The sequence below is a fragment of the Aethalodelphis obliquidens genome, unplaced genomic scaffold, assembly GCF_003676395.1.
Source record: "Aethalodelphis obliquidens isolate GAN/ISIS:26980383/991018 unplaced genomic scaffold, ASM367639v1 scaffold25, whole genome shotgun sequence".
Taxonomy (NCBI): Eukaryota; Metazoa; Chordata; class Mammalia; order Artiodactyla; family Delphinidae; genus Aethalodelphis; species Aethalodelphis obliquidens.
The window spans coordinates 16,650,517-16,938,874 of NW_020837969.1; the positions used below are offsets into that span (position 1 = coordinate 16,650,517).

At 38.0% G+C, this 288,358-nt stretch overlaps 4 protein-coding genes and 2 long non-coding RNA genes across 12 annotated transcripts in view; 4 read left to right on the plus strand and 2 right to left on the minus strand.

Annotated features, from left to right (window-relative positions):
* Window positions 1–28,640: 28,640 nt before the first annotated feature.
* LOC113628787 (uncharacterized) lies at window positions 28,641–132,705 on the minus strand. 3 transcript variants are annotated; one of them, XR_003436246.1, is made up of 3 exons: window positions 132,292–132,705; window positions 127,243–127,429; window positions 28,641–29,956 (listed from the first exon to the last, which is right to left on the minus strand). It is a non-coding gene; the product is annotated as an uncharacterized LOC113628787 (long non-coding RNA). The 3 variants fall into 3 exon arrangements; XR_003436245.1 differs by lacking the exon at window positions 28,641–29,956 and adding an exon at window positions 65,185–65,735; XR_003436247.1 differs by lacking the exon at window positions 28,641–29,956 and adding an exon at window positions 122,845–124,772.
* Window positions 102,933–116,539, plus strand: FRG1 (FSHD region gene 1). Its single transcript, XM_027122675.1, has 10 exons — window positions 102,933–103,059; window positions 103,168–103,245; window positions 105,271–105,341; window positions 109,601–109,726; window positions 110,523–110,580; window positions 110,923–111,037; window positions 112,477–112,581; window positions 114,595–114,686; window positions 115,189–115,299; window positions 116,437–116,539. The coding sequence occupies exons 2-10, from the start codon at window positions 103,184–103,186 to the stop codon at window positions 116,471–116,473; spliced, it is 777 nt and encodes a 258-aa protein (XP_026978476.1). The 5' UTR covers window positions 102,933–103,059; window positions 103,168–103,183; the 3' UTR covers window positions 116,474–116,539.
* Window positions 132,706–132,814: 109 nt separating the features above from the next.
* ASAH1 (N-acylsphingosine amidohydrolase 1) lies at window positions 132,815–179,273 on the plus strand. 2 transcript variants are annotated; one of them, XM_027122673.1, is made up of 14 exons: window positions 132,815–132,970; window positions 149,810–149,856; window positions 161,369–161,459; window positions 161,869–161,955; window positions 165,587–165,665; window positions 168,901–168,975; window positions 169,813–169,858; window positions 170,429–170,573; window positions 171,114–171,168; window positions 171,300–171,381; window positions 176,322–176,453; window positions 176,560–176,683; window positions 177,114–177,170; window positions 178,345–179,273. In XM_027122673.1, the coding sequence occupies exons 1-14, from the start codon at window positions 132,893–132,895 to the stop codon at window positions 178,432–178,434; spliced, it is 1,188 nt and encodes a 395-aa protein (XP_026978474.1). In that variant the 5' UTR covers window positions 132,815–132,892; the 3' UTR covers window positions 178,435–179,273. The 2 variants fall into 2 exon arrangements, with proteins under 2 accessions (XP_026978474.1, XP_026978475.1); XM_027122674.1 differs by lacking the exon at window positions 132,815–132,970 and adding an exon at window positions 137,842–137,860.
* Window positions 179,274–187,107: 7,834 nt separating this feature from the next.
* Window positions 187,108–190,684, plus strand: LOC113628788 (uncharacterized). Its single transcript, XR_003436248.1, has 2 exons — window positions 187,108–187,852; window positions 190,508–190,684. It is a non-coding gene; the product is annotated as an uncharacterized LOC113628788 (long non-coding RNA).
* A 4,495-nt stretch (window positions 190,685–195,179) lies between these two features.
* PCM1 (pericentriolar material 1) lies at window positions 195,180–283,719 on the minus strand. The gene is made up of 40 exons (XM_027122677.1): window positions 283,397–283,719; window positions 281,737–281,804; window positions 271,982–272,099; window positions 269,741–269,986; window positions 268,121–268,390; window positions 267,299–267,469; window positions 266,997–267,113; window positions 260,356–260,533; window positions 257,488–257,597; window positions 254,604–254,820; window positions 251,418–251,604; window positions 250,307–250,480; window positions 249,619–249,776; window positions 249,046–249,281; window positions 244,673–244,827; window positions 244,399–244,528; window positions 243,245–243,385; window positions 242,530–242,720; window positions 240,944–241,144; window positions 239,625–239,844; window positions 239,390–239,535; window positions 238,683–238,870; window positions 236,070–236,241; window positions 232,952–233,310; window positions 225,358–225,522; window positions 220,490–220,662; window positions 220,021–220,152; window positions 216,093–216,213; window positions 214,974–215,132; window positions 214,362–214,501; window positions 209,441–209,575; window positions 207,111–207,308; window positions 205,449–205,511; window positions 205,060–205,195; window positions 204,602–204,762; window positions 201,982–202,057; window positions 201,132–201,388; window positions 198,982–199,074; window positions 198,773–198,890; window positions 195,180–197,187 (listed from the first exon to the last, which is right to left on the minus strand). The coding sequence occupies exons 3-40, from the start codon at window positions 272,075–272,077 to the stop codon at window positions 197,162–197,164; spliced, it is 6,216 nt and encodes a 2,071-aa protein (XP_026978478.1). The 5' UTR covers window positions 272,078–272,099; window positions 281,737–281,804; window positions 283,397–283,719; the 3' UTR covers window positions 195,180–197,161.
* Window positions 283,720–283,932: 213 nt separating this feature from the next.
* FGL1 (fibrinogen like 1) overlaps window positions 283,933–288,358 on the plus strand; it is a 58,139-nt gene continuing 53,713 nt past the window's right edge. For 3 of the 4 annotated variants that reach the window (XM_027122679.1, XM_027122678.1, XM_027122680.1), the window contains exon 1: window positions 283,933–284,372. The gene's annotated coding sequence lies outside the window, so the exon portion shown is untranslated. The remainder of the gene's footprint in view (window positions 284,373–288,358) is intronic. The other variant, XM_027122681.1, reaches the window with a different exon arrangement.

A 288,358-nucleotide genomic window follows, 5' to 3' on the forward strand; every position in this document is an offset into this window, starting at 1 on the left:
AAAAAAAGAAAGAAAAGGGCTTCCCTGGTGCCACAGAGGTTGAGAGTCCACCTGCCAATGAGGGGACACGGGTTCGTGCCCCGGTCCGGGAAGATCCCACATGCCGCGGAGCGGCTGGGCCCGTGAGCCATGGCCGCTGAGCCTGCGCGTCTGGACCCTGTGCTCCGCAACAGGAGGGGCCACAACAGTGAGAGGCCCGCGTACCGCAAAAAAAAAAGAAAAAAGAAATTGGCTCAAATAAGAAAAGTCAAGCCACAGAGGGCAGAAACCTGGCTTGGAGCTACCTCAGCCCCTGCTGTCCAGAGTCTGCCTTCACCGTTTACCCTGCCCCTTCCTTCTGCTGGCTGGTCTCATCCCACTGAAGCCCTCTGGCTAAGTGAATAAGCTTATAGCTATGGGTTTTTAAAAACCCATCCAGCCTGTCCAAATCCCTCAGCTAAGCGCGATCCTGGCAACCCCCCACCCAACCCCAGTTATGACTAAACTTCTTAGGCACATTAATCTTCCTCCTCACTTGCAGATACTCATCACCCCTCCAAGAAGGAGACCCACAGCACCTTTTGATTTGTGAAGATGCTCCCGGAATTTCATACCACAGTTCTCTACCTTCAGCCCCTCTCTCCTCTTGGACAAGTGGTTAGCATTTAACATTTTAGGAACCTTATTTTATGCAAGCACTCCCACTCAGCCTACATTTTTGAGGATTCAAAGAAATATGCTAATTGCTTAACTGGTACACGTGAACTACTCCAAGCTACCAGTGACATACACTGTGGAGAAAGACCCCTCCTCAGAATCAGCATGCATAATCTTACACAAGACCTCAAGGAATCAGCACAGCGGTGTCCACCTTGTTCTGTTATGTGGGAACCCCACAGTGGGAGTTGCCTTTCAAATTTCATCTAGGATTTTCATCCTCAGCCAGATTTTCAACCATGGACATCAATTCATTAACCCCTCTGGCAGAATCTCTTTCCCATCCCTCAAGATCTGAACTGACATTTTATCAAAATATGAAGACAAAAACATGGGCCCAATCTAAATGATTCCTTCTTTGCCACACTATGAATTCATTCAATTCACTAAATGTGCAACTCTAAAATATTAGACAGAATGCTAGATATTCTATCAGCAGAACATTTGGACCTTAATTTTCTACCTGTTGAAGTGACTTATTACATAACACCCAGGTCCTACCACATAATTACAGGTCATGTCAATACCATTATTGATAGTCAGAACTCCTTCTTATAGTCAACTTGAGAAAAATATGTTTAGTAAGATGCATGAAAATCCCTAAACATACCTTATTAGAGCCAAGAAAGTCCTCATAGCCCAAGCTGATAAATGAGAAATGCTAGGCAAGTACTTGCAGAGAAAGGGAATCAAATGAGACTATATAATTAATAGCTGTGTTCTTCCAGCCCTGGAAAGTCACACAAGATTGCTTCTTCTTTTATCCTTCCCTAGACTTAAAATGACCACCTGCAACACTGTGAAATCAAGGGTCAGTAGTAGAAATCTAGTGCAAACCACAACAAATCAGCAGAAAGTTGTATGAAATAGAAAACTGGATGCTATTAACATTGAAAGGAGTGATCTCTGGGCTGTCTCCAGGAAGGACTCCCAGAACACCCCTGCAGAGATGGCCATCCAATTAGAAAACTGGGGAATGAGGAAGTAACTGATATTTGATACCTGTCAAAGCTGGCGACTCAACTCTCAAACAGCCTGCAGAAACACCCTCTCTCCATCTCTGGGCTTACCAGGAGGGTGACTACCTCCTTCTCATTTCTGCCTTACAAATCCTACTTGAGAGAATCTAATTGGTGATGCCAATTTGCATCTAGAGCCTCGGGCAGAAAGATGTCTGAGAAATGTAGCTTTGGGCTGTGCAGCCTCTGTAGTACAGGAAGGAGCAGTAGAAGGAAATGGGTGCTCAGCCTTAATCTATCACACAGACCTAAAAGCATCACTTTCCCCGGAGCCTCAAGTGTAGTCATACTCGACAAAGACTTCCTCCCTTATGCCGATCTGGACACTTCCCTGGCCATAAACACAACAAATATAATGGCTAATACTAACATGCACTTACTTTTACTATTATTATCCCCATTTTAAGTTGAGAAAACTAAGAAACAGAGAGGTAAAATCACGTGTCCAAGGTCACACAAGAAGAGGTGAGACAATCTGGCTCCCTAATCTGTGATCTTAATCTCTATACTATATAAATAGAAACCATAGGAAAACTTGCAGTCCAGACTGTCTAGAATGGAAGATGTATGAGGCTGATCTAGGATATTTACCCACAACCATGTGTCAGCTAATTCAGATGCTCTGATATCTCACTAAGCCCAGTACCTCAATCTCCTGCCAAGAGGAAACCTAGGAAGAGGGAGAAGTAAGGGCTTCCTGTCACTGTCCTCCCTCCTGGGTCCCAGAAAGTGTTGGATGCTAGAAGAAGATGGATCACTAAAAGACATCATCAAGACCTGGATGGGGAATTCCCTGGCAGTCCAGTGGTTAGGGCTGAGCACTTTCACTGCCATGGGCCTGGTTTCAGTCTCTGGTCGGGGAACTAAGATCCTGCAAGTAGCACGGTGCAGCAAAAAAAAAAAAAGACCTAGATGATCAGAATGGATGGATGGATAAAAGAAAACATAGGAACTGGAGCATCCATTTCTTAGGAGGTACGATCATCCACCACAGACAATCAGCCATCTGCTATAAATACGAGCATTTTCACTGAATGTTCAAGTCCTGCGTTTTGAAGCCTGGCCCTTTAGGTGGCTCCACCTCAGAGCATGATGGGTGGAGGAAGACTTGAGCTGCCCACATTAATGGAGCAGCAAGAGCTCCAGCATGCCAATAGAGAAAACGCCTCGCTTGTAGCTGACCTTGGACCTCAGCACCTTAGCCTGCCTCACAGCTGTACCAGCCTTGATCTCTGCCCATTGGTTAGCAAAGGTTCCAAGCCCTTGGGCTATGCTTTAAGATTCCCTCCATCCAGTATTCTTGCCTTTACACATTCTTCTTAGCTTAGCCCCACTATTGCTATCCCCCAACTTGACAACAGTCTACTTAATTTAATCTGTGTTAATCTTGCCCTCCTACACCTGCCACTACCCCTCAAGACAGGACATAGATACATACTATAGAGTTTTCTCTTTATTCACAACTTTCAGAGGGTTTGTTTCATGCAGCTTCCATAACTGCAAAGACAGGCATGCACATCCTTTTGTGAGCAAAGAAATAAAGTTCCCAGTCAAAATTTGGTCTCCAAGTGTTTGACTTGGTTTTACTCAAAAAATGTAATATTGGGCTTCCCTGGTGGCACAGTGGTTGAGAATCCACCTGACGATGCAGGGGACATGGGTTTGTGCCCCGGTCCGGGAAGATCCCACATGCCGCGGAGCGGCTGGGCCCGTGAGCCATGGCCATTGAGCCTGCGCGTCCAGAGCCTGTGCCCAGCAACGGGAGAAGCCACAACAGTAAGGCCCCTATACCGCAAAAAAAAAAAAAAAAAAAAGTAATATTACCATTTTGGAAAGAAATGTTAAGACTTTCCAAAGGCTCATTGGATATCAAATAGTCCTTATAAAACGGGCTATAGTGCAAATTAATCAAAATTATATATCTTTAATGTCCCTTAAAACTTCAACATTTCATATTTTTTAGGGACCTGATGAACCTTCAGAGCTAGAGTCAGGAGAAGGAGAAATAAGAAGGCAAAAGATGAAGGGGATAATGATTTGGGAAGGAGTGAAGAGGGCATTAGAAAAAGGCTAATTTATGGGGAGAGACAAATACGGACAGAGAATGGAACAACTGAATAGGGGAAATAAGAGGAAAACAGAAGAAGAGAGTATGAAGGAAGTAAAATTGCTGGCAGAGGGCAATAAGAAGAGAATAAGGAATAAGCACTTCCTCACCTCCAACACACACACAAACACACACACACACACACACACACACACTCATACACATTCTCACATTGCTCCTTTCCAAATTCGTTAATGTTTTTCGGCCAGTGAATCCACATCGGGCAAATCAATATGGTAGGAAAAACTCTAGAATCCAGAAAACCCAAATTCTAGTCCCTGTTCTGCAAATGACTAGTTGTGTGTGACTTTCAACAAGCTGCCTAATCTTTTTCCATTTAATCTCTATATAATGAGTGTAGATTTAAATATTTCCAGGCAGGAGAATACTGGGTCCCTGTGGACAAGAGAGCAAGAAGACACTAAAAGAGAAAAATGAGAACCAAGGTACAAGGCGTAAAGAAGTTTATTTAATTCATTCAAAACTCTCTGGCCTTGTAGGCAACTGAGGTGGAGCCCAGTGGCTAGGCCACTAGAGATGGAGTTAACATTTCTGTTTCCATTGAGAGCAGTCAGGCTGATGTCCCAGGTAGATCAATGTGGGAAGTGTACCTGTCACTCGCCTCCAAAAGAGGCCTTCAAATGAGTGACTGAGGAGGGTCCTGGATGCCCTCCTTTCCTCTAAAGTCATGTAAATAGCTTTCCCCAGTGTCCCTGCAGCCTCTTTTGCTGGCCCTCCATTCAGGTTCTAGCTGTTGCTAGCAGTTCCCTGCTATCATAGAGGTGATATTAGGTGATGATTGATGATGATTATAATTATGATAGTAATCATGACTAAAACAATGATGGAAATCAAAACCAATAACTGTAATAAGTAGGTGAGAAAAAGAAAAAGAAGGAGTAAAAAGAAAAAGAAGATGGGGAAAATATGAAAAACAGAAGAGTTACTCTGTTCCAGGAGCTGTGCTAGTTGCTTTGTTCCTTCTTTCCTTCCATAAATATTTATGGCATCCCTACCATCTACTATGTTTGTTTACAGTGCTTTCAAGGCAAGCATGCTTTCCCTCCTTCAGGGAGTTCACAGGGAGAATTACAAACACGTGTCCTAACATATCATGATAAATGCTGTGATAAGGAAACACAGGCTTACATAGATGCACAAGGCCCAAACACGAACGGTCTGGAAGTCCTCACATTTTTGTGTTATATGTATGAATTGATAGACAGGGACACAATTGTGGAGGCAGGATAACTATTTACAGATTATTGTTGGAGAACAAGGCAGGAAATGTTGATAGTACGGGCTTGGGAAGTAGAAGTGGGTAAAGAGGGGAGTGGAAGGATTGATAAGGCTTAGTGGTTAATTAGATGTGGAAGGCAAAGAGAAGACAAAATCAGAACAAATTATGGTCACCAGGGGGGAAGTGTTGGGGGTAGGAATAGTCAGGGAGTTTGGGATTGACATGTACATGCTGCTTTATTTAAAATGGAGAACCAGCAAGGACCTACTGTATAGCACAGGGAACTCTGCTCAATATTATGTAACAACCTAAGTGGGAAAAGAATTTGAAAAAGAACAGATACATGTATATGTATAAATGAATCACTTTGCTGTACACCTGAAACTAACACAGCATTGTTAATCAATTATACTCCAATATAAAATAAAAAGTTTAAAAATAAATAAATAAAACTGAGGCAGTAAGTCAAAGAAAAGGGGAATAGATGAGAACGACGTAGACTCGTGTATATCTGTGGTAATTCTACTAATTAGGGAATACCTTTTCAATTAAAACAAAACTTTTTAAAAAACTAAAGAAAAAAAAAAAGAACAAATTCCAAATCCATAGACTGGCCTACTGAGTGGATGGTGATTTCATTTACTGAGGTAGAGGATACAAGGAGCAGAACAGGTTTAGGATAAGGACTCCGACTTTAGACAGATGAGCTTTATATGTATGTATATATGTCACCTACCTGTAAATAACCAATGGGCTAGTGAATGTATAGGACTGCTGTAGTGAATCGAAAAGAGATGCTATTAAGGAAGCAGAGGATTTCTGATCAACACTGAGGGCTCCGATGAAGTTAGAGATCATAAGAGTGGCCCAAGCAGTGGCGCATACTATCTCTTCTAATCCTTTTTCAACCCTATGTTGTAGGTATCATTATCCTCATTTCTCAGAGGAGAAAAACAAGGCTTAGAAATGTTTAGTAATTTGCCTAAGTCCTCAACTCTTGCCTGGACTGACCTTCAAACATAAATCTCTCTGAGCCTAAAGCTTAGGCTCTGGCCGCCACACCACGGTATCCTCAGTAAAGTCTTAACTCTTGTCCCTTCCAAGGTAATTATTCTAAAGACACAAAAATAATGATAATGAAATGTGGATCCCCCTCTCAAGAAAATCAGTGTCTAGTGGGAGGAGAGAGACATATAAATAGCCTATATATAGCCAATTAAATGTGCTAAAAGTACAATATGATCAGTACAAATAAGGTATGTATAAAGTGCAGGAACAGAGAAGGGAGGCAGTCAGGGGAGAAGAGAGAAAACTAAAGCTAGGACGGAATATTTGAACTGAACTTAGAGAATGAATAGATCTCAGGAGGGCCTTGGATGATGATGATTTCTTCCCATATTTACAAATGAGGTGAAAAGGCTAAACCAATAAGCCCTTGCCAACCAAACACATGTCTTTCCACTGAAGTCCCCGACTGTTGACTGCCCATGTGGTCCAGATGGAGGCTGGCTTCAGCCCCTAACCCAGAATCCTGGCTGCTTTGCTCATTTTGAGCAACATGATGTGTCTGTGTCACAAGCCACACAGGTAATTTGCTAATGTCATTCTCTGACACTCCCTGTTTACAACACAGCTCTCTGTAAAAATGCTGTTCCCAGTAACACCATGTTTACATCAAAGGGACTTTTCCCCTGAACTTTCAACATCACCCTGTTAGAGTAACCATCTCTTGCTTCAAAATGAAGTTCCCCCATATTCCATGGAGATCTATTCGTTACATGTTAATGGTTGTCATTTATTACCCCCTTGTTCATTACTAAAATTAGGAATCACAAAGTAGTAAGAATCTGCTTGGAACATGCTAAAGAAATAAGTTCCACATTATTTCAAGATACCTCTTCCGGTTTTATCGCTCTCTTTTAGTGATCATTTTTACTTCTTATTTATAGAAAAAGAAGTCATCTTTGTGGAACTATGTTGACCAATAATTTATTCACATATGTCCATCATTTTAGGTTACAGGAGGAAAAAATGACTGATTTAGAAGGCTTTGTATTGTCAAATGCCATTGCTTTAGTGTTTTGATGATAGTTTTGCATCACAGTCAGATTAATTTCCTATAATGTTAACTTTATATTGCATTACTTCTTAAGTGGTTCCCTATTGCTACCATATCTCATCAAAATTCTTCCTTGATTTCCTTAATGGTAACATCCCTCAGTTGCTTCAAATTTGTTTCTACTACTCTCAACACAAACTCTCTGCTCCAACTGGTGGGATTTCTTAACTGAGCCCCATCTTTTCCACTTCACCCTAAACCTACACACACCTGCCACGCTCATTCCAGCTCTCAGCCTCCACTCCTTTATTCAACCAATATTTATTAACTTTCTGCTGTGAGCCAGGAAAAGTGGAGGACTGCCAGATATTTAAGACAAGGTCCATGCCTCTCATAGCTTATACCTCTAATAGGGGAGATGGGACACCTACATGAATAATTACCAGAGTATGATAGGTACTCTAACAAGGGCATATCCAAACCCCATTTCAAGGTCCAAGAAGAATAAACGTCTTGAATGCCCTTTACCTTCTCTGCCCCGAGGCAGTCCATTTTTAGTACCTGGCTCAAGTCCTACCTCATCCAAGAAGTTTCCCTAAACCACATCTGTCTCCAGTGATCTTTGTATTCTCCTAATTTATATTATACTCCTAATCTGCAATAAAGAAATCTAACTCTGAATGATACACTGTCTTATCCTATTCTTAGTACTTTCATGTGGGTTGGCCTCATCTCCCCAGTTATATCTTACACATCAAAGACAAGGATTACGTCTTCCCGTTTCTTTACTTAGCTTACTATACCTAGCATAGGGGGTAATTATTAAAGACATTTGTATTTCATCTAAGCTTAGAGCATAATGTACTCATGTCATACAGATCAGGTTTCAATCATTTCCAAAAGAGTAATATAAAAATTTAATAAACGGACTAAATAATTTTTTTAATAGGAAAAATTTCAGTTTGTAATGGAAAATATAGATCACATATGTCTAAAAAAAAAGAACCTTCAATTGATTTGCTCCTGATTTTTTTGAAATAATAATCCACTTCATTCATCCAACAGTATGCGGAGGATATACAATGGTCTAAGTACTGGTATTTCTTTCATCAGGTGAGTAAAATGGCCTGCTTTGAAGATGAAGAGCTTATGTTCCGGGAACTCTCCAAGAAGTACAAAATCTTGAATCTTGGCCCTCAAGGGTTTCCAAATGTCTAGAACCAGTGGATCACTGAGTTGGAGTCATAGTCAACAAGTCATTTTCAGAATTCCTAAGCTAAGAATATATATTTTGTCCTTTGTAGTTTTTTTCTCCTTTTGCTTACTAGGTCTTTGATATGATATGTAATGTGACTTCCCACTGGTCAGCTCCAATATGGACCACAGACAGTAGGATGGCTACAGAGAGCACAAAAAAAAATGTGGTTTACCCTACTGTGTCATTACTGCCCAACATTTTTCATGATTTTTCTCCAAAGAAACATAGGAATTAGTGGTTCTGAACTACTTATGCCCATAACATTTTATTCCAATTTGACCATATAAATAGTTTCTTGTGGCCACTGCATAAGGCAGCAGCCTCTCTGATAATTAAACATAGCATTTCCACCCACCTAGATCAAGGATTGACACCCAAAACACTGAGAGAGTTCACCAAAGACTCCCACCATGCTTCTCTATTTTCCTTTAGCCCTTTGAGGATTCACTGCTCTTAGAAGAAAGAAAATGATCTTCATTTTCCACTCAAGCCAAACTGCCAGACAACCCCCAAGAAAAATTTGCAGGGAGGAAAGGGATGGAGTACTGGAGAGAAGGAACATAAACCTCCTTCCATCTTATGAAATCCCAATGGTCTGTTGCTCAAGAGAACTTGAAATCTCAAAAGCAATTAGATAAAATATTAAAATGACATAATTCATTTATGAACAGACAGGTAAAATTTTACCCTAACACAGTCACAGAGAAAGCTGTTACTATTTAAACAAAATAAAGCAACCTGAAAATGTTTGGTTAATGAAGTTCATTATATGCTTGATACTCAAGTCAGTGAGCGCTGGGCGTATCTCCCAGGTCTGCACTATCATGTTAAGGGGTCAGATCTGCAGAGAAGTCTTGACAAAGAATTTCATTGACCTCACAATACATTTTACGTTTCTCCTCGGAAATGTTTAATGTCTGCAATTAGGAGTCAGCTGCCCCAGAGCTTCAGAACACTCTACAACTGCAGTCATCTGAAAGAAAACCATTCAGAAGAGAAAACTGGGACTTTACTGTCCTCTGCTGGATACCCAGACCAAGGACTATTTCTGTATTCTCGTCAGAGGATTGTTGAGAAGTGCTGTGAATTAGCTATATGTGGCTAGGGGCACTTTACTTAAAATAAGCAATCTTGAGCACATGAAACTTAATCCATGCCATGTACACATGATTCGAATGACAGACTGAATAATCCAGTACACATTCAGCCACATCTAACTAAATTATTATTAAAATCAAGAAATAAGTTTTTAAATATTTTAATTGTTCCTTTTAAGTAGTTTTATATATTTAAGAGAAAATTTTTGTCAATGTGAAAGATGCCTATTGACACTTACTTTTGATATTAAATAATTAACACCAACGTATGTCAAAAAAGATGGAGATGCCAGCATTCAGGTGAGAAGAGCCGACAGTTCCATTTCACAGGTCAGTAACATCATACAAACCATTAAAGATACTTACATATGTGTGTTGTTTGTACATTTGGATCTTGTTTTTGAAACTTTCTTTCCTTAATACTTTCTTTAAATGTTGCCTTTATGCATAAATTTCAATGGGACTGAATTATTTTGAAAATCATTTTGTGTCTGTGATCATGCTTATACAATGGCAGCACCTGGACACCTAAAATGCAGCTCTGTAATAATTAACTGATTAATTTAATGCAGCTCTGTGAAGATCTCATAGTTTCAAAAAAAATGCAAAATCACTGTGTCCAATTTCCAGTCATAATAGTGTCACTATAAGGACAAGCCACAGATTTCTGCTCTCATCTAAACGCAGTACATTTAAAAGATGAGGGAAACCACATTTATTGAGCCCCTTCCCTGCCAAAGCATTATCCCAAGTCACCTCACAACACATTAAGGTGCACATTGTTCTGTACAGTTTACAGCCGAGAGGACAGTCTCAAAACACACATACGGAAAGGGCTGTTGGCATTCACTCTCCCCACCGCCCCTCTCAAAACACACATACGGCTCTGGCTCTAGAGACATGATCTCACCTGCACCGTAGACTCTCTCAACATGACTTTTCTACACTAGGTGGAGAAAGGAAAGTCAAGGAGAAAACATCTGGAGCTTTACCCTTGATGCTGCCACTGACATACTCGTGACCTGGAATAATCACAACCTTTCCAAGCCTGAGTATCTACATCTGTGCAGTGGGAATACTATTCGTCCCACACCTTCCTCACTTCATAGTCATTCAAATGAATTGCTTTACTAGCAGGTTCCTGGTATTGTGAAGAACTTATTTCGATTAGTATTTTTTAAAGGCGTTGTTTAGGCAAAGAGCTGTCACTCTAGAAGTAGACAGAGCTAGGCACAAACCCAAGCTCTGCCTCTTGCCAGCTAAATAACCCTGCACAACTCTGAGCCCAAGATCCCCAGCTGCCAGACAGAAGAGTAAACACCCTCCTCCAGGGTTGTTCTGAGAATCAAATTAGGCTGTCCTAGGGTGAATGCTCAACAAATGTTTGTTAATTTCTATCTCCCCAGTTACCTTCAAACGGGATCAGTTCTTCGTCTACCTCAAGTATTTAAATCCAGCAGGGAAAAGGGACCAGATTTTTTTCAGGGTCCCTTCTAATCCTGTACTCTTAAAAACATTATCATGCAAATTTTTTCTAAGTGCTTAGGAAACAGGAGGAAATAAGTAAGAGGCCACTTCTATGATCCCAGCGTGATTACAGGTTCCGGAAGAAGCTTGAAGAGCACCTGGTCCACTCCCCTTACTTTAGATGTAAGAAACCTTGGCCCAGTGGACTCGCCCCAAGAAAGAGCCAGTTCTAGAATCCTAGCCCAGGAGGCTCTGAAAGACATAATGAGGTTGCTTTGGCCCAACCATAACTGATCTTCCTAGAGCACAACTGATGGACAGGCTGAGTTATATAAACTGGGGTCGGTAGGTTGAGCTACCCCTCAAATCTCAAAAGGTAGGATGAAAATCAGAGGCATCAGCTGATGAGGGAACTCCTGCAAATAAGCATCAGAAGAGGGACTTTTTTTTCAACCTGGGTAGAAATAAGCCTATAGTCTTAAATGCATTGTTTTAAATCTGCAGGATTTATATCTTGTGCTGGGAATGTGAATACATTACCAAAAGCTGCTGCTGAGCACATTAATGTAAACTAACTAAATAAATAAAACCATGAGGTCTAAAGGAGAGAGAAGAATTGCTTTTGGCACACTGTGAAAAAGATGATGTTTAACTGCAGAAATGCCCCATCTGTTGGCATATCCTTGGCTCTGCATCCCCCATCTTTGGAATCACATCATAAGTTGCCTTCTACCTCATTTTATTCTTTTCTGAATTCATTATAGCATTTTAAAAACCTTGCCTAAGATCTATAATGTAATATTACCACAATTTAGTCCTTGCCAACATTCAGCATCCTCAGCATCCCATCTCCTAGAACATATTACAAAGATATTGCACTATAAACGTAGTGGTCATTCAGCAATGAATACAAATAGCACCTTATTTGATCTAATTAGACTGGAATGGAGCTTTGATCTGTCTCCCAGGTTTAATAATAGGTGACCTATCATGTGTCAACTCTGCTTCCTTCCCTGCTTCCCAGCAAGCACCACTCCTCCCCCAGGTTTCACAGGTTTCCTCATTACTCTTTGTGGTGTGTTTGTTTGTTTTCTCGGGTGATAAGTCTAGAAGAATCCCTGCCTGGAGAATGCTTTGGGATTTGCTAGTGCTGGTTTCCTTACTTGCCAATGCCAGAGCAGCAGCAAGAGGCACTGCATTAGAAAACAGAAATTATTACCATGACACCTTTGGTGTCATACATGCATATACATATAATTATGAAGGAACATAAATTACTTTTCAAAAACTGACAGTATTTTTTGTAGCATCTTGTGTCCATGTGCTTTTGGAGCAAATGGTAACATAAGGTATGACTTTTTTTAGGAGTATTGACTTGTCGGTATAGCACTATACAAACCCAGCATTTTCAACTACCAACCAAACATATGTTAAAAAGAAATATTCCATCACAGAGAGCAATACATAAACACAAATCTACACTTTCCTTTTATCTACCTGAATCAGCATATATAGTAGGCATGTCTCTCCTTAAATTGTAAAACCAGAAGTCAGTCCTGCTGGAAAGGGTCATAGACAGCCAGGCAACATTCCTGTGTTATAACTTAGTGGCATGTGCATTTGTGCATTTGTCTGCATCAGACAAAGACTTGTTTTCAAGCTTCTGTTAATCCCTAAAAGTAGGAAAATATAGGTGTGCCGATCGAGGACTTTTATAAAAAGAGACTCACAATACCCCACTGTCCTTAAGACCCATTCAAAAAAACCACCTTAGAGAAGAGGCCCTTTTAATAAAAGAGTCACTCAACCCTTTGGATGGAATCCCAGGGAAGATCTTTCAAACATCAAATTTCACTGTATAGCAAATTTGCAAAATAAGAATACACTCACTTCTTGTATCCTCTTTGTAATACAGAGAAGCAAAGAAGTGGACTTTTGATTAGCCTTCAATATGAAAGAAAGCTTCTTTTTCCTTCACTTATTTTTTAAACCCACCAAACCCTATGTGTAGTAGAAATATAGAAATAGTCTGGGAAATAAATTCTAAGAAGCAGAATTATCTGAATCATTTAAAAATATTTTTCTAAAATTATGCATTTTCCCTCCCTAAAACTTAGATTGAATTAACAAGGCATGCTCTTTAAGGCTGGTTATACTCTCCTCTGCTGTTCCTGCAATTCAGGGGGTTAACACCAAGTGACTGATTATGCCTTGGGTTATCCAGCAAGGGCCCCAAGAGCTCCACCTAACAGGAGAGAAAAAATCTGAGAGATGAGCTGAAGCATGAGAACCAGACATCTCCCTGAGCTTTGTCTACAAAAACCAAGTTCTTTGCTTGAAATTGCAGTAGATATCATATTAACTGCTTACAATTTTATATTATCTCATAATAAATTATACTTTGAAAGATTTTTTAAATTTAGTTAGAGATGGACACATATAGTTATTGGCCTCCACTTATTCTCAGTCCGTTTTGCCTCTAAGACCTTTCACAGAATTCTTTGATATATAAAGATGTACAATACAATGAAGATGTATTTCATACTCAAGTCCAATGTAGGTCAGTGTGGGCTCTGCTCCACCTCATTGTTCAGGAAGCCAAGTGATGGACACTCTCACGTCTCCACACATGGTCCCACAGCCAGCCAAGGCAGGGCAAGAGCAAGCACGGAGGACTCAGCCTGAGCTTCAGCCCAGAATTCACACAAATGTCTGTACTTTTAGCCTTAATCAGTACAAATGGCATGATTCCAACTGAGCTAGAAGGGAAGCTGTGACATGTAAGTGACCACATGGATATTCCAAGGGCGTTAAGTGTCTCTGGCACACCTGGAATCCTTTCTCTGAAGGCCAGAAACTCACACTACACTCACTCAAAATCGGGCTTGCCTTATTTTGCTTTCAAAATTGTTCTACGGCCTTGGATCCTTCTTCTTCTCCTAAATTACCACTATCATCAGGGAAAGTTCTAGGGGGCCTAGAATTCTAGGCTTTCCTTTCCTCCCGTTTCATAATAAAAGAAAAAACATTAAAAAAAAAATCGGGCTTGGGACATTCCAGCTTTAAAGAGACAGCCTGCCATGAAAACGTTTCCTCCTTCTCCCTGCTTCCTGGCTTTAGAACAGAAAGCCATGGATCAAATTGATTCTTATTTTTCAAAGAAAAATAGAAAGTAATATTTGATTTCCTGTTAGAAAGGCACTGACGAGAATAGAAAGAGCTCTTGCTAAGAATAAACAGGATGGTCTGAATCTACCCTTTATTAGCCAAGATACTTAACTTTTCTGTGCTTTACTTAGTTCACCTTATCATGGGAATTGTCCTAAGTTACATCTTCCTTAAAGGAGGGTCCACGTCCTAACATATCTCATTACCTCTCATAACACCTGGCATAGCACCCTGCCCAGGAGTTGAGCTGATTTACAGCTACATCAGGAGTCGTGTTAAATGCTGGGTATATCACATATTCGCTCTCATCAGGGAGAAGAGACAACATCCGTCTGGCCCTAACTTTCATACAAAACTGCAAGTTGTAACCGTGTTTTTGACATTTGAGTTTCAGCATTTCTGATTCTGTCAAGTGAGCTTCTGGGTCAGGCAAACTCTTGCTTAGATTAGGGCATGAGGCTTTGATTAATGTGTTCATCTGAAAGCTTCCCCACATTAATACTCTCAGAGGATAACTTCGGTGTATTTGATCTTCTTCTTCTTGAAAAGGAGATAAGAGGTTCTATTCACTGCATTCACATATCTCTAAAAAGCTAAGCCAATCTTAATTTTCTTACCTAACCACATAGAACTTTCTCCACTTGACTTTTAGACCTTATTTAATCTGACCTTACCCTATTTCGCTAACCTCATGTGGACCAAGACTTGCAAAGGCTTATGTTAAGGGATAATGTGCTTTGCACTAAACATGCCTGTCCTCCCAAGGAAACAACTGCAGGAAGTTGTGAAGGTTTTAAAACATTGTGGACATTGCCCCACCCCCTCCCTTCCTAACCTTCAATCTGGACAGACTTGTGACTGCTTAGACCAAATGAGTATGGCAGAAGTGACTCTGGGCGACTCCCAAAAGTGGGTTATAAAAGATGATGCAACTTCTACTTGTATGCTAGAACATTCATGCTTGGAGTCCTGAGCCACTGTGCTTATGTCTATCCTAGAGCCATCAAGCTGTGAGGAAACCAAACCACATGGAAAGACCACATGCAGGTGCTTCAGTCAATAGCTCTAGTCTTTGCATCATCCTAGCCCAGGCACCAGACATGTGAATGAATGAGTCTTCAGGCGTTTCCATCCACCAGTTTTTTTAGTCTTTCTAGCTGAAGACCCAAATAGCATGGTGTAGAGGAAAGCCATCCTCACTGTACAATCTGAATGCTTGACCAACTAATGAACATAATAAAATGGTTATTTTAAGCCTCAAAATCTTGGGGTAAATAGTTACATGGGGCTAGTAACTGCAAGAAGTCTATGCCTATAGGCCCTATATTCATTTTCTAGAGCTGCTGTAATGAAATACCACAAACTGTGTGGTTTAAACAGCAAAAATTTGTCTCACGGTTTTGGAAGCTTAGAAGTCCAAGATCAAGGTGTCAGCAGGGTTGGTTCCTTCTGAGTGTCATGAAGGGAGGAGCTGTCCCACACCTCTCACCTTGGCTTATAGATGACTGCCTTCTCCCTGTTCCTTCATGCTGTTTTCCCTCTGTACCTATCTGTGACCAACTTTTCCCTTTACATAAGGACATTAGTCATATTGGATTAGGGCACACCTTGATGACCTCATTTTAACTTGATTCCCTCTTTAAAGATCCCTGTCTCCAAATACAGTTACACTCTAAGGCACTGGAGGTTAAGACTTTCAAATATGATGATGAATTATTGGGGGACACAATCCGACCCATGACAGGCCCAAAGGTTACATATATAGCATTGTATATGAAGGCATTTTCTTTCACTATCTCTGGGATAGTGAAAGGAATTGCCTTAAAAGATTGTGGAGTCAAGTTCCATCTTCTGAGTGTATAAAAATACTATGTATATGCATATATGACACACATATATATATCATATGTGTCATGACACATATGTGTATATGTGTGTATTGCAAAACATGGATGGACCTTGAGGGCATTATGTTAAGTGAAAGGCAAAGAAAGGCAAATACTGTCACTTATATGTGGAATCTAAAAAAGCCAAACTCATAGAAACAGAGAGTAGAATGGTTGTTACCAAGGGCTGGGGAGTAGGGGCAATGGGGAGATATTGGTCAAATGGTACAAACTTCCAGTTATAAGATAAATAAGTTCTGGGGATCTAATGTACAGCATGGTGACTATAGTTCACAGTACTGTATTGTATACTTGAAAGGTACTAGGAGAGTAGATCTTAAATGTTCTCACCACCAAAAAAAAAAAGTGGAATTATGTAAGATGATGGAGGTGTTAACTAACCCTATTGTGGAAATCATTTCATAATACATACATGCATCAAATCATCACATTGTACCCCTTAAACTAAACAATGTTACATGTCAATTATATCTCAGTAAAACTGGAAGGGAAAAAAGAAGTAATCAAGTTCACATCCTAGAAATGAAAAACACAGTAATAAAGATGAAGAATATGTTCTAGAGGCTCATGAATAGACACAAAATCCAGGAAAGAATCAGCAAAGTTAAAGATAGGTCAATAGAAATTACCTACTGAAACACAAAGCAAAAAAGGAATGAGGGAAGAAAAAGAACAGAGCAACCAGGAATTGTGAGATAATATCAAATGGTCTAATATGTGTATCGTTGGAATCCCAGAAGAAGAGAGAGAGAAAATAGGGCAGAAGAATTATTTGAAGAAATACTAGCCAAGAGTGTTACAAAATCAATGACCACCCCCTAAACCTCAGATCCAACAGCTCAGAGAACACTAAACAGAAATAAATAATAAAACATACACACACTTGTGTGCATGAACACATACACACCTGGCACCTCACATTCAAACTGCTGCAAACAAAACACAAATAGGAAATTCTGAAGGCAGCCAGAAAAAAAAAAGAGACACATTTCCATTGGGAGACAACTTTCCATGGGTCACATGTGTTTCTGAATATCTTGCAAAGTGAGGCACTAATTGCCCATTGTTCCAGACTACCCATACAAGATTGTGTATAAAACAGCCTTATGAGATAGAAATGGTGTCTCTTTCCAGAGCAAAAAGCAGGGTTGCTTACAGTCTTAGAAGATACAGTGTCTCTCTCCAGAATAAAAGGCAGATATGTTTACTGCTTATTAGAAAAGATTTGGGTCCCCTAAGTTTAGGGTTCCTCTCCTATAATGCAATGCATCTGGGATCATTTGCATCACCCTTTTAGGACATGGGGGCAAGGGGAACAGATGCAAATATGCTGGTGCTCATGCTGTTTTCTGTGCCATGAGTAAAAAAGTTCTTTGTTTCTCACTCGAAAGTCTCATATCTTCGGCCAGCTTCTATGAACCTGGAAAGACTAAGTTTTTAGCTTGCAAATAGAGTAAAATCCCAGACCCTTTACAGCTCTTTACAGTAAGAAAAGATTACAGTAGACTTCTCATCACAAAACATGCAACACAGAATACAATGGAGTGATATCTTGAAAGTGCTAAGAGAAAAAGCTGTCAACTGAGTGCTGTATTCCCTCTAAAGACATTTTTCAAAAAATGAAGGAGACTTACTTCACTCTGTATGACAGACTCTAGGTCCATCCACCTCACTACAAATAACTCAATTTCGTTTCTTTTTATGGCTGAGTAATAGTCCATTGTATATATGTGCCACATCTTCTTCATCCATTCATCTGATGATGGACACTTAGGTTGCTTCCATCTCCTGGCTATTGTAAATAGAGCTGCAATGAACATTTTGGTACACGACTCTTTTTGAATTATGGTTTTCTCAGGGTATATGCCCAGTAGTGGGATTGCTGGGCCATATGGTAGTTCTATTTGTAGTTTTTTGGGGGAAGGGTAAGCTGTGACAAAGTGAGAGAGTGGCATGGACATATACACACTACCAAACGTAAAATAAATAGCTAGTGGGAAGCAGCCGCATAGCACAGGGAGATCAGCTCGGTGCTTTGTGACCACCTAGAGGGGTAGGATAGGGAGGGTGGGAGGGAGGGAGATGCAAGAGGAGGAGATATGGGAACAAATGTATATGTATAACTGATTCACTTTGTTATAAAGCAGAAACTAACACACCATTGTAAAGCAATTATACTCCAATAAAGATGTTTAAAAAAATGAAGGAGAAATAAAAACTATCTCAGACAAACAAAAACTGAGAGAATTCATGCCAACAGATCTACACTACAAGAATAGTAAAAAGAGTTCTCTGGAAAGAAAGAAAATTATACCAGACAGAAATTTGGATTTATACAAAGCCATGAAGAGTGTTTGAAATGGAATAAACAAATCTTGGATACAAACACCTGCCCCAATCATCCCTAAATTTGTCATTTCCTTTTGGACACTAAGTAGCCAGTCACCTTAAGGGTGTAAGGGGAAAAGCTCAGTCCTACACCCAGGCTGGGGAGCACAGAAAATGTGCACTAGTGCTATTGAGGCCAACTGCATCACACAACTCTAAATGCCCTGACAATAGTGCATGGAAGATTCAGGCTGAAGTAATTCAAATCTGGAAGTGTTGATGAGTACATCAGTTCTTGAGGCTACAGCTGCTGCTAAAGGAATCTAGAGTCTATCCAAGGACTTCAGCAACATTCCTCTGGCTGAAACAATAGAATAAGAGAAAATTGCGAAAGAAAAAATTTCTGTGGGAGGGAAAATTCATCTCGGGAACCTCAAACGCTTCACAGAAACAAGAAATGGACTTCACAATGGGAGGAGTTTCACTTTGTTAACTTTTACAGGTGGCAGCAAACTTAGGAGTTTAATATATTCATTTGGACCACATGCCATTTGGATTCTGCTGATGTCTAGTGAGCTTGATTGAACAACATGGCTATGGCAGTCATGATTCGTGTTCACCAACATCTAGTTCTCTTCTTTCTGGGCACATGGAAGACTATACTTCCAAGATCCCTGTTACACACAGCCACATGAAAACTTCTAGCCAATGAAATGGGAGAAGTGATATGTATCCCTTTCAGGCTAAAGCCATGAAAAGCCTCTACACAACCCTTAGATTCTCTTTCTCTTCATCCAAGAACCTGGAGGTCTTATATGGACTTCATAGACAACAAGATTAAAGCAGTCTGAAGTGCTGAATCATCACACAGATGACAGCTGCCCTGGAAAGTTGCTCAGTCCCACAGAGGATTCATATAAATTTTTTGTGTGCCAAGTCACTGGGGAAAAAAAAATAAGACCAGAAATTAACAACTTTCTAAAGTTTTCTTTTACCTAAAATCTCTTCATATTTTCAGAATATCTTCTTAGATACAAAAGGAAAGAAAAATTAGAAGGCAAGGATCAAAAAATAAAAAGACCTTTTAGGGGAAATATTTTAAAATTTTTGTTCAGTTTTGGTTTTTTTCTTTTTTACTTCAAATATGTCAGCAAGCATGAGGCCATCTCTGGTTCTGATACAACTGGCGTTGATCATGTTCATGAGTGTAGTCATGATACCAGGACCAATCTGTGTATCCTCACTTATTCTCCCCGGTCAGAAGGACACAATAATGAAAAGCAAAGTCCCCAACGTGATGAAAATCTCTCCAATTCACAACCAGTTGAAAATGTTGTGGGCCCACTGCCAGATGGCATTCTTATGCTGTATCTTTTTCTCAGCACCCTAAATTAACCAGATGGAATTCCCTTTTAAGTGCCAACCTATTTAGTCTTTCAAAATGCAAAGGTTTTCTTTTTTTAGTTGGAGATCTGCCTCTCATCATAGAGATGGAACAATGCATTCTTGACTTCTCCTGAAAAGCACTTTCTGGATACAATAAGCTCAGAGGAAGGTAAAGACAGATCCCAGAGCGCTTGTGTCAGGCAGGGTATACCGACAATGCACATAGATCTAGGCAGACTTTCAGAGCACTGACTGTCACCTCATGAAACCCTCCATGGTAATAGCCAGGCCAGCCTCATAAGGAATTCTTCAGGGCAGAATAAGTCAACAGAGGAAGAGCTATTCTAAATGAATAATTGAATTAATTAAATCTATTGATAAAGAAAAGCTCCATGGTCCAGGAGTATATTTGGCACAGTGTTTCAAAAATGAAGATATACACATTCTTCTGGTGTATCTCAAATTCTGGTGTATTTGGGAAAATACAATGCTCAAAGACCGTATTAATTCTAAAATAGCCAAAGTTAAAAAGCAAGACAGAAGTATAATACTGTAAAACACTCATTCTCAAAAGATTAAGTGGTGTGAGAGAGGTTTTCATTTATTTATTTAAAAAACATTTATTGCACATCTATCATATGCCAGGTTTTGAACTGACCTAATTTATGCAGGTGGATTATATCTGGGGATACCAATATTTTGTTCTCCCTGCATTTTTCCCTCTTCCCAGTGTGGCAGAGTGGGTATTCTATAGAATGTGGGCTCTGGAATCAGGGTGCTGCTATACTTTTACCAGCTACGCGACTTTAACAAGTTACTTAATCTCTTCGTGTTTAAATTTCCTCATCTATAACATGAGGGAAAGAGGTAATCCATGTAAAGTATTTAGAACAGTGTCTATAGACAATAGGGGCTCAGTTTTACCCATCATGATTTGCTGTTACCCCAAATTCAAACTGGTAGCTCTTCCTTATTTCAGAAGTATATGGCAGAGGAGCAAGTATAAGTGTTAAACACAAGTTTAAGTGTTAAACACACACACACACACACACACACACACACACTCTGGGCCTTAGGCGATCAATAGCTCAGCAGACCAGTGGGGAGCCTCTGAGTGCTTAGCTTTCTGGTAGATCTGAACCTGTCCCAGGAGCAGCTGCTAACAAGGGTTCTATCCTTGATCAGTGTAGCAGCTCTAAATACCTCTAGGGCCACACCACCTGCTCCTGATTTTTGTCAACCTGCTCTCAGGAAACCCTCCCTCAAGGGTACACCTTGTCATTCATGCCATCTCTTCTCTAAGCAATCAGAACCAGGTCTCTGTCCTGCTCCTCCTTGGGTCAGGTTTCCCTATGTCATCAGTTGCTTGATGGCCTCAGCTACTTCTGGTGCAGAGAGGTCTTTGACTTATTCCATAAAAATCATAGCTTTGACCCATTTCCTATAATATCATTGCAAAGGACTAAATAGATCTCCCCAAAATTCATATGTCAAAACCCTAAACCCCAATGTCATTGTATTAGGAGGTAGGGTCTTTGGGAGCTGATTAGATCATGAGGGTAGAGCCCTCATGAATGGGATGAATGCCCTTAGAGACCTCTGAAAGATCCCTTGCCCCTTCTGCCACATGAGGACACAGCAAGAAGAGAACCGTCTATGAACCAGGAAGCAGACCTTTGCCACACTCTGGATCTGCTGGCATCTTGATCTTGGACTTCCCAGCCTCCAGAACCATGAGAAATTAAGGCTGTTTAAACCACTCAGTCTATAGTATTTTGTTATAGCAGCCCGAACAAATTAAGACAATCACTCTAGCTTCACTTCCCCTTAGAGGAAGTCTCTTCACCTTCCATTACTGTGCTAGAGCTGGCTTGCACTGGCTGGGGAGAGCAGATTGTGCTAATCTTTTCCAAACTCTATTCAGTCATGAGACGCTAGTAGCTTGAAAGTGGGCATATTTATTTACACCTCAGAAATTCAGCAAATGCTGCAAATCTGCACTTTTTATTTTTTGGAGAGCTAAGTTACCAGCATACCACTGTCTTTGCCTCAAACCTAGAGGCACAGAATTCCCCCATCTTCCCTGTCTCTGGAGGCCCTTAAGTGTAGACCATACCTGGGCCTCTTGCTTAGGTAAGAGGAAAGGTTGGATAATATCCTCCAAAATTGGTCTCTCATGTAATTTCAGTTCCTTCTCCACACTGCTTCCACAGTTATCTTTCTAAAATACAAATCTCATCTACTATGCAGTTTAAACTTTAATATGACATTCAAAGTCCTTCTACTCTGGCCCCAATTTTTCTGCTTTTATCTTAATATATATTTATGGTTTTATTTCCCTCCATTTTCTCCCAGATCCCAAATATCCTAGACCAGTTATTATTCCCCAAAGATATTCAGGCCCCCATGCCTCAATCTATAGTGTCTCAATCTAGCGTAGAATGTCCTTGACTAGCTTGAGTGTGACGTCTTCTCTGAAGTCTCCCTCATGACTGTGGGCAGAATGGCCCTTTTGTGTCTCTTCTCTCATGCCTCTATTAGAGCACTAGCTCTATGGATTTCAGATGGTTGTACTCATGTTTTAGCTTCCCTGCTAGATTTTGTGCTCCCCAAACAGGACAACTATGTGACTCATCTTTATCTGTACTAGACCAAGACAGTACCCAGCAATGCATTGTTGCTCAAAATACATTTTTTCATGAATTAATGAAGATCTAAAAGAGGAACTGAAGGACAAGACTAAGAACAAAAGTTCATCTTACTCTTCCCTTCCTGAATAATTCAGTCGTAAAGCCATTAGGTGGGGCTGAGCAAGAAAGGAGTCTCGGGCTTCCCTGGTGGCGCAGTGGTTGAGAGTCCGCCTGCCGATGCAGGGGACATGGGTTCGTGCCCCGGTCCGGGAAGATCCCACATGCCACGAAGCGGCTGAGCCCGTGAGCCATGGCCGCTGAGCCTGCGCGTCGGGAGCCTGTGCTCCGCAACGGGAGAGGCCACAACAGTGAGAAGCCCGCGTACTGCAAAAAAAAAAAAAAAGAAAGAAAGAAGTCTCTGCCACTGACAAGGAGGGTTGGGACGGAGCTGAAGTAGCACAAAGCAGGGTGCCAGAGTCTGAGCAGGAGGAAGGAGGGTATTCAAGAGGTGGGACAGGAGGGAAACCCAAGGTAGGTGTCAGCTCCCAAGGGGAGTGAAAACGGCATTCACACAGAGATGTGTTAAAAGACAAAAAGCCAACTTAAAGGTGCTCCCACTAGCAAAAGTGAAGAAAAAGTGAACATAAAATAAATGAGAGTAACAGATGATAACCAACTGAATAAAATAGTAAACCATTAATCCATCCTGACATATAAATACATTGACTGAAGTTTGATTAGGAACATGATAATTTGAAAGTCTCAAAGTACCTCCCCACAAAGTACTTGTTATTTACGAAGGAAAAATGAATAACTTTAGTGAAGACTGCTAGATAACAATCATAATCAAGAGATCAAACTAAACGTTACCAGTAATGGGACAAATTGAAATGTACCATCTGATATGATGCAATGAGAAGAACAGTATCACTTGTCTGATATTTCTGACAAAGATGCATACCTTAAATGTAATCATGGGGAAATATCAGATAAATCCACATTGATGGGAATTCTACAACATAACTGGCCTGTAATCTTCAAAAGTGTCAGGATGATAAAGGTCAAGGAAAGAATGAGAAACTTTTTCAGACTGAAGGAAACAAAAAATACATGACAACTAAGCATAAGATTCTGAACTGGATCCTTTTGCTATAAATAATAATATTGGGATAATTAACAAACTTGAATGGTGTCTTCAAATTATATGGTAGTAATGCATCAGTGTTAATTTTCTGATTTTGATAGTTATGTTGAGGACATATATAAAATGTTCTTATTTATAGGAAATATACTATGCAATATTCAAAAGTGATCAGGCATAATATCAGTAATTTGCTCTCAAAAGGATCAGGAAAAAGGTTCTTTGCATTATGCTTGTAAATTTTCTGTAAGTTTTAGAATGAAAACAATACAAATTGTGTATATATATAAATTCCTCCTTGACACTGATAATTAGCCATTGCTAAAGAACCAGCCAGCCACATTTGGTTCCATGTACACACTATTTCTACTAAGTATCAGAAATAAGACCTGTTGATTCTATTTCTTTTTATTTTAGTAGTTGTATATATCTTTTGCAAGGATATCATTGGCTGTAAAAGAATTAAATACACTTTTTATTTAATAAACATTGTATTTTTCTAAACTTCTGAGTGTTGAATGTTTTCCTAGAAAGAGAAGGAATTGTGTTTTGGTTTTGTTTCAGCGCTATTTTTTAATATTAATGTTAGCAGAAAAATATAATTTTTTAAACATCTGACTCTTTCTAGATCCACATTTGGTTTCTGTGTTTTTGTGAACAACTGATAAAACTAGTTTAGTCACTCTTGGCTTGTGGTATTTTGAAATCAAAATGGAATATATCAAAGAAGTCAACCACAAACATACACATTCACCCTCAGAGGAATCAACGTAGCTAAAAGGTTATCAGACATCATGCAGGGGCCGACTAAATTTACCAGCTCTTTTGCCCAGCCAGTCAAGTTCCTAGGAAGCAACATGGCCACCTCTGTTTTAACTGTTCTATTTCCTTGATTCTAAGATCATATGTTTTTCATATTTTAACATTTCTGAAATAAAGATTAATTTTGTGATCTATGTCAAAAGAAATTTGCCATTTGCAAGTTACTGCTGTAACTAGTGTTACAGTTTCTTATTGCCTATATGAATGTAGCCAAATCTCTTGGAAAAGATGGCAGAGTTTTCTGAGCTAGGAAAGGTTATTGTGAATCCATGAAAGATCTTCTCTCAGGCTCCAAACATCTACCTATCAGAAGTGTCAAGTTGTTTACCTTTCAGAGATTTATGAATCAAATAAGGAAAAAGTGAAACAACATATTTAGACATAGTATTCTTCAATGTGTCTCAAAGGTATAGTAGCCAGTAACTCTCCAAGTGCTAAGGAGGTCCAGAGCAGGAATGTGGGTTACAGGAAGCCATGTGTCATCATGATATTACACATCACTGCAGACACTAAAAATGATTCAGGAGAAACCCTAGACTCTGAATGCGACAAAGGTTTAGAATCAAACTTTAGGATATAAAATAAATTTGCATAAATAAATATATGCTATTGTCAGTTTTTTAAATTGTCTGCATTTAATATATTTTTAATCTATGAAAGCTGTTTATCTTATAAATGTTAGTGTCATAGGATTTTAAAATAATAAAAACACCAGTTCCATAAGACAATTTCTACTGATGCAGCGACTACGACTGCTGATAGTTCTTTGCTTTCAAAAGCTGAGTAATACAGACAAAAATTCAGAAATATGGAATCTAAATCTCTAATTTCTTTATAATTCTTGAATTAGGGACTTAAACCTTCACAGTTACAAGCTAGCTGAAACATTTTCTGGGAGGCAATGGGCCTGAGAACATGGGATTCTGCAAATAGCTTAGTGCAATCATATGATGCAATTTTGTTTCAGTTCACAATTACCATTTTACTTCCTGACTGTTCTTTTCCACTTGTGGCAGTACTAGGTAAGGTACAAGAGACCTAGGTAAGGTACAAGATCTAATAATGTTCTTGATACATAGCTGGCACTTAATAAATATTTACTGATTAAATGAATCAACAAATTCATTGAGTTCAGTCAATTCATCCACATAGGAAAAAAAATGTATATTGATGCCTAAGAAAGTCAATATTAGCTCTGCCCTACACTGCTTCTAACTTGAAAGATTTTCCAAGCCCCATTTGCTTTCTACTTATGTGACCTTTAAGTGTCTTACTAACTATGGGACTCCTTGAAGCTCTGAAAAAATGCCTCTCACAGATTATGTTGACCTACAAAAGAAGCTTTTCAGTTAGACAATTTTATTATTAAAATAACAAAACACCTGTCTGTTTTGAAGGCTCACCTATAAACCTATTCCTTTTTAGATTATATTTCATTATGCTGTTTTGATTAGAACTCTGTTTTACTACACCCTTGGGTGCCAGCATGAAGAGTTAGATTGAAACAAAATTCTGATTCATGGACTAATGAAAGTCTTGATACTTCATTTCCAACATGACCTTTATCTTCACTCCTGCATTCCTCATTCAAGGAGCTAAAGGTCGTACCTGGCTCGGGAAGTCTATATTCTCTCTTTCTTCCACCCTCTAGATGCCAATGTTTGTAAATGTACAGCAGATGGATATAAATAAATACTAACTGGACTCAAAAGGGGTAATCTTTGCCCTCTCAAACTTGACCCTCTCTTCTTCAACAGTGAAGGTGCCCAGTATCAGCAGACACTCATCACTTGCCAGTCACAGGCTTCTCTAGTTTTTACTTCCTCTCTGATAGGTGTGACAGACAATCGAATACAACAAGAGAGATTTTGATCTTTATTCACTCTTGCTGATAAAATTTGTACTAATCTGAAAAAAAAAATGGTTTTGGCCATGTGGACATGGTATACAAGTGCAAATTTCTTCTCTAAAAAAAAAAAAAAAAAAGACTGACCCAAGTCCACAGGGTGCTTTGAATGCAATCCTTGGATTAAAGAAATCCTGAGATCCATAGAGAACTCTTAGGTGTTTACCTGATAGTAGAATCATGAAGATCAACAAGCATTAAGAAACAATGAACCATCTAAGCACTATATTAAATTAAGAGGTGAAGAGAGCACAAGATGTGGAATCAGAAGTTCTGTTCCTGAATTTCAGCGCTGATTTCAGTTCAAGTGAACTGTGACTTTTGGCAAAACATTGACTTTATCCATAAAGTGGAGAAAATATAGTTAGACCTAATAATAATAGCAATAACATAATTATTATACTTATCTCACAGTATTATTTGGGAATTTAAAGAAGAAAATAATGTGTGTACAATAATTTTTAAATAAAAATTACTATATAAATGTTACTATTATCATGGTAACACTAAATAATAAATAAGAAGGCATCATGTTGGCCAACCCCACAAATACAGTGTTTCTTCTGAGAATTCTACATACCAGGAAGCTTTCCATGATACAATCCCCAGTGTCCCTATTGCAGGGTTATATTTCAGGGAATGTATATGGTCTAAGACACTCCCCTTAATAGCAAATTCATCATTCTAGGAGGTAGAGGCACGGAGTCCAATATAGTCATGTACAACACCATAATTAGGTAACTTGAAACTGACCTATATCTAGTGCCATTATTTTGCTGGGTTCTTTTAGAACTGTCCCTAATTCATTGTAAATTTTTAAACATGGGATGAAGATAATATGTACCACCCACAACTTCCGGGAAATGTAAACCAACAATATGTTTCATTGGCTATGAAGTCTGTTTGGATCACCTCCAAGGACCCAAAGGCAGATAAGCACACACAAGCCTGATCTACATAAATGAAGACTAAATATGAGGGTTACCTGGTGAAATTGTGAACTCCTAGTCCCTGGAAGTGTTCAATCAGAAACTAAATAACCCTCTGTAAGAAATATTACAGTCCCATTTTGGTAGATTGGCCTACATAATCTTTAAGGTTTTCAGAGTCAGTCTCTATGACTCAATGACTTAGCTGGTTTGGTTAGTTTGTGTAACTGTACACCGCAACTAATAAAGTGAATAACACTTATGTAAACTTAACTGAAAAATATTCCAAGATTCATCTTCTCAGACCACGTCTATTGACATTTCCATAATCTGAATACAGTTTCTGTGTAAATATTTCCAAAAGGCAATAATTTAAAAATTTTATATACAACATTAAAATATATATAGGATGCAATTATTCTCATCCATTGCTAACTGAAATACAGTGGAGATAAATTAGGAACCTTAAAAAGTAATCATCTGTTTTGGTTCAGTAACTTCAGTAATTCTTCATCTAGGAATTTATCTAAGAAATGATCAAAGATATACACAAAGGTTTATATATAAGGATACTTCTTTGTTTTGCACCAGAAACATTGTAAATCAACTATACGTCAATAAAATTTTTAAAATCATCTAGAAAATGAATTTTTAAAAAAGATAATCAGAGTTATTTATACTAGTTAAAATTTTTAAATAGCCTCCAGTTTATGTATATATTCACATGATGCCATATTCTGCAGTCCATTAAAAATCATATTTTATAAAACTTTATTAACCAAAGGAAATGCTTCTGATATATTAAATTTTAAAAACAAGTTTAAAATCAATATAGACCATGTGATCTCAAGTTTCTTTTATATAAATATATATAACAACATTTCATTTTTTTTCTTTGTGTATACACAAACACACATATACAAAGGCCAGAAGAAATATTTTGAAATCCCAATAGTGTTAGCTAGCTCTGGATAACAGAATCATTAATGATTTTTATTTTCTCACTCATGTTTTCTAGAATTTTCCAATTTTTCTACAATGAAATAATACTCTGTAGTCAGGAAAATAATAAATGATATTTTTATTTTAAAACCCTCCAGGAGCCTCTGCTCCGCAATGGGAGAGGCCACAACAGTGAGAGGCCCACGTACCGCAAAAAAAAAAAAAAAAAAAAAAAAAGCCCTCCAAATAAGTCCTGAATCCCACGCCATCATTCAATTCAAAAAACATGCTTTGAAGATTAATTTGGGCTAGTGTTTGGAAGTGTTCTTTTACCATACTAACAATTATCATCAGAATAAGGTAGGACTGATCGAGAGTAAAAAGAACTTTTATTATATACTTTGATTAACTACTTAAATATAATTATTTAAATTATAATTATATATATTATATATATGTTATTTATATAATGACTGAGTTGATTTGTTTAATTTATATACACTATTTAAACATTTATACTATGTGACTTAAAATAAGACACGTGATGTCTTGTTTCCCACTGTATTCCATGCCTTGCATATAACAGATCCTCAATACTTCTTAAGGAAAGAATGAAGAATGGGAAACAGGAAGATAGGAGTAAATGTGGTATTTTTTATTAAAATGGGCATAATTTCATCTTACACCATTTCTATGAAAAACTTAGATTCGACTTCTGTCATTTCAGCTTATGTCATGTTTTTCCAGAATATAACCCATAGGACAAGACATAAACAGAAACTGAAGTGGTTTTCCAAAGCCTCAGAATGGAGCAGTGACAGAAAAAGTTCATAGATATTGTCTCAAACACACCTTGGCTCTACCAGTTCTCCTTGAATAATCCTGTGTGAGATTTGGAAACAGAGGCTGTTTGCGGCATCCTGACTTTTCTCAGAACCACCTTGGGAAAAGGGAAGCACATCAGCAAGGATGTTGTTGAGCTGTTAGTTCTGAGGTCTCCTATTGGGGTGGCCCATTTCATCCTACAGCCTGGCTTCCTGCATCCCTCCTGCCATGTTCCTTGTCTCTGTGTGTCACTTGACCTGCAGTTGCTAATTACTGGTTACACAAGATTGGCAGTGTGTTCTAGAGAAACAAAATACCAAACTACACAGAGTTAGCAAATGTATGTGGAAAGCAAAAAAGTTTGTTTTCACCAAACAGAGTTTGGTTTAGGCAGTCCTTTGTTGAATAAACTCAGACAAATTTGTTTCAGACAATCATGTACAGAGTTGGAAGGTGTGGGGAAGTGAATCTCTGTTTTCAAAAGTCCCAGCATGTTCATAAAATTTGTTGAAAAAATTAATTAGGTGGGAACTTTTTTTATATAACAATAGAATGTCCCAAAGAAGTTCCATGACATTTCTGAAGAAATGCCCTGTATTGTGTCTCACTGTTTGGGACCAAGCTAAAAGACACCAGCCAACCTTAATGGAAGTAAAAGACTCGTTAGAGTGATGGTTTGGGGGGAAATATACACCAGGAGTCAACATATTCTGTCTTAGTATGGTTTACCTACATGATCTGAATACTTTCATTAAGAGGCAAGAAGCAACTTAGTATTTGGTTCTTTTTTTCAAGAAGGGGTGGTTTCTATCAGAGATGATAGTAGTTAATGGGATGAAGATAGCATAGAAAATGGGGAAAGCTGGCCTTCTGAATGCACCATTAAAAGTGAAAAGCCTCCGTGCTATATGCAACTGGTTTTAAAATCCTCATGACTGGAAGTCAGAAATGTTGGAAGTTAATATACCGTTCAGGGATGAAATGCACTTCTGATGTTCAGAGAGGATGTTTTCAAGGTGAAACCAAAGCCTATAAACAAATAAAAAAGCTACATCAGCTGTCTTAGAAATCTTATCTATATAAATTCTTTATTGCTTAAAATGACAGACAGAAAGCAAAACCACATGTTGCTTGCTTCACTGCCCGTTGTGGCAGCTTTTAAATCCCTGCCTTCCTAGGAAGTGACCTCATAAGAAAATCTTATAACACTGTCATGTGGGGAAATCCTCATAACATTCAGGTTAATGCGCTTATACTGGAGGAGAGGTCTCCAAGAACATTTAATAACCAGAAAGTCCTGAGGGGACTTGATGCTAGCTGGGTCATAGAAGGATTTCTCTCAGTGCACATCTGGGGCATTTTGTGGCATATTCTGTAACAGGCCACGTGGCTTAATAGTTAAAATATGGGACTGAAAGTTACAAGAGTTTGGGGATCAGATAGCAACTGAGCTATTGACCAATGAGCTGACCCTAGATGAGTCATGACCTTGTGGTACTTCAGTCAACTTAGCTGTAAAACTGGGCACAAAGGCCAGACTTCACCAAAACCAGATGTTGTTCTTCAGCTCTGTTCTTCAACTAAAATCCTTTTTTAATGTGGCTGTCAAGTCTCAATTTTTTTCATATATGGAGGGCAAAGGCGTTCTATAATCTACTTTCCCAGTAAGACTTGGACAAGTAAGGTGCAAGAATGGAAGCCTGACCCAGTCCACACCCTACTGCTCTCCTACCTGGCCAAGCTTATGTCTATCAAAGAAGTTACAACAGCTTATGCACTCAGGGTTTACAGTTCTAATTAGAATCATGTCTATATATCCCTAAGAAAGGTCCCTAGCTCACCACTTTTCTAAGTTGTGGGTCCATCACAGAGAGAGGTGAAAGACACCAGCTTCCTCCTCTTAAATACAACAGAACCCCTTTCAAATGACTCTTCTTTAATCCAACCCCCTCCATTAACCAATGCTCTCCATTTCCTCTGCAAAACGTGCTAAGCAATGCCACTCTGGCTAAGGAACACTAGTGTGCCAGCTCCCTTCTCCTCCCATCACAGGAGCTGTCTGGTTATCATGAGTCAGTTGAGTTTGTACCCAAACCCTTTATACTAGTTGCATTTTTAGCTACCTAAATTAAGGAACTATTATTGAAATTGGTAAAAAGTACAAAAAGAGAATTATTGTTTCTATAAAAAATGAAGGTGATTGCTTTGGAATAGCTCAGTAGAGATCAGTCACCTTTTTAAAATAGTCATCAAATTAGGTAAAGCTCCATAAGGAATCTGCCTTCAGGTTGCTCTGCAAGTACCTTCAAGTTCTCACTCCATTTTACAGAAATGGAAAATGACTTGTGGTGGTGCTTTCCAGAAGAAAGACAATACGGATTCCAATCAGCCAAACAACAATTAAAGAAAAGGCCTTGGACCTGTATCAGAAAATTGGCAAATGAATATATGTGTGTGTGTTTTTAAGTTAAAATAATATATGTGCATAACATTTATTTATATTCATAAATATATATAGGTATATAGACAGATATACACAAGCACATACACTTTACATATCAAGTGACTTTGACTGTATTAATTAATCAACAAGAGATCCATCTTAATCTTGTCGTATAAAATCACTTCTGAAATATTTTATTGTTCTCCTAACTACTGTTCTCCAAACCAGTGGAGGAGCAGGTCTGTGTTTTTTTCACTTCCCTTCCATTCAAGTGTCACAAACTGTCAAGGGTCCTTGCAGATCTCATCTGGACTATGGACTTAGCGTTTCATGCAGCAGAAGCACTCCCTTCTTCAGCCCTCACTGGAGCCAGATGGCACAGAGACTTTCCTTGGGGCCCTCAGCCAGGCAGAAGGCAGCCCTGCCATGGAGTGAAGCTTCACCTAATACAACAGCTCCCCTCCGTCAATACATACACTGCCCTGGCAAGTGAAAGCCAAGACCCAGTCACGCCAGATCCCTGCTGCGGGGAAGGAAGCCACAGCCCATTCCACCTGGACCCAAACCCCATAATCTCACCTTCACTGACTCAAAGCAATCAAAGGCCAACTGTCACATTCAAAACTGGGTGGTTGGCTCTCCTATTCCTGACAACTGGAACCATAGAGTTCATTAGAAAGTACTGTTGACTCCAAAATCCAAGAGTTATCCATCTGCACTCTCAACCAGAAATATAAGTAAACAAAGGAATCATGCATTTCACTAATCTCTTTGAAAACTGTTGACTCTTGGCTACTGGTGGGTAAATGCTCATTTTTTGTCAATAGTGGCAAAAAATGACAAACAATATTTTTGAACCACAAAACTCAGCCTGAACCATTGTTAGGAAGAAAAGGATTGTCTCCCAACTCTGGTGATTCTGTTGGAACTTCAAAGGCAGTTAAGCATGAGAAGTTAACAGTCTCCTCACAGGCGACCCAAGAGGAAGGAATATTCTGGACAACAACAAACAAGGAGGCACTTATGTGGTGAAACTACACAGTTCCTGGGCTTTTGCCACTGCTTTGTGAAGAAGCCCTACGGAAACAGAAAACAAGTAACTGCAGGAGTGCTCTCATCAGATACCATCATGCCCACTCCTGAGTGACATTAATGTACCGCACAAAATTTGGAACCAAAGAAAAAAAACACTTATTTGAAAAACACTGACATTTACAGGTAGTTACATTTTTAGCGGCTCTTTGAGCATTTGATCATATGCCAGCTGCCTTGAGCAGTTTGCTGCTTCATGGGAAATCTAGACCCAGGCAGCCAAAGGTATTGTAACATAAGCCACAGTAACATTGTCACTGAGAATAGCAGCAACATGGGGTGGTAGGAATAATCGTGCCTGAGAAACTCAAAATTCTCCTTGAAAACAGCTCATTTGTTTTTCTTTAGACATAGTCATTGACTCTTTCCTGCTTTTCTCAAGGTGCAACTTGAGCCCAGGTATTTCTCTTGACGTAAGATCATTTAACCAGAACCTGGAGCTTCCGCCCAGCAGACGTTGTTTCACCATATGAAGCCATAAAACGGACTTCAGTCCTGTGCTTTACAGGGAAGAACTGGGTTTGATAAATTTTGCTATGCTCCGTTTGAAACCAAGTACACCTTTTAAACTGTCTGGGAGTTTGATCTACTACAGATCTGAGCGGGTTAAACTCCTTTGGCCCATGGTTTTAAAAATATAATTAAAAAAAAAACTCTCCAGGACTGGAATCTAAATGTAAGAAATGTAAGGACACTGCATAAATTGTATAGAGAGCTTGAGGCCTCTGGATATCAAGTCTCAGCACAGTTTCCCTGTTTGCTGTCCACCAGGCTGAGACTCCGAATGCACTGAAGTGGCTCCCTCTGACATGGACTGCCATTACAGTAGGTGAGTCAATACACCTTTACAGTTCACCTTATCCCATGAAACCAATTCTGTATGGACCTCATTTGCACATCTGAAAACCTCCAGGGATTACTGGATAATAACGTATCATTGCACGCTGCATACACCAGCTGTATACAGTTGGGACATTTGATAAACTTCTCAGCCTTGGTTTTCTCTCTACAACAAAAGGGCTTTGGACTGTCAGTCTCTCAAACTTTACAATGAATAAGAATCACCTGGAGAGTTTGATATGCATGCAGATGCGGTAGATCTAGAATTAAGCCCAGATCTCACATGTTTAACAAATCCTTCAGGTGATCCTGACGCTGATGGGCTGTAAACCACACCTGTTGAAACAGAGATCAAGGTTCCCAGGAACATCTGGGTTCTAAGCATCCAACACACAAGCCAGTCTCTAGTAAATGGAGCAACTAGCCCTTAAGCTCAGGAAATATCTTCTTGCACCAGAGTAAATGGAGTTAAGCCGACAAATTTCCTGAAAAATCCTTTTTATCAGCAGTATCAATATGATTATGACATTTACTGAGCAAGCTAGGCACATCAGCAAATGCAGACTAAGAATGTCACATGGCACTACTGTTTAAATCTATGAAAATATAAAATACTTGGAGTCATTTATTTTAAAGTGTCAAATTTTCTTAAAACAATTTATGGTAAATACTTCATCCTTTATGTTTTATAAAATCCTTTCTGTAGAAAAGAAGATTATTATGGACCAACCTACCACAGCATTGCCTATTGCCAGTTACTGCATTTCTGTGCTATATTAAGTTGCCCTGGTTGGAGTTCTGTTGATTGCCTTGTGCTATATCCAGTAACAAATTATATGTATATTATAGGACAGCCAGACTGACGTGAGCTCAGAAGGCACCTGTATGAAACTTTTCAAAAGAACAGTAATAATTTTACTAGATGTGACAAACCTTATAAAAGTTAAGTAATGTCACACTTTTTAAGCATTTCATTTAATACAACTGAACACATGGAGGGCATTGAGGATGAGATTTAATTTTTTCCATATGTGGATTTAATACCACACAAAAGTTCCAGTCCCAGATTGCTAATTTTCCACCATGTGGTAGCCATTTAGTTGAATTTTTTAAAACACTTACCACATTACAGAGTAGGGTTTCAGAGGCAGCAGCTATAAGTAGGCTTAGGGTGCCTGGTGTCCCTCTGGCTTAGTCCCAGGTCTCATGAAGAAGCAGTAAATCTCGACAGTATTTTTATGACAGCGCTTGCTGGTTTTTACAGGAATGAAATGTGAGTTTGCAAAACCACATGCTAATGTACTTCTAAAAATAGATTTTATTATTGTGACTCCTTCCAATTCTGATCATTTTTAGCCACCTATGGAAGTAAAGGCCAGCCCTTTATAGAACATCTATGGATTACAAGGCTTTCAAAGAAATCCTTACCGGCAATTTGAAAAAGTAAGCTGAACAAAGCAGGCTTAACTGCTTGTTTTTGAAAAATGACATCAGGTCAAGCTAGAGGAAAAACACTTCCTAGGACCAATCAAAGCTTATCTTCTATAACCACAGACAGGGAAATTAGATCTTCTAGAGCAGGAAAGGCCAAGGGTCTCTCTACTCATTCATTTTTGTCTTATTCTAAAACAGCTTTGAGTAACTGAATCAACTTTGTGAAGAAATTCTTAGAAAGAGACAAAACACCATGGCAGGGTGTGTGGGTAAGTGAAGACACAAATCATGCACTACCAGCGGCACCATCTAATGTGACAAATGCACATGAAGGCACTATGAAAACTTGAAAGCTCCAGCCAAATGTTAGTAATTATTATTAACCCAGTGAGACTGACCAGAAACCTGGAACCACTAGTCAGAGCTTTACATCTGGATTCTGTGGTCAGAAACAAAGATACTGCATTGTACACCTATTTGATGATTCATGTCTATCTCGCCAAGAAGAAAAACTACCCTTTCAAAACCATCAACTCCTGGGGAAACATATTTTATCTCCTAGAACCAATTACAGTTAATTCTCCTGAGTTCAAACGGTTTGGGACCAAATCTATTTCACACATAACTGAATACTATGGACAACTTACCCAGGAAAACTCAAAATATATACATGGGACTCTCTGCGGAGCCTCATAACACAGTGTGGGCAACAGGCATAGCAGTCCAATCTTCAGGCTTTCAAAATTAGTGGGAACAGCTATAAGAGCAAATGGAGGCAGGGGGGTTCCCAGTAAGAAAACCTGCCTGTCAGGATTGTGGAATGATCTCTGCCCTCCCTCTGCCAAAGAGTATGTAATGAAATCTAAAATCATACACTTCTACTCAAGCAAAGAAAATGTAGCATTTTCATTTTCTATGACTGAACCTTTCTCTCAAACCTCTATCATACTAGGTTACCATGGGGGAATTGCAGAGAAATGCTTTCAACTTGTCATTTAATGGTGTCTCAATCTCTTACAGCTCAAATAGCAACTCTTAGCAACTGACTCTGTCTTTTGGGGGTAAATGTTCAGTCTTTCAGGTATCCATAGTGATGGCTCATGGAGAGCAGATATGCAGTTTAAGGAAGCAGATTTGGGTCTGCATGGGTCCTTTGTATCTCTGCTGATTTCTGCTGTAAAGCCACCAGCCTGTCATGCTCCCTGGTCCCTTAGCACGACTTTTTCTAAGATATGCCTGGAGAGGTTGTAACTTACATTGATGACCCCTGGAAGCAAGGCCCTGGCTATCAGCAGAGCGAGTGACCATCTACTTTCCCCGTATGGCAAGCAGGGACCCAAAGTGCTGACTCTAGCTCCCTCTGCCCAACTGTGCTGCTTTTACTCTGTGATAACAGCCCCATGTTATTAAGGGGTTGCCCTGCCCTCCAGTCTCCCTACCAAAGTTCCAAACAGTAAGCAAGATAAAAGTCCTTCTGCCTTTGGCTTTCCCCTCAACTTAGCTAATGACTCTTCTGTGAGATTTCACCCCAGGGCCGGGGAGCCACGATGCTTGTGCCTCACCTCCTGTTTATCCTCCCTCCCTCTCCCTTCACCTGCTGTGACTCCCGGGCCATGAGGTAGAGACTCTCCACTTTTCCTACAGCAGGAATTTCTCTGATGTCATATTCTGATTCTCTCTGCCCCATAGCTTAAAATAAAACTTTGTGATCTAGTCAAATCACAGATATGTTTATGGAAGCTAAAGAAACTTTAAAAGCTCATTTCTAACTCTCCAATCCCTGGCTTTGGGCTTATGGTAGACTCAGAAATACTATTTTGGATATCAAAAGTTAAAACGTTGCTTCTGTAACAATCTTAACACATGCTGAAGCAAATTAGTTCCTCTGAATGAAAAAGAAAAGCATAGTGATAGATTTCCACATACTATCCCCATTACAGGTAGAAAGCAGAAGATTACAAGAGAAAACACGGCAATCCACTTCATCCTCACACAGAAACACAGGGTACATTGGCAAATTCCTTCCCTCTATCACAGCTCCCTGACATAGGCAGATACACACACACACACACACACACGCGCGTGTGCACGCACACACACACACACACACACACATTCAACTGCTCTCAGCTACATTGTATAACTGCTCTTCAGAAATGGGAGATTCTATTACATATTCCATTCAATACCACTGTATCACTGATAACAAGGTTGTGGCATGGCGTCCCTATAACCAATTTCATGACACATCCCTCAGGCATACACTCAGTCCTGATTTGATTCTTATGGTCCCAATTTTTTTACATTCTAATTCTGAACTGTTACATTCCCATTAGTGTTGGACCTTAAGGTTTTTTTCATTCTTTTTTCATAACACACCAAATGCACTGAATCTCAGAATTTTCCAGACAAACAGCATAAAGACAAGCAAATAATTTCAACATGGAATGAAATTATAGGAGTTTATAGCCAAACCCCTGAGTATTTCTAAAATACCAATAAAGAATGCAGTCAAAAGCTTACCTGCACTCAGTAATATAGTTTGTATTCTTAGAATATAGCAAATTTATTAACTATATAACATTTTTCACTACAACTGCTAATAATAAAAGATTCTGGAGAGAAAAAATGAAATTTTTATCCTTAAGAACAGATTTGGGGGTTTAATTATCTAGATGATGCCCTCAAATATGTACCTCATTCTGATACAGTCACTTGAATTTATGGATAATTTTCGGTGTAAAGCAGAAAATTAGTCATTTGTCTTTTATAAAAGTAGATAGATGCCATATTGGCCATAGCTCAAATAAAATTTGGAGTGAAAGGCATTCTAAATCCAGTTTAACGCCATCAAAAATTACCCTCCTATCATACTAGTGCCCAGAGGTCTTTTAAAGGTATTAACCTTTCCCCACTAAAAGAAACCAGGGCTCCTTAAAGAAATGGTTGATTTCAAGGCTAGGGGAGGGTGGATACAAGATGAATATGGAATATCTTGTTATGCCAGAAAGTAAGAAAATGTTTTTTTAAAGTGGGAGTATCACAGGGACACTGGAGACTTCTGGACGATGCTCCCATAATCCTAATCTGGGATAATTTAAATACTAAAATAATTAAGGACAGTAATGAATTATAGACCATTGAAAACACAGAGTTAATGAGCACAAACAAATAAATAGATTATAAAAATCAGTGGGGAGGAAAAAGGACTCTTGCTTATAGAATGCTGAGTGTTGATGGATAAATGTGGAGGAAGTGGTGAATGTAGGAAATCATCATTTTGCAGCCATCATACTAAACTTTGGATTAGGCATGAGTCACCAACAGATGCCCAATCTCAGGGGGAATTTTCATGAGAAGAAGAATATTTGCATGGTCTCCCCAGATAGCTTATTAGTTGCAAATGTAGTGGGGGGAACATTACAGGGATAAATTGGAGAACACCTTAACCAGGTAATCAAAATTAATACCAACATTGAGGGGCAAGTGTACATTGTGTGCCTCTGGAGAAGGACACACATCACTTCTGGCCTGGAATGGAAACTTGAGGAGCCACTGGACACACCCCAAATGAGAAACATGCTCTTTTTTTAAAAGGGACTGTATTCTTCAAAATGTCAATGTCATAAAAGGCAAAAATAGGCTGTGGAAATGTTCCAGATTAAAGAAGACTAGAGACATGACAATGAGTTCCTAAATTGGATCATGTACTTCAGGGGAAAGGGGGGATAGGAAGGATATTATTGGGTCAATTGACAGAATCAGAATATGGATGGTAGATGATAAAATTATTGTAGCAATATTAAATATAGTAAAGTCTATAGCTACTGTATTTAAGAGAATATCCTTATTCTTTGGAAATATACACTCTCAAATTTACTCTCAAATTGCATTCATGCATTTATATTTATATATAAAAAAGCATGAGCCTTGATGGTATAAGACAAAAAAAGAGAAAAAAAAGATTTAAAATACACACACACACACACACACACACGCACACAGAAGAAAGGGTGGAGGATAAGAAAACAAATGAGAAAGCAACAGAACAAAATGTTAACAAGAGGTTAATCTGGATAAAGGGTAGACAGGTGTCCTATGTACTATTCTTATAATGTTTCTAAAACTTGAAACTATTGCTATTTTCAAATAAATAGTTTTAAAATCTTCTCTCCTTCCTTTATATATATTGCACACTTTTTTTGCTGTCTTTATCATGACCTACACTTTCCGAAAAAAAATCAGACTGTTCCATGCATAAATAAGATAGACTTCACAATGCTTTTAAATAATCTTTAACAAGAAATTTTTAAAAATTAAAGGGGGAAATTAAATTTTTGAAAAACAAACCACAAATTTATATATAAAGCATGAGCCTTGATTTGGTCCAGGAAAAGAAAAAAGCTAAAACATAATGTCAAAAAAGCTAAAATACAACATAAACGTAAAATGTAAAACATACAAAGAATTAATGGGTAAATAGCTCTTGGATAAAGCTTGTGTTTCTCTGCCACATGGATTAGAACATGAAAGCACTATTTTCCTGCTTAAATGATCAAGTTTCCTTTAGAGGTCTGTGACAAAATCTTTTGAGACTTTTTGAAATAAGTCAGCGTTCACTCATTGTCACTTTCACAACCAAAATCATTCTACGAGAACGGGGCAAGTGACTCTCCCTAACCTATAACCTCACCCTTGAGAGCCTTCCCGGCATCCTATCTCCCATTGACTAGCATCAGCCCAGCACACTCCAACTATCCATTTAAAATGCAAAAATCAGGCTTCCCTGGTGGCGCAGTGGTTGAGAGTCCGCCTGCCGATGCAGGGGACACGGGTTTGTGCCCCGGTCCAGGAAGATCCCACATGCTGCGGAGCAGCTGGGCCCGTGAGCCATGGCTGCTGAGCCTGTGCTCCGCAACGGGAGAGGCCACAACAGTGAGAGGCCTGCGTACCGCAAAAAAAAAAAATTTTTTTTTTTAAATTAAAAAAAATAAAATGCAAAAATCTACTTTACTACAGCATGAGGACTATGGAGGCATAAGCGTTCTGCAGGCAGGTAAAGTGCAGGTATACAGAATCCTTACCTGGTGATTGGTTCACTCTAACACTCGGGGTCATGCCCAACCTACAAGGACCTTTCTGGGAATAGAAGAAGGTACCCTTTGGGGTAGAAGCAATCCTGCAGCACCCTTCATGATTCTATAGGTTGCTGGGTTTAGCTGGGTGGGTTTTCCACCACATGTGATAGCAGCTGGGACTACAGTTCATCTGGGGCTTAAGGGTTGGAATATCTAAAGTATCCATATCCACTCATATGGGTGGCATTACTGCTCTGAGCAATACCAGAGCATTTTGATTCTCTTCTACGTGGCCTCTCCATGCAGCTTGGGCTTTAAACAACATGGCGAGTGCTTTCTAAGAGTGAAGGTTTCAAGAGCAAGTATTCCAAGAGGAAGGAAGTGGAAGCCTCTTAAGGCTTGGGCTTAAAAGTACCAGAATGCCATTTTCACCACATTCTGGCAGGTCAAAGCAGTCACAAGGCCAGCTTGGGTTCAAATAGAGGGGATCTTGTTTTGCCTTTTGATGTGAAGAGCAGCAAGCAGATGCAGAAAAGGAGGAATTTTGAGAACCGTCTCGGGAGATTGTCCTGATGCCTGCAAGTCCTGCTAATACCCATTTCTTCAGACACTCTGTCCTTTCTTGCTGGGTTCAGAGTGGAATCAGGTTGAGTCCAAAGTCTCCCACATTACCTGATCTTTAACTTTTTTTTTTTTTTTTTTGCAGTCCTGGCATTCTGCATCCGTAAGCCCTAAAGAAGAACCACGGTCTACTTATTCGCATTTAAATACATATTTTAAGAATATTTCTTTCCTGAAAACTGATCTTTGAATCCATCACCCTTATACATTTTAGTTGTCCAAGTGCCAATCTCGTCTTTTCCTTAAGGTCTTTACATCTGCCAGTCATTATAAATTAGCATGTCAAAAACTCACACTGGACTTCCCTGGTGGCACAGTGGTTAAGAATCCCCCTATCAATGCAGGGGACACAGGTTTAAGCCCTGGTCCGGGAAGATCCCACATGCTGCAGAGCAACTAAACCCGTGTGCCACAACTACTGAGCCTGCGCTCTAGAGCCCGCAAGCCACAACTACTGAGCCTGAGAGCCACAACTACTGAAGCCCGTGTGCCTAGAGCCCGTGCTCCACAACAAGAGAAGCCACTGAAATGAGAAGCAGGCGCACCACAACAAAGAGTAGCCCCTGCTTGTGGAGAAAGCCCACGCGCAGCAACGAAGACCCAACGCAGCCAAAAATAAATAAATTTATTTTAAAAAAACCTCACATTTATATGGCACAATATCACATCCATAACATACTTTGTGCCTGCAATGAAAGAGTTATACTTCAAAGGCAGACATCATTAGCAAATGGTGGAATTTCATTACACGGCTAAAACTACTTTCTGTCAGTAAAAATAAAACACGTTAATAATACTTCAGAGCTGGTCTTAACCTCATAAAATACAAAAGATAAGACAGAAAAGGAGGAAAAGATATTTCTAATCTGTGTTAAATCTATTCCCACTATGAGTAAATCACTTTCCTTTAGATTTACAAGAGTTTTCCCATAAATGCATGACACTGCCTTTGAGTAATCGCTGCCAAGTAAATAGCTCTAACTTTCTCCATTTTTTATTAGTGAGGACAAAATCCTCAGCAAATATATTCATTTGTAGATGGTAGTCGTTCTTAGCATAAGTCTGTGAGGACATAGCTTGGTACAAGATCAGAACTGAATGAATGTGGCAGGGACCCTATGGGCTGGGCCTGGTCTAGCTCCAGATGATGCACCAAGGAAAAAGAAAACCTCTTATGATGCAACCTTCTCTTCCGGTGAAAGCGATTATCCCCCAGTAGAGCCATGCCGGTCACCTAGAGTGCTCCGATGCCCAGAGAAAAATTTGATGTTATTTACTACTTTAAGCAATATCTGCTCTGGACACCAGACACAACAAGCTGTAAAAGGTGATTAAAAATTCCAGAGTTAAGAGGGTGATAGTAGGAATTCCCTGGCAGTCCAGTGGTTAGGACTCCATGCTTCCATTGCAGGGGGCACGGGTTCGATCCCTGGTCAGGGAACTAAGATCTTGCATGCTATGCAGTGTGGCCAAAAAAAAAAAAAATTTTTTTTTAATAAAAGAGGATGACAGCAACTACAAAAGGATTTTCTTATCTAGAGACAAAATGTAAAAAGAGTTACACATATACAGAGAGAGAGAAGTTAGAAGAAGACATTATTAGTAAAAGTATGACTAACATACTCTTAAAATAATTTTCAACAACGGAACTGGACATTATGTATATTGACAAGTACTCTATCTTGTTTAATCCTCGTATATCTCACTCTTTAAAATAAGTCTGACTTTGTGTACTAATATTATTTTTTAAGCATTTTCCTCAAGCAGCCCTGAGAGGATATCTGGGCAAGAATTATTAACTTCTTAGAATTAGGCCACTAAAATAAGTTTCTGTTGGAACTTCCCCTTAAAGGACCACATCTAAGCGATTTCAGCGAGAGAGAATTTACACATATACTGAATTTGCTTTTTCACTGTTTTATTGTACACTCAAAACCAAATGCAAAAAAATATCTTGGAACAAATTAAAATATATTTACCTCATGTGGACACTGGGAATTAGATTTAAGATTTAAGAAGAAAATAGTATCTTCTAAAATGAATATAATAATCATTGAAAAGTACAAGGTGTCATCACTACCAATAAAATCCTTCTGTGAAATAAAATGTCCTAACAGACATCAAGAAAGGATTAATTGCCCACTTCTGAGGGATAAGGAAAAAATTACATTTGGTGCTAAGATTAAATGAGGTACTTAATCATTTATTTTATTAAAAATGCTGGCATCACAGTCTGGATAATGTATTTTTACAGGGGGATAATGCACTTTTAATTTCTAAATTAATCTTTACAAAGAACTCAGAGCCCCCTGTGGTGTGTGACTTGGATTTCTACTAATGATATAAAGAACAGCTGGCACCAGCCAAATGCAGGCAAATAGAGAGAAGGAAAGGGATCTGAGGTTATCAGTACGATGCATCTACAGGGTGCCAAAATTGATTGATTTTGCTTGAGTCAAGGCAATCTGAACATATCAGCAGGATCCAGAAATGCTTTAAAATATGGTCTCACTGAAAAGATCCAGTTTTACCAGCAAGGTGGAAATGAATTCATCAAGCTTGTGTTGCTGCCTCCACACAGTAAGAAAACCGAGCCCACACTTAACATCACTTCATGGACTTAACTTTTGTGTTTCCAAGCCCGACTTCTATACACTCTATATAGGCATTTTGTATTTTACTTATCACTCCCTATTCTCTAAAAGCAGGGAAGCAACTTTGTGAAAAGTAGTAAAATTATGAGAATAAACTGGAAGAAATGTTTTGGATAAAATGTTGGTGACATTTAAAGCAAACTGCTCTGGTATAATTCAGCCCCATACCAGAGCCATCTCATAGATCACAGAGTAGATGGTCGGTGAAGTTGATGGGATACTGATTGCAGCAGGAAAATAAGAGGCTATAAAGCAAAAGATGATTAACATGAAATCGTTGAGTGAAGCAAAGTCTTAATAGACCAGAAGTTGTTAAATAAAACAGAGAGTGGGTAAAAGAACTGAGCTCTCAGATCACTTACAATGGAATTCCTTTTTATTATATATTAAAATCCTCCTGTGTGTTTTTACTTTCCTGTATATTATCAATCCATATTCACCCAGTGAAAAAACATCTGAAATTAACATGTGGTGAAAAGTAACCAAATCTGAGACACATCATCAATCAGAGAGAAGGCAACTCAGAAAGAAAGCAATGGCAATCAGGGTCTTAAAAACATATAAGTACTGTCAGAAAAATAAAACTTTTCTTTATTTCTTTCACAAAGCCCTACTTATGTTTCACTACTTATACCATGTGCAACTTTTTTTTAATAAATGTTGCTGCAATGCAGTTTTACAACTTGGTTTGTTGCTTAAATTATGTAGTGCTCAACAAACAGACATATTTCTAAAATATTCTTCAGGTAAACTTCCAGAGACAAGAAGTGTTTTCCGTCAAAGTCACTCTAGAAAAGAAACGCACACTCATTTCATCCATTCCTCCAGATACGCACACATACCACGATCACTACCACCACGATTCCTGCTAAGATATTATTACCAAAGAAGCTTCCTTTGCCCAGAAAACCAGGCATCCCTGAAGCATTAATGGTTTCATTCCATTAAAAAAGAGGACTGGACACGTGCATGTAAAAGTATGAGATTAGATCACTCCCTAACACTATACACATAATAAGCTCAAAATGGATTAAAGACCTAAATGTAAGGCCAGAAACTATCAAACTCTTAGAGGAAAATATAGGCAGAACACTCTATGACATAAATCACAGCAAGATCCTTTTTGACCCACCTCCTAGAGAAATGGAAATAAAAACAAAAACAAACAAATGGGACCTAATGAAACTTAAAAGCTTTTGCACAGCAAAGGAAACCATAAACAAGACCAAAAGACAACCCTCAGAATAGGTGAAAATATTTGCAAATGAAGCAACTGACAAAGGATTAATTTCGAAAATTTACAAGCAGCTCATGCAGCTCAATAACAAAAAAACAAACAACCCAATCCCCAAATGGGCAGAAGACCTAAATAGACATTTCTCCAAAGAAGATATACAGACTGCCAACAAACACATGAAAGAATGCTCAACATCATTAATCATTAGAGAAATGCAAATCAAAACTACAATGAGATATCATCTCACACCAGTCAGAATGGCCATCATCAAAAAATCTAGAAACAATAAATGCTGGAGAGGGTGTGGAGAAAAGGGAACACTCTTGCATTGCTGGTGGGAATGTGAATTGGTTCAGCCACTATGGAGAACTGTATGGAGGTTCCTTAAAAAACTACAAATAGAACTACCATATGACCCAGCAATCCCACTACTGGGCATATACCCTGAGAAAACCGAAATTCAAAAAGAGTCATGTACCAAAATGTTCATTGCAGCTCTATTTACAATAGCCCGGAGATGGAAACAACCTAAGTGCCCATCATCAGATGAATGGATAAAGAAGATGTGGCACATATATACAATGGAATATTACTCAGCCATAAAAAGAAACGAAATTGAGCTATTTGTAATGAGGTGGATAGACCTAGAGTCTGTCATACAGAGTGAAGTAAGTCAGAAAGAAAAAGACAAATACCGTATGCTAACACATATATATGGAATTTAAGGGAAAAAAAACGTCATGAAGAACCTAGGGGTAAGGCAGGAATAAAGACGCAGACCTCCTAGAGAACGGACTTGAGGTTATGGGGAGGGGGGAAGGGTGAGCTGTGACAGGGCGAGAGAGAGTCATGGACATATACACACTAACAAACGTAGTAAGGTAGATAGCTAGGGGGAAGCAGCCGCATGGCACAGGGATATTGGCTCGGTGCTTTGTGACAGCCTGGAGGGGTGGGATAGGGAGGTTGGGAGGGAGGGAGACGCAAGAGGGAAGAGATATGGGAACATATGTATATGTATAACTGATTCACTTTGTTATAAAGCAGAAACTAACACATCATTGTAAAGCAATTATACCCCAATAAAGATGTTAAAAAAAAAAAAAAAAAAGAGTCATGTACCAAAATGTTCATTGCAGCTCTATTTACAATAGCCCGGAGATGGAAACAACCTAAGTGTCCATCATCGGATGAATGGATAAAGAAGATGTGGCACATGTATACAACGCAATATTACTCAGCCATAAAAAGAAACGAAATTGAGCTATTTGTAACGAGGTGGATAGACCTAGAGTCTGTCATACAGAGTGAAGTAAGTCGGAAAGAGAAAGACAAATACCGTATGCTAACACATATATATGGAATTTAAGAAAAAAAAATGTCATGAAGAACCTAGGGGTAAGACAGGAATAAAGATACAGACCTACTAGAGAACGGACTTGAGGATATGGGGAGGGGGAAGGGTGAGCTGTGACAAAGCGAGAGAGAGGCATGGACATATATACACTACCAAATGTATGGTAGATAGCTAGTGGGAAGCAGTGGCATAGCACAGGGAGATCAGCTCGGTGCTTTGTGATCGCCTGGAGGGGTGGGTTAGGGAGGGTGGGAGGGAGGAAGACGCAAGAGGGAAGAGATATGGGGACATATGTATATGTATAACTGATTCACTTTGTTATAAAGCAGAAACTAACACACCATTGTAGAGCAATTATACCCCAATAAAGATGTTAAAAAAAAAAAAAAGAGGTAGCTTTTCTGACTCAAAGTGATTAGGGGAATAAGTCCAGAGCTCAGGGTGTCCAGTCAACCACTGAGGATCAGTGGATAAAGGGACAACCTTAGCTCTCTGTGTGCTGCCAGCTTTCAAAAGCAGAAATGCTGATCTTAAATGAATAAGTTCATGTCCTGGCTGATAGAAGGACTTTTTCCAGAAGACCTCAAGGGCCCTGCAGTACATTCAGATAAAAAGTAAAAACATGAAAACATTAAAACAAGGTTTGCATTGAGGCTCTTGCCTTGGTGGAGCTTCAACTGAACTACTGATAAAGGTAAAATAACCCTGGTAAAGCTTCTAGTCACTTCCACACTACACAAAATATCGATGACTGAGAACACTATTTGATATTAGCAAGATTTGCTGAAAAGACTAATTATACGAGGCAAGTAGATCTAAGCACTCAGTATAGTTGCCCCAAGGTTTCTCTTTTACCCATTTCATTTGAGTTTTCCCTTGGCCGCTGAGCCGGTGGTGTGCAAAAGCAAACTCAGTTTCACTCTTTGTACACAAGCCTCTCTGACTTAATTTAGGGCTGCTGGATATAGCAAATAAACATACAGAATGCCTAGATAAATTTGCATTTTAAAAAGCAAGCAATAATATTTAGTATATCTCATGCAATATTTGGTACATACGTAAAAATTTTTAAATTATTCATTGTTTACCTGAAATTCAAATTTAACTACGTTCCCATATTCTATCTGGCAACCTTACTCTATATGCCCTTACAATTTACATTTGTTATTTTAGAACTTACTCCATCATTAAAAGGTAATAAGAGAGCCGACAGGGATAGAAAAGCTGGAAAAGTCCCAATTTGTGAATGAGAAAATGTTCACCAAAGCCCTTTATCACTTTATAAAGTGTAATACCAGTAGTTCTCAATGGGTTGTGGCAGGGAAGAGAGAAGAACGAACTGGAATCATTGAGAAATATTTTCCCTAAGATTGAAACCACTACGCTGTATAAATATTATGTAGTACTTTCCTATTTTTGTTTTCGTCTTAGAGTCAGTGGTTATAAGCACAAGCACAGTGAGACTGACCTAAGTTTGAACCACAGCTCTATCACTTACCAGCTGTTTGATCCTAGACCAGATACTAAACCTCCCCTAAGCCTCCCCTTTTTCAAATTTAAAATTAAAGCGATGATACCCCCTCATATGGCAAGGGTAAGCATTAAAAGAGTTACATCCTCTTTTTAAAGCACTTTGGACATTACCTGACACACAGGAAGCCCTTCCTTGCTAATTGAATGTTATTATTCTTATCACATTGTGCAAATTGTTTTTACCATACCCATTAACCAAAGATAAAGCTCCCTGGCAATCACAGTCACAAAAGATCTTCTACCCTGGGTTATCTAGAACAGAGTTTGCTGGGGTGTAAGTGAGAAGAGCCAGCAGTCACTTGTCATCTGCAGAATATCTGGCTCTGCATGAACACTGAATATGAAAAAAGTCAGGAGACCAGGGAAAGTCAAGTTCCTCTCAGAGCCATTTCGCCTTCCTTATGCTGGCTCGTTTTAGAAGCTCTCTGGGCTGAATTCCTCCCCACTCCAATGGACAGAAGCAATGAGAGTCCATCTGGTTTCCGAGTATGGTTGTCCCTTGGTATCCATGGGGGATTGTTTCCAGAAACCCCTCGGATACCAAAATCCAAAGACGCTCAAGTCCCTTATATAAAATGGCACAGTATTTGCATATAACCTATGCAAATCCTCCCATATACTTTAAATCTCCTCTAGACTACTTATAATATCTAATATAATATAAACACTATGTAAATAGTTGTAAATACAATGTAAATGCTATATAAATAGTTGCCAGTGTGCGGCAAATTCAAGTTTTGCTTTTTGGAACTTTCTGGGATTTTCTTCCAAATATTTTCAATCCAAGGTTGGTTTGAATCCAAGGTTGGTTGAATCCACAGATATGGAATCCATGGATACAGAGGGCTGACTGTATAGAGCTTCTTCTATAATTCCATTCTAGAATTTGCTCTCTGTGGTCAGAAATACATATTTTAATATGACATTCCTGCAGATTCTAAAATAGTTCTCTGAAGTCTGGTTCTGTTCTTAGAAGTCAACATTCCTCACACCTGGTCTACTGGTTTCTTTCTTCCACATAAATATAACAACAGAATTGGCCAGAGACCCCTCTCTACCACAGCGAAGGAGCTGTCTGATTGTGGGGAGGAGTCCTTCCATTGCTCCCAGGCATTCAGTCTGTGTGGGCAAGCCTCTCTAATCACACACCCTGAAGGCTTACGTTGCATTTTTAGGCTTACTACCTTATTAGAGGAAATAGGACAGCTGCTTCCCTGCAAGAAATGATGGGAAAGCCCAATTTGTAAAATGTGCTCCTTTTCAAAGCCTGTGGCTTACAGGCAACAAGGAGTTAGCGGAAGCAATTTATAACACAATTTCAAACTCACCCGAAATCTGGAGTTTCTCTTAGGGATTTCTACCTTTCTAGCATGCGTGAAGAAGTGAAGCACTGCTTGTAAAAGTCTTTGTTTCCTATAGAGACAGCAGATGCCAGCACTGTTAGAAATGATAGAGGCTACAGATGCCTCACTCCCTGGTGCCCTGACACCACATGGATATTTTGCACCTGATCGGTTTTAAACCTTTAACAGAAACCTAGAAATATACCGCTGAATAACAGGCAGATAAGTGTACAGCCTCTTGAGTTTTCTTACAGAAAGAGAAAATGATTTCCTAGGACTCAGGATTCTGTTTTTTCAAAAGCACTCCCATCTGCCAAACCAATTAGCAGAGAACATTCCCATGTGGGCCAGATGCACATCCTTTGTTTGCATTACATTCCTAAGATGTTCTTTCAGACAACACGCTTTCCCCTTATGCTTAGGCTAAGAAGGAGATAAACAACTAGATGGTAGATAAGTCACACCAGGCCTAAATGGTACGTGCCCTGTCATCCTACGCATTCCCCTGGCAAATGCTAAGTCCCTAGGTCTTCCACTAGCCCCATATTCCACAGGGAAAAGGGGGATAACTAATGGTGACAGTAATTCTTATCCTCTCAGTTCTATCCTTTTGTCTGTCCTCGATGCGTCCAGCAGCCCTGTTCACATCTAGGGGTATAATCCATCACTCCAAAGTACACACAGTAGGAAATGGATAATAATAAATATATCAATTTATTAATTATCCATTTTTTAATTTTTATTATCTTCAAAAATCAAGATCAAAGCTTTTTAATACAAAAATGATTTCAGAATGCTGAGAAGTCAGCCAACAAATGCTGAGTTTCTAGTGTTTTCCAGGCACAATCCTAGCAGTAGGTGTGATCTGCAAGCAAGATGATCAGAGTTCCTGCTCATAGCCCAGATGTCTGAATTTTCAGAGTGCGCAGATGTTTAAACAAATTAATCAATTTTCAGATAATTAAGATCCAAAAATGCTTAGTATTTTAGAATATTTTGTTACTTCCTTTCATTTAAGGTAGCATGCCTTTTATATCAATACTGAAATTTAAGAGGACACTTTCTCACCAGCAATGAGTCATCAGCCATCTTAAATGCTAGATATTTATGAGATATTCTAGTGATAGAAAATTCCTGAAATTGGCTATGAAAATAATCAGAAGTGACATGAGCAATAGTCCCTAACCTCTCTGATCAGAAATATAGGTCTGGTTTGAAAAAGGGAGGGAGAAGGGAGATGGTAAAATCTCCAGAAAGAAGGCACCCATCTAGGACCGCCTCGTTACAAATACAGACAGGAGTGCTGTGACGCACACTGTGGGGCCAGGCTCAAAATAGAGATTTTAGGCATGGCACAGACACCTAACATAGGTAGGTAACGATTATCACATGGCTGCCAGGTCTTTGGGCTCTACATCTAATAGTAGTAAAGAAAAATACTCTTCCAAAGATGACATTGTCTAGAAGGTAGATACTTCAGAGCCTCCTCATAGCTGAAGCCTTCAGAGCAAATGAGTTTACCAGCCTATAACACTCTAGCTAACTCAAAGCAAGGAGGCTTCATCCAGGTCTATCAGTAATGGACAACCTGCACCAGGATATCAAAATACAGTGAGCTGGATCACCATACTTAGCCTAGGAGGGAAAATATGGAACCTAGGACCTCAAAGATTAACTTTGATTTTTATCCCCCATTAACAACACTCATTTTTTTCAGGAAATATTTAAGCCCCTAGCATGCGCCAGACTGGGCGCTGGGAATGCAACATCCAAGAAGACACAAGTGTTCCGGGTCCCTGCCCTGCTTGGTGCACCAAGAATAAAGGGAAGGCTGGAGTGGAGAAGTATGACAAATTGTAACTCGGTAGACCCAATCAGTCAGAAAAATAGTTGTTCAATATTGAGCCTGCCTTAAACACTTGCACAGTGGGTAGCGGCTAGATTCATCCATCATTGCTCACATATTACTGAGTGCCTACTAGGTGCCATGTCCTAGGTAATATGATCTGAGGGGCAGCAAGAAGGTCTCCTTGGGTAGCCTGAAACCAGTTAGCTTGCAAATCCCCTGCCCAGCCCCAGCTGCAGGAAGGCCTCTTGCTGCATTTCCCCGCCGTTGGTCTCCATTAGCCACATCTAGCCACACGCCCACCAGCATTCATAGACCCAGCCACCTGCAAATCAGAAAAAATGCTGTTCTCACTCAGTCCCCCTAAAGCAATCTAAAACCATATGCATTCATCTCCAGCATCTGCCGCAAACAAACTGCTAAGTAGGCAGCACGGATTGTCCTTCTTTATGTTCTCCTTCCTCTACCAGCCTGCTCGGGGTACCTCGCTCCTCCCAAGCTGGCTGCCCGGGGCCCTGCGTGTCCGCAGCCCATGCTCTCGCCTTTTTTACTTTTAAGTTCTTTCCCTCACTCATTTCCTTTCTTTCTTCTATTCCCTCAGAAACCTGGCCATAGTAAGAGCTAGTTCATTTAGATGAGATTAAGGAATTATGCTTGGCTTCTTCAGGTCACAAAGTTGCATTTGTCACATGCATTCTCAGCAAGCAAACCTTACACAGGGTTCCATTGGTGTTGCCCATTTTTGCACATCACAGGAAATAAGAATTTTGTATGAGAACTAGAAGAGAAAATATGTGTGGGGCAGAGGCAGTAAGGTTATTGGTTAGGGGCACCCATTCTAGAAGCAGGCAACTGGGGCCAGGATCTCTGCTGACTAGTTTTGCCTATTTATCCTCTCTGGGCTCAGTTTCTCCTCTGGGAACCATAACACCTAACTCAGAGGGTTGCTATAAATATTAAATGTGCTGATATATATGAGAAATTTAAAACAATGTCTGGTACACAGTAAGAATGCAATAAATGTCAGCTATCATGTTACTATCAGCAAGAATGGTGCTATAATTTGTGGGACCTGGTACAAAATGAAAATGCAGTATCCTTGTTCAAAAATTATTAAGAATTTCAAGACCTCGACAGCAGACCTTTAAATCAAGTGCAGGACCCTTCTGAGCATAGGGTCCTAGGTAAGTGTACAGGGCAGATGCACACTAAGTCAGACCTGACTTAAGTCTAGGTCTAAGGCAAAACCACATTCCTGACCCTTGATCTAGGAACTGTTTTGGGTGATTATTGTGAAAAAGCCTTGGAAACTCATCCTTTGTTTGCCTCTGGGAGAGGGGACACAAGCAAGAAAAAGAGCCAGCACATCAAAAATACAAATAAAGGGCTTCCCTAGTGGCGCAGTGGTTGAGAGTCCGCCTGCCGATGCAGGGAACACGGGTTCGTGTCCCGGTCCTGGAGGATCCCACATGCCGCGGAGCGGCTGGGCCCGTGAGCCATGGCCGCTGGGCCTGCGTGTCCGGAGCTTGTGCTCCGCAGTGGGAGAGGCCACAACAGTGAGAGGCCCTCGTACCGCAAAAAAAAAAAACAAATAAAACATACCAAAAACAAATTTCAAAGATTTTGTAAGTGGCAATCACTTGAACAACTTTGTGATGGTAGATCTGGGGCAAAAAATACTGTCTTCTGATATCTCACTAAAGTTGTTCTTCAGTGGCAAAATCTTACAATAAATCCATGTTGGTCACTCACTATAAACTCCTGCAAACGAAAGCTTTTGCTAAATAAAAGGAACACTGGAACAACAAAGTACGTTGTAAGAAGTTTGGATTTCTACTGAGATTTAAATTCATTTGCTTTTAAAGCCATATCCTTTACTGTTTAATTTTGCAGTTTAAATTGCCTGTCAAACCATAAGAAAATAGAGCCCGTACCCAGAGCTGAATAGGCCAGTTTTACTTTCACATGCAATTATAGTTTTTTAATCTTTTTCACCAGTTCATTCTTAACATCTTCTTATTTTATCACTTGTAATCAATTCTTTGCAATTTACTATACAAATGTTATCAAATGACTTCCATTTATTTTAAAGATCTAAATTCTGATGAAATAAGACTATACGATCAATGCAGATAGCATCCTTTACCCACTCTCAGATCCCCGGCTGTAAATCATGATATGACACTATCTATCTGGAGGCCGAATCACCATTACTAGTCCACCTTGTTTAGTACCAGATCAAAAAATCTTCATAAATCATATTCCCTTTTCCTTTTTCTTCCACTTCACATTTCAGTGAAAACACATTCATTTTCCAAACTCATCATTTCCAGCAGTGTTCATTCTCAACCTTAATTTCCTGGCCCATCCATTCATTCAGATACCTTTGTCTGAATACATTGCATTAGGGCCAGAAATTTTTTAAGAGCTCTTCTTATCTGCTATATAACCTCTGAGAAAAGGTTAATATATCCTTATATATTCTGAAGTTCCAAATCTTTCCCTATTCCAGGAGTTTAAAGTCATATTAAGGTAACTTCAAATCATTTGAACTATGGCTCTCTGCTATGCTCCTTAACTCTCTCCTATTTTAGTTGACAATGATAGTGTTATATTAATTTGTGGGCCCCAGAAATAAAAGTGGCATACTTAAAATTTTTTTTAATATACCTTTTTACAATTTCCAAAAGCACACTTTTAAAAGCTTACTTCTGGGGACTTCCCTGGTGGCGCAGTGGTTAAGAATCCACCTGCCAATGCAGGGGACACAGGTTCAAGCCCTGGTCTGGAAAGTCCCACATGCCACGGAGCAACTGAGCCCGTACGCCACAACTACTGAGGAGCCCACGTGCCCTGGAGCCCACGTTCTGCAACAAAGAGAAGCCACCGCAATGAGAAGCCCGCACACCACAACGAAGAGTAGCCCCCGCTCACCACAACTAGAGAAAGCCTGCACACAGCAATGAAGACCCAACGCAGCCATAAATAAATAAATTAATTAATTAATTAAATAAAAATTTATAAAATAAAAAAAATTTTTAAAACCTACTTCTGGGAGAAACTTATTTAAAATTTTAATTTTGAAACAAACTTTTATACAATGAGTTCAGAAGTTTAATGTCCCATGGTCTTCGAAAATCCTCTTAGGAAGGTATTTTTCTGAATAGACTATTTTAACTAATAATAGGAGGAACACACACACACATTTAACCTCCTGGGCGCTATTCTCTTGGATGGTAAAAGAAATAATAATTAGGAGATGGTTTTTAAATCTTCCCATGTGCACTTCGATTTCCTTGATTTATCCACATAACTTTGAATGGTTTTGACAGAACAGGACTCTGGGGTCCATAAGAAGTGAGACCGACCCCTTACTTACACACAACTCCCCCACTTCCCTTTCATGCAGTGGTATCACAATGGCTGTGAGAGGGTTCATATCCTTGGATTCGAAGCCACAACCAAGAACAAAGTGAATGGTGCCCACAGCCATGCAGTGACAAACACAAGACGTGGAGGAGTGCTGGCCACATGAGTAACTGAGGAATGGCGACCCACAAAATCGCCTCGCTTCCCCAAATACACAACAAGGACCCTTGAGAAGAGGAGAAAAGATTGTTTGGGGATTAGAGCTGTTGTCTGAACATCCCCACCACACTCCAGACTCGCTGAGAACGAGGACCATGTCTTACTCACCTGCAGTTCCTTCGTAGTGCTGGGCACTACAGCTGCATCCCATAACTTAAGATGCAGTTGATTAGCCCATCTTGTAGAAATGGGAGCTAGCTGACAGCAGTGCCAGGTGAAATGAGACCCTGAAGAGGAAGGTTCTGTTGGCAGGGAAAGATGTGGAAGACAGGTCTGGGTGGGAATGATAGGGGGAGATTGCTGGGGTATGAGAGATAGGTACAGGCGACATGGGAAAGAGAGTAAAGAAGCAGGGTCATTAGAAAGGCACCAAAACCTAATTTCTCCTGCTTTACAGTTTTTACCAGGTATCTCCCTAGGCAGACTCATAGTAACCAAGTTAGAAAGAGACCTGGTTGCTTCCAGCGTTACGAACAGCCATGAAATGTGGAGCATTAAAAGTAAAGAGTCCCAGCCATGGGGGTATTTAACCATCATATATGGGAAGTGTTGGAACATTTTCTGGTGGGGAATCCTTTTTAGTTCAGAACTGACCTTGACCTCTGAACTTCTCACTGTAATCAACAACCCATAGAGCTGCAGCAGACGCTGTCAGAGGATGATTAGAGAGGAGACCAAGTGGACAGCCTTGTTCAACGTATTTTCAAGATAAAATAGTCAGCTGGTATTTTGTATGATACAGTAAATGAAATCATCCTCCTTAGAAATATTTGATAAAATATGTGATATCTTTATGCTGAACAAAAGAAGCCAGACAAATGTGTACATATTGTATGATTACATGCATATGAAGTTTGAGAATAAGCAAAGCTAACCTATAGTGACAGAAAGTAAATCAGTGGTTGCCTGGGGCTGGGAGATGACTGGGGAGGGAGACTGACTGACAAAGGGCAAGAGGGAACTTTGGGGGCGACATAAATGTTCTACATGTTGGTTAGGTCACGTGCACTATCAAAACACATCAAAACTACCTCTAAAATATATACATTTTATTGTATATAAATTACATCTCCACTAAGTTGATAAAAAGAAACTGTCTTTATTTAAATATAAACTTTGAGAACTTTCAGAAAACCATAAAATCTCTACAATTAGTATTCAACACTGGGATACACATAGGCAACCAATCTTACATAGCTCAACCCAGCACAAACAGAAGGTCATCCTGTAACACATAATCTAGATAACAAACTCTCTTTATCAGTTCTGGATCTGATTTTCATGAATTACAAAAAAAAAGAGGGATTCAAAGTTAGCACCATATCCATAATGTAAGTATATTTAGTTGGTTTATTATGAATTTGTTTGTTTCCTGTGTTTAAAAAAGTGTATGTAGTTCTCCTTATGTATGTTAAGTTCATTCATTCTGTCTCAACCAATCCTTCGATTGCCTTTTAAGGTCTGCAGTAAGAACTCCTATTATGAATATCTAGACCAGGTGAACTCACCTAATAATGGCAATAAAGCTCTGGCAGCCAGGCTGGTAGATCTGACCAGCAATACCCCTTAAAGACTGACAGCTCAAGAGGTCTTGCTCCTGTTGGAGGATGATGTACTTGACTTCTAGGACAAACCCAAAGTATCCTAAACCAAAAAGCACTAACAGGACCCACCTGTCTCTGGGTAGAAAAATGTTTTTGTTGTGTTTGTCTTTTTATTTTAAATGGGTCAATTTTTTCCAAGCTATAGGCCACTTTTCAATGAGCATAGGGTACAAGACATCTTTCAGATATAGCACAGTTCAGTGCAAAAGCATTGAGCTGACTGATCATTGGGGAGACTTGGGTTCTAATGCTGGTTCACCTTTAACTAGAGGCATTGCTTCAGGCAAAAAAGGAACCTCCTTAGGCCTCATCTCTTAGATGAGGGGAAAGGGATGGACAAAACATAAGGAAAGATCCCTTCTAACTCTAAAAACCTATGATTCTATATGTCAAAGTCAGCAAAGGATTCCAGACATCACCTGGCCTTCTAAATTTCCTACAGATACAGAAGGGAACCAGACCTGTTCAGGTCATATATGGACTCACAACAAGGGACTCCATATTTCTGAATCTCATTTGACAACCACATCAAGCAGGACATCTCTAGAGAAAAAGATACAACACAAACCACACCTGCTTATCTGGAAGGAGTTCTTCTGAATGGGTACTTCCTGCTACCATATACATGGCTACCACAACCATTAGTAAACTTTTGACATACCAGCTAAAGGTAGATACACACCTCTACTGTCTTTCAATAGCATATTTTCAAGGTGCAACCCAAACCATTATCATCATTTCTATATTAAAAGCAATAATCAAGTTTGTTCAATATAAATTCAGGCCTTAATAACATTTCTAGAATTTGAAGAACATGTAACACTATTAAACCCATATGTCCCCAGGTTTAAGGGCTGGAATAGATCAAGGGGGGATTTCAGCAAAGTGGCATTTCCATATGTGGTTCTCCTATGTGTTTGCTTACTTTTTCCAACAGCCTCAAAATTTACTTACTAACTGAGGCCAGCTAGGGCAGATTGTTCTTTAATGGAGTAGCTGGGGCCGACCATGGTAGTTGTCCCTTCAGTTGTATTTTCTCAGAATTCCTTGGGTCCTAGGGCCACAATTATTTGTGATACATTTCGATTTATAGAATTGTGCCTTCCATAATTTACCTGTCTCAGGGCACAAGTACAGAGAAAACACTCAAGAAATATACATCATTTAAAAGGTGAGTTCACAGCCTGCTGTGAGGGTCAGTAAGCTGGCCTTCTGCCAAACCAAGGCAGGTGAAGAATTCCATCATGTGGGCCTCAAGAGCCACATTCTAAGAAGAACTTTGAGAATTATTATACAGAAACTCCTCAGTGATCTTAAATATTACCTATAATTAAGCACAAATTGACAAGTTTATAAGAATTTTTTAGAGAAAGCACATGTTTTATACTATCTTCACTGAGTAGTTTCTGCTATCTTGGTATGTACAGAGTACTGAGTTTGGACACTGAACCAACTTAGTTTAAATATCTAAATGGTATCTATTCTAAGCAACCAGTGAAAAATACTAATTATACTAATATATGGCATTTCAAATATATTTCAAAATATGACTCTGAGTGAATGCTCAGAGTGGTTGCTCTTTTACTATAATGACATTTATAATTAACCTGTTAGAATAGCTACATAAGTAAAAATGATTGAAACAATTCACCTAATACTCTGGCCCTAATAAAAAAAAATTTGAAAAATGGATGTTTTTCTCTTTGTGCCCACCCATCTAATTGTAAGCTTTAAAATGTGCTTTCATTCATTCAAAAATATTTGTTGCATACCCGTCACTATGCTGGTAGCTAGGGAAACAGAGAAGATTAAAACAGATACAGTTGCTGCCTAATGGAGCATACAGTCTAGTGGGGAAGACAGACATTAAAAAAACAATCATACAAATAACATACATAGTCTAGTCACAATCCATGATAAATGCTAGGAAGCGGGGACATGCACGAGAAGGTATAACTAAGGGACCTAATTCATGTGGCTGATGGAGGAAAAATATTATAGAGGGGGTCTTCGAGGAGTGACATTTCACCAGACATGAATGATGAGTAGAAGTTATCCAAGCAGAACATAGGAGAAAGAGTTTCCTAGGCAGAGAGATCAGCATGTACAAAACCCCTGAGTCAGACAAGAGCTTGGCTTATTCAAGGAACCATAACAGGCCAGTGAAAGCAGCAGAGGCAACGTGAAGCTGGAAAAAGTAAAGCAAGAAAGCTCAAAAAGGCATAACAGACCATACTGAGACTCTTTTATTTTACACTAATTACACGAGGAAGAGTTGTTCGTTCTGCAACGTCAAACAGCTTGTTACCAGGCCTCACTTCTGAAAACACTTGTTTTCAGTTTTCTCCGGTCTGCTCTACTAGTTTTCACTTATTCATCTGTTTACCAGTGTTAGTCTCCTAGGGTGACCAGTACTACCATAAAGTGGGTGGCTTAAAAAAAAAGAAATTATTTCTCTCACTGTTCTGGAGGCCAGAAGTCTGAAATCAAGTTTATCACATGGTTGCTTCCTACCTAGAGGCTCATAGGGAGAAACTATTCTAAGTCCCTCTTCCAGCTTCCTGTGGCTGCCAGCAATCCTTGGCACTCCCTGGCTTGTGGCAGCAAAACTCCAAGCACCACATGGCTTCTCCCTGTGTGTCTGACTCTGTCTTCAAATTTCCCTTTTACTGAAGATACCAATCCAAGGATTAGGGCCCACACTAATCCAGTATGATCTCATTTTACCTTGATACACCTGCAAAGACCCTATTTCCAAATAAGGTCACAGTCACAGATACTACCAGGAAGGTTCAGCACACAACAGGAAGCTACTGAGGAATTTTACCAAGGAAGTGACATGATCGTTTTGCATTTTTAACATCACATTGCCTATTAGGTACAGAATGGATTGGAAAGAGGCTAAAGCAGAAGGGGGAAACCAGTTAAGAGGGTATTGTGTGTTCCATTTTTAATAATATAGTAGAATAAATGTTCTGGAAAATTCTCATATAAAACATATAGAAATACTAAAGAATATTTTTAAACTATTTTAAATATATAATTAGCTAGAAATAATAATATAATTAACTTTAAAGGGGGTAGAACTTTTCAAAGGCAGAAACTAAAATGAGGACTTCAGTCCAGAGTGGCAAGCTGTCACTGCAGCAGGGGTACAATCAGGTATTTTCAACAACGTCTGGATCTGGAAGCTTGAGCTATATGGTTTATAGGAGACAGTAGGCAAAGCAGGATATCAACCCAAAGGAGTAGTTAAAATTAAGATCTACAAACAAAGCCAGGGTCCACACAGTCAATTCAAAAAGTATGTTCAGGGCTTCCCTGGTGGCGCAGAGGTTGAGAGTCTGCCTGCCGATGCAGGGGACACAGGTTCGTGCCCCGGTCTGGGAAGATCCCACATGCCGCGGAGCGGCTGGGCCTGTGAGCCATGGCCGCTGAGCCTGCGCGTCCGGAGCCTGTGCTCCGCAATGGGAGAGGCCACAACAGTGAGAGGCCCACATAACGCAAAAAAAAAAAAAAAAAAAAAAAAAAATATGTTCACCAACTGACAAAAAGAGATGACAAATAAAAATGTCATTCTTGGCCTAGACTCAGGGTGAATAAAAATAAATAGAAGTTTTCCATGACAATAACCACAGGGTTGACATACTCCAAAACTGGGTTTTAAATGATACTAGCTAGTAGGCCCAAGGAAGCTCAAACAAGAAACTATTTTAAGTAGCCCTGGGTTGGTTATACCTTGGAATGCCCAAGCGACACAAATTCTCTGCAGAAGGATGCACCATCAACATAAACTTTACAAGATTCTTGCACGTAAAGCCCAGGCATTTAAACATGAGCTCAATCCAAAACATGAAAACCTGTATTTAAGAGTTAGCAGAAACAATCAACAGTACAATTAAACTACCAAAGACTTCATATACTAGGAATATGGGATATAAAATAAGTATTTTTAATTATTCAAAAAATAAATTGAAATCACAAACTAGGAATAAAATGCTATTTTTAAAAAACAGGATAATTTGAAAAAGAACCAAAAAAACCTCTCAAATGAAAAATGCAATCACTAAACAATTACAAACAATTACACAGACTTGAGGAAATAATGAGTTCCAGAATAAAGTTCAGAGACATAATGAAATGCAGAATAAAGAGTAACATGCTAAGGTTTAACGAAGTTCTATTTATGATCCAGAAGGGGAGAAGAGAGAAAATAAGGAAAGTTGAATATTCCGAAGTAGAATAGATAAAAAATTAAAAAAAAAAAGAAATCCACATCTAGACACATAGTGAAACTGCATCTAATTTAGTATTTTTAGTGTGTTTCCATCATGATTTATTTGAATATTCAGTTAGGACTTCGCTTTTCTACATAAAAACCATAAAGTGTTTTCCTGTGTCATTAACTATCGTGGGGCATTGGGAGGGGATTCTATTCTAGTAGTTCAGATAACAAAGAGATGACAATGATCTGGATTGGGAGGATAGGAGGTAGGATTAAAATAAATGAAGACAGAATTGTTTAGAGACAAAACTGACAAAATAAAGTGATGAATTGGATGTGTACTTTAAAATAACTTTCAAGTTACACTGACATACATTATATTTTGACAAACATAAAGGTCTCATAATGTTATGATAAATCAAGCAAAGAACACAAGCACAATAACACCTTCACTGGAAGTACGTGAAAATTTCTTACAAAGTCATAACTTGAAATTTCGAGTTCATGTGCCAGCATATTTACCTAAAGAGTCAAAAGAGTAGGTTTATGGGAATTATATTTTCTAATAATTTTACCCAGCAGTATAAATGTATATGTTCCCTTCTGAGAAAAGAAACAAAAGGCTTTAAAATAATAGAAAAGAAAAAGTCTTGGCCCTTAGCCAGAGACTCCTATGGTATAATTCCATCTTCACGACATACCAGTGAAATCTATTAAAAATCCAAAACTGAAGCAAACTCAACTCCTCATTCTGCTTTAATAATTGTGTTCTGAGGGCCTTTGCTACATACTTGAAACATACTATATTTTCAAACCTAACTGACTGATTTATGAAGACACACACATGTGTTTTCTGCTTCACAAAAGCAACCAAAAGCACATTTGGATATTATTAAACTGAAAAGATAAAATATTGCACAGTTCTGACAAATTAATTTTAAAATGTTTCTTTAAGATAAACAGTGTATCAACTATATCTTAAATGTCATCACTTTGGATGATCAACTAAGCAGATTTACAGACAACTGCATGGCTAAAAAGGAATTATTTTGGTCTGTCTGTCAAAAGCTATTATGTCCAAAGACATGGGCATCATCTCCATCCACCCTGCAAGCAGTGGAACCCCCAGTGATAACAAGGAAGATATATTCCACATCATGCATAATTCTTCAAAGTATTTTCTCATCTTAAGATCGGCTCAAAAGGGACCTGTTACAGGGGGAAATAAAATCCTAGCGGTCTCACGAAAGAAAGAACTGTCAGCATTCCATCCTTCAGACTGTAAATCAGAGCTGTTACACAAGTCACATGCTGATCTTATCAGAAACCTGCTTTCTTAGCTTTTCTTTACACATTCCAATCTATCTTCACATACTTTGAGTTTTTTGTGATGAAGTAAGAACTCTAAAATATAATCATTGGTTGCTGGTTTATACTTTATTAACCAGGTCTATGGCATGCATTTGATAAGTCTGAGAAAGGCTTCCACACCTGGCCGGCACCCAGCGCAGCTAGTCATGTGATCCTGGGAACAGCCCCTCTGCTGACTGGCATTTCTCTACAAGGTTGATGCAGCCACCCTGAGGCCTTTCAAATTCTCAACTATGGCCCCTTGAAGAGCTGCAGAGTTTGGTAACCTAGGCCACAGAGTTCTGCTCCCTCAGGTACCGAGCCTGGAAGGAGGAGAGGCAAGTTTTTCTTAGGATAAAAGAGGACCAAGACATCAGTGCAACTCACTGATAACATTTTTCTCCCCATGTGAAGGTTATTGGAAATCAACCTCCAACAAACCCACATCCCACAGTTTTTCTTGAGGATTCATTCATTCATTCCACAAATATTTACTGAGGGTCTACTATGTACCAAGCACTATTCTAGCTGTCAGGATAGAACGTTGAACAAAAGAGGCAAAAATCTCTTTCCTCATGGAACCTATATCCCACATTTTGGAAGGCCTCCACTGCCAAAAGGGATTTATTCCTGCTTCTTCAGCATCCAAAGAGGCACTGCTGCACCCTTTAAAATAGATAGACCCAGGAGAGAAAATTGGAGCTCCTGATTATAAGTAATAACTAATAAAAAGGCTATAGCAGCTGAAATGTTACATTCCTTCTCCAAAGCTGATTTTCTTTTTCCTTTTGGCCATGCCTAGTGGCTTGCAGGCCCTCAGCAGTGAAAGCTCAGAGTCCTAACCACTGGACCGCCAGGGAATTCCTGGAATTTCTTTAGTCTTCATAAACATATAGCTGTACTTTTCTTAGAAGAACAGAAAGTATATCAGAGGATGAATAATTTGAACCACTTGAAGCTAAGTGTAAACAATCTGGTACTTAAACTATTCTGTTTCTTAAGAGAAGTTACCTGTGTTCATTACCTTGGGGGGAAAAAAAATGTGTCACAGATGTTGGGAAAGTATTGTATTAGTAACAGAAAACCACAGTAATGTGAGGAATCATTCTAGAAAGACTTTAAATCCTCTCTCACCTTCTAGCACATGGGAGGCCTAGGGATCTTTAATAATATCTTGGAGGAGAATGGATAATATCTCTTAGCACATTGACTCTCCCAGGAACTCGAGATAAAAGCACGATGCTGAGGCCCCATCTTTCAGCAGTTTCTACTCACTTGTAGGAAAACAGTGCTTCCTTTCTTGTGTAAAGAATAAGCCTTGTATCCACTATGACTGAATTAATCTTGACATCTGATGAGGAATGAAGGCTACAGAGGCAAATTTGAAAGAAACAGTATTTTATTTTATAAGTTTAATTGAGTATAAGCCTTATATTCATGCTAGCTGAATCCAAAAATAAGGTTACTCAACCCAAATGTATATAGCAAGGGAGGATCCATTTTTAGTTTTTCCCTAATTATAAGGCTCACCAGGAGAATAATAATAGGAAGAATTCTGTCATGGAACTGGATCCCACAAAACCTAGATATAAAGAAACGTAAAAATTGAAAAATACAATTATTCCAATTCTCCTTTTGTTGAATTCCCTTCTCTTTTTTAACACACCTAGCTGTCTACATTATGTATTCTCACCCTCTAAAAGCGAGCCTTCCTTTTGTGATACGTGTAACTCAAATATTTGTTAGGAATTTTTTTCTACATATGCGTTGTTTTATATTGATATAATGTTTATTTTTATAGTCTGTAGATCTCAGTAGGTCATTAAATTAAAATTTTAGATGACTCGAGATGGAAAAGAAGTCATTCTTCAACAGGTAAGCAAGCAGATTAAAATAACTTTGCATCCTTGATCAAAGATATCGACATTCAGAAACAAGGCCGATCGGGGAAGCAACGTGGATATTCAGTAACTTGATCACAACCCACAATTTGTGGGCCCAGAGCGGAGCCTTTGAGTAATTCACAGGGCCCTATGTAATGGAGCTTTAATTCCTGTTTACACAGAGTCTACAGGTTCATTCTCAAGCACAACCCTTAACACCCGGAGAATTCCCTGATTTCTTGACCTTGGAATAGAACTGCAACTGAACTATAGGGAACAGAGCATTTACTTGGACACCCTCAAAGGAGAAATAGGAGAACATTACCTTCCTAGGGTAAAGGACTCAAGAAGCACTTCTCGACTCTCTGTGAACACGGAACTCTCCCCGGAATGTTCAGAGCAAGCGTCCTCCCAAATTCTTTTTTTTTTTTTTTTGCAGTACACGGGCCTCTCACTGCTGTGGCCTCTCCCGTTGTGGAGCACAGGCTCCGATGCGCAGGCTCAGCGGCCATGGCTCATGGGCCCAGCCGCCCCGCTGCATGTGGGATCTTCCCGGACCGGGGCACAAACCCGTGTCCCCTGCATCGGCAGGGGGACTCTTAACCACTGCGCCACCAGGGAAGCCCCTCCCAAATTCTTTATCAACTCATCCCAGGAGTTTGAGGATGCCTTCTTCTCAGTGTGCACAAGGGTTTCTCACACTCAGCAGCTCTGGCCCACAAGGATCCAGTTTCACACACACCTGCTAGGTATTCCATTCTAGATACACAGTCCAGGATGCAGTAATCACCAATCTCTCAATAATATAGGTCAAGAGTAGCAGGTCTGTCAATTAAAAATTAAGTATAGGGAGTATATGAAATATATGGAATGGGATTATCTCATGGGGTTGAAAATATATCCAATACTATTTTTTTATTCCTTCATCACTGGAATATAGAAAGGTATCAGCAAATATGTCTTGGTTGATTGGTTTATTCCCAGTGTATCAAACCACATTATGCATAAGATTTGCCCACAGAGTCATAAAACTGGCCCCATGATAAACATACTCACGTAAATGAGTGTCCTAAAGGCTTACCCCTTTGAGCTCTAAACATTTCTTGTTTGTTTCAGAGCCAATAAATAAACCACACAAGAAAAGCAAATGCATTGCTTTACAGTTACCCCTCGTTTTTGACCCAAGAGAATATGATTCAATCTCATTTACCATTTTATCTACCAGACTTAACTTGATAGATTTTGACTATTTCACTCTCCTCAAAAAACAAACACTCCTTCCCCGATGATATCCAAATTAATGTGTCATAGAGTCCAAAGGCATTTTCAAAAGGAAAGTTCAGAGAATGCTTTGACTAAGAGAACAGTTGGACTAAGTATGTGGCCTCCCAAGGTCACACAAACACAGACATCCAAATGGCAAACGATGACCTGGAAAGGTAAAATTAGTGTTTTTATTACTTGACTTACTGCTTGATTTTATATGTATAGGTTACATTCCGGATGTGTAGGAAAAGAACTCATCTTTTACAGATTGTAAAACAGTGAGTACAGATTCTGCTCTCTAAATAACTGTGTAATTATATCACAGTGCCTACTATTTAACTGTTTTCATTTAAATTCTCACATATCAAAATGCAGCACGTCATTTAAAAATTCACCAAAAGTGAATCCTTATGCAATATTCCCAAATTGCTTATATTACTCTGAAACTTTTAAACTAAACCTCCTTCCAGGAAATTGTTAGGGCTTCCCTGGTGGCGCAGTGGTTGAGGGTCCGCCTGCCGATGCAGGGGACATCGGTTAGTGCCCCAGTCTGGGAAGATCCCACATGCCGCGGAGCGGCTGGGCTCATGAGCCATGGCCGCTGAGCCTGCGCGTCCGGAGCCTGTGCTACTCAACGGGAGAGGCCACAACAGTGAGAGGCCCGCGTACCGCAAAAATAAATAAATAAATAAATTGTTAGATCAAGATTATCATTCTTCTTATAAGCAAATTAGTTAGCTAAAATTTCCAGAAATGGTTTTCTTTTACAACTATATCCTTACACACTAATTTTTAAAGGAATTTGCTCTGATTTATTTTTTCAGAAGCAAAATCATCATGATATAATACTAAAACCAGACAGATTTCACTGTAAGTCTTTTTTTACTTGAAATGTTTATTGAGATAATCATGGAGTCACATCCAGTTATAAGAAATAATAGAGAGAGATGCTCTGTATACTTTTCCCAGTTTGTTCCAATGGTAACATTTTGCAAAACTACAGTACAATACCACAACCAGTAAACTGACGTTGTACAATCCAATAATCTTATTCAGATTCCCCCAGTTGTATTTGTCCTCATTTGTGTGGGTGGGTGTGTTTATTAAGTTTGGTACAATTTTATCACCAGAGTAGGTTTCTATATCTACCACCACAGTCAATGTACTGGACAGTTCCATTGCCGCAAGAATCCCTTGTAATTTATTATTTTTCACTTGGCATGCAGCTACACTGTGGTAAATGAAAGACACCAAAGTCTTGCCTGGTTTTCATGTATTCAGGTTTCACCCAAATGTGATCTTTCACAATAGCTTTCCATTTTTCAAATTCATTTTTCATAATCTGCCATCTCAAAAGGATCCAGATTACAGCTGCAATTTGTTTAAATCAAGCCTTATTTTCAGCAGCACATCACTGTCAGAAGAGAGAGAACAGGAACATTTTTAAGATGGCAGAAACCATCATAGTCCCAAGGCTGATAAATGTTAGAGTCCCCAGCAAAGTGGATAACCAGAGCCCACATGCTCCTTTGCTTTTGGCCCTGTTGCTGTCTCCCTCTCTCTACTTCTATAATCTGTGTTATTCTATTCTCACCCTTGCTTATTTTTTAAGGAGATACTGACAACTAAAGGAAGTAACAGAAAGGAAAATTTTCTATTTTGAACTCCTAATATCGGAAGAATTTGAAGTCAAGACCAGAAGTTGATACAGAGTAGAAGACACAGGTAATCCAAAAGAGCAGAAGACAGGAGGATAGAGAAAGTGCAATGTTATAAATAGCCATTCAAGTAATTCCACCTTCATGGAGCCAGGAAGGTTCTGGCACAGCAGCAAATTTTAAAATAGAGAACATGGGGAAAACAGAACAGAACTGAATAGGTATGGAAAATAGAATTTAAGAACATAAGGACGTTCGTGTGTTGGCGCCCATAGCTAAGATTCTCAAGCTTACAATTGCAGAGGGCTCCGCTTTTACAGGCAAAGCTGAGTCCAGAGAGGGGGCTGCTCTGTCTCTGTACTGAGGGCATTTCTACAAGTTTCAAGGACAGGATAGCCATGTCAGGACAGTTGCACTACCTCGTTTATCTCAGCCAGTGCCCTTACTGGAAGGTAAAGCCATCTTTGAGGATTTCATAATAAATTCTACTGCTGATTTACCAAAAGCACCCATCTAAATTTAGGGTACTTTCTGAAGTTCACTGGAGAGATATACCTATTTCCCTGGTAGGGAAGGGGCTGGCTGGTTCCGCCAGAGACCCCCTGACTTGGACCTCACACAGGATACAATCGTGGGGCAGCTCCTACCCCTCAGTCATTAGACATCACCCAAGTGAAGTTTGCCCTGTGATGTAGTCATGCTTCATTGCAGTTTCAACTAATTCTACCCTTTGGCATCTCCTTAATTCTACTCACCAACTAAAGGAAAGTCTACTAAGTACCTATGGTTGTGCTGTGAAGAGTAATCAGTGAATAATATTCAATAGTATTCTTTCTACAGCTTCCTACTGCATTGCATTTATGCATGTTCTTATCACATTTTTATGAGAATTATATAGTATAGCATATGGGTTTTCAATAGCATTGCTAAAAACTTCCCATATCTCTTCCTCCTTTGGCCTTACAAATTCTTTTTATTTTAACTAATACAACTAAATTATTAGTCAATGCTAACTAACCCAAGTAAATATGTATTCTATGTTGATTCATCCAACTTTTTAATTCCAGTTCCACTGGAACTGCTAACAGTTCCAAACTTGAGATGTGTCTGTTTTCAGTTAGTTCTAAAGAAGGTAGGTGCTCCCTCAATGGGCTTCTACAGCACCTTGAACTTCCTGGGTAAGAGCATCGTACTGAAATGGTCTTTCCGCTTGTCAGCTAACCTCAGTATAACACGTCCACAAAGTAATGAATATGTCCCTCTTATTCATCATTGCCATCCCAGCATCTGGGGTGGATATTCGGGTATTCAGTTGTTAAATGAATGACCATAGGTCATTTTCTGTTTGCCCTTTCTGCATGTTGTCTGTTCAGATTGCTGACACCAGTATAACTTGAACACAAAATTATCCCCACTGATCTGTTGCAAAGGAACTCAACCATGCCTTAACACACTTTGACCCTTTTCAATATCTTTTCCCAGCTGCTGTTTTCTACTCCTTGAAAGCATAACAAATCAAAGGACTTCTCTTTTTCAGTAAATTCTGAAAAATAATCATCTTACAAATCATGCCAGGTGAATCTCATTAAGCTCTTTTGCTGCAGTTAATACTAATTCATAAAAGAAAATGTCCTAAATCCTGACTTTAACAATGACGAAAGTTCAGGGACTCATCTAATTCAACTCACAAAATTGGGCTACATTCCTTTTGCCATGAGCACAGTGAAAGGGATTCAACTGACTGAAAGAAAACAAAAGGAAAGGTTAAGTAATTGCATATTAAATTTGTTTTGGGGTGGGGGGAGAATTTCTAATGCTATAACACAGGGATTTTTTTTTGAACTGACTTTCCCCATCTTTATTAATGACTTTGGGGAGGAGAAGCAAACAGCATCTTAATAACCTCTGCAAGCAAATCACAACATCCATCTGTGCAGTGTTGTTAACATTCAGAGCTGAGAAATGAAACCAAGTAATACAGTCAGATTAGAAATGGAGGCAGGCAATAAAAATAAGATCCAGCCTATAAGGTAATATCTCTGTGGGGAAAGTTATAAAACACCTTTCCGTAATGGAAGGAAGGTCCTTGTAAAAGTATAATAGTAGAAGAGACATAGAACTGTTATAAGAAACTAAAACAGGATTTACTATGAGTGATGACAGCTGAAAAAAGAACAGTGACTGAGGTGTGGGTGGTACTAACACAGGTATCTTGTCCCACTGAGAAGTGATATGGTTGTCTCAAAAAGGACCTCGTGAATCAGCACCGCAGTGTTATGCCTAGTTCTCAGGACTTCTGGTGAGAAAAATACAGAAAATTAAAGTAAATTTAGAAAACAGAAAATAGTAAGAATTAAACACCTCAATGAATAATTTATATGAAAAGATTTGAAAGGTCAGATCTGTGTGGTTTGCCTAAATAATGACTTTGGAGAGATACAACTATCTACAGATGTCTATAGAGAGTAAATATTTAAGAAAACATAAAATTACTTAGAAAGCTACAGAAAACTAATGACAATAAAGAGATAGAATGATGAAACTGAGGGGAAAAATTTATGATGTCTTTACTTGGATGTGGTACTAGTCTTTCAACAGACATCAAGCAAACTCCACCATGGCCAAATCTAAAGTTTTTCATTATGTGATTTGGGGATATTTTATGGTACAAAATAAAATCATAGATTCTTTGTTTTTCATTAATATCTGAGGGCACATTTTCCCCATCCTTTCTTCTTGGGCTAAACACCTGTGTTACCCAATGTGTGTTGAAAATGTGTGGAAAATATTTAAACCTCCGTTCATACTCTTAAAATGGAATATTCAACACTTCTGCACAAATATTTGTCAGTTGGGACTTACTCAAGTGTTGATGCCAAGGTTGGCGTTGATATTATTACAATCACCTTCCAACAAGCCAGGCGGTTACTCTGTCATATGTAGAATTTACTGTACAGAACAAAGAACACTCAGGCTAGGGGTACAGGTGCTATTTTCCAGGGGTTTTCTTTGAATTCTGTTTTACCCTAACTTTTGGGCCCAAAGCCACACAATGTACAATATGCCCTAATCTTTAACCATTTGTATACACTAACAATATAACTAAAATAGATTCTAATGAAACCAGGTTTAATTTGTAAGTTAAAATCTCATTTTGTACCTAATACAAGTTTAGGACCCAGTCCCCACCCTCAAGAAATTTGTAGTCTTCTTAGAAAGAGTGGATATGTACGTAAAAAACAACTCTCCAATACAAGGTAGAAAACAATCATCAAATAAATGGGACAGAGACACAGTAAGTGTCATTAAGAGTCAAGACACAGAGAGACTTGGGGGTATGAAGCTAGCCCAAATATTGAGGGAAAACTTTCAGAAAGGATTTGGGCTCCCTATCATTTGTTTGGGTTTTTTTCCCACAAATAAATATTCAGCACCTAGCCTACTGAAACAACCTTTAAAATAGTTTAACTGTACCTGTTGAATACACACATTCATGCGTGCAGTACTTAACCTGTATGCCTACCATATACCAAGTACTATCTTTAAAACCGGAGATACAGCAGAAAACAAAATTAAAGCCCCTGATCTCATGGGGTTTACATAAGGGAGAGGGGGAGCAACCAGTAAAGAAATTTTTAAATGTGTATATAAAATATGTCAGGTTGTAAGAGGTGCTATGAAGAAGAATAAAGTAAAATAAGGGACTAGAGAATGGTGGGGGGACCATTTTAAATGAAGTGGTCAGAAAAGACTCCTCTAATGATAGGGTAATGTTAAGCTGAGGTTTGGATAAAGAGAGGAAGTGAGTCATGGTGATATTTGGTGGAAGAGCTTCCCGGGCAAAGGGTGTCACAAGTGCAAAGGCCCTGAGGCAGAAGAAGCAACCCTGCCTGACACCTTCGAGGATTACCGTGGAAGAGGGGAACATGTGGGACTTGAGAACAGGAAAGTGTCAGGGAACAAGATGATTTAAGGCCTTGTTCACTGTGGTGAGATAGTGGCTTTTACTTTGATCTGAAAAACGATTGTGAGGTTTTAAGCAGATGAAAACATGACCTGTCTCATGTTTTTAAAGGCTTACTCTGGCTGCTCAGTGAAGAATAAAATGCAGCGGACAAGAGTGAATAAATCAGAAATGAGTTAAGAAGCTGTTTCAATAATCTAGGAAAATGATTACAAAGTGAACTAGAGTGAACTCAATAGATGTGGTGAGAAAAGGTGAGATTCTGAATATAGTTCAACAGTGTTTGCTGGTTGGGGTGTAAGAAACAAAGAGGAGTCAGGGTGAACCTTCTGACCTAGTAACTGGTACAGTGGAGCTGCCACTTACTGAGATCGGGAAGACTGAGGACAGAGCAGGGGTGGGGGCCGAAGAATGGGAGTGAGGGAGCAAGAATTCTCCTGTGTTTGTGCGGTTTGAGTTGTCTATTACTATTCCAAGCGGCAAGAATTAGCAGGCAGTTAGAGATACGAGCCTGGAGTTCAGGGTGCAGCTGGAACTAGAGATTCATATTTGTGCAGCTTTAGCACGTAGATGGCATTTAATGCCATTGGGCTTCACCAGGGATGAGCGTAGACAGAAAGAGGGCTAAGGATTGAGACCTGGGATGCTCTTGTGTTAAAAAATGAAGGTTTCTTTTACATTTTGAATCTATAAGAATTATGATACAATAGTCAAATGCTGAAACTCTGCTCAGTTCATAATAAAACAAAATTCCTATTTATCAGGTCACCAAATGGCACTTAAAGTTCAGAATTTTAGCGGGGATCACAAAACTTCTAAGAAAGGTTAAAGTCTAAACTCAGATCACTGGCCAAGACTCTGCCTTCCTTGATCCTCCCATTAGGGAATAACCACATCAATAATAACAAAAAATATATTTATGGATCACAAGGTAATGTCATAATATACTCAAAAACAGATCCATTTCGTCTACTGTACCATTGTCATGGACCTATAGCAACAAAACAGTTTGATTAGAAATACACTGTCACTCTCAAGCCAACAGCAGTTTATAGATTCAAGACAAGGACCGAGATCCAAGGAGGCTAAAAAATAATTGAGAACAAGTAGATATGAAGCTTACAAGTAACACAATCAACCAGAATCAGGCAGATAAGCCAGAGGCAGTACAAGTGGCAGGTGAAGCCAGGTAGGAAGACCAAAAACCAGGAGTGTACAAATACCAGAGAACACAACAGATGGGAGGTCCACACAGTTGAGACACCAGTCAGGTATCAGTCAATCAACTGAAGTTTAAACAAGAGGGAGGTAGCCGAGGGGTAGAGGGAAAGGCATGGAGGTCTGCAACAGGAGACAGGAGGGTGCAGGTTATTTGATTACTTTGGAGAATGAGGTGTTGAGAAAATAAGTGGAAGCCAGAACATGGAAGACTATCTAAACATATTAAAGAGTTGGCGCTTGATTCTGTATGTGTTGGGGACCCATGCAAGGTTTCTTAGTGAGGAAATGATGACATCATCACATCACATTTCAGAAAGAATATAAATTCGGGAGGGGTGGGAGGAATTTCTTAAAAATGATAAGGGTCTAAACTCACAGTGGCTGTGGAAATGGAAATAAAGTGGACAAGAGATTTTTAGAAGGCAGAATAAACAGAAACTAGAAGGGGGAATATAGGAGGGGGTGGAGGGTAAGGAGACTCACAGCTTTCTGACCTGAACAAGGTGGAAATAACAGAGACTACAGGAGTAAAAGAAATAGTCCCAGGGGTTGGGGGCGGTGGGGTAGAAGGATATATTAGGTTCCATTTTGAACAGGAGGAGGAGGAGCAAATTCAAGTAATTCATTTTGATTGTTTAAGCCAAAAAAAAGAAAAAATTGAAGCTAAACATTATAGAAGTGTCAAGAATGTTTTATGATGTTGAAGTATAGAAAGCAGGCCCAAGAAAGCAAAACATTTCACGTTTCTCTTCTGGTAAAAAAAAAGAAGAAGAATTTTTCTGTTAAGGTTTATGATAACATATTGTTTCAATTAATCAAAGGTAGGCAGCATGAATTTGGATAAAACTAAAAATACAAAAAAATTAGTTACCTCTCTGGAAAAGGTAAGTCAGTATTTCCTATGGTCTTAAATCATCCTTCAAAATGATGGGACAAATGTGATCCTATTTATTTATCTAGCCTTTTCCTTGATAAATTAAAAATTTATACAAAAATCTTAATACATCTCAAGGACACTAATACACTCCATTGCTAATCTACACTATACTAAAAGTATAAATCAAGGGAATTTAAAAACCAGACATGGTGTTCTAAAGGGAAAGATTATTCCAAAATTCTTCTGCATGCTTTAGACTAATTTCACAATTAAAATCCCTGTACTTTCTAAAATCACCCAACATTTAATAAACCATATCTATAATAATAACAATATTAGAACTTAGTTTATAAAGCACTTTCATTACCTCCCTATATTTAAGAGAACTCTACAACTGGCTCAGTATATTTATGCATATTAGAAAACAACAGTTTTGGAAGACTGCATTTATTAATGCAAATCACAAAGTTTATTTCTGACCCCTGCTATAGGTTTAAGCCCGGGAATTGGTATTGGTTATCATTTGGTCTGTAAATAAATTGCAGAAGGCAGACCATCCCCCCTGGAAGCATTAGGGTAGCAAGGCTCCAGTGCCAGAGGTGAGGCTGTAATTTAGTTCAATCATGCATGTGTTATGAGAACTCTGACAAGTTTCAGCTCATCAGAGTAAGCTTGGCAACACAAAGAAATTCTGTGAAAAAATATTGCACAAAAAGAATCGATCCTCTCTTCTTATCCTGAGATATAAAATGTGAGTTTTGTATCTCTAAAAAGCAAATGAAATAGAAATTCCGAACAAGTACCAAAGTAGGACATGTGACTAACAAAATGCCTCTCATATCTGCCTTATAAAATCCTACTCATTCTTCAGGACTAACTCAATTAGCACCTTCTCCTTGATACCAGCTCTGTTCCTCTCACCCGATACACTTGCTGACTGTGTCCTCTTGCCCAGAACACGAGGTACTGTCTCTGAGGTATTTACCCTTACATGGTAACTGAGTACCTATGGTCAGGGACTTTCCAATTCATTTGTGACTCCCACTACAATTGTCCTGCATCAGACACACAGAAGACACTCACATTGGTTGAACACTTTGAAACCTTGGAATGCTACACAGTCGTTCCAATAAGGGTAATCATTTTTAATAACATTTTGGAAGTTCTTTTGCTGCTGACTTTTTTGATGCCTTAATATTTCCCGTGATAGCAGGTCTTGCCCTTCCAGGTTAGATCTTATTTTATTTTATTTTAGAAACTGTCAAAAGTCATACAAAATCAGGCTTATATCTCTGAACATTCTTTCTTCTTTCCCCCTTGATGCTAAGGAATGGCCTCTTCTTCCCAGGCCAGCTGCTCCAAAAATAAATGTGTTGGATGAACGAACAAGTGAATAAGTGAAGTAAATCGGATATGAAATTGTATAAGGGTTTATTTATTCAAATATGAGGGATATGGGACTTCCCTGGCTGCCCAGTGGTTAAGACTCTGAGCTTCCAATGCAGGGGGCACAGGTCCAATCCCTGGTCAGGGAACTAAGATCCCACATGCCACATGGTACGGCCAAAAAATTTAAAAAATAAATAAATAAAATAAAATTAATGAGATATTTTTTTAAATGAGGGATATGATTGCCAAACTGCTATAACTAGGCTCTGTCCTGACCTTGGCAACCTACAGCTTTGACAATGAAGAGGAAAGAGCCCTGGGTCCCTACCTGCCCCACGTGTACTAAGACTTTTCCATTTGCCCAAAGAAGATGCCCTTGCAGATGAGAAATAATGGTACAGAGACCTGATCATAAATGTAGGAGGAACTTTGTCCATGAATTTGACTGGGACAGAAGAGATTAAACTGGACTCTGGACTTAAAGCTACTAGACTCTCGACAAGGCGATAACTACCATCCATCTCTTATATCTGTCACGACCTTAGGCTCCAAATAACTCAGCACTAATAATGCCTTGACCAGAGATCCCAGGGACTGCCTAAGGAGCCTGCAGAGCATCATTTCCCACTCTCCTGACCTGCCTCACTTTCCTCCTAGGACTTGCAGGGGCCTCCAGCATCACAGATACCATTCCCTAGTTTCCTAACACCCAAGTCTAGCTCCTCATTTCCTAGCAAGCACCAAGCTTGATTGTGTACCTAACCTCTCAGAAGTCAGACCTCAGCATAAGCCTTGCTGGAAAATCAGGGGCAGTTAAAGAGAAGGAGGGAAAGAAGGCACTGTACTGGATTTACACACATGACCACATTTAATCCACATACCAACCCTATAAGGTATGTGTTGTTGTACCCAGAAAATGGAGACTCAAAGAGCTTAAATAATTTGTCTGAAACTTCACAGCTCTACTGAGAACAGAGCCTGGATTCTGAACAGTTAAATGTAGCTTAAACCAGTAAGACTGACTTCATCACAAGTCTTATCACTAGCTCTGAAGACCAATCCAATAGAAGAATCTTCAAAATGCTTTATCAGCAATGGTAGCATCCAGGGTTACTACCTGGGACTCATTTGAGTTTCTTCTCTATACATAAAGTCAGAGTGAGGAAAAAGAATCTAAAGAGGAAGGGGCGGGAAGGGGTGGGGGGTAGGGGCCAATAGGGCTAAGGCTTACACAAGTGAACCCTAACAGATAATTTGGGGATTTTTCTTCCTTTTTTCCAGATAAATCCAATAAAGTTGTCTATATCTACTATCTAAAATCAATTTGAAATGTGTTCCCCCTCCCACCTTAGTGACTTTATAGACAGCACATAATTCAACTTTAGTTCCTATACCAAAGTTATTTCTTTCAATATTTTTGTAGTATCATTCAAAGCAAGTTTTTTACGTTATCCTTGGCAACCACAAGCAGAATGTTAACAATGCTCAACATATTAGCTCTATTAGAGAGAAAACACCATGAAACTCTAAAGACCTTGATTATTGAGGCAATGAAAAATTCATGCCCTGCTCTGCAAAGCTTTGGCAGTGGTAGTGAGACAACGTCAATGTGTACCAATGAAGTTTCCAATCTTCTGTTTCAGATAAATGGTTTTCATTTTACTGTTTGCTTGTATTTGATAAGGTTATTGGATTGATTCAAGTTGTTCACAGTGCCTTGAAGGCAAAGGATGTTATAGCATCCAGTGTCCTCACAGCTCACTAATGCTTTTCTAAGGAAGGTTCTTGTCATAATACCTGAGAGGGCAACAGAAAATACTCTGCTTCTCATCATATATTAACTTTGCTCCGGAATAAGTAAATGTAACTACCAGAAATGCCCAATGAGGATTTCATGTTGATGCTTATGTGTGTACGCTAACCAGTAGGTAGACCACAGGAAGATCCATGGTTCCAAGCATCAGACCACAGCAGGACAAGTATCAAAATATCTATTTTCAATATGGAGCTGAGAATGCTAATAAGAATTCTATTTTCTCCATAAGTATTGTTATGGTTTCAATGTTTGTGCCCCCCCAAAAAATTCATATGTTGAAAACATAATCCCTAATGTGACGTAATAGTACTTTGAGGTGGGGCCTTTTGGAGACGATTAGGTGGAGCCCTCATGAATGTAATCAGTGTCCTTACGAAAGAGGCCCCAGACAGATCTCTCACCTCTTCCACCACGGGAGGTTACAGTGAGATGGCCATCTCTGAGGAAGCAGGCCCTCACCAGACAGTCTGCCAGCACCATGATCCTGCACTTCCCAGCCTCCAGAATTATGAGAAATAAATATGTACCATTTATAAGCCACCCAGTTTATGGTATTTTTGTTAAAGTAGCCTAAACAGATTAAAACAAGCATGAAGAAAACTATCTTGACGTCTTAAAATACAGATCATTGGAAAGTAAATCCCTCTACCCTTCACATAAACAAACTGAAATTTTTGAAGTAAAACTTACCTCTTGTACTATGCAAACAGAGTAAAAGGATTAGAGAACAAATGAGGAGGAAAATGGTTTCTTTCCTTCAGGAGCTTATAATCTAGAGTCAGAAGCTAATACAAAATGTTTGAGAATATTCCAAAGAAAGAGCAAAAACAAACATGAGAGAACAGATGAGAAACCAGAACTTGGGCAAATATTTCAACGTAGACAAAGCAGTTCTGACTTGGGAGATCTCTGGAGCTTTTCAACATCCTCTAGAAGTTCTACCACTTGGTTCTCCATCACTGGAGAACCCCCCCATGTCATGTTAGTTTCTTTTCCCAAAGTCCTCCACCTAATTCATTTAAACAAATATCTCTATGTGTACATGTGTGTGTGCGTGCGTGTGTGTATAAAATGCTCACTAGGAGTTAGGCACTGTTATAAGCAATGAAAATGCAACAATGACATAAAACAAAAATATTTACCCTCATTCAGATTATAGTCTAGTGGGTGAAGGCAGATGACCAACAAAATAAACATGTAAAATATATAATATCCTAGCAGGTGATAATGTGTACAGAGAAAAATTAATCAGGGAAGAGAGATTAGGAGTGCTGAGAGAGAATAGGTACAAAGTCAAATAGGATGCTCAAGGAAGGTACAGTGGCAGAATAATGGTCCCCAAACATATCCATGTCCTTATACAGCAAAAGGGCTTTGCAGATGTGATTAAGTAAAGAATCATGAGATGAGAAGATTATCATGTGTTATCCAGGTGGGCTCAATGTAATCGCAAGGGTTCTTAAAAGGGAAAGAGGCAGGTCACAGAGTCAGAGGCAGTGGATGTGAAGATAGAGGTTGGAGTGATACAACCGTTGCCTGGAAGGGGGTCACAGGACACAGAATGCGAGCATCCCCTAGAAGTTGGAAAAGGTAAGGAAATAGATTCTTGCTGAGAGAGAATGTATGTTCTTTTAAACCACTGAATTTGTACTAATTGATTACAGCAGTAATAAGAAACTAACATAGATGATCTCACTGAGAAGGTGACATTTGAGCAAAGACTTGAAGGAGGTAAGGAACCAGGTCTACAGATATCTGGGGGAAGGGTGCTCCAGGAAAAAAGGCAAACAGCGGGCAAGGGCCTGATTGGAAACAGGGCTCTCCACATGGAGAAGCAGAGCAATGCTGGGAGTCAGGCGAATAGGATGAGGCAGGTCAGAGAGTGGGGTGGGTCAGCTCATTTAGGGCTTTATTGGCCACTGAAGGCACTTTGGCTTATTCTGAGTGAGACACGGAGTGTAGGAGGGGCTAGGAATACTTACAGGAATTCTGAATGTTTACAAAAAGAATAAAAGTGGTGTGCTGGTAAACCATTTGTAGCATTTGCTAATTTCCATGGTGTAAATACTCCCACCATGGTTGATTTCAAGCTACCAGGTGTTTAACAACCAGCTCACAAAATTCCTGAATATTTAATTATCCACCTGGGCAGGGCATCATGCACGTGATCCCCACTTGACAGTCCCACACTACCTGCCACTTGGACCAAGCAGTTTATGAGTCACCTGGTGGCAAAATATATAAGAAAGGCCTCAATAAGAATCAGTGAGAGATTAGGAACCAAGATGGCGGAGTAGAAGGACATGCTCTCACTCTCTCTCGCGAGAACACCAGAATAACAACTAGCTGCGGGACAATCATCAACAGGAAGACACTGGATACCCACCAAAAAAGATACCGCACATCCGAAGACAAAGGAGAAGCCACAATGAGATGGTAGGAGGGGCGCAATCACAGTAAAATCAAATTCCATAACAGCTGGGTAGATGACTCACAGACTGGGGAACACTTATACCACAGAAGCCCACCCACTGGAGTGAAGGTTCTGAGCCCCACGTCAGGCTTCCCAATGTGGGGGTCCGGCAATGGGAGGAGGAATTCCTAGAGAATCAGACTTTCAAGGCTAATGGGATTTGATTGCAGGATTTCAGCAGGACTGGGGGAAACAGAGACTCCACTCTTGGAGGGAACACACAAAGCAGTGTGCACATTGGGACCCAGGGGAAGGAGCAGTGACCCCAGGGGAGACTTAACCAGACCTACCTGCTAGTGTTGGAGGGTCTTCTGCAGAGGCGGGGGGTGGCTGTGGCTCACCATGGGGACAAGGACACAGGCAGCAGAAGCTCTGGGAAGAACTCCTTGGCGTGATCCCTCCCAGAGGCCACCATTAGCCTCACCAAAGAGCCCAGGTAGGCTCCAGTGTTGGGTTACCTCAGGCCAAACAACCAAAAGGGAGGGAACCCAGCCCCACCCATCAGCAGTCAAGCAGATTAAAGTTTTACTGAGGTCTGCCCACCAGAGCAACAGTCAGCCCTATCCACCACCAGTCCCTACCATCAGGAAACTTGCACAAGCCTCTTAGATAGCATCATCCACCAGAGGGCAGACAGCAGAAGCAAGAAGAACTACAATCCTGCAGCCTGTGGGAAAAAAAACATATTCACAGAAAGATAGACAAGATGAAAAGGCAGAGGGCTATGTACCAGATGAAGGAACAACATAAAACCCCAGAAAAACAACTAAATGAAGTGGAGATAGGCAACCTTACAGAAAAAGAATTCAGAATAATGATAGTGAACATGATCCAGGACCTCGGAAAAACAAAGGAGGCAAAGATGGAGAAGATGCAAGAAATGTTTAACAAAGACCTAGAAGAATTAAAGAAAAATGAACAGAGATGAATAATACACTAACTGAAATGAAAACTACACTAGAAGGAATCAACAGCAGAATAACTGAGGCAGAAGAATGGATAAGTGACCTGGAAGACAGAATGATGGAATTCACAGCTGTGGAAAAAAATAAAGAAAAAAGAAGGAAAAGAAATGAAGACAGCCTAAGAGACCTCTGGGACAACATTAAACACAACAACATTTGCATTATAGGAGTCCCAGAAGGAGAAGAGAGAGAGAAAAGACCTGAGAAAAAATTTGAAGAGATTATAGTTGAAAACTTCCCTAACATGGGAAAGGAAATAGCCACCCAAGTCCAAGAAGCACAGAGAGTCCCATACAGGATAAATCCAAGGAGAAACACGCCGAGACACACAGTAATCAAATTGGCCAAATTAAAGACAAAGAAAAATTATTGAAAGCGGCAAGGGAAAAACGACAAATGACATACAAGGGAACTCCCATAAGGTTAACAGCTGATTTCGCAGCAGAAACTCTACAAGCCAGAAGGGAGTGAGTGGCATGATATACTTAAAGTGATGAAAGGGAAGAACCTACAACCAAGATTACTCTACCCGGCAAGGATCTCTTTCAGATTCGATGGAGAAATCAAAAGCTTTATAGACAAGCAAAAGCTAAGAGAATTCAGCACCACCAAACCAGGTCTACAGCAAATGCTAAAGGAACTTCTCTAAGTGGGAAACACAAGAGAAGAAAAGGACCTACAAAAACAAACCCATAGCAATTAAGAAAATGGTCACAGGAACATACCTATCAATAACTACCTTAAATGTGAATGGATTAAATGCTCCCACCAAAAGACGCAGGCTCACTAAATGGATACAAAACAAGACCCATATATATGCTGTCTACAAGAGATCCACTTCAGACCTAGGGACACATACAGACTGAAAGTGAGGGGACGGAAAAAGATATTCCATGCAAATGGAAATCAAAAGAAAGCTGGAGTAGCTATACTCATATCAGATAAAATAGACTTTAAAATAAAGGATGTTACAAGAGATAAGGAAGGACACTACATAATGATCAAGGGATCAATCCAAGAAGAAGATATAACAATTATAAATATATATACACCCAACATAGGACCACCTCAATACATAAGGCAACAGCTAACAGCTATAAAAGAGGAAATCGACAGTAACACAGTAATACTGGGGGACTTGAACACCTCACTTACACCAATGGACAGATCATCCAAAATGAAAATAAATAAGGAAAGAGAAGCTTTAAATGACACAATAGACCACATAGATTTAATTGATATTTATAGGACATTCCATCCAAAAACAGCAGATTACACTTTTTTCTCAAGTGAGCACAGAACATTCCCCAGGATAGATCACATCGTGGGTCACAAATCAATCCTCAGTAAACTTAAGAAAATTGAAATCATATCAAGCATGTTTTCTGACCACAACGCTATGAGATTAGAAATCAATTACAGGGAAAAAAATGTACAAAACACAAACACATGGAGGCTAAACGATACGTTACTAAATAACCAAGAGATCACTGAAGAAATCAAAGAGGAAATCAAAAAATACCTAGAGACAAATGACAATGAAAACACGATGATCCAAAACCTATGGGATGCAGAAAAATCTGTTCTAAGAGGGAAGCTTCTAGCTATACAAGCCTACCTCAAGAAACAAGAAAAATCTCAAAAAAACAATCTAACCTTGCACCTAAAGGAACTAGAGAAAGAAGAACAAACAAACCCAAAGTTAGCAGAAGGAAAGAAATCATAAAGATCACAGCAGAAATAAATTAAATAGAAACAAAGAAAACAATAGCAAGGATCAATACAACTAAAAGCTGGTTCTTTGAGAAGATAAACAAAATTGATAAACCATTAGCCAGACTCATCAAGAAAAAGAGGAAGAGAATTCAAATCAATAAAATTAGAAATGAAAAAGGACAAGTTACAGCAGATACCGCAGAAATACAAAGCATCCTAAGAGACTACTACAAGCAACTCTAGGCCAATAAAATGGACAACCTGGAAGAAAAGGACAAATGCTTAGAAAGATATAACCTTCTAAGACTGAACCAGAAAGAAACAGAAAATATGAACAGACCAATCACAAGCAATGAAATTGAAACTGTGATTAAAAATCTTCCAACAAACAAAAGCCCAGGACCAGATGGCTTCACAGGTGAATTCTATCAAACATTTAGAGAAGAGCTAACACCCATCCTTCTCAAACTCTTCCAAAAAACTGCAGAGGAAGGAACACTGCCAAACTCATTCTATGAGGCCACCATCACCCTGATACCAAAACCAGACAGAGGTACTACAAAAAAAGAAAATTACAGACCAATATCACGGACGAATATAGATGCAAAAATCCTGAACAAAATACTAGCAAACAGAATCTGACAACACATTAAAAGGATCATACACCATGATCAAATGGGATTTATCCCAGGGATGCAAGGATTCTTCAATATACGCAAATCAATCAATGTGATACACCATATTAACAAATAGAAGAATAAAAACCATATGATCATCTCAATAGATGCAGAAAAAGCTTTTGACAAAATTCAACACCCATTTATGATAAAAACTCTCCAGAAAGTGGGCATAGAGGGAACCTACCTCAACATAATAAAGGCCATATGCGACAAACCCACAGCAAACACCATTCTCAATGGTGAAAAACTGAAAGCATTTCCTCTAAGATCAGGAACAAGACAAGGATGTCCACTCTCACCACTATGATTCAACATAGTTTTGGAAGTCCTAGCCACGGCAATCAGAGAAGTAAAAGATATAAAATGAATACAAATACTGTATTTGTATTTACAAATACAAATACAAATACTGTTTGCAGATGACATGATACTATACATAGAGTATCCTAATGATGCCACCAGAAAAATACTAGGGCTAATCAATGAATTTGGTAAAGTTGCAGGACACAAAATTAATGCACAGAAATCTCTTGCATTCCTATACACTAATGAAAAATCTGAAAGAGAGATTAAGGAAACAGTCCCATTTACCACTGCAACAAAAAGGATAAAATACCTAGGAATAAACCTACCTCGGGAGACAAAAGACCTGTATGCAGAAAACTATAAGACACTGATGAAAGAAATTAAAGATGATACCAACAGATGGAGAGATATACCATGTTCTTGGATTGGAAGAATCAATATTATGAAAATGACTATACTACCCAAAGCAATCTACAGATTCAGTGCAATCCCTATCAAATTACCAATGGGATTTTCTATGGAACTAGAACAAAAAAAATCTTAAAATTTCTTTGGAGACACAAAAGACCCCACATAGCCAAAGAAGTCTTGAGGGAAGAAAACGGAGCTGGAGGAATCAGACTCCCTGACTTCAGACTATACTACTAAGTTACAGTAATCAAGACAATATGGTACTGGCACAAAAACAGAAATATAGATCAATGGAACAAGATAGAAAGCCCAGAGATAAACCCACAAACCTATGGTCAACTAATCTATGACAAAGGAGGCAAGGATATGCAATGGAGAAAAGGCAGTCTCTTCAATAAGTGGTGCTAGGAAAACTGGACTGCTACATGTAAAAGAATGAAATTAGAACACTCCCTAACACCATATACAAAAAAAAACTCAAAATGGATTAGAGACCTAAATGTAAGACCAGACACTATAAAACTCTTAGAGGAAAACATAGGAAGACTACTCTTTGACATAAATCACAGCAAGGTCTTTTTTGATCCACCTCCTAGAGTAATGGAAATAAAAACAAAAATAAACACACGGGGCGTAATGAAACTTCAAAGCTTCTGCACAGCAAAGGAAACCATAAACAGGGCGAAAAGACAACCCTCAGAATGGGAGAAAATATTTGCAAACGAATCAACGGACAAAGGATTAATCTCCTTAATATATAAACAGCTCATGCAGCTCAACATTAAAAAAACAAACAACCCAATCCATAAATGGGCAGAAGACCTAAATAGACATTTCTCCAAAGAGGACATACAGATGGCCAAGAAGCACATGAAAAGCTGCTCAACATCATTAATTATTAGAGAAATGCAAATCAAAACTACAATGAGGTATCATCTCACACCAGTTAGAATGGGCATCCTCAGAAAATGTACAAACCACAAATACTGGAAAGGGTGTGGAGAAAAGGGAACCCTCTTACACTGTTGGTGGGAATGTAAATTGATCCAGCCACTATGGAGAACAGTATGGAGGTTCCTTACAAAACTAAAAATAGAATTACCATATGACCCAGCAATCCCACTACTGGGCATATACCCAGAGAAAACCATCATTCAAAAAGACACATGCACCCCAATGTTCATTGCAGCACTATTTACAATATCCAGGTCATGGAAGCAACCTAAATGCCCATCGACAGACGAATGGATAAAGAAGATGTGGTACATACATACAATGGAATATCACTCAGCCATAAAAAGGAACAAAATTGGGTCATTTGTAGAGATGTGGATGCATCTAGAGACTGTCATACAGAGTGAAGTAAGTCAGAAAGAGAAAAACAAATATCGTATGTTAGCGCATATATGTGGAACCTAGAAAAATGGTACAGATGAACTGGTTTGCAGAGCAGAAGTTGAGACACAGATGTAGAGAACAAACGTATGGACACCAAGGGGGGAAAGCGGCGTGGGGCGGGGGTGGTGGTGGTGGGATGAATTGGGAGATTGGGATTGACATGTACACACTGATGTGTATAAAATTGATGACTAATAAGAACCTGCTGTATAAAAAAATAAAGTAAAATTCAAAAATTAAAAAAGAAACTGAATGGGTGATGGAGGTCAGAATAGTATTTACCCTTAGAAGAGGGGTGAGATTGTCTAGAAAGAAGCGCAAGCAGGCTTCTGGGGTTCTGGTTACAAAAGTGTATTTATTTTGTGAAAATTCATTGAGTGTTACTTTAAATCTGTGTACTTTTCCATATTTAACAACTCTTACATTTTTAAAACATGAATGGACTGGATTACAATCTTTGATCCTCCAGGTAATAGCTACACTTCAGGTTCCCCATCTTTAAAAAAAGTGAAAAACAATAATACCTATTTTGTCTGATTATTGTGGCAATTAATAGAGAAAAAAGAGTTAAGCATTCAACATGCCAGGCCTAGTTTAAACACTTAATAATTTTATTAACAATAATAATAATCGATTATCTGGAGAGTTACCTTTTTTACAGCAACTGTTAAGATATGATTGTTATTATTAGCAATAACAATAGCATGAGTACATTTAAGAAATCAAAATTATTAAGACAGAGCAAAAATATCTACATACTAGATCTTCACTAATGTTTAGAATTACATAGTAACCAAGAGATGCCACTTTAATTTTCTGACAGCAGAAACCGCCCCCTCTGCCCATCCCTTTAAAAAAAAAAAAAAAAGAATCAGTGAGAAGATACCCAAGTTTGACAAATGCAAGATTTTGGAATCTAATTTCTCTTTACCTGCTCTGCCTCATATTAAACGATGAGTTAAAAAGAAGCACTCTTACTTTCTTATCAGAATGTTGCCATTAAACAAACAGAAGACATACTGAACTATATTCAGTCTTGCCTATTTTTCACAGAAACAGTATCAGAGGCCAGCTTCATAAAAGGAGCTATTGGGTAAAAAAAATAAAAAGTTTTAATATACATTGGATCAAACAGAGGGGAAAAAGTAGATGGAGAGGAAAGAAGAAGGCAGGCTTGGCCAAGCCAGTAAATGAAGCTAGACTTAGGAGGCACCAGGAGAAAAAGTAACTCTGCCATGGAAGTATTCAATCTTAGAGTTTTAAGAGAGCAGAGAGACTGTTTAGTCCAACATGATATTTCACACTAGAGGAAAGTGAAATGTATATCCAGAAGCAAGATCCAAATTCAAGATGGCTTGAATAGACATCATATCTGTATTATGTCCTAGGAAAAACATGATCATAGGGACATTTCTGTTATAGAGAAGAGCATTCCACATTCTTTCTCTGGTGTAAGAAGCCAGTATGGAACTAATCAAGATTCCTGAATTAATGTAATTTAATGCAACTCAGCACCCTCACTTAAACCATGCTCCTTCATTAAAGTGAGTGGAAGGTAGATGACTGAAGTGGAGGGTGGTTAAGCATCCGGACCCCAGGGGAAGCTGCAGGGGGCAAAGGGGAGAAACAGAATAGTAGAGGTGGAGAAAGGATGTGAAGCCGTCAATTTCCCTCACTGCTCCTGGCCGCTGGAGTTATGAGCCTGAGATCTTCACTGGGCCTCAGAGTAGCTTCTGGCTCTATTCATTACTCTTTCCCCATCCCCAGCTTTAGCAAAAATAAAGACATTTTTGACATACAAATGCCTGACTGAATGGTGGGATTTTAGGGATCCTCCACTCTCCAGGGAGTCATATGGGTTAATAGCCAATAATCCTGGAGATTATTTGGTATCCTACAGCAAATTTTGATTTTCTCTTAATGCCTAGCTGAGGTAGGTAGAGGGTTGAAGTGAGAAGAGGAAGAAACAGAGCTGGCTTTGATGCGTGGAGCTCTTCAGAAGCAATCAGGCATAAACTGGAAACCAAGAGGGATTTTGGAACAGCTCTGAAAGGACAGCTTGAAAGCAGAAGAAGGTACCTGGGGGACACTGATGCCCAAGACTCAGCTGATAGTGGAGCCCAAGCAATGTGTTAAATTTTATTGTGATAAATATAAATAGCATAAAATTTATCATTTTAACCATTTGTAAGTGAATATTTCGGTGGCATTAAGTGCATTCAAAATGCTTTGCAACCATCACCACTATCCATCTCCAGAACTCTTTCATCGTGCCAAATAGAGACCCTGTACCCATTAAACAATAACTTCCCATTCCCACGTTCCCCCAGTCCCTGGTAACCTTTATTCTACTTTCTGTCTCTATGAATTTACCTATTCTAGGCACCTCATGTAAGTGGAATCATACAATATTTGTCTTTTTGTGTCTGGCTTACTTCACTTAGCATACGTTTTCGTATCCATGTTGTAGCAAGAATCAGAATTTCATTTGTTTTTATGGCTGAATAATATTCCATTATGTGTATATACCACCTTTTGTTTATTCATTTATCCATAAATGGACTTTTAGGTTATTTCCACCTTTTGGAATTTGTGAATAATGCAGTTATGAACATGGATGTACAAGTATCTCTTTGAGTCCCTGCTTTCAGTTATTCTGGATATATACCAATCTATAAGTGGAATCACTGGCTCATATGGTAATTCTGTTTAAATTTTTGAGGAATTGGCATAATGTTTTCCACATCAGCTGTACCGCTTTACATTCCCACCAGCCATTCATAAGGGTTCCAATTTCGCCACATCCTTGCCAACACTTTTTTTTTGTTTATAAACTTATTTTATTTATTTATTTTTGGCTGCATTGGGTCTTCATTGTTGCATGAGGGCTTTCTCTAGTTGCTGTGAGCGGGGGCTACTCTTCGTTGCAGTGCATGGGCTTCCCATTGTGGTGGCTTCTCTTGCTGTGAAGCACGGGCTCTAGGCACATGGGCTTCAGTAGTTGTGGCACACAGGCTCCATAGTTGTGGCTCGCGGGCTCTAGAGCGCAGGCTCAGTAGCTGTGGCGCACGGGCTTAGTTGCTCCGCGGCATGTGGGATCTTCCCGGTCCAGGGCATGAACCCATGTCCCCTGCACTGGCAGGCAGACTCTTAACCACTGTGCCACGAGGGAAGTCCTCCAACACTTGTTATTTTCCATTTTCTAACAGCCATCCTAATGAGTGTACAATGTGTTTTTTTAATGCCACTCCTATGATTTTAATGTGTAATGGTGGGGTGAGGGGAAAGCATGCATCTGGGGCTCAATTTTTCATTTGGGTAAAATGGAATAAATAAACCTCATCTCAACGGATGGATGTGATGATTAAATGAGTACCCCATAGAAGGTAATCAACAAATCAACAAATGTTGGTCTCTCTCTCATTCCCTTAGATTTCCACTAAACTTCCTCCTTCAATGTCCAGAAAAACTCTGTGAAGTTTTAAACTATGTAGATTTGACATAGGGCTGATTTTAACTTCTGCTTTGCTTTACCTATAAATCATGGAACAGATGTCAAATGTGTCCTCCATTACCTCTAAATAGCACTACACCTGCGCCCAGCTTTCCTCTGAAATTAAGTACTCATCAGCTCTATTAAACAAACAAGGAGCAGCTGTAATGCTCGAGGATCTGTGGGATTATACTTTAAAATGACAGCTCTGCCAACACTTTGTTGAATAACTCCAACAAATTGTCTAGTTAAATTAATAAAATACTTTGGCACCATAAAATCCTGAAATACATGTTTGACACCTTAGAAATATTTTCAGAGATAAGTAACAAAGGTGTTTATTTTTAATCAGTGTTTTCTTCCATCTCAGTCACAAACCATGGCTTAGTTCATTGGTTGAACACTCATTGCATGTCCTTTGTAAAGTGCTGCAGATCTGCAATAATGTTATTTTGGGGCTCCTGACAGAATCTATAGAAGGCCCCAGGAACCACAAACCAATCAGTCAACAATGCAATGCCTAAAGTATCTGCATCAAAACACTGAACAATTGCCTTGCAACAAAGCTGGAACCAAACTACCTTAAAGAAAAGGTGTTCTAGCCAGATTTTCTACAATACACAACCATGGATCAATGAAATATTGGAAAACCCAAAGTGATTATGACTCACTGCTGTGCATTTATCCTGTGGTGTCATAACATGGCAAATCAACACAAAACAACTACATAAAGGGATTTTCAGAGTGGACTCAAAAATCTGTTAAAGCAAACAAAATTTCTTGCAATTTTCTGTTTGCTCAGATCAAATCAGAACTATTCACAGATTTCACATGCTCCTCTGCATAATCCAAAACTTTTGAAAGGTCAGCCTTAGGTAAAATTCTAAAGTGAACAGCTTCTGATTGACAGGCTTCAGCTCCCCAGCCTTCCTGCCTGGTATCTCACTTCCTCTCCCTTCTGGGTGTCACAGATGTAGTGAGTGAATCCATTACTTGGCCCTATTTATATTGGCCATTTGGGAAAGGTCTCTCTAAAGAACTAACAATTAGGCTGAGATCTACAGCCGAGCTTCTCACACTTTAATGTGCACATGAGTCACCTGGGGACTTGGTTAAAGTGTGGATTCTGATTCATTAGGTCTAGGGTGGGGTCTGAGTCCTAACAAGCTCTCAGGGAAGCCCGTGCCACTGGTCTTGGACACCAGTTAGTGTAGTAAGGATACAAGTGAATGCTAGCCAAAGGGAGAGTGAGTACATCCCAGCCCAGGCAGCCTTGACCAGGCCAGCTCACGGATCTGAGAAAAGAGCAAAGTGACTAAGACAGATGAGTACTGGCATGAAAGGTGAGGCCAAAAAGGTAGACGAGAGCAAGGTCAATGTGTTAGGGGCCTACTAGGTACAAGGCACTGGGCTAGGCTCTGGGTAAACAGAAATAAATAAGGCAAGCTTAGTCCCTGCATCCTTAGAGCTTGCAGTCTAGCAGAATTACCTTGTAGGTGGGAAACCATTAAAATTTGTAAACAGAGGAGAAATGTGATCCAATTGAAATCTTTAAGGGAACTCTCTGGATGCTCTGTAGAGAATGAATTAGAGGGACACGAAGTTGGAAAGAGGAGTTTTGTTTACACACCAGGTGAGAGATATTGATGGGGATGGAAGGAGATTGCTTTTAGGACATGTTTTTGAAGTAGAATAACAGGACTTGATTGCAAGTGGTTCTAACAGAGGTGTGGCAAAAAGAAGGAAGCATCAAGGATTACTCCTCATTTCTGGGAGAAGAAAGCAGGCAAATGGAGGTGACTTCTATGAAGAACAAGAAGGTTGGATAAGAAATAAACTAACAGGAAGGAATAGATTTAGGAAGAGGCATAAATTTGGGGATAGAACTCAAAAGTTCTGAGTTCTGATTTTAGGTATGCCTGTGAAAATCCAAGTGGAAACTTCAAAAAAACAGTTGGACATGATGTTTTGGCACTTAGCAGGAGAGGTCTGTAGTACAGATTTACATTTGAGAGTCATAAGCATTTAAATGATATTTAAAGTACAGGAATTATTAAAACCTTATTTAAAGTCTGTATCAAGTGAGAAGAGGACCCAGAACCAAGCCCTGAGGAACTCTAGCATTTAGCGTTTGGAGGTAAGGAAGAAGGAGATGGAGAGGAGGATCTGAGCCAAAGAAAGGGGAAGAAAATCACCCAAGTATAGAATCAAAGGAGCCCCCAAAAAAGTGAGATTCAGAGGAAGAGGTTTACTCTACTGAATATTCCTGATAACGCACTGGACTTAAAAATAGGAAGGCTACTGTTAGAAGAGGACTATATTTTAAAGTTTGATTTTGATTTTATAGTTGTCTTTATTTTCAAAAGAAAATTATTTTTTGTACTGAGAAGTGAAAGCACTGTCAGTTCTAAATCTATTCGTGAGGGGAGTAAGAAGATGGGAAAGACAGGGGGTGCAGTGTGTATAAAATGAATGGATTCTGTAATTGGTAAATAAAACTGTTATTCCTAGAAAAATAAAAAAGAAGGTTGTTGGTAACTGTTACGGTCTCAGTTGTGTTCACCCAAAATGTATATATTGAAGTCCTAACCCCAATACCTCAGACTGTGAATGTATTTGGAGATAGGGCCTTTTAAAAGGTAATTACGGTTAAGTGAGGTCACGCAGGTAGACCCTAATCAATATGACTGGTGTCCTTATAAGAAGAGGAGATTAGGACAAAAATAGAGGGTTGGCCACATGAGGACACCGAGAGAAGGTGCCAAGGACAGAGGCCTCAGAAGAAACCAAATCTGCCAACACTTTGATCTTGGATTTCCAGCCTCCAGAGCTGTGAGAAAATAAACTTCTGTTGTTTACACCACCCAGTCTATGGTATTTTGTTATGGCTGCCCTAGCAAACTACTACAGTGACCTTAGCAAAAGTAGTTTAACGGACTTAATGAACGTGAAAACCAGCTGGCCTAGATAAAGAGTGAAAGGAAAGTGAGGAAGAGGAGATAGTGAATGTGGAATATTCCAGAGGAAAATTTGGCCATGAAGGGAGAGAAGAGAGGGCTTGGTAGCTAGAAAGGCATACAGAGTCAAGGGAAGGGAGCTCTCTAAGATGGAAGATAATATCTTCCATATGAATGAAAGATTTATATACTTTTGTCTTTATGTTTATTCTGCGTGTAATATTGATCCCATTTTTTTCACTTTTTATTTGATGTTGGAGTATAGCCGATTAACAGTGCTGTGATAGTTTCAGGTACACAGCAAAGCGACTCGGCCATACATATACATGTATCCATTCTCTTCCAGACTCCCCTCCCATCCAGGCTGCCACATAACATTGAGCAGAGTTCCCTGTGCTATACAGTAGGTCCTTGCTGGTTTTCCTTTTAAATATACCAGTGTGTACATGTCAGTCCCAAACTCCCTAACTATCCCTTCCCTCCACCCTTCCCCCCCTGGTAACCATAAGTTCATTCTCTATGATTTATATTTAAATGCTGACAGAAAACATCAAGGAGGAGAAAGACTGAAGATGCAGATGAGAAATGGAAAAGTGATAAACAACAGAATCCCTGAAAGCCAAGGAAAGAAGAGACCCAGGGATCCTGTAGAAATTCCGTAGAGGGTTCTTTTACCAGAAGAGAGACTTCCTCTAGGGTCATAGGATTGCAGAAACTTATAAATTACAGATAATATCGTACCTAATTGTAAAGCTTTATGATTTTCAATAAACCTGGCTACCCATGATCTAATACAGTCACCCTGTGAATTAAGTGGGGCAGACCAGTTATCTACATTTACACATGAAGAAAGGAGCCGCAAGAGGAAGTGTTTCGCTTGAGGTCACACAGCGGGTTAGTCCCACTGTCAGCTTTAGGTCACAGGGCTCCTGACACTATTTCACACTGGAAATGTAGACTGAATTAGATAGATACAATGACAGTTACTATACTTTTAAATCTTGAAAATTAGAAGATTCTTAGTAAGATTTTTATTCATTAACAAAGTACAAATCAGGGAGTCAGCACCTCAAAATGTTCTGTTACACAAATCACCAGATACAAGGAGAGGTTCCCTTTTCTGCTTATTTGCAAGAATGAAATAGCTCTGGGTCAAATAGAGAAAACTCAAATAGAGGAAGGTTATTTGAAGAGATGAAATTAAACCTAGCACAATAGGTGAATGAAGTTCTAATTAAGTGAAAGATGATGAAGTTCAAAATGAAAGGATTTTACTTTCAGGAATCTGAGATTTGGCAGGGGGGAGTGGGGTAAACCTAAAGACACAAAATCAGAAGCCTTCTGGGGCAGGGAGAGAATATGAGAAACATCAATTAGAAAAGCTTTTCAAATTCAAACAGACTATTAAAACTAGCAAATCCCTAGGACTAAACTCCAATTGGGAAAAACTCTGAAGGAAATATCTCCCACTCCCATGAGATATCAAACATGATTTAGGTAAAAAGCTTTTAGTTTTATGGCTGGGGAGGTAGCAGTAAAGAAAATGAACTTCCTGCCAGTGATTCTTTTTCAAGCCCTGCCAATTCCTGTATCTGGAGAAACGATAAAGAATGTCCAGCCTCATGTTATAAGAGCCGCCGCAGATCTCCAGCTTACCTGCATTCAAGCATCAGAACATCCTAAGTCTGTTTCTAGCCCAGGCTGGAATTGAGAGGAACAGGACCCTTGGCTGTCATTCACCCTCAACTACACTATCTGTATGTCAGCATAACAGGGCCATCAGCAGTAGGTGTCAGAGAGATACAGATTGCTGGAGTAAACAGCTGATGAAAAGCAGAACATTTTCTCTTTGGCAGCAGTACCAATACCATGAAGCACGTCTCTTTTGGAGCTTTCCAAACTACTTCAAAGCAAGTTTTCTGGCATGGATTAAGAAATCCAGGCCAGTTGCCCCCGAGGGCAGAGCCACCAGCCAAGATGTTGATGAGGGAAGGCAGCTCAGGACCCATGCTCAGGCCATGGAGCAGTCCTTCTCAGAGCTCTGTTAGCTCCAGCAAACCCGAGCAACACCTGAAGAAAGCAGAGTTGAGTTCTGGGATCTTTGGCCAATCCAAAGGTGCCCAGTTCCCTAGATGACCAGTGCCACCCTCCCCCAGACCCCGCCTGCTCCCTGACGGGTTCACTAAAGATTTCCAAGCTCAATTCTGCCTTCTTCAAATTGAACCAAGGCCTGTTTTAGGTTGAACAAAACTCTGGGACCTTAGTATGAGATCTGAGTTGGCTTTTTATCTCTCTCTCAGTCCTTTATTTTGTTTTTTTTTTTTTAGTATTTTAGAAATTTTCCTTAATTTAACCTAAAAGAGAGACTTATGACATTTGAACTAATATGGAAAAGCCAACAGGACAGAGAATTTGGAGACAGTCTTTCAGAGCCCCACAAGGTATTGGGTTGGCCAAAATGTTCATTCGGGTTTTCCGTAAGCTGTTGCAGAAACTTTTGGCCAACCCAATACATGAAGTTTATCAACATAACTCTCCCCTGTCCCTCTCCCCAGGTTCCAAATCTGCACTTTTAGCCACAAAGTTTAAAGTGGCAGCTCCTCCCTGTGAAACCTACAGCTGAGGATTAATTCCTGAAGACTAATGACTTTGAGGAACCAAAGAACTCACTAGTGAAGAGACAGCATAAACGTGGTGGTTCAGAATTAGACTTGCTGCAAATCTCAGCACCATCTCTTCCTAGCTGTGTGATTCTTAGTCTCTCTGACTCTCAGTTTTATCATCTCTAAAATGGGACTAATAACATGTATATCAGAGTATTGTTGTGAGGGTTGAATGTGAAGATATTCAAAATTATTTAATATGTCCAATGTTTAACATAGTGCTAAGCATACAACAGGTACTCAATAAATATTAATAGCCTTCCCAATTCACATCTCCAAATAGTGGAATTTCTGATTGAGACAAGAGATAGTTCCCAGCAGTCCTATGGGAGGCAGTCAAATTTATTGCTAACCAATCAGGAAGTTTGCCTCAGACCAAAACATCACTTTTATGCAAGCCTAGAACTTGGTGAATAAGGGAGAAAACAATCAATGTCCCTAAGAAGACACTAAAGGATTTACCCCATAACATAATTCTCTCACTATACTTGTTCGCTGAATCTCCATTTAGATTTCAGTTCCACACGGTAATACAATTTGCCATAATGGAAGTGATGAGGATGGTATTTGGCCAAGGAACAAATCTCCACATGATGTCCCTAAGATAGATACATATGTACAGAAAACAAAGCACAGGAAAATAACACTTTATTGCTACCTGGAGATTTTCCCCAAACACAGAGAGAGGTCTACTGAGCTGACCTTAAAGCTGGAAGGACTCTGTTACTAACTTGGTCTGGTGCCAAAGCAAGCCAGAGACCCCTCCCGCCTACTTCTCCCAAAGCCCAGGCCCAAGTCTTAGATCTGGACACTCTCTTATGAGAAACGGACAGAACACCTGTCGGAGAGGAGGATGAGGAAAGCAGCCAGAGAGAGTGTAGTCCCAAGGAAGCCAGGGGAGCTTGCTTAGGTTTTGTTTGAGTTTTTCTTGTTTGTTTTTGGTTGTGCGTTCAGTGAAAGAGAGCGGATATCCTCTACTGCCAAAGGATTAGAATGCAGACTTGTCTTATGCAGCATTTGGGGGAGCAAAGGGGGCCCCCAAAAAAGAAATGACTAGACTTTCTCCCAAAAGGAGTAGTCGCAAGCTAAGTTAGCTCTCCACCTTGCTCATAAATCTGAACCTAGAGTTAGGAAAGTTCTACCTCTAGCTGTGGCTCATAAAAGATCCTTGAATTTGACCAACTACAGAAGTCCATCTTCATGGAGATGAAGTAAAAGGGAAGGTATAATAGAAGCTGTGGGCTTTCTGTCCTCCACAGGCCAACAGAAATGTCTCTACTTCTTACAGAGCTGGTGCACAGAGAGCGTCAAGTGATGCTTACCCACTGAAAATACCACAGAACTGTTCCTTATCTCACCACGAATATTAAAGATTTCAAAGAATTTTTTGTCTGTATTATGGTACCCTATTCACAGATCAATAAAGCTCCTACCCAGAAAGAAGTGAGATTTCAAAAGAAAGAATGTTAGCATTCTCTGGGTCTTAAAAAGCATTGTAGGAGAACGGTAAATAGGTCCTGGAATCAAATAGACTTAGATTCACATTCCAGCTATACCATTTATTAATTGTGTGACCTTGGGCAAGTCTCTCAAATTTAGTTCCTCATGGGCTTCCCTGGTGGCGCAGTGGTTGAGAGTCCGCCTGCCGGTGCAGGGGACAGGGGTTCATGCCCCGGTCCGGGAAGATTCCACATGCCGCGGAGCGGCTGGGCCCGTGAGCCATGGCTGCTGAGCCTGCGTGTCCGGAGCCTGTGCTCCGCAATGGGAGAGGCCACAACTGAGAGGCCCGCGTACCACAAAAAAAAAAAAAAAAAAAAAAAAATTTAGTTCCTCAGCACAATTAGAACAGTAAGAGTAGCCAATAATAGGGTTTTGTGTGGATTTGTTCATAAATTCTACTGTATGATTTCAAAGCACATGCTTTTACCTACAATATTATAAAGCCTCCTATGATAAGTAGATAAGTAGAAGTCTCATGTATGCAACTCTTTAAAAATTCTGTAAATATAATGGATTAAGAAAGAATAAATCTTTAGATGAAATAGTAAAGTATGGTTTGTTTTTAAGAAATCCAGACTGACAGTTTGGACAAAAATCAAGTCATAATTTTACGTCTCTTTTAGGGACTAGATTTTATTAGCTAAGGTGCTATGGACTACATACTTGTGTCCTCCCCAAATTCATATGTGAAAGCCCTAACCTACAATGGGATGATATTAGGAGATTGGGTTTTAGAAAGGTAATTTAGTTTTGGTGAGGTCATGAGGGTGAGGAACTCATAATGGGATTAATGTTCTTATAAGAAGAGAAAGAGAGCTCTCTCTGCCATATGAGGATACGAGAAGCTAGCCATTGGCAGATCAGGAAGAGGTCCTGACCAGACATGAGATCTGCCTTAATTTTGGACTTCCCTGCCTCTAGAACTGAGAGAAATAAATGTTTTTTTGTTTATGATAATAGGTTATGCAGCTCAAGCAGACTAAGACATAAGAATTCTCTTTTTTAAAAAATCCAGTTTAATTGCAGTCACCTACCATCCTGAGATGCTGTCTCCTCTCTCCTCCCTTGAAATATAAGCTCTAGGGCTACAGCTCCAAGGAGCCAGACCTCCAACCCAAATCTGAAGAGTTTGTCCCTGCTCCTGAAGGATGTTTCTGTCAAACTTAGACTATCAAAGAATGTTTACTAAGTAGAATGAAACATCTCCATGCTGCTCGCCAGCCAACATCTGCAGAGCACACCTCTGTGGGTTCTGTTGGACCGCTGAGACTACTTAATCCTGCCCATCAGACTGAGGTCTTGGATTCAGCTGGGAAGTCTAGATTCTGGTATCAACTTTGCCCTCAGAATGCACATTAATGCCCTGCTTAGCTTTGAGCACTGAACAGTGAACATTTGGCCATTACCTCTGGCCAGTGGCCTCTGTCCCTGTTTCAATGCCCGTCAGCCTGACTCCCAGTCAGCCTTGGCCTTCACCAAATATCAGGCCTGCTGGGTCCACCTATGACTCCATCAAAGTCAGAACATGATCTGCTGGCTCCCGGTCCAGGGTCTTCCCTCAACTCCATCAGTATATATATTAAACAACCAGGCTTGCTTTATTTTCATTTTCTCATTTTGCCACTTCTTAGAATTCTCTTTTTTGAGAATCCTGACCCCCAACATTCCGTAATCCTCTTGAAAGGGACACAGCAAATATGCTGCATGCACAGTGCAAACAGAGGCTGATTTCATTTTTCCATCATCTAAAAAGCACTTTAGGTAATTTCTAAACCAGCAGTAAAATCTATTTATAAAGAATGCTGATTTGTTTTCTGTACTTTCCAACATAGCGGTTCAATTTATTTCCTTACCATAAAAGGAACCATTACTTTTTTAAGACAGAGTTAGTACATTTTCGAAATGTTTTAATTTCAAAAAAGAAAAAAAAACCAACTTGAAAATCAGAGTGTAAATAGCTTTCTTAAAATGGCCCCATTTCAGACCCAGTTTGCTGATTAATGATTTCGCTGTGCTTCAAGGCAGATGATTTCACAGTCATTGGGTGTATAATATAATGATGTTTTTAAGAAGCCGTTAATATCACTAAAAATATAATTATTATAAATGAAATTATAAGGAAAAAAGAGAAATCTTCACTCTAACAATGCCAAATTTTAGACTAACTCATAAATTATGTTTCTATAAGAAAAACCCTACACGTTTCTTCTATGGGACAAACCTAATTGCACCCTGAAAACTTAATAATTATGGAATAGGAACGACAGTAATTTTTTGAGTACCTTGTGTTCTTGGGAGCAGCTGCCTTGTGTTATTAGAAGGGAAACAGCAGCACCTTGTGGACACATAAGAAAGTAGACACATTTTGTTCAAGTAGCATCAGGTTGTATTAAAAGTATCATTTTTTTAGGTTTCTGTAGTCCTTCCTACATGAGGAATAGTGTCATATTTGTATTTTAAGGACAGCACAGCATTGCTTATAGAGATTTATAAATGATCTCAAAGTGTATTCAGGGAGACACATCATCTAAATACACCTTCAAGGGCACTTTCTAAATTCCAAATTGGGGTGTGGGAAAAAATGAGACAGAAAGCTTCTTTGAATGCACCAAAAACTTAGAAGATGGACAAAATAAGTCTTTAATCAAGCAGTATCAATGATGTCCATTCACACAATTCCTAATTTCTGGCAATACTGTAATCTGAAAAGTAAATTCTAACAAGAGTGTAAAGGAAAATGAAAGGAAAGAAGAGCACAACCTTCATTTCCACACTCCCTAACCCCGCTCTCCCTGCCAGTCAACAAAACCCTCCACAAAGTCTGCTTTCTCATCTGAACTTACCCTCTACTCTGTGCTCACGTGGTCCAGGGGACGCTGGGAGGCCCTGAGTCCCTTTCAGGAAGCCTGCAAGGTCAAAACCCTTTCTGTGACAGTACTTAGGTGTTACTTGCCTCTCCCACCCCCATCTTCTCCCCAGTGTACACTGGAGTCTCCCATAAGCTGCCCGGTATGTGATATCACAAGAAATTGAATGTGGAAGCAGATAGGAGAACCAAAATCTCTTCTGTTAAGCCAGACACTAAAGATATATATGCAAAAATATAAAACAATGCCACTCTTCTCATCAATTTTAATAAAATGTTATTTATGTTAACACGTAATAGGTCTATTTTCTAATAATTTTTAAAATTTCTCAGTTTTAATTTTTAGTATGGTAAATATAGATAGATATAATCCATATTTTAAAAAACTTCTATAGGGTCCTCAATAATTTTTAAGAATGTAAACTTTTTGACACCAAAAAGTTTGAGACCTGACACTTTAAAGCACATACTCTCTGAAGTAGCTTCCACCTACTCCATTTCTTAAGGACAATACTTGACTGATCATCTCCCATCCCCCTCACCCAAGCTGTGTTGCAAAATCCAGAAACTATTTCTCTACTCCAGGCCTCCCTCATATGGGGAAGTGCTCCATATTGTGGGAATTATTTATTAACTTCTCTACAAAGAGCACCCTTCAATGTCATCAACCTATTTGAAACCACTTTCTTCATACCCTCTCTCTCTAAGACATGTATTTTAAATGTTCCTTCTCTCCAGCACAAGTAAACAGGGCTCTGCTTAGTAATGTGTCAACAGAAAAAAAGAAAAAACAAGATGCTTTGAGGCTTTGATAAGTGAGAAAATAATGATAGAATGTGGTAGAATGTCATATATCTCCTGTCCTGTCATCTTGTACTCTATATATCTTCTGTGTATATTAGCCAATGTTACACGTTGAAGGGGTAAATCCATAGAGTATAGTCCAGAATGTCCCAGCTTAGGTCCTTAGAAGATGTGCTCATGATAGCCTACATAACACTCTTGAAATGTTAAATATTTCTACTGAAAATGATTAAAGACTTAAATATAAGACCTGAAAACATAAAACTCCTAAACAAAAACATAGAGAAAAAGTTCCTCAACATTGGTCATGGAAATAATTTTTTGGATGTGACACCAAAGGCACAAGCAACAAAAGCAAAATAAACAAGTGGGACTACAACAGACCAAAAAGCTTCTGCACAGCAAAGGAAACAATCAAAAACTTAAAAAGGCAATCTACAGGGTGGGAGAAAATATTTGCAAATCATATATGTGATAAGGGATTAATATCCAAAACATATAAGAAATTAATTCATTAGGAAAAAACCTATTAAAAATGGACAAAGGAACGGAATAGATATTTTTCCAAAGGCCAACAGGTATATGAAAAGACACTCAATGTCACTGATCATCAGGGAAATGCAAATCAAAACCACAATGAAATATCACCTCACACCTGTTAGAATGACTATTAGCAGGAAGACGAGATAATAAGTACTGGCAAAGATGTGGAGAAAAGGGAACCCTTACACACTGTTGGTAGGAATGTAAATTGGAGCAGCCACTGTAGAAAATAGCATGGAGGTTCCTTAAAAAAGTGAAAATAGGACTTCCATATGACCCAGTAATCCCACTTCTGGGTATATATCCAAAGGAAAGGAAATCGGTATCTCGAAGAGATATCTGCACTTCCATGTACGATGCAGCATTATTCACAATAGCAAAGATGGAAACAACCTAAATGTCTGTCTATGAATGAATGGATAAATAAGATGTGGTATATATATGTGTCTGTCTGTGTGTGTGTGTGTGTGTGTGTGTGTGTGTGTGTGTACTGTCTCATAGAAACAGAGAGTAGAACAGTCGATGTTTTCATGTCAGATCTATATGTTTTGCCTCCATTTTCTTTTAGTCCAAACAACAGAACACAATTTTAGTAGTTAGTGAAATTAGTCTGGACCCACTGCTCTCATACTGCAATCACTGTTAAACCTAATCTTTTGCCACAAAAACACTGGAGAAGAATGTACCATATGCACTTGTCAAAATAAATTGTTTTACCTTGCTTTTAAAAACTCAAGGTAAAACAATTCCTTCCAGAAAAATTAAGAAATAAAAACTTGGAAATGTAAAATATGTTGTTAAGTCTTTGCACAAGGATGCTAATAGAGCATAAACATCAGTTTTTCAAATTTTCATTTCAAATGAAAATTTTTAAGAAGGGGAGGGTTAGTAATTTGTTAAAAACTTCCCATTTAAATTAACTCAAGTAAATATAAGGATTTTCCTTCATTTAAAGCCCTTTTTACAAGAACACTTTAAAGCATAATTGGTTTCTCCCCTAAATCTAATCCCAAGCCACCATTTACAACTGAACATCAAAGATTTCAGAAACGATTTTGAAGCTCTTGCACCTTACTAAGTGCTATTTGCAGCCTCAGACTTCTATCATTTTGGACTTTACTTTTGCACAGCAATAAACACACGTCTCCCATTATTCTCTACCTCCATACACTTCTCTTTTCATTTAATATCTAATTTTTCTCATAGTATTCTTACCCATCTTTAAGTATACAAATGACAAAAGATACAGTATAGTACAATACATATAGTATGTGTATAAACATTGTATCTAGTTATAAAAATTTTCCTTTTAAAAACTAAATATTTAATTTTCAGAAAAGATAGAAGTTTGGGGAACAACCTTCTCCAGCTGCCAGTCATGAAAACATAAATTCTAGGTCAGTGTTTCCCAAATTTGCCTGACCACTAAGAATCATTTGTGACACTTACCAAAAACACATATTCCTGGGTCCCATCAATGATCTTCTTGAATAAAAATCTCTAGATAAGGGGCCTGGGGGTAAGTGTTTCTAAAAAATATCTTCAGTGATTCTTTTTTTTTTGTCCGCACCGCGCAGCTCGTGGGATCTTAGCTCCCCGACCAGCGATCAAACTCGGGCCCACAGCAGTGAAAGCACCAAGTCCTAACCACTGAACCACTAGGGAATTCCCTGCAATGATTCTTAAGGTCAGTAAAGCTTGGAAAATTGCACAAGGATCCCTCTCATTGAATAACCTTGAAAACTTGGCAATGTTAATGGAAAATATGTTAACAGAATTTCCAATTTCTCCCTTTGCTAAAAACATGTTTACTCACACCTCCTCAATTCATCAAGATCCTAGAGGACTTATGTGACTCCTGAAACACACAGAAACCTGGAGGAGTTGAAAATAAAATCAATTAAAAAAAAAAGCGGCTGTTTAACTTCAAAACAGAGGGTGGAACTAGAAGGGAGAGTCATGAATTTATCTCTATTCCAGTACAAAGCATCGTCTTAGATTCTACAAACTAGGCTGGATACTAATCTACTAAACCATTTGTCATGGTTTTGCTTTGAGTTAGGTTTGAATTGGGCCCATCTTGATTCTGTGGTGCCACCAGGAATCAAGAGTTTAATATTGTCAAAGATTCTTTAATATTCAAACTGGTTTCCATTTTTTTTCTATGTCACAAAGAGCTATGGCTTGAGTGGGAGAATCCTGGCATCACTTACACAACCCATCATACCCACTGCTGCAGAATAAGTGTCCTGGAATACCACTTTGTTCATCTCACCCCACTACTATTTAATCACTCTAAAGTGCTTACTGATTTCATGCAAATTCTTCAGCCAAGGGACTTCCCTGGTGGTGCAGTGGTTGAGAGTCCGCCTGCCGATGCAGGGGACACGGGTTCGTGCCCCGGTCTGGGAAGATCCCACGTGCCACGGCACGGCTGGGCCCGTGAGCCATGGCCGCTGAGCCTACACGTCCGGAGCCTGTGCTCCGCAACAGGAGAGGCCACAGCAGTGGGAGGCCCGCGTACTGCAAAAAAAAAAAAAAAAAATTCTTCAGCCAAACAATGACCCCAAGGACTTCCCTGGTGGCACGGTGGTTAAGAATCCGCCTGCCAATGCAGGGCACACGGGTTCAAGCTCTGGTCTGGGAAGATCCCACATGCTGCGGAACACCTAAGCCTGTGCGCCACAACTATTGAGCCTGCGCTCTAGAGCCCGCGAGCCACAACTACGGAGCCCACGCGCCACAACTGCTGAAGCCCACACGCCTAGAGACCGTGCTCTGCAACAAGAGAAGCCACCGCAATGAGAAGCCGGTGCACCGCAAGGAAGAGTAGCCCCTGCTCGCCACAACTAGAGAAAGCCCACGCGTAGCAATATAACCCAAAGCAGCCAAAAATAAATAAATTTATGAAAATAAAATTTTAAATAAGTTAAAAAAAATGACCCCAACTTGCCTTCTCAATCCTAGTTCCCACCACTCTAATCTACATGCCCTGTGCTCCAAACAACAGGGCTGCCCACTGCTCCGTACACAAGCCCTTTACTCTTCTATCTCCATGCCTTTGCTAATACTGCTGCCACTATCTGACATGCCTATCCTCCCCCATCTCCAGCTATCAAAACCCTACCCATTGTTCAAGACCCTTCTCAGATGCCACTTTGACTATTAATCTTCTCCTGATCCCTAGAGCAAGACAGAAGCACAAACTCCTATAACATGTCACCACCACATCCTGCTACAACGTTTTGTTTATATCTTTCTCAGGACACTTTGATATCTAATAATAATAGCTAACATTTATGATGTACTATTTATCAGGAACTTTTAAAAGTATTTTCCTATATCAACTCTCTTAATATTCATCATAACCCTAGGAGGTATCATCCCATTTTATAGCTGAAAAAACACAGTTATGTGGAGGTTAAATGACTATGTCATCTAACTTATGAAGACAGCAAGGTTTTTCCACCCAAGCAGTCTGTCTCCAGAAGCTACACTCTTAATTATGTGTTATACTGCCTCTCACTGCACATTATTTATTTAGATGAAGGCCCTTAAGATCAGGCCCTGAGTCTAAGCATCTTTTGTATTCTCCTATCACCAAGCAGTGTCTTTGCAGAGACAGCTGATAAATAAATAAGGAATTAGCTTCCAATGGCCTGCTATTCCTTACCCATCCAATATGTCTACTTGTGTTTTTCTATCACAACCCATCCTATCTAGTCAAGTCACACTCTGTTCCACTCTCTTCATTATCCCACACCAGGATTTAGACTCTTACTATTTTAACTGACATTTAGGCAAGGTCTACTGTGAAGCAGGCATTGGGTACAGGTGTAGGTGAAACAAGGATAAATAAGCCATGGCTCCTGCGTTTAAAAAGCACAGTATTAAACTACAGAGTGAGAAACGAAGACTGTTTGGGGAAATAGAGGAAGTCATTCAAAGTGGCTTTTTGGAGAAAATGAAGCCTGAGTTTGTCTTAAAGGCTGAAAAAAAAGGGTCGCATGAAGAGGGTGGGTAAGAGTCTAAAGCAGCATTCTAGGCAGCAGAAGCAAACGCAGAGCTCTCCAACATTTCCAATAATTTTGTGTGACTGGAATTAAGGTGGCAGGGGTTCAGTGGTGGGTAAAGAGGTCACGATCACCAGTTTACTAAGTGACGCTAGGATTTTCCCTCCAGAAAGCAACAGGCTTCCCTTTAATAGATTTTAGGTAGGGGAATAATGATCAGCGATTTATTTAGAGAGATCACTCAGCACTACAGAGGACGGTTTGGAAGGTGGAGAAAATGGAATCAGGGAGGTGGATTATCAAACTGATGAGATCGGAACAGGTGATTGAAGTTGTGAAAGCCTCTCAAGACCCCCCCTATATGGAAAGACCTCTCTGATTACATTAGTTTCCACGGTCACCCTCCCACTCTACCTCCGCCCAAATTCCTGCAGCACTAGTGAAATCTTCGGCCCAAATGTTGCACTTAATTGTCTTTTATTTTACTCCCTATTTGTTTCCTGTACATTACTCGAGACTCCCTAATTAAAACGGTACAATAAACGTTTACGTAATTGAGATGGCTCGTGACGTCGTCCAAGGCCAGGTAACGCGTTCTGTGTTACCTAGCGCCCCCGCCGCCCCGCTCCCACATGCTGGCTCAGCCCTCGGCCGCGGGGCGCAGTCAGGACCCGTCTGCTGTGCAGAGTCCGGAGGGTTGACGGAGTCATTTATTTCACCCTCTGATCTAACTATCGCCTCCTCCCGAGACCTAGCAGGCGGCTCTCTCCAGAGTGGCTCAAGACGCCGAGCAGGGCTGTGAGACCCGCCACATTCACCAGAGGGCGCGTCTCCCCAGTTTCCTCGCTTAGAAAGGCCCTAAGGTTCCCGTTCTCAGGACGGAGCAAATGAACGTTGGTATATTTAGGCCCTCTGCGGTCGCCGTAGCCCCAGCCTGTCAACAGGAAGTAGAATTCTATTTGGGGCTCATTATTCGGGAGAGAAAGGCCAGGGATTCGGGGGAAACACGCCCACTCCGCTGCTGCGTAAGTTCTCAGGGAGTTTGGACTCCATCCCCACTCTTGTGCCTCCCTCGCCTGCTTCTGCCCCGGTTAACGTATCTTGCCCTGAGCCAGCTCCCTGTCTTAATACAGAAGCGTCACCGCGACCATGGCCGAATACTCCTACGTGAAGCCCACCAAACTCGTGCTCAAGGGAACCAAGGCCAAGAGGTAAACCGCGAGTTTGTGCGGGAGAATCTGCCCCTCTTTTCCGACAACCCTCCGCTCTCCTCTCCCTGCGGCTAGGCTGTGGAAGCCGCCGGGAGCTGTCATTCAGGCTCCCAGCCCTTGGGCCTGGCCTCCTGCCGAGATGGACTCAGTTCCCGGCGCGGGTGCGGAGACGCACCGCCAGAGTCTCGCCCTAGCTGGGCGGACCGATAGCCGAGGAGCCACAAGTTCGGGTCTCTTGATGAGCCCCCCCGACCTCCAGATCTATGCTTGGTGGGTCTGTATTAGTGTGATAGTGTAGGTTATAACAGTAGCTTTCTTTATTAGGAATAATTATTTTCAACATTGTCTCCCTCCCACCTAGAAAAAATTAGCTTTTAATGCAATATGTAGATGTGGATTTTGAAAAGGATATGGGTTTGAACCTGGACTCCACTAAATACTAATTTTGTGATTTGTGGCAGGTACGTTAATATCTTTGAGCTTCCATTTATTCGTTTATTGGGAGAGATTAATGATACTCTAAAAGGATTATTATGAGGATTAAGTGAGATAATATGTACAGTAAGTAACTAGAGCCAAATACAAGGAAGAAGTTATAGTGGTGATTTATGAGTATTAGATTTTTAGGAAAAGATATCTGCCCACTCATACCTCCACCTCGTTTTTAACTGCTATATTTGCTCGGAGTTGATTATTCACAAAAATGTTGAGCATTTCATCCTGGTCTGATAGAGTTTTAGGTACGTTTATGAGAGATAGAAAGAAAGTGTCAAGGAGCAAACTGAAGCCACTGCACTTGAGAACTCTGCCTAGGGGTCTGGCATCAAGAATTTATCCTGAATACATGTGAAACTGTTACTGTCTGAATTCATAGAAGGGAGGGGAGAGTTAGCTTCTGAAAGCTTATTTTGTGATGAAAATACAAACAAGTGTGTCTTATAATCATTATAACTATCAATATAATTAACACATACATAGCACTTCCTATGTGCCAAGAACTGTTCTAAGTACTACATGTTAACTTTTTTTTAAAGTCACTCTGGGTTTTCTTTTAATTATTGAGATATAATACATATACTATAAAATTCACCCTTTTAAAGTAGAATTCAGTGCCTTTTAGGATATTCACAAGGTTCACCACTGTCAAGTTGCTGAACATTTTCATCATCTCAAAAAGAAACCCCACAATCATTAGCAGTCACTCCCCATTCTGCTCATCCCCTAATCCCAGGCAACCACTAATCCACTTGTCTGTATCAGTTTGCCTCTTCTAAATATTTCATATAAATGGAATCATACAATATGTGGCCTTTTGTACCTGGCTTCTTTTCCTTAGGATAACATTCTCAAGGTTCATCTATGTTATATTAGTACTCATTCCTTTTATGGCTGAGTAATATTCCATTGTATGGATACAACACATTTTGTTTATCCATTCATCAGTTCATGGACGTTTGGGTTTCCACTTTTTGGCACTTGTGAATGATGCTGCTATGAATATTCTTAATACAAGTTTCTGTGCAGACATATGTCTTCTTTTCTCTTGGGTGTATACCTAGGAGTAGAATTGTTAAGTCCTATGGTAACTCTGCGTTTAACTTTTTGAGAACTCCAAACTCTTTTCTAAAGTGGCTGCACCATTTTACATTTTCATGAGCAATGTATGAAGATACGCATTTTCTTAATCCTCACAACAGCCTTAAGAGTTGGCTTAAATTATTATCCTCACTGTGTAGGTGGGGAAACTGACTTATTTTCCAAAAATCACAGAGCTAAGAAATGACAGAATCAGGCTTTTAAAAGGCAGTCTGGCTCCAGAGTCTGTTCTCTTGACTGTAACACAGTATGTACAGGATCAGAAGTGACTTCTCAGGATTAGAAGTAAGAGGGCATATAAATGTATATCGTTGTAAATCAATAATTTATATATCAATGTACATCTTAAAAGAGTCTTCTAAGATTCCATCATATGACAGTATGCAAATCAATATATTTAAACTCATCTATATAAATTATCTCCTATAGTAAGAAGAAAAAGAGTAAAGAGAAGAAGAGAAAAAGAGAAGAAGATGAAGAAATTCAACTTGATATTGTTGGTGAGTCAGTTTTGTATACCTTATTCTGAGAAAAGTTAACATTGGTTGAGATCCCTTTAAAACTATTTTCCTAGTAGGGATAAGTAGTAAAAAGGAAGTAGAAGGAATTTATGACCGACTCATATTTGTCTTAAAGTGCTCAAATATTACTTATAGTTATAGATTGCTTTTATGCTCTAGCACAGTAGATGTCACTGCTGAGGCCTTTTCTTCATCATCAGGACAAAGCACAGGAGAGAGGAAACATGGTTCTCTGAATCATTACACTGCTTAATAACCCAGAGATTCTGATGTATCATTTTAAAAAAGGCCTAATATAGATAAATATTATTTTTTATTTTATTTTATTTTTTGTGGTACACGGGCCTCTCACTGTTGTGGCCTCTCCCGTTGCGGAGCACAGGCTCTGGACGCGCAGGCTCAGCGGCCATGGCTCACGGGCCCAGCCGCTCTGCGGCACGTGGGAACCTCCTGGACCGGGGCACAAACCCGTGTCCCCTGCATCGGCAGGCGGACTCTCAACCACTGCGCCACCAGGGAAGCCCAATAAATATTATTTAACCAAATACATTTTACAAATTATTTTCTCTTTCTCTCTTTTTTTTTCATATTGATATCCAGTTGTCCCAGCATCACTGATAAATAGACTTTCCTTTCACCATTAAAGTGCTTTGGTATCTTTGTCAAGAATCAATTGACTTTATATGTGTTAAGTGTATTTCTGGACTCTGTTCCATCGATTTGTCTACTGTTCTAGTGATATATTTGTCTTGATTACTGTCATTTCATAAAGTCTTGAAATTAGGTTGTGTGAATCTCCCAACTTTATACTTCTTCTTTATACTTCTATACTTCTTTATACTCTTCTAGATCCTTTGCGTTTCCATATAAATTTTACAATTTATTATTTTCTACCATAAATCCTGTTGGATTTTCTGGGAGAATTATATTGAATCTAGGTCATTTGGGGAGAATCAACATTAAGTGTACTTGGTCAAAATGGCACAGAACATGTAAAATACAAATAATTTAAAATCATTAACTATTACATTTTTAAGAAAGTTTTAATGATCATAGGATGCTGATAATGATTCTAGGTAAAGCATTTTTTTTTTTTTTTACTGAAAACAATTATCGCTATAAGTCAGAAATAAATTATGTAAAGCTCTCACTAAATTATTTTAATTGTGGTAAAATATACATAACAAAATTTATCGCTTTAGCCATTTTTAAGTGTACAATTCAATGTCATTAAGTGCATTCACATTGTTATACAGCCATCACCACCATCCGTCTCCAGAATTTTTTTCAGCTTGCAAAACTGAAACTTTGCACCCATTAAATTATAAATGCCCATTCCTTACTCCCCCCTAGTCCCTGGCAACCTCCATTCTATTTTCTCTCTCTTTGTTTTCTGTCTCTATGAATTCAACTACTCTAAGTACATCAGAAGGGTGGAATCATACAATATTTGTCCTTTTATGACTGTCTTACTTTGCATAATGTCTTCAGGGTTCATCCATGTTGTAGCATGTGTCAGAATTGCCTTCCTTTTTAAGGCTGAATAATATTCCTTTGTATGTATATACCACATTTGTTTATCCATTCATCTATCAATGAAAACATGGGTTGCTTCTACCTTTTGCCTGTGAACATGGTTGTATAGCTATCTCTTCAAGACTCTGCTTTCATTTCTTCTTGGTATAGACCCAGAAATGGAATTGCTGGATCATATACAGTAATTCTATTTGAAATTTTGTGAGAAACCACCATACCATCACATTCCCACCAGCAGTGCACAAGAGTTCCAGTTTCTCCACATCCTCATGAACACTTGTTATTTTCTGTTTTTTTTGATAATAGCCATCCTAATGGGTATGAAGTGGTATCCCATTATGGTTTTGGTTTGCATTTTCCTAATGATTAGTAATGTTGAGCATCTTTTCATGTGGTTATTGGCCATCTGCATATCTTCTTTGGAGAAATGCCTATTCAAGTCCTTTGCCCATCATTTGAATTGGGTTGCTTTTCTTGTGGTTGCTGAGTTTTAAGAGTTCTCTACATATCCTGGATATTTATTCCTTATCAAATACGTGATGTACAAATATTTTCTGGTTGTCTTTTTACTCTATTGATAGTGTCCTTTAATGCACAAAAATTTTTCATTTTGATGAAGTCCAGTTTGTCTGTTTATTCTTTTGTTGTTTGTACCTTTGATGTCATATCCAAGAAATCATTGCCAAATCCAGTGTCATGAGGCTTCTCCCATATGCTTTCTTCTTAGAGTTTTATCTTGATAGTTTCAGCTCTTACATGTAGGTCTTTGATGCATTTTGAGTTAGTATGTGTATATTATATTAGGTAAGGTCCAGCTTCATTTAAGCTAAACTTTTACTAATTTTTTATTAGTTATGAGAAGCCTGACCTGTTTAGCTGAATAGATAATTTTGTACAGTGTGATTAACTCAATTTTAAAAATGTTTTATTATGGAAAATTTTCAAACTAATACATAAGTAGAGAAAAGAATGTAATGAATCTTCCATGAATATAGTGAATCACTGAGCTTTAGTGATAATCAATATTTTAACAGTCTTGTTTGATTTACACACATGCCCACTGTGAGATAATCTCTCATACATTTTTCTGGAGAATTTTAAAATAAATAACAGATACTAAGTCATTATAAATGTGCATTTCTTACAAGATCAGTCTCTCTCTCTCTTTTCTTCCTTCTGTTTTGCTCTTTCTTTTAATACATAACACTATCTCATTATCAGACCCAACAAAAATTGGATACAATTTAGGTTTGTACTCAACAGTGAAAAGCTTTTCCTCTAAGATCAGAAACAAGACAAGGATGCCCACACTTGCCACTTTTATTCAAGATAGTATTGGAAGTCCTACAGAGCAATTAGGCAAGAAAAAGAAATCCAAATCAGAAACGAAGAAGTAAAAATGTCATTATTTGCAGATGACAGGATATTATATATAGAAAACCCTAAAGACTCCACCAAAAAACTGTTAGAACTGATCAACGAATTCAGTAAAGTTGCAGAATACAAAATGAATATACAAAAATTTGTTGCATTTACTATACATTAATAATGAACTATCAGAAAGTGAAATTCACAGTCCCATTTACAACTGCATCAAAAAGAATAAAATACCTAGGAATAAATTAACAAAGGAGGTGAAAGACCTATACACTGAAAACTATAAGACATTAATGACAGAAATTGAAGAAGACATGTAGAAAAGATATTCCATGGTCATGGATTGGAAGAATTAATATTGTTAAAATGTCTAAACTAACCCCAAAGCAATCTACAGATTCAGTGAAATTCCTATCAAAATTCCAGTGGCATTTTTCACAGAAGTAGAACAAACAGTCCTAAAATTTATATGTACCACAAAAGACCCCAAATAATCAAAGCGATATAGAGAAAGAAGAACAAGGCTGGTGGTATCACACTTCCTGATTTCAAAGTATATTATAAAGCTAAAGTAATCAAAACAGTATGGTACTGACATAAAAACAAACACATAGATCAATGGAGCCAGATAGAGAGCCCAGAAATAAACCCATGCATATTCCAGGAATATACAATGAGGAAAGGACAGTCTTTTCAATAAATGATGTTGGGAAAACTGGACTGCTATCTTGTACCATACACAAAAATTAACTCAAAATGAATTAAATGTTTAAATGTAAGACCTGAAACCATAAAAGTCCTAGAAGGAAAATATACGTAATAAGCTCCCTGACCTCAGTCTTAGCAATTGTAATTATAATCTGGAGGGATACATAAGAAACAGGTTGCAGTAGTCATTGCCTGTGGAAACCAGTCGTGGATGACTGGAGGCTGATATGAGAGAGTCTGTTCTCTATATATCATTTTGTACCTTCATGTGTACTGCTATTTTACATTTTAAAAGAACCTAATCTTGACAGTGGTGGTAGTAACCTAGATCTACATACCTGCATAGAAACATACAAGTGAGTGTGTGTAAAAGTGATGAAATCTGAATAAATTTCATGGATTGTATCAGTTTTATGGATTTGGTTTTGATACTGACTATAGTTATGCAAGATGTTAGCCATTGGGAGAAAGTGATTAAAAGGTATATGAGATCTCCCTGTATTATTCTTACAACTACAAAATAAAAATTTTAAATATGTTATAATGACAACAGCAACAAGTAAGAACCTTCTGTCAAATCCAGAATATAAATTTAAATTACTGATTTTATTTTTTAGGAATCTGGTGGACAGTAACAAACTTTGGTGAAATTTCAGGAACCATAGCGATTGAAATGGATAAAGGAACCTACATACATGCACTTGACAATGGACTTTTTACACTGGGAGCGCCACATAAAGAAGGTTTGTGTCTGGTAGAAGCAATGGAAGGGAAAAGGCTACAGTATATATTTTATAACATTCACTCACTTAGGCCAAATTCTAACAAATCTCGAATATATTCCAAAGGAATGAATCCATTGATTTGACTCTTCCATTTTTTTTCCTTCTTCACTATTTACCAGTTATTGGCAACTCCCTCTTTCCAGTATAAGCATTTGAAAACATTCTGTATAGTTCCAGAAGAGTATCCATGGGAATCAAAAACAATATGAATAATTGAAATAATAAGTAGAAAGAAAAAGAAAACCTGGTTGAGTCAAAGGTTTGAATTCCTTTATTCTTTAGACCTTTTGCCAAAACTAATCTGGAGCATTAAATAACTTAATAATTTAAAGTTTTCTCATTCCTTTTAGCCCATGGGAAGAAGCACTAATGAGATACGAAGAAATTAGAAGATTAAAAGGCAGTAGCTTTTTGTCTGAATGGCCATCCCTTGAATAACTTAAAGCATGTAGCTTTTTAAATATTAATTGCTTATTTGTCTATGTGCTAACTGCATTTTAAAATACAAAGAGATAGTATCTTGGAAGTGACTAAATAAGCATCATGCTGACCTATCTTGTTAAGTATGTAAAACTAAACATGAGTTATATAGAAGATAAAGTAACTCTTGGTACTATGAATACTGTATTATAATTACATCATAATATAATATTCTTATGTTTGTTTTTAAAAGAGCTACTTCTTTCAAGCTAAAGAGTATCTTTATATTTATAAGAAATGTCAAATTTATTTCAAATTGTTTTTTCTCCTGTAGTTGATGAGGGTCCTAGTCCTCCAGAGCAGTTTACAGCTGTCAAATTGTCTGATTCCAGGTAAGCTTGAGTTGAACTATAATTAATACATTGTAATACAATATGATACATTGTAATGGAATATTATATATCGATTAAAAGTAGTGTTTTTGAAGAATAATGAATTTGGAAAATGTTTGCTATATAAGGTATTATATAATACTTGTATTAAGAAAGTAGAATATTAAATTGTATACATAGAACTACATTGTCCAGTACGGTAGCCACTAGCCACACATGGCTTTTGAACATTTGGACTATGGTTAGTCTTGAATTTTTATACACACACATACTATTTTTATGTTCCATATTTAATTTCCTTTCTCTCCGTTTTTAACATTGATCTATTTTATTGATCTGAAGAATTGCCCTGAAATCTGGCTACGGAAAATACCTAGGTATAAATTCAGATGGACTTGTTGTTGGGCGTTCAGATGCAATTGGACCAAGAGAACAATGGGAACCAGTCTTTCAAGATGTAAGTACTCTTATTGTTTATAAAAGTTCCTTGTCAGTGAATGGGAAAGTCTCTAACATTCATTGAGAACATATGTTCAAAAAAACCAAAAAAAGTAGACTGCAATAATGCATTAAATTTTTTAAAACCAACATGAATTCATAACCTTAAAAAGAGCTAAAAAAATAGTGCAACACAGGGGAAAAAAAATCAACAAAGTGAAAAGACAAGCTATGGATTGGGAAAAGTATTTGCAAACCATATATCTGACAAGGTGTTAATGTCCAAATTATATAAGAAACTCATTCAATAGCAAAAGAAAGAAAAATTTAAAAATGGGCAAAGAAACTGAATAGATATTTTTCATTATATCAACAGAAAACACCAACATAGGGAGGGTGGGAGGGAGGGAGACGCAAGAGGGAAGAGATATGGGAACATATTTATATGTATAACTGATTCACTTTGTTATAAAGCAGAAACTAACACACCATTGTAAAGCAATTATACCCCAATAAAGATGTTAAAAAAAAACAAACAAACAAACAAACAAAAAAAAACACCAACATATGATAAGGCCAGGATGATAAGTCAGATACTACCAGCTATACAGAATTTGAGGGATGTTCATTTCACTTTATTTTTGGGAAAAACACTAAGTTTTAAAATTTTAAATTTAAATGAAAGAAAGACTTAAAAGTCCCTGATGTAACAAGTAAAACTTTGTTACAAAAAGGTACTCAGCAGAAAGATCAGCAGCACATATTTAAATCACCTTAGACTATACAGCCACATCCAAGCTTACCAAAAGTCATCCAGGTGACAGAAAACCGAGCCCTTACCACCTCAAATAAGAAATTAAGTCAAATCCATGTTATTAGCACTTTTGTAACTGGATATGATAGAAGATTTAATTCTTCCTACACCCAGAAGTCCCTCAGACGTTGATTCTTAAAGTTCTGAGCAATAAATTCAAAGGCATCGAAGGCTAGCTTTTATGAGATATATTTTCTCTGCATTTTTTTTTATTTTATTGAAGTATAGTTGATTATACTTCAATCAACTATGATATGTTTTTATATTTTCTAATTATGGAGAAAAATTTAAAACACTACTATTATAATTTTTTTTGTCTTTAAAGCTAACTTTTTAAAACACTAAATCAGTTATATCCTCAATAAATCTCTGAGGCCAAGGGAAATAATTCTATTCCATACAGTTAGAATTTAGTCCTACTAATAGAATATACTAAAAATATTTAATGTGGTTATCTTTGAGTAGTAAGATTATAGGTGATTTTGGTTTTCTTTTCTGTATGTTTTTTCATTTTTCCAAGTTTTCTTCACATTATTTTTCCTGATTACTTTTAGACATGGGAAAAATTCAATTTAGTCTCAAGACTTAAGAATTTTTTTCACAGGTATTCTCATAACTTATTTCTTATTATTTTGTTCATTTAGGGGAAAATGGCTTTACTGGCCTCAAATAGCTGCTTTATTAGATGCAATGAAGCAGGTGATATAGAAGCAAAAAGTAAAACGGCAGGAGAAGAAGAAATGATAAAGGTAATCATGAGACTTTTCTATAGACTAATACATGTCACATGTATGATGTGACTGCTTCTCTTTAAAATGTTGTAATCTGATCCAGATTCGCTGTGTGTAATGCATTAGTGAGGGCCAGAGTGGAAGGCTTAAAGAAACGAGGGAAAAAAGCCTTTTGTAAGGTGGCTTTAATCCTTATAAATAAAGCATAAAAATCCATGTTACATTTTCTCCACTATCAGCATAATTTAAACACATCTATCAAGTATCTGCATATGTTTTCTTTTAAATTCTGTGTCATATATTTGATTTTATTTTTAAAATGTTCTCGATTTTCATAATCCTCAGTTTTACAGTCTTACAGTATTGTTTTTACCTTGAAAAATATCACTAATCTTTTTAAACAAGAATATTAATACCAGTAACTCTTCATTTCATTATTTGGAGTTGACTGATGGAGAAAAAAATACCATTCTAGACAGCTCAGGAATTAGAAGTTTCGGTCTATGTTCCATAGTTTTCTCAAAAGTCATTTTCACTGCCAAAATCTCAAAAAATTTAAATCTAAAACCTAGATATTCTTGTTATATTTTAAAAAGTATTAGTCATAATATTTTTCAATTATATAAACAAAACTACAGCAAGTAGCTGCAGGTACTCTGCTGAGTGAGGCTTTACAGAGGAGGAAACAACCTTTGACCTTCCCTACATCCTCACTGTTTTGATCAGTCACTTCATGAAGTCACACAGATAAAGTGGAGACAGGATGTGTACCCAGGCCCAACTGACTCTAGAAATTACGTTCCACATCACACTGCTTCTCAGGAAGCAGTCATTAGAAAAATGCTGGTGGATTTCTGACTCACCTATTTTTAATTTTATTTATATTTAATATTATTGTATCGTGCTTGAATTGTTTTTCATCTGGATTACATTATAAAAGTATGATTATTAAAGACAAGCAGTACAAATGTATGTGCAGTACTTTGCACATCTACAGAAATAAAAAAACACTGTGTTATATTTATCAATAATTACAACCGTTTTTATATGAAGTACCTGTCAGATTTCCCTGGGTCTGTCTGGTTAGTCAGGTACCTGAAAGCTCTGAGCAATGATAATCCAGGACTCTTTCCACCTTGCCTTTTACATTGCAGGCTCTGCTAGTCCGTGTCAGCATCCACCTTTATAGCCTAGCCTTATCTACCAGAACACATTCCCTCCTGCTGAAAGCAGTATTGTGTCACAGACCTGGCCCAGAATTACCCCAGGTCTTCTAGGACTCCTCCAGCCAAAACTGTCACACACATATTATTTGCACATGCCTATTGCTCACCAGTTTCTAAGCAATCTTGGAATTATGCTCTAAGGCACAGAGATCCCTTTCCAATGTGGGTCCTTTGGGTTGCAAATTGCCAGTTTCATGGCCCTGAATTCTGTCCTCTTCTTACCCCCCTCAGTTGATCCTAATTGCTGTATCTGTATCAATTAATTTATGGAATGTGATAGTAAGTATCTGTCAAAACTGATGAAAGTATAAGGAGGATTTAAAAGGGATAGATTCCAATTAGATGAAAACAAATTGTGTTATGTTAAAAGTTTTAATGTGTTGGTAATATCTTATGCATAGTAAAATAGCTACTATCTTAAACTTTCAGTGTTATAAAATGAACACTAAATTGCAGGATAATTTGATCCTACTGTATTTACTTTTGCAGCCAAATTTAAATTAGTTAAATTATTGCCTAATTGGCTTAGTGGGATCTGATCTGTAAAATGCTTTTCAAATAAGTTTCTCTTCAGTGTTTCTGATGTAAGGGCTCTAAAGAAACGTATAATAGCAATTATTTAGATAAATTATATATATAAATAAAAACACATATCTAGAATCTGTCTTTTCTGAATCTAATTGCTAAGTTAACTGTTTTCTTCTTTTGCATAAGAAATCACCTAGAATGTTCTTCTGTAATAAGTAAGGTGGAGCAGGGGGAAGATAAATGTGTAACCTGTTGGGTTCTCATCTCCAATATCCAGATTAGATCCTGTGCTGAAAGAGAAACTAAGAAAAAAGATGATATTCCAGAAGAAGACAAAGGAAATGTTAAACAGTGTGAAATCAATTATGTGTACGTATATTTTTTCCTTTTAGAACTGTAGATTTGGCAGTGAGATGCGTCTCAAGGCACCTAAAATAAAATAACCTGAAGGACAAGCAGAGACAACATAATGTAGACTCTAGGACAGAGCACTAAACCGAATGCTTCTCTTAAGGCTTCAATTTTGGAATTATCATCCTGCTAGCTTTCAATGCTCAAATCACTTGAGTTAATTTATTCCCCCTACTCTATAGAGTGTCTGTCATTGTCAGTACATAATGCCAACCAAATGCTTCCAGGACACAGGAGACTCCAGCCAATATTCCAAATCTTGAATTTGTAGAGCTGTCCAAACAACTGCCTCTTTGATGGTGGGGTACTAAAGTCATTTTTGTTGTTGAAAAGTTGTATATTATTTAAGAAAAAGTTTTTTTTAAATAAACAAAAAACTTTAAAATATATTTTAAGCTTATCAGTAAACATGTATAATCAAAGTTTGAGATATTTTTCAAGAAAGATATTTTCTTAACAGAAAGAAATTCCAGAGCTTCCAAGACCACAAACTTAAAATAAGTAAAGAAGACAGTAAAATTCTTAAAAAGGCCCGGAAAGATGGATTTTTGCATGAAACACTTCTGGACAGGTAGGCATATTTTTAATCATTTCCAACTATTTTCAGTGGCCAATAGAAGTAGTGTATATAAACCCATGTTCTTTTTTAATTACTGTAATTTTCAAATTTTTGTCTTTATTTTTAATTTTTGAATGTGGTGGTATTACCTTAAAAGGACATCATAAGTCTGGGAAAAGATCACCAAGAAAGAATATCTGGAAATAGCCAGATTCCAAGTGCTTATATATTTTATTGCAAGAAATTCAGGTCTGACTGAAACTGTTTCATAAATTTATTTACCATCAACTTTTTATAACTATCAGAACCAGGGCTAGAAAGAAGTTCTTTGACTAATTTCAAAATTCAGTGAGTTCTGTTAAAGTAGTGCAGCTTTCCAAAAATGAGATAAAAATCAGTTTAAAAATTTCTAAGTATAAAATTGAATAACAAAATTGAAGCACTTTTATTAAGTTGAATTCAGATGTGTGCAGGATATTTATCATAGCACATTATTAATATTTATTTATTAGTATTCCTATTTAGGTAAGTAGTGTCCTAGATTTACAACATTTAAAAAATGCTTACGGCTTCCCTGGTGGCGCAGTGGTTGAGAGTCCGCCTGCCGATGCAGGGGACACGGGTTCGTGCCCCGGTCCGGGAGGATCCCACATGCTGCGGAGCGGCTGGGCCCGTGAGCCATGGCCGCTGGGCCTGCATGTCCGGAGCCTGTGCTCCGCAACGGGAGAGGCCACAACAGTGAGAGGCCCATGTATCACAAAAAAAAGAAAAAAAAAGAGTAAGGCCTGTGTCCTCTAACTTTTATCACTTATGAAAATACAACATTGCCACCTTGTTAAATAGAAGCTTAGAGCATGCTTAAATTCAGAGGCAATTAAAATCGCTGTTATGGATTTAAAAAGCCCTCAAGCAACATGAGTTAAAGATCAGGAAAAGATTTTTTTTGTAAGAATAAAATCCATGTAGTATGAAACATAAAATTGAAAAGTAAAATTTTAATTAAACTATTTTAATATAGGCAGTGTGGTAATATAATAACCAAAATTGAGAGCACAATTTCTGAGCATGAGTTTATGTTTAGTAGCAGTTGGCTATATATGACATGTTTCTACATAGATTAATTTTTATTATTTGTTTTTGTTTAAACAGGAGAGCCAAATTGAAAGCTGATAGATATTGCAAATGACCAGGATTTTTGTTTCTGTCTTCTTTTTTTCTGAATAAAAAAATCAGTGGAAGTGTTTTAACAGAATTATTGGGCTGTTATGGAATTAACTGCTGAACCAGTTGCTAGATTTAACCAAGACTAATCAAGTTTAATTGAGATTCTCCATGGATGTACTTTTTTAGTCAACTGCAGTGTTTCACATGGAAATGAAACTTAGAGTACACACTTAAAGTACCACAGAATTCTCTTCTTTTCTGGATTTCCTGTCATAAAGCATGAAGTGCTACTCTGTGAAACTGATGCTTCTTGTGCAGCTTGTGGAAGCTGTCTTATTGCTTTACAGTCTTACTTTGCATTACTCAGTACAATAGATGCCTAATCAGTACCTTTAAAAGGAAATTAGAAACTCCCAATCCAATCAGTCAGCAAGGCTTTGATTCTACATCTTAAATGTTGCCCAAATCACACACAAGCCAAACAAATATCAGGACAAGGGGACTGCACAGAGAGAAAGAAATCGGGTATTAAGCAGTGGGATGGGAACAGGAAACATTTTACAAAAGAGCGAGTAGGTTCAGAACAGAGGCTAAGAGTAAAATTGGGGAAATTCCCTACTTAGGACAGTTTAACCACAATGGATATGTATTTATATAATGCTTTCATCCTCACCTGTGGATGGGATGGGAGCTATTAAAGAGGCTCAGACACTAAGCATTGCTGAGGTCTGCTATGCTGAGACAGTTTTATTCCTAGCCTGTCTCTTTCTGAGTTCCTGAAAACAGTATTCAGGAGCCTGTGCTCCGCAATGGGAGAGGCCACAACAGTGAGAGGCCCGCGTACCACAAAAAAAAAAAAGAATCGCCTAGGGTACCTGTAGATTTCCAAGACCCATCCTTAGAGGTACAGGCTTAGCATATCTAGGATTAGTCCCCAAAACTGACATTTAACAAGCACTCCAGGTAACTCGGAAGCAAGTGATCTGAACCACACTTTGAGAAACACTACCCTCAAGAGACTGAAGTCTTATTTCCAACGGTAGCCTGGTACCAAAGACCATCTGCCGGCCAACTGATTTCCCTGGAACAAACATTCTGTCTGCCTGAATTTTTGAACGTAGTATATTCCTGTACTCCTTGTCACCATGCTCACCCTCATGTTCACCCAGTTCTTGCCCCCATTTGAGAGAGCAGGACTAATTACAGGTCCTGGCAACTGGAGGATACAGATTAAAAATAGGCATCGCCTGCCCTCATGGAGTTTATACACTAGTGAAGGAGGACAACAAATGAATAAAAATTGCAGGTAATAGGTGAGTGTTCCTTCCCTGTTTCCAGCATTGCACTTTATAGAACCCCCATTATGCAATGAAGTTAGTCTGGGAGAGTGGCAGAGATCAAGAATGAATGTTTCTACATATAGTCATGTGGTGCACATTCTTCCATCTTGTGCATGAGCCGTTATCGTGAGGAATTTTGGTTAAGGCACTATCAAAATCAAGATACATTCTGATCAAACATTCCCCTGATTTACTAGTTTAGTAACCTTATCAAAAGGAAGGTTATATACAATAAAAGCACAAACAAAAAGCTCCCCACACGCAATTTTGACTGCTCACGCATTTTCAGATTAGATCATTTTGATTTTTCTATCTTCAAGTTCACTGACTTTCTCTTATCTCTAAACTGCTATTAAACCCAACTGATGATTTTTTAATCTCAGACACTATTTTTCACTTCTAGAATCCATTTGATCTTGTGGTTATTGCTACTGTTGTTACAATTTCTTTTTCTCTGCTGAAATTTCTTATCCATTCATTAAAAGTCTTTTTTTGGTGTTTTTGTTGTTAGGCAGAATTATAATAGCTACCTTAAAAATCCTTGTCTTCTAATTCCAACATCTGGGTCATCTCAGGATGTCACCACTGATTGCCTTTTCTTTTTAGTATGTTTCTTCATATGTCTGATATAATTAGACTGTATCCTGGACATTGTGAATAATACATTATAGAAACTGTGGATTCTGTTTTGTCCTTCTGAAGAATCTTTGTTGTTTAGTAGGCAGTTAATATGGTTGACCTCAAGCTCCAAATTCTATCTCCCCACAGTGGGCTACAGCTGAAATATCCTTTCAGTTCTTTCAGTTTTAGCTGGGCTGCTTGAAGTCTGCCCCAAAGATTTGGAGTTCTGAGATCAGTGAGAGATTTAGGCAGTATGGCTACTCTCTGTGGCTTTCTTCTTTTTTCAGGATTTCCTCCTCACTTTCTAGACTCTGGTTACTTGAACTCTGTCCTCAGATTCCTCAACTACTAATACTAAAAGTTTCTATATGAGTTTTAATGGCACTGCCTGGGGCCTGCCCTAAGTTGAAAAAATGTTGAAAATATGATTCCCTTCTTACTAGAATTAACTCCCCTCAAGTTTCTGCGTACTTTTGGTCACTCTCCATTACCTTTAGATAATTTTTAATATTTTGTCCAAAGTTTAATTTTTGCGTGTGTGAGAGGGTTAGTCTAGTCAAGCTACTCCACCATGACATGCTCAAACTCTTACTTTTTCCTTGCCCTCTTCCCAAATTAAGGACCTGTCTGGACTTTCCTAGATACAGATACAAAACTCACCAACATCCTACAGAAATAAGTTAATAAATCATTAAAATCAATGAATACATTCATACATCTTAAAATAGGCCTGAATTCCTAAAATGGACTCAGCATACCAGATGACCCAGTACCCACCCAAATGCTACGGAGTTCCTGGGTCAGCTCTAGTGTAGAGCTAATCAGGGCATGGGTTCAACTCCTTATTGTAGGAATTATATTTACTCAGTTATTCTAAACTCTTATAACACAGAAGAATATATTAAAATATGCTAGCTTAACATCATATTTTATTAACCAAATTATTATGACATGATAGCTTTCATAACGGGTAAAAAACATCAAAAATTACTTTTCAAGATATTGTTCTTTTATGGTATTATTATCATCAATATTAGCCTAAGGAGATTAATGCAGGTAACCTCTGTGATAATTTTTTCAAGCTCACTGATCTTGAAATCCATTTCATTTAATTGAAAGATTAGAAACAAAATGAGAAAAAGAACAATTTCATACCTTTACTTCCCTTTTCCTCACCCACCTATTAATTTAAAGGCTTTTTTTTAATGCATATTTTATTAAGTGAACTGGATGGTGTTAAGGCAGGTTTTGCTTTATGACATTTCCTGTGTACTTTACCCCAGGAAAATCTCTGGCACTATTTGATGTATTTCTGTTTAATTTTTTGCCACTGGGCTACTTAAAACATTACAGAGGCTTATTTTCCAAGATGGAGAAAAAACAAGCCTTCTTTCCATTTGGCCTTGTGTTTCAACCCTGCCTTTGTATTTCATTAAAAAAAAAACAGATTTTCTTTTCAGACTGCACAGCAAGGACTTATAAATTAAAATCTGCAGGTGTTCTTACAGTGTTCTGCAAACCTAATGAGGTTCTGCAATCCTGTTAGTGCTGCTAGTAGAGAAAAAGGGGCATAGCACTACTTATTAGTGTTTATTTTTCCATCATGCTATTTCCTAATTCTGGTCCTTAGATACTAAGTGGAATCGTAAGGAAGAGAACAAAGAAAACAGAGCATGTCTCTTTACTCCTTTAGAAAGGTGTAAACGTAAATATAAATAGACTCCAAGGTAAGGAATCAAGTCATGACTTCTAACCTTAGTTCCCTAACCACACCACCTGACAAAATTAAGTTGTATAGTTGTAGTCATTCACATGGGGGGAAAATAGGCAATGTCTTCTCATGTCTTATTTTTTCTTTATTATCCCTTATGCTTGTGTAAGTACTATTCCCTGTTTGTTTTTTCTTTATCCTGCTAAATATAATCCCCCAAGGCTTTTTGTTTGTTTGTTTTGTTTGTTTTTTTACCTGATACCAGAAAAAAACCAGGGAAAACTTAAAATTAAGATAATAGTTTAGCAGGCCACCAGCATTCATACAGTCTGATGCTACCTGTGCATGCAAAATGGCTTTCTAAAGTGTGGTGACTTGTTTGGAAATCGCCAGTGGACCTCAGACCAATCTAGGCTGTCGTGCAGCTCCTCAGCCCTAAATCCTAGTATAGATCAGCTTTAAAGCAGAGCAGCAGGAATTGTTTAAATATATCCCTTCCTACTGTTGTTCAGGAAAATAATTTTTCCCCAAATTCCTACAGATACAGAACCTTCTTGTATGCTCCCTTGTTTTTCATTTTTAGCCCAAAAATCCTCTCTAGAAGCCCTTCTGTACATCCATCACTGCCTCTTCAACCTCTCCCACCTCTCCACCTATGATTACCAACTCTTCTTTTTCCATGTTCCTTTTACTGCCATAGCCTCATTTCACACCAGTGTGCCCTTTCCATAATGTAGAAAAATGGACGAAAACTTAAGCATTTAGCAGAAGGTAAACAAAAATTTCTAATAGACAAATTTCCTCTTGACTCTCCCATGAAAATGCCCCTTCTGACTTTTTCCACGCTGAATTCAGCTCTCATCCCAGTGCACCCAGTTAGAGAATCATATACTAGAGCCCAAGTACCAGTTTTGAAGCTTCTCATTACCCCTCCCCATCAACTCAGGCCTTGTAGCACATACCATCCACACCCATTACCAATGCAGTTCTACACTGCTGTACATCAGGGTCCTCGACCCACACGGAACCTAGTTCCCGGTCTTTCTCTTCACTGAGCCTCCCATCCTCTGTTTCACTGACTTCAGCATTGACACTCTCACGACGATTCATTCCAAAGATTCTGTCGACTCAGCTCAGCTGATCTTTTGCTCCACCTTAAATTATCTACAGACCAGCAAGGTTAAACACTGCTTCTGCTACACCTTCATCCTGCATTGGAAATCCTTATCTCTAACTCTGAACGACACTCCAGGAGCATGACTGTTCATTCTTTTACCAAGTACACTTTTCATTTTTAAAAGTTTTGAAATATACCTTCTCAGTTCCAAGCCCTCTCTTACTATTAGATTTAATTTTCTTGCAGTTAGTGTTTTATTTCTAAACCTAATAAATGATTTGCTTTTTAATACATTATTTTATAGTTACTGAATTCATAGAATATAAAGTATCATTTTTCAATCCAATACTAATATTTTCTTACAACAAAGAAACATATAACAAATATATTACCTCTAAGAAATTCCACATCTTGCCCAATTCCAACTGTAATCAGGACCCTCAGTTTTCTCTTTAATATTAGAAAATTACTAATCAATTCACCATGTGTAAATAAGAAGTGAATAAAAAGTCATTTTATAGGTCTAAGAACACATTTACTATTTTTCCTTCTGCTTTCTGCCTCCCCCCACTATTCTAATGCATACCCAGGAGTTGGGGGGGTATGGTGCTAATAGACCTACCATTAACTACACAGAGTCACAAAATAATAAGTACTAAACGCACTGACTTCTTTCTTCTTTCTTGGGATTTCTCATCTCACTCATATCAAACCCAGGAGAAGTGGGGTAGTTTCACCATGATTTTACAAAACCAGGGCTTGCATTTTCAGTAATATAGCAGATTAGACACCATGAATGGCACTCCTTATTAAAACAACTAATACACTGGGTGAAATATTTTAAATATCTTTTAAAACACCACTCATCCACACAAAAGAAAGGAAGCTACAGATATCAAACAAAGGGAAAACAGTAACCCACAGAGATGAATGAGGACCAAACCTCACTCTCACCTGGAAGTTTCTTCCAAATCCTGGAGACTGAGCTTTTGCTTTGACAAGTGTCCAAGATATGGGAGGTAGGAGCCTGGACTCACCCAGGAGGGAATCTATGACTATAAAGGGCTATGCCTTCAAGGGTAACAGTGCATGAGAAATAAATCTTATTGCACAGAGGTGGGTGACAAAGTTTTTCTTTTGTTTGGCACTGAGTAGAAGGAAAGGAAAAAAATAAAAATACACAGAGAAACAAAGAACCATTCATGAGAATCAGGAGAAGCAAAAACAAAAATTAATCATCAAATGTATAATATTAAATAACTATACTTGACATGTTTAAAAAAATAAAACTTATTTCTGGGATATAAGCAGGAAATAAGAGATTATGGGACTTCCCTGGTGGCGCAGTGGTTGAGAATCTGCCTGCCAATGCAGGGACACAAGTTCGATCCCTGGTCCGGGAAGAACCCACATACTGCGGAGCAACTAAGCCCGTACGCCACAACTACTGAGGCTGCGCTCTACAGCCCACGAGCCATAACTACTGAGCCCCCATGCCACGGCTACTGAAGCCCATGTGCCTAGAGCCCATGCTCCACAACAAGAGAAACCACCACAACGAGAAGCCCATGCAGTGCAACGAAGAGTAGCCCCTGCTCGCCACAACTAGAGAAAGCCTGTGTGCAGCAACAAAGACCCAACACAGCCAAAAAATAAATTAATTTTAAAAAAACCCTCATTAAAAAAGTTTATAAAAAGACTAAGAAGATTTGAAACAAGAACTTAATAAAAATAAGAACTTAAAAAAATTAAAAACATAATTAAAAATTCAGTGGATGGATTAAACATCAGATTAAACAAAAGCAAAGAAAAAAATAATGAGCCAGAATATAACTGAGTAATTGATCCCAAATACGGCTCACAGAGACAAGGAGATAGAATATACAATGAAATAAAGATCGAGAGACACAGAACATGATGAGAATGTCTAATATATGCCTACTTCAGGTACAAAAAGGAGGTAATAAAAAGAATGAGAAAGAGATAATAGACATAACAACTGAGAACTTTTCAGACATCAGATCTTGGCATACCAGTGAATCCCAAACATGATAAATAAAGATACACACCTAAACACATTACGGTGAAAATACAGAATTACAGAGAAAAAAGTTTCATCTTAAAAGCAGCTGGAAAGAAAAGAGTGATCACTCCAAAACTTCAGCAATTCAGCTGATGGCTAGCTTCTCACTAGCAGATATGAAGCCAGAAAACAGCAGAGGAGTATTTTCCATGAGCTGAGAGAAAAAAATTGTCAACCTAGAATACTATAATCTATGAAACTATCTTTCAAGAATAAGAGAAAAGCACTAAAGCAGAATAAAGACACTGTCAACATAAAAATTGAGAGCATTTATCATCATTAGATGGCCATTAAGAGAAGTCTAGGTAGAACAAAAATGATCCCAGAAGGAAGGTCAGAGGTATAATAAGAAATGTGAAGCAAATATACTGAAGATAATAATGAGTAAAGTATTTATAAGATATGAAAAACAATTGTGAATGAATCAAAAAAAAAAGATAGCCAAAAAATTTTTAAATAGGCAAAAGACACAAACAGATATGACATGGATTGAATGTTTATGTTCCCCCAAAATTCATATGTTGAAACCTAATTGCCAATGTGATGGTATTCGTAGGTGAGGTTATAGAGAAAAGACGGTGGTCTATGAACCAGGTAGCAGGCCCAGACCAGATAGCAAATGTGCCAGCACCTTGATCTTGCACTTTTCAGCCTCTAGAACTGCAAGAAACAAATTTCTGTTGTTTATAAGCCACCAAGTCTATGGTAGTTTGTAATAACAGCCCAAGCCACTCAAGATAAAGCCCATAAATACATGAGAAAATATTTAACCTTATCAACAATGGTATATAGGTAGGTAATCTTTAACACTTGGCTCTCCAAAGGGGAAAGCCCTGATTTGTAATGTTTGCTGATTTCCATGGGGTAAATATCATATGATGAATCAAACGACCAACATGATGTCACTGAACACAATCACACTGTGATGTCACTGGCTCATGAGAGCCCACCCCAACACTGCAAAATAAAACTACAGTGAGACAGCATTTGCAGCCACCAGACTAGTAAAAATTTAAAAGTCAGTCAATACCAGAGTTGGCAAATATATGAAACACTAGGAACTCTAATCCACTGTTTGTGGTAGTAAATAGGGTTAATCGCTTTGGCTGAATATATGCATATCCTACAACTCACAGATACCACTCCTTCAGATCTTTGTATTTTAGGTACAGAAGCAATATTAACATCCAGGATTAGATTTGGTCTTTTCCTACATGATCCTGATAAAATGAAGTATAGGATTATGGTTGGTTTGGTTGTGCTTCTTGTATCTTTAATCGAACAACAACAACAAGATCCCTAAAACTTTATTTTAGAGCCTGAAGAATAGAAAGAAAGCTTATCTCTGAGACATTCTGAGATAAAAGCCAAGGTGTCTTACCCTAGGTCCTTGACCCAGTCCTTTTTCTAGAACTCACACTTCTTCCAAAGCCCATCACAAATTGGAGACTTGAGAGAGAAAGAGAGAGAGAAAATGAAAGAAATGTGATTGAGGGAAGAGAAGGGAAGGATAGGCTTGTAGAACCCCAGTTAGCACTTGAATGCATTCCCCACAAAGTATTGTTACTTACAGAAGTTAGGATCCTGAGCTCTGTAAGTAATAAGTCACTTAATCATCATATATGTATTCTACACCACCATTATGTCAGGAATTGTGCTGGATATTGCAGATACCATGATAACAACATACACATGACCCCTGTCTTGAAAGGGTTTATAGATTAAGGAAGGCAGACTTTAAACAAATAGTAATTAATCAAATAACTATGTGTGCAAAGGACAAGGAAAAGTACAGGATATCTGAGAATTGATTAACAGGGTATCAAAACTTGGTTTGGAAAGATGTAAGTCAGGGAAGCCTTTGCTAAGGAAGATATAACTTAAGCAGAACTCTCAGGAGTTATATGTGTGAAGGCGGCGTGAGAAAGAATATTCCATGCATAGAAAGCCAGTGAGTAGGTACACTAAGGTGGGAAAAAGCATAGTATTTTGGAAAAATTGCATTAAGGGAATGAGCGAGCAGGTGTGATAAGCAATAATTCCTTCCAGAGAGGAAGTCAGAAGCAATCCAGCTTCTAAGCAGAGCCTTCTGAGCTATGGTTGAGAATGCGGGACTTGACTGTAAGAGTAATGGGAAATCACTGAAAGATATTAAGTGGGGAAGTGAGAACATGTGTGAAGAAGAAAAGACATCTGAAGACCAGGCTCTGGGGCACCCCACATAAAAAGGTCAGTTGATGAGTAGAAACCAACAGAGGATATTGAAGACGTGTCCAGTGAGGAATATAAGAATCAAAGAAGAGTGTTATTCCAGAAGCAAAATCAAGTAAGTGTTCCAATGTCTAAGATATGACAATGGAATTGGGCATTTGAGGTAAAATACAGAACATTGCAAGGGAAGAGGTCAAGAAACCGAGAAAAACCAGAATGTTGGAAAAATTGTCTTTGTGGAAATTGCAATCACTGAGAATACTGACAGGTATCAAATTTAAAAGAGTGGCAGTGAGCCAGATGTGAAAAATCTTCAAGGGGTGAGGAAAAGCAGGAGCCATCAGAGGTCTACAGATGACCTAGTATGATGGCACCAGCTTCCAAGTCAAGCCAAATGACTGTGAATGTTTTGGGTGTCGGTAACATCAGGTAGGCCATATGAAAGTATCGGTAGTCAACTACTTATTAACCTACAAAAACGGCAGTCTCATATGGTTCAACCCAATATAACTGAATATATAAAACATACATTTGAATTGCAGTTGGCCTCATAAGTTGATATATATTTATGTTCGTGGTATTTTTCAGTTGTAAACTCCCTTTGATTAGGAATTCCTATTTTACTGCATGTGTGTCTTTCATGGCACCTAGTGGTCTGCTTGGTACTTTTAGTAGGTCATTTAGTACTTTTAATATATATATATTACTATAATTGCTACTGCTGACGTATGTTGTCATTTCAGGATAATAATCATTCTCCTCACCTTTCCTGTTTGGGAAATGATTGAGAAATATACACAGGCATTGGGTGGCAATAAACATCAGCTTTACTGCTGATTAAGCTGGAAAAGAGAAAACAACTTGGACCTGAGGCCAAGATGGGATGCCAACTCCTTCTCCTCTGGAATGAATTTATGCACTCAGTCATTTGACAAATGCAAACTGCTTCCCAGGGGCACAGCCAATTTCTAACATGACAGGGAGTAAACTGAGGGCAGAGTAGGCCAGGTTGGGGGGCAGCAGATGCAAGTACATACAAAAGGCTCCATTTTTTTTTTTACTACCTTCTCTCAATGTCTCCCAGAGCCACCCTTTCATGATGCTTTCTTCAAAGTCTTCACAGCCATGACATTAACATAGTATTTTAAAAATTTGTTGGATAGGTGCCAATTTTGGAAGATGTAGTCAAAGACAGCAATTACTTCCCCCTCCACTCTTGTCATCCAGGACTTACCACTGTGGGCACACAGATCTGAGTGAGAGAGCTAGAGAAGTCAGGCCACACATGTGCAGTGACCCATCCAGCTATTTACCAATTAGGTAAGTCACTCTTCCCCTAGGGAAACATGAATTAAAGGTATTGGGGAGAAAGGTGGAAATTTTCTCCCCCAAGACATCTGATGGTTTTTTTTTTAACATCTGACAGTTTTGTAAGGCCTAAAGCTTATACAATTTGGATGGTCCTCTTTAAAGACAAGAATACAAAATTACAAGTGTAAAATTGGGTAGAAGGTTTGGAAGATGCCTGAGCAAGTGAAGGTCCTGAAACTTAAGTGTTATAGCTTTAAAAATTCTCCTCTGCTCTTCAGAAGGTAGACATATCTATTTTTATGTGTGCATCCCCTAGGATGCTATCAGATACAACAATTCAACTTGCAAGCAAACCAACTTGAACTGGCTTCAATAATAAAGAAGAGTAGTGGCTTACCATAATTAAGAGTCCAGTTGTTGGACAGGCTCTGTGTTTGGTCATCTATCAGCTTAATGTCATAATGACCCAGTTTCTTTCCTTCTCTCCTCTGTGCTGTCCACAGTACCTATTCATCCTTAGGCAGCTCCCTTCAAGTTTACAGCATGAATGCCAGCAGCAATGGAGACTAATAGCTTACTCTTTCCTGGTAAAAGAGAAAGGACAATTGCCTCAATCATAGAGCAAAAACCCTGAGATTCAAACCATGGCCTACTGAATTCAAGAGTCCGAGTGACTAAGGCCGAAGCCAAGCATGGTGGCAAGAGGACTAGGGTAACCTTAAACATCAGGCCAACCCGGGCCCACCTCCAGAGATGAGGCTAAGGATGGGGACATGGTTCATCCAAATCGCATGTCTGCTGTATAATGGAGGAGTGGAACTGAGGTTGGCAAAACATCCACAATATTAAACCAGAGGGTAGAGCATGGAATTAGTTAAATCTATTGATATTTTACAAAATAGTCATTTGATTTACATTTCCCCTTCCATCTTCATTTTTCTCTCCCACAAGACAAAGCCCCAGGGCAGGGATCATTTGTTCGCTAGTTACCCAGCACCTAGAGTAAGTACTCAGAGTTTACTGAGGGAAAAGTGCATTTACCACAAACTTATGAGAAACAACTGGTGGGAAGCATTAAATAGGTAATTATAATGGTTTATGTAAAATGGAACTATGCAGGAATATGAAGTCAGAACAAGAAAATAAGATTTAGAGATTATTGAATTTGAACTGAATTGACGAATAATTTTCAGGTCAGAACTATATGTCTTATCAAAGAAAGTAGAAATAGACAAAAGGATTTTTTTGTAAAGTGTCTCTTCAGATTCTTACATGTCTGCGGTACCAGGGGTTCAGTAAGACATCAAAAATGATTAACAAAGTAACAGAAAGATAAGTGCAAAATAAAGGATAATTAAGATAACCTTTTGATTTTTTTTTTTTTTTTTTTTTTTTTTGCAGTACGCAGGCCTCTCACTGCTGTGGCCTCTCCCGCTGTGGAGCACAGGCTCCAGATGCGCAGGCCCAGCGGCCATGGCTCACAGGCCCAGCCGCTCAGCGGCATGTGGGATCCTCCCAGACCGGGGCATGAACCCGTGTCCCCTGCATCGGCAGCCGGACTCTCAACCACTGTGCCACCAGGGAAGCCCAACCTTTTGATTTTGACATTACATGGGGGGCAATTAGATTAAATGTGAGCAATTAATTTATAGTTTTGTAATGGAATAAAATATCATTATACCTTGAGCCAAAGGTAATAATTTGACATATTTTTCTTTATAAAAGTAAAACATAAAGCAAGTAATCTTGCTTAGTGTGATAAATAAAGCTCCTGGAGGAAAAGAATCATGTAACAGTTTTGCAAGATTTCTGATTTTCCATCTATTTCATCTTTCATTCTCTAGATTCCTTCCTGAAAATATGGATAAAAATCAAAGCTTTGAAACTCAGATTACATTTTAGATATACTAAGTCTTTTCTTCTTAATTAAACAATTCATTGGTAAATACTTCTGGTAAAATTTTTTTAATTTATTATTTTTAAAATTTTTTATTTATTTTTTTGGCCGCACCGCGTGGCTTGCAAGATCTTAGTTCCCTGACCAAGGATTGAACCCAGGTCCCCTGTAGTGAGAGCTCAGGAGTCCTCACCACTGGACTGCCAGGGAATTCCCTAAAATGTTTTTTTTTTTTTTTAAACTGGAACGTTATTTCCATATTTCTTTCTTTTTTAGTGCAAACCTTTGAACATTCAGTTTTATTAAATCAAGTCATACCTGTTCTAGGTAATGTGTTATGTGCAGTAGATTTCATTAAGGGTTGGGTGATTAGACTGCAATGATTTTAAATCACCTCAGGAACCCAGGAATGTTAGGTAGGAGATTAGAAAAGGTCCACAGCTTGCCAAGAACTTCAGCTATTCTGATAAACAATTCGATTCTGATGCTGACTCTTGCACATTAAATATGTTATCCAAGTCTTACACCTGATGCTTGCTGTGAAGATAGTATTTGAACCACCCTTCCTGCCGACATAATCATTCCTTTGTACACTTAAATACCATTTCCATGAATATGTCAGTGTGCCATAAACCATAGCAAAGTTTCCTATAGCCACATGCTTTGCCTTGGCCTTCCGTACATTTCTAGTACTGAAGAATCGAGTAGATTAAGAAAAATGATGTAGGTGTAAGAAAAAAATGCATAGGGCTTCCCTGGTGGCGCAGTGGTTGAGGATCCGCCTGCCGATGCAGGGGACACGGGTTCATGCCCTGGTCCGGGAGGATCCCACGTGCCGCGGAGCGGCTGGGCCCGTGAGCCATGGCCGCTGAGCCTGCGCGACCAGAGCCTGTGCTCCTCTGTGGGAGAGGCCACAGCAGTGAGAGGCCCGCGTACCGGGAAAAAAAAAAAAAAGCATAAAATGGTATAATTTTAGGGAAGTAGGTTTAAATTTTAATTTGCCTGAAAATAGAATCAATGGTATATAATAGTGCTTTGAAAGTTAAATGCAAAGTTATATGAAAATTAGAATTTTTCATGCCTAAGAATATCATGCTAATTGACGTAAATTTTCTGTATAAAGATTCTGATTTTGCCAGACCATCTAACCAGCAATTAATATCCTCTTACAGGGAAAAAATGTGTTTGGTGACATGTTTAAAGTGCCCTCGGTAGTATTTAAGATGAATGATCTTCAAGGATGTGGAGAAAAGGAAACCCTCATACGCTGTTGGTGGGAATGTAAATTGCTGAAGCCACTGTGGAAAAGAGTATGGAGGTTTCTCCAAAAACTAAGAATAGAACTACTATATAATCTAGCAATTCCACTCCTGGCTATATACCCCAAAAAAAACAAAAACACTAATTTGAAAAGATACATGCACCCCTATGTTTATAGCAGCATTATTTATAATGGCCAAGGTATGGAAGCAATCTAAGTATCCATCAAGATGAACAGATAAAGAAGTAGTGGCATATATATACAATGGAATACTACTCAGCCATAAAATAGAAGGAAATTTTGCCATTTGTAGTAATATGGATGGATTTTGAGGGCATAATGCTAAGTGAAATAATACAGAGAAATATATATACTGTATAGTATCACTTAATGTGGAGTCTAAAAAATAAAACAAACTAGGGAATAAAACAAAAAACAAGCAGACTCAAAGATATAGAGAACAAACTAGTGGTTACCAGCTGGGGAGAAGGGAAAGGGGAGAGGCAATAATGGGATTATATGAAATCATGTGCATGAAACTTTTGAAAACTGTAAAGCACGGGCTTCCCCGGTGGCACAGTGGTTGAGACTCCACCTGCCGATGCAGGGGACACGGGTTTGTGCCCCGGTCCGGGAAGATCCCACATACCGCGGAGCGACTTGGGCCTGTGAGCCATGGCCGCTGAGCCTGTGCGTCCGGAGCCTGTGCTCCGCAATGGGAGAGGCCACAACAGTGAGAGGCCCGTGTACAGCAAAAAAAAAAAAAAAACAACTGTAAAGCACCATAGAATTTAAAGAATCTTTCATTCAATAAAAAAAATGTTTTTAAAGATGAATGATCTTCAAACCAAATAGCTACTTATACAAAAGATGGGAATCCTCTACTTCTTTTTTCTTTTTTTTCAGACTTATTTTAAGGTCCAAGATAATTCAACCTATTTACACATTTGCACAGAGAAGCCCAGGTCTTTACAATAGCTCCTTATACCCTATATAATCTGCCCTACCCCCCTTACCTCTCAGACTTCTACTTTTTTTACCCCCTCTTCCTTCTGCTCTACACACACTGACTTCCTCGCTGTAGCCAAACATGCCAGGCACATTCTCACTGTCAACCCTTTGCCCCAGCTGCTCCCTCTGCCTGGAATACTCTTCCCTAGGCATCCACAAAACTAACTTCTTCACCTCCTTCAAATCTCTGCTCAAACATTACTTTCTCAATAATGCTTGTCCTGTTCATCTTACTTAACATTGTGACTCTCCCTACTCTTGATCCCCCTTACTCTGCTTTTTCTCTATAACATTTATTACCTTCCAACATCCTATATAAATTTTCTCGGGTATGATGTTTATTGTCCATTTCTCATCTAGAATGTAAGCCTCATGAGGGAGGAACCTCCTGTCTTTTTTGTTCCCTGCTTATTCCCAATGTTTGGAAAAATGATTAGCACATTGTAGGTGGACAGTAAATATTTTTCAATTAATGAACATTTCTATGATCTGCTTGCTCACTTTTCAATCAGGAACCACTGATATGTTTCAAAATCATGTGATATGTTTCAAAAGTCAAACTTCCTCCTCAGAGACAGGAACCCTGTCATTTACCAAAAACCAACCAAACAAACAAAAAACCCTAGGAAAACAGCCTTCAAACATCAATTCTCGTTTCCCAATATCCAGCAAAAGGATTGTTTGGTTTTTCTAACCAAGTAATACAAATGGGTAAAATTGCAATTTCAAACACACACAAGAAAAAAAAGAATATATGAAGATTTTAGTGATAGTATTCTGAGTTTTACTAAAGCATTTTAAAAAAAAAAAGCTAGTTGGATTTCAAAGAGGCTCAATCAGAAAGTAGAACCCAGAGGGTAGGATTTCCTGTTGGACTTCTAAGTAACTCATCCTACTAGGGCGACGGCGTCCATACAAGGGACGAATGCCAAGCAAATACATCTGTAAAGCTGTTTTTCAGGTGCGAAAGCCTACCCTCCTCCCAGGTTCACCCCCGGCTCTGCCAACCAGAAGCGTTTCATCAGTTAAGTGAAAACACACAGCTGCTTCCCATCAGTGAAGGAAGGTTCGCGGCTCTACCTGGACATTCCACCTGTTGTCTAAGTGCAAGGAACTGAAGCCTAAATTCTGTGCCTTGTCAGCTCGGCTGCTAAAGTCTAAATGGGTAATTCACAGTCTTTACTATCCGTGAGAATTAATTATCCCCCCTCCCGGGTATCCCCCCGCCTCGACACCTGTTCGGGGACCCCACTGTCAGGACGAAAAACCTCACTCACTTCGGCCCTGCCCTCCTTAGAGCGCAAAGACGGGTCGCGTTCGCGTGCTACGCCGCGTTTAGAGACTCTCGTGGCTTGCGCCCGTTTCCTGGGCTTTTGGTATCGAGCTGCCCGAAGGCGGACTTCGCCCTGGGCTGTTTGCGGACGCTGCACGGCCGCACCGGGCCGGGAAAGGAGTCGGAGAAGGTGCCCAGCCCCAAGCCCAGAGGTGGGCGCGGCCCTTCGTGAGGCAACTCGTTGGCTATAAGTTCCTCAGACGCACCCGCCGGCGCGAAGCTGGGGCTGGAGCTCGGGCTCGGCGCAACCATTGCTCGCGGAGCAGTGGGGGGGTGGAGGGGACCGACAAACAGCACGGTCCTAACGCAAGCGCTGACCCCCATCCTGTGGGTTCGTTCTTCCTCTCGGAAGGCTCCCTTGTCCTGCCGTGCCACCGAAAAGCCCGGCCCTCTCCATCTCCTGCGCGTCCGTCTCCCCCCGCCTCGCGTGGTGCGGTCCAGCCCGCGGGTCACGCGGCGGCGGGGGCGTGGTCTGCTCTGAGCTCAGGTGGTACCTTGTGCGGCCTCTTCTGGCGTCATTTGTAGCGGCGTTCACAGCAGGAGCGATGCTGGGTTGGAGTCGCCTAACCTTCGTCTTACTGAGCGTGACCGTCACCGGCTCGGTGGCGCAGCACGTGCCACCGGTGGGTGAGCTGGCGGCGAGGGCGCGGAGAGGGGCGCGCGGGAGCACGGGGAAGTGGGGTGCCCAGGGGCGGGGCCGGCGGGGCTTGAGGGACACCTAGTCCCAGCAGCATCTTTACAGGGGTCGGTGTTTTCCTGAGCAGAGGTGTGGGTGCAGAGCGGGCTGGGGAATTTCACCCCGGGTCGATTCGGTACAAGCTGGAACAAGGAAACCTTTTGGGGAAATCCTGATCTCTGCGGATTGGTGATTATGGTTTGCATACCCTCACGTTTGATGGATTGCATCTGTTCTACCAGTACCAGCCTCGAGCATCCAGAACTGTAAGAGAAAAAGTTCCAGTTGATTTGTGTACATGAGTAAGTGACGAACTTCCTGAGGACTTTGGCATCCTCTGCCTGGTGACGAGGTGCTGAAGGAAAAGTATTAGCTAAGGATCCTGAGGGCCCTGGGAAAGGGCGAGGCATCCCCAGTCAGGGCAATGGGAGCAGCCCAGGCCAACCTAGATGTGGACGCCTGGTCTTTATATCCGAGTCAAGTGAACACTGGGCCTGTGGCTATTTCCCCTTGAGGGAAGTAGCAGGAACACAGACTTGATAACTACAAGAGACAATGAGGGACCAGTTTCACTCTTACTTTGCAAGGGAGGAAGTTGATTCCGAGAAAATGTCTAGAAGCATGACTGAACTCAGGCTTCTGGACATCTGGTCTCGTGGTCTTGCATAATTCTCTTCTTTAAAAGCAATAAGACTGCATTTTTCTTATCAACAGATCAGATAAATAGGAACTTGGGTGCATGTGACCTAAGACTAGGTGAGGATGTTTTTGAATAGTTTAGGTAGAACATTGACCTTGGGAGCAAGATGTGCATTCTCCTCTTTTATTTTATTTCTCTACGGAGAAAAGCTTTAAGAGTAAGATCATGGTGAGATATTACTCAGCCATTCAAAACTGATACAAGATAAAGCAAGTAAAAGTAGAATACAAAATAGTATACACAGCGATTTCAGTAACAGAAAAATACACAGTATATACATGTGGGTGAGGACTGGAAGGGTATAAGGAAAAATAAAATTAGTCTGCTTTAGTGTGGGTAGGGAGTTAATTTACTTTAAAGTGGTTGGGATTATGGGAATTTTTAAAGAATTTTATACTTTGACACTGTCAATGCTTTCAGCCAAAGACCCCAGGAAACACACCTGTAGTTGAAGAAATTGGGTTTATTATTTTGCAGTGAGTGAGAATGCATGCCATGGGCAACCGTGGGGCCTCTCAGTAAAAGGGCATTAGGAAAAACCTGTTTTATAATTTGGACTTTGTGTGTTTCAGGGGCAGGTCTAAGGAATCGGGGGTTTGCTCTAGATTGGTTGCTTTTAGAAAGTGAGGCAACACTATGGGTAAAGAAGAAACAGTTATTTGTTTAGCAAGAGAAGGAGGTGTTTGGTGTTTAGCGTGTTACATGTACCTTTGTTTTTGTCTGTGCTTAGAGTCATGAAGTGGCCTTGCTTTGTCTCATTTGATCATGTCTCAGATTAACCTTCACTGAGGTGGGTATTCTGTGAGTTGTGTCTAACAAGAGAAGAGAAACGGCCTGGCTTTTGAGTGTCAGAGCAGCAAGTTAATACTGAGAGGTCTAGTTGTGGACCTCAGAACAGTTTCATATATCAATATCTGCCTTTTATTTTCGTTGTCAGTACTTTATTTTTTCAAGCAAAAGTACTTTAAAAGGTATTTGTAGAACAGGAAAAATCAACAGCCCCTCCATGAATTTCATAGTTCTTATCTGGAACAGTGGTTGTCAAATTCTAGTCTGGCCTCTGGTGTCAATTTGGGAAGCTGCTTCCACAAGTCTTTAATGAAATGAGAAAAATGAGGCCTTGAAATTATTAATTTAGAATGTTAGCTTTTATTCTGATTATGACCTTCCAATTTTTGTTGTTAAAATGTTCTTTTATGTGTGTGAGTTGTTTTGTTTGTTTTAACATCTTCACTTTGTAGAACAAAAACTGGGACTCCTCTCAGTTTTTTAACTGATCTGGAAAACCTGGGGGCCACTGGCTGACAGGATTTTGGGAACTTCACAGAAATTCAGTGACCTCATCCTTTGACAAGAATAAGCATTTTTTTTTCATTTTGAATTGTTCTGTGATAAACTGTAGCCACACATAGTAACAAAATATATTTCAAAACTACTTTTGATAAATATGATAGTGGGAACTGGCTTTAAATTACAAACAAAAATCATTGGATTTGGAATGTCTGTGGATTTTGTTTTGTTTTGTTTTTGAGGCGCTTCAGACTATGGCATATTTTAAGGTCTTCTTGAGTTATTTGATTCTATTAAGAGATGGTGGTGACAAGCTATCCCACTTCTGGGTATTTATCCAAAGAAAATGAAAACACTAATTTGAAAAGATATCTGCACCGCCATGTTCATTGCAGCATTATTTACAAGAGCCAAGACGTGGAAACAACATAAGTGCCCATTAATGGATGAATGGATAAAGAAGATGTGATTCTCACTCTCACACACACACACACCCACCACACACAATGGAATACTAGTCAGCCATGAAAAAAGATGAAATCTCGCCATATGTAACAACGTGTATGGATATTGAAAGTATTATGCTGGGTGAAATAAATCAGATGGAGAAAGACAGATACCGTATCTGTCTAATAAATGAACAAACCAAACAAAAACAAACACGTAGATACAGAGAACAGCAGCGTAGTGGTTATCAGAGGGAAAGGGGCAGAGGGAGGGTGAAATGAGTAAAGGGGATCAATTGTATCGTGATGGATGGAAACTAAAATTTTGGTGGTAAGCACTCTGTAGTGTATACAGAAGTAGAAATATAATGTATACTGGAAACTTATGTTATAAACCAATATTATGTCAATAAAAAATAAATTTAAAAAATATTTTAAAAAGAGAGATGGTGGTGACAGAAGTGGTGCAAGAAAATCTGGAGAGGGAGATGGAGATGACATCATCCAGGGCTCTGTAGACCTTGATAAGGATTTTGGAATTCATCCTAAAAACAATGGGAAGCTGTTGACTGGTTTTAAAAAAGATGTGATAAATTTCTCACTTTCAAAAGATCAATTTGGATTGGAAGGGAGCAAGGGTGGATATAAGGAGACTAGTCCAATAGCACAACCCTCCTGACTTACAGGACGGTTGTGCTATTGGAAAAGGAAAGAAGTGGATGGTTCCAGAGAAGATTCGGAGGTAGAATGAGAAGAAGGAGGGGTTGGATGGGGATGAGGGACTGGCACCTTTCTGAAGTGCTCAGCTGGGAGAATAGTGGCATCACTACAGGAATATGAGGAGGGAAGAATGAAGATCATTTTTCACTCTGGTTATGTCGAATTTCAGATGGCACCAAGACATCCAGCAGACCTTTGGGACTGGAGCTCAGAAGAGGATATTGGAAGTCGTAGGCATGTTATTTTGAAGCCCACTGGAGTGAACAATGAGCAGATAGAAGAGAAGAAGAGGCTTAGTGAAAGGCTCAGGGGACATGCATGTGTCAGGTCAGGAAGAACTGGCAAAATTAAAGCAGCAGCCAGAACTGGAGAGCAAGTGTTAGGGACGCTCAGGGGAGAGAGGGACAGGCCACCTGTGTTGAATGCCATTGAGATGTCTAGTATCTGTTGTACTTGGCACCTAGAGGTCATTGGTCACCTTGGCCAGAGCATGTTGGGAGCAGAAAATAGATTGTAGTAGCCTATGGAGTCATCAGAAGGAAAGGAATCAGAGTAGGCGAGATGGCTGTTCTCAGTAATAAATCTAAGCAGATCCCTAAAATGTGTGAAAATTAAACACACTGGCTCAGTAGTGACTTACTGAATCGAACTTATTTTTATGCATCAGCTTTTCAAGTGAGTGATAACGTTGTTGACATTAGCCACTGAATCAGGTTTTAGCAATGATTTTTACAACGTTTTCCCAAATCACTTAAACCCCGTCTGGCCTGGCCAGTTTTACTGTACTGCATTTGTTTTCCACCCAGTACTTTAAAGGAAGGAATACACAGATACCATATGTTTGCTTAGTCAACAAATACTGCACGCCTACTCTGGGCCTGACTGTTACAGATGCTGGGAACAGGTCAGTGAACAAGATAGAGAGGTCTTTGCCCTTATGGAGAGTTTGTTCACATTCCTTTTACCTAAATATTCTCAATTTAATAGGGTACCATTCCATCAAAGGTCAGAAAACAAGTGAAAAACTTTGCATGCTCATTTGAATTTGTTATATATGCAAGAAAACATGCCTTTTCTTATTCAAGTGTGTCTTGAATATGTGTCTGCTCTGTCTTACATAGAGAACACTTTAAGAAACAAATCTTATTTAGAAAATAGTTGTCGGTGAATTAAAGAACTGAATTGAAATTGTCTTGTTGGACTTCCCTGGTGGCGCAGTGATTAAGAATCCACCTGCCAATGCAGGGGACACGGGTTCAGGCCTTGATCCGGGAAGATCCCACGTGCCGCGGAGCAACTAAGCCCGTGCGCCACAACTACTGAGCCTGCACTCTGGAGCCTGCGAGCCATAACTACTGAGCCCCCGTGCCACAACTGCGGAGCCTGCGCTGTAGAGCCCGCGTGCCACAACTACTGAAGCTCACGCGCCTAGAGCCTGTGCTCTGCAACAAGATAAGCCACTGCAATGAGAAGCCCATGCACTGCAACGAAGAGTAGCCCCCGTGCAGAGCAACAAAGACCCAATGCAGCCATAAATAAATAAAGGAATAAAGAAAGAAAAGAAGGAAGGAAACAAAAGAAGGAAAAGGAAAGAAAGGAAGAAAGAAAGAAGGAAGGACAGGGAGGAAGGAAGGAAGAAAGAAAGTTGTCTTGCTGAAATTGTTCAGCTTCTTTTCCGATGGTAAGAACACTGGTGTGAGCTATATAATTAAATTACTTTTCACTGCCTTTTTCTGGTTATGTGAATAAGACAAGCACATGAGGGCTTTCTGAACTCTTTTGTACAGTCTTAGAAGCATACATTTCATTGAGGTTCTCATTCCGGAGGACTCAAATATTTTAGGGAGCTGGATGAATTATCTCATTTCTTTTAGGCATGGAGCGTTCAGGTTGCTAATGGAATAATTTTCACTTTATATTTTATTTTCCTAAATACAGTTTTGTCAAGTAGCTCTGTAGTTAGTTTTTTTTTTTAGTGAGTGGGGAGGACGTAAAGAATGATTAATTTTGAAGACGTTCAAGTTCTTATCAAATAACTAGAATAATTAGAGAATTCGCTGATTCAGGAAGTATTAACAAAACATTTTACAGAGATTTTCACCACTTTCTTTGGCTTTAGGAAGCAAAAATGAGAGAGCACACACGTGAAAGATGGAGATTTTAAGTTGGTTGTATTTTTTCACCCTTTGACAAGGTAGCACAGTATACCAAGCAGACTACCTAATATCGCTCCCTTTCATCTATTTACATTCTATACCTATCATCTGTTTAAATTTTTACTTACCTTGATAAGGTTGTCTATTATTAAAACCATGTATAGTTAAATTTGGAGATAGTAAGAAACTTTAAATAACAAGTGAGCTCACTGTGATTTTATTTCAGGTCTGTACATAGATTTTTGAAGCTGTCTTTCCCTGTTGAGGTCTCCCTTGAAAGTAAGGATGTACCTGTCTCCACTCTACCCCAAATCTAATCTTTTTGTTTAAAATGACTGTTGTTAGAGGCTATTATGCTTAGTGAAATAAGTCAAAGACAAATACCATATGTTATCGCTTATACAAGGGATCTAAAAAATAAAACAAACAAAAGAATATAGCAAAACAGAAACAGACTCACAGATATGGAGAACAAACTAGTGGTTACAAGTGGAGAGGGGGAAGGGGGAGAGGCAAATAAGGAGTAGGGGATTAAGAGATACAAACTACTATATATAAAATAAATAAGCTACAAGGATATATTGTACACTCCAGGGAATATAGTGAATATTTTATAATAACTTTAAATGGAGTATAAGCTATAAAAATTTGAATCACTATGCTGTATACCTGAAACTAATAAAATACTGTAAATCAACTCTACTTCAATAAAAAAATTTTAAAAACCAAAAAAAATGACTTCAGTACCTTATGAACACCTGAAGTACCCTGATCTTATGGCTGCTAGCTTTAAAAATTACAATCACATTTACCCTTTTACAGCCAATTTCTATGCAGATTTCATGTCTTTGTATTTCATGTTTATTTATTGCTGTCAGCATTATCATAGTAAAATGTCTTATCAATCTCAGACTCTTGCATATATGATTAGCTTGCTCTGTTACCTCTGGGGCAGTTGAACTCTCCTAATATTTGATAGAGCACTTGTAACTTCCCTCACAGTCGTAAGAAATATGCCTTGTAGTTTAATTTTATATTGGCTTTGGAACCCAGGTCATGCAGATAAAATTACTAGGGAAAGACGAGCATCATTACATTTCATTTACTCACTGAGTTGATTCTAGTGATCATCAAAAGCCCTGAAGGGAATGCAGATTGTTCCCTATTAGGAATTAAATTGAGGTTTTCTTGTTATCTCTGTGGGAAGCTATGAGAAAGATCAGGGGGAGCCTGAACTGGGGCTCTGTCACCCGTTGTGTAACCTTGTCACTAATGGAGCTGGGCCTTGCATCCAGAACATGACCCCATGACCCTAAAGTTCCTGAAAACTTGAACTTCAGTGAAAAGGGCATAAATTAGATTTTTGTGAATCAAATCACATTTTAAACTCACCAAAAGCGCTGATATTTAGAAGAATCTTATAGTGAATAAGTTAGAATGAAGTAAGAGTTGTATTTCTAAAGTTAATACTTGCCCTTCTTATTAAGTGCTGTTCGGAAAATTCGTAGTTTTAAATCAAGATGTTCTTAAGTAGAGTGTTGCTTTTTGGTGTCCATTTCCAATTTCACTAAGCAAGGACTAGTGAATTTAGAATCCCTGCCCTCCAATGCAGTCATATGTTGTTATCTTAAAATAATTTTAGATACTGACAGCTAAAAATACTTAAAATCAGGGTTTGCCTGGTGGCGCAGTGGTTAAGAATCCGCCTGCCAACACAGGGGACACGGGTTTGAGCCCTGGTATGGGAAGATCCCACATGCCGCGGAGCAACTAAGCCCGTGCGCCACAACTACTGAGGCTGCACTCTAGAGCCCATGAGCCTCAACTACTGAGCCCGTGTGCCACAACTACTGAAGCCTGTGCTCCGCAACAAGAGGAGCCACCGCAATGAGAAGTCCGCGCACTGCAACAAAGAGTAGCCCCCGCTCCCTGCAACTAGAGAAAGCCCGCATGCATCAACGAAGATCCAACACAGCCAAAAATAAATAAATAAAATAAATTTTTTTTTTTTTTTTTGCGTTACGCGGGCCTCTCACTGTTGTGGCCTCTCCCGTTGCAGAGCACAGGCTCCGGACGCACAGGCCCAGCGGCCATGGCTCACGGGCCCAGCCGCTCCATGGCATATGGGATCTTCGCGGACCAGGGCGCGAACCTGCATCCCCTGCACCAGCAGGCGGACTCTCAACCACTGCGCCACCAGGGAAGCCCAAATAAGTAAATTTTTTTAAAAAAACTTAAAATCATGTCAGGGAATCACTCTGAAAATCCTCAACATAATGTAAATAAAATGTACATGTAAATGCAGTAAATGCAGTTTTTTAATTTGATATTGTAAAATGTGTATCAAAGTGTACATAGTTAAAGAAAATCAAATAATATAGAGAGGCTTATGATTAAAAAAACCCAGCCGTCTCCCTGCTTATTCTTTCTACCCCATCCCCCTTCTCTGGAAGCAAACACTTTTTTGTTGTTTTTGTTGTTAATTGTTGTCGTGTTTTTCGAAGTATAGTTGATTTACAATATTGCGTTAGTTTCAGGTGTACAGCAAAGTGATTAAGTTATATATATTTTTTCAAATTATTTTCCATTATAGGTTATTACAAATACTGCATATGGTTCCCTGTGCTATACAGTAAATCCTTGTTGCTTATCTATTTTACATATAGTAGTACGTATCTGTTAATCCCATACTCCTAACTTATCCCTCCCTACCTCCCTCCCTTTCCCCTTTTGTAACCATAAGTTTGTTTTCTATGTCTGTGAGTCTATTTCTGTTTTGTAAGTAGATTCATTTGTATTGATATTATTTTTTATATTCTATATATAAGTGATATCACATGATACTTTGTCTTTCCGATTTACTTCACTTAGTATGATCATCTCTAGGACCATCTATGTTGCTGCAAATGGCAATATTTCATTCCTTTTTATGGCTGAGTAGTATTCCATTGTGTATATATCACTTCTTTATCCATGCATCTGTTGATGGACACTTAAGTTGCTTCCATGTCTTGACTATTGTAAATGTGCTCCTGTGAACATTGATTGAGGTGCATGTATCTTTTCGAATTAGAGTTTTCATCTCGGAAGCAGACACTTTTAACTGTTCGTACTCAAGTGATGTTCAGCAAGATACCACCTCTACTGTCCTACTAGTTATTTGCAGCTCAGTCTGTTTTGATTAATTGGTGCCCATGCCAAATTGGGTGCCGAAAGATCCAAATATCACCCCTGGTTAGCTTTATGAATACTGCTACTGATAATGTGTTTATGCTGAATTTGTCAGAATCCACTTGAGGCATTGTCTGCTCTCATACGTATCCATCTCAATGATGGATAAAAATTTAGTTTACTTTCAACAATCTTCCCTGAACCTTTCTTTTTTCTTTTTTTAAGTGTTACTGAGATGTAATTCACACCATACAAATCACCCACTAAAAGTGTACAACTTAATGGCTTCAGTATATTCACAGAGTTGTACAACCATCACTACAATCAATTTTAGAACATTTTCATCACCCCCAAGAAACCCCTCACCACTTAGCCTTAACCCTGAAACCTACTTCTCAGTCTTAGGCAGCCACTAATCTACTTTTTGTCTCTATAGATTTACCTATTCTGGACATTTTCTATAAAGTGGATCATACAATACATGTGACTGGCTTCTTTCACATATCATAATGTTTACAAGGTTCATTCACGTTGTAGCATCAGTACAGTAAATGTGCATTCCTTTTTATGACTGAGTAATATTCCACTTATGGATATACCATATTTTGTTCATTCATCACTTAATGGACACTTAGGTTGTTTCTGCTTTTGGCTATTATGAATAATGCTACTGTGAACATTTATGTACAGTGTTTTTGTGTGAACACATGTTTTCATGTCTCTTAGGTTTATACCTAGGAGAGTAGTTTGCTGGGTCACATCATAACTCTGTGTTTAACTCTTTGAGGAACTGCCAGACTGTTTTCCAAAGCAGCTGCTCTATTTTATATTCCCACTGGCAGTACATGAGGGTTCCAGTTTCTCTACATCCATGCCAACACTTGTTTTATTATTATAACTGCCAGCCTATTGGGTGTGAAGTGGTATCTCATTGTGCTGGTTTTTTTTTTTTTTTTTTGCTGTACGCGGGCCTCTCACTGTTGTGGCCTCTCCCGTTGTGGAGCACAGGCTCCGGACACGCAGGCTCAGCAGCATGTGGGATCCTCCCAGACCAGGGCATGAACCCACGTCCCCTGCATCGGCAGGTGGACTCTCAACCACTGCGCCACCAGGGAAGCCCTCATTGTGCTTTTGATTTGCATTTCCCTATTGGCAAATGATGTTGAGCATCTTTTCATTTGCTTATTGAGTTATATTTTATGTGGAGAAATGTCTGTTCAGATCCTTTACCCATTTATTAATTGAGTTGTCTTTTTATTACTGAGTTGTAAGATTTTTATATATTCTAGACAAATCTTTTACCAAATACATGCTTTGTAATCGGCATAAATGTAAGGGTTTATTTCTGCACTCTCAGTTCTATTCCATTGATTTATATCTTTATGCTGGTAGTGCACTATCTTAATTACTGTAGCTTTGATAGTATGTTTTAGAATCAGGAAGTGTCAGTCCTCTAACTTTGTTATTATTTTTTAAGAACGTTTTGGATGTTCTGCGTCCCTTGAATTTCAATGTGAATTTTAGGATCACTTGTCTATTTCTGCAAAGAAGCCATCTAGGACTTTGATAGGTATTGCATTGAATCTGTAGATCAATTTAGGGAGCATTGCCATCTTAACAATATTAAGTCTTCCAATCTATGAACAATGTATATCTTTCCATTTATTTAGGTCTTTAATTTTTTTCTACAGTGTTTTGTAGTTTTCAGTGTACAAGTCTTACACATCTTTGGTTAAATTTATTCCTAAGTATTCTGTTCTTTCTGATGCTGTTGTAAGTGGAGTAGTTTCTTAGTTTCATTTCAGTTTGCACATTGTTACTGTATAGAAATACATTTGATTGTTGTACATTCATCTTGTATCCTGCAACCTTGCCTAACTTGTTTATTATTTTTAAAAAGTTTTTAATGGATTCCTTAGGGTTTTCTGTAGAAGATAGTTGTCATCTGAAAATGAGACAGTTTTACTTCTTTTCCAATTTGGTTGCCTTTTATTTCATTTTCTTGTCTAATTGCCATGGCTCAATACTTAAGCACAATATTGAAGTAGGGCAAGTGGACTCCTTGACCCCTCTACCTTTTTCTCCCTTTTCTTCTTCAGTTCTATGTGCTTTCAGTCTTGTTTAGTAAACATTGGTAACATAATTGTAACTGTAATTGAGTCATCTATGCTTCGTATGTCTCCTTTCAAAGAATGAAGATGGTAAACAATGTTTAAAGAAGTGTGACTTGAAAACATTGGTCATTGCTCAGTGTGCTGTGATTACATGTCCTTCTCTATAATTCTAAAGCTAACGGCACTAAAATATATATATTTTATATATATATAAAATATATATATTCAAATATATTTTCTACCAAATACTCATATTCATGCCAAATGCTCATATTCATTTTAATTTGCTTCATTTTAATTTGCTTCATATTTATATTATGCCTTGTACAAATTTTTTCATTGGAGTTTCTAATTTCTTTCCCTTTTTCTCATTAGAAGAAGAAAACAAACCTATGCCATCATCACTGTATCCTGTATATTTTTCAACTTCTGACATATCTTCTCAATATTCTGTCTATTCTTCTTGAAACCTACTGAATTCCACTTCTAGTTGAGACCATTTTCTTTTTATTTGGACCATTCTTTTCCAAGACTGTAGCTTCCCCCTATAGTTTCTGGTTGTTTTTCTTTTTTCTTACACTGTGTGCCTCTTATCATATTCTCAAATTCTTCCAGCCTTTCAACTATACAGTTTATTCTGTAGAGTCCCACTTTTTAGGGCACCTGTCTCCTTGATATAATGTTGCACTATTGCTTTCTAGGTCTGTTGACTAGCTGTCACCTTAAGGGCTCCCTTTACCACTCTATGTTAAGTTGGAGCCATTCTTTTCTGGATCCTGTCCCATCTTTCTCTTGGTTTATGCCAGTGTTTTGCTAGAGTACATCTTGAAGTAATTTAAGAAAGAATGTATGGGAGGTGAACTTTCTGAGTCCTTGCAGTGACTTAATAGTAAAGACTTTAAATAAACTCAAAATTGATCGATACCTTTACCAGCTATAAAATTCTAGTTTTAAATCAACTTCCTGCCAAGTTTGGACGCATCACTCTCTTCTAGCATTTATATAGCTGTTGAGAAGTTTGGTGGAAGTGTGATTCTTATTCTTTTGTAGGAAACCCACTTCCCCTGGCCCAAACGTGGTGCTAGAAGCTTTTATGTTTTTCTCTTTATCCTTTATGTTTTGAAATAACTCAGTGATGTGTCTGACTGAAAGTCCTTGTATTCAGTCATTATTTCAAATAATCAGTAGGTCTTTTCATTTTCAGGACTCATCTCCTTTCAGCTGTGGGAAATTTTCCTATATTATTTCTTTCATAATTTTCTCCTCTTTATTGTCTCTGCTCTCTTTCTGGAAATCCAGTTAATCAGATGTTGGGCCCCATGCACTGATTCTCTAATTCTCTTATTTTTTTTTTTCCTCCTGTGTTTTCTATATAATTTTTCCCCTGTATTCTGGGAGAGATTTCCTCGCCTTTATTTTCCTATCCTTTTTATTTCAGTAGTTACGTTTTTTATTGAAGTATAACTGATGTACAATATTATTTAAGTTACAGGTGTACAATATAGTGACTTACAATTTTTAAAGGTTATACTCCATTTATAGTTATTATAAAATACTAGCTGTAGTCCTCATGTTGTACAGTATATCCTTGTAGCTTATTTTATACCTAATAGTTGGTACCTCTTAATTTCTTACCCCTCCCTATATTGCCCCTCCCCGCTTCCCTCTCTCCACTGGTAACCACTAGTTTATTCTCTATATCTGTGTCTGCTTGTCTTTCGTCATATTCAATAGTTTGTTGTACTTTTTAGATTCCAGATATAAGTGAGATCATACAGTATTTGTCTTTCTTTGTCTGACTTATTTCACTAAGCAGAAGGCCCTCCAGGTCCATCCATGTTGCTGCAAATGGCAAAATTTCTTTCCTTTTGTGGTTGAGTAGTATTCCATTATGTTTATTTACCTTCTTTATCCATTCATCTATTGATGGATGAGCAGTCATGGGTTTTTTTGCGGTACACAGGCCTCTCACTGTTGTGGCCTCTCCCGTTGCGGAGTACAGGCTCCGGACGCACAGGCTCAGCAGCCATGGCTCACGGGCCCAGCCGCTCTGCGGCATGTGGGATCCTCTCAGACCGGGGCACGAACCCGTGTCCCCTGCATCGGCAGGCGGACTCTCAACCACTGCGCCACCAGGGAAGCCCAGCAGTTATGTTTTTAATTACCTGGTTGAACTTATTTTTTATAACATCTTGTTTTTGTTTTATAGATATAACAGCATATTGAATTTCTCTTGAGGTTACTGTTAGAGTATTGAATCCGATATTAATTTATATTATTTTGTTTTATATTTTCCTCTGTTCCTTAAAGTATTGGAATATTTTGGAGCTAGTTTTTTTTTTGTTTCTTTTTTTTTTTTTTTTTTTTTTGGCGGTACGTGGGCCTCTCACTGTTGTGGCCTCTCCCGTTGCGGAGCACAGGCTCCGGACATGCAGGCTCAGCGGCCATGGCTCATGGGCCCAGCCGCTCCACGGCATGTGGGATCTTCCCGGACCGGGGCACAAACCCGTGTCCCCTGCATCGGCAGGCGGACTCTCAACCACTGCACCACCAGGGAAGCCCAGTTTTCTTTGTATTTTTCTAAATGTTAGAATAGGAGGCCTTTACTCTCAGGCAGGAGTCGTTAAACTTCTCCTGCACAGGGCCAGATAGTAAATCTTTTAGGCTTTGTGGGCCAAGAGGCAAAATCAAGGATGTTATATAGATATTTATATGACAAGAGAGAAGACAAATTCCCACAAAATTCTTATTGATGAAAATGTTTTAATAACAAGTTAGTACACTTTTTGTAATAGAGGTCTGCTAATGCGAAGAATTGAATTCTTGTGGGTTGGGCATTTGATTTTTGGGACTTAGGGTTAGTGTCCCAAAGTGATTGCAAATGTTTCTATGTTATTTCTGATCTGTAATGAGATTTTACATATTTCATCTTTGAAAATGTCTTTTTGTATAGATATATGGTAGGATGAATAATGGCTTCCCAAGGATGTCCATGTCCTAGTTCCTAGAACCTGTGAACATGTTATTTTTTATGGCAAAAGGAACTTGGCAAATGTGATTTAGTAAAGAATCTTGAGATGGGGATGTTGTACTGGATTATCCAAGGGGGCCGATATAATCACAGACATCTTTATAACAGGGAGGCAGGAGGCCAAAGAAGAGAGAAGATGCTATACTGCTGACTTTGCAGATGGAGGAAGGGAGGCACAAACCAACGAATGTAGGTGATGCCTAGAAGCTGGAAAAGTCAAGGAAACAGATTCTGCCTTGGAGACCCAGGGGAAACTCAGCTGTGCAGAACCATTTTAGACTTCCAACCTTCAGAGCTGTAACATAATAAATTTGTGTTGTTTTAAGCATTAAGTTTGCAGTAATTTGTTACAGCAGCAATAGGAAACTAATACAACTAAGTGCCACCGAAGTCTAATATCAGTCCACGAGCGTATGATTTTAATTGAGTCGCGGTATGTCCGAGAGATTTTTAGTTACTTCTCGGCATTTAGGTAGTAGGTGGAGGAGTTTTGACTGATGAAACAAAGTGGACAAAGCTGTTTTGAGGAAAGGAGATCCCAGAGAGGTTCCTGGCTCAGAATAGCATTTATTCTGGAGAGTAAGAATAATAGATGAGGATGAAAAGAGTTTAGTTGAGGGGCCAGCAAACAGAAAATAACCCCCATCCCAACCTCTGCACAGAGAACTGCATATAACATTATAGCTAAGCAAAAGACTAAACCCACACACTCTCTTCCCCTCTTCTCTCTTTTTTTCACACATACATACCACCTCAAAGGGTTTTCCTTGACAGAAACTGAAGAGATCATCTGGCAAGAGCAAGGGCAACTTGTATGGGTGTTAGTACCCTGAGTGGTGGTTGGCAAACTACAGCCTGGCACCTGTTTTTTTAAAGTCTGCGAGTGAGGGATGGTTTTTACGTCTTTTAAAAGTTGGGGGGAAATTCAGAAGAAGATTAATATTTTGTAACATGTCAAAATTTTGTAAAATTTACACGTCAGGGTCCATAAACTGAGTTGTATTGGAGCACAGCTACACTTGTTCGTTTGCATTTTGTCTGGCTGCTTCAGCACTACAGCAGTTGGGTTGTTGCAGCAGAGCCTGAATGCAGTGTGCTCGTAGCTTTCACTGCTGCTCTGCACACTTCAGATGACACTTATGCAATTGTAACTCAGCTGCATTTTAAGTGCCGCATGTATCAATGCACCAGGTTATTTTTAATCTTTAAGAAAATTACTAGTCTAAACCTATCACGTCAAAACAAGAAAAGAAGAGAAAAGTGGACTTCAGACTTGCTTTCAGGCCAAGCGGAGTAGGGATTATCTTGTTAATTAGCTGGCAAAGCATTGTGTTTATTACACAGTGACGCTAGAGTTGTGCTAAAAGAATACAGTGTATGTTGACATTACGAGACCGAGCAGTCATCACAGTATTCCCAACTCCTAGGGAAAAAAGTGGTTAGAAAAACAAGATCTAGAGTATCTCATCACAGCAGAATTTATTTACACATTTTACAAAGTAAAATGAGGCTGCAGCCAAAGTAAGTCTCCAAGTAGCTTATTTGTTAGCAAAGCAAGAAAAGCCATTTGCCAAAGATGAGTTGATGAAATCACATTTGCTTGTAGAAGTTGAAGAAATGTGTCCTGAGAAAATTTGTTTCACACTATAAGCTTTTAGCCGAGAACGGTTGCCTGGGACTTTGGCAGCAACATCAACATCAATTAAAGAACAAGGCAAATGATTCCTAGTTGTTTTTCTTGACTCTTGATACTGATCAGTTATCAATATTTATTAGAGCATCCGATGCCAAGTTTGAGACTAAAGAATTAGTCTCTATGAATAGTCTGCATAAAACAACGACAGGCAGGGACGTTTTCAAAGAAGTTGAGAATTGAGTAATTCAGAAAGACCTGAAGTGGAATCTGCCATGATGTGTAACAGTTGACAGTGGTAAAAATTTGTGTGGAGCAAAAAAAAGCTTAGTTGGACAAATGTACAAAACTTCTGAAAATGCAAGATGTTTAAAGCTTGTGGTTATTAAATATATTGTTGATTGGCAGGTACTTTGTGGACAATACTTAAATCGATCATTCTGTTATTATTCAACCATGAAGTTCTTTTGCTCTCATAGATTTTCACTTGAGTGAATTTTGTAAGAAATAGATGCTGAATATCCTGACTGCCCCTACCACTTAACAGTTAGATAGGTTGGCAGCAGTGAAGTTTTACTACAACTTTTGAGCTCAAGGTTGAGACTGAAATTTTTCTGAATAAGAAGAACCACCCTCAGTCACTATTATCGAACACTGAATGGCTTTGGAAATTAGCTTTTGCTAATTTGATACTGAATTATCAAATTGATATTATTTAATATCTAATTTTTGTATTCTAATAATTTAGAAACAGAATTTAAATGCTAATTAAATTATCGTTTGATAATTTAAGTTTACACTTGATGCTGTTACTTAATGAGGTCCACCTAAAATTACAAGGCAAAACAGTACTTATATGGGAAACATACTGTAGTATTTTGACAACAATGAGTGTTTGCATCTCAGGTCATGTCAAGCTACCTTATGTACTTCCCATACAATCAAAAGTTAAAACAGGATGTGAGATCTCATTCCCACACAAATTTGCTGCAGATATATTTTCTGAGCTCAAACTACAGTTCTAGTAGTTTCCTTCCCTACTTCGCCTCCCTCTTATTGTGGATTTATACTTCTTAAAAAAAATTTTTTTGTCTTTTACAATATTGGGTCTCCAGCAGAAAGGAGACATGAACTAGTAATAAAAGAATGATAAATCACTGTGGGGTATCTCAGTTCCCCCACCATGGATTGGATCCGAGCCACAGCAGTGAACACCCAGAACCCTAACCACTGGGCCACCAGGGAACTCGGTCCATCTACGTTCTTATATTTTCTCTTTGCTCAATATATTTGCAGTAGAAAAGGGAAATTACAATACCTGGCAAATAGTGCAAATTGCATTGAGTGAAAATGCACTTAGGTTTGAGATTCTAGAAGTTGTCAGGGGAGGAAAAGACTTCTAAGAGGCACTGAAATGGTCTAAAGTGGCAGATCATACTTAATTTTGTCTTCACAAGCTTCAGCTGTTTTTGCAGATTGCCTATTCAGTTTGTTTTTCTGAAACTTAATTGTCTTTGTTTTTTAGTGGACAGAAGACTGCAGAAAATCAACCTATCCTCCCTCTGGACCAACGTGAGTAAACATCAGATGATCAAGACTCACTCTGACCTTCGTGGAGACTTTTCTCCATGTGATGATCTCATAATAATAATGACAGTGAATAAAAACTTAAGTCATGTCTTCTTTTATCCTGAGACAAATTTTTCTTCCCTCAGGTTTGTGTATTATGCATTTGGCTAAGACTTTGAACAAATATGAAAATACCCCATGATGAAAATGTCCATTTCTAGCCTTTTGAAATCATAGGAGAAAAAAAACGATTTCCATTCTCCACTAAATTCTTCTATCTACCCCTGAGTATTTTTCTCATCATGACAAATGCAGAGGTGATTTTCTGTGGTGCCTGAGTATAAACTACTGGATCATACTGAAACAAAAAAGTGTAGGGTCTCACGTGAAACATTAAAAAAATTAACCCTGGCATGATAATCAAAGCTATTGAGGACAAAACAGGATTGGAAAACATAGGGATGGGCCAATATCGTGTTTTAGTGTGTTTACATTAATATTTTTAGTTTAGGGTTTTGACCTTTTCATATCCTATGTGGCTAAATAAGCCTGTGGGAAAGACATAAAAACAGCTCACTGGCTCAGAGGGTAAAGAATGTGAAAAAGAAGGAAGAGGTGTGTCGGGAAGGGTAACGTACTATCCCTGCTCTTCCCTCTCGCTAAAAGCTTGCTGCAGGGAAGGGAAGGCAGAGTACGTACAACTTTAACCAGTAATATCAAGATGACATTTCAGTTTTTATGGCACTTCAGGTATATATATATTGTGCTACACTTGTCTGGATTATGTTTTCTAAATAGCCTCTGTCCTAGATACAGTGAAACCATAATAAACTAAATTCTTTGTAGTTACTCGCCTTTCTGTAGAAAGAAGCAAATATTTGGCAGGAAGTATTTAGAAGTTACCAGTTTCTATGTTGCTATGAAGCCAGTGCACACTCCAGCCCTCTAGCATGGCTCGGTCTCTGAGGCTCTTCCTTTTCATCACCGCTGGCATTGTATTGATCTGCAGTGCCTTATTGATTGTGACTGTCTCTTGGCTGCTCTCTCTGCCCCAGTTCATCGAACATTTACTGAGTACCTGCCACATTTAAGGCTTTTCTGTCCCTACTCCCTTTTATGTGCAGGTGTCAGTGAACTGACTGCCCTGCACACTGTCCCTGCTTGGGCATTTAACTGGTTCCACGTTAGCGTGTGTGTGTGTGTGCGTGCACGCACATACACACATATGCAAATAAACATTTTTCTTATATTTACACATCTACATAATATAAATATGTTTGCCCTGGTGTTTCTGCTGGATTCCTTCCTACCTCACTGGCTTGTTCGCAAGACGAAAGTCCTTAGCTCCGCTCTGATCTTTGTTCTCTATGAATTACAAATGGATGTTGAGGACTCGGAGAGAAGTGTGGTATTCATATACCTTTGAATGACAACACATCCTCCTGTACCTTTTTTTTAAATTTTTAAAAATGTTTGGCTGTGTTGGGTCTTCATTGCGGCACGTGGGCTTTCTCTAGTTGCAGTGAGCAGGGGCTACTTTTCGTTGTGGTGCACAGGCTTCTCATTGCAGTAGCTTCTCTTGTTGCAGAGCACGGGCTCTAGGCGAGCGGGCTTCAGTAGTTGCATCTCGCAAGCTCGGTAGTTGTGACGCACGGGCTTAGTTGCTCCATGGCATGTGGGATCTTCCCAGACCAGGGATCGAACCCATGTCCCCTGTGTTGGCAGGCAGATTCTTAACCACTGTGCCACCGGGAAGTCCCTCCTGTACCTTTAAGACCATCCTTTTTAATCAAGTGCACAGATTCTGGATGTATGCATTGGCAGTTGTGAGGGAGGAGAGAAATACCTGTTTATCCAGCCTGACCAGTCAAATCAGTGCTGGAGGTCAAGGGACTGACAACAAGGGCATTCCTGTATCCAACTGAATCCCATTATCATTTCTTTTCTACTGCTCACTGGTGCTAGCATCTGCTGTCTTATTTGTGTATCTGTGTGTGTTGTGTCACTTGGACTAGTTGCCAAACAACCAGGTGGGTTCAGTCAATGATTAATGTTGCTTATGATGACCAGGGCACAGGAAATGCTAAGTTTCAAAAATAATTTCATGATGTTTATTGTTCACAGTAAAGGAGGAAAATATTCTATAGTGATCACTACTGATTAAATACCAATGCAGTGAGGCTACTGAAATAAGATGGCGGAGTAGAAGGATGTGCTCTCACTCCCTCTTGTGAGAACACCAGAATAACAACTAGCTGCTGGACGGTCATCAACAGGAAGACACTGGAATTCACCAAAAAAGACACCCCACATCCAAAGACAAAGGAGAAGCCACAATAAGACAGTAGGAGGGGCGCAATCACAATAAAATCAAATCCCATAACTGCTGGGTGGGTGACTCACAGACTGGAGAACACTTATACCACAGAAGTCCACCCACTGGAGTGAAGATTCTGAGCCCCACGTCAGGCTTCCCCACCTGGGGGTCCGGCAACAGGAGGAGGAATTCCTAGAGAATCAGATTTTGAAGGCTAATGGGATTTCACTGCAGGACTTCGACAGGACTAGGGAAAACAGAAACTTCACTCTTGGAAGGCACACACAAAGTGTGTGGATAGGGACCCAGGGGAAGGAGCAGTGACCCCAGGGGAGACTTAACCAGACCTACCTGCTAGTGTTGGAGGGTCTTCTGCAGAGGCGGGAGGTGGCTGTGGCTCACTGTGGGGACAAGGACACTGGCAGCTGAAGTTCTGGGAAGAACACCTTGGCGTGAGCCCTCCCAGAGTCCACCGTTAGCCCCACCAAAGAGCCCAGGTAGGTTTCAGTGTTGGGTTGCCTCAGGCCAAACAACCAACAGGGAGGGAACCCAGCCCCACCCATCAGCAGTCAAGCACATTAAAGTTTTACTGAGCTCTGCCGACCAGAGCAACAGTCAGCTCTACCCACCACCAGTCCCTCCCATCAGGAAACTTGCACAAGCCTCTTAGATAGCATCATCCACCACAGGGCAGACAGCAGAAGCAAGAAAAACTACAGTCCTGCAGCCTGTGGAACAAAAACCACATTCACAGATAGACAAGATGAAAAGGCAGAGGACTATGTACCAGATGAAGGAACAACATAAAACCCCAGAAAAACAACTAAATGAAGTGGAGATAGGCAACCGTCCAGAAAAAGAATTCAGAATAATGATAGTGAAGACAATCCAGGACCTCAGAAAAAGAATAAAGGCAAAGATTGAGAAGGTGCAAGAAATGTTTAACAAAGATCTAGAAGAATTAAAGAACAAACAAACAGAGATGAACAATACAATAACTAAAATGAAAAATACACTAGAAGGAAACAGCAGCAGAATAACTGAGGCAGAAGAATGGATAAGTGATCTGGAAGACAGAATGGTAGAATTAACTGCCACTGAGGAGAATAAAGAAAAAAGAATAAAGACAGCTTAAGAGACTTCTGGGACAACATTAAACACAACATTCGCATTATAGGGGGCACAGACAGAGAAGAGAGAGAGAAAGGACCTGAGAAAATATTTGAAGAGATTATAGTTTAAAACTTCGCTAACATGGGAAAGGAAATAGCCACCCAAGTCCAGGAAGCGCAGTGAGTCCCATACAGGATAAACCCAAGGAGAAACATGCCGAGACACATAGTAATCAAATTGGCCAAAATTAAAGACAAAGAAAAATTATTGAAAGCAGCAAGGGAAAAATGACAAATAACATAGAAGGGAACTCCCATAAGGTTAACAGCTGAATTCTCAGCAGAAATTCACAAGCCAGAAGGGAGTGGCATGATACACCTAAAGTGATGAAAGGGAAGAACCTACAGCCAAGATTACTCTACCTGGCAAGGATCTCATTCAGATTCGATGGAGAAATCAAAAGCTTTACAGACAAGCAAAAGCTAAGAGAATTCAGCACCACCAAACCAGCTCTACAACAAATGCTAAGGGAACTTCGCTAAGTGGAAAACACAAGAGAAGCAAAGAACCTACAAAAACAAACCCAAAACAATTAAGAAAATGGTCATAGGAACATACATATCGATAATTACCTTAAACGTGAATGGATTAAATGCTCCAACCAAAAGACACAGGCTCGCTAAATGGATACAAAAACATGACCCATCTATATGCTGTCTACAAGAGATCCACTTCAGACCTAGGGACAAATACAGACTGAAAGTGAGGGGATGGAAAAAGATACTCCATGCAAATGGAAATCAAAAGAAAGCTGAAGTAGCTTTCAGCTACTCATATCAAATAAAATAGACTTTAAAATAAAGAATGTGGGCTTCCCTGGTGGCGCAGTGGTTGAGAGTCCGCCTGCCGATGCAGGGGACACAGGTTCGTGCCCCGGTCCGGGAAGATCCCACATGCTGCGGAGTGGCTGCGCCCGTGAGCCATGGCTGCTGAGCCTGCGTGTCTAGAGCCTGTGCTCCGCAACGGGAGAGGCCACAAGTGTGAGAGGCCCACATACCCAAAATAAAGAAAGAAAGAAAGAAAGAAAGAATGTTACAAGAGACAAGGAAGGACACTACGTAATGATCAAGGGATCAATCCAAGAAGAAGATATAGCAATTATAAATACATATGCACCCAACATAGGAGCACCTCAATACATAAGGCAACTGCTAATAGCTATAAAAGAGGAAATTGACAGTAACACAATAATAGTGGGGGATGTTAACACCTCACTTACACCAATGGACAGATCATCCAAAATGAAAATAAATAAGGAAAGAGAAGCTTTAAATGACACAATAGACCAGGCAGATTTAATTGATATTTATAGGACATTCCATCCGAAAACAGCAGATTACACTTTCTTCTCAAGTGCATACAGAACATTCTCCAGGATAGATCATATCTTGGGTCACAAATCAAGCCTTAGTAAAATGTAAGAAAATTGAAATCATATCAAGCACCTTTCTGACCTCAACACTATGAGATTAGAAGTCAATTACAGGGAAAAATACATAAAAAACACAAACACATGGAGGCTAAACAATATGTTACTAAATAACCAAGAGATCACTGAAGAAATCAAAGAGGAAATCAAAAAATACCTAGAGACAAATGACAATGAAAACACAACGATCAAAACCTGTGGGATGCAGCAAAAGCAGTTCTAAGAGGGAAGTTTATAGCTGTACAAGCCTACCTCAAGAAACAAGAAAAATCTCAAACAATCTAACCTTGCACCTAAAGGAACTAGAGAAAGATGAACAAACAAAACCCAAAGTGAGCAGAAGGAAAGAAATCATAAAGATCAGAGCAGAAATAAATTAAATAGAAACAAAGAAAACAATAGCAAATATCAATAAAACTAAAAGCTGGTTCTCTGAAAAGATAAACAAAATTGATAAACCATTAGCCAGACTCATCAAGAAAAAGAGGGAGAGGACTCAAATCAATAAAATTAGAAATGGAAAAGGAGAAGTTACAACAGACACCGCAGAAATACAAAGCATCCTAAGAGACTACTACAGGCAACTCTCTGCCAATAAAATGGACAACCTGGAAGAAATGGACAAATTCTTAGAAAGGCATAACATTCCTTGCCAGACTTAACCAGGAAGAAATAGAAAATATGAACAGACCAATCACAAGTAATGAAATTGAAACTGTGATTAAAAATCTTCCAACAAACAAAAGTCCAGGAACAGATGGTTTCACAGGTGAAATCTGTCAAACATTTAGAGAAGAGCTAACACCCATCCTTCTCAAACTCTTCCAAAAAATTGCAGAGGAAGGAACACTGCCAAACTCATTCTATGAGGCCACCATCACCCTGATACCAAAACCAGACAAAGATACTACAAAAAAAGAAAATTACAGACCAATATCACTGATGAATGTAGATGCAAAAATCCTCAGCAAAATACTAGCAAACAGAATCTAACAACACATTAAAAGGATCATACACCATGATGAAGTGGGATTTATCCCACGGATGCAAGGATTCTTCAATACACGCAAATCAATCAATGTGATACACCATATTAACAAATGGAAGAATAAAAACCATATGATCATCTCAATAGATGCAGAAAAAGCTTTTGACAAAATTCAACACCCATGTATGATAAAAACTCTCCAGAAAGTGGGCATAGAGGGAACCTACCTCACCATAATAAAGGCCAGATACGACGAACCCACAGCAAACATCATTCTCAATGGTGAAAAACTGAAATGAAAGCATTTCCTCTAAGATCAGGAACGAGACAAAGATGTCCACTCTCACCACTGTTATTCAACATAGTTTTGGAAGTCCTAGCCATGGCAATCAGAGGAGAAAAAGAAATACAAGGAATACAAATTGGAAAAGAAGAAGTAAAACTGTCACTGTTTGCAGATGACATTATACTGTACATAGAGAATCCTAAGAATGCCACCAGAAAACTAGTAGAGCTAATCAATGAATTTGATAAAGTTGCAGGATACAAAATCAGTGCACAGAAATCTCTTGCATTCCAATACACTAATGATGAAAAATCTGAAAGAGAGATTAAGGAAACATTCCTATTTACCATTGCAACAAAAAGAATAAAATACCTAGGAATAAACCTACCTCGGGAGACAAAAGACCTGTATGCAGAAAACTATAAGTCACTGATGAAAGAAATTAAAGATGATACCAACAGATAGATATACCATGTTCTTGGATTGGAAGAATCAGTATTGTGAAAATGACCAAACTATCCAAAGCAATCTACAGATTCAGTGCAATCCCTATCAAATTACCAATGGCATTTTTTAACAGAACTAGAAGAAAAAAATCTTAAAATTTGTTTCAAGACACAAAAGACCCCGAATAGCCAAAGCAGTCTTGAGGGAAAACAACAGAGCTGGAGGAATCAGACTCCCTGACTTCAGACTATACTACAAAGCTACAGTAATCAAGACAATATGGTACTGGCACAAAAACAGAAACATAGATCAATGGAACAAGATAGAAAGCCCAGAGGTGAACCCACGCACCTATGGTCAACTAATCTGTGACAAAGGAGCCAAGGATATACAATGGAGAAAAGACAGTCTCTTCAATAAGTGGTGCTGGGAAAACTGGACTGCTACATGAAAAAGAATGAAATTAGAACACTCCCTAACACCATGCACAAAAATAAACTCAAAATGGATTAAAGACCTCAATGTAAGACCAGGCACTATAAAACTCTTAGAGGAAAACATAGGAAGGACACTTTTTGACATAAATCACAGCAAGATCTGTTTTGATCCACCTCCTAGAGTAATGGAAATAAAAACAAAACTAGGGCTTCCCTGGTAGCGCAGTGGTTGAAAGTCTGCCTGCCAATGCAGGGGACGCAGGTTCGTGTCCCGGTCTGGGAAGATCCCACATGCCACGGAGTGGCTGGGCCCATGAGCCATGGCTGCTGAGCCTGCGCGTCCGGAGCCTGTGCTCCACAGCGGGGGAGTCCACAATAGTGAGAGGCCTGCGTACCTCAAAAGATAAATAAATAATAAATAAAACAATAAACAAATGGGACCTGATGAAACTTCAAAGGTTTTGCACAGCAAAGGAAACCATAGACAAGACAAAAAGAAAACCCTCAGAATGGGAGAAAATATTTGCAAAGGAATCATCGGACAAAGGATTAATCTCCAAAATATATAAACAGCTCATGCAGCTCAATATTAAAGAAACAGGTAACCCAATGCAAAAATGGGCAGAAGACCTGAATAGATATTTCTCCAAAGAAGACATACAGAAGGCCAAGAAGCACATGAGAAGCTGCTCAACATCACTCATTATTAGAGAAATGCAAATCAAAACAACAATGAGTTATCACTTCACACCAGTTAGAATGGGCATCATCAGAAAATCTACAAACAACAAATGCTGGAGAGGGTATGGAGAAAAGGGACCCCTCTTGCACTGTTGGTGGGAATGTAAATTGATACAGCCACTATGGAGAACAGTATGGAGGTTCCTTAAAAAACTGAAAATAGGGCTTCCCTGGTGGCGCAGTGGTTGAGAGTCCGCCTGCCGATGCAAGGGACACGGGTTCGTGCCCCAGTCCGGGAAGATCCCACATGCCACGGAGCAGCTGGGCCCGTGAGCCATGGGCGCTGAGCCTGTGTATCCGGAGCCTATGCTCCACAACAGGGGAGGCCACAACAGTGATAGGCCTGCGTACCGCAAAAAAAAAAAACTAAATATAGAATTACCATATGATCCAGCAATCCCACTACTGGGCATATTCCCAGAGAACACCATAATTTTAAAAAGACAAATGCACCCCAGTGTTCATTTCAGCACTGTTTACAATATCCAGGTCATGGAAGCAACCTAAATGCCCATTGACAGACAAGTGGATAAAGAAGTTGTGGTATATATATACAATGGAGTATTACTCCGCCATAAAAAGGAACGAAATTGGGTCATTTGTTGAGACGTGGATGGATCTAGAGACTGTCATACAGAGGAAAATAAGTCAGAAAGAGAAAAACAAATATTGTATATTAATGCATGTATGTGGAACCTAGAAAAACGGTACAGATGAACCGGTTTGCAGGGCGGAAGTTGAGACACAGATGTAGAGAACAAACATATGGACACCAAGGGGGGAAAGCCGTGGGGGGCTGGGGATGGTGGTGTGATGAATTGGGAGATTGCGATTGACATGTATCCGCTGATGTATAAAATCTATGACTAATAAGAACCTGCTGTATAAAAAAAAAAGTAAAATTCAAAAAAAAAAAAAAAATACCAATGCTATGGAACTTCCCTGGCAGTCCAGTGGTTAAGAATGCGAGCTCCCGCTGCAGGGGGCACAGGTTCAGTTCCTGGTTGGGGAACTAATAAGATCCCACGTGCTGCACGGCACAGCCTAAATAGATAAATAAATACCGATGCTGCTAAGTATTTTTTGCATATTTCATGTAATCTTCACTGCTCTCGTAAGGTAAATACTCTTTATTTCTCTAGGAAATTGAGGTGCAGATGTTAAATACTGAAATACTTTAGAAAAGTGTTGAATGAGAAGTGAAACATGGGATTATAGTTAGCCAAAATCATAGTAAGCTTTAGCTATTAAAATAATTTTCTGAATCAGATTAATAACAGTTTTGTCAAAGAATTCTGATGAGTGGAGATTTTACTGTAGAGAGGCTTCTGGGGTCTTCCCACTCCCACTTAATCATAATCCTCTGCTGTAATGAGTTTGTCCTCTCCATTTTTACTTTGGAATCCTATACTGAAAAAGAATCAGGAGTTCATCGCAGATATAGGGACGTGTCTTGGGTTTTGTTGGAAGTTACGCGGGGAGAAGCAGCTGATTGGAGTTCACAGGTAGAACACGTGTCTTATGACGGTGCCACCAACATGCCTGCGTCCGGCGGGCTGCTGATTTACCATTGCTACTAGACGAGGAAATCCAAATGCGTGCTGGCGGAGAGGCGAGGGAGTTGTAGCCCCTGCCATAACAGGAGGAACAGTCATTATTTTACTGAATTGTGGGACAGAATTTCACGTGTGAAATTATGGTTAGAAGCTGAATTCATTTGTTTTTATATAAAGATTTTTTCTGGGATTTAAGTGTTACAGTATTTAATATAGATATCAGCTACTAAGGAAATGGGAGGTTGAAAGTGCTTTGAGAAAAACAAAATTCAATCTTGTGATTTGGTTTAGATGTATGTTTCCAGAATTGCCTGTGCTTTCCTTTTCTGTCTAAATCACAACGTGAGTGGCTTCAGGTTAACAGTTTCATAGAACCGTATACATACGCCCAGGCCCCAAGCTCAGAAACGTGAATCAAGTAATTATTCATGACTCTAAAAGTATAAATAGGACTGCAATTCTTGACTTTTAGGAACTAACTCATACTCCCTTAACCCATCCCCACTGTACACATAAGTCTGGATTTATGTCTGTATATTTAAGAGCCTGGTAACATTGTAGCACCCACCAGACCCCACCTTCTGCTTCTCTGAGGCAGGGCAGTAAGGGAGCAAATGCTGGCTATTTTTAGGCCACTTTAAGCTGATGAGACACTGACTGGCACACCCTTAGAGGCTATTTCAGTTCAGTAGCAAGTGCCAGAAGATAATGTTTCTGTGGCGGCAGAGAATAGTTGTAGAGTTCATCCATCAGGAATACGGCCCAAGTCCACTGGTACGGGAGTGGGTGTTGCTATATCCTCATAGTAGAAATTGCTGTGTGTAAACTGAGGAGTAGGACTTTGAGGAATGGGTATGATCAAACAGTGCTTGGGCTTGGACTTACTACAGAAGACTGAGTGTTGTAGTTTTTCTTATGTCAGGGTTTCCGAAAGCAAGCTCATCACACGAGATGAATTGTGCCGAAACACAGCAGTAGAGGGCTGCCGCTGGCTCAGGCAAAACAGCGCCGTCTGTCCTGCTGTGGTAGCTTTTATTTAAGTATTATCTATGTTTACATTTTAAGACTTGTTTTCTTAACATTCCAGAAATGTCAAAGCAGCAACATATGCTTTTATTGATTATACAAGCAATAATGGGCTTTCTTGAAAACATGCCGTGCTTCGTCCTTGAGCGCAAAAGCAGCACAAGGACATTGCCTTGTGTTCCCACCATTCTGATTATACTGAAGTAGCACAAGGACATTTCCTTGCGTTCCCACCATTCTGATTATACTGAGGACATCTCATGGATCAGTGCCCAAAGCACTCAATGCTTATTCGCAGGCCTCTGGTTTGCCGGGGTTGGGGTGGGGGGCTCAAAACATCCAGGACTGTTTACAGTTCTGGCTTACTCACATGCCCCCGGTTTGCCGGGGGTGGGGGGGGGCTCAAAGCAATCAGGACTGTTTGCAGTTCTGGCTTATTCGCCGGTCCCCAGTTTGCTGGGGGGGGGGTGGGGGGCTCGTGGGTCACATCTCCTTTCCATGTCCTCAGTTATTCCACTACAACTGAGAAGAGAGGAAAGAGAGGAAGTACAGTAGGAAGAGTAGCATGACCGAGGGAATGGTAAAGTTTCTTGAACCCAGTCATGGGAAGCTCATACACTGTGTTGCCAGTCATGGGGCTTAAAAAGTGACCTTACTGAAGCCAGCGCTGGAGTCAGTGGTTTGACAGTAGTGTTAAGACCGTCTAAGAGGGAATTCTGAGACTGGGAAACCAACTGGGGAAGTGCCCAGAGCCTAGACTAAATCTTCGTAGAGATTTAGGAGGGAAAAAAGGGCAGATATTTTCTAGCAGTGATATTCAGCTTACGTATAGCTCTTGAGCCAAAGTTGATTATTTTGCCTATCACCACAACACATTAACCTTCTAGAACATATAATTCTATTCTAGGATTTCTAAAATGTCTTGTGATTGTATATACAACATAGGGCAGAAGCGCTGGGTGGGAAATGAGCTTTTTCTACGAGTTTTGGTTTGAGTACCAGTTTCTCTATTGTTATTAAGAATATGTCTCTAACATATCCATATAGATGTAACTGTCTGACGATCATCAAAAAACTGCTTTTAACATTTCAAGATGATACACCTCTCATTACAGCTATGGGGGTCCGGTTCCGTGGTACACTATAAATCTCGATTTACCACCGTACAAAAGATGGCATGAATTGATGGTTGACAAGGCACCAGCGGTATGCTATGATTCTTAAATCTTTTGTTTCTGACTTTACTGGATATAATTGCATTGGAAAGAACACGTCATGATATTATGTACCAAGTATTTTAAGAATCTGCTTTCCATGGTTCTCTGCCATTTACAATAAATGATAGTAGAGGAAAGATGTCATTTCTCTATAGCGTCTTGCTCTTTTTACTAGCCTTTGCCTTTGTTTCTTTAGCTCATATCATATGCATCATCTAAATGGTTAATCAAATGTCATGTTAAAGATGTGTTTACATATATGTTTTTAAATAGTACTCCTCTATTTAGCTGCATATGGGTAAGTCAAAAGGTCTAGATCTGTTTTCATTATACCAGTATTAATCTTAAATGTCAACACTTCTTTATGTGTCTTATCAACTTTTAAATTTATTTTTCAGCTAAAAGTTATAGTGAATTCCCTGAAAAATATGATAAATGCATTTGAGCCAAGTGGAAAAATTGTGCAGTTAGTGGATCAAAAGTTGGTAAGAAATATTATTTCCTACAGTAAATGTTAAACACACACAGGTACACATATACACACACGAGTTCAGCAAAGGCTCTGTTATTTATTTAAAGGCATAATTTGGACAAGTGTGCTTTTTATTCCAGACTACTGTCAAAACTTCAGAGGGACTTAAAATTCTGGGGCTTGGTAATATTACAGTAATAGGACATAAAATAGCATGGCAAATTTTGGCAGTTAGCTGCTCTTTAATGTTTTCTAAAAGTATGAACTGTTTTACAGAGCATTGGGCAAATATCCGTGTTTCATCTGGGAGTACAGCATTTCCTTCTGTTATGTGTACTTAGGTTTGCAAGTTCACTATTGAAAATTTGGGTTTTTCTTAAGTACTTTGCCTGAGCATGTCAAGACACTGAGCGATGTTCTAGATATGACCAAATGACACGCTCAGCCCAGCCCTGCCCCTCAGTAGCTGTGACCATTGAAACGCACTTGGGTTGTGTGTTTCGTGTCTTTGTGCGTTCACCAGACCATTTCATTTCTTGGTCCTGCAGGAAGATTCCATTTCTCAGACCCTTTATTTATTTAGATGAAACCAGTAGAAAATCTAGGGCCTGGGCCCTAGAGCCCCCAGAGAGATCCTCCTCACCCTCTTTCAGTCTTTGCTTTGGGGAAAGGATTGGGGAGGAAACCAAGGCCCTAGGGCAGCTGTTTTAACCTCAATAGTGATGACATGTGGGATTGGATAATACTTTGTCGTGGGCACTGTCTGTGCATTGTAGGGTGTTGAGCAGCGTCCTTGGCCTCGACTCACTGGATGCCAGTAGCACCCCTTCAGTTGTGACAACCAAAAATGTCTCTGGACTTCACCAGATCTTCCCGGGGGGAAAGCCATCCCCAGTTGAGAATCATTGTCCTAGAGGCTGGACGTTCCGGGCATACCATCCCTATGACACTTGTACCTGCCAGCCACCAAACCTGTTATTCCTCATGTTTGTGCTCTCAGAGCCTTTGATTAAGGCTATCCTTTATGTTCATACTCACCAGACTTCCCCAAAATACAAATGTTGGCAGAAGCAGTAGCAGAAGAGGCCCCCAGATGCCCCAGGTGCCCTAATCCCCCTAACCTGCGTGTCAGCAGGGAGGGCAGCATGCAGAAGGTTTAAGTGCCCAGACTTCGCAATCAGACATTAAGGGTTTTGTTTGTTCTTTAAACATTGGATTTTAAGGTTAGATCAGTCACACACTAGCTGTGTGTCCTTCGACAAGTTTCTTAACATATGCAACTTCAGATTTCTCTCCAGGGAGAATTTACTAATAATACATATTTCATATGGTGGTTGTGAGGATTAAACGACTTACTGTATGTAAAGCCCGGTGCTTGCATGTAAAAAATGGTAAACAACTGTTCAGTAAGTCATTTTCGTTTGTTAAATTGGCAGGAGTGTTCCACTTGTGCAATGCTTTGAATTCCTAGGCAAAAAAATGATTTGCCTAGTTAGATAACATTACATATAATTACCAAGTTAGTGAAAAATGAGACTTGCAAATCTTAAACACATTATCTTAGCAAGAGGCTGTAAGCTTAATTCTTTATCTAATTGTTAGTGAATAGTTGCAGTTGAGAATAAAAGTATATATGAATGGGTAAAGAGGATGTGGCATATATATACATACAATGGAATAATAGCCATAAAAAAGAATGAAATCCTGCCATTTGTGACAACATGGAAAGACCTAGACGGTATTATGCTAAGTGAAATAAGTCAGAGGAGGACAGATACTGTATGTTGTCACTTACATGTGGAATTTAAAAAACTGAACGAACGTTAAGAAAACAGAAACAGAGTCATACATACAGAGAATAAACAGGTAGTTGCCAGAGGGGAGAGGGGTTGGGGGGAGGAGAGGAACAGGTGAGGGAGATTAAGAGGTACAAACTTAAAGTTACAAAATAAAAGAGTCATGGGTATAAAATGCACAGTGTGGGGAATATAATTAATAATAATAATTTAACGTCTTTTTATGGTGACAGATATAACTAGACTTGATCATTTTTAAATGTATAGAATATTGAATCGCCGTGTTGTGTACTGGGAACTAACATAGTGTTGTAGGTCAATTATACTTCAAAAGCAAAGTAACTCATAGAAAAAGAGATCAGATTTGGGAAGGTGGATTGGATGAAGGTGGTCAAAAGGTACAAACTTCAGTTACAAGATAAATAAGTACTAGAGATGTAATGTACAGCATGATGATTGTAATTAACGCTGCTGTGTGTTACATATGAAAGTTGTTAAAGGAGAAAATCCCGAGTTCTCATCACAAGAAAAAAATTTCTTTTTTTTTAAATTTTATATTTATTTGAGATGATGGATGTTTACTGAATTTATTTTGGTAATCACTAAATGACATATATAAATCAGACCATGCAAAAGAAGTATGTATGTCCACCATTGAATTTGCTCATGTGTCCGTTGTTTGCTAACAGGATGTGGTAATGCATCTCAGCCTAAGATTGGCTGTTAACCTTACAAATGTTTTGTGAATCACTAGAATACAGATTTGTTGCTATGAGTGTGGGAAGGGAATAGTACATTAGTACCCCTCATCCTTGGGAGATACATTCCAAGACCCCCAGTGGATGCCTGAAACTGTAGATAGTACTGAACCCTATGTGTACTTTGTTTTTTTCCTATAAGTACATACCTATAAGTTTAATTTTTAACTTAGGCACAGTAGGAGATTAACAACAACTAATAATAAAATAGAACAATTATAACAGTACAGTGTAATAAAAGTCACGTGAATGTGCTCTCTCTCTCAAGCTATCATACTGTCCTGTACTCACCCTTCTTCTTTGTGACGATGTGAGATGATTAAATGCTTACATGATGAGATGAAGTAAGGTGAATGAAGTGGGCATTGTGACGTACCATCAGGCTACTAGTGACCTGACGTTACTTCAGAAGCAGGAGCATCTGCTTCTGGTGATCCTGGATCATCAAGCCATGACAAAGCTGATGGTTGAATGTCAGGAGCAGACAGTGTCAGTGGTTGGGGACCCCAGGTGGGACAGGGTAGGATGGCAGGAGATTTCATCGTGCTACTCAGAATGGCATGCAGTTTAGTACTCATGAATTGTTTACTTCTGGGATCTTCCATTTAATATTTTTGGGCTGTGGTTGACCATGGGTAACAAACCTCAGACAGCAAAACCACGGTCAAGGAAGGACAGCAGTAATGAGGGTGTGATGTTAATGGCTAGAGGGCAAGTTTGAGCAGAGATGAGGAATGCTTGTTGTGATGTTCCTGTGTTGTGAGCCATGTTAGGACATCCAAGTGGAATTATTCTAGTTCATCTCTCTAGAGAATAGGGTGAACTATAAGGCAGGAAAAAACAATCTGAGAATCATAGGTCTCTGCCTAGTACTTGAGATGAGTTTATGGGGTACACAAGCAAGAGTTATAGGGGCCCAATATTGAGTATTACATAGAATCTTTTAGAAATACATGATGTGAAAGTGCTTTCAAAAGTAAGCTTTGATCATCTATTATGGCAGCAATAGCTAGTACAAATTATATGTAAAAGAACCAAATCTCAAAGCCACACTTTAGGCTGAATGACTGTTAGTGTATTTGTTTTTCAGCCTGGTCTACTTGGCAACTTTCCCGGGCCTTTCGAGGAGGAAATGAAGGGGATTGCAGCAGTTACTGAAATACCTTTAGGTAAAGTTCACCTGGCAGCTTTTTTTTTTTTTTGCGGTACGCGGGCCTCTCACTGCTGTGGCCTCTCCCGTTGCGGAGCACAGGCTCCGGACGCACAGGCTCAGCGGCCATGGCTCACGGGCCCAGCCGCTCCGCGGCATGTGGGATCTTCCCGGACCGGGGCGCGAACCCGTGTCCCCTGCATCGGCAGGCGGACTTTCAACCACTGCGCCACCAGGGAAGCCGCCACTTGGCAGCTTTTAAAACATTGAATAAAGTACTTAAAATTTTTTTTATTGAGGTATGGTATACATACAGTAAAGTGCACAGATATTAAGTATACAGCGCAATCGAGGTTTTTAAATGCATACATGCGTGTAATCACAGCTCAGAACAAGATGCAGAAATAAATTCCAGCAATCCAGCATGCTCCATCCTGCACTTTCGCACAGTTCTGAGTCCCCTGTTAACCACTGTTCTGACTTCACTGTAGATTAATTTTGCCTCTTGAACGTCTTACAAACAGAGCCGAACAGTATGAACTGTTGTCTGGTTTCTTGCACTTATCATTATAGGTAGTAGGCTATTGTATGAATAGGATATTTTTTGTTTCCAGATTTGGGATATTAAGAATAAAGCAGTTATGAACACTCTTGTACATGTCCTTTGATGGGCATACGCACTCATTTCTCTGCGATATGTCCTGGGTCGTAGGGTAGCTATATGTTTAGCCTTGTACACTCTGCCAGCCAGTTTTCCAAAGTGATTGTACCCATTGACAGTCAACCTGGTACAAGAGTTTTCGTTTTCTCCACTTGCTAATTCTCCACGTGATAGTCTCAGTCTTTTATTTGGTCCACTTTGTCGAGTGTGTTATATTCGCCCATTATTGTTTAATTTGCATTTCCCTGATGACTAATGAGATTGAACAGTTTTTTGACCTTTTCCTTTCTTCCTTGCTTTCTTCTTCCCTTCCTCCCTCCCTCCCTCCTTCCTTCCTTCATTGTGCTTGTTAAATCTAATGCCCATTTTTATTGGTTTGAAGGAATTCTTTATATGTATACTGATACAGGTCCTTTGTCAGATATATGTATGCCAAACCTTCTCCCACACTGTAGCTTGCATTTATTTTCTTATTGGTGTCTTTTGATGAACAGAAATTCTTAATTTTAATGCAGTCCAATTTTTCAATTTTTTGATGGGTAGTGCTTTTTATGCCCATTTAAGTGATCTTTGCCTACCCCCAAACATATTCTTCTGTGTTTTCTTCTGTATGTTTTTGTTTACTTTTTTCATATAGGCCCATTGTGTATCTTGAATTAACTTTTTGCATATGATATGAATTATGGATCAAGGTTCAAGTTTTCTCCAATTGACAATACCGTTTATTAAAAAGACTCTCATTCCCTCAGTAAATTGCAGTGGTGCCTTTGATATAAATCACATGATTGCGTGTATCTGATTCTATTTGGGGACTTTCCACCTAGTTTCATTTGTCTGTTTGTCTTTTCTTACACCAATACTATGCTACTGCAATTACTAAAGCTTTATAGTAAGTCTTAATATCAGGTACTGTAAGTTTTCTAACTTTCTTTTTTTCTTTAAAATTCTCTTAGGTAGTCTAGACCCTTTGCATTTCCACATAAATTTTAGAATCAACTTGACAAAAGAACCTACTGATATTTTCAGTGGGATTATAATCCTGAGTTTTCCAAGCCACAAACTTGGTATATGAGATTTCAGCATTTATTTAGGTTATTGATTTCTCTGAGCAGTATTTTTTTATTTTCAGGGAAGAGGTCTTGCATATCATTCATTCATCAAATCCTTTGTTATATCATTTATCATATTCTTCATATTCATCATATCCTTAAATTAAGTATTGATGTTTTTGGAAGCTGTTTTTAAATTTTCCATTTCCAATTTATAGCACTTAATTTAATGAAAAAGACTTTTTCTGTCGCCCCAAAAGTTTTATTTTTAAGCCATCAAATCAATAGAGTTGTTATTTTAAGTAAACTCTATATACCTTGGTTTTACAAGAGATGACTGAGAATTTCTAAAAATCAATAGTATTTATCAACAAAAGTGGCTAGATTTTTTTTGTTTTTGCTTCTTTAAAAAGATAATTAACATACTAGAAATATGTTTTTTCAGTCTATATGAGAAATGTCTTTAATTCCTTTATTATGTAAAGGACTCTAGCAAATGAATACCACGTATAACTCAAGAGAAAAATGGATTGAGAAGATTAACAGATGAGTCATAATAAAATAAGAGTGGAATTTCACCAAAATAGAAATCAAATGGAAATAAAATAAACATTAGGGTGGGAAAAAAACATATTAAGCTTAACATGTTAACATGAAATGGAACAGAGAAAAAGTGTGTTGTATACCTTCAAATTAAAAGCTGAGTGGTATTATTATTGTACAGGTTAGGAAAAATGTTCAAAAATTAAAAATGTTTTACAATGGAATTTCTTGATAAGCTCAGCACTTATTTTACTGTCTCTTTTCTCACCTTAGAAATATTAGTCACACTCTAAAAACCTGAGCAAAATACATTTTCAGCATCCAACCAAGACCCAGATGTATTAAATTATCATATTTGAGCCCTCCAAAGAAAACTAAAATGAAGCATATTGTCGAAAACTATGGACATTATGTTGCCGTATAATTCCAACATGTCCAGATGTTCAGCTTGTCCAATAGTTGCTTCTCTGGGGACTCATTTTATCTTGAATCTGCAGAAAGTACAGGCTACTGAGACACCTGCACCCAACCAGCCATTCAGACTCACTCAGACTGTCTGCGGACACTTACGTATGCCCAGGCAGAAACTCACACGGCGATGATATTTCAACCTTTTCTTTCTTTTTTTTTTTTTTACATCTTTTTTGGAGTATAATTGCTTTACAATGGTGTGTTAGTTTCTGCTTTATAACAAAGTGAATCAGTTATACATATACACATGTTCCCATATCTCCTCCCTCTTGCGTCTCCCTCCCTCCCACCCTCCCCTTCCCACCCCTCCAGGCGGTCACAAAGCAGAGCTGGTCTCCCTGTGCTTTGCGGCTGCTTCCCACTAGCTATCTACCCTACGTTTGGTAGTGATATATGTCCATGCCTCTCTCTCGCTTTGTCACAGCTTACCCTTCCCCCTCCCCATATCTCAACCTTTTCTTAAAAAAAGAATTTTCTAACAATGTCATAGTTCTATATATTGACCAAAAGTTTCCTGTCTTTTCTCATAGGAGAGATTATTTCATTCAATATTTTCTATGAATTTTTTACCATTTGTACTTCAATAATAACAGAAGACAAAGAAGGTAAATAAATGTGTGCTGAGGGAAGGTGGGTGGTACAAGGTACAAAGTAGAAGAAAAATCTTTAACTAAATGAAATTAGAACTTGTAAAATACAGGCTTGCTATGTAAATACCATGTGCATGTTGCATATGGTTTTATAGATCTTGGTAAGTTTTTGAAAGTGAATTGAAAGCTGTTCTTATTTTAAGACCACTGTAATGCCTATTAAAGTTTAATTCAGGTATGCAAAACTCTTGGAAGAAGTGTTTCAGGATTATAAACATTCTTACTATTCTTCATAGTCTACTTATACCCCTATTTATGATTTGATATAAGTACTCACAGGGGCAGGACAGACTTTCTCCCATCATTTTCCAGCCAAGGGACCCTGTGCTCACTTTTCCATGTTTTTCCTGACAAGTGCCCAGTGTACAAGGCACAGGATGATTTACCCTGATTCACTCTTAGTTTTGACCTGTTCTCTGGGTATAGCTGTAGGTGACAATCCCTGAAGGGAAGCATGTTGGTAAGTTGCATTAGATGAGGCTGAGATAGCTGTGTCTGAGTAGGACTGTGTCATAGTGAACCACAAAATGACCACCTACCCTTGTCCCATATTCCAGTCTCAGTTCTCTGGAACCCTGTGCTCTCAGGTATTGGGGGGGAATCTGGCCAGTGTGACAGGGACAGCAGTTTGATCTTGTTACAGCCTATGATATCAGATGCTGCTTAATTCTTATTGTTGGATTGAACAGTTGGGAATATCACTTAAACAAAATTAAGTGTCCAGCTTTGGTTTAGAATCAGTCATACTGTCATAATTGCTGTTACATGTCTCTTCTGCTTACTTTGAATTAGGTCATCTACTACATGCCCGAAACATGGATTTTGGAGTATTTCTTGGGTAAGTAAAACATGTGGTGTGTCTCAGTCCCTGAGAAGAGTAGGTTGTATTACACTGATGAAAAGTAAGTCCCAAGTCATTCCCAGAATATGACCAGAAGTAGAGATCCTAGATTCCGTAGTTTTGAGACCAGGTGGGCACACTCTTATTCATTTATTTGAGAGTTTGTAGCTGAGGTGCACCCAGTGGACAGAAATCTGGAGCATGCTTGAAGGCCCTAGATGCACGTCTAGTTTATTGCTTAGAAGGAAGAGTAGCATTCTATTTCATGTGTCTTCTTGACCTTTCTGAAAAAAATATAACAGGGCTTTGTAATTAGAGACCTAAATACTAACCTGGGGTTTGCTAATATAGGCTGTGCCATGTTGGGGGAGTTACTTAACTTCTCTGAGCCTCAGTTTTATCATGTGGAAAATGGAGGCTAAAACTACCCATACTGAAAAATCCTTGTGAGGATTGATCATTAGGGATTAGGTAGATAAAGCACATGGTATAATGCCTGACCATCATTATCATATTCATCATTATTATCATTGTTATCAAATGTCAACTGAAATTTGTCTTTTGTAGGTGGAATGTAAACAATAATACCTGGGTCGTAACTGAGGAACTAAAACCTTTAACAGTGAATTTGGACTTCCAAAGAAACAATAAAACTGTCTTCAAGGCGGCAGGCTTTGCTGGCTATGTGGGCATGTTAACAGGATTCAAACCAGTAAGGAATCTGTTGTTACATAATTTTACAGGTAGCTGTCTGTGAAAGGTGGAGTCTAAGGAAATGAGGACCTAAAAAGAATATGAAGCCCCAGTTCATCGCATTGTACTTGTTGTTACCTTCCTTCTTAGGTTTGAGCTCACATGGTAGAGTAGAGTAGGAAGCGGGGGTTTCAGAGCCTTTTGTGGAGATAAAGCATGTGGTGGGTCTCAAGGGCTGGGAGTGTAAATCTGGATCTGGCCATGGGTCTGCCCCTTAAGCAAGTTAGTCATTAAGTCTCTGCACTTAAGTTTCCTGGTCAGAAAATTGTGGCCAACAGCATCCCACCTACTTATCTCACGCAGTATATGTGAAAAATGCTTTGAACTTCTAAAAAAGCTCTGTTAATAGAAGGTGAGAGTATCATGGTTTTGATTTTTCTCCCCCCACCCCGGCTCAATTTCCCAATCCAGGACCTGATATAACAGTGTAAAATAGCACAGTGAGGGGGCCTTAAACAGGATGGCTGAGGTTTCTGACATTGCTTGGTTTTCTTTTCAGGGACTACTTAGTCTTACGCTTAATGAACGTTTCAGTACAAATGGCGGTTTTATGGGTGAGTAGAGAGTTCTTAAATAAAATGGGAATTTCATAGCTGTTTTAAGAGGAGGGCTAGACTGTGCCTTCTGGTTAATAGTTTAATGTCTTCTAGGACCTGTGACACTGTGTGTGTTTGATCTCTTCCAGGTGTCATAGAATGGATTTTGGGAAAGAAAGATGCCAAGTGGATAGGGTTTATCATTAGATCAGTTCTGGAAAATAGCACAAGGTAATCTGTTTGGTTGCTTTATTATCAGATTTAATATTTATTATTTTTTTCTTGAGATACAGTTGACATACTAGTTTAAGATGTACTACAAGATGTTTAGATATTTGTATATATGGCATAATGATTACCACAATAAGTCTAGTTAACATCCATCACCTCACATAGTTACACATTTCTTTTTCCTTTTTTTTTTTCTTTTCTTTTTTTATTTTTTTGCGGTGTGCGGGCCTCTCACCGCTGTGGCCTCTCCCGTTGCGGAGCACAGGCTCCGGACACGCAGGCTCAGCGGCCATGGCTCACGGGCCTAGCCGCTCCGCGGCATGTGGGATCTTCCCGGACCAGGGCATGAACCCATGTCCCCTGCATCGGCAGGTGGACTCTCAACCACTGCGCCACCAGGGAAGCCCTCTTTTTCCTTTTGATGAGAACTTTTAAGATTTCCTTTCTTTGCAACTTTCAAATATGCAGTACAGTATTATTAACTGTATACACTATGATATACATTACATCCCCAGGACTTATACTTATTTTATAACTGGAAGTTTGTACCTTTTTGACACTTCACCCGTTTTGCCCACCTGTCACCACCCACCCCCAGTCAACCACCAGTTTGTTCTCTGTATCTATGAATTCCTTTGTTTGTTTTTTGATTCCACTTATAAGTGTGATCACATGGTATTTGTCTTTCTCTGTCTGATTTATTTCATTTAGCAAAATGCTCTCAAGGTCCATCCATGTTGTCACAGATGGCAAGATTTCATTCTTTTTTTTTGGCTAAGTAATACTCTTGTATATGTACCACATCTTCTTTATCCATTCGTCCTTAGATGGACACTTAGGTTGTTTCCATAACTTGGCTTATTGTAAATAGTGCTGTGGTAAATGTGGGGCTGCAGACATCTTTCTGAGTTCATGTTTTCATGTGCTTCAGATAAACACTTGGAAGTGGGATTGGTGGTGGTGGTAATGGTGGTTTTAGCTTTTTGAGGAACCTCCATACTGGTGGTTTCATAGTGGCTGCACCAATTTACATTCCCACAAACAGTGCACAAGGGTTCCCTTTTCTCCACACCCTGGCCAACACTTGTTACCGCTTGTCTCTTTGATAATAGCCAGTCTGACATGTGAGATGATAGCTTATCGTGGCTTTGACTTGCATTTCCCACCTTCTCATGCACCTGTTGGCCATCTTTGGAAAAATGTCTATTCGGATTCTCTGTCCATTTTTTAACCAGGTTGTCTTTTTTTTTTGCTATTGAGTGGTATGAGTTCCAGATATATTATGGATATTAACCCCTCCTCAGATAAATGATTTGCAAATATTTTCTCCCATTCACTAGGTTGCCTTTTCATTTTGTTGATGGTTTTATTTGTTTAGAAGCTTTTTAGTTTGAGGTATTCCCACTTGTTTATTTTTGTCTTTGTTGCCTTTGTTTTGGTGTCAAATCCAAAAACTCATTGCCAAGACCAGTGTCAGGGAGCTTATTGCCTGTGTTGTCCTTTAGGAGTTTTATGATTTCAGGTCTTAGATTTAAGTCTTTAATCCATATTGATTTTTGTGTATGGTGTAAGATAGTGGTTTGGTTTCATTCTTTTGCATGTAGCTGTGCAGTTTCCCAAACACCATTTATTGAAGAGACTGTCCTTCTCCAATGTATATTCTTGGTTCTTTTTTCATAACTTAATTATGGGCTCTCTATTCTGTTCCATTGATCTATGTGTCTGTTTTTATGTCAGTACCATTGTTTTGATTACTATAGCTTTGTAATACAGTGTGGAATATAGTTATTCTTCTTTTTCAAGATTGCTTTGGCTATTCAGGGCCTTTTGTGATTCCACACAAATTTTAGGATTGTTCTATTTCTGTGAAAAATGCCTTTGGAATTTTGATAGGGATTGCAGTGAATCTGTAGCTTGTTTTGGGGTAGTTTGGACATTTTAACATTAATTCTTCCAGTCCATGACAGTGGAATATCTTTCTGTTTGTGTCTTCTTCTGCTTCTTTCAACAGTATCTTATAGTTCTCAGTGTACAGGTCTTTCACCTCCTTGGTTAAATTTATTCCCATGTATTTTATTCTTCTTTATAGAGATTTATATATATGTATATAAATTTATTTTTTTTATTTTGGGCTGCATTGGGTCTTCGTTGCTGTGTGTGGGCTTTCTCTAGTTGCGGTGAGCGGGCTTCTCATTGCAGTGGCTTCTCTTGTTGCGGAGCACAGGCTCTAGGCACGGGCTTCAGTAGTTGTGGCTCGTGGACTCAGTAGTTGTGGCTCGTGGGCTCTAGAGAGCAGGCTCAGTAGTTGTAGTTGTGACATATGGGCTTAGTTGCTCCGCGGCACGTGGGATCTTCCCAGATCAGGGATCGAACCCGTGTTCCCTGCATTGGCAGGTGGATTCTTAACCACTGTGCCACCAGGGAAGCCCTATTTTATTCTTTTTAATGTAATTGTAAATGGGATTGTTTTCTTAATTTCTCTTTCTGATAGTTCGTTATTAGTGTATGGAACCACAACTGATTTTTGTATACTGATTTTGTGTCCTGCAACTTTACTGAATTTATTATTCCTAACAGTTTTTTTGGCAGAGTCTTTAGGGATTTCTATATAGAGTATTATGTCATCTGCAGATAGTGACAATTTCAGTTCTTCCTTTCTGATTTGGATACCTTTTATTTCTTTTTCTTGCCTGATTACTCTGGCTAATACTGCCAATACTGTATTGAATAAAAAGGGCAAGAGTGGGCAACTTGGTCTTGTTCCTAATCTTAGAGAAAAAGCTTTTAGCTTTTCACTGCTGAGTATGATGTTAACTGTGGGCTTGTCATATATGGCCTTTATTATGTTGAGGTATGTTTCCTTTATACCCACTTTTTTGAGATGTTGAATAAATGGATGTTGAATTTTGTCAAATGCTTTTTCTGCATTTATTAAGATCATATTTTTATCCTTCATTTTGTTAATGGGTGTATCAAATTGATTTGTGGATGTTGAACCATCATTGCATCATGCTGTATGATCCTTTTAATATAGTTTATTTTAAATTACTCATATTAAAATATTTCCCAGCTTTATCTTCCACTGAGGAACTATTTCAGAATTTCTTAGGTGAACCTTTGACACTCATGGAATTCTTCATGTTTTGTGTGTGTATGTTTATAGCAAGAAAATGAAATGATTTATTTAAAAAGTTCTGGGGATAGTGCCCCTATGAAGGGCATCTATGAATTTTTCTTGGTGTAAAAAAAAATCCCCACCCATACAGAAAATAAAAATTTGTATAATAAAATCTTCATTTAGATCATAGTACCCCAATGCACATATGGTCACCTTATCTTTGATAAAGGAGGCAAGAATATACAGTGGAGAAAAGACAGCCTCTTCAGTAAGTGGTGCTGGGAAAACTGGACAGCTACATGTAAAAGAATGAAATTAGAACACTCCCTAACACCATACACAAAAATAAACTCAATATGGGTTAAAGACCTAAATGTAAGGCCAGACACTATAAAACTCTTCGAGGAAAACATAGGCAGAATACTCTATGACATAAATCACAGCAAGATCCTTTTTGACCCACCTCCTAGAGAAATGGAAATAAAAACAAAAATAAACAAATGGGACCTAATGAAACTTCAAAGCTTTTACACAGCAAAGGAAACCATAAACAAGATGAAAAGACAACCCTCAGAATGGGAGAAAATATTTGCAAACGAAGCAACTGACAAAGGGTTAATCTCCAAAATATACAAGCAGCTCATGCAGCTCAGTATCAAAAAAACAAACAACCCAAGCCAAAAATGGGCAGAAGACCTAAATAGACATTTCTCCAAAGAAGATATACAGATTGCCAACAAACACATGAAAGGATGCTCAACATCACTAATCATTAGAGAAATGCAAATCAAAACTACAATGAGGTATCACCTCACACCAGTCAGAATGGCCATCATCAAAAAATCTACAAACAATAAAATACTGGAGAGGGTGTGGAGAAAAGTGGGAACCCTCCACTGTTGGTGGGAATGTAAATTGGTGCAGCCACTATGGGGAACAGTGTGGAGGTTCCTTAAAAAACTAAAAATAGAACTGCCATATGACCCAGCAATACCACTGGGCATATACCCTGAGAAAACCGTAATTCAAAGAGTCATGTACCACAATGTTCATTGCAGCACTATTTACAATAGCCAGGACTTGGAAGCAACTTAAGTGTCCATCAAGAGATGAATGGATGAAGAAGATGTGGCACATATATACAATGGAATATTACTCAGCCATACAAAGAAACAAAGTTATTTGTAGTGAGGTGGATGGCTCTAGAGTGTCATACAGAGTGAAGTAAGTCAGAAAGAGAATAATAAATACCATATGCTAACATATATATATGGAATCTAAATTTTTTTTTAAATGGTGCTGACAAACCTAGGGGCAGGACAGCAATAAAGACGCAGACATAGAGAATGGACTTGAGGACACGGGGAGGGGGAAGGGTAAGCTGGGACGAAGTGAGAGAGAGTGGCATGGACATATATACATACCAAATGTAAAATAGCTAGTGGGAAGCAGCTGCATAGCACAGGGAGATCAGCTCGGTGCTTTGTTACCACTTATTTTATATATATATATATATATATATATATAAATTTATATTATTTTTCCTAGTTCTATTGTTGAGTGAAAGGTATAGACTATAAGGGTGAAAGGTGATCTCTTGAGACCGTTTTTTTTTTTGTCCTTCAGGTTAGAGGGAACATTTCAGATCTCAGTGTTTCACCACATAGGAGTCAGCGATTGTTTCTTCCTGAGCCATTGTTCACTATCCTTTTTAAAAAAAGGTGTTCCTCAGATATTTGTTTCCCTTTAGTTTCCACAGCTAAAAAATTCCCATTCCAAGTCGACTAAAAATGTTTCCTTTGTTTCAAATGTTTCTGTATAGTTATGAAGAAGCCAAGACTATATTGACCAAAACCAAAGTATTGGCCCCAGCATACTTTATCCTGGGAGGCAACAAGTCTGGGGAGGGTTGTGTGATTACACGAGACAGAGAACAGTCTTTGGATATATATGAGTAAGTACATTTGTTAAAGCAAAATAAGCAGACAGTAAAGCATAGACTGACATGTGTACAGGTTTAAGGTATGAAACCTAGGAGGAATCTCTGTTTTTGTATCTAGACTCGACCCCAAGCAGGGTATATGGTATGTGGTGCAAACAAATTATGACCGTTGGAAAAATCCCTTCTTCCTTGATAATCGCAGAACACCTGCAAAGATGTGTCTAAACCAGACAACCCAAGAGGTACGTTCACAGTGTCATATACAGAAAGAAATGGTGACTATTAAAGGTTATGTCCATTCTGGCATTTTTCATTGGCCTTTGAAGAATTTATAAACCTCCCATTAGTCATTGTCTCTGGACAGTCCCAACTGAGTTTCTGTTTTGTTTTTAATGTAAAGAGCAAAATTTTGCCGTACTTTTTCGTTTCTTAGTTAATGCCGGACACCACTCTGTGGAGTTGAATGGCAAGAATTCAAGAGGGGAGGAAGAGAAAGAAAGAAAATGTGATATATTAGAATCATCACCTGTAACAGTGACCCCAAGGGAAATTCTTTTATGGAGGAGCAGGGAGGTTGATTGAACAATGTCTTGGTCTGATGACCCACTTGTGTGGATAAGGCTGCCAACATCTGTATTTAATGTACTGAAAACAACTATTTTTGTGTTTTAGAATATCTCATTTGCAACCATGTACGATGTCCTGTCAACAAAACCTGTCCTCAACAAGGTATTTTTTTAAATAATTAATTAATTAATTTGCTTTTAGGAAAAGAATTTGATCCCATGTTTTATCTTTCCCTGTTGTCTTGGATTAATCAGAGCTAGAATCCCAAGTCATGTTCAGCTTAAGGCTGCTTTTTAAAATGTTTTTGTGACCAAAGCCGTAACTCTTGGAATGTGACAAAGAAGTTGGTCACTGCAGCTTGATAATGCAGTTTGGTCAGAGTGTTATTTCCAGCTTTTCTTACATGGCATTTGGACTGAGTCTAGCATGTCAGTCTTGACTTCTCCGTCTGTGGGGAACCGAATGTTGTATGCTGCACCTGATACTTGACAAAGTCTGAAGTATCTTTTCAGACAACTTGCTTTCTTAGTGGATTAGGGTTTCTCTTAAACGTTATTACATCCTTTTATCTTATCCCTACTCTATAGCTAAAATATGCAAAAGTGTCCTAATCATCCAATTTGCCAGTAGCCCCTTCTTGTGTATTTCTGATCCTCTGATTTTCCCCATTTGTTCCTTCTCTTCTTTTCCTTGGTCCTTTTCCTAAACCCTCCCTGAAATCAGTGTGCCTCCGTCACCTCTGCCAGAACAAACTGTCCTCTTCGTTAGCATGTGACTGAGAACCTGGCCCTGAGGGAAGCCTTCCTTATGCCCACTGACCCTGCCATACTTCTCATTTTGCCCACTCCATCTTCGTGTGAGCTCACGGTTGGGTTACTTACACATTCTGTGTGAGCTGGGTGTGTGCCTTCTGCATGTCTGCAGAGTTTCCCTCACTGCGTGAGAAATGCTTTCAGGATAAGGATAGCCAAAGCTAAACTGTTTATACTCCATAGTACACCATTCGTCTTTGTAAATTATGCATTGAGGAGGGTTAAGTGAGCCTGAAAGCTTTGGTGGTGAAGCAGTATACTGCTCAGAATTAAGACCTTGTAAAGAACTGAAGATTCTCTCCCACGCCTGTTTATATCATGACCTATTTTAGTTGTTATTGACTTATTAATTTTTGGGATCTTTATATTATATGATACTTATTTTGTATCTTTTCACATATATATTACATATTAATTATTTAATGTTAAGAAACTTCATAAGCAATTCCACAAGAAATGCTAATATGAGGCAGGTCATCTTAGAATTGAAAACATCCTCAAAGTAAAAATAACTTTTCTTTCAGCTGACGGTATACACAGCCTTGATAGACGTTACCAAAGGTCAATTTGAAACATACCTGCGGGACTGCCCAGACCCCTGTATAGGTTGGTGAGCACACACCTGGCCTATAGGGTGCGACCTGTATGACATCAAGATGGGAGCTCACACGGGGCTGAGAAGTACAGCTGTCTGATCTCCTTCAGAAGACTGAGACTGAGGACGGGTTCTCTGAGGTGTGAGCTTGTCCTGCTTGGTATGTTTACAATTCACAGGCTGTTTTTGCCGTAATGGTTGATTTTTCTTCTATACAAATTAACTCCTTTTAGTGAAGTACAACAATCATCCAGAACTTACTGTGGTTCATTTCAGTCTGATTCATTTGAGGATGGGGATGGGTAATTACAACTATTGCGGGACCCACCCCCATGGAATAAAGCAAGATTCTCTGTGAGCACAGAATCCTGTACATCTGTGTAATAGTTAAATAGTCCATATTATTCAGTTTTTCACTTTTATTTACATATTTGTATGTTTTTGTCTTTTCTTCCTGGCTCTTACTATTAAAATTAATATACCATTGTTTTTGCTGTCTGTGACAGCAGTGTATTTCACTAATTTTGATTGGAGGGGGATGAGACAGGCATTCAGCTGTATGTTTCTCTTCATGGGCAGCACATGGGCTTTTGACTGAACAGAAGTATTTTCTGGGGTTCTTGAAGTAACAGCTTTGCAAGGCAGTCTTTTATACTCAGCATTGAAGTGTTTGCTTTTTCATAACTAACCTACCACCCACTAACCCCAGGAAGTTATTAAATAAATTTCAAAAACAATCCTGGGTTCTATGAATCAATAGTAAATAAGCAGGTCAAAGACTAGTGGAAAATGGGAGGTGAACTGTTAAACTCTCCTAGGTATCATTCATTTAATAAATAGATTTTTAGTTTTTCCTGATCAATATGTATTTTTTTAACTAAGTATAGTTACTAAAAATGTTTTTCAGAAATCTATGAGAAGTGCTGATAGGACTTGTTAACCTTTCAGACCTTCAGTTTTGAAATGTATGACAGTTGGGCAAGACTGTAGCTACTCCATTTCTGTATAATGTCAGCTGTATTCGTGACATTCAGTAAACAGTCATTGGAAGAAGTGTCAGTCAGCAGTCATGTGGGCTGAGTGTGTACCTCACGTGTTGGTTTGAGGGTGGGGATATGGAGAAATCTGAGCTGAATATAATATTTGAATTAACATTACAAGGGTTATGGAAGTGGGTTATTCAACTTAAGACTAAATGGTCACAGTCTTACATGACTAACCCTAACTCAGTGCTATCAACCGAGTGTGTGTCCAGAGGCAGCTTCTCCCCGACAGGTGGTGTGACTGCAGTGATGCTAGTATTATCTTAGTGAAGCAAGGAGAATTACAAGAGGATTTGTGTTGAAAACAAGATTCGATTAATTTTTTAAAAAATATTTTGTAATGTACACGTTTCATAACTTTTTAATAGAAAGTGTCATGAATTTTTCATGAAGTCCCTTGTCCCCTCCAGTTTACCTCAGTGTGTCTTAAAACACTGTCATTTTCTATGTGTGCCATGGCACGCGAAAAGGTTGGAAAGCACCATCACAGAGCTCTGGGTGGAAAGTGAACCCGGAGGCCTTTCATCGCAGCTGCGTGCCCTGGGACAAGCCACCACGCCTTCCTACACCCTCAGGTCTGCCTTTGTCAAGTGAGGGTTTAACCCCAGTTTTCTCCAGGGTTTTCTTCTAGCTTTATGAATCCAGATTTAAAATGCATCTCAGGTTAGGAGGCAGTTAGGTAGCAGCCGACCGCCAGGTGCTGTTGGAGACGTCAGAACCGTCGTAGTTTTCTTTATTCACAAACATGCATGGGTGAATCTAATCAAAAGTTTTCTTAATAAGTATTTCAAAATAATGACGACACACTAATTTGCAGAAAGCATGTGCATTGTTAAAGCAGTCATGGGCAGCTAGCTCGGATGCCTCCAAATAGCCTGTCAGTTGGAAGTGGACGTTATTTTTATACACAGATAACATCTGTATAATACATATGTATATCTTACACACTGACAGTAAATTTGTTTCATTTTGAAAACATGTAGCACCTGAGTTCAATGCCAACCCTATTTCAGTCTCAGGAAAACATAATCAATTCAAGTTATGCTCTATAGTAGCCCACTGGGCTAAACAAACAATTTCAACTCCCACATACAGATATGAGACTGGGGTGAGAGCATTATTTCAAAATATGATAAGAGATGGGTGTTCTAACACATCAACTTGCAAGACCATGCATACCCATGTATGTGTGGGTGAGTGAAATCTCATTACCCCCAGGAGCAATGACCAAGGAGAAAAAACTTGATGTTAATAACAGTTTCTGTTATTCACATACTCAGGTACAATGAACCATTATCGCCAAATGGAATAAGTAAGACTTTCCATCTTAGTTACTGAAAATAAATATTTCCTTGTGTACCTAACACCTAATGACTGGCTTGCCCTGTCATTATCAGTAGAGAATTAAGTTTATCGTCTTGACTGTAGAAAATAGATTTTCAGTATTATGTGTTTTATCCTGTTAATTTACAGTTGCTAGATGGAATAAGGGAATCTGTAACAAATCAGTATGTACTGAACAATACCGTTGTCTTAGAAGCCAGGTAAAAATTTATATTTTTCAAATCATTTTCACGTTGAAAATCTGCCATGGCCAAAATAATCTGATATTGAAAATATTTTTCTGTAATCTCCTTAAGCTCTCAATATGCCAAGAGCTAATATGATGGATTTTTAAAAGATCGTTAAGTTCTTTTTAGGAGAAGAGATTAGAGCTATTTTTTTTTCTTTTTTTAAAATCATAGAATTGATGATAGGCTATCCAGCTAGATCCTAGATTTCAAGAGTTGAGTACAAGTGCTTTTAACTTTTTTTTTTCAACTAAGCTACTTAAAACAGTGACAAATTCAGCACTAAAAACACAGAGAAGAGCTAATAAAATTTTCAAGTTGTTTATTAGAATTTTAATCAAAGCGATTATCCTTTGGTGTATCATTTTGTGTAAAATACTTTGAAATAACCAGTTGCAGCTTTGCCAAGTTAGTTAGAAAACAGAAGTGTAACTTTTACTGAAGAATTTTTTATAATTTTTTTGACAATTCCATTAGTTTTCCTACAGAGCAACTTTTTTGCCCTTCTAAGTAAAACAAATTTAAAACTTTTAGCACTGAGCAGCAGTATTTTAGAGTTAATATTTTAGAGTTTAGCATAGAAAAACAGGAAGGTGCAATTTTTTTTATCAAGTGACATTTATGACATTGATTTAGAAGGAATGTTTTTTTCATGTTCTGCTTTAGATACTGCCACAAGGTTTACTTAACAGTAATTTTAAAATTTTATTAATAAAGTTATGTAACCTAGGTATAGGTGTGTGGGTTTATACCTACTATACTAGGTATAGTAAAATAAAGGATTTTGTCTGTGTACAGAGAATACCACATTAAATTTGTGTCAGACCTACTTTTTATCAGTTACACCTCTAAGCTACTTGATGGCTTCTGTACAGAAGCCAGTGGGCTACGTTATTTTAATATTTTTTTGAATATACAAACAATATAGTAATTTATTCCTTTTGGTTAGAAAAAATTTTTTTTTAATGAAAAGAAACAGAAGTCTCTTTATTTCACTCTAATTCCACTCCTCTCCTGGGAGGTAACCCCTCACACATACTCTGTGCTATGTCCTATGCTTATTTTTGTTTTTCGTTTAGCAGTATTAATCTCCTTCCATGTCACTATCAATTTTCATCATACTTTTAAAATGCTTTGTAGGATTCTAAAATACATTTTGTGGACATTTAGTTTTTCATAGTTTTGCAATTGTAAGTAATGCTACACTGAACATATTTCGAGTATGTGAAAGTTTACAGAGCAGATAATAAAGATGTGTTTAGGTGCACAGTTACTTTGTACGCTACTACCGAAGCGCCTGCCAGAATGCTGGAATCTTTATACACTTCCACCAACAGTGGGGAGAACGCCTTTTCCCAAGACAGTAATTGTTGTCAAATGACATCGGTGAACACATTTGTAAGAGTGAGTACAGTTACTCTATTTCCATTGCCAGATTCATTTTCAGAGAATCCCTGGGGCATCCTGTAAAGACATTCCTGGGGAGACGGGGTCAGGTGGGCTACAACTCCAATTTGGCAAAGGGTCCACTATGAGTACTGATAACAGGTGCCTGTGTCAGGGCAACTGAAAAAAAGGAGAAGGAAAACCAGATGGAGGACCCTCTAAACCTGGAAAATCTGATCTGAAAGGGTGGGAAGAAATCTAGGAATTGTGACTCTTGGCCCTGTGTTCCAAGACAGTATTTTCCACCTAGACAGAATCAACAGCTTGTAACTGAAGCACTTCACATTGAAGTCAACAAGTTCAACACTGAGTGGTGTATCCAGGGCTCTACAATTACCATTTCGTAAATCAAGTCATTCTGGAAATACCAACTTACGTAACATTCAACCCTTCTGGCTACTGAGTCACTGAATTCCAGAAGCCTTTGGGGACAACAACTTATCCAGCACTGGAATAAGAAAAAGATTCTATTCTGTCCTTCCACAGTGTCTGCCCAGAGATGGATAGAACCAGGCTGGAGTGATCCTTGGCCTTATTCATAAAGGCAATACTTAAGTGGTGCTCTGCTTGCAAGGCTTTCAAGGTACTGCTTTTGTCATGATTACATTTTATCCTAAGTACAAACAGGTCTGGCTCCCTTTTCTATATCCTTCTTACTTCCTGCAGCTCGACAAAGAAATGAACTGAGCGAACATTCATTCAGTAGGTGCACGTACAGTTCAGGAGAAAAGGGATAGTATTTTTAACAAGTGGAACTGGAACAACTGGATACTAATCAGAAAATAAAGGAACATTGATCCATATCTCCATATACAAAAATTAATTCAAAATGATAATCAGTGACCTAAATGTAAAAATCTAAAGCTATAAAACCTCTAGGAGAAAACAAGAAAAATCTATGTGACCTTGGGTTATGGAAAAATTTCTTAGATATGATACTACATGCATGATGCATAAGAGAAAATAGTAAATCAGCTTCCATCAAAACTGAGAACTTCTTTAATAAGCACTGAAAAAAGAATAGAAAGCCTCAGGAAAGATTTGCAGATCACTGATCTAATAAAAGACTTTAGAATATATAAACAACTCTTACAACTCAAAAATAAGAAATCCAACAACCCAATTTTAAAAATAGGCACAATATCTGAAGACACTTCAAAGACAACATATGGACGGCAAGTGTGTACATGAGATGTTCCAGATCATTAGTTATTAGGGATGCGCAAGTCAAACCATAATGAGATACCACTACACACGTATTAGAATGTCTAAAAATTACAAAGACTGATGATACCAAGTGTTGGCTGGGACGTGGAGCAAGTGAAGTGGAAGCCTCAGTGTGTAATGGAGGAGTCATGAAAAATGGTACAGCTACACTGGGAAATCCAAACCGGAAACAATCCAGTGTGCATCAACAGATTAACGGATAAACAATGGTGTTATTGATAGGGACAGAGTAAAGGGACAAATTAGGTAATTAAAGAGTGAATCCCACTAGGGTCTGTAAGTAAAGAAAAAAGTATGGGAGACCCCTGTAAGTTAATGATCACTCAAGAAAGCAGGGTTGCTTAGCAACAAAACCATGCAATAGAAGCATGAGACATGCCCCAAAACAATAAAACAATGGTGGCAAGAAACCCACATCCATCCACCATACAGTGAGCTCAGTAAGTTAAATGATGCCTAGCACATGCTCTTCTGCGCACACTAAAAACAAAATATGAGGAAAAGGTGACATTATACCAAAACCTAAGATGATTTGCCATATTTAAGTACATGTTAATATCTTTTTGCTTGGCTTGACCAGGCAGGGACAGGAAGACCCCCCCCCGCGAAACGTGGAGGAGGAGCTGATGATGGAAGCCTGACGTCTACTCGGGAGTGAGGAAAAAGGGGGTCTTTTCTCTCTCCCCACTTTTCCTTTGATTATAAAGCCGTAGCCCACTAAGGTCTCAGAGCCTGGCACCCTCTTGCCCGCCTGCCTGTAAGCCTCACAAGCGTCCTATTCTAGTAGGTCACTTCTTATGTATCACTTTGCCTTCGCTGAATTTTTCACTGAGACATAAAGAACCGGAGCTCCTCGGAGCCCCCCGAAACACCACCTAGCAGTCTCAGTATGTCCATACAATGTAACATTGTTCAGCAATTCAAAGGAATGAACTATGGATACATGCTACAACATGAATCTCAAAATAATATGCTGAGTAAAGAAAGCCAAAGACATACGCTGTACAGCTGCATTTATATAAATTTCTAGAAAATGCAAGCTAATCAATAGTGACAGCAAATCAGTGGTTACCTGGAGATGAGGTGAAGTAGGGCAGAGGTGAGACGGAAGGATTCCCAAGAGGCCTCAGGAAGCTTTGGGGGATGATGGGTACGTTTATTATCTTGACTGTGGTAAGGGTATCACGGGTGTATACCTATGTAAAAACTTAGCAAATTGTATAGAGTTCACAATAATCACTCAAATAAGGTTGTTAAAAATATACCTGGGAGCACATTCAACAACATAGGTGGTCTGCTAGGTACTGGGGATACCATGTTGGGCAAAAAAGAAAAGGCAAGGTCTCTGTCTTTGTAGACACTAAAGACATTAAACAAAGAATCCTCCCTCCCATTTCCTTCCTCAGCTTCCCCTCCTTGCCACACACTCCCTCTCTGGTGACTACTGTGTCACAGGAGGAGGAGGTTAACATCAAAGAGGATTTATTCGATCACTGCTTCAGGCAAGGGCTGCTAGAGTTAGTGATCCTAGAGTTTGAAGCCAGACTTGGGCGCTATTTAGAAGAGGACAGAATTCTCTTGTCTCTGTACAGATTGTTACATGCATTTTGTGCTCTTAAAAAAGCCTATTAGCTCTCCTCAGGAAGAGCCAGCACTGGGTTAAAAAAAATGGCTCAAAAATAAACCCACACACCTACAGCCAATTAATCTTCAACAAAAGAGGCATGAATATACAATGGAGAAAAGACGGTCTCTTCGGCACCTAGTGTTGGGAAAGCTGGACAGTGAAATTAGAACACTCCCTCACACAATATATAGAAATAAACAAACTCAAAATGGTTTAAAGACCTAAATATAAGACATTACACCATAAAACTCCTAGAAGAGAACATAGGCAAAACACTCCCAGACATAAATAGTAGCAATATTTTCTCAGATCCGTTCCCAAGGCAAAAAAAGTAAAACCAAAAATAAACAAATGGGACCTAATCAAACATAAAAGCTTTTGCACAGCAAAGGAAATCGTAAAACGAAAAGACAACCTATGGACTGGGAGAAAATATTTGCAAATGATGTGACCAACAAGCGCTTAATTTCCAAAATACACAAACAGCTCATACAACTCAATATCCAAAAAATAAAAGGGGTAGAAGAACCTAAATACACGTTTCTCCGAAGACATATAGATGGCCAACAGGGGCACATGAAAAGATGCAAACATCGCTAATTATCAGAGAAATGCAAATCAAAGCTACAATGAGGTAACACCTCACACTGGTCAGAATGACCATTATCAAAAAGCCTACAAATAATAAATTCTGGAGAGGGTGTGGAGATAAAGGGAACCCTCCTGGACTGTTGGCAGGAATGTAAATTGGTGCAGCCACTATGGGGAACAGTACGGAGGTTCCTTAAAAAACTAAAAATAGAGCTACCATATGACCCAGCAGTCCCACTCCTGGGCTTAAATCCAGAAAAGAGGAAAACTCTCATTTGAAAGCTACATGCAACCCAATGTTCATAGCAGCACTATTTACAATAGCCAAGACATGGAAACAACCCGAATGCTCATTAATAGATGACTGGTTTAAGAAGATGTACACACACACGCTATGGAATGTTACTCAGCCATAAAAATGAAATATTGCCATCTGCTGCAACATGGATGGACTAGAGAATATCATAATAAGTGAAGTAAGTCAGAGAAAGACAAATATTTTATCACTTATATGTAGAATCTAAAAAAATAATACAAATGAATCTATATACAAAACAGAAACAGACTCACAGACATAGAAAACAAACTGTGGTTACCAAAGGGGAAGATGGGGGGAGGGATAAATGAGTATGGGATTAAGAAACTACTATATATAAAATAAATGAGCAACAAGGATTTACTGCATAGCACAGAGAACTATATTCAGTATCTTGTAATAACCTATAATGAAAAATAATCTGAAAAATATATATATATAACTGAATCACTTTGCTGTACACCTGAAACTAACACAATATTGTAAATCAACTACACGTCAATTAAAAAAAAAAGTTCTCAGAACAATGAAGGATGCAGAGTGTACTGAACAGTACCCACACGTATGCTTTCTTTTCTTTATCCTTTCCTTTTAATTGTATTTAAAGTGCTAGGGAAGGGTAATGATAAGGATAGAGAAATAAATTTGACATGACGTTTTATGGTGACAGATGTGGATTTTAAAACATTTCAGTGAAAAACAACAGTCAGGAGGTATTGGCATCTATTGTAATACTAAACACCTTCAGTAATTGTATAGATCACAAAGACTTCAAATTAATCTCCTCTACCCAAACTTCTCGGTATAATTTTCCTTGATGGGTCTGATGCTTTGCTGAATTCATGGTGTTTTTCATACAAACAATATTCTTACTTGGCAGAGATGGCCTTCAAAGGGCTTGACCAATCACTGACGTCTCATTTAAACCTTGCTGTCAATACACACAATGTCACAAGAGTTGGTGCAAGATGTATATAAGTATACTCCCCACTGCACCCACCCCTCCACCAAAAAAAATGAAGAAATTAACTCTGCAAAATAGCAAATAGAAAACAGCCTTGTTTTTGCTGAAAAAACGTAACGTGATGTTTGTGGTCTAATACTATGATGACACTGTACTTGTTCTCTGACCTCCTATTTGATCAGCATATTCCCCACAGACAAGAGAGGCTCACACTCATACTGCTCTTCCTTCTTTGCCCTACTCAGCCACTCCCTGCAATAATAGGAAGATGCCAATGCAAGCAAGGTTCCATTTTCCTTTAAGGTTAGAAACTATCGATAAGGTTGGCCCTATCCTTTGTTCTTCCCACATCTTGGATCCTCAGTGACAATATTTACTGAACACTAGGGATGTTTGGCTTTCTATTTGGAGAGGTAGGTAGAGTGGAATCCACTTGCTCTGAAGAAGAGTTAACATTAAGTTGTTTTTGTCTCCCACAGGGAGGTTAATTTAGCCACCAGGCAGTAAACAGTGGTGGTGATTTAACAATTACCTCTTTTCTAGAACAACAATTTCAAAGAATCAACCTAGCCACTTCCCTTTTCACAAATCGGTGACAATGAAATCAGCAATGCAAGAATACTGCCGATAGCCAAAGTCCTGCAAATAATAGGTGAGCTGAGTTATTACACAAGTAGTAAATGTTGTAGACAGGTAGTTACACTGCAAAGTTGACAAATACTATCAAACCAAATTTCTGTATAGAGCCAAAAGACAACCTAAATGAATGGAAAGCTATACACGGTTCATGGATTGGAAAACTCAATACTGTTTACATTTTTATTTCCTCAAATTGATCTATTTATTCAATGTTAATTCCAATAAAAATCCCAGCAGCTTTTTTGTTTGTGAAAACTAAGAAGACAGTTCTAAAACTGTAAATGCAAGATTATGGACACAGAATAGTCAAAAGTTCTTGAGAAAGAAGAACAAACTTAGAGGTCTTATGTTGCCTATTTTCAAGACTTTGTATAAAGCTACAGTAACGACATGGACGTAAGACTACATATATAAATGAGTGGGAAAGAGATTCCACATACAGATCCACACACACATGGCCAACTGATTTCCATGAAGGTGACAAGATAATTTAATAGAGAAGGATAGTCTTTTTAACAAATGGTGCAGGCTGGATTTCTATATGGGAGGAAAATAAATCTGATCCTTACCTCACATCATACAAAAAAATTACTCAAAATGGAGAATATACCTACGTGTAAAAGCTAAAACTATAAAACGTCTAGAAGAAAATAGGAAAAAAACCTCAATGACTTAGGCATAGGCAAATTATTTCTTAGGACACAAAGTACCAAGCATTAAAAAAAATGACATAACATAATTAACAGCTTCTTTGAAAGAGAAAAATGAAAATGCAAACCACAGACTGGGAGGAAATATTTATAATAAATATATAAGACAAAGGACTAGTATCCAGAATATAAAAAGAATTCTTACAACTTAGTAAGTTGTTTATCTTTAGGATACATCTCTAGAAATTGAACTGCTCTGTCAAAGGATATACATATCATGAAAAACTTCGGTGCATATTGCCAAACTACGGTACCAATTTTCATGGACCATTTAGTAGAAAAATGGGGGGCGGGGGGAGAATCCTCTTCTCACAAACCTTTAGTAGATACTTTTAAATTTGAGTAAAAACCTGGTCTTTCTGAAAGGCTTTCCAATGATTAAAATCTGCTGTCATATCACATCACTGAATTCACTGCATTTTAAATAATTCCATATTCATTTTGATCATATCAATCAATGCATATGACTTACCTATTAGCAGATTTGAAAAAGAATAACTAGGTATATATTTGCATTTTCTTCAGCTGGAACTCTTCCGTCTGAAATACACTACTATAGGAGTATTACACTGTTCTTTTCAAAACTGTTGAAGTGGAGAGAATCTGTCATAATTAAATGAGATAGCCAATCCTACTTAGTAAAATGTAAGAACTTAAACCTCTCTTTGGAGTACTAAAAGAATTTAATCATTTACTCATAGACAGTGAACACCTTCTATATGCCAAGAACTGCTCTAAAGGTTAGTTATATTGCAGTGGACAAAGCAGAGAAAAATTCCTGCCCTTATAGAGCTTACCCTTCAATTGGGAGTAAAGAGGAAACAGACAATAAGACAAGTTAGTAATACAGTGTTGATAAGTAATAGGTAAAGAAATAAAACGTGGCAAGGGAATAAGAATGATTCGTGGAGGTTGTAATTTTAAGTTGGACACACATAGATCTCACTAAATGTGTGCCATAAAGATATCTGAGAAAAGCATTCTAGGTTGAGGGAACAGCAAATGCAAAGGTCCAGCAGTGGGAGGAGTGAATAATGGGGAAAATAAGAAATGAGGTAGAGGTAGAGAACCGGTCCCATAGAGTCTTGTAAAGACTATTTTGCTCTTAACTGGAGTGAAATAGAAAGCTACCGACATCTGAACAGAATCACTCTGGCTACTGTGATGAGTTTCAGTTATAGAAAGCCAAGGAAGGAAGAGATAGGGGCATTAAGAAACTACCATAATAATCCAGTCAAGAGATAAGGGTGGCTTGAATAAAGAGGGTAGTAGAAGAGGTAGTGAGAATTATTAGATTCTAGTTACATTTTAAAGGTAGAGCTGACTAATTTGGATGTGGGAGAAGAGCTACAGATAATTTCAGGGTTTCTGTCTTGAGAAAGTAGAAGGATGGAAGTGCCATTTATTAGATGGGAAAACGGCAGAAAAATTAGATTTGGAACAATCAAGAACTCAGTTTTGGACACATCAAGTTCAGAAAACCTACTAGACATTCAAAAGAACTTAGACTTTGAGAGGGGAGGGAGGTTGTACTGACATATAAACTTGGAAGCAGGCAAGTTATAAATGATGTTTCAAGTTATGAGGTTAGATGAGATCACCAAGGTTTTACAAAGTATAATTGAGAGATCTAAAGATTAAGTCTTAGGGAATGCCTACATTTATTATAAGAACTTCTTTGTACTTCCATATGAATTTCATAAATCTCACCATACAGAAATTCTAGAATGTCAAAGATGGAAGGCTTTAATTTAAAACATCATTTCGTTGTTTACATTTAAGGTTGGGGATGGGGCTGTATAACATCTGACTTTGGTTTTACGAAGCCTAGAGGGAGTAGGAAGAAAAATTGTTACTCTGTAGTAGCACCTTTCTCCCATCCTGTGGAGTTTGTTTCGGGGAACATGCCCAGGAAGATCTCTATTAAGTAACAACAAGAAAGTATACATTTTTTTCAGGCTGTGCCACCATGCCAAGGGAAGGGGCCAGAGCCTCACAAATCATGAAATGACTGACAAAAGCTGGGGTCACATGGATCCTTGTAATTTAATCCCAATTTTCTTACAAAATAAACTATACGTTTTCAACACTGTCTTGTTCACTGTGATTTTAATAAACACTGATAATTATTTGTACAATTGCTTATTAATTTCCATTTTTATTTATTTTCATAAATCTTCCTTTGAGGGACTTCTCTGGTGGTGCAGTGGTTAAGAATCCACCTGCCAATGCAGGGGACATGGGTTCAAGCCCTGGTCCAGGAAGATCCCACATGCCGCGGAGCAAAATAAGCCCGTGGGCCACAACTACTGAAGCCCACGCACCTAAATCCTGTGCTCCGCAACAAGAGAAGCCACCGCAATGAGAAGCAAGTGCACCACAACGAAGAGTAGCCCCTGCTTGCCACAACTAGAGAAAGCCCATGCACAGCAAAGAAGACCCAACGCAGCCCAAAAAATAAAATAAATTTATTAGAAAAAAAAATCTTCCTTTGAAAGATGTAAACAGTTACCATTTGATAAAATGTAAATACTAAGAGCATCCTTGGATCCAGGATAATTCATTTTGCAGACAGAAAAATGAGGAATAGAGTGGGCTAAAAACATCAGTATGTTTTTGTGCATCATATGTTTCCAAAAGTCATAGTAATACTATCTCTTTATTGCTTTATAATACTTGTCCAAATATTGTCTGTGAAAGAATTTTAAGCTAAAGAACATAGGACTCCAATGTATTAAAATGACTGCTAATACTGATAGAAGAAAAAAGTTGAACTATACAATGTTATATGAAGCTGAGCTTTTAAGTCCTGACAATCCCTTGGAAGGTACAGAGATTTTCTACATGAAATTCTAAGACTAACCACTGAAACAATCAGAGAATAAGTTTCAAAATCACATGAAACAAGAAATGGAATATTTGTGTATCTCTTTGGTTAGAAAATATTTACATCTTGAAATATACCTTGTTTTTCTAGCTATTATCAGAAATTATACTCAAATGTAATAGAATTCAATGACGGATAACAAGCATTATAGAAATTAACCTATTAAACACCTGTATAACCTAAACTTGGCAATTGGTGGTGGTGGAATATAAAGAAAGATAGGGAGGAGAAAAAGGCAATCATATGTGACATAATCCAAATAAACTTGAAAATTATAATCCCAAAAGCTATTTAAAATAGCCAAAGCAATCTTAAGAAAAAAAGAACAGAGCTGGAGGTATCACACTCTCTGACTTCAGACTATACTACAAAGCTACAGTAACCAAAAGCATTGGATACTGGCACAAAAACAGACACATAAACCTACGCACTTATGATCAATTAATCTATGACAAAGGCGGCAAGAATATATAATGGGGAAAAGACAGTCTCTTCAATAAGTGGTGCTGGGAAAACTGGACAGGTACATGTAAAAGAATGAAATTAGAACATTTTTTCATGCCATATACAAAAATAAACTGAAAATGGTTTATAAGACCACAAACCATAAAACTCCTAGAAGAAAACACAGGCTGTACACTCTTTGACATCAGTCTCCAAAAAGATTTTTTTGGGGGGATATATCTCCTCAAGCAAGGGAAACAAAAGCAAAAATAAACAAATGGAAGTACATCAAACTAAAAAGTTTTTGCACAGCGAAGGAAATTATCAACAAAGCGAAAAGGCTGCCTACTGAATGGGAGAAGATACTTGCAAATGATTTATCTGATAAGGGGTTAATATCCAAAACATACAAAGAACTCATACAACTCAACATAAAAAACAAACAAACAACCCGATTAAAAAATGGGCAGAGGACCTGAATAGACATTTTTCCAAAGAAGACATACAGATGGCCAACAGGCACATGAAAAGATGCTCAACATCATTAATCATCAGGGAAATGCAAATCTAAACCACAATGAGACATCACCTCACACCTGTCAGAACGGCTATTGTCTTTTAGTGCTGTTGAGTGTGTGGAGAGAAGGGAAGCCTTGTGCACTGTTGGTGGGAATAATTGGTGCAGCCACTATGGAAAATAGTAAGGAAATTCCTCAAAAAAACTAAAAATGGAACTACATATGAACCAGCAGTTCCACTTCTGGGTACATATCCAAAGAAAACAAAAACAGTAATTCAAAAAGATACATGCACATCAATGTTCACTGCAGCATTATTTACAATTGCCAAGATATGGAGACACCCTAAGTGTTCATCAATAGATAAATGGATAAAGAAAATGTGGTATATATATACATATACACCCACACACACAAGATGGAATATTACACTCAGCCATAAAAAAAGAATGAAATTTTGCCATCTGCAACAACATGGACGAACCTGGGGTTCACTTACGCCTAGTGAAATAAGTCAGACAAAGACAAATACTGAATGTTATCACTTATACCTGGAATCTAAAATATAAAACAGACAATATAACAAAACAGAAACAGTCTCATAGCTATACAGAACAACCTAATGGTTACCAGAGGGGACAGGGAAAGGGGGGGGGGGGAAGTCAGGGGTAGGGAATAAACAGGTACAAACTACTATGTATGAAATAAATAAGCTACAAGGATATATTGTACAGCACAGGGAATATAGCCAATATTTTATAATAACCTTAAATGGAGTATAATCTATAAAAATATTGAATCACTATCTTGTACACTTGAAAATGATATAATACTGTAAACCAAATACACTTCACTAAAGAACAAAGTCCAAAAAGCTATTGGAAATACTAACTTTGTAGCATAAACTCCATTACTCTACCTATGTCTTAAACATTTTTGGGGGATTTGGGGATACTAAGAGAGTGAGGAAATGGAAAGAAGAGTAAATAAAACTAAATAGAAGGAGGATAACTAGAATGGTGGAAGTGACACTGTGGGAAAACTGCACCTCTAAAATCCATTATGGAAGGCTCTTTAGACTTTGCCTCTTTACCTAAAGAGGGAAGAACTACAAAAAGAGTATACAGCCAGGACATGTCAGAAAAAAATGTTTGTTAGCCAAAGAACACATGGAAGCAATTATGGGTTCTTAATATGTAAGTCTAGTTTTTAAAACTCTGTCAGAACACTGAAAAGTAGGCAAAAAACCTCACTACTGAGTTGTGTAAGTTTGAGGAGAATCTTAGCCCTTCTTTTCCTGGACCTTTCTTTTCTCCAACATGAATACACACATGATACCTTACATTTATATATAGTACCTGTCATCAAGGCATTTCCATGAACACTACTTCATTTGATAAGAGTAACCCATGCCTGTGCCCCTTCTAGGAAGATATTGAGTATCAACTGTGAGGCAACAGGAGATGGAGCAGTGGAGACACTAAATGTACACAGACACAGTCTCACTGAAAGCAAGGTTAACACCAATGCTGAGTGCTACTACTGTGAACTGGTATAGCACTTTATATTTTTCAAAGCCTTTTCATGATGTCATTTGATTAAGAGAATGGCCTTAAAAAGGCAACTATAACTCTGGGGGATACAGTTCATTAAAGGTGAAGATTTCTAATTAATATTTCTAATTAACAATTCTAATTAATATTTCTGATTAATATTCTTAATATTTATAACTATATTATTTATTTTAAATTAATCACATGTGATTTGCTAGACCTATATATGGGGGATAACTAATTACATGTAGGAAAAGTCATAATGCAAGAAATATATTAAGTAGGTGGGAGAACAGAACTGTTATACAGAAACATTATGCTGTGATTAGTTTTCAAAATAACCAAATCAACAGCTTTCTATAAATTGCTGGCCTAAAGGATATTCTGTTGTGGATATTTCTGAGTCTGGGCAGATGAAATGAACTGATAAGATAATTAAAACTCTGTTTATATATGAATCACAGTCATTTGTAGGCATAGAATTTTCCTCTGTTCCTTGTTCCTTAATGGAAAGTGGGTCAGCCAGAGACACTACTTAATATGAGGAAAAAACTAGACATGTAAAGACAGTGAACATTAAAGTAACAATTAGAATTGTGCAGAAAGAACAAGAAATGCTGGCCCTTCCAAGCAAGGTGACTGAGCAATTACACGTGTATACTGAAACAAGCGAAATCCAGAGGCAATTATTTCTTTGACAGATAAAGAACGAGTTTTTTATATTAAAGAAAGTTGAGCAAGAAACATGCCAATCTAATTCTGAATAAATATGAGAATGTTCTGTATGTAGTATATAAGACAGATGTAACTAAAAAATAGAAGAGCATGGCCACTATAAGAAAAATGTCTCAAGTTTAATAAATCTTCTCTCTGGTTGGTTGATATGTCATTATTTTTCATATCTTGATTTTTTTAAAAACTGAAGTATAGTTGATTTACAATGTTGTTTTAGTTTCTGGTGTATAGCAAAGTGATTCAGTTATACATATATATATACATATATATTCTTTTTCATATTCTTTCGCATTATAGTTTATTACAGGATACTGAATATAGTTCCCTGTGCTATACAGTAGGACCTTGTTATTTTTCTATTTTATATATAGTAGTTTGTATTGAGGGTTTTTTTTTTTTAACACATTTCAAATAGTCAAATAAGCCACAATTCTGGAATAAATTCTAAAGCGTAAATGAGTATGTCAATTTAAATGAAAATGCAATTCAGGGCTGTATGCAGGATATACATTTATTAACAGTGAAAAAGCATTTACCCAAAGTGAATGTTACAAAATACAAAGAGTACCTGCTGCACAGTCTGGCGAGCTCACTCTTTTAGGCATTATTTCAACCTGCGAGGTTTCTCTCTCACTCATTTTGACCTTTTCTTCCTCTTTTATCTCTAACCAAATTTTTAACTTAAAAATGAAGACAAACAGTAATATTCAATGCCTAACCCTTTAGCAACAGTTACCAGGGAAAAACATATTAAACAAGTTATCTGCTCTCAAGTCCTAGGTATTTTAAAACTAAATTATCTACTATAATAGAAAAAAACAGACCATATTACAACAGCTATAACATAAGTCAAATAAGCAAGTTTGATAAGGTTCACAGATACTACAGTAATAACTAAGGTATAAGTACAATGCTTCCACTGTATCGATCTTTAAAATGCATGCAGAGAGAGAGACAGTCTTAATATGTAAGGCTTGGCTTGAGTATCAAAATGAAGTTTCTGTACAGAGTCTCGAAAACAAATACAGAACTTAAGTATACATATAATGTAACTTATGTTTCAATTTCCCTGAAGTCAAGCCAATTGAATAAGAATTCCTGTTTCTGGGATGATAGTTTTCTGAGTAAGTTTTACTAATTCAGAAAGTTGGAGATATATGTCTCACATAATTTAAGTTATGGAGCAATACAGTCAATGCCCTCATAGGGAAATCCTCATTTAATACTCCCTGACTGGACATTATACTTTTACACTGAGGTATCAGGCAAGAATTTCAAAGGAATACCAACCAAATTCTTTTCTTATGGGATACTTCAGTTAATTGTTGACAAATTTAAAAGACTATTTGGAACAATTCTTCATATTTTATTCAAGAAAGAATCTGTAAAGATGACTTAATTGTTAACTGGCTATGTGAAGCCTTACTGGGTATGTGGCAAGTCTGGGATCTAAAGCTACACCACCTTTAAAAGCTGATTTACTTCATGACAAAGAGGTCATGTAGATTTCCGTTACTCAAAACTTCCTCTGCGAACCTGCTTCTCTCTCACTGCATACAGAAGCAACTGCTATGCTTTGGCTAAACTATCATCTCAAAAGGCAAGGTTGTCCGAAGGCATATAGAACTTTAATGTGCTGGTACATAAATTTAGTTCTATTAATCTCTACTTTAAAGATCTTGGTTTTCCTTTTAAAATTAATCACAATGTTACTTTACTTGGCTGTGCAGAAATACTCTCTAATTATAGAAAACTTTTTTTTTTTACTTTTAGACTGAGGCAACACAGATATGAATTGAAATTCTAGAAAATATTTATCTAATAGATAATTATGTAAGTTCTACGTATTAAGGACAAGTGTTCTAAACTTATTATCCAATTTGAATAGAATATTAATATATATTCTACAATAACCTGGAAACCTTTATAACCTGCCCTATTCTTGCACAGGAATAAGACATGCAAGTATCTAAAAGAACATTAGACCCAATAGCAGCAACACTGGCATTATTTGGAAGCCTGGCCTAAAGGCTGGGCTTTACAATAAATAGTATATTTCTCTAACTCTTGACCATTGCTCTTTGAATAGCCTACTTATACAGAACAGTGACTTGCTGTATAGAATTCAACATAATTTCCAAAAAAGATAGTTTACAGGTTAAGTCCAAACTTTATTTAAAACTACATTTTAAATTTAACGTTACCAAACATCACAATGGGGAAAAAAAATCAAGACCAAACAAAATGACAGAAAGAAAAAGAAAAAAAACCCACAGTGTATCAAGGCTTGAATCTGTCCAGAATTCAGTTTTTGATGTTTTAAACTGCCATGGGCAGAAATTAGCACACCTACCAAAAATGCAGTGTCAAACTAATTTACATTTTTTACAGATCAAAACAGATGTTTATTTAGTGCCATTTCCATATATGCATTGACTATGTAAAGAGAGAGTTAGATGAGCCTCTGAAGACATCTCATGTACTTTGGGCTCCCACTGTTTCTGAAAAACAGAATCATAGTTAATGCCTTATAAATTACTTACTAAGTTAAGACCTTATAGAATTTAGTTTAATACTGCTCTCTTCCATTAAAACTTTCACTTCTAATATGAAGTTATTACAAAAGAAACTTAGTTTGCTACAATAATTCCCTGATAACACACAGCAAGAGTTTAAAAGGCACAGGTAAGGGTTTCCATTTTAAGACGGCAGACTAAGCAGATACTTCCTCTCTCTCCAAAAGAAAGCCCCACTAGAAAAAAAAAGATATAAAAATGAATAAACCCAGACCAACAGAAGAAGACTGGCTGTGAGAGAACAGAGGATGGCGAACCACAAGTTCCCAGGATGCTCAAAGGAGACGGAGGCACAGAGAAGAGGGGAGGAAGCTGCAGCCTAGACACACTAGGACAGGCGGCAGTGCAGAGGGTACCAACTGAGTCCTAACAGGCAGAAATGGGCTGAAGAGTGAGGAATTAACTGAAGGTTTGACATTTGGTTTGCACTTCTCTTCACCCTATTTCTTAAAAAAAAAACAAAAAATCTTATATGAGTTTAATCAACTGATGAATTGATGAACAAAAAGAAATCTTTGAACTTGATGCAAGAAATGTGCTCCTCTGAGTGGCCCTTGGGTTGTGCTATTAGACCCATAAAGAAGGAAATCTGGGAGTATCACTTGGCTCTGCAACAAACCATATTTATATAGAATCATCTTCAGGAAATTATAGAAGATTCAATTATTATAGTTACAAAAACAGAATGTAAGTGTGTTTACTTTAATAATGTTAATAACGTAAGAATATGAGTAAAACTGAACAGAGAAGGCAGAAGGAAAAGGGGAGGAGCAAGTAGTTGGGTAATGACCAAAGTTGATGGAACTAGAAAATGTATATATTTATAAGAACAAAGGTAACAGGAAAACCAAAAATATAAACACTGAAAGAAGAAGAGGTAGGTCTAAATACTTTCCGTTTGGGAGACAGGAAAATTATCTAATTTTTAAAATTAAGAAAAATTATAAGAATAGTATTCAGAGATCTAGAGGGTCTCCTTCAAAAGAACTGAAAACCAATAATTAAAAGAAACGGGCTCTTGCCAATCATCACTAACTGCTTTATACCTTTCTTTCTTAAGCCATGTGCATATATTACTTTGTTAAAACTAAAAACAGGGGCTTCCCTGGTGGCGCAGTGGTTGGGAGTCCGCCTGCCGATGCAGGGGACACGGGTTCGTGCCCCGATCCGGGAGGATCCCACATGCCGCGAAGCGGCTGGGCCCGTGAGCCATGGCCGCTGAGCCTGCGTGTCCAGAGCCTGTGCTCCGCGGCAGGAGAGGCCACAACAGTGAGAGGCCCGCATACCGCAAAAAAAACCCAAAAAAACCCTAAAAACAGAAAAAAATTATCTGATAATACTATTTTATAAATTGGGCAGCTGAACGAATTTTTATAGAACTACGCTTCCTTTCTAATGTTTATCTTAGATATTCCAGGTACTAGTAGCACATTTAAAAAACAAAACAAAATGACAGTATCAAGATTCAGTAGCTTTTCAATATGATATGGTTAAAAATGATAACTCTTACCAGGTTCTTTTAGTGTCTGAGAATTCCCAGCTAGTTCTTCAGTCTGCATTTCACGTAATATTTCACCAGATAAATGGTTTTTCTGTTCTTCTTCTACCATTTTCTTCCTTAGATCTGCCTTTAGAATGAAAATTAAAAATACAAAATCATTTTTCACCTTAACAATATTTGTTATATAAAGACAACTTTAATTAAAGAGAGCAAAATACCTCTGAATATATTGTCAGTTTAAGTGGTAAATCTTCAACTTTCACAAAGTCTTCTTCATCAGATTTTTGACTTATGTTACCAGATTCTGCTTCCTATAAGATTAACAAATTATATTTAATGACGGCAATCCACTCTATCTCTGGATCTAAACGAAAGTAATCCATGCCAGGAGATAAAGCGGATTCTTACATATGTATATATGTCAGTAATTCTATCATATATGCTTTTCTTCTATATTCAGCTCAGTGAATAGAACAGAAATCTAGAGTTCATGAGAAGAGCTACACACTTGCAACTATGGGCACATAGTCAAGCTTTTCTGTCCCCATTTTATAAAACAAAGAGCCAGTTCACACAGGTTAGAGGAAAAATAGTAATAGTAATACTGAGGGCTAAAATAATTAGAACTACTCTTATTACTTGATATGTTTATAGAATGCATCAGAACTGTATCCAGCAGAATATAAGTAAACATTTACAGTCTGTCTTCCTTCCTTCCTTCCTTCCTTTTTTCTTTCTCTCCCTCTTCCTGTCCCTCTCCCTCTCCCTCTCTCTCTTTCTGGCTGTCTTGGGTCTTCATTGCTGCGCGCAGGCTTTCTCTAGTTGCGGCGAGTGGGGGCTTCGTTGCGGTGTGCAGGCTTCTCATTGTGGTGGCTTCTCTTGTTGCAGAGCATGGGCTCTAGGTGCATGGGCTCAGTAGTTGTGGCTCGTGGGTACTAGAGCACAGGCTCAGTAGTTGTGGCACATAGGCTTAGTTGCTCCGCAGCCTGTGGGATCTTCCCAGACCAGGGCTTGAACCCGTGTACCCTGCATGGGCAGGCGGATTCTTAACCACTGTGCCACCAGCGAAGCCCCTACAGACTTTCAGTATCAACTCCAGAGGTTCAAACAGAAAGATGAGGTATGAACTTAGTAACTCACAAAAGTTACTAAAAAACACCTCACACTGTTTTCCTGAAAACTGAAGTCTTTTATTCTCCTAGTTCTTTGATTTTTAATAGTATCATCATTCTACCAATTACCCAGTAGAAACCTTAGGTTTTTCTTTTTCTTGAAACATTTCTCACCCATGTCTCTCTATTCAGCTCATTTTGTATTTATATGATAATGGAGGCTCCTAACACAGCTTCCTTGACAACACTTCTTACATAGTCATCGGATTCATCTTCAAAAACAGTGACTTTGACCATTTCACTTTCTTGCACAAAGACCTTCAGTAGTGTTCCCTGCCTAAAATTCAAATTCAAGACCCTCTAAGATCTAATTTCAAGTTAATTTTGATTGAATGCCTCCTACAGTAATTCTATGCACTCATCAAATGATAACAAGAACAAATCTAGTAACTTTCAGTTTTAAATGCAAAATTTTACAGGTAGTGAAGCAAATAAAACAATTAAGAGAGTACTCTTTCTACGAATGTTTTGAAGTATTATAAGCCCCCTTGCTGAGAAGCTGTGAAATCATAAGTATATCTTTGGACAGAAAACTGATGTTAATTAAAAAATATGTGAAACACATTCTTTAGACCTAAAGGTACATTATTACAAATCCCTTCATTTTTACTAACAAGAAAAAGTAAAGTATATATAACATATACAGCCCAAGGATCCACCAAAAAAAACCTATTTGCTATAAAATTAAATTGAAACAAACATCCAGAGTAAAACTAAACTCAGCTACTTACATCATAAATGCAGATTTGCTAGCTTACTTTTCTGTCATTCCCTATACAGAGCTAGGGACTCTAGTGCTGTCAAACTGCTTTATTTCCCATCCCAAATGTAAACTTTCAGGGTTATCAAAGATTATGAAGTGTTCCAAACCGTTGAGAAGTCAAGCGTGGATGGCGTAAGAGATGATTCACATATCACTACCCCTTTAGATCTGAACTTGAACTCCCTCAAGGTTTCCATATAAAACTCATCTCTTTGCTTCTCAAAACTATGAAAAGTGGAATTTTAGGTTTTGAGATGGTCATCTTAATTCACTATCACTCTTCTGTTCAAGTTTAAAATAAATCTGAGTAAGAAATAAAAATGTTCCGACAGTTTCTAAACCTAAACACAAAGCAGAGTTGTGTTTATATACTAGAAATGTTAACCTGAAAATGAAAAAATATGCACAGAAATGAAATGCAAATGATACATACATAGTCATTCACTAACACTGGAGATTCAGTATCAGGACTTCCAGCCAAAGAGCTTTCAGGAGTTTCCTGGGCAGATTTAACTTCTTTGACTCTAGGCACCAAGGTTTCGATTTCAGTTAAAGGTAAGGGCAAAGCGTTAGGCTGATTAGATGAATCGATGGTAGGAAGAGCGTCCTTTTGGACAGTGCTGTTTAAAGGTTGCTCATTTTCCAAGATATTGAGGTAACACGGCTTCACAGGAGTGCTATCTTGGTCATCTGTCATCAAAAGAAAGTCTTAACATTAGTGTAATACAACTGTCATTAAATTTACTATTATACCAAATAAAGACTAAACAGTATAAATGAGAGTAATCAAGACATTTAAGACCCAAAAGAAAAGGCAACTAGAAATTAACCTTATCAATGGTTCCCAAATTTATTTGACCAGATTCATCTGGGGATGCTTTAAATATTAGATACCTGAAATGCACCTGATTTCTAATGAAATAGGATTTTCAGGAGTCAGGCCCAGGAATGGGTATTTTTTAATTTAATTTAATTTTTTAAATTTAATTTTTAAAATTTAACTTAATTTTTAAAAATCCCCCACATTGGTATCTAAAGATACATTCCTTACAAAATTTTTTTCTGTGTTTAAATATTTGTCAACTATTCTTTAACAGCTGTTTGCAGAAACAAAGCCCTTGTGTTTTCTACAAAGGATTTATGGAGGAAAAAAAGACATACATCAGGTCCAAAACACCTTTGAACTTCTAATGGAAGTTCAAAGAATTTAGATTTTTTTGTTTTTAAGCACATAAAGGGCACTTCAGATAATCTTAACATTGAAACTTATTTAGATTTCTTACCTTTACTAGTAGTGGGTTCTTGTTCCGATGGGACATTTTTGCTTTCCGCTGATTTTTCAAAATCATGCTGTGGAACCTGGAAGGAAGAAGTGATGTCTTAATAGTAGGGCCTAAATATATGGTCACTATACAGGAGATGCTTGGTAAGTGTGGTATTTCCACCCTGAGACCTCAGACAGGGGAATTTTAAAACACCTCCTAAAAGTGTTTCAGGGAGGAGGCGGTGGCTGCAGTTCCAAGGCAGCTCAGTACAAGGGCTCCTCTTCTTAGCCTCACAGTAACACAAGGAACTGAATGTTATGGACTCCACTAGTTTTTATTGTTTTTTTTCAGACCAGACTCTATCTTAAACTAAAAGACACCTATTTATATGCAGATGTTAAGTGAAAGGAAGAGGAAATGACGAGGAGGAGAGAAAGATGAACAGAGCTAAGTGCCTTCTGCAGGAGGACAGAAAACTGAAGACTCACCTCATAACTGGGTGTACCAGATTCTAGGAAGGAAGGAGTACAGTAGTGGGGTGGGAGCTGGTGACAAGGGGACGGTGCTGGTGGTTGTTTGAAGCTGTTTAAGAAATATGTGGACGTTTAGATTCCCTCTCCCAGGCTCAACAGAAAATGCGAGATTATGTTTTGGAGAAAATGAACTAGTGAGCCTCAGACCAGGGGCCACCAGGAAAGGGGTAGGCTGCAGAAAGCACAAGTGAAGACAGGATAAAGTGTCACACTGAAACAGAAAGATCTAGTGCAAGTCTGTATAGAGGTGGGACCCTCAGCCCTAATCCTACACCTAACTGCAGAACACCAACAGCCAAGGAGGCAGAAGGATACCGGAGGACCCTCCCTACTTTGGAGAAACTAAACCACCCCAGAGAAAAGACCAATAGGAATTAACATTTGAGATTTTCTGTCAAAAAGCTATACACTCGGCTACCCTATGGTGAAGCCCAAAAGAACCCCAACTGGCTTTTTGATGTATTATTCTTTAATATAAGCACCAAAGGTACAGTGGATATTTAAAGAAAGTCTCTAGGTGGGTAAGAGAAAATATTGCTTCGATGAGGTAATAGGGTGCTATAAAAAAGTAACAATCAGGAAAAAAGTACTTAGAAATTAAAAATGTAACAGTTGAAATAAAAATAATTTCACATAGGTATTAAGGTCAAAGAAATCTCCCAAAAAGTAAAAGAGAAAGAGCAATGAGACAATAAAAGAGAGGAAAAAATTAGATCAACCCATGAGAGCTAATAACGTTTGATAACATTTATTCCAGAAGAAAAGAAGAGAAAATGGTAAGGAAGAAATAAAGGAAATAAAAGAAAATTGACCAAACCTGAAGAACATGCTATATTGAAAAGACAACTGAGTACCTAGTGTAGTGAATGAAAAAAGACCTGCAACGATGTATATCACTGTAAAGTTTCAGAACTCTGGTGGGGGGATGGAGGGAAAGCTTCTAGAGCTAGAAAGAAAAAAAGATATATACAAAGAATCAGAATAAAGAAAGGCAATGGCAACACTGAAAACTAGAAGACAAGGACAGTGCCTTCAAAGACCTGAGGGAAAATGATTTTCAACACTGAAGCATTAAGTTTTCTTAGACAATATAAAGTCTCAAAATATTCTTTGCACTCTTTCTTAGAGAGCTACTGGAGGATGTGCTCCACCAAAATGAGGTAATAAACCAAGGAAGAGAAAGGCAAGATTTGATTCCAGAAACTGAGATCTAATAGAGAACAACAAAGGGCATTCCCAGGCTGGTAGCTATTTAAAGGTCTAAAGAAGAGCCAAACCCAGAATGGAGCAGGAAAGGAGAATGCTCCAGGAAGGACAAAACTGACTAATTGGTTCATGTTGAAAATTCTACTGAGAGGTTTATAAAACTATTGATGGGCATAGCAAAGACTTGGGTTTGTGATGAAAGAAAAGAGAGTAAATAAAAATATTGAGACAATTATTAAATTCAGGTGAAAAAATGTATAAGACTTAGCAATAAATAATATTTGCTTAGCTCAACAGTCAGTAATATTTACATATTTTGGTTAAATCTAAATATTTGGTTAAATACAGATTTAACCAAAAGGTATAATTAAATGAGGTGGACAGGATTAATATAATTAAATGAGGAGCCGTAAGTGACCTAAAAATCTTCACCTGCTATAACAGAAGTCAGTAGGTAATGCCTAATACATAAATGAATAAATGCACACACATATTATTCAGATGTAAGGAGGTAAACAGCAGAAGAAATCATAAAAAATTTTGCCTCTGGGGCAGGATGAGGTGAAGGTAGGAAAGGAAATGATTTTATTTTGTTACATACCACTTCCACGTATAACTAGAAAAAAATAAAACTTAAAAATCCAGATCTTCTGAAGTAATCACATAGTTTTTTAGGACTTGTTATCAAAAAAACATTTTTTTTGAAGTGCTTTAAATGTAAACATTGCTAAATACAAAAATAATAATAGTGTTTAGGATTTCAGTAAGAATATTAAAGTAGTTTGTATTCATGAAAATGAGAATGGTGAAGTTGTAAATTTTAACATCTGTAAAAAGAATCAGCTTTTTAGTAGTTACAGTAAGACTGGTGGAGGGTGTGTTAGTCTGCACTGGAATACCTGATCGTCGTGTTCATTTTCTTCTGTAGTTTCAGTGTTAGCCTGCAGTGAAGTCTGGACATCTACAGGTCCCTCTTCAAATTCTTCTATTTCTTCATCTTCATTCTCATCTTCTCCACTTCCATAATTAGTCAAAGCCTGAGTTTCAGCTTTGGACAAATCTAAGTTGATTAATAACACAATTTTTAGTAAAATTTCAGCTCTTAATAATAGCTACCATTTATTGCATTCCTGCATTGCTCAAGTGCTTTACATACAGTATCTGAAATCTTCAAAACAGTAAGTACTAGAAAACTGTGGTGTAGAAAGGACAGGTAATTTAGTCAGGGTCACACGGAAATTCAAATTCAGAGTTGTTTGACACCTAATTCTATAATCATTCCACTCCACCAAACTGTTTCAATAAGCGATCTATGAAGAACTAATGTATAAACCTAGTCTAGAGCCTTCAGACTTACTAATAGACACTGGACATTCTTCACTTTCTTCATCTTCCTCTTGATCAGAGACATCAGAGCTCACATTTTTGGGACCGTCACCATCATAAACCTCAGATGTTTGAGCCTGTGTAACTGTTTCAGTCTCATCCTTGTCCTAGCCACAAATAAATTTGAGTAATTAATTCCTTAAAGTACATTTTTCAAAGGTATATAGTACGTCTATCATAAAAATTAATAATAGTTATTATCTAATAAAAATATAAAGAATCATTTTAAATTTAGTTGTTTTTAGAAGAAAAGTTTGTCAGAAGAAAGGATATTTTATGATATACTCTGCTCTCAAACATTAAGGTAAAAGCTACTTAAGTTATTTAATCTTTTGTTTCAAAAGAATTATTAGCACATACTTTGTCTTCATCATCAATTTCTCCAGCAGGTGAGCCATGATCTCCTTCAAGAATCCTTTTGGCCTAAAAGCAAATCAATTAAGCAGAACTTAGGGGTAACCATTCATCATTACACTTAAGTACGCAGTAAACCTTAACAAATGCTGCACTTTTTAACCATCATCCAAAGAGTTGAGTGTTTTCTTAGAAATGTAAATTCAACTCTTTCATTTAAATCTTTTAAACGAACAAAACAAAAAGCAACACTGTCTACCGGACATCTCCTTGGATGTGTAAGAAATATCAAGAACTTACTAAATCCAAAACAAAAATTTTGATTCCTTTCCTTCCAAAACCCCATCTTCCTTCAGTCTTCCCAATCTCAGTAAATGGCCCTTCATCCACCCAAATGCACAAGCCAGAAAACTAGGAACCAGCCTGTACTTTACTTTTATTATCCACACTGAAACTATCAGAATGCGTTATTGACTCAATCATCCAAAGGTACCTGTTGTTACACACTCAAAGATAAGACACATAATTTCTTACCTGGACTATTGCAACAGCCTTACAACTGGTCTCTCTGCTTCCATCTCTACTCTTCTACAATTCCTAATCAGTATCATATCCAGACAAATCTTAAACTGAGATTATGTCACTCCTCTATTCCAAACTTTCCCATGAGTTTCCACCATGCTTACAACAAAATAAAATATAAGGTCCCTACCACCGTTTCTAAGGTTCCATAACTTGGTCCTACCTACCTCTGTGTACCTCATCTCCTACATGCTCGTCTCATTTCAAGTGTTCCTGCCTCCCTGGCCTTCTCTCTGTTCTCCAAAACACTCAATCCTGCCTTAAGAGTCTTTCTTTACACTTAACAGTTCTCTCTGCCTGGAATGCTCTTCCCTTTCATCTTCATTATAAACTCCTCTTGTCCCTCCATGGCTTACCTCCCTTTTCATCCCCTGAAGGAGCCTCGTGATTCCGCCATCTAAAGCAACCCTTCCTATCACTGTTTTATAGTATCATCCTCTTTTATTTTTTTCAAGCTCTAAGCAATGACTGAAATGATGTGAAACTTATTTATGTCTACAATAAAAACATTATGAAAAGTGTGAAAAAGATGGCTTGACTTTATCCACTTTAGGTTTCAGAAAGAAGGGTTATCTGTTTCTGTTTTGGGTCTTGACCTGCTTTCCCTCTCATGATTAGAGTCAAGAAAAGGGTGCTTGTCTAGGGAAAAAGCCTCCTGGTATGCCTTAAGTTGAGGGGAAAAAAACATCCAATTACATATGTGATCAAGACTAATTTAACAGGGTATAAGCAGCTACAGGGATATACAACCAAAGTCCTAACTAATAACAAGCATAAGTATTGGCTGCGGTGATAAATACTCCTGGGGCATCTACTGGGATTGGCAATAACCACTGCAGGCAGCTGGCCAAGGGCCGGATCCCAGCCCTCCTCTTTCTTCTGGAAACCTGCATAAGTGGCAATAACGTGAAGTGGCTATCTGATAATTCCGGCCACCTGTTCCTGCCTGCATTCCTGATTAACTCATATTACTAAAAAACCTACTTTTGCTGAGGTCAAGTATGATTTTAATTACTCATAATGATCAAGAGCTATATTTATATGCTAATTATAACTACTCCTAAAATCAAAATGCATGTAATTTACCTCTTTTGCATAAGACTGTATCACTCCAGCTGCTTCGATTTTCCTTTTGCATCTCTGTTTAACAGTTATACTATTATTATCCAAATCTTGCATGAGTTTAAAGAAAGCCAATTCATTAAATAACACTTCAGATATCTCTACAAGAAGATCTTCTCCACAATCTTTCAGTTTTCTACCAGCAAATTTTGCCAGTGAATCCTGTTCAAAGATAAACCAAATAGCTTTAAAGATTACAGTAAACTTCAACTGTGGGTAAAGCAATACAAACAACAAGTTTAAATTATAATACCAATGAAAAAACAATATTATTACTTTTTAGTATTGAAAAACTTAAAACTAATGACTAAGACAGGCTAAGAAAAGATATATTAATATTACTAAAAACATGACTAAGTGGGAATCTTGCTAGTTCTGCTTACAGAGTATACAAAAGAACATATGGTCATCCTAGCTTTAGTCCCTATGTAATATAACTGCCAGCCACAAATATATAAGATAAGGGATTCCTAATCTCAGAAGAGGTCCCACACAGTGCCAGAGGATACACATATAAACCACAGTGAAAAGCTGAAGTGCCATGAGAGAAGAAAATACCATTAGAATACTTTTCAAGTTTTCCCCTTTATGTAAGGCAGCCAATCATTCTAATTTAAATGTTCTCTTCAAAATCAGTCTAAAAGTAAACTTTAGTTCTATTTAAGTTGAAATATAGCATCATCAAATGAACAAGTCTGCTATATTCTACACCGTTTTTACAAAACCACTTTTATTTTTCTTTCTTCCTAAAAATATGGACTATGCTATTTAGAAAACAGGCAAACAACTATAATGCTCAGTGCCCCCTCCCTCCCAAAAAACTACCTTATCTAGCACAGTGATGGAGAGAAGTACAAACCCTGGGTCCTTCATGAAAAAAAATTCATTGAATAGGTTTTGTAAGAGAAAAAGTAGAAGACAGTAATTTAATCTCTACCTCAAGAAGAATTTTCAACTCTGGGCAAGATTTAATGTAAACTAACTTTTATTCTTCATGTAGGTCTCCTTGTGAAAAAAATTAGGAATACGAAGAAAAGCAGTCAGATTTTCTTAGACTTAGGGAAAAAAAACCTTACGTGCAAATTAATATATGGAATCTTCCCACAATTATAACGGTAGACAGAACTGAGGAAGGGCTACATGGATCCTGATTAACAAAAACGTTTAAAGTATCAACAGTTTCTCTTTCAACCTGACTCTAAAATGGAGTTTTTTCTTTCTGTAGGAATAAGTTACCTAGTTAAATTTATAAAAATACATTTACCTAAAAATTATCCTAAACATTTTTAAACAATGCGTAACACCACAGATGTCTTACATTCCTTATGTGTTAGTACAACTAGATTAAATAGAGCCAGGACACTTTAGGATCTATTACTATAGATTTATATAGATTATATAGATTTATATAGATTATTATAGATTTCCTGAAATTTATACTTCAGTCTTATTAAAAACAAAATGAAAAATTATAGTGATGGAAAAGCACATCAACCTAGGGTTTTTAAAAATTTGATGGACAAAGTGAAAATACTATCTCTAAAACAAATTTAAATTAAACACAGAATAGGAAGCAAGGAAAAATTTTACAGGAAAATTCTGTAATACAGATGAAAAGAAAAACATATTTTCTAGTTTGGAGCAATAATACACATCACTGAACTATTTCAATGGGAAAACATACTGGTGAATTTAACTGTCAAGATGTTTATTATATGGAGTAATTATGGTATCCCTACTCATTAACACAGGAGTTCTCATCCTTGGCACTGTTAACATTCCACAAAGTGCTACTACCAGCCCCTCCCTGCCTGTTGGTCTGAGGACACTGCTAAATGTCTCCCGGGAGGCAAAATTGCCCCCAGTTACAAACCACTAACCGTCGAATAATTTAAAGTTACTGTTACAGCCTAAGAAGTCTCTACAATCAAAAGCTAGCTTCCGGCTTCTACAATTTCCCAGATTGGTAAAAAAAATTATTTTAGAAAATATCATGGAATACTTTTTAAACAATTCAAACTTGAAATGCTCTTACTGGGTAGAAGAAAAATCAAAACAAAATTTTATTAGAGTTGGGACAGGCCTTAGAGATGATAAAGTTAAATGAAGACACAGGCCCTAATCCAACTTTTTTTAACTAAGTAAGCAATAACCTAAGAAGTATTAAAATGTCATCCCAAATGGATGCTAGAATGAATATCTACTTGAATAAACTGTGTAATGCCAGAAAATGGCAGAAAAAAAAATCCTAACCGCATGGTACTTATTGAAGTCATACAAGTACAAACTCTTACCTGTAATATACTTCCAAGTTGTTTATGAAAGAACTTTACAAACTCTTTGCTCTCATCGTTTTGCTGGGTAAGAGTCAAAACCATGCGTCTTACTGAGGTTAGAAGTTGAGAAGAGCATACTTCATCCATGTGCTCCTGAGAAAAGTCCTAGTTGGTTAGGATATAACTTATCTTGCTTAAAAAATATTAATCCACATAATGACATTGTATTTTTTTTGCATAAGCTCTTCAGCTTTTAGATGCACACTTGGAAACTTCGTTCATAAGAATAGCCAAGCTCCCGCGTACAAACATTAAAAGGTTTGCAAATTTTGATTCACTATAGCAGATAATAGCCAGTAAAAGAAACTGGCTGATTCAACATTTTCCATCACTTCCTTTCTGTACTTTAAGGAACTACTCATGCCATGGTTTCCATATTGCCTGTATTCCTATTTGCAGTTCAGTTCATTTCAACTACTCTCACCACCACACTTCACCTTCCACCCAACTTCCTCTGTGTTATCTTCTAACTTCTCTAAGCCTTGGCACTGCTGACATCCTGTGCATTGTAGGATATTTAGCAGCCCTCTGGCCTCTACCCACTAGAAGCTAATGGCACCCTCCACTCTCCCAAGTTCTGACAACTAAAAAACATACCCAGACATCACAAAATGTTATTAGGGTCAAAATCACAGCCAGTTGAGAACTACTGTCCTTTCTTAACAAGCCCCTTTGGGCAACTCTCTTCATCACCTTAATCTTCCTTTAGAAGCATGTGCAATCTACATAATAATCCAAACCAGAGTTAACTTTCTGAGGTGAGTCCATAAAACATCCTTATCAAGTAACCTCAAGGTTCTGATCCTCTTTCTGCCACTAAACTCATTTGGGCAGGTCCTCTAACCTTGACTCAGGTTAAGTTTGTGAGGTTTTTTTCCCCTCCATTAAATGTGTGGCCAAAGGTGGCCAAACTAGATGATATCTAAGATCCCTTAAATCTAAGGATTGAAGCTCATTTTTAAAAAATTCATGTGTCAAGGCAGGCAATTAAAAAAAAAAGACAACAGTCCCTGTCTTCAAGGAATCAAATACCACTGCAGGAGTCAGATCATGAGCACATCAATCACTACAAGCTATGCACCGTCCAGTAGGTGATACTTTTAAACTGCAGGGACTGTTTCTTACTCATCACCTAGCACAGTTGCTAGCTCACGGGAGATACTCATTACTTGCTGAATAAATAAGGATCATAAAAGAAGCACACACTAGGTGCCCTAAGGAGCTGTGGTAGCACATCAGAGCTCTGAAGAAAGGTCAGTCAGGCAGAAAAGAGTGACAGCATTTTATATTTTCAATGATGACTAGTTGCACAAAGGGCTGATATATGAAAAAGAAATGGCAGGTATAGGAAATGTTGAGTAGTTTGAAATGAGTATTTATCTAGATGGAAAGCAGTGAGAGAGAAAGCTGGGAAACTAAACCATATGCAGTGGTGAAATCTCTCGACTTCAAAGATATGAATTAAGGTTATGCTATTGGAGAGAAGGAAGTAAAACTAACTGCTCTCAGGGGCAAAATCAATTTTTTCAAACATCAATTTCTGACTCACAGGTGATAGAGGATAAGAGAAAGTTAGGAAGTCTAGCTTAGGTGACTGGGTGTAAGGCTGACACTAACAAAGAAGTTCTATAATCTTACCCAAAAAGTCAAGATTTGAAGTGAAATGAGACATCATAAAGTAGTTAAAATCAGACCATTAGTCCTACTCATTTTGTTGGCCTCAGAAATTGTCTGAAATGCTAAATTTAGTAGGGGATCCTTATGAAAGGATATAACTTAATCAGACACAAAATTGTAAATGCAATAAAATTTCCTGAGATGGTCGCATTCCCTACACATAAAGCTAAATCATTTATATTTTTTAACACTTAGAAAATAACTGTACATATCAAATAAATATCACTACCAATATACCTAATTTAACCAAAAAGCCATGTTTAAAAGTATTTACTGAATTACAATAAAACAAAAACCTAAAAGAAAAAAGGCAATGCTTTGTTGTCTATGCCTAAGATAGAAGCAAGCAATACCTGAACAGTTTGTCAATTTACTTTAGGGAATGGTTTCAAACTCTTAAATGAATATCTACCTATCTATCTATAAGAATATATACATATTCTTATAATTTATAGGAATATAAATATGTGAGGGGGTGAATACATATTTTAATAAAGGCACAGGAATAACGGATGAAACTGATGTATTTGTCTTATCTCCTCAGATTCCCTTCATCTAGTCTCTGAAGTCCTTCTTGAGTGAAAATACTAAGAAATCGAGAAAGACATTATTCTAGTGGGGAGATACAGGCAAAAAAATTGTGATACTTTGTCATATGTACCAAGTATCCCAGAAGCAGTTACAAGAAGGAGAAATCCTGCCTGCAAGTACATGCTAACATACGTCAGCTGGGTTCTCAAGGGTGTGACTGCCAGAGGAAGGGTGAAGGGCATTCGAGGCAAAGGAAGTAACATGGGCAAGGTGCCTTTTTGACAATGTCAAGTAGGATACAAGGTATGTGGGAAGGAACAGTTATGAGACTGGGACCAGGCTATAAAAGTTTTATAAGCAATGCTGAATCTGATCTGGATTCTATAGGCCAACTGTTTTCAAACTATATTTCAAACTACACTTGATCAGTTTGAAAACCAAAGTCAAGGTTTGGTGGATCCATTCACTTACTAATTAATTATTTACTGAGTACCTACTACCTGCATGTACTATACTTGGCACTGGTAAGACAGTAACCAAAACAGTTTAACATCTCTGATGTAAATCTTCCATTACTTCATGGAGCTTACATGTAACAAGAGAGACAGACAAAATAAATAAGCAAATATTAAATAGGTTATAAGGTGACAAGCACTATGAAGATAAAAGCAATAAGGAGTAGGGGAGATCTGCTCACCCAGTAAGTAACATTTGATTAAAGCCTTGAGGGTTCAAAGGAAAAAGCCATGCAGGTATGTGAAGGAAGAGCATTCCAGGTAGAAGTATCAGCAAGTGCCAAAGCCTTAAAAGTGTTAGCAACGCTAGCAGGAGAGTTGAAAGATTAGAAGAGGAAGCAGAGACAGAAAGAACCATTTGGAGCTGCTGTGGGTGCCCAGGAAAAGGCTAAGTTTTTCACTTTTCACATGGAATAATTTGGGCATAGACAGATGGATCCTCTCTCTCCTCTTGGCTATCACATCTCCTCAGAGAAAGCAGTTTCTATAATTGCCTTTACAAGGATCTCTCTTCTCTTAAAATATTCCAAAGGAAAAAAAAAATATTCCAAAGAAAGCAATTACTTCCACCAAGGGAAGAAATGTAACTATATGGAAACAACTTTCTGTTGTCAACATCCTACACATTGGCAAGTACAAGTAGCTTGTAAGAAATGAGCCCAATGACAACATATTTTGGAGTTTCCCACATCTGAATGAAAAGACCATCTTTTCCTTTTTAATTTTTTAAATTTCCACTTTAAATGAGAATGTAAAAGGGGCCATCTCAGAAAGAAGGCCTGGCTTGCACGCTTCTTTCTCTCCTCTTTTGTCATTAAACAAAATTAATGGTACAGCTTACTATTCTCACTGTTAGTAGGAATATAAATTGTTAACCTTTCTGAGGGACAATGCACATAAGGCCCCAAAGCCTTAAAAATATTCATACCCTTAAAGCTCGAAATTCTATGTCTAAGAATTATTTCTGAGGAAATAAAAATGGGATGTGTATTTAAATTTAGCTAAATCATTTAAGTATTGTTCATAATAGTGAAAAAGAAACCAGAATAAACATAAATGTTTAACAACAGGAACTGACAAAATAACAGGCAATTCTGTTCTATGAATACTCAGCACTCACAGTAGCAATCAACATAGCTCACTGCTGGCAGTCCTACTAGTCAACTCTGGCTCTTCCTCTTTTGCACAACTTTTATCCTGGGCCCCAGTTCTAGGCCACCTTCTCTTATCTAGTGCTGGGCTTTAGGTGACCCTACCTACTGTTAGTAGGACCAGATTTCCAAAATATATCCCAACTGTCTACTTCTCCCCATCTTTAGTGCCACACCCTTATCTAAGCCATTATCATTTCTCACCTGTCTCATTGTTCTTCTGAGCCCTATATTTAATTCTCCACAAACAAACCAGACTTTGTTTCTCTCTTACTTAAAATCTTCTAGGAGTTTCCCTTCGAACTTCGAACAAAATCCAAACTCCTAACCATATATGTAACTGGCCCTTCCCCCTTCTCCAACATCATCTCACACAAATTTCCTACAGCCACATGATCCTTCATCCAGTTCCTTAACATGCCAAGCTAGCTTCTAATTTAAGGCCTTCCTCTCTCTGGCAGGATCTTGCCTTAAGCTGGCTCCTTATGCACACCCCTGTTTAAACGTTCCCTCTTTAAAATTTAGCCTTCCCTGATCATCCAGTCAAAAATAGACACCATCACATCACCATATTTTAATTCTCTGCATGGCATGTATGACTACCTGATATATATAGCATGTAAGCTCCATGTTAGCAAAGGTCTTGACTTGTTCACTACTATATGCCAGGTTTTGTGGACAAAGTAGGCATCTTACAAATATTTTTGAATGAATAATGAATCAACAGTGTGTAACCATTAAAAAATATGCTGTAGAAAACAGCAATTCAGAAAGATGTTTGTATTATTAATATCTGAAAAAAGAAGAATGCACAAATATATGGACAAAATATTACAGAAAGGTTGACAAAATATTGACAGGAGCTATCTCTGGGTGACAAAATTATGAGTGATTTTTAGTTTTCTCTTTTGTTTACCTATTTTCTTAATTTATTACAATGGAGTCTTTGGTATGAATTTTAAAAATAAATACAGAACAGTTTATTTTTAAAAATTAATTGCTTACCTTCAAAAAGGGAATGACTTCTTTCATAATTGCTTTAATTTGCCGGTCCAGTTGCTGCGTATCAATTCTAGGACATGGGACGGTAGAAACTTCACTTACAGATTGCTGTGAACTATGATTTTCAATAACAGGAGTTTCCACTTTAAAAAAGAAAATGCTGTATTAGCAAAATAAAGTCTATGATGTTATATGTATACACTTATGCAAAATTCTAAAGAATATTAAACTCTGATGATTTTATGCTAAAATAACATAATGGAACAGCCATGTAGTTCTAGTACCCCTGATAATTAAAAGAAAAGTGGTCCAAAAAATCCCCATTAGGGCTTGCCTGGTGGCGCAGTGGTTGAGAGTCCGCCTGCCGATGCAGGGGACGCGGATTCTTGCCCCGGTCTGGGAAGATCCCACCTGCCGCGGAGCGGCTGGGCCCGTGAGCCATGGCCGCTGAGCCTGCGCGTCCGGAGCCTGTGCTCCGCAACAGGAGAGGCCACAACAGTGAGAGGCCCCCGTACCGCAAAAAAAAAAAAAAATCCCCATTACACATCACATGGGGCTCTTATTTTTTTAAATATGGAGCAATGAGTCTTACTTTTAATCAATTCAAGAACACACCTTCTAAACTATCAACCGTAGTCGGGGCAGCAGCACCATCCTCATCCTCAATAATCCTGCAGGTGCATCTGACATTTGTGTTACTTTCAGTCTCAGTCTTCATACGCTCATATTCTCTCATTCTGGCTAATGCTTGATCTAAGTGAATCACAGTGTTACCTGCATATGGAACAGAAATATTTCTAGAGGATATAAAAGCAAACTTTTTCATGTATTCCATAAAATTTATTAATAAAAAAATAATGTCTGAACATAGGTAAGAAAAACTACCTTTAACAAGTTCCAGATACTGTACTATTTGGGTACTTGGCATACACTATCACATTTACTTAATCCTTAAAATAACCCTATAAAGTAGATGATGGTACCCTCATTTTCACAGAACTTAAGTGACTGCCCAAGGTTTCACAGCCAGTTAAATACAGAATCAAGAATTGGAACCCAGGTCTCTCAGACTCTCAAGTCCATGAATACTTGGGTATAGTTTGATGTGCTACAGTCTGGAAAATGAATCAGGCACCTGGGCATCTTTCTTTTCTCTAATTTCCTTTCCAAATTTAGGACTTGGGTTTTTTTCTCTCTGACCTATGCAACCCTCTAAGCTTTTGTTTTACTACTGATGTAAAAAAATGCAATGTGCCATGCCTCAGAGTTACCTGGGTTTCCCACTATAAATTATATATGCTAAGAAATTTCAGTTCTTACCCAAATTATGAAGTTAACATTTTTATTGAAGACGTGATTGGATGAGGCATTGCTACCTCTGAATTTTTCCTACTAATTAACTGGAGATCTTAAAGGATGACCTTTAAGGGAAAGGAAATTAACATTCTCTGAACTTCTATTAGGCATGCTAGAGAGTTCTGTGTATTTTTCACAAGAACATAGCAAGGTAAATAGGACCTCATTTCCTTAGCATATGCAGAGAGTCAGAAAGGTTAGATGATTTGCCCAAAGTCAAAGAGTTAACAATTCTTGAATTTAGACTGATGGATGGATAGACTTTTAAGTCCACATTCTTTCCACCACATCTTGCCTTTCTAGACTTTTGTTTCCTTATCAATGCCATTCAAAGACTATATTAAAGTCGTGTTCTAAGATTATAAAAATTTTGCTTACCCAGATCATCTGTTGCAAAAGGCTCAAAATTTGAAGATACAGACATGACACTACCATTATCAGCATCATTTTGCTCACTTATTTTATGTGTTTCTCTCTCAAAGTTCTTCTCAAAAGTTTCCTAAGTTATAGTTTAAAAAAACAAATAAAAGTCACTAATATTTCTTTTAAAATTTTATGATTAATATTAAAAATTTAACATAGAAACTAAGTATTTGCATAAAACACTTAAAACTGTGATATAATGAAAGTTATAAAAAGTTGAATACAGAGTCACAGAGAATATTAAAATATTAAGTAACCTTGCAGAACACTTTGTCATTATGGAGATGAAAATACACAGGCCCAGCTACTAATTAAATTCTATCTTGGAAAAGGTAACATTATTTCTACACCATCAGAGAAACTCTATCTTCAAACTCTAACAATGCCTAGTACCTTACTATGATATCTGGTTGTCTAAGAAGAAAAACATGACAGCATATTCATATTTTTTAAAATTAACTTTATTGAAATATAATTTACATACAATGCACCCATTAAGTGTACAGTTTGATGAGTTTTGAAAAATATATGCACCAACGCAACCATCTTTCCTAAATATAAAGACCATTTCCACCAGCCCAGAGAGTTCCTTTGTATCCTCTACACCCCACTCATATGATTTCTATTACCACACATTAGTTCTGCTGGTTCTAGAGCTTTATATAAAATGGAACCACTCATTATATACTCTTCGGTGTCTGGCTTCTTTCACTCAGTATGTTTCTGAAATTAATCCATGTTGTTGTGTGTTTCAGAAGTTCATTATTTTTTAATGGCTGAAATAGTATTCCATTGTATGGATATACCACCGTTTGTTTATCCATTTATCTGCTGATGTTCCAGTTTGAGGCTATCATGACTAAAGATCCTATGAACATTAGTGTACAAGTATTTGTGGACATGTTTTCATTTCTCTTGGATGAGTACCTAGAAGAGAAATTGCTGGGTCACATGCCAAGTTTATGTTTAACTTTTTAAGAAACTGCCAAACTGCTTTCCAAAGTGGCTGTACAATTTTTACAATCCTACAAGCCGTGTGAGAGTTCCAACTGCTCCAAATTCACACCAATACTTCTTATTGTCAATCTTTTAAATTTCAGCCTTTCTAGTGGATGTGAGATAGTACCTCACGTAGTTCTGATTTGCACACTGGTCATTTACATATCTTCTTTTGTGAAGCGTATGTTCAAATCTCTTGCCCATTTTTTTTGAGTTGATTTCTTACAATTGAGTTGTAAAAGTTCCTCATATAGTCAGGATTTGTCTTTTACACAGTCATTTGCCAGATATATGTACTGAGGTTGTTTTCTCCTAATGGTATCTTTTGAAAAGCAGAAAGATTTTATTTTTATGAAGGCTGATTTATCAATTTTTTTCTTTTCATATTTAGTGCTGTGTCCTACGAAATCTCTGCTTATGTCAAAATCATGATTTTGTTTTCTTTTAGAAGTTTTATAGTTTTAACTTTTCCAGGACTGTAAGTAGTTTCAAATTAATTTTTGTGTATAGCGTGATTAGGAGACAGCCTCAATTATATTTTGACTGTAACTCATTTCACAATTGTGTTCTTTCCTAGCTACTCATCTTTTAAAGTTTTCTCTTAAATTATGAAATGACAGGTTTGTCCCTGATTAAAGGAAATGCAGGCATTAGGGAACATGTTTTAAGAAATGGAATCATTTTGCTACTCCTTTAAGTAAGACTTGAAGGTAGATGTACCTTTGCCATTTTATAGCACCCTGGAGTAGAAGATGCAAATTGTTTCTTCCTCTTCCTAAGTCTCAATTCCTCAACTTCCTTGACTATAATCCCCAGACGTCTACTTTAATTCTCTCTTTCACGGCACGAAGACTTTTACACGCTCTGAAAGGTATGTGTAAAAGCTCCATAAATGGAACTCAAAGGACCTTGGCCTAGAAACGTGGAGAATGAGACTCTATATCCATCCAGTATGGTAACCACTAGCCCTGCAGCTATTTAAATAAAATTTAAAATTTAGTTCCTCAATTCCAATAGTCACATTTCAAGTGCTCGATAGTGCCAATAGTCACATTTCAAGTGCTAATGGGTACTGTATTAGACAATGAAGATATAAGACATTTCCATCACTGTAGAAAGTTCTACTGGATAGCACTGCTCTAGATCTGCTAAGACACCTACTTATAACGTATTACTGTATCTTTAAATTTTAACTTTAAAACCTTGTCAGGTTAACTTTATCATAAATTGCAGCTTAATTTTCAAAATTTACTGTTGATGATGCAAACCAATGGGTTCAAATCCTTTAAAATAATTGGAAGTAATGCCGCCTATCTGAAATTTGGATAAAAAGAAAGGCACTGGAGTTAAGGCTATAAAATTACTAAAAAAGATTTCTAAGAACAGACACTCTTCATGCTCCCTCAGTAAGTTATTTCAGTACCTAATCAACTTAAATGTAACCTAGTAGCTCCTATTTTTTATGTATACAGCTGGACCACTTTTCATTTCCCACGAAAAAAGAGAACACAATTTTCAATTAGTTAAAGTAACAATTAATCCCAAGTAGCAATTAGTTACATTAATTTGTATTTGCCATTATAAAGTCAACCAAAACCATGTAGTTCTTGCACACAGGTTTATGTTCATAGTAGTATAGGAGTTGGAGCCTAGTGAAGAAAAGTTTTAAGCAGGAAAGATGACTTGGGGAAGTATTGTTTTAAACATGAGTAAAATAAAAGAGCAAAAATTGAGAAAAAGTCCTCAATAATTGTAAGGAAATTACTATACATGAAGAAGAGAAGATGATCTTTTTGAGAAAACACTGTCTTTTCAGAAAAAAACGTGTATGTTATATTAACAATGGGCAGAAACACAGTAATATGCTTCCAACTCTATACCTATAGCAGGTATTTGCTAATCAATTATGACACTCTTATCCATGAATATCCAGGTGCTGAAGTTGGTATAAAAAAGAATGTACTGGGCTTCCCTGGTGGCGCAGTGGTTGAGAGTCTACCTGCCGATGCAGGGGACACAGGTTCGTGCCCCGGTCTGGGAAGATCCCACCTGCCGCGGAGCGGCTAGGCCCGTGAGCCATGGCCGTTGAGCCTGCGCGTCCCGAGCCTGTGCTCCGCAACAGGAGAGGCCACAACAGTGAGAGGCCCGCGTACCGCAAAAAAATAAATAAATAAAAATAAAATAAAAAAGAATGTACTTGTTATCCCAGGACCACATATAATCTTTTACAACAGAATCAGGGTCTGAACCTTTAAATAGGTGATTTCAAATGCCTAGTGCATTATCTCCTCAGTATCCTCGTAGTTTGCCATACAGTTATCCAATCCAGTATGTGTGAGGTAGGTGTTATTTGGAGGACATAGTTTATTGAAAATATACATTTTCCTCACCACTCTTTTCCATTTCCAGGCCCTTTTTATTTTACTCAAAAATTTCATCAATTTTAATATATTAAATTACATTTTCTTCCAGGCTTTCTTTTGTCTAGGCTTCTCTTCTAACTCAAAGACTAACTCAATTTATCTTGTATTTACTCAAGGGTTCTTTGATCTAACTGCTGTCTGGTTTACTCAATGTCTTGAATGAAGACAACAATTTTTACTGAGTGTCTATTATGACTCAACTCCTATGTTGGACAAAGGAGATATAAATATGGCTATTTCAGACCTTATAACTTATTAATTTTTGGTGTTTGACTGCTGTCATATTGTGACTGAATTTTATACCTCACCTCAAAATAAAGCAATACACTACACTCAGCTTTTTAAAAAAGCTAAAAAACAAATATATTAGGTATACTCACAATTTATTAACAACCTACTTAACTTTTGTTAGCTGCATACTGAAATTATGTCTACAATTTCATTAATCATTATCAGCTTACATCATCAGTAGTAGCAAGGCTTTCACTGGGAGTAAGTTCTGAGTTTGATGCTATCCAAGTACCAGAATTCACTGACTTTACGTTTTCCCCTTCTTTTTCATGGTTCTCAGAAATATGTCTGGATACTATGTCCTAAATAAGGAAATAAGATAGATATGAAAAACATTTGTGTTTAATCACAAAATTAAAAGTAGAAGTAGATACCAGAACAAATGCAATACTCCTGACCTCAAAGGTTAACTATGAGGAAGACATAACATTTAGGATAAAACACTAAAAAACTGCTCAGAAAAAGACTTTATCTAAAGCTACATAAGCTATATAAGATTATTAAAATGGCATGGAAATACATAAAAAAACAGATCAAAATACTTATGGAACAAGGACATACTTCAGTCTAAGAAAGTAACCAGACAGAATGGTGAAAAATGGCAGTACCAGAAAGCGTAGGGGAAAAAATGTTAGATACCTGCAATGCATATAAAGCCCTCTGTCTCAAATAGTCTGTATTCAGTAGCTGAAGTTCATGGAAGAGTTCAATAAGAAAATGTGGACGAGATTCATTTTGAGAAATCAACGTAGCTACTTCAGAATAAATGGTATCCCGCAAAGCTTCAAACATGGAAAAATCACTCCCGGTTTCTGGAAGATATAAAAAGATCAGGAAGTTAATATTGATGAAATACATTCCTATTTCTTTTAACTTGCAACATTACTCTCACCTTTAAACTACTTAAAACACAATTCTATTTCAGAGCTTTTAAAGTAGAATAAAAATCTTAAAATTACCAAGAAAAAAAAATCTTAAAAATATCAAGATATACACTAAATATTTACTAGAGAAATAACATTACTTAGCATTACTTAGAGCAAAGTTATTTCTCAATGGAAAATTTTACACATTTCATAGGAATAATCAGTGGAAATCTTTCAGCACTTGAATGAAATAAGCAAATTGCAAACAATTTTCTTTTTTTGCTAATATGAATTTTTTTACAGAAAAGGAAATTCGTTTATTTTGTTAATGTTGAGAACTAAATGCTGCCAAGGAAACATACTATTTTAAGGCTTATCTAGTTAGGTCTACTGATTCTCAAATCTCCGCAATCATGCTGTATTGATGAAAAACTGAACTTGTAACTATAACAAAATAGGTCAATTTTACTACAGTGTCTTACTGACATACTCATTATAAGTTGGAGCAAGCAGTGAGGATAATGAAGTTTTCAGTTTCACAGAATCTAGGCATCACTCTATTATTTAGCAACAATTCTGCTACATATATTTGTTTATAGCAAAGAATTATCACCCTTAAAGGTATACACTCATACCTTTACTTTTAAGAGCACAAATTAGGAACTGTTTCCATTTTGAGTTCTCTACCGAAAAAAAAAAAATTTCCCAGTGTTCTTCTAGCTATCAAATTCTGTAAACTTTCTAGAGTAATAGTAGAACCACAAGCTAAATATTCAAGTTCTACAAAAATCAGTGATAAGTTTTCAAGAAAGAGAATTTGAAATGTTGAGTGTTTTAATATATTGTGTTTTCACATAAACATGCAAAGATCATTAAGATTTTAAAAATTCACTTTTTGCAAGAGAGAAATTTTAAAAATGCAAAGCAAATGTGGTTTAATGAAAAAACTTTCCATTAATTTACTAGGCAAATTAACATCCTCAGGTCTCAATTTCCACAAGTATAAAATAATAAGGGTAATAAATATGCAACTTCCCTATCTTGCCTCAGACATTTATGAGTATAAAATGAAATAATATACTAAAATTCTCTTAGTAGTTTTAAAATGTTCAAATGTGCTATGTTACTATAAAAATATTTACTATGAGCAGGAACCAGAACTATCTCTGTAGTAAATCTCTATTTATAGGAAAAATCCAGGTAAGAAGATGGGATGTCACACAAACTTTCCCAATTTATACACTATATTGTAGTTTGATCAGTTGTTTTAGAAAAAGTTTTTTATTTTAAAGATATAAGAACAAAGTATATTTAATTACCTCTGTATGTGATAAAATTATCACTCTAAATTATATATCAGTAAAGATTAAATTATTCCCGAATAATGAATTATGCCAAACATACGCTTCATCCCTCCCACCTACAATAGAAAAGTGGAAAGTTTTTGCCAGTTTCTCCTCCTGGACTAAAATGCATTAGTTTAGGCTAGAAAAATCCTTGATCTCAGCCAGATTTGTCTGACTCCATCTTGTTTTTATCCTACTTTCAGAGTTCTTTTCTTCTTTAGGAAGTACCACTGATACATTTAGCTTCCTCCATGCTAGGTCCTTGTTTTTTTTGTTTTCTTTAAATTCCCCTAGAGGTTCATACAGGCTTTTCTTTTTTACTCATGTATAGCACAGGAGGCATTAAAGAATATTTACAATTCTAAATCATACAGAACCATGTCTAAAGAAAATTCATAGTTTAAGGACAAAAATAGCATTCTGCAATTTTCCATGACCTTTATGTATCATGGTCTTTGCATGTCATAGTTGTTTTTGTTCAACAGTTTATTTTTTTATACATGTTGACTGGTAAGGAAAAATAAGAACTACAACAGAAGTCATACACAATACTTAACACTGTAAATCAGAGCTAAGAATAAAAGTAACTATATTTTTGTTTCCAAAAAATATGAATGCTCATAAGCATTTAAAGAATACAAGATAAATAACTTCAAATAAAATACTAAATTATAAAAATGTTTTCTATTACCTACATGAATGTGTTGGTTATGTTACATACACTAACAGAAAATGAAAATAAGAAAAGCAGCCAATTTTACCAACCAAGTAAAGAATTATAAATGAAAACCTTCAGAATTTAGTAAGTATGAATTCTTTCTCTTTTATCAGCCAAATAACACACACACACTAAACTAAATCTAAAAAATTAATTAGAACAATAAAACTAAGGATTTTTAGGACCAATGGAAGAACTAACAAAAAGTGGACACCAAAACTAAGCAGATTGTTACCTGGCGCTTCATTGCATGCATTTCTGTTAGACTGCTGTAGTATTCTCCTAGCATGTGCTGTAGGAAAGGGCAGACATAAGGATGAACATAAAATGTGTATGAATAGTAAAGACAGGGTCTGTAACATGAATAAATGAATGAAAAAAAGAAATAAGCAAATTTCTTTAAAATCGTTTGCCTGAACTAAAATGTTATCACAAGGTATGGTTTATGCTCTGTTTAAAAATAATCTCTCTTCAGGGAAAATATCAAAAGATCTGCTATAAACTTGTGTTGATGTGACTGATGATGACTATCATAATAAACTTCTACCATTCACTCTTAGAAGCATACACATCAAAGGGAACCCCCCACAACCCCCGAGGGAGAAGAGGACTGTATACAGTTCAATACTAGCAGCCGTATATGCTACAATCTAATGATCATATAACAAAAACTACTCTTACATGCTATAAAGAATTATAGGGTAATGCTTAAAACTATAACTGTCTTTTTATAAAAGAGGAGTATTTATATTATTCAAACATTTTTTTAGTTCACCAAAATTTGATGGTTATATGTTTCTAAGTGACAATAATAAGATCTGAAGTACTATGACCAACTATCAATTATTTAGGTAACTGACATCTAAGTTATTAAGCCTATCAATTTTGTGCCTTTCTCCAACCTCCACCCAACTGTTTATTGTTTGAAGACATCAGTATTTGATAAAGATAGTGAAAGGAGATGGAAACTACAAAACTTTGGTAAAATGCTAGGGTCGGAACAACAGAATTGATATGTTTGACAAAAGGATCTTGGACTTAACAGGAGACCAGGATTGAAACTTCGGTTCTACCATCTGCTAGCAATACAACCTTGAGGAGGTCATTTCAAAATATGAATAAATGTGATGTTTCTTTTCTGATTACAAAAGTAATAAATACTCATTATAAGTTTTATAAAATATAGAGGAGTTTAAAGATAATAAAACCACTATTAACATTTTGATGCATTCTCTTCCAGCTTTTTTATCCAGATTTTTGTTTAAAATAGTTGGAATCATAATGTTCAGTCAACACCTAAATCTCAATTTCTTCTTTTCACTTTTGTTTCCTTAGGATGGATGCCTACAAGTACTGGGTTAAGGGCATGACATTTTTCCCAAAAAACTGTACCAGTTTATACTACTGGTCCTTTATGAGCACTGGGAAAAAACAGGCACCCCCTCTGATCATGTTTCCTCATCTGCAAAATGAAAACAAAATGAATTCAAAGGATTATGAGGCTCAAATGAGATGAGTAATTTGTTTAGTTTGCAAACAGTAAAGCATACTACAAATGGTAGCTACTATTATCATTTTCACCAAGGGTCTTACTGACAACTGAAAATTTAGAGTCTATATTTACTGCCTCCCTCTCCATATTTCTTTGAGACGTACTTATTCTTTATAAATCAGGGACGTGCCAGTATTTACTTAAACTAAAATGGCGGCAAATACTTATGACTCCATTCATTCAATAAACACTCACTGAGTGCCTACCATGTGTCAGGTTCCATGCTAACATTTAAGATACAAATATGAAAAAATATTATCTACTGCCAAAGGAACCAAAAAGGTGATACAGACACTTAAACAAGTAAATACTACATAATGTGATACAGGCAACAAAAGAGGTTTACACAGGCTATGACAGAAAAACAAAAAGGAGAAAGGGTAACCTCTCCCAGCTTGGATTTGGATACAGTTCCAGAGTTGCAGAATTAAGATTTTACTTAAGAGCCAGCAGAGACAAAGGCCAACAAAGAGCAAAAAGGACTTGAGGCAGGAAGGACAACTGCTGAGGTAAGACAACTGCTGAGGTGGCTATGGGAAAACTTCAGTTTAGTGCCACTGAAAGAGTCAAGTTCAAGGCACAGGGTGTGAGAAATGAGTCTGGAGAGGCAGGAAGGAATCAAATCTCTGCTGGTCAGATATGTTACATTGAGGCATCTGGACTTTCTCCTGCAGGCACGGTGAAGGCCAAAGATTTTAAGCAGGGGAACGATGTGATTTTATATCCAACTCTTATTCAGATAATATTTTCAGAATTTCAAATTAGGAGTACCAAATTAATGTCAACTACACTTGTTCATTCAGAATTTTATCAAAATGCATCAAAAGATAGTATCACAATAACAATAAAATATATTTCCAGTCTACACTTCTTGACATCAAGAACTGTGTACTGTAAACTCTACTATAAAACCTTTCACATGATAGAAAAGTGTGATAGATGAATTTTAAGCTTGTTTTAATATAGCTTTTCAAATCTAAGGTGAAGAAGTCTTTAAATTAAAACAAACCAAAAAAAGAACATACCTGAAGATATTTCTGTAGACCTACTATATCTTATTACTTTTTCCAGCTGCTCATGATTCTTTCTGCTGAATACTTTTGCTTGAACAGGCTCTTCAGTCTGGGCTGAATGTCTGTTCCTACTTTTGCAAGGTTCACATGTGCTAGACATACTGGCACTTTCATACCCTTGAGTAAAAAAAGTGACAACTGTTATCAGTTGCAACTAACTCAAACTGAAAGGGAAATTGATTTCCATAGTGAAACAGTATAGGTCACTCAATTTAGAATGCTGTGAAGGCCTGGTATAACTAGAAATCAAACTAGTAAATAGTATGTTTCAGAAAAATCTTTGCGATAACCTTTGTAGGCACAGGATAACAGTAATAAATTCTAACACTTCATTGTCCTTCAATATTCATCTCAATGAATACATCCCAACTCAAACTACATGGCAGACCTTATATAACCCAAATTCTCTACTAGACTCCAAGCTAACAATTTTTCAGTATTAGGAAATACAAGAAAGAATCACATCTAATCTATATATGTCCATGATAGACAGAAGAATAAGGGGCATTAAATAATCAGATGTCTGCTTTTGTATACCTTTTGTTTAATATGACTTGGTATAAATGGTATAAAGCCTTCCCCACCCATAGGTTATACATATATTCTATTAACTCTTCCAAGTTTTGGAATTAATCTTTTTTCAGTTACTTTTCGGCACCTAGCACAAGGTAGGAATTCAACTTTATTTTGTTCCACATGGATAGTTGGTTACACCTACCCTTTTCCCACTGAATTAAAATGCAACCTTGGTCAATATATTAAATCTCCACATTTATTGGGTTTTATTTCTGGGCATTCCATCTGTTTAACTTATCTATTCCAATGCCACAGAAGTTCTACACTATGTTTAAACACCTGGTAAGACAAGTCCTATCTAGCTTCTTTTCTTAGCTATTTTTGGACACTGGTCCTTCCACAGAAGTTTTGAGATCTTTTTCCCCCAATTTCAAAAACAATCCATGAGGATTCAAAATAGAAACACATTAAAAGTATTTATTAATTTGAGGAGAATTTACTTATTTTTAAATATTTATTTATATATTTATTTGGCTATGCCAGGTCTTAGCTGCAGCACGGGGGATCGTTGTTGCAGTGTGCAGAATCTTTAGTTGCAATTTTATAAATTCTAACTTAAGAACATAGTTATGCTTTCATATTTGCTTAATCTTGTTTTGTGTTCTTCAAAAAAAATTTTATAGATCTCGTACATTTCTTGTTAAATTTATTCCTAAGGATTTTTGGTCCCAGTAGCTTTGGATACTACTATGAAAAGAATACTCCCTGCCACTTCCATTTCTACTGGGTATTACTATGATAGAGAAAAATATTTACACACTTATTTCATAATCTTATTTCATAATTACTTTACTAACTTAGCTAACTTAGGTAGCTGTTTTCCAGTGTCTCTCGGGCTAGCTTAGAAAATATATAAAATTTGTTTCCCTCCTTTTCAAATATTTATTCCAATCATTTAATCTTGTCATAATACTTTCCAACCAACGCTAAATAATGATGGTGGTAGAGAGGGAATCCCTGTTAATTCCTAATTTTGATAGAGATATCTCTGGAGTATTTTCATTTACAATAGTGCCTGTAAGTGGCATCAGCTAACAGCCTTTATTATATTTAAATAACTGCCTCCCTTTCTAGGTGCATTTTCATTAGGAATGACTTAAAATTTTATCTAACCTACCACTATGATTACATGACTTCTGTCCTGTAATGTGGTTGACAGAATCAATTATGTTGACAGATTTCCTGATAATAAATCACGATTACATTTCTGTAATAAACCCTGCTGACAACAGTCTAATACTCTTTTCATATACTGGCAGGTTCAATTTGCTAGTATTTTACTTTTGAATTTATATTAATAGCTGAGATTAAACTACTGCTTTCTTTACTGAACTGTTACCTCTCCTTTTCACCTTCCCTTATATAAAGGTCTCTATCTGATTCATATGTTGTCTCTATAGTTTTCTTCAGATAGGATACACCAGTATGTTTTTTCAGCTTGACAGGTGAAGAGTCTCTTGTCAGAGAGTAGGATTCTTGAGTTGTAGTCCCTTTTTGTCCACGAATGGATGTCATTTCACTTCTACTTTTTTAGGTTTTAAGTAAGACTGTCTGATGTCAGTTTGTTTTTTTTCTTTATATGTAACTTGTTCTTCCAACCTGGAAGCTTAGAGGATTTTTACTTTTTCCTCGGAATCCAGGAACTGTATCAGTCTATACACAGGGGAGAAGGGGTGTGTACTTTGTCTCCGTGCCTCCTGGCTGGGCAACAGTCAGCTATTTTGATCTGTGGTCTTGAGTCTTTCTTCATTAAAGATTCCCCTTTATTATTTGTTGAATTACTGCCTCTCCACTTTTTTTTTTTTCTCCTTTAGAACTCCTTGTATATCAGATCTCCAAGATTTGTCCTTAAGCCTCTAATCATTTCCCTCTTTATTTTATCTCTTAGTACTTTTTGCTCTGTGTAATGACATAGTTCTTCCCTTTAATTTTCTAGGCCAGTAATTTGGAACTTAATAGCATTTGTCCTCCTTTTCAAATAATCTAAACATTAAATGTGAAAATCATTTTTTCTAGTTCTCAAGAATTTACGTTATAATTCAATCTGCTTTTTAAAAATAATTCAATCTGCTTAAGTATTCTTATCATTTTGCTCAAGTGAGTATTTCCTTCAGTAATTCTGTTTTTACTAGATTTTACCTGTTCTAGTGGTCTGCTTCCATGACTTCTCTCTGGCTGCTGGTCCCTTTTATGTGCACTGTTATGTTTACTGGGTTAGCCCCAACTCTTATCTACCCTTCAGGCTGGACCTGACTGCTGGGCAGCTTTAATGGCAGCACGCTGGCAGTGCTTGGGAGCCTCATGCCCATGGTGAAGCAGTGGTCTGGCTGGCAAGCTGTCAGCCTCCCATCAAGACAATGAAGAAGGAAGCCTCTCGACCCCTCAGGCTCCTCAGCTGCAAAGGTAAATGCTTTACCGTGTTCAGAGTAGGTAGGATGCCGCCTCTTTTTTCAGTGACACCCTTTCCCGTTAGTACTTTGAAGTGGCAAAAGACTGCTCCTCTTGGAAGGGAGGGAAGCGCCCTCCCCGTGGAAGGAGGGGTTGCATGGATCTCCTCCAACCAAGTTTTCTCTAAGAACCACAGGGCTCTGATTTTTGCTCACTCTCTGAAAGAGCCAGCAGAACCTAAAGCCTTGCTGCTTATCTCTCTAGATCACAACGGCTGCTCTGTTAATAACAAATTAGTTCCCAATATATTGTCAAATTATTCTCTGTGATATCCTATCTGGATTCAACTTCCCTTTCTTTCTCTAAGGCCATCATTCAAGTTAGGACTTCATCATCTCATGTATAGGTTCCTGATTTCTTTGTTGGTCTCTCAGACTCTCAAGCCACTCTCATTCAATCTGCATGAAACTTACCGGAAAAAGAGCCCTGTTGGTTACTTTGGACTACTACATAAAAAGCAATAAAAGGTATGATTGCCAAGAGTAATATGTAAGATGATATAAATGGTAGTACTATTTCTTATTTAATTAACAGCAAACATAGCTCTGAAGAAAATAAAGAATGTTATTCTAACAAGAACATTTATATAAATGAAATTAAGCTTCTAACTGCTGTTACTGAATCATGTGAAAAGTGCTGAATGGATTCTAATCAAAATTAAAATATATATTATGCAGCATACACAAAATTCTCTTTAGGGAGCCCCAGTAGTGAGGGGAAAAAAAAAAAACTCAGTCATCTTCCAAAAGAGCTAAGACTGTGAAGAGAAGCATGCTATAATTTTTAAGATGCTATAAAAAGAGGGAAAAAAAAAAACCCCATGGTTTTACATGAGTCCCAATTTAAAAATATCAAGGGCTAGATTTCCAAAGTTAAGGTACTACTGTTGATTTGTTTCTCTTTGGGACACTTTAATAGTAATCCTCCAGGGAAAATAGAAGATTTAATGAAAGTCAGTAATACTTCAGAGTAACACTGGCCAGGCCAGCTGATATAACAACAGCAACAACGACATATGATGGTCATTATTATAAGGGGGTTATCTCCTGTCTTTCTCAGCACAAGTGGCTGACAGAGCTGGAAGAAACAGTATTTCTAGTTGTGTCTCCAATACAGGGAAACAGCTCAGCCACAGTACCCTGGAGACCTTCCATGTACCTACACAGGCCACACTGGGAAGGACTGAACCGTCGCTGAATCTAAGTCTTGGCGGAAGGCCTTATGATTTTCCTCTCTTTCCCCTGAAAGGCTGTCATGAGAGAACTTCTCATCTCCTCCTGGGCTCTGATGAAAACATAAGACCAGTTCGCCTCACCCCCTGAGGGTACATCTCCATTCTCGACTGTGGCTTAGCTACAGCACAGCATTGACTCCTAGGCTACAGGGTGCCCCACCACTCATGATGCAACTATCATCTGGCTATCAGCGTCGCCCTTGTGGTGAGTGGAATAAGGGACACAGGGAGCTGGCACCTTTGGCTACCCTTCCTTTCTCTGACTTCATTAAATAATAAACTCTGAATCTAAAATGGGCCACATCTGTCAGGGCTTATCTTGCCTAATGCGAGACATCCATTTTATCTCAATATTCATTAGTGAGCAAGAAGAGTGGGGGAAGGAAGAAACAAAAAGGTTCAGGACTGGGTGGAACCCAGAAGTCAGTATACTAATAGTCTCATCCAATTTCCCAAGACAAGAATGAGGACCATCTAGACTATATGCTTCTACTCCTCTCTAATACCATCAAAAGAGGAAATGGGTCTGGTAGAGTGTAGCCAAATTATGGGTCTGTAAACCAAGTCATATGTCTGATAACTCAAGTACCCAGCAAGGCAAGAAGTCATGCTCAACTCATAAAGTCTGAATTTGAACTGAAGCTTAAAAGATAATTAGCACATAATTTGTAAAATCTTACTCTGCATGCAATAATATGTATCTTTCTATATAAAGACCTTCTAAAGATTACCATCATTGGTACATTACCATCATGTGAAACAAAGTTAAATGAAGATTTAGCATGCTACTTCTGGAAGACTGTCAACATGTGCAAAAAACATAGAAACAGCTCAAATTTGGAACAGTATAACTGGCTGTACTATATCTTTTAAGACAGCAACTTAAGTCCCATTGTGCTGGCCTATTTGTCATATCCTATTTCCTTCCCCAGTTCTCTCATCTTCTCTTCTTGCTTCACCCTGACTCTATATTACTTTTCCTATTGTTACTACAATTTGGAATGCTTTCCAATCTTCCCCCCATCGACCTCCATTCCTACTTCCTTTAAGACAGAGTAAACATTCTTTCCTCTAAGAAATCATGGCTATTCCTATCCCACAAAGAGAACAAACGCAACATAAATTAGTGGTCTAGCTCAGCACTTCTCAGACTTTAATGTGCATATATTCGTATTAAAACATCGGGAATCTTGCTAATATGCAAACTGAAAAACAATGCGTACTGATTCAGTTGGTATAAGGTGGGGCCCAAGAGTCTGCATTTCTAATAAGCTCCCAGATGATGCGGATGCTGCCTGTCCATGGTTCACATTCTGCATAGCAAGGACTTAGCTCATTTGATTTTGCTACATATTATTTTGACTCTGCATATATTAGTTCGGTTCTGCTATCAGGTCTTTTACCTTTGTGTGTGCACCTTAAAGTGGAGCTCCCACTAACAGATGGTCTTAAAGCCCTCTTGAACAAATGTGAATGTGCATTCTTGGCAAGTATTTTTATACTGAAGCATGAGAAAAGAGAGCAAATAGATCAGAATGTCAATCTTTCCCTTGAAGTAAAAGAAAAGCTGAATTGTATATCTGGAACCATAATTCTTCAGAATAAAGGGGTTTCAAAAATACAAATACACCAGGATTTCTAGGCTCAGGCAGACATGGCCATATGCTGGCTGAGTGCCCTCTAAGACCCTGCTACTCAAACTGTAGTCCACAGACTACACTGTCAATGCTGGTCAACAACGCATGGGAGAACTCGTTAGAAATGCAGGCTATCAGGTCCCTCCTCAGACTGACGGAATCAGACTCTGACTTTAAGCAAGATTCCCAAGGAGATTTGTATGAAACATTATCAAGTTCAAGACGCACTGCCCTAGCACACTCAAAATAACCAGCTGAATGATAATAATAAAGGTTATTATAAAGGGATAATAAAGGTTAGTTTCTTTCCATTTACTCATATGACAAAAAGCATTTTGTTGGAGCAACTACGTTAATAAGAAGTTCAGAGTTACCCCGAGGGCCTCTCTCAAAATGGTCACTATCTCCTTAAATCCTCTCTAGTGGCACCAAGAGTGACCATGGAGAAGGCATCGTAGTTGTATTTTCATTCATTTGAATGGTTTCAGATCACTAATCTACTAAGTAATCAGCTCCTCCCAAACCTAAATAACTGAAAAATTATTTCAAGGATGATAATGTGTATGCTGAGAAAAATGTTACCCCTGTTCATGATTGCTTGTTTAACCATGAAATCAGATTCTTTACATGGGAGTAGGAGTAGCAGCCCAGGACCTTAGGAAACATGAGGTACTGAAATGAGAAAAACCGTACATGTATTCTTTTTCACATCCATAGTTTTCATCAGATTTTTCAAGGGTTCCATTATCTAAAGATGGCTGAGATGAATGCTGCCAAAGCTTACAAGTGGATTTTAACTGCAGAGTGTCCCAGGACCTTTACTACACTTATAATGTACTGTGAGCTTCCAAGAGAGGAAGTTAGTAGGTGCAGTGAGTTTTCACAATTTTCTGATTATAAGCCTAGAATATTTTGCTCTTAAGCACCAAATACTATCTCCTTGAACGCAGAACGACCTTTCAAGGCCACAGCCAAAAAGTGTCCCTTGCAAACTGGAAGGAGCATCCTTTAACTATAATATTCCAGATTTTAGCTAGTAAATCAATTTTTAACCAGTGTTAGACTTCACTAAGTTCTTCAAAAATCATAAAAAAATCTATTTTTTAAAGAAGTGGCATTCAGTGAACACTATAAAGAGAACTTTGATATTATACTCAATGACAAGATTCAATAAAATATGGATTAATGTTTTCTCCTATTAACTAAGGTTCAGTTCCTGAAGGACTAAGAGCAAACTTGTTCTAAAAGTGACTTCACCTACATGATATCCAAAGACTGCAGTGTAGTCACAGGCCTGCATTTCTTTAAATGAATCCATCGCGGATCTAGCCAGAAGTCACCAACGAGGTCTTGCACATAATATTAAACAAGAGAACAGTAAAAGTTCCGAGCTCATAGGAACCACATACGTAGTAAGAAGTTTTAAGAAGCACAAAAAAGAATAAATGCCATGTTTTAAAATAGCTACACCATTAAACCCTATTTGATAAATTTTATTTAAAAAGTTCTCAAAGGTAACTGAAAATGACTTTGCTCAGGTGGGTCTACAACAGTGCCTCCTCAACAGCCACACCGAAATGATACACGCCAACCTGTGAGAGTAAGCATACCAACATTTATGCTGATCAAGTCAACAAATTTCAGTACTTACCAATATTTTTAACTCTGCTTTTCAGCTGAGTAGAATGCCTCTTCTTACTCTTTGATTTGGGAGTTTTATCTTTAGATGCCAGGCTGGCCTGTGCAGATGCTTTTCTTGACTTGAATGTTTTAGTTACTGTTGTTGGATCTACTGGGTCAGGCATACTGCTAAAGCTTTCTAACGACTCTTCATCAAATTGGCGTCTTCTCCTACTGGTATCTAATTGATTTTTGTGATTACTATTTGTTGTTTTCTTTACAGACACTGCACATCCAGTCTTGAGAAATGGTTTTTCTACTTCACCTTCTTGGTCATATAACCATGGTGTCCTACTGTTCTCCACCTCCTCTTCGGGCTGTTTTTGATTCCTTACCAATGAAAATAAGTTTTTATATATTACAATGATATATTTCTATATCTACTGAAAACTCCAGATATAGTCTACTAGTAGATTCAGGTAAATAAAAATTGTCAACAGGCTATAAAAATATTCCCACAAAATACACATTAAAAATGAAAATGTTACACAGGCTAAGGTACTAAATTACTTTAAACTTTAATCTTAGACCTTTCTCACTAAACCATTTTCACTAGTGAGACTTCCAAACCAAAGGTCCAGCATTCATGATGGAAAGAGTGGGAAGGTAAGATCAAGGGAGGATGGGACATACAAGGAAAAAACAAAAAACTTAAAGAAACAACTGAAAGAGAACCACAGTAAAAAGTTTGGAAACGTACATGGATCTGTGTCACCTAAAGCAGTTCAAATATAACCAGAATCTGGCGAAAACAACTGGCCATGTAACTAGTAATTTATTTCTCTGCACATTAAGTCTTATTTAGCTCTGTTAGCTTAGTGTCATTTTCCAAATTTTATCTGCTAAACTTTGGCATCCCTTAATATATTAATAGGTATTCACTGGTTATCTAAATCTGGGAAAAAATACGCAAAACAAAGTTAAACAGGTCTGCGGTACTTCTCAGAACTTTCAATATGCCAATGTGTTTTATAAATGTCTTCGAAGGGAACATAGTGAACATGCTGTCTGAAACTTTTTATTACAGAACCTGACATGGACAACAGAGTTCCTAAGAGTATAATTTGGGAGACATTGATCTATAGGGATTAATTCAAGACAAAGATTAACAAACCTACAGTTTACATGCCAAATTCAGCTTGCTGCCTGTTTTTTTGTATGGCCTGAGAGCTATGAATGATCTTTATATTCTTAAATCGTTGAACAAAAATTAAAAGGAGAAATATAGTTTATGAGACATGAAAATTACATAAAATTCAAATTTCACTGTCCATAAATCAAGTGTTCTTGGAACACAGCAACTTATCTGTTTACATATTGTTTATAAATGCTTCTGTGCAAAAATGGCAGAGATAAATGGTTATGACAGACACTATGGCCTGCAATATTTACTACGTAGTCCTTTATAGGAAAAGTTTTCTGACCCGAGCTAACAACTACAATGTTTTATCTGACCTCTTTGTTATCTCCAGCCATTTAATTCAGGGAACCTATAATAGCTGAAATTTTGGAAAGAGATGAGGTCCAATCTGAAGTAGGTCTAATATCTAAAATAATAATACTCAGATGCATCTTTTTTTTTTTTTTTTTACTACCAATTACATATAAACTATAGATAATAATGAAGTAGGGACCTTCCAATAGGAAGACCATTCACTAAAGCTTTGAATAAATTTTTATTGCTTGTGATGGAGATTCATTCAACCACCATTTCTCAATGTCAATTGAACACTAAACACTGTTTTAGGCTCTGACAATAGAATACTTTCACAGAGTAACACAAGATTTAGTAGGAAAAAAAGGTTAGTGCAGATAAGAAAAGGAGTCAGGCAAGGTCAGGGAGGTCTACCACAGGATTCCTGGAGGTGAACACCAAGTTGAATTCTAAGAATTTTTGGTTAATTAAGTAAAGAACAAAACCAAAATGTTCATGATTTAACAATTAAACTGTCAAAATGCTAATTTAAGAGGCTGAGACATGCCCACACACCTAACTAAAGGGAGAAGTAATGTGACCTATATATTTATAAAGGGATAGGAAAAACAAAATCATAGAGATACTTCTGACAGAACAAGTATTAGGCTCAACTGACCTCTGATTTTTCCTCCTTTTAAAAAGTTTTTCTGAAGTAAATAACAACAATAAAAAGGCTATAATCGTTTTACCAGCAGGCTATCAAAATCATTTTCTGGATTAAAACAATCATTAAAAACATTATTTATCAAGTCATAAAAATGCTTTAAAGAATGATTAACCTGAGCCAATCCAATGAGTCTTTCACACACTATTTGGGTCAAAATTATAATTGGGAAGATTATCATATTAAAAAATAATAAATGTGGGCTTCCCTGGTGGCGCAGTGGTTGAGAGTCCGCCTGCCGATGCAGGGGACGTGGGTTCGTGCCCCGGTCTGGGAGGATCCCACGTGCTGCAGAGCGGCTGGGCCCGTGGGCCATGGCCGCTAAGCCTGTGCGTCCGGAGCCTGTGCTCCGCAGCGGGAGAGGCCACAACAGTGAGAGGCCCGCGTACCGCAAAAAATAATAATAATAATAATAATAAATGTTAGAAACAGAGAGAAAAAGGAATCCTGACTATGTATTGCTAAAACTTCCTTGACAAAAGTTGTTTTTATAACCTAATAGTACTCAATATTACATTTGGATGGGCCTTAGGAACTTACTCTAATCAGGGGCCATGAATCAAACAAAGGAGCCATCACTTTGTAACAACTATCCTCCAGCAGTTAATATTAGTTTCTATTTCTACATCAATGAACAGTGAACTGGTATAACCTTAAAGACAGATATCAAATCAAGGCCAAAGACACTCTATGGGTTAGGTCATATCCTTCCAAAATGAACCTCACGGGACACCCTGATCAAAACTCTGAACTGCTCTTGTACAAGGGTTAGCAGCAGGTATACACCTGAGTGACACCTGGCAAGATGTCAAAACTTCATATTCCCAACACTATCAAGTCAGACAATCACAAACATCCTCCCTAATTACATTCTCAAATTACAGAAAATTAGATGTAATCACAAAGTGATGTTTAAGCAAATAATGGATTATGTTTACAATCAAGTACCTTTGTTTTTCTGCTCCAACAGAAGAACTACTTTCAAAAGGTTTTGGAAAAGCCATGTATTCTGTTCTCCCTGAAAGATTCTGGGCTAATGGTTGCTGCTGTTCAGTGGGTGCAGAAATATTTTGAGAAAAATCTCCAAAATTAGAAGGAAATAAAGGGCTGAAATTCATACCTAATAAATAAAAACAATGGGTAAGACAACAATAAAGAAGCACCTTTAGCCTTAAAATGAAATTAAAAAATAGTTTTAATTAAATATGCCATTCAAATCCACCAAAAGAAAAATTTGTGATTAAAATAAAGTAACACTCATTTACTCAATCACTGTTTTACAACTCAGTCTGCTATGTTTTCAGCATTGGTGATTCAAAGATAAATACTGATCCCCAACCCCTTAAGACCTAAAAGTTAGCAAAAATAATGCTTGATATTTATCAGAGTATTACTGGGTACAAGACTCCACTGTAGGCACGTTACATGTTACTTCATTTAATGCTCAAAACAACACTGTGAAATAGGTATTATATTCATTTTACTAGTGAGAAAATAGGTTTAGAGATCAAATGCCTAGTAAATGAAAGAGCAGGTTAGATCTCGGGTCTGCATGGCTCCAAAGCTTAGGTTCTTTACACTCTACATGGGAAGTAAAATATAATCACATACTTAATATATATTGCTGTATCAGAGGTATTTACAAATGGCTACTTAAAACTTGTGGGAGAAGGGGATCAGGGAGGGTTTCACAAAACTGAACTAGATTGACTGTGAAGAATGAACAGTCTTCGTACAGGGTTGGCATGGGTATAAGGCATATTATGACAAAAAGGAACTGCATGTGCAATTTCTTACATTATTTGTTTCTTAAATGCCTACTCAAACAACGCCTGCTGGGACTTCCCTGGAGGCACAGTGGTTAAGAATCTGCTTGCCAATGCAGGGGACACAGGTTCGAGCCCCGGTCTGAGAAGATCCCACATGCCGCGGAGCAACTAAGCCCGTGTGCTGCAACTACTGAGTCTGCGCTCTAGAGCCCATGAGCCACAACTACTGAGCCCGTGTGCCAAAAGTACTGAAGCCTGCATGCCTAGAGCCTGTGCTGCACCACAAGAGAAGCCACCACAATGAGAAGCCTGTGCACTGCAACAAAGAGCAGCCCCCGCTCGCCGCAACTAGAGAAAGCCTGCAAGCTGTAACGAAGACCCAATACAGGCAATAAATTAATTAATTAATTAATTTTTTAAAAAGTCTGCTGCCAATATTAATCCACACCTAAGAACTAAAAACCTTGTTAAGTTGTTTAACGGCCATTGCTTTTATAATCCTGTTAAGAAAATACGCTGTATCTGTGGATATTTATATTCACAAAGCCCTCCCAACCCTTTTCCTCTTCCTATATTCTCTGGCAAACACCTTCAATTCCTCTCCCTTCATGACTCACCTCACCTAACTGATCATTCTACCTCCAGAATGTCTTTAAAATTACTCCTTTTTCTTTACCGCTACTGCCGATGCCTTAGGTCAAGCTGTCATTCCTTCCCTGCTATTACTGCAATTGCCTTCCAGTCACCATCTATACCCTTAGCACCTTCCCTCCAATCTCAATCAACACTATCACTAGTGTAATCTTTTTAAAATATAAACCTCATGCTATTCCTCTGCTCAAAATCCTCCAATGGCCCCTCTAGTAAGCAGCAGAAAGTCTAAGCTTCTTTGCACAGCACAAAGGCCTCCACTGCTCACCAGCCACATCAACTACTACTTCCCCTGTCATGGCCCTAAACACTAGCCATACTTCATGACCTCTAAATTCCCTAAGTAATATACTGTTCCACTGCTTTGTAACTCTAAGTGGTTCCATTAATCAGAAAGTCCTTTCCCTTCTAATCTCCCTGGAAAAAAATTATATTCATTCTTTAGCTTTAATATCACTTTCTCTAGGAAAAAAGAGATTTGCTGATAATCTCTTGCCCCAAGGAAAAGCAGGTCATTCACCTCATCTGCACCACTGCTACAGCACCCATGGCAAAGCACTAAGCATTTATTAACATTCTTGGCTTCTTCGCTAGACTCTAAATTCCTTAAAGCATCAGGCTTAACATCTTTGAATCCCAGTCATTTATATAGTGCCTGGCACATGACAGGTACAGAAAAAGTCTCAATAAAAGCCTAAACTAAGTAAAAGTAAATATAAGCCTAAGCCAAACACCTTTACTCTAGTGGTATATATCTCCCTACCAAGACACAAAGCTCCTCTACAAGAGCGTTGCCTTATTCACCTCTTCTCTCCTAATATTTTACACAGTGCCTGATGTACAGCAGCCAATAGACAGGTTAATTCCCTTTCTCCTTGATAAATACTTGTTGAATAATTCAAAGGTAAAAGACTAAGCAATCATTCATAATTTACTTAATTTCATTAGCAACCACATTCAGTTTAAGAGTTCACTATAAAGAATCAATGTAGAAAAGAGTTTATAACTTTCTTTGCCAACATTTCCTACCACTCCAAAAGGGACTGATAAAAATCCATGCAACAGACAAATGTTATTCTCAAACACTCTGCATTTATTTATTTTCATTTAAGTTTTTTCATTTAAGTTTTCAGCCACTTACCTGGTGCAAATGATGAAAAATTAGTAAACCCCGGTAGGTTGAACAGATTTACAGGCTGTGCTGGAAAGCTGAAAGGACAAAATAAACTGGGAGAAGGAGGGTGTGATGCACTACTGACTCTTTCCTTGCTTCCAGGTTTTTCTGGATGATTTTGTTGGCGCATAAGTTCGTTTAGCATTTGCTTCAACCTGTAAAAATTTAAGGAGTCAGTAATTTAAAGATCAGTTGTATTACCATCTATGTAAAGTACATCCAGAAAGAATATATGTAAGACATGATTCAACAGTATGTGGAACAAACTGACTGCTCTGATGTTTACAACAAATATCTGCTTGTCCTGCATGCTTAGTTCAGTAACTTCGCCTTTGCAAGAAGAACTGTGCTTATTAGCACTTCTAACAGATAGTAGGCATAATTACAACTCATTGTTTATATTGTTTACAGCTTTACTGAGGTATGATTTACACACCATACAACCTACCTAAGGTAAGTGTAAAGTTGAGTACTATAAAATTTTTTTTTAAAGTCAGGTCTACGGTATTAAAAAGGAACATTGAGCAATATCTCTGCTTATAAAATTCCCAAGTGTCAGAATATTCAAAAATGATATTTGGTTCAGGCCCTTTTCTCCCAGAAGGTAACTGTAAAACTCTTGCTCAGTTTTAGCACTTACTATACACTCTCACTACTTCTAAGAAACAGATTACCTTTGTACATTATTCTGTTGCCATGTTAGCTGGGTATAGCACTGGTTCAACTGGTGCATTATAAGGTGTACTTGAGGAGATGCAACATTGCTGGGCATAACACTGTAAGGGCCCGTGAGAAGAGTTTGTAGCAGACAAGACAGAGTCTGTGGAAAGAAAATTTTCAGAATAGTTGCTGATGACATGAGAAAAACGTGTACTGCTTCAAAAACAAGATAAAAAAATTCTACTTTACCTGCTGGTCTTGCATCAAAGTCTGACAAATATTGACACTGAAATCAAGTTGTTTCTTTAGCTGATTGATTTGTTCTTGCCACTGTTCTTTCTCTTCTACATAAGAGAGTTCTGACACCCAACGAAGGTTTTCCTGACGCTGCATGCTGATATTCTGTTGTCTTGTCCTGGCTAAAGGACGATAATTTCCATCTGCTGAAAAAGGGCGATTGTTCTTCCACCTAACACAAGATTTAAAGCATTAGGTCATCTTATGTAATTATTTGGTTTTTAAAATCTGGCAATAAACCTTGATACCCTGGGTCCATACGTCTGTATTCTCTTCACAGGACTTAAAATGTATGGAAAATAGAATGAGAAAAATTCTGGATTTCTAGTCTTGTACACTATCATTTTTCATTCCTTTCGAACCTTTTTTCATTTATGTTTTACCGAGAAGTGTCTATATAATTCTGTATTCTTCAAAATGAAAACAGTTATGGGACTTCCCTGGTGGCACAGTGGTTAAGACTCCACACTCCCAATGCAGGGGGCCTGGTTCGATCACTGGTCAGGGAACTAGGCCCCACATGCATGCAGCAACTAAGAGTTCACATGCCACAACTAAGGGGCCCACGTACCGCAACTAAGGAGCTGGCGAGCTGCAACTAAGGAGCCCACCTGCCGCAATTAAGACCCAGTGCAACCAAATAAATAAATATTAAAAATAGGGAGGGCTTCCCTGGTGGCGCAGTGGTTGAGAGTCCGCCTGCCGATGCAAGGGACACGGGTTCGTGCCCCGATCCGGGGAGATCCCACATGCCACGGAGCGGCTGGGCCCGTGAGCCATGGCCGCTGAGCCTGCGCGTCCAGAGCCTGTGCTCCGCAACGGGAGAGGCCACAACAGTGAGAGGCCCGCGTACCGCAAAAAAAAAAAAAATAAAGTGAGGCACTCTTGTGGGACTGAGCCTCTTAACCTATGGGCTCTGCTCTGACTCCAAGTAGTTAGTGGTGGAATTAAATTACATTGTAGGACACACAGTTGGTTCAGAGAACTGAAGAACTGCTTGGAGTCAGAAAGACCTGAGACTCTTAAAATCAAGCAAAAAATTAAAACAGCAAAACTAACCTATTTTTAGTTTCCTTTACATTATAGGAGTTATGATTTGCATGGCTAGGAGGACACACGGAAAAGCTAACCTCTTTTTAGTTTCCTTTACATTATAGGAGTTATGATTTGCGCTGCTAGGAGGACACACGGAAAAGCTAACCTATTTTAGTTTCCTTTACATGATAGGAGTTATGATTTGCGCTGCTAGGAGGACACACGGAAAAGCTAACCTATTTTTAGTTTCCTTTACATTATAGGAGTTATGATTTGCGCTGCTAGGAGGACACACGGAAAAGCTATCATGGGAGCCGGCGTCTTGCTCCTCCTCCTCCTCGTCTTCATCTGTCCGAACTGCTTCAGAAAGGTAACCATCTTCATCTCCTTCTTCATCTAGTGCACACTGGGTAGAACCTCCCCAAGTTGCCATTGTTCTAGAGATTAAGAGACAAAACACATGAGATCATTCTGGAGATGAGCTAAATACTTTACCGCCTATTATGTACCAGACACTGTACCAAAAAAAAAAAAAATATATATATATATATATATATATATATCACTGCACCAAAAAAGTGTATGTATATATGTATATATATATATATGTATATGTATATGCATATGTGTGTATATAAAATTTCATTTAGTCATAGTAACTATGAGATGGGTGGTACTCTCCAACTGCTGTTATAATCTGTTTACGCTACCTTCCAGAAAACAATTCTTCATATAAATTAAACTAGTAATCATATCCCCTGGAACTTATTCCTAAACTAAACCCCTCTCAACTTTCAACTTTTCCTTGAGTCACAGTTTTCTAGATTAGAGTTATCCAGTAGAACTTTCTGCAATAGTAGTAATAATCCATATCTGTGCTGTCCAATAGAGTAGCCATTAAATACACATAACCAATGAGCACCTAAAATGTGGCTGGTGTGACAGAGAAAATGAATTTTTAATTTTATTTAACTTTAAATAGCCACCTATATTTAGTGGCTGCCGTACTGGAAAGCACAATTCTAGACCCATGGTTCTCAAACCTAGATGTTTAACAAAACAATATAAAGAACTTTTTTAAAGTATAGATGTGTGGTACACAGAACACAATAAAATATTGAAGATATAGTTTGATCAATAAAATTCATATTGGCACTCCAAGAACAGGAATAGTTCTTTTATGAGTACGAAAGAGAGTAAGGTTTAGTGCAATGTTACAGAAATGCCATCTGATACCAAAAAATTAGGTCATAACAAATTTGGATTTCAAAATTTTAGATCTGAATACTACTATAAAGATAAGTAATTAACTGATCTTACAAATGACCAATTCTTTTAGAAATATTCTAAATATGGAAATTTCAAACATAAATCCTAAAAACTGAATGTTTTATACAATAAAATGTTTTCAAATTCTTAGGAAATTTACAAATAGCAGACACTCAATTTAAGTTAAAAAAAACCCACTTATTTCTGGCCTGATAGAAAAGCACTACAAAGTATCAAGCATTTTCTTTTTTATAAACTTTAAACTTAACTAAGAAAATAAGGCTTATATACTCAAGAAAATCTGTATCACCATTTGAGCAAGTATCTTGGTAATTTTTGTAAATTTTTTAAAAAGAGAGAAAGCTGATGCTGTGAGAAGTTAGAACAGAAAGTAGCTGGATTTAGTCAAACTGAGTCACAAAGGTGATGCTTAAAACACAAGTCTCACTGCAACAGCAGATTTGTGCTATGATGCAGAGGGGAAATGAGGCTGCCTACCCTATAGGCCGTAAATAGGTGATATTTTAAAAAATGATTTAAACAGCTCTCTTACTTTTCTGTTCTACTCTGTTGAGGCGTACACAGGTTCTCAGACCCATCACTTCTCAGTGAAACAGCCACTGGAGATGTAGTTTCAGCCAGACCTTGCCTCCTCTGATGTTCAGCCATCAAAGCTTCAAGCTGCTTTCTTCTCTGTCGCAGCTCTTCCCTTAACATTTCGTGTCTTCGCATTTCTGACCACAACTGTTATTTTAAAAATTAAGGCAAGTTGGTGTAAATATCGGGACTTGTTTTAGCCTTAAAGAAAAACAGCCTAATACTGTTGTCAATACCAACAAATATTTCTATTCTCACTCTATCCTTTTTACACTGAGACACCCAAGAAGGCCAAAATGATATTTTAGTAATAAGAAAAAATTAGGCAATCATTAATTCTTTATGAAAACAGGTAGCACCCAAGTATACTTTATCAACTATTAGAAGAAAGTTACAATGTTTTCTATAAATCCCATATAAATAAAATGCCAAAGGACAGGTTTTTCTAATTGAAATGATTACTATTTACTATAACTAACCCTTACATATAATTCTGCCAAATATTTGCTAATAAAGGGCAAGGCTATTTTGAAAATATACAAACTTAATTACTTTTTGGAAAAAATTATTTCTTCCCACAACTAAAAGACACATGATAGGCTACATTTAAAAACATGTTTCACAGATATTCAGTTTTCTTCCTTAAGACTCAGGAACAAGGTACAACATACCTCATTATCTACCACTGAAGGATCATCAGGTTCAAAAGCAGATCTGCTTGTACTGGCTTCATTTTCATTAACAGTTGGGGTTGAAGTAACAGCTGGCATATATTTTTTTGTGGGACAATTACCTGCACTAGTGGCTGACAGCTAAAAAAGAATTAAAACTATTATGAGGAATTAAAGCAATTATATGTTAATTTCGTAAAAACAATTATTTCACTGCTTCTCTAGGGCTCTAGTATCATATTTAATTTATTACCACCAGATTTCAATTGCCATCATGATCTAAAGAAAATCTGACATAAGCAAACAAAGATGAAAACACACACTAAAGTTGAACAGTAGTAACCAACCCTCCGAAACAACAGAGACATGAGGGATAAAATGTTACTGTGGAAAATTTCACATACTCAACCCAACTCCGACATATATTCCTCTGCACATTAGTTAGATTGGGAATGAGAAAAAAAGGATTAGATAAAGTAGAAAAGGTAAGTGTCTAGAAAATAAAGTTATATTAGGAATATCACTTGATATGTTTCCCTTTCTTTGAAAACAAAACCTGACTGAAGAATAGAGCTAACCAATAAAGTGTAGGAAAAATCTCAAAAAAGAATTGATATTCCCCTCCCATATTAACCCTCCTCCTGATTACCTGACATGGTCAAAGACTGCACATTCTCTGTTCAACTCAAAAACCCATGCATAGGGTACTATTTAATAAGCATATATACATTTAATATTCAAACTACAAAAACAATATTTTAATTTCCCTAAAAAACTCATGATGGCTTAACAGCTTTATTATGTAATTTTAGGCCAGTAAAAAATGGAAATGTTAGTCCCTTAACTGCCAACTTCAAACCAGAATATTTTAATATAATACATACTTATAAATACTCATGTTCTGAATCCACAGCCAGCCGGCCCAACAAGTGAAAGAATGGGAATAATTAGAGTCAATTCCTATGTGCTACCTTTCACAGTATAAATGTACATCCTTAACACATTTCATTTGTCCATCCATTACATTAATCATAAAATTAAGATATAAATCTATCAAATTAGCACTAAAAAAGGACAAAGAGTACTTTCAGTTGACATTAAGATTTTAAATATCTTTCTTCAGACAAACAGAAAGAAAGAAATTTCCTAATTACCTGTAGGTCAGGACATGCCTTTTGCAATGCTTGAATTTTCTCTTGAATCTCAATCAGTTTCTTTCTTTCTTCCTGCAATTGTTTGAGCTCTCTCTGTTGCTGCTGTAGTTTAGCCTCATAAAATTTCTCTCTATAATTAAATTGACATTATATTTGTGGACTCCAGTAAATCTGATAATAGCATTAAGCACGATGTAATACAGTACCTAGCGGAGTACCTTCTCTCTAATAGGCACTAAACTTTTATGACCTGAAAGCCAGAAGCTTAACATACCTTGCCTTTTCATTTACTCCAGCATCTTTCTGTGTTTTATTGCTATTTCCTCTAGTGTTATTTGCATTTTGTTTGGTGTCTTCTTCTGCTGGGTAGAAATCATCCAAATTTGAGGTATTGGCAGAGATAACTCCTTGATCTGCTGTATCATCATCCTAAAACAGCATCATTATATTAAAACAATCTTGATATCTAAAGACATTATCCAATTCATACCTTAGTAAATAGAACTAGGTTGTAAAATTAACATAAAATTTAAAGCAGTAGGGAAAGCATATGATTTTGAGCAATGAAATTCATCCTCTACCAATGGCAGGAAATAAAGTACTAAAACTAAAAACAGTACATTAATAATTTGAGTTGCCAATTACCCAGCAATGGCAAGTACTAGTTTGCCTTTTCTTTCCTTGACCAGATTCTAAAATCAAAGAAGAGCTTTCTAGAGAATATGAAAAAGATACAAAATATATCATTGGAGCTTGGAACTCTTGATATTAGATACTTTTTCTTCAGATATGACTTTTACATTAACAATTTAACAACCAATGTCTATTACCACTTGTTCACTTAAAAAGCTTTCCATTTCCTCACTTTGGTCTTTAGTTTGCCAAACAAGTACCAATGGCTCACAATACAAAAACGAATGAGAATGTACCACCTCAAATCTGTAACTACTGGAAAAACAACAAAAGTTCATATCTTCCTAACAGTAGATACGTATCTTCTGTTGAAATCAATGTGCTTATTAAAATGGAGGACTGGGCTGGCAGCGCACTGGTTAATAATCCGTCTGCCAATGCAGGGGACACGGGTTCAATCCCTGGTCCGGGAAGATCCCACATGCCACGCAGCAACTAAGCCCATGCACCACAACTACTGAGCCTGCGCTCTAGAGCCCGTGAGCCACAATTACTGAGCCCGCATGCCACAACTACTGAAGCCCGCGCACCTAAAGCCCGTGCTCTGCAACAAGAGAAGCCACCACGATGAGAAGCCAGCGCACTGCAATGAAGAGTAGCCCCCGCTCACCACAACTAGAAAAATCCTGCATGAAGCAACGAAGACCCGACGCAGCCAAAAATATATAAATTTATTTTTTAAAAATCTTATTAAAAAAAAATGGAGGATTGGAGGTAACCTATGACATTTTCTTAAAAACATTTAATATTGGGCTTCCCTGGTGGTGCAGCGGTTGAGAGTCCACCTGCCGATGCAGGGGACACGGGTTCGTGCCCCGGTCCGGGAGATCCCACATGCCGCAGAGCGGCTAGGCCCGTGAGCCATGGCCGCTGAGCCTGCGCGTCCGGAGCCTGTGCTCCGCAACGGGAGAAGCCACAACAGTGACAGGCCCATGTACCGCCAAAAAAAAAAAAAAAAAAAATTAATATTGTATACTTTATATTTACTCATGCTTTCTCTGCAGAAATCAACTGAAACTTTAACCTTTGGAAATAGAGAGTTAAAGCTAACTTTGATTGTAAAACTGTCTAATCGATTTTAAGCTTATAGACATGGTGTTATTCTGGTCTTCTCATCAATCTAAAAGCTAACCTGATTTATTACTAAAATGGTAAGATTAAAAAGAAACTGAGTTGGGACTCAAAAACAGAGAAGCTGGATCATGAGGCATTTTCCCACAATAAAAAAGTGGAAAAACCAAAGTATGAAAAAAAAAAACTACATAAAGTTTCAGATTGTCACATGAGAGTGTCTGAACTGAAATGATATAAACTCCGAAGCTAAAAGTAACTGACTAAAGAATTATTGTTTCAACACATGCTGCATCACAGACTAAGGAACCACATAAGGGCCATATAAATTGTCTAAGCTAATCTAATCAAGAAGAGTAATAATAGTTTTATACAATCATGATAACTATATAACTGTTTAAACCTTCTCCTGAGTCTCTTGGGAAAGGATACAAGTAAGGGCACAAGCAAAAGAAGACTACCCTTAATAAAATAAGTAAAATGTATCAATCTTAAACATATAAAAACTTGGGGAGTTTGGATCATTTTTTTTTAAATAGCTCTCAGAATGAGGACCCTTAATCCCTCTGTATTGCAGTTTTCTCATTTTTCATACATGTTATTTCAGGTCTTAGAACACTCACTAAAGCAAAAGAGCTGCATTCAACATAAGCCTGAAATTAAGCTGATTCATCTATAAGCCACCAAGTTATTCATCATTTCTGATCTATTATTCCCACTCGGGCAATACATCTGAGGAGAGGAGTCATAAAGAAAAAATGAGAAAGTAATTAGCAAGTACAATGATGTTCAAGATAGCACAACCTATATTATTATTTGCTTTAGAAGCTGTCTTAATTTTTTCAAATGGTACTACTGTCATACGATCAAAGTTCAAATAGTAAAAAAGATGTTTAGAAAAATCTCCTTTCTATCCCTTTCCCCAATTCCATTCTCCATAGGTAACCAGTGTTACCAGTTTAGGTATCTGTCTACAGATATACTTTGAATATATAAGCAAAAATATATACATGTGTACATAAACCTGTATGTGTTTGTTTGTATACATGTGTTTATGCTCCTTCTTCCCTTCAACACCCCTTCTTACAATAGGAAAACCTTAGAAAAAGCCAAAAGCCAATTCCAGTAATGGTTAAACAAGCTATATGGTATCTCAATAAAATAAAATGTAATCAAGGGTATAAGGAAATGGATTCATCCACCACTGCTTAGATATCAATTAATATAGTCATTCTGGAGAGCAATTAAGCAGTGTCCATTAAATTTAAAATGTGCAGGGCTTCCCTGGTGGCGCAGTGATTGAGAGTCCGCCTGCCGATGCAGGGGACACGGGTTCGTGCCCCGGTCCGGGAAGATCCCACATGCCATGAAGCGGCTGGGCCAATGAGCCATGGCCGCTGAGCCTGCGCGTCCGGAGCCTGTGCTCCGCAGCGGGAGTGGCCACAGCAGTGAGAGGCCCACGTACCGCAAAAAAAAAAAAAAAAAAAAAAAAGTGCATAAACTCTGACAAAGCAATTCCACTTCTTCATATCTGCTCTTGAAAAACACAAATGCATCACAAAGCTTGTGAAAGAATGTTCATTGGATTGTTGTTTCTAAATAGTGAAAAACTGGAAACAACAAAAGTAAACATCAATAGGATGTTAGATTAACTAAACTAAGGTCCACTGATAGTACAGAAAACTATATTGCAGCTAAAAAAGAACTGTATTTACTGTATATATATATATATATATATAAAACATGCACAGTAGCATCTGTGAAGGAGAATGGGATTATGAATGAAGGCTCAAAGGGAATTTACTAGTAGTGTTTCCTTTATTTAAAAATGGGAGCACATTCATCTTTCACTTGAGTTACTCAAAATAAGTAGCATTCCAAAAGAAGTTGTGAATAACAATTTAATCTTTTTCATTCACAAAAAAATTGTTTTTCTATACATTAGTGTGGTTAATTTTAATGTTCTATACTTCATTTTTTTCAACCTAACACAAGCTAAGCAAACCTAAATGAAGACAAATCACTCATTAATTTTACCAGAAGTTTTTTGGCTTCCAAAAATCATATAAATTTCAATACTTTAGGAAGTCTCTCTTAAAGATATTTTTATAGTGATTATGTTACTAAGAATATATATATATATATATATATATATATATATATATATATATAAAAAAACAGATGAAAAGGAATGATTTTAAAAAGTTCAATCATTCTTAGAAAGTTTTATACCTAGTCTAATAAACTGCAAAAAGCCTCTGGACCACATCAGTCAATATACAAGTGTGAATTGTTACATAATTTCACGTTCATACATTCAAATGGCTTTTTAAAATTTACAACTAATAGTTCCAACTTTACTTGTTTGGCCTTACTGAATAAGACAATATGGTTTTTCTTCTACATCAAGTGAGTTAAGATCTCAGCCAGAATGTCAGTCTCAACTCTGGCTCTGACAATGGTATAACTCTGGTCAACTAACACCTTTAATCTGTGTATCTGCCTCACTGAGATGTTACCAAGTTCTATGTGATATAGAACTGGGGTCTCCAGCAAAAAAACAAACCTGTTTTTATAATAGTTATACTGGTACACAGCCATGCTCATCTGTTTGCATACTGTCTATCACTGCTTTTGCACTGAGTAGTTGTGACAGAAACTGTATAGCCCACAAAGCCTAAAATATTTACTAAGTCACCCTTAGAAAAAGTTTGCTTATCTCTGATAATATGGCATGTAAAGTGCTAAGCATTTAAACCTGGTATATAGTTAGAACTCATTAAATGTGTACTAGTATACTTATACCAACATAATTATCAAACACATAAATTTTACAAGACTGTCCATTTGACACTTTTTTTTAAAAATACAAGCAGCATTTACCTGCACCAATGCAACAAGATCTTGTAACTGTCTAAGTTTCTGTTTTGCAGCCATAAGTCTGCTGATCTTCTGTTCAAATTCAGCATCTTCAGGCGTCTCATCAACCAGACTGCTCCGATGACTAGATAATGACGCTCCACTGACTGCCTCATCTTCTGCTTCTTCCTCCTCCTCCTCCTCACCTTCACCTTGTGCAACGTGAATCCCCTGTTCTCGTTCTCTATTGTATCGACAATCTGCTGAAAACATGTACCAGTGAAATCAATACCTTAATAAACTTAAGAGTACTAAAGAAAGGAATTCCGGGCTTCCCTGGTGGCGCAGTGGTTGAGAGTCCGCCTGCCGATGCAGGGGACACAGTTTTGTGCCCCGGTCCGGGAAGATCCCACATGCCGCAGAGCGGCTGGGCCCGTGGGCCATGGCTGCTGAGCCTGCGCGTCCAGAGCCTGTGCTCCACAATGGGAGAGGCCACAACAGTGAGAGGCCCGCGTACCGCAAAAAAAAAAAAAAGAAAGGAATTCCACTGCCCAAGAATAATATGGTAAAATTATCTGTGAATAGAGTCAATCATACCTAAAGAAGGAGGCATGTTTAGAGCCCTTATGTTGGCAGCAGATCTGTTGTTAATTTCACAATTAGAATTAACTGATCTCCCATCTCTATTATTAGAAACACACTGTGCATTAGAATTACTATTTACTTCATTCCAGGTGGCAGCTACTTGTGGATTTCTAAAAGAAAGAAAACAACCTGAAGTTATTTAAGGTAAAAAATATATGTAATAATAAAAAAATCAAAGTTTTACAACTGCTGATAAAATAATTCCAGACTATGAACATCATTGGCTATTTCCCCATTTAAATTCATCCTCTAAATAAACGGCTCTTGCTTTTCACTAACTTCTCCTATTCACACATTTAAGAAGAAAAACATCTAAAAAAATCAAAATTACAACCAAAAAAAAAATCAAAACTACACCTAAAAATAAAGAGGTAGGAAAATGAAGTTACGTACTTCTTATGATTAACTTTTAGTTGATCTAACAAACAGCAAATTTACTAAACTACTGTGTTCAATACTTCCCTATTTGTTTTTCTTTATAGAACAAGTAAGAGTACACTAACCAAAACAGCAGACTTACAGGAGAAAAGCTTAAATAAAAGGCAAACGGTAGGCACTCTACTGAGGTTTCTTTTGTTTCATATTAAATGTATTGTTAGGATGAATATGTTAGAAAAACAACTTAAAAAAAAGTTCTTACCGAATGTTAGTAACAGGTTCAGAATTTTCATGCTCGGAATCATATTCTGACTCTTCAGTTTCTTCTTCTTTTGTGTTTTCATTTACAGCATCTGTCATCATATCTGATGTTTGCTCATAATAATGAACTAATTCTCTTAGCTCATTCAACCTCTTTCGAACTTCATTTAACTTCCTGATAAACAACAAAAACATTTATATTAACACCCATTTTAGCAAAATAAAGCATACACTATTTTCATACAGTAGCAGCCAGCACAAACAAAATATAAACCCAGTCAAATATCCAGGGGATGTGACTATAATGAATGTAATTTCAAGTATAGGTTATTCAAAATCTCATCACCTTATTTACTTATGTTGTGTTACGGACAAAAGCATAAGAAACCCTCTTCCAAGTGTTCACTTTAAGCAGGTATAGATGTTAACATCTTAAGTCTCAATGTCAAAAATATTCCTATGTTTCTTAATAAGTATCAAAAATGTAAAGTACTAAATATTCCATTAAAATAGGACCTCTTAGGCAAATCAGGTATGCAGGCATTCCTGAGCATTCACAGAAGGTTCCCAATTTGTCTACAACATATAGAGATCTACCAGTTACCATACTATATAACATGTTTACCAAAAAGAATAATTAGGTTGTTGAATTTTTACTGAGTCCCAGGAATTATGCCAATGTTTTTTAATCCTTAAAACACCTTTATGAACAAATATATTATGCCAGGTGAAGAAAAAGAGGCTTAGTGAGGGTGCTATTTGTCCACAGTCACACAACCTTGTGAGATACAATTCCAGGGCTGTCTGACTCTAGAGCCTGGGCTCTAAACCACTTGAATACAGAAATCTTTTAACTGTAGTCCCTTTATTTGGAAAACAGGAATACATTAGCTATAGAAATTACATGTTACTACAATGTCTCATTTCTCTAGGACAACTCAAAGATGCACATATAACACACACACTTATTCTACCACCATACCACTTAAGAATGTTTATCATATCAAATTAACTCAGTTTTTCCAGAATTTTCAACAAAGAAAAAACCCCCAAGATTTATCCCCATTATTCAATTCTAATCTATGTAAACAATGTTTGTAGAAATGTTTTACTGGAGTTTTTCAGTTGGATTTAGGTGGCCTTCATTTTCACTCTGATTCTGAGAAACCAGAGAAGCAGCAGGATAAGGAACAGATGATGTGAGGCTATTGGATTCTCCATTGACAACTGGTGTTAAGCCTACAGGAGCAGAGGGAGCTGCTGTTGTACTTCTCTGATCCACACTCCTTTGTGGGGAGGCAAAAAAAAAAAAAACAAAAAAAAAAAAAAAAAAAAAAAAGACCAGTTACCATAAGTAAACAAATACAGCATCAAACAACACATTCATAGTTGGCTCATAGAAAAATAAAAAGTAAAAGTCATTAACATCTTAAATCCTGCAGCTTTAAAATGTGAAACTTAAGGATATAACCAGGCCACTTGTTTATTAACATGTCTTTCAACCAAACACAGTTAAAACAGAAAGGAAACAATAAGGAAAGACAAGATGGAAACCAACAAGAACTACGATATTCTACCTTGAGAAAGTAACGAGAGTACTCCTCTGATAAACTTGGTTCCAGGTTAAGTTAAACAGAGCCACTGCATATGATGTGCATGCACACCATCTACAAATCTTTACAGGGCAACCCTAGCTGATTAGGTCCTTGAGAATGTTCCAGTCCAGAGGGATTCTATCTGGTCTCCAAGATGGAACTTTTCTTGTTCCAAAAGATAAAGCAAAATTGTTTAAGTGACTGCGGTACATAATACCATGAATACTACTCAGCAATAAAATTTTCTTATTAGATGATGATTAATCTTCTAAGACAGCTCTTGAACTACATTTTAATTACTTTTCTGTCCACACAGATCAGACAAAGATATCTTATGCTTTCATGGGTAATAAATGAAGACTAAGAATCTTTGTGCTTCTCTCTCTCCTACCAGTTTATTTATTTTTTTCTTTTTATTTATTTATTTCTGGCTACGTTGGGTCTTCATTGCTGCGTGTGGGCTTTCTCTAGTTGCAGTGAGCGGGGGGTTACTCTTCGTTGAGGTGCACGGGCTTCGCATTGTGGTGGCTTCTCTTGCTGCGGAGCACAAGCTCTAGGCACGCGGGCTTCAGTAGTTGTGGCTCACAGGCTCTAGAGTGCAGGCTCAGTAGTTATGGTGCATGGGCTTAGTTGCTCCACGGCATGTGGGATCTTCCTAGACCAGGGCTCAAACCCCTGTCCCCTGTACTGGCAGGCAGATTCTTAACCACTGCACCACCAGGCAAGTCCACTACCACTTTAAAACTATCATCATTTATCTCTTCCTCAGTGACAATCGTCATTTATTGCTCACGTTATCCACTGTTACAGCTGGTTTCCAGTAGTCTTTTCTCTCTATTCCTTGACTGTTCTACCTTTTGCTCTGCTTTCACTCTGTTTCCCAGAGAAATATATGATTTTTTAGTCATCAGTAGACAGAGTGCTACTTTAATTATGTGTGTAAAACTGACCACAAGCGTTTGAGTACAACTTTGGAAAAACTAAGTTTTTCTTGGCTGTGTTCATCTGTTTAGGGAGGATGGGCACTGGGATTAGCTTCTACTCTAGAGGAGGCCGAGGAGCAGCACAAGTCAGGGAAAAGAAAGGAGCACGTCTCAGGGCAGAAACAGTACAGTTCTTTGAAGGTGGCAGACAACTAGGGTGAAGTACAGGGATCCAGAGATGATGTTTCTATCCCTGTCTGTTCTTTATTAAGACAGCATCTGGAATGCTAAAGAATAATGACCAGTTAGGGTTGACCCTACTGATTCCAATACCCAATGCTACAGCTCCTACTAGCAACCGTCTGAGTAAGAGGCAGAGACCAGGCTTGGGAAGGTAGGTGGCCAAGTGAGGACTAGTAACTGAATCTGAATTAGACAAAGGCAAGTAATCTGTATAGCAAAAAAGACAGTTCCTACAGTATAACTAAGATGACTATTGGCTTTCCTATATAACTAGTACAATCAGCCCTCCATATCCAAGAGTTCTGCATCTGCGGATTTAACCAAAAGCAGATAGAAAATATTCAGGAAAAAAGAAATTCCATAAAGTTCCAAAAAGCAAAACATGAATCTGCAGCATGCTGGTAACTATTTATATAGCATTCACATGTATTAAGTATTGTAAGTAACCCAGAGATGATTTAAAGTGTACTGGAGGATATGCTTATGTTACATGCAAATACTATGCCATTTTAGATAACGGACTTAAGCAGCCTCAGATTTTGGTATCCGTAGGGGTGTGGGTGTGGGTGTGGGTGTGGGTGTGGGTGAGGGTGCTGGAACCAATCCCCCATGGATACTGAGGGATAGTTGTATAACTCTTTAACTAGTATACCTAGGATGACTATATGCCTTTCCTAGTCCCACCTAACTATTTATGTATTTTAAAAAATGGGGAATATTTGGGACTTTCTGTACTAAGTAAGTTTTTCATATCTCAGGTTTTTATTGTATAAATACTTTCTAAATCTGTTTCATAGTTTTAAAATCAAAGTACTAATTTGGTTTAGCTTTTCCTTAAGGAAAAATTTTGGATATGCGAAAAAGTGCAGTATTATTATGTCAAAGTGTCTAACAGTTACCTTCTCTTATACTTTTCCCTTATTTAAAATCCTACCGGGCTTCCCTGGTGGCACAGTGGTTGGGAGTCTGCCTGCCAATGCAGGGGACACGGGTTCGAGCCCTGGTCCGGGAAGATCCCACATGCCGTGGAGCAACTGGGTCCATGCACCACAACTGCTGAGCCTGTGCTCTAGAGCCCGCACACCACAACTGCTGAAGCCCGCGTGCCTGAAGCCCATGCTCCGCAACAGGAGAGGCCACGCGGTGAGAGGTCCGAGCACTGCAACGGAGGGTGGCCCCTGCTCAACGCAACTGGGGAGAGCCCGCGTGCAGCGGCGAAGACCCAACACAGCCAAAAATAATAATAAATAAATAAATTTATAAAAAATAAAATAAAATCCTACCAATTTTTCAAGCCCAAATTCATTCTTTTCCTTTTCTGAATTTTACAGAACAGATCTACCATCTATTTGGCTTTACCATACATTGCCTTGTTACTTAAAAACTTTTCACATACAAGTCCTATTTCCCCACAAAAATTATAATTTTCTTGAGTAACTATGTGTTTATTCATTCACCAAATATTTACTAAGGAATTATTACATGTTGGCATATATACTTACGTGTCCTCTACCTAACACTGCTTAGATTTACTTACAGGATGAATTGTTCAAATGCTCATCTCGAAGTGTATGAAGTTCTCCAAGCAGCTTGTCCATTTTTTGTTTCTTTTCTTGTAACACTCTCATTTTGCTAAAAAGCTGGACTTTCTCATCAGGTAAATGCTCTGAAACTGATGGATTTCTGCTCTGAGAAACCTCCCTAGTTAATGAAAGACTTTCTGCTTGTCTTCTATTGTCTGGAACAGGTGGAGGCTTTAAAAAAAAAGAAAAAGAAAAAAAAGAAAGATTAGGTGACTAAAGTTTGCAATCTCATTTTAAAAATGCATAAATTGGGCTTCCCTGGTGGCACAGTGGTTGAGAGTCCGCCTGCCAATGCAGGGGATACGGGTTTGTGCCCCGGTCCGGGAAGAACCCACATCCCGCGGAGCGGCTGTGCCCATGAGCCATGGCCACTGAGTCTGCGCGTCCGGAGCCTGTGCTCCACAACGAGAGGCCACAGCAGTGAGAGGCCCGCGTACCGCAAAAAAAAAAAAAAAAAAAAAAAGCATAAATAGGGCTTCCCCGGTGGCACAGTGGTTGAAATCTGCCTGCCAATGCAGGGGCCACGGGTTCGAGCCCTGGTCTGGGAAGATCTCACATGCCGCGGTGAGCCACAACTACTGAGCCTGCGTGTCTGGAGCTTGTGCTCCGCAACAAGAGAGGCCGCAACAGTGAGAGGCCTGCGCACCGCGATGAAGAGTGGCCCCCACTCGCCGCAACTAGAGAAAGCCCACGCACAGAAACGAAGACCCAACACAGCCAAAAATAAATAAAATAAATAAATAAAATTTTTTTAAAAATGGATCATATATTAAAACGGCATAAATATTCTCTCTCATTTTTTCTTTTGACTGCACTGGGTCTTCGTTGCCGCATGCAGGCTTTCTCTAGTTGTGGCGAGCGGGGGCTACTCTTAGCTGTGGTGCGCAGGCTTCTCACTGCAGTGGCTTCTCTTTCTGTGGAGCACAGGCTCCAGGGCAGGCGGGCTTCAACAGCTGTGGCATGTGGGCTCAGTAGTTGTGGCTCGTGGGCTCTAGAGTGCAGGCTCAGTAGTAGTGGCCCACAGGCTTAGTTGCTCCGCAGCATGTGGAATCTTCCTGGACCATGGATCGAACTCGTGTCCCTTGCATTGGCAGGTGGATTCTTAACCACTGCGCCACCAGGGAAGTCCCAAAAATACATAAATATTCTTTATAAAAAGAGATAAACATTAGTGTAGGTTGTGCTGGTCGGTAAGTATATATGCCTTTCCTATTCCCAAATTATATACATACTATTCCCTGATGTGCCACCATATCTATATAACAGTATATATATACTGTTTTATAGACACACATAACTACACAGTGGGGATTCACTGGATGTTATTAACTGGATCTAAATTAAGTGCTAGAAATGCCATATTTTATATAGAATAAACCTTCAAAAATCTCATTCTCTTGCCATCTTTTTAGAACCACAATCATAAACTTTAATTTCTTAACCTATCAGTTTCTCCTATCACTTCTTTGCTACTAAAAAAAAAAATTTATGAAACATTTAAAAAATCCACTAAGGATTAGGGAATCATATAATGAGTAACCAGCACTGAGCTTAGTCAAATTTTAGTATTTTGCCACATTTGCATCAATTCTTTCTTTAAGAGAAATATATTACAGATAATGGCTAAAGCTTTATACATAGAAATCCTGACCCCATTACTCTCTTGAGATAACCACAATCTGGAATTAGACACCTACCATTCTCAAACGTATTTTTATTTTGTAATACCTATGAAGGTATCCATAAAAAAAAAAATACTTGGGGCTTCCCTGGTGGCGCGGTGGTTTAGAGTCCGCCTGCCGATGCAGGGGACATTGGTTTGTGCCCCGGCCCGGGAAGATCCCATGTACTGCGGAGCGGCTGGGCCCATGAGCCATGGCTGCTGAGCCTGCACGTCCAGAGCCTGTGCTCCGCAACGGGAGACACCACAACAGTGAGAGGCCCGCGTACCGCAAAAAAAAAAAAAAAAAACACACTCTACACATTTTAAAACATAAGCTAAGTGGTATCCTTCTTAAACTTGCATTTTCATTCATTACCTCTGGTTCATTTCCTGTAATCGGTTACAGGATTTCACTCTATGTATATATCATAACTTACTAATCCATTTTCCTGTTCATGGACATTTAGATTGTTTCTGCTTTGCTATTAATACAATGCTGCCATGAACATTCTTGTATGCATCTCCTTTTGAGCAGGGTCACTAGAAAAAATGTACTAGATATTGCTAAATAACTCTCCAAAGTAGTTAGATCATCTTCTTTCATTTAAACTTGGGTCAGCAGACAGAAGATAATGCATTGTCAATTATACCCATTTCCAGTGGAAGGTACTAATTCACTCTTTCTCACTCAACAGACTAAAATTTTGCATTTATATCATTATTTACAAAGGTCATCAAATTATAACACTTATTAACTCTGAAATTAAACTTAAGAACTTCCTTAAAATTGTTAGTAAAACATTGCAAAAGCATAGATTCACACTAACTTAAGTTTAACAGTTGTGACTATTAACAATCTTAAAGGTGAAATAAGAATGCGTCATCTAGGAGCATACAAAGGGGAAATTTCACTAATCACTTCATTCCAAGTAGATATTTCCTCTAAATTAGTGTTTCCCAAAGCATAGTCCCGAGACTTCCAGCACTGGAATCACATGGTGGGAAGCCCACCCCAAATGTATGAATCATAATTTTGGAGGTGGGGGGATCCCACTGACCAGAAATCTACATTTTTTAACAATCATGCCAGGTGATACGTATGCTCAGTAAAGTTTGAGAAGCACTGCTTTAGTTAATGTGATTTTAAATCCAGTATACAAAAAAAATGAAGTTACCTGAGAATCACGAAGCTGATTATGAAAACGCTGAATTAAATCATTCAATTCTTCATTTAGTTCAGATGTGATACTGACTCCAGATAGGCTACCTGTAGTTTCTGTTACAGCTGGAAAGGAAGTTAACAACTTTCATTCAAGCAAATAATTTAATAATTCATTAAAGCAAATAAATAAAAAACAACACTTTAACTTCTGAGACGCTAAAAAGAAATTTGGGGGGAAAAAAGAAATTTAAAAAATCTCAACGTAATTTGAAACTAGTTAACCCTCAGATTTATCTGTCAACCAATCATTTTATAAGTTTCCACCTAACCTGAAAATAAAGGGACACTCACAAAACTCTAGTATAGTGGTTCATCTTTTTCTGTCCCAACATTCAAGGAGGGATACTGTTACATCCCAATTAAGAATAGTGACTCAACAGAGTCTGGGTGTGGGAAGGTCCACCAGGTTGGGTTGGAGGCGTGGCGGGCAAAGTGGTTCGTCTGAAAAAGCACAGCTAATTCTGACCAGTCTCAATCCCCACCTCCCCAACAGAATCAGTGCTGTAGTACAGGGGCTGGCAAACTTTTTTTAAAGATTCAGATAGTAAACATATTAGGCTTTGTGGAGATATAGTTCTTGTCTCAACTACCCAACTCTGCCACTGTGGGGCAAAAGCAACTATATACAATACATAAACAAATGGACATAGCTGTGTTCCATAAAATCTTATTTCAGGCAGTGGGCCAAATCCAGCTGGCTATATATAGTTTGCCGACCCCTACTGTAGAACAGATAATTTATTGAAGGAGTTGCTTGTGATACAAGTCATACTAAAAGACCACAGTTTTTATCTTCCTAAGGCAGTATTCTGATGACAATTTTCATAATAGTTACTCTCTATTACTCAAACACCCCATGCTTATCTTTCCAGCTCTAAAAGAGACAATGACTATAAACTGTTTCTGTTTTGAAGGAAAATATTAGCTTTTTCAATGAGAAATTAGAATTACAGGGCAGGGTAGATTCCCATGTATCCAGTCCAAAGTACTTGGGGACAAAAAAAAGCAATTACAGTCTAGATAACACACAACTTGCTAGTTAAATGGTTAAAGGAACACTCTTTCCCATGACAATTATGTTGCCTCTCTTATATACCTAAAGATTACTGTAAGTTTGTTTTTCATCAGTATTCTTCTGCAAAATCTCATAAATGCAAGAGAAAATCTGTTTTCAATCATTAACCTAAAATTCTTTTTGAAATAGTACATAAAATAAATTCGAATTTTAACTCCTGTTTATTCTTCTCCTGGTACTTGTCTCATAATAGTACATTAAAAAAAAAAAAAGAAAGAAAGAAAGATTATCTGCTTACTTAAAAATAAAGGTTTGTATTCAGAAATAGAAGACCCCTGACCTGGAACTCAAGAAATCTGATTCTACTAAAATTCCATATAAGCCTAGGCAAGTCACGAGTTCTGTGTTAGAGTTCCTTCTCTCTAAAGTGAGAATTATAAAAAAAGCCCTGGCGACTAACCTACAGTTTTGTGGTGATCAAATGAGATGACGTAAATATAACTATTTGAAATAACATAACTATCACAAGAAAGTCTCTGAAATCTGATACTCCAATCTTGAAAAATATTTTAAAAGTTGGTCATTAACCGAACTGTATTTGTCATTGTTAAAATATTTTGTTTTTTCCTAAATCTAACAGCTAATGATACTTTGAATTTTGCAAGGGAAAAATGGGGATGAAAATTTGCATATTGTATACTATTATATACTATACCATATATATTCTATACGACTATATAATTATTACAAAAGAGTAAGTTACTTGCAAGTCATAAAGTTCCTTATGGAAATGCAAAATTAAATTACATATAACAGTGATCAGAAGGCTGAGCCAGTGGGCTAGGTGTGGACAACACGATAAATTGAGTAACAACAGGGTAACCACAGTAAGGACCTAAAATGGAGAGCTCACAGGAGATAAATTATTATTAGACTGTAATGACAGACTACTAGAAAATATAATTTGGCTTTAAGTTTTAATAAGTAACAATATGTTTTCAACTTAATGAGAAATTAAACACGTAGGTTTGCCAATAACAAGACAAACTATAAAGTTAGACTCAATACTAAAGAATTCAATACAAAGGATGGGGAAAGGTTTCTTAAACAAGATCCAAAAATACAAAACTTAAATCACTAAGATGTATACTTTAAATATCTTATAATTTTATATGTCAATTATACCACAGTAAAGCTGAAATTTTTTTAAAAATGAAAAAAAAAGAATTCAATACAATTTCCATCTAAGTGATACATGGGTATGAGGGAAAGAAGGAGAAAGAAAAGAACATTTCTGAGTCTCAGGGAGACTGGATAGGATATAAATTTAGTTCAAAGGAACTAGTGCATACAATTTGATACCTCACTACTCATGTCAGAAGCCAAAGAACCTTACATTTATTCACTGTCTCACTTAAGGTTTTAACCCTTCCTTGGCAGGCAAGCAAAGTACAGCAATCCTAGTTAAATAAAGTACAAAAGGCAGAAATATAAGCAACAAGAGCCCTATAAATTTGAGGTACAAAAACAGAACTACATCCTGTCCCTTTTACCTCTTAAGGGTACTCTCTGATGAAAAGGAGAGCGAGCTGGCTGTCTGCACGGTACAGTATGATGGCCAGGAGTTGTCCCTGCAACCTTTTCTGCATAACCAGAGAAAAGCACAGGACAGGGTAAGCCTCACATGTAGGTTTCTAAACTAGACAACAATCAAGATCTAATTATATAATAACCAGCATCCACCTTGCAATCATATCATTATTTATTGAGCCTTACTTATAACAACATTCTAAGATGGTGGCATACCAGAATCATCCATCACAGCAATAGCTTGCTCTGCCTTATGCTGCAGAGCAAGAAGAGCAGCTTGTCGTCCCTGCAGAGCTCTCAGCTGCTCCTGCTGCTGTAACATCCTTTTTAATAAATCATGTTGTTTCTTCAAATTTTCTATCTCTTCCATAGGCTCCTGCTGAGGATCTCTGGCCTGAAAAATAAGACCAACAACGCTTATATCTTTTAAAATCCATGTTCCTATTTCAACTACCAACGGCAAGGTACATACATAGATAATAAATTAGTATTAAATATACAACCCTAGATACAGACTTGAAAGAAAAAGAGAAAGAAGAAAATGATGACACAGAGACAGCCTGTCATGTTAAGAATTAGATAGTTAGGTAATTTCAAGGTAAAAGACCATATGCATATGCTTAGCATGAAGAATTAACAAAAAGAAAATAAAAGAAAAGGCATACAAAAAGGAAGACAGGAAGGCCGACACACACACGCACGCACGCACGCACGCACGCACGCGCACACACACACACACACACACACAAAAGAATGAGGGATCCAGACCAGGCCTTACAGAAAAGGAAGAGCAGATCATACCAGGCTAATGCCCTAAAAGTAGCCCTGGAGAAAGAACAGACTAAAAAACTCTTCTGCCCCATTCCTAGAAGTGATGTTTAAAAACCAACAAAACAAAAACAAACCAACTATTTTCTAACTACGGATGGAAATTTTTAAAATATACTTTTTATTTGATTATTTGATGTGAAAGGCTTTAATTTACTTGCATCACTTTATATTATCATACAGTAAAGAAAAAATATTATCTTTTGCATCAAAGATATCATTACTATTTTTTCTTTCAAAAGATGCTCATTTAATGCTGAGTCTGAGGACATAAATTACTTTGAAATTCCCCCCAAAAGATAACATTTTGCCTAAAAGAGGAACAGATTAAATAGGTGCCACTTATAAGGAATTATAAAATTTTAAATGTTAATCTTAAAACTATTCAAGTGTAACCCAACCAGAAAAAATAAAGTCAATTAATCAAAGAGAGAAAGTTAAATACAACCTGGAAACAATAAATAAGACAAATTATGCATGAACTGTATACCGTAATGGTATTTTTCATCACTGATTTGCCTTTTAAAAAATTCTGTATCTTAAAAGTTTAATGATTTTAGCTAATATTTACATAAAATATTTCTATTAACTTAGAGATAGTCAATTTTAAATTTGTATTGCTACCAAATTGGAGACTTTAAATGAATGATCTCCCCTGGCTCTGACCAAAGTTAACAAGGAAAATAAACCTCAGTGATTTCTTTTCAAAGTAAAAATGAACTGATCTGTTCTCCCTATGTACATTTGATTCCAAGAAAAATTATGGAGAACACAGACGGCTCCAGAGAAATTCTCTTCTGGGTAACATTCCTTAACAATACTTTGCAAAAACCTCTTCTCTTTACCTCCCCAAGTAGGACTCATTAGTATTGTAAATAAGAATGAGTAACTGTGATAACTTGGCAAGCAATAAAAATAATTACATGGCTCAGAATTAAGAACTCAAAGAAAGGAAGCTCAAATAGGAAGTAGAAGACTACAGTTAGAATGTTTGATGTAGGTATCAGAGAAGCCAGGTCAGTGCTCTATCCAGGACTGGCCAACTAGACTTTATGAATATGGAAGAGAAATAATGTACCTTGGTTAAGCTAGTATTTACTGGAGACTTTCCAATAAACTAAAGCCATTTTCAAATCAAGTACAATTTACCCAGTTCTCTCCCATCTTATACAAGTGGAGTTACCTAGTTAACATTACATTCATTCCTATGAAAATTCATCTTCTTAGTTCTTGCTCATTTCAAGACTATTTACATCTTGAAAAAATAATTTGAAGGGTGAGAGATAACTATCAATCTGAGATAGGTAGCCATCTCAGATCTGATCCAAATTAATTTCATCAAAGTCACTGGTAAAATATAAAACCAAACCCAATCAGGTACAGATTTCAGTGGAACAACTTGGAGAAATCTCTCCAGGTTGACATCAATCAAATACTCCAACAAAGCATCAGTGATAAATGACTAAGAAGAGAAACATTACACAAATAAGGCAAAAAGTCATCTAGGAAAAAAGAAAACCATCAAGAATGCATTATCTCCATCTAATTCATAATCCTCCCATCTCAAAAATAGTTTAGACCTCAAGCTAACCTTAAAGCTATCTAATTTTGAAGAACTTACTAAACAATTTAATATTATGGTTTCTTACCCTTTAAAATGCAAACTTTTAAAAAGAACTTTAATCCTTGTTAGTCACATTTATTTGCAAAACTTTGATACTCTAATTATAAAGAATTCTGAACTTCAGATTTTTCACTAATCCAAAGATGAATTCCCAACAATTTTTGAAATTAGTGGAGTTTTATTACTGCTTAATAACTTTTCCATCCACATAAATAACATTTCAGACTAATAATTTGAAAAGATGAACTGAGGGAGGTGGGTGGAACTACAATCAAATATAAAGAAAGGGAAGATGAGAAAATGGTAATAAAAATACCTGGGGATAAAAACATGGCAAGAAGATGGTACATGGAATAGAAATCCAAAAAAGGAGGCCAGGACTATACGCATCCTTCAAACACATATTTTCATTTAAACGTTTTGAGTCACTTTCAGTAAGTACATTCTTAGTTTACAAATTAAAAAAAATAATAACTTAAGCATGAAATCTCGAGTTGCATACAGGTAACACATTTCAGAAAACCCTAAGTCTTCCTTTCCTCTACTCAACTGATGTTCTTCCAATAATTCTTCATGGATCCAAATATATTTTTATGGCTGAGAAGTACTTCAGTTAATATGTATTCTAAGTTTTGTCATCTGAAAGGTGAGAAACTATAAGCCCAGAGAAGATAAAGCTGTGATTTATCCAATATCACAGTGAGGGGAAATCAGATTCCTAAGTTCTAGGTTAGTGTTTTTTCACATCATACTATCTGCCCCAAAATTACATCCATAGACTATGTCTTCTGTATTTAAAACTATCTCTGAAGAAGCATAGTCTAGTTTGGGAGACAAATCTAGCCCACATGAAGTAACTAGAAATGATAAAAACGATAGCAAAAAATGAGTAGATGGTATTTTTAAAAGCTTATGAATGCTCTAAGAGCTGAGATTAAGTGTGGGGGAAAGATGAGTATGGGAAAACAATGAGGGCATGGGTATTCAGGGAAAGCTCTTTTTAAAAATTATGCAACGTCATCGTGTCTATAAAATATTTCATAAAATGGACTCTGCCCTTGTAGGCAACTCAAGAATATCAATTATCTCCTATCAAGCTGCAACTCACAAGGTTGCTTTAAGCTCTGAACCTCAGTTAAGACACCAACTTTTTTCCCTAGTCTTCTAACAGAATACTACATTTTGAAAGGATGTTAAGGAGGGAATGAAGGTAGGTGGGGAGAACAACAGATTCTGCATAACAGAGAAAGAATAAAGTCAGTCAGTGGGAATTAGGGTTTTTTCTAAGAAAATGAAATCATTTTATGAACACAGTACTGATAGAATTACCCTAGGATGGCCCAAAGAATCAAAAGATTAAAAAGAATCAAATTAAAATAAACTCCAGAAAGAAGTTCAAGAGAAAATAATATTTATAAGGACATTATTCAAAGAAACTTAAAACAGAAAAGTGGTTTTTAAAAGCAAACCTAATGCCTTAGGGGAAAAAAGTAAAACTGGAAGATGCTATGCTGTAGTAACTGTCAACTCAAGTTCTGTTTGTCACTATTCAGAAGACTTAAGAAAGGAACATTAAGTTCCAAAGGATCTATTTCCCCCCATTCACTTTCTCTTCTCCAATGCTAGTAGTTTTAAAAATAATCAGCTACTTTACTATTCTGTTGAACTGGGACACCTTTTGCTTAACACTTTATAGTAAGATCACTATAGCTGACTTCAAACTATATCTTCAAACTCTTGTGGGAGAGCGGGGAGACACCATAATATCTAGAGGTTAAACTTTGTCATTTTTAAACGCCACAAAAAATATAAAATATGTACATAACAGAAAGGAAAGCCTAATCCTAGGTAATAAGCTAGTAATAAAACATAGGAAATTGGTCTTATCTATACTCAATTATTAAAATAGTACTTTACTCCTGTCAAATATGAGCACTTTTACAAATGCCATTTTTTTTCAAACTGTTTTAAGTGGAACTACACAAATAGTTGTCTTTAAACCTTTCCTGAGTGTCTTTATGCAAATCATGGAAAATTAAAAGAAAGAACATTTACAGCAAACTTTGGAGAAAAAAGTAGCAAAAACATCAGGAAACAAGTCAACTGGATAATTTTTTTAAAAATAGAATGGAAGAAGGGATGTCCAATGGGAAGAAAAATATAAACAAAAAAACACTAAAAATATTGGGTTGGTCAAAAAGTTCGTTTGGGTTTTTCCATAGGATGTTAGGGAAAAACCCAAACAAATTTTTGGCCAACCCAATATTTCATTATTAAAAAAACAGGAAAGCTAATTGCTTGCTCTATTTTTTCTTTCTTTAATGAATGACTACAGGAAATAAGACAAAACTTAAAAATACCATCTTAATCCATGAACACAAATATCAGAAACAAAAGGCAACTAATGGTCAAGGTTTAAGAATGTGTTATATTTTGAGTTCTCAACAGCAAAAAAAGGAAAATGGATTAAGTTTCAAGTCCTTTGTTAATACAAATTAAAAACAGCTGCCACACATAATCCATGGAGCAGAGAATAAGAAAGCAGAAAAGGAAAAAACACTAAGGGACAGCATTTTACTAATGCAAATTACAGTACAATTAACCATGTTAACGTACATATTTAAAAGTTAATAGCAACAACAAAAAAGAAAATAAAGGAGAGGAAATATGAACAAAAGAGGTGCTCATTTAGAGACTTCCCAAGTTAATATTGTGAAGTATACCTTTGAGGGAAATCCACGTTTTCGGCTATATTTCCTATTAGGCCTCAGTTCCCTGTCATTCTGAGGAGGTCTGTCACCTTTCCCTTTTGGACTTGTTGTAACGTCAATGTCTGAAACCTGTTCTTGTGAAGCTGAATTCCCTAGTTTGTCCTCAATGCACGGCCGAATTCTCAGACTAAAAGATGCCTCCTTTATTAAATAGTGTAACATATTAATTTCTTAACACAAACTCCTGTTTAACATATAAGCCAGTCTTGTAAATAAATATAAAAAATTACAAGTCCATCTTTCAGAAAATCAATCCACCCTCCCCCAAGTGGCAATAAAACTTTAAGTTAGACTTTTAAATTCCTATAGACTAGACTCTGGGCTTATTATAATTAAGTGAATATCATATCCTAGGCAATAAGCTATACAACAATTGCTGAAGCATATTTCAACATTTATTCTGCTGTTATTAACTTTCAAAATTTCCTGATTTAATGATATGAAAGAAATTCTCATCATGGGGAATACGATACACACTAGCATATAAGTTATAATAATCATCTATATCATTTCCCACTCCTCTCCAACAGAATTCCTTTACCGACATGCCCCAACCCTTCCACTTCTGCTGGAATGAAGTGTGAGAAAGAAATTAGTCCCAGCACCACTGTAAATAGAAAAACAATTTCCCCGCAGTAGAATCCATTCTTCAACAACCATTTGGATCAAGCCCTCTGAGCATCTCCTGGTGGAGATAATGGAGAGAAAAAAAATTCAAATTTCCTCTTCAAATCAGGAAGGGCAAGGAAGAGAAAGGAGGCAGACAGGAAACTATGCAGGTCAATATTAAAAGGAAACAAACCCTCAAATTCCTAATGCTGAATGGTACTTTGGAACATACCTCGGACACAAAAGATACACGTGGCTATCCTTTCACAAGAAAGGCATTACTGATAACAGACTTTCAAGTTTACTAATGCATGGTTGTAGGTTCATCTGCTAAAATTAAAATGCTTAGAAGTATACTAGTTTCATACTAACTTCTACGAACTAAGTTTATTTTATAAATCTTTCCTCAAAGTTCTGTAAATTTCTGATTATTTTTCCAAAAGACAGTATTTTGATACATTCCATTTTGCAGAGTTAGAATTTATAGTATTTTTCTCACTGGAATAAATCCCAAAGTAAATGCTACCCTGTCCCATTTTCATCTCAATTTATCAGTCGCCTGGTTTTGCTTCCGTTCTAAGCTAGCCTGAGAAATGAGAATCCTAACAGCCTTAAAATGGTTCCTCAATGGGAAATTAACTTGGAGACTTTTCCAACAGACGACGTGCTAAGCAATGACACTGTACTTATAGCTCTTACATCCACAATGAATTTTAACTTTCCCAATGCTTCTTAAAATGAGTAAAGCTGTGCTTAATGAAACAAACTAGAAAAACCAGGTTTCTGCAAATTGAAGATCAGATATTATTAGATTTAATCAACCATTAAAACTATTTTTAATGCTAATAAATAAAACTTTTAAACTTCCATGTTCAAAAAGAATATATACAGCATTAACAATCTGAGGGTTTCTTCCCTGAGATAAACTTTTCATTAAGGAATGCCTACAAAAATATCATCGTGAAAAACGGGGGAAAACTTTATATCTTCATTTCCAGCACTTGAATTACTAAAAAGCCGCTTACCGTGGTATCTGAAGCCTCAGACTGCACATCTATGTTTAGCGATGTGCTCTCAGCTACAGAACCAGATCCCACAGCTGAATCTATAGTCCGAACATCCTCCTCCTCATTTTCTCTAGCCTGAAATATTTTAGCGGTATAAATCATACAACTATTAAAAAGGGCAATAAAATGTTATAATGGATGGCACGATTTTTTGAAAATATATTAACTCCTCTGGGGTGGCATCAGAATGTCATCAGTACATGTACACTGATATACTACAAAAATAACTCAATACGTTATTTAAAGGGTCCAAAACTTACAAGAATTTTTTGGAGAAATTTCATATATGACTTTTCTTGTTCTTTAAGGTGATCTATTAGATGAGTAAGGCGCTCAACATTAGCAGATCTTTCATTTTTCTCTACAAGATCTTCCCGCATGGAACTAGCTTTAGTAATATAGTCACGAATCTGAACAAGCCTGCTTACAATCTGCAAGGGAAATATTTGGGGTGGGGGGGAATTATAATTATAGATTTTAATTTCAAATAACTAAAGATACTTCTAGGTTTATTGTGTGAATTCATACATGCAAAAGATCTGAATCAAATTTAGAATTTAATCAAAACATAACAGGCAATACTAACAATTCCAATTACTGTTAACTTAAAAATTTCAAAATGTGTTTTAGTTTCATTACTTGGGAACTTCATTTTATAAAACTGCATATCAAACATTTATATAAATTTCTCTACTGTTTATATATTTTATAAATAAATTTTAAAAATTAAGATACTTTGAAAAATAATTTTTTCAAAAAATTATACAACCATTTAAAAAAATTTCTACAGCAATCTATTAATCACATTGCTCCCAATTGCTCTTCACTAAAAATTAGCAATACAGCATTTGGCAGATGAACAGAAGTCTTAATTTACCTTACTATGCCATTTCTACAATCATTTTGGTAAAAAGAAATTTACACCATTTTGAGTAAATCTGAGATATTAATGAGAAAGTTCAGAGAAGTACTTTAATTCTACCTAAAATTCCTATGTGCATAACCCAATATTTTTTTTAAATCTTAATGAATCTACTTTGAGGTTTATGAAAGCAAAGAGCAAAAGAAAGAAGTTTTATCACCTGGCTGCTCTCCATTGCAGGCTCTCCTCTCCCATCTTCTTCAGAGACTTGACAGTTTTGCAAAAGGTCATTACTTAAAGCAGAAGCAAACAACTCTTTACATTGTGCTGATCCAATCATTTCTCTCTTTTGAGGATTTACAGCAGCATCTTTGCTCTTGTTAGTATTAATCTGCATAGGCAAAAAGTTGAAGGGCTTTCGGTTTTCACTAAGCTGACGTTTGTTGTTAGCAGCTGTTGCTCTACCTTGAGAATCACTTCCAATGCTTCTCTATATATGAAAAAGAAACCAAATCCCACAAACATTAATCTTTCAAAATTAAAAAAATCCAATGTTCTTAGTTTTACCATCAGATATTGATTCACAAGGTGCATATAAACAGATTTGCTGTAAGGTTCAAAACAGCTTCAGACCTACAAAATTCTTTTAGTAAAATATCAAAATTCAATTATCACATCCTAGGCCTCATTCTGTCAGACAATTCAAATGATGAATATGAGCAAGACTAGTCTAAATGAAGTAGCAGGATTATGAATCATATTTATAACTCATATTGCTAGTCATACTTGATCACAGAATATAACATAGGCTTTGGACCCAATGAATCAATGTTAATTAATATGAACATCAACATAAAGATGTGTCAGTGTAGGACTTCCCTGGTGGCACAGTGGTTAAGAATCCACCTGCCAATGCAGGGGACACAGGTTTGATTCCTGGGCCAGGAAGATCCCACATGCCACGGAGCAACTAAGCCCATGTGCCACAACTTCTGAGCCTGCGCTCTAGAGCCCGCGAGCCACAACTACTGAGCCCGCGTGCCTAGAGCCCGCGCTCCTCAACAAGAGAAGCCACCACAATGAGAAGCCTGCGCACCATAAGGAAGAGTAGCTCCCGCGTGCCACAACCAGAGAAAGACCACATGCAGCAAGGAAGACCCAACGCAGCCAAAAATAAATAAATAAATTTTAAAAACAAGATGTGTCAATGTGAAGCATTGTCTGATAAAGTACTCAACTCAGTGCCTGGCATACAGTAAATGCTCAATAATTAACACATAGGTGACTAAATGATATATGATCATCACCATCATACCAGACTTGAATCTACCTTTATGCATATTTGGAAAATTTATCTCTATGAAGTACAGATGTGACAGTAAAATGTTAAGAGTTCATTATCATTTCTACTTGCTTTTAGTTCTAAACTTGATTTCAGTGATTATAAATACAAACAACTGTTTTATTCTAAACTTGAGATAAGCCAGCACATCCCACACTTAACAAATGACAAATATTCTAAACTGGATATTCCCTTTTGCTTAATAGCAATCTTACTCAGTTACTAGCATGCATAATTTAGTTTCAAAATGAAATCATTTAAGTTAGTCATATAGTATAATAATAAAGTCCCAAGAGACTTGTCCTCAGCAAGTTTAGAAATAAGGACTTTATTGCCCTCCAAAGAACACAGTACCATCACAACGGATTAACATTCTCTCCATATGCACAGAAACTAAGAAAAAGGAAATAAACAGCTCAAATTTATTAAGACAAACTATTTAGTCTTTTGCCAATATTTTCCATAGTCATAACTTGATTTTTAAAATAATTTACAAACCTGATCTAAATCACTGAAGTTTATCCGCTGTTTAAGTTTCTCCAATTCTGCCTGCTCGGGAACAGACATCTGCGTCATGTATCTACTATGCGGAAACGTATGTGGAGTCTTCGTTCTTCGCCTTCCAACTCCTGGCGATGACTCCGGAGAAATATCATTAGTTACCCTTTTATCACTTTCTACACCAAACTTTTTCTTATTCTTTTCTGATGATCTATTTGCCTTCTTCTGTTGGCCACCCCAATCCTTTAAAAAAAAGTACAGGCAAAGGTTAATCTGGCCTCTATCAAATCAGGAAAATATTTTGGTACACTTAAAAATTTTTGGCCTTAAAATTTTAAATGACAAACATTTTTCACATAAATATATAGTCTTAGAGACAATTATTTACTTGTACTAACCCATTTTCCCTCCACTACACCTAGCCTAAATTTCAAACTGTGCTGAAATTATAATTATTCAGAAAATAATTACTTTCCTATCATAGGTCATTAACAAATACAAATACCCAAACTCCAAACCTAGCGTCAGTCTGAATATTTTCAAAAGCGTTTTTAAAAATGGTTCGTTATTATTTATAAACTGAATAGTGAAATAAATTATATATATCTTTACTGGCCTCCTTTAAAGTCAGTATATATAGGTAGACAGATCTGGAATCAACCTGTGTTCTAAAGCAATTATTGTTATAGGAAGAAACGCCCCACTGTGTGACCCCAGGCAATTTATTAAACTTCCCAAGATCTCAGTTACCTAATCTCTAAAATAGTGTCACCTTTAAAACACGATTAATAATAACATACATAACGGGAGGGTGGGACAAACTGGGAGATTAGATTTGACATAAATACACTACTGTGTGTAAAGTAGATAGCTAGTGGGAACCTGCTGTATAGCACAGGGAGCTCAACTCGGTGACAACCTAGATGGGTGGGATGGGGGCGGAGGAGGGAGGTCCAAGAGGGAGGGGATATAGGTATACATATAGCTGATTCACTTCATTGTACAGCAGAAACTAATACAACATTGTAAAGCAATTATACTTCAATAAAAAAAATTTTTTTAAGAAAAAACGTACATAAAACAGCTAGCACAGTGCCTAGCATATAGTAAGCAATAAATATAACTATTATTTTCTATAGGCAACAATGTACTACATGATAAGGTCTAATATGAAATGACAAAAAATGCTTAATTATTTTTTTTCTTTCTTTTTTTTTTTTTTTTGGTACGCGGGCCTCTCACTGTTGTGGCCTCTCCCGTTGCAGAGCACAGGCTCCAGACGCGTAGGCTCAGCGGCCATGGCTCACGGGCCCAGCCACTCCGTGGCATGTAGGATCTTCCCGGACCGGGGCACAAACCCGTGTCCCCTGCATCGGCAGGCGGACTCTCAACCACTGCGCCACGAGGGAAGCCCAAAAATATGCTTAATATTTTAACTAGAAAACATTTTTATTTACTTAGCTATACTCACATAACGCATTCAACAAAAAAGATATAAATTCCCACTTTATCCATATTGGAAGAGTCTTTTAGTTTTACTTTAGTAAAATCTTTTGGGATAGTTTTCTCTTTTATAATAAAACTCCTTTCTCTACAAACTGTCCCTCCACCCCAATCCATGTGTGGGTGTTCCTGCCAACCTCTTGTTCTACTTACCCCACCCAATCCTGGCCACATATGACTGGAAAAGAGATGCATATCTAATCCAAATTGGGATAATCATATGTTAAAATTTCAAATTGGAACTAAGAGATAACTAGTCAGTATATAATTGCAGCCATAGCTGAAAACTTTAGAATGAAGGGGCAGCCATAGTATACCACATGGACCAGAGAGGAGAGAAAACTGGTCTGTGAAAAGAAGTTGTGTTAAGCAGAGGCACACAGAAGCAAAGAGTCAGCGTAATGAAAAAGTAATTCTTGACAACTTTCTGGTTGCATTTTCTAGTCCCTTCCTAAAACCCCGCTATATTCTTTTAAGTTGTTTTCCATAAAACATCTTTATATCCTTGTAATAAATCTCTTTTTTGGCTTAAGCTAACTCAAGTTGATATATTACCTACAAACAAAAATGTCTTAAAGTAATATAACAAATAGCCCAGGGTCATTTAATATCTTGGACAGCAAGAAAATATGTGTTTTCAAAGAGTTTCAGTGAGTATGACTTGGCTAAGTCAGGGGAAAGTTGCATTCTAACATTAGCAGCCAACGACACACCATCAATAGTAAGATATCCTACCATGTTGTTGAGTCGGTCATCAACACCCTCATTGCTCCAGTTTGGTAAATCCTGATCATTCATGCCTTCTTCAAAAGGACCTCCTCCTGTGGCCATACTGGCTTTTATAATTAATGTTCTGCAAAACAAGTGAAAACTAACTTTCCTAACACATAAAAACAAATTGTAATTTAAATAATTCCATGAAGCTTAGCAATATGAAAGAATATCAGAAAAGCTGATTTTATGAAATAAAAGAGGCACTGTCAACTACACATCACAGACGAAATGATTTAGCTGCCATAGTCATAGTACGATTAGCATGCATTAAGTAGCCAAAGTGATGGGGAGGGGAAGGAAAAATCTCAGAATATCCACTGTGTCAGCTGGCTTGCATACTTTAAGGTTATTCAATTTAATTTATTCAACACAATCCTAAAAGGTAGAGTAATCACGTAGGAAAAAGTTATTAATAGCTAGAACCAAAACTGCTCTTCGAAAAGAAACTAATACCCCCAAAGACCTGGGCATTTGTTTTGTGTCAAAGATTCAAAGAAGGTAGAATGGCTCTGCATGGAACATGAAGAAAGGTTTGGTCTTAATGGGAAGGTAATGGTAAGCAAGATGAAAAGAAAGCAGCAAGAGAGAAACAGGACCAGGTAGGTGAAATGGCCGATAAAAACCAAGAATACAGTGGCTAAAAACATTTAAACATAGCGATGTCTCCTGCCCTATTTTAAATTTATTTATTTATTTATTTTATTTTTGGCTGCATTGGGTCTTCGTTGCTGCCTGTGGGCTTTCTCTAGCTGCGGCGAGCGGGGGGCTACTCTTCGTTGAGGCGCACGGGTTTCTCACTGTGGTGGCATCTCTTGTTGCGGAGCACGGGCTCTATGAGCACAGGCTTCAGTAGTTGTGGCATGCAGGCTTCAGCAGTTGTGGCTCGCAGACTCTAGAGCGCAGGCTCAACAGTTGTGGCGCATGGGCTTAGCTACCCCACAGCATGTAGGATCTCCCCAGATAGGGATCAAACCCATGTACCCTGCACTGGTAGGCGGATTCTTAACCACTGTGCCACCATGGAAGTCCCCCTACTGCCCTATTTTAAATTATATTACTGCTACCTCATAGTTTTCCCTAGATCTTGATATAGTCTACTAAAGTCACAAATTCTCCCCACTAAAAAAAAGTGGGGATTTTGTGAAAATCAAGGAAGGTACTAAATTTCACACCTGGGTCAAAGAGCTGAGAAATGGAAGAAGCAATAGTACAAGCAAAGGTTCAGAAGCATAGATGATCATGAGAAAATAAGATTTCTACATGATCTCGTAGAGGACTTTGTATTTCCACTGGGTGTGGAACTGCTCGGGTTGGAGGGGGACTGAGTGAAAGGGGAGACAGTGAGATAAACTTTATCTGTAACTCAAGGGGCAGGGTAAGCCATTAGACATCAGGATTATAATAGGTTTTTCAGTTTACTAATACTAACATTAACATGCAAAGAAGTCAGTTAATTTTGTCAAGGTCATTCAGCTAAAAATGTCATAGAAGAATACAAATCCAAGTTGCTTTGATTCTAAGATCCTAACTTCTCCCACTTACTAGAGTATAATATTAAAAGGATTTTAACCATCCATGACAAAGCAGGATTTATCCCATGGGGATTTGAATGCTAGGATATATATTAGAATAATACATTACATTAAACAGGTTAAATATTATCATCTCAAAATAAAAAGTGATAAAATTCAACACTTAATTTGAAAAAAATCTTAAAAAGTACAAATACATTGGTACTTCCTTACAGGTATGTGTATTTTTATGCTGTTTATTTCAATAGCATTTATTACTTTTTAAAAAAAATTTTATTGAGGTATAGTTGACGTACAACATCATATAATTTTCAGGTGTAAAACTTCAAATTTTTGAAAGGTTATACTCAATGAGCATATGTTACTTTATTTTATTTTATTTTTATTTATTTATTTATTTTTGCGGTACGCGGGCCTCTCACTGCTGTGGCCTCTCCCGTTGCGGAGCACAGGCTCCGGACGCGCAGGCTCAGCGGCCATGGCTCACGGGCCCAGCCGCTCCGCGGCATGTGGGATCTCCCTGGACCGGGGCACGAACCCGTGTCCCCTGTATCGGCAGGCGGACTCCCAACCACTGAGCCACCAGGGAAGCCCCATATGTTACTTTAAAAATTTTCTAAAGAGTTGAAAAGTATATTTTAAACCAATAGCCAATGATCTTAAAATAAGATATGAAGAATATTCCTATTAAAAGACCAAAACGGGGCTTCCCTGGAGGTCCAGTGGCTAGGACTTCACCTTCCAAGGCAGGGTGGTGGGGTGGGGTGCAGGCTGGATCCCTGGTCGGGGAGCTATGGTCCCACATGCCTCTTGGCCAGAGGACCAAAACATAAAACAGAAGCAACACTGTAACAAATTCAATAAAGACTTTAAAAATGGTCCACATCAAAAAAAAAACTTTAAAAACAATTTTTAAATAAAAGACCAAAATACATATTAGTTATTTAACATTGTTTTGAAATTGTTTGTACAAAATAGAAAAATATGAAACAAATATTAATACTGCAAAGAGAAAAGGTGGTATTCTTAAAGAATATTCATTTTAAAAACGTAGAGAACTTCAAAATATCACAAATAACCAGTTAGAAATATACTGGGTGGAAATGATATCACTTATAACAGTGGCAAAAAAATAAAATTATCTAGGAATAATATAGTTTTGCCCTATGTAAAGAAGAATTATTTTTTTAATTGAAGTACAGCTGATTTACAATGTTGTGCTAATTTCTGCTGTACAGCAGAGTGATTCAGTTAAACATATATAAGAAGCACTATTAAACTCTATAAAACAACATAACAGAAATGTGAATAAGCAGAAAAACAAACTATGTCCCCTAATGAAAAGGCTAAATATTATAAACATAATACCATTTTTTCTAAATGTATAAACTTAATTAAATACTAAGAAAAATCCCACTGGAATTCTTCTTGGAATTTGACAGAATGATTCTAAAAGCCATCTGGAAGAATAAACAAGTAGTTGGAAATAAAATTATCTGAAAAATAAAAGCAAGAGTTACAAGAGAGGTCAAGAGAGTAGAAAACTAGTCCCAAGATACTCAACCACGTTAAGTATCTATATGGTTGTATTAGTACCGCCCAAAAAGAAAATCCTCAAATACACCCAATTCAAAAAACTTAATGACAAAAAGTAATTATAGCTAACATCTATTTTGTTCACTATATGCCAAGCACCATGCTAAATATTTTATATGCGTTTATCATTTAATCTTCACAACAATTGTGTGGTATTAGATTATTCAGTGGTTGGGACAATTTGCTAACAATGTTGAAAAAAGTTTATTTAGAGCTTTAACAGGCTTCCTAAACTAGGATGCTTCATCTTAAACACAAACACAGAAAAATGATTTGAGTAACTATTTTCTCAGTTCTCCCAAGGATGGTACATACCCAGCACCATTCCAGACACACAGAAGGGGAATTAATTCACAGTAAAAAACAGATGCCTTAGAGCATTAGAGCTTAATTCCCTCCCAATTGAAAAAGACTGCCTTATATCATAACACCAATATACTATCTAGTAGATTAAAAATAGAAAAATAAGATGAAAGAATCAAATAACAGACAAGAAAAAAGAACAGACTTGAAAAATAGAGATTTTACTTATTTGGAATGCAGAAATAAAAGGACTATGTTCAACCGATTTGATTCATATACAAGTGAATCCCAAGTATACTGAGAATAAATAGTAAATGACAAATTGAGAAAAAAATCTGAAAGAAACAGGAAGTATATAGTTAGTATCTTTACTATATTAAAAAATGCTTGCATGAAAGCAATTTTTGGTTGCAGGGGTAGAATGTGATTTTTGCTCTTTTCTGTCTTATATATTTTCAGCAATATTTTACATCATTTTTTATACTAGAAATATATTTAAGAACTTTGCAAAATAACTGATACTCATAAAGAGGTATGCCCAGTGAACTGAAATGACTCATTTAAATGAAACATTTTACAAGTACCTTTTTCTCGATGTACTAATATAATCTGTAATATTAAAGAACAGGAGCTCAAAAAAATACATAAGCAGTAGAGGTGATAATGATACTTAACATTACTAAAAGCAATTTATCTTAAAATGGAAATTAGAACAGAAAATTATTAAAATATTTAGGAAAAACTCTTACCAATTTTTTTGGTAAAAGAGTATGTTACATTTTCTTTTTTAATATTTATTTATTTTATAATTTATTTTGGCTGTGCCGGGTCTTAGTTGCAGCATGTGGGCTCTTAAATGTGGCATGTGGGATCTAGTTCCCTGACCAGGGATCAAACCCAGGCCCCCTGCATTGAGAATGCAGAGTCTTACACACTGGACCACCAGGGAAATCCCTTTTTCTTCTTTTTTTAATAGAGTATGTTATATTTTCTATCAGTTGAGTAATAAGGTAAGTTTACTTTAAGATAAATTATTAAGACTATATTCAGAGATGTTTTATACTCATTTTTTATTATGATGAATTCCCCCTAAAATGAAGAGCTTTTTCTAGGGATCTATTTACAGGCTAATGACTTTGAACACTATTAACGTAAGTTTCTAAAACATGGTTTAAAAGGCACACTCCTAAAGAAGTAAAATTATCAGTATGAAGCTAAAGAAATAATTGCATGTGAGTCAATTCTCAGTGTATTAACATTCAGCTGATTTCTCTACGGGAGTAGCTATCTCGCCCTACAAAAGGGAGAAAACAAAGGCAAGTCATTTCTTTTTTATGTCAACCTCTCTAACCACCTCAAAGTCACCATTAAAATTACAGGTCTCTCTCTACCTTCTAAATTTTATTCTGTAAACAGATTAATATAATTATTTATATAGTTTTTGATTATTTTATGATGATTATAAACTATTACTTGTATAGAAAGACTTCCAATAATCAAAAAACTAGGTATGTAGAGAAGAGGACCAACGCAAGAAAAATTTTTATGGCAGAATCAAAGAACTTGGTGACTGTAATGATGTGGGAGACGAGGCAGGGAGGAAGGAGTTAAAGGATGACTCCCAGATTTCTAGCTTGAACAACCGGGTATAGGATGATACATTCAAAGTAATTTGAAAAGAAACAAGTTTCTGTTGAGAGAAGATGAGTTCAGTTTTAGAAATATTTGAGATGCCTACTGTCCACCAAATTAAATGTCTAGTGGGCAAGTACTGATCTTTCAGAAGTGAAATCTAGGCTAGAGAGATTTGCAAATCATTAACTCATAAAAGAACTTAAAGTGGAAAAGAAGGCTCAGGGAGAAGATGAAGAGTAAGAGAAGAAGACTGAACCTTGAAAGACACTGATATTTAAGAGAGAAAGGAAAAGAACACTAAGAAGGTACAGAAAGACAGGAGGAAAACCAGAAGAATGTGCTAGAAAGGGGGAGAAGTATATAAAGAAGGAGGATATGATAAGAATGCCAGATGTTACTCTGTCATATAAGGAAAGCAGTGAGAAGTGTACACTTGGATTTAGCAACAAGGGGGTTACTGACAAGCTTGGTAAGAATCAATTCCATAACAAATGCATTTATTGATGGGAAAGGGAAAAAATAAAGGAAGTAATGAGGTGATTTTTTCAAGGAATCAGCCTGTGAAGGAAAGCAGGTGGCGATGGTCAAGAGGAAGTTTCCTTAAAAGAAGGTATCTTGAGCACGTTTAAAATTTGTCGGGATAGAGCTCACAGAGGGAGATAATGAAGATGCAAATGACAAAGGAGATAAATTGTGTGGTCTCCGAAAAACCAGGAGCAGCTGGGATCCAGGGTGTAAGAAAAATGATTAACTTCAGAGAGGCAAAGGAACACCTCTTTTACTGAAACAAAAGAAAAGAAAGGATACAATTGGATACAGGCTGGCTAGCAGATTTGGTGGTAGGAAGCTGAGTTTGTTAAGTGAGGTGAAGTAAAAAGGATTGCTCGTTAAATGTGCAAGGGTAACATGACAGTGTCTGAGAGACTGGGGAAGAGTGACGTGGGCAGCACTAAGGACTCAGATGAGAGCAGTAACATTCCCTGACATCACTAATGTATCACTAATCTGCAGTGTGAATTTTTTTCCCCCAGAAGTGCTCATCAGCCTTGGTATAAACACTCCATTGAATCCATCCAAGGTTGGGATTTTGCCAGGCAGGTTTAATAGAAAGACAATGAGATGGAAAAGCTGAAGCCATTGGAAGATAACTAGTACAAGTGATGGATGATGGTATGTGAAGCTGAATGGGGATAAGAGTAAAATTCTACTTCAAACAATTCTGTGCATCCTATGACCTACTAAACTAAGTTGAAACTATTATTTATAGGTTTCATTTTGCTATTTTTGACAGCCTTATTTGGTTCCCCTATCTTATAAGGATATGAAATGCAAAAATACCACGGCAATTTATAAGCTACTTTCAGTGACTGATCCTTCTGAAGAAAATCCTGTTGTAGGATTCTTACTATAGAGAAGTATTATATATATCTAAGTAGAATATCACAGTATTAATTACCATGAAAATACCAATGGTTGACTAAAGTTACCTTTGAAATAAAAATACAAAGTAAAGAAGAAATTAATCAAGAAAAGAAAAAAGATTATTTTTCCTAAAATCTTTAAAATTCAGATATTATTTCTCAAATAGTATTAAATTACTCATAACTGTCTTTGGAAATACCTTACTTCTCACCTGACAGCTGTAAATCAAGGTTTTAGAAATACTCATCCAAATAAAATAATGTAGAAACTATAGGTTTTTTCCTAAATATTTACTTAGAGTCACAAAATAACCAAAGCTGGTACTTTATGTTATCTGCACAAGTTTTCTGAAGGTTGCATTATTTGGAATATTTCTTTTACTAATTATATAAAGGAAATACAAGCATACTAAGCACTTTTAATGGAAACTGAGAAGAAAATGCATAAGTTTCTGGCATTATGTGATTGTTTAGTTTCATTTGAGGAATTTCTCAATTTCTTCTCTGTACCTAAAAACCATACAGATCTTTCCCTTGGTTCTTTCAATTTGACACTTCCTAAAAATTTCAATAATTTTCTAGAACTTAAGATATCTTTCTATAATTACCCTCTTTAAATTAAAAAAAATTAAAACTCTTAAGGTATTGGGGGGAGGAGAATGAATAGACTGCAACAATAGACTACAATATATAACACTCAATTCGAATTATCAACAATTTAATTAGACCTATGTACCAAGTATTGCACTGGGTCTCTCTTATGGTACAGTTGCTCTGTAGAGCATTTCCACACCAAGAAAATTTAATATATCCTTGCTCTCTACAAAAGCAAATGAGAGCCCTGAGGTCAATTAAATTCTGCTTGCTAAAACCTCTCCCTCTCTGCAATTTATATTCAAATCTGTCACTTCCTTATCACTGATTACATATAACTCCCTGGGTACATCTATATGCCCTGCTATAATCAATCCCAATCTTCACTGCCACTCCATCCCATACTCATTACTGATAACAGCTCTTCCTATGATCCCTTTCCACTGGACCATTACATACAAACTCCCTATACGTCCTCCATCTGTTCCCAAATATTCCTCCTACTTTGGGTTCAATAAAATCCCAAGTCACTCTAAAAGCACTATTTCCTTAGAAATCCTTTCTAAAAGAAGATGCTACTCTTCCTAGTCTTTCAGATTCATGGGGGGAAGGATACCAATTGCAGACCATTCTTATTTAACAATGCTTAACCTTCCTCTTTCGAACAAATTAACCACCAAAAATACCACTCTCCCTATCTTGGGTACCATTTCCTACTGTCCATCCCAAGACAGTCTTACACTTTTCTTGGTAACAACAGGTTCATGGTTTCACTCTGCACCTCATTCTCTGCTTTCATGACCTGAACATCTGTAACCATTTTTCTAAACTCTGACCTCAGTTCCAACATCCATCTCATCTTCTCTATTCCAATACTATTTCTACTCTGAAGAGATAATTTGTTCAAGATCCTGAACTTCTGAAATCCCTCTTTCTGAACCTAAGACCTTGCATTCTACTTCTCTCACTTGCTCATGGCCCTGCTGAACACTTCCAGCCCCTTGATCATTTCTCTTTCCAGGAATCCATTAAACCCTCACTTTCTTACTCAACCCCAAATACAAACCCAAGTAAGCCATTCCAAAAATGACTTGCTAGCATCCTTGGCCTACTCAACTATTTGCCCATTTTATGAATTCAATTCTGGATAAACCTCATTACCTAATCTCTTTGCTTCTACTCTCAAACTCAAAGGTAAGGTAAAATAGTTATAAAATGGCAATGACTGTGTCCACTATTAAGGTATATTATACCATACTACACACTCACACTTGCAAAATGTAGGTTTACTCACTGAGGTAAGGAACTTTATCTGTTTTGCTCACTGCCACATCTCTAGTACTTTATAGCCATTAAGTCGCACATTGTAGGCACTGAATTAAATTTGTAAGATGAATGTACTGCTATGTACCCCCTTCTGGCTTCTTAATAAACTCCCTAGTGTGATTATTCCAAACACTTTCTATTTTTTCCAAATCTCACATACATTTGCCTCCTTTACAAATGGCCAAACCTCCTACTGAGAAAACGAAGGTCTTTTAAAATGAGTTTAACTCAAGAGCCCTATATTTTTATTCTATTTTATCCATCTTCTCTAATGTGTTAAAAGGAAAATTATTTTATGACTGATATTATAACTGTTTTTATTTTACCAAATGCCTATTACACACTCCAGTGTTAAGAACTCTAATCCACAAACTCACATTTGACTTTTCCCGAGTTCCACTTTTCTTGTTTTATTGTTATACTCTTTCAATTAAAAGAAAAAAATACCAAGAATTATAATTAAGATATAAATCAATGACCAATCTATATTTTCTCATGATAGCCTATTTCATAAGGGAGCTGAAGATTTGTCTGCTTTCCTGGAAAGCAAGGATATAGTAAACACATTTTAAAAATGGTCTGCCTTAAAATTTTAACAATAGAATTAAATTTTCTGAGATTTTTTTTTAAAAGACTAATTATTGCTGAAATGCTTCTAACAAAAACTTCTTCTAATCCTCATCCTTTGGTCATTTAATTTCTGAATGGTCCTTGGCAAACAATTACTTAACTTTCCCTCAATGAACTTACATTGACTTTTTTCTGCTGGTCAGAGAATATCTTTACATAACCAGCATTTGACAATGCACTGTGCATACAAACTAATGTTTAAAGTAATTTTAGACAGCTAAAAAAAAAAAACAAAAAAAAACCAACTTCAATCAATAGTATATATAATAAGCTCAAAAAGTAGAGGTTTGTGCATAAAAAATAAAAAGAGCCAACTAATAGAAAAGTTGTACAAGATGACTTAAGAGTAAATGAATTCAGAAGAAGAGGCTATCCAAATAGTTGTTACAGGACACATTCAAACTGAAATGGGCTGAAGAAGAAATTCTGCGAAGACAACGACATTTAAAAAGGTATTGCATAAACTATTCTAGTATTTAATAATTAGGAATGACATGACTCTTTTCAAACAAAAGTATGAAGGCAGACCAAAGTGGCATGCCAAAAGCACAGCAAACAGGGCAACAAACCTAGATCGTTTGTTTACTACACGCACTGGTATTTTATAACAGTCTGCATCATAAGGTCTTCTTCAACTATAATACAAAGGCCAATAACATACATAATGATGTCAAGTTACCTGTTTAGAAACTAGTTTTTGCAGCTCAGAAACGGCTCCTTTCCTGTTTCACACTTCAAAACTGTTGTCTGTTTATGATTTAAAAAAAAAAAAAAATCACTTCAGTAAATTACACTATGAAGTACAGAATAACAAATACTGACTATATTTATAACCTGAAGTATGTTCAGGAAATCAACAGAAAAGGAAAAATCCAATTTATCACTATTTTAAAATCACCTTACTTTCATCTTTTAGGAAAACAATGTGGTACACAGGTTTAAACCCTCCAACCTTGTAAGATCCTACCAAACAACAGTGTGATACCTTAATACCTACTTTGGAATATAATGTAATCATCATGTAAAAAATCCATGCCCAAGTTTACTCTTCAGATTGATAAAGTCATTAACTTCCTGTCACTCAAAACTTCCAGAACTTTGCAGACCCGTTGATGAGGAAAATGTTTCTTTATTTAAAAGCTGGCTACTTCATTAAAAAATAACCCTGTAACTACATAAACACAAGGTTTACTTTCAGTCCAAAAACTCAGAATTATAATGGTTCCCAGTGGCTCTAACTGGGAAGGTGATAGGGAAAGAAAGGAGCAGGTGCACCGAAGCTTGACAACACCCACTCCAGTAACCAGAGAATACCAGAAGGCGGAGTCTGGAAAGCAGCGATGGGGCGGGGGTGAAAGGGGCGCCCAGAAAGCCCGCTTCTTCCAGCGCCAAGACACGATCCGTCACCCGTAGAGCAAACGACACAGATCTCCAATCGGTCAAAAAAACTTTTTTCTTTTTTCAGATAGGGCGAGCTCTTGAGGAGTGAGCCGCGGGATGAAAAGTTTGGGCGACCCGCCTCCCTAGCGGGGCCTACTACGTAACCCCCAAACCCCCGTTTCTGCAAAGCAAGCGATGTTCCCCGAATTCCATTTGGCATTTAGTTTATCCCCACCCTGGGCCCATCCAAACTGGACCAGCAGTAAGGGATGGCGAAGGGGCGCAACGGCAGAGGCGAGGGAAGAGCTCTGAAATGAACATTCCCCTCGCAAGTAGAAACCCCAAAGCCAGGAACGCCTCCCGCGGCCCTTCCGCTCTAAAAACACCCGAGACAGCTTAAGTCCCGCTGCCCACAGCCCAACCCCGAAGTCGCGTCGCTCCTCACCGGCCCTTCTCCACCCCAAATTCTGGACCTCGAGAGCCCCACCAGAAGAGAATTTGGGGGGTAGGGTGGGAGAGGCGCAGTGACGAAGACTACGGCCACTAAGGCCCCTTACTATGGAAAACTAGACCCCCTGCCCCTGGCAACCAAACCGTAACCCGCACCCCCCCCGCTTCCTCCACTAGCAAGGGACATTCCTGGAGCTCCAGAGTCGCAGGGCGGCCTCCTCCCCAGGGCCAAAAAGAGAGAGGGGCGGGGAGGCAAGAAGGAGGGTTCTGTGGTCGCCAAGATGCGTCCCTTGAGGCTCACCCCGATATCGCGTCGGTCGGTCCGGGGTAGGGGGCGGAATGCCTGACCAGGGGACGGGAAGCAAGCAGCAAAAAAACCACAGGAGCCCAGACAGAGGCGTGGGCCCGAGACCAGGCCCTACGGAGTCAAGTGTCCCAGGGCCGTTGCTCTCCCGCCCCTACGCCGCGCTGCCCTCGGTTGCCAAGGGCTGGAGACGCTCAGGCATTACCTGTAAATGAAGCAGACGCTCCCGCCAAGGGCGGAGTAGCGGCCAGCCCCCACGAACCGCCACCGGCGGCGGGCCTCCCTTAGAGACCACAGCAGGGAGAGTCCCCAAGTTTCCTGGCTGCTTAGGGCCCAATGGCCGCCTTTTCTACCTCAGCTACTCGGCTCCAACCGTCGCAGCCACCGCCATCTTAGGCTCTCATTGTGGTGGGAGAAGAGGGGCGGGGGGACTGCAGAGAGGGCAACGCGCCGGGAGACATGCGCCGTCTCCTCGGCAACGGCCGCGCGGGGGCGAAATTCGCCTGGGCGGGAGCCGCAGTGCGATCAGCGCTCTAGACTGGAGTCATGTGACCGGCGGGAGTCTGCGGTGTCACCTCTGGCTCCGGAGACGGCTGCCGATTACACAAACCAACCACCAGGAACTACATATCCCAGAATGCCAACTCGCTCTCGGGTTATACGCGCCCGCACGTTCGCCACGAGGGAAATGACTATAAATCCCAGCATGCTGGGCGCTTCCGGCTCTTCCGGCGAGGAGGTCGAGGCCTGTGCGGAAGCGGATGGAGCCCTCTTGGGCAGCTGGAAAAAGAGTGGAGGCGCGTTCTGGTTTTCTGTGGGTGGGCGGGTGGTGCCAGCTCCGGAGAGTGCCGGAAGGAGGAGAAAAGGCCGCGGACTGCGGTCGCCCACTACCCACATCCCGGTCACGAAGGGGTGGAAGCAAAAGGACCTTTACAATCTGGGCTTAATTTTACACCTGAGGAGATAAACCCACGCGAGTTAATTGGACAAACGTCGTACAGCTGGTCAGTGGGAGAATCATCAGTGTTAGTAATTAACTCCACCTTGGATTAACGCCCTAGTTTCCTTAGAAGAACCAGATGATTTTAATCAAAATTTAATATCGAAGAATGTTCTCTAAAACTATAGTCTCTGAAGTCCCTTTTTATTTACTCTCTTTTCTCAGCAGCAGCCCTGTTAAGGTTAGTATATAAACAGGTTCTCTCTTAAAACAAACCCCCAGAACACGGTGACAATTAAGGTCTTCAGTGTGGCTACCTGAAAGTTTTAAACACTGGTCAGTTTTTCTTTATTTTTCGACAGTTTGTAATTGTGGGATAACTGTTTTAAGCAAAATAAGGGTAGGAGGAATGAAGAATGGGTATCTAAGTTCCAACAGCAAATTGTTCTAAGTTACCAATGGAATTTGTTCACAAAACCAATTAATAGAACTGCATCTCAATAGATGATTCAGCTAAATCAAGCCCTTCGTGCTACTGTAATTTGCAACTGAATCCAGGTTCAGCTTCAGTGCAACGATCTTTGACCCTTTGTCCTGCATTTTTTAAGTACTTTTCTGTGCGTCTAACAGTGCTGATTACTTAGGTAACAAAAACATAGTCCCTGCCCATTAAGAGCTCATATTTTAATGAATGATGAAGAAATAGGGTGTGATGTAAATAAACTGTTTTATAAGAAAACAAAGTGCTGTGGGAACTCCCAGCACCGAGCAGCTAATGGATTAGGTGTTTACTGTAGTCCAGTGTGCCCTAGGCCTCATTGTAATTCCACCGCACACTAGCTCTAAGATCTTGGGCAAGTTACTTGACCTTTCTGAGCCTCAGTTGCCCCACCTATGAAATGAGGGGGAGGAGCTAATAATATTGCCTACCTTAGATCTTTTTTTTTAAAGTAGTGTTTATTCTGTACTAGGCACAGGATTAAGCATTTCATCTCTTGTGGTTTTCTGAATTCTCACAACTATCCTGAAGATACTGGTTCTACATCAGTTCCATTTTACTAATGAGAGGTTAAATAAATTGCCAAAGTTCTGACAGCTCCAAGTAGGAGAGCCCAGGTGTAAACTGAGGTCTACTGACTCCTCGAAGGAATTTTTTGATTAAGAAAATGCATGGGAGGGCTTCCCTGGTGGCACAGTGGTTGAGAGTCCGCCTGCCAATGCAGGGGACACGGGTTCGTGCCCCGGTCCGGGAGAATCCCACATGCAGCGGAGCGGCTGGGCCCGTGAGCCATGGTCGCTGAGCCTGCGTGTCCAGAGCAGTGAGAGGCCCGCGTACCAAAAAGAAAAAAAGAAAATGCATGGGAAAAAATACTGGCACATGGTAAGCCATAATCATCACCATCATCACCGTTTTGTTTTATACATATATATTATTATTTTTAAATATGTAGAAGCTATTGTCATTGAAACAATACAGATGGATTCAAAAGCACTACTGAAATCATATGGTCATTATGTTCTTTTAATTTGTGAACCCTAAAAGATGCCAGTGCTATTATTGGTCTGTTAGGTGGTGGGAGAAGTCTGAGAAATTTTTACATTAAAATGGGGTCCTCAAACTAAATATGGGCATTATTGATCTTAGCAGGGGACAGAGGACCCCCCGAATGATGAAATTATCCTGGGTTTCTAAAACCTTCACATCTAATTTAGAAAAACAAACTATGCAAATGAACCAGTTTAGTATCAGTAGTGTATGAATATGGCAAATAAACAATACAGTAAGTGCTTTAGGAATGCAGAGAAAGAGTACATTATATTAAGTATATTGTATTATATTGTCTCAAAGATGATGATAGCTCCAGGATTTCTATGTAGGATGAAATTAGGGGCAACAGTCTGGTGGAAATGTAAATGGGGAACATAAGTAGCCTTTAAGAGATATAGGTTGAAACTACATCTCAGTTTTCCACATTTAAGTAAAACTTAAACACATGTATTAAAGGTGGGTGAGGAGGCCGAAATGGAAGAATGATGTTCAAAGGAAAGGAGCACACCTGTAACACAGATAATACATCCAGAATAAGCAATGAATAATACAGAAAACAGACTGGGTCAAGTAGGGGATTCATGTGGAGATGGGGAAGCAGGAGAAGAAAGCGAGAGCCATGAACAGGTTGGGGCCAAACTAAAAAATCTTAAATGTTGATCTGAAATGTTTCGGCTTTGTTCAATAGATAATGTGAAACTAGTTGAGGGTTTGGAAGAGGCAATGATATAAGGAAGTAGTTGTTTTAAGACTTAATCTAGTGGCAATGTTTAGAACAGACTAGGGAGAGCAGAGGAGAAGGGAAAGACAAAGAACAGGTGGTAACTGGCATGAAGTAATTAAGGCCTGGCCTAAGGTGATAGCAGAATGAATCAAGTGGAGGAGTTGGAATCTGATGGTAAATTAAATAAGCTGTCATTGCTGTGTAAAATATTTGTTTCTGTTATTTGATATTTAGTATGACATTGACCAGAGGGCTCTTAAAATTTAACATTTTGTGATATATTATTTATCTCTTTAATGAGTTCTGTACATTATTTATCCACAGATAGATTTTAACCATGGCTAGAGCAGAAACCCTGCCTTTTATGCTTCTTTATATCCCAGATGCCTTGTAGAGTTCATTTATTTTGATGTTCATTAATTTGGTCTTTGAAGACGGTTTTCTGCAGTACCTAGTTTTAACCTGTAGGTGGCGAGAGAACTTAAAGGTAAAACTTCAGTGACCACTATACTATTATAACTGAATTTAAGATTGTTTTTATTATGTGATTTTTGATACACTCAAGAAAATGTATGACATTTATGTAAATTATAAAGTACAATAAGAAAAGAAACACTCAAGAATCCACTTCCTAACCTAAAACATAGAAAATAATCAGTATATTTAAGGACCCCTCTGCTTTCCACCAAACTCATTCCCCTTCTTTGCAGTCATAAGTACTATCTTGAATGATATCAGTGTTATAATTCCTTCATTTTCCTTGTGTAACTATATGTATATATCCCTAAGTAGTATTTTTTTAGTCTTGCTTGTTTTTGTACTTCATATAAATGGTATCATACTGATTATATTCGTGCTTGATGTGCTTTTTGATTCCTCATTATGTTTCTGCAATTCATCCATGTTGATGGGTAGAAACACAGTCTGTTAAGAGCAGAATGTAAAATTAATTTTTGAATAATCCTACAACTGAATATAACTGATTTTATCTTTATGCTTTATCTTAGCTTGTGGGTAACTTGATGAACAAAGAGATTGATCATGTCACCCAGGGAACTAGTTGGAGACCTCTGGCCTAGTTCTTATACCTTTCGGTTAAATTTGAGCACTTCACTGCTCTGCCTTAATTTGGCCCAGAGTTTGTCTATCTTGACATGGTTGACCTGTAGGGCTGGATGATTCTTTGTGATGGGGGCTGTGCTGTGTGCTGCAGGAGCCCTGGCCTCTTGCAGCCTGTAGCCCGCTGCCTCCCTGGTGATGACAAGCAAAACTGTCCCTTGACATTGCCCAATAACCCCAGAGTCAGGGTGCGGTGGGCCGTGTGGCTTAAGGGCAGAATCACTTCCAGTTGAGAAACACTGTCTAGTCTTTGCATTGAGAAAACCGTGTTAATTATGATTTCTCTTATGTACCTCTTTTGCTCAAAAACCTGAACATATAAATAATTAAATCAATTAATTACTAGGTAATTATATCAACTAGTTATATCAAATCCTCATGCATAAGTAATGTTTCAAGGCTCTTCTTACCTTCTTCCGTTTCCCCCATATCTAATTACTACGACAGCTCTCATTACTGCCTAGTTCAGACTCTTTATTACTAGATTCCAAAATACCTAATTGCTGCTCTCAGCATACAATATTAATGTTACACCAGTCTGAACTGCTCTTTCCTTCATAACCAATTTATGGTCCTTTTCATTCAAAAATCACTCTTTCAATAAATGTAACCCTTGTGATTCTGACAACTCCATACATATTTGCAGGTCATCAATTTTTTTTTTAATTTTTTAATTTAATTTTATTTATTTTTTTATACAGCAGGTTCCTGTTAGTTATCCATTTTATACATATTAGTGTGTACATGTCAATCCCAGTTCATCCCAGCACCACCCCTCCACCGCCACCACTTTCCCCCCTTGGTGTCCATAGGTCTGTTCTCTATATCTGTGTCT

Bases quoted from the DNA above. Each gene is read 5' to 3' on its own strand.
- FRG1 (XM_027122675.1), top strand. From the start codon at position 103,184: ATGGCCGAATACTCCTACGTGAAGCCCACCAAACTCGTGCTCAAGGGA. The intron at 109,727-110,522 runs GTTTGTGTCTGG...TTTCTCCTGTAG, and splicing joins GGGAGCGCCACATAAAGAAG to TTGATGAGGGTCCTAGTCCT. The intron at 111,038-112,476 runs GTAAGTACTCTT...TTGTTCATTTAG, and splicing joins GGGAACCAGTCTTTCAAGAT to GGGAAAATGGCTTTACTGGC.
- ASAH1 (XM_027122673.1), top strand. From the start codon at position 132,893: ATGCTGGGTTGGAGTCGCCTAACCTTCGTCTTACTGAGCGTGACCGTC. The intron at 149,857-161,368 runs GTGAGTAAACAT...CTCTCATTACAG, and splicing joins TATCCTCCCTCTGGACCAAC to CTATGGGGGTCCGGTTCCGT. The intron at 177,171-178,344 runs GTATTTTTTTAA...CTTTTCTTTCAG, and splicing joins CAAAACCTGTCCTCAACAAG to CTGACGGTATACACAGCCTT.
- PCM1 (XM_027122677.1), bottom strand. From the start codon at position 272,077: ATGGCCACAGGAGGAGGTCCTTTTGAAGAAGGCATGAATGATCAGGAT. The intron at 257,598-260,355 runs GTATGCCACCAT...CTTCCTTTCCAG, and splicing joins TGCTGTGATGGATGATTCTG to CTGTAACAGAAACTACAGGT. The intron at 202,058-204,601 runs GTATTCCAGTGC...TCTTCCTTCCAG, and splicing joins AAAATGAACACGACGATCAG to GTTCCACAGCATGATTTTGA.